The 287,389-nt window shown below is 44.7% G+C and overlaps 4 protein-coding genes and 1 pseudogene across 8 annotated transcripts; 3 read left to right on the forward strand and 2 right to left on the reverse strand.

The window, feature by feature from the left end:
- Positions 1–826: 826 nt before the first annotated feature.
- SLC25A30 (solute carrier family 25 member 30) lies at positions 827–40,536 on the forward strand. 2 transcript variants are annotated; one of them, XM_053899277.1, is made up of 10 exons: positions 827–849; positions 24,112–24,233; positions 26,198–26,345; positions 29,831–29,925; positions 31,369–31,454; positions 33,583–33,678; positions 34,537–34,661; positions 35,339–35,477; positions 36,851–36,931; positions 37,866–40,536. In XM_053899277.1, exons 2-10 carry the CDS (start codon positions 24,170–24,172, stop codon positions 37,905–37,907), a joined length of 876 nt encoding a protein of 291 aa, XP_053755252.1. In that variant the 5' UTR covers positions 827–849; positions 24,112–24,169; the 3' UTR covers positions 37,908–40,536. The 2 variants fall into 2 exon arrangements, with proteins under 2 accessions (XP_053755252.1, XP_019303065.1); XM_019447520.2 differs by lacking the exon at positions 827–849 and adding an exon at positions 17,731–17,828.
- Positions 40,537–48,447: 7,911 nt separating this feature from the next.
- On the reverse strand, positions 48,448–48,877 carry LOC109265835 (60S ribosomal protein L31-like; annotated as a pseudogene).
- A 13,936-nt stretch (positions 48,878–62,813) lies between these two features.
- On the forward strand, positions 62,814–134,498 carry COG3 (component of oligomeric golgi complex 3). 3 transcript variants are annotated; one of them, XM_019447522.2, is made up of 23 exons: positions 62,814–63,367; positions 71,726–71,872; positions 74,038–74,099; positions 75,347–75,512; positions 76,164–76,238; positions 77,465–77,557; positions 78,539–78,664; positions 79,957–80,037; positions 83,288–83,331; positions 84,009–84,135; positions 84,735–84,826; positions 87,119–87,258; positions 88,538–88,698; positions 102,916–103,021; positions 108,500–108,624; positions 110,104–110,193; positions 113,684–113,747; positions 117,064–117,152; positions 117,262–117,396; positions 122,400–122,475; positions 126,529–126,656; positions 127,926–128,024; positions 132,551–134,498. In XM_019447522.2, the coding sequence occupies exons 1-23, from the start codon at positions 63,194–63,196 to the stop codon at positions 132,578–132,580; spliced, it is 2,430 nt and encodes an 809-aa protein (XP_019303067.2). In that variant the 5' UTR covers positions 62,814–63,193; the 3' UTR covers positions 132,581–134,498. The 3 variants fall into 3 exon arrangements, with proteins under 3 accessions (XP_019303067.2, XP_019303068.2, XP_019303066.2); XM_019447521.2 differs by having other exon boundaries at positions 62,818–63,367; positions 113,627–113,747; XM_019447523.2 differs by lacking the exons at positions 117,064–117,152; positions 117,262–117,396; positions 127,926–128,024; positions 132,551–134,498 and having other exon boundaries at positions 62,815–63,367; positions 113,627–113,747.
- Positions 134,499–139,186: 4,688 nt separating this feature from the next.
- Positions 139,187–209,052, reverse strand: ERICH6B (glutamate rich 6B). Its single transcript, XM_053903235.1, has 12 exons — positions 208,976–209,052; positions 201,962–202,013; positions 190,696–191,118; positions 180,757–180,932; positions 169,696–169,784; positions 165,892–166,028; positions 163,136–163,390; positions 158,040–158,322; positions 144,191–144,276; positions 143,886–144,038; positions 141,717–141,942; positions 139,187–139,447 (listed from the first exon to the last, which is right to left on the reverse strand). Exons 3-12 carry the CDS (start codon positions 191,055–191,057, stop codon positions 139,232–139,234), a joined length of 1,983 nt encoding a protein of 660 aa, XP_053759210.1. The 5' UTR covers positions 191,058–191,118; positions 201,962–202,013; positions 208,976–209,052; the 3' UTR covers positions 139,187–139,231.
- Positions 209,053–241,704: 32,652 nt separating this feature from the next.
- Positions 241,705–255,234, forward strand: CBY2 (chibby family member 2). 2 transcript variants are annotated; one of them, XM_019447527.2, is made up of 3 exons: positions 241,705–241,857; positions 242,148–242,229; positions 253,840–255,234. In XM_019447527.2, exons 1-3 carry the CDS (start codon positions 241,784–241,786, stop codon positions 255,055–255,057), a joined length of 1,374 nt encoding a protein of 457 aa, XP_019303072.2. In that variant the 5' UTR covers positions 241,705–241,783; the 3' UTR covers positions 255,058–255,234. The 2 variants fall into 2 exon arrangements, with proteins under 2 accessions (XP_019303072.2, XP_019303069.2); XM_019447524.2 differs by lacking the exons at positions 241,705–241,857; positions 242,148–242,229 and adding an exon at positions 242,884–242,975.
- The last annotated feature ends 32,155 nt before the right edge of the window (positions 255,235–287,389 follow it).

The raw sequence follows: 287,389 nt of genomic DNA on the forward strand, positions 1-287,389 counted from the left end.
AATAAATTTTAAAACTGTGTATAATTTTCATAATTAACAACCATGTGAATCACCATATCCTATCAGTTAACAGAAGTCTTTTTTTAAATAAGAATCTGTGTTCTTTTTTAAAAATTTTTTTTAAATGTTTTATTTTTATTTTTGAGACAGGGAGAGACAGAGCATGAACAGGGGAGGGTCAGAGAGAGAGGGAGACACAGAATCTGAAACGGGCTCCAGGCTCTGAGCTGTCAGCACAGAGCCCAACGTGGGGCTCGAACTCACAGACCGCGAAATCATGACCTGAGCCGAAGTCGGACGCTTGACCGACTGAGCCACCCAGGCGCCCCATTTTTTTTTTTAAGTTTATTTATCTTTGAGAGAGAGAGAGAGTGCAGGAAGGGCAGAGAGAGAGGGAGACAGAGAATCCCAAGAAGGCTCTGTGCCAGCGACCTCATGAACTGTGAGGGCTCAAACTCATGAACTGTGAGATCCTGACCTGAGCTGAAATCAAGAGTTGGACGCCCAACCGACTGAGCCACCCAGCTGTCCCAGTTAACCGAATTCTTGACAATCAGACCTAAATTTAGTTCACTAGCCAGAAAAATCAACCTTTACTGCCATGGGCCGGATGCTTGTATCCCCCCCCCCACCCCCCGCCCCCCGCCCCCCGCCATCTCATAGGTTGAAATCCTAGTCTCCAGTGGGACGGTATCAGAAGGTGGGGCTTAGGGCGCGAAGGTGGAGGCATCACGAATGGGATTACTGCCCTTGTAAGCGGGACCCCACAGAGCTATCTTGCCCTATGAAGACTCAGCAAGATGATGGCTTTGACAGCACCCTGACCTTGGACTTCTAGCCTTCAGAACTGTAAGAAATGAATTTCTGTTGTAAGCTACCCGCTGTATGGTATTTTGCGATAGCAGTCCAAACTGACCAAGACCCTTACTCAGGTTAATCCTGAAGTATCTAACAGAGGTCACACATAAAAATAGAGGGTGGTAAATGCTGTCAGTCAAAGCTGCCCTATAAAATCCTCCTCCAGGTAATGTTTTACTTGGGGTAGTGTTTGTATTCTTGGTCTCCAGCCTTTAACACTGCGTGCTCTTACTTTGGTTTCTGGTAATTGCCTGGAAATCTTTAAAAGAGTAGCTTGGTTAGATGAATTCCGTGGTAGCTCTTGCATCTGACTGCCTTTGCCGGCTCCAACTATGTCCTATGTCAAGGTCACCTCCCAGTTAATAGAGCCTCATGATTCAGTTCATAGTACAAAGTAGTTATTTGGCCTCAGGAATTCTTTGCTTTGGAAGAATTATTCTCAGCATGTTTTCTTCAGCCATCCACAGTGTTTTCCCAGGGACCTTAATTCCATTTAATTGCCCTCTGTGAATCTTGCTGTTTTCTCTCAACTGTTCCAGATTTTTCTGGAGAGGACAAATTGTACTGGAGGAAAGTATTTAAAGTCAGAGGATAAACAGGTGGAGAGTAAGGATGGGTCCAGAGGGAACGGAGGGGAAGAAAGCCCCGTGGCAAAAGTCTAGATTCTCAAGCTACTACTGAGTAGCTATTACTTACAAAATACTCTGCACACTGATGCTAATGGAAAGCATAAAGACATGCTATTAATAGTTGATTTGGGAGACAAGCTATAAGTCTATGAAAAGCCACATAATACAAGAGAAATATCAAGATAGGTTGATCGTTGATGCTATTAATTACTGAAGTCATAGCATCAGCAGAACCTTTTATGAAGTCAGAGTCATTCGCTCATAAGGTCCATGGTCCTAGCCACTGGGTTGTAGCTGTGAACAAGCCACTTGGTCAGGCTTCCTAGAGGACCTGGCTTTCAATTCTAACTCAGGAGAGGAAAGACGAAATGACGGTGTGAACAGAGGCACTAAAGCCCAGGATAGATTAATGGGGTCGTGAGTACGTCATTTGAATTATTTCTTCCAAAGTGATCAGCTGGACCCGACTCCCTTCCATAGTGGACATGAGAGGAAATGGTTAAGAGGTTTAATTTTTGATAGAGCAGCTCTGAGCTCTCCAAAATGCGGTCACTTTCACTTTCCGGTCGGAAAGGTCCCCGTTGTGCTGGAACCTGGCATGACTTGGGGGATAAAGGTCTGGGGTGAGCTCGGGACACAGTTATGAAAAGCTGAGAGGAGTGTGGGCACTGATGTGCCTTGACTGGAACCCGGTCCCTCTGAGCTCTGCAGACCCATGTCAGCCTCCAGAGCGGCCTGGCTTCTTCTTCTTTTTTTTTTTTTTTTTTAACGTTTATTTATTTTTGAGACAGAGAGAGACAGAGCATGAATGGGGGAGGGTCAGAGAGAGAGAGAGACACAGAATCGGAAGCAGGCTCCAGGCTCTGAGCCGTCAGCCCAGAGCCCGACGCGGGGCTCGAACTCACGGACTCACAGACCGTGAGATCGTGACCTGAGCTGAAGTCGGACGCTTAACCGACTGAGCCACCCAGGCGCCCCCCGGCCTGGCTTCTGATTGAGGGTGGCGGGAGCCCTGCTCAGCTGGCACTTCCTGTTCTAACCAGGATGCCAGGAGTTCCAGCATTCGGTGGGGGGTGGGGTGGAGGACAGCCTACGAATAGGCTCGTTGAACCCACCACCACAGCTGGTATGATTCCTCTCCCTGGGGCTTATGAGGAGCCTTGGAGAAGGGACCAGAGAGAGGGCCCAGCACCATTTGTGTTAAGGGAGCCCATCTTCAATGGAAACTTCGGGGCTACCCAGTTGACTAAAAGATGGTCAAGTACACAAGATCACCCTGCTTGTTAGTGACAGCGCCGGCCCAGACCTGTACCACGCTTCTTGCCTTCTGTGCAAATGTGATGTCGTTCAACTCCTAGGCTAGTGCGTGCCACGGACTGTTCAAGGTGATCTCAACTTCCGTGTGTCTCTGACACCATACTTTGCCTTTTTCTTCCTCTTCGTATCATGCCCTTACCCTCCCTTGGTCCTTCACTTCTTTCACGGAAGAAAAGGTAGTATCCCACCCCCACCCCCAAGTTTATCTCATTTCCTCCTTTGGCAAGTGACATGTTGGCCGCCACCCCCTCGCTGGCTCTCTGGGTCCTCCTCCAAGCTGGTATCTCCTGAGGTGGGTCCTCACCCTCCACTCCTCCCCCTGCCCCGGGAGCCCTCAGCCAGATCTGTGGACTCGTCTACTCCTTGTGTAACTTCACTGATTCTACATTTGTTTCCAGCAAACTGACGCTTGGACACTTTCACACAAAGTCCCTCAGACACTTTAAACCAGTATGCCTCCGAGTTACCACCTTTATTTCGAACCTGTCCCGTTTCCCCCAGTCTCTGCACTGTGAGTGGCACACCAGGCAACTTTTGGTACAAGCCAGGGCCCCAGGTGTTTGCCTCAACCGCTTCTCCTCCACCCCCGTGGCCCATCAGTCAGGTTCTCTGAATTCTACCTCATTTGTCTCTCTTGACTCTACTCTTCTCACTCCCTCTATCGCTGTCTTAATTTAGCTCTTCAACGGAGAACCTACACTCATGCTTCGAGACTTGGTCGGCTCAAGTATCATGTCCCCCAGGAAGCCTTCCAGAAGTCTGTTCAGACTATTATGAAATTGTTGGGTTCTCTTTTCCCCCCTCTTCCATCAGACCATAACTCTCTAAAGGCGAAGACACTTTTCCCCCTTGCACGCAGCATGGCACTTGATCGGTGATTGTTAATTGCATGAATGCACAAATACACAAATGAACAGAGTGAGGCAATAGGATATGTATTTTCCACAGCTGCGTGTAGGATTCACGGTCAAATGTGGGTGTTTCCATTTGACTTACCACGCTCCACAGGTTTTATCGGGGTTTTTTCTGGGCATATTTTCTCTTGTTCTGTTTCATTCTCTACCAAACACAAAAGGAAACAAGACCTCAGACTCAGGATACACACTAGTGGCTGGGAATTCAACTCTAGTTTCCTGGACGAGAAAATGAAGTGAAAAAGCATTTTCAAAGGAAGTTAAATTTGTAAGCTACAGTCAGACAAAATTAGCCGTGGGAAATTCCATTGTCCTGCATAGGAGAATCACTTTACACCCTTCCCGTGGCTGGCTATGGAAACACCACGGTTAGGCACCTCCCCTCCCTCCTGTTCTTGCTGGAGAGTTAGCTGTGATGGTCCATTTTAAGGTGAAGAGTTGTTAGCGTTTGAGAGCGAGTAATGAGGTGCAAACTTGGAGGCATTCATCATGTCATTCTCACCGAAAATGAAGGACGGGAAATAATTTTCAGCCTAGCCTTGTAAATTTCCAGATTGTCTTCACTGATTTTGATTTACCTAACATTAAAAAAATTTTTGTAACTCTGTAGGATGACAGACGGTAATTAGACTTACCGTGGTGAGTATTTCACAATGCATACATATGCAGAATTATTACGTTTTACGCCTGAAACTAGTGTGACATTGCATGTCGATTACACCTCAACTAAAAAAAATGACCTAACATTTGTTAAGCACTCACATCACATGTGTCTGATATATTCACTATTGGAAAAACCATCTGGCCATCCCATCAAGATTTTTTTTTCTTTATGGCATAAATAGAAAGAGGACAATGAATACCACATGCAGACCAATTTGTCACATTACCCTTAGTTTTTGTTTTTCTGTGAATTCTGATTAAAGGAAATGTATTTGGGGAAAGGGTCATCCTGTTTGTTTATGTAGGACTTTTTTTTCTTAATTTGAGAGCGACACTGTGTCAAAGCGTGGAGGGCATTCTCTTGAATAGATCAATATGCCCCAGACAAAGTCTAGTTATCCCTTTTTAGGTAAGTAGGTGAAAAGGTGATGGTGGTAACGCGGGTCCTTGGAGCTCAGGCTGCAGAATTTTTCCCAGGCTGCTGGAAAATCCAAATTAAGGACAGGGCTGGTGGTCATATAGAGACCCTGTCGATTCAAAACCCTTCTGTGGTGTCAGTAGTACAGGCTGGGCATTTAGCCACCCTAAGAAAAATGCATGTTCATGTGACTCAAGCCATCAAGTAAGCACTGGCCTTGACCTGTGGAGAAGGATGGTGGTGATAAAAGGAACCCGACAGACATTGTTATCGGTTCTAACGTAAGCACGGGGTTGAAATATGGCTGGTACTTGTTCTCCCTTCTGCCAAGGAATTTGCTAGTTAACCGGTATTTGTGGAGTGTCTGATCTAGAGCTCGTGTTATGTGGATTAGCTAAGTATGTTTTCCCGAGCTCATGACTTTGTCAAGCGCTTCAGGAAGATGTTTAGTATGCGCACGGCTACGTGTTTCTCTAAGAACCATCCCCTAATCGTTTTACATGCAGGGCTGCATTGCATTCTATAATAGCTCTTTCGCAGAAGCAGTGATAAAGAGTGCATAATTGTGGATATAATTCAGGGTTTCACATTCTTACTGCGTGAAACTATGGTCAGCAGCAGTGTCTATGTGAGGGGAGCCACACTCCGGAATCATTTTCTTTCGGGCGCCACTGCAGATCCCGGCCACCGACCCTGTGCGGAGGTTGGGCCCCCTGAGTTTCTCTCTTTAACAAAGAACCCAAAGTGATTTTTTTTTTAAACTGGAGACTTTATGAGAAGTAGTTGGAATGATAGGATTCTACTGTGGAATGCGTACTGTGAGATTTGTGAGGAAGTTTACTTAAGGAAATTACACATCTGTAAGACACATTTTGTTGTTAGTTTTACGTGAACCGTGTTATGAGTTAGGAAAACTGCAAGTAACAAGACTCAGTTAAAGTGATATTTTTTTTCATGGAGCGAGAAGTCTGAAGGCAGGAAGCTGCTGGCCTTGGCTTAGCTGCCTGACAATGCCACAAGGACCCTGACTCTCCTTGTCCTTTGGTCCTGCCCTTCTTAATATGTGTTTTTTGTATTTTTTTAAATCATGCTTGTCACTTTGTGATTGTAAGATGGCTATCACAGCTTGAGGTGCTATGTCCGTATTATAGGTATGAGAATGGGAAGGGACAAGACCAGTGACCTCTCCTCCTGGGCCCGGCCCTTTTACATAGAAGTAAAATCTTCCTATGGCTCAGTCGGTTGAGGGTCTGACTCTTGATTTCCGCTCAGGTCATGATCTCACGGTCGTGGGATCGAGCCCTATGTGGGGCTGGCTCTGCGATGAGTGTGGGTCCTGCTTGGGATTCCGTCTCTCTCACTCTCTCTCTCCTGCTTGCATGCATTCTCTCTTAAAATAAATAAACTTAAAAAAAAAAAAGTGAAAGCTTCCCCAGACATTGCCCCTCATGCCCCCCAAGAGTTCCACCTTTGTCTCTTTAGCCTGAACTTGTCACATGGTCGTGTTTAGCCGCAGAGTGGCTGGGCAGGAAGTATTTGGCTTTCTCGGCTTCTGTGGCGGAGGCAGCAAAGCAGAACATCGGGAATAAGCCATCCTACCGATAACAAGGGAGTAACTGCCCACTCTCCTTCCGGGAACCAAGGAGTGGTCGGAATCCATTCGACTGCTTCCTTTTGTGGCACTTTTATGTAAATTAGATTCTTCTGGGTTTAGGATACAGACATCCGCTCTGGGTCTTCCGTTTCTAGGAGGTCTAATTATAAGGCTGCAGAGGGAACGAAAGGAGACGGGCCGTTGTCTCAGGCAGCATGGACAGACCTTTGTGGTCAGGCCATGTGAGACGGTCCTGATTGCAGACCTTGCTCCATTTCTTCAATTGTAGCCCTGGTGACAGTCACTGCAGTACCTGGTAGGTGTCTCTTCAGAATCAGGCACTTGTGGATCCCGTGACTCAGAGTTTTATATATATATATATATATATATATATATATATATATATTTTTTTTTTTTTTTTTAAGTTTATTTACTTATTTTGAGAGAGAGGCTGAGGAAGAGAGAGAATCCCAAGCAGGCTCCACACTGTAAGTGCAGAGCCTGATGTGGGCTTGAACTCACCAACTGTGAGATCACGACCGGAGCTGAAACCCAAGAGTTGGACGCTTAACCGACTGAGCCACCCAGGCGCCACCGCCCCCCCCCCCGACCCTGCCCTCCACCGTGACTCAGATCTTTTGTTTCTAAACCTACTGCTCCTGCCTTTACCAGAAGACTTTCTCCTTGTGTCTTACATCAAATGTCCTGAGAAAGCGTCTATTGGACAGCCTTCACTGTCCCCTAGAGGTGCCCCTGTGGGGCAGGGTGCTAGCTCCCAGCCGCCCCCGGCCTCTGGCTGGCCTAGCAAGGGCTTCCAGAATCATGTACTACAACCTTTGGTCACACTGGAACACACTCAGAAGGGGCGAGTGGGTGAGGTCTCCCTGAGGCGACAGAGGAGGTACTGAAACAGTGGCCAGTCCTGGACCCCCAGTTCTAGGCTATCTGCCAAGCTGTGTCACGCTGGCCATTTTGTGGGGATTGCAGCTGTTTCCCTCTTTATCAAGAGTTATCTCCCTTTCTGTCTTCATGTGCTCAAAGTTAAAGCCCTAAAAGTTTTCTGCTTTGACTATCCAGAAGGCCAGAAAACTAGAAAGAAACAAAAACAAAACCAAAAATGCCTACATCTTCGTTGCTTTGGTGGTATGTGTTCCTATACGTTTATTTTTTCATTTTTTAGGAATTGAGGTGAAATTCACATAATACTGAATCAGTCATTTGAAGCTGTATTCAGTACATGAGGGCACTGACATTGTAGAGTGCATTTAGTGCATTCACAATGCTGTGGAACCATCACCCCTGCCCAGACCCAAACGATATGTTCTTGAACGAGCGTGTGTGAATGTCGGGAATGACCTGGTCCTCCATGTTGGAAGGAAAGACTGACCCCAGGAGCTGTATGTTTCCAGACCTACCCTTCTTTAGAGACTTTGCATAAGAAAAAGATCCCTTGGGGTGCCTGGGTGGCTCAGTCGGTTGAGCGTCCGACTTTGGCTCAGGTCACGATCTCGCGGTCCGTGAGTTCGAGCCCCGCATCGGGCTCTGGGCTGATGGCTCAGAGCCTGAAGCCTGTTTCAGATTCTGTGTCTCCCTCTGTCTCTGCCCCTCCCCTGTTCATGCTCTGTCTCTCTCTGTCTCAAAAATAAATAAACGTTAAAAAAAAAAAATTAAAAAAAAGAAAAAAAAAAAAAAGAAAAAGATCCCTTAGGGCGCCTGGGTGGCTCAGTCGGTTGAGCATCCGACTTCGGCTCAGGTCACGATCTCGCAGTCCATGAGTTCGAGCCCCGCGTCGGGCTCTGTGCTGACCGCTCAGAGCCTGGAGCCTGCTTCCAATTCTGTGTCCCCCTTTCTCTCTGCCCCACCCCTGCTTGTGCTCTGTCCCTGTCTTTCAAAAATGAATAAACATTAAAGAAAATTAAAAAAAAGAAAAGAAAAAAGATCCCTTCCTGACCGGATGTTACGAGGCAGGTCTCCTGGTTCTCAGAAACCTGCTTGCCCTCTCTCAAACACCCCCCAGCTGCAGATGTCACAGCGAGAAGCTGCTTGTTGGCTGAGGGCTTATTGTTCAATCATTTTAGGGTGGCTTAGATAGCAGTTAAATTCACACACAAGAAAACAAAGGATGGCCAAACCGAGTCAGGTACAAGGCCATGGGTGGCTTGGTCCTGATGTGAAAATAGAATCTCTCCTTCGATTCACTCACAGGGGAGAGGAATTTTCTGAATTAAGGCCTCAGGATGAATATCAGAGGGCCAGGCCACTATCCAACCTCAACAACAAGTTTTATTGCCAAGCCCTTTATGCTTCCTTGGCACCTGTCACAGCATTGGCTCACTGGATCCTCACAAGAGGCCCGCAAAGGAGGCAAGGCCCCGTTGCCCTCTTATAAGACCAGGGACTCTGAGGGCGTTCGTTGCCTGCGGTTCAGCTGTGACTGCCTCTCTCTTGACCACCACCTTCTCTAACTCTACAAGGGTAAAAGGGAGAGCCGGGTAGTTCCCCCCAGTTACAGAATAGCTTGGAAGGAGTGTGCTTTCCTTGATTTTTAACACAGGAGGTTTTAAACTGATGTTCTTCAGTTTAGTGGGCTATGAAGAGTGTGAACAACAAAAGAGAGAACAGAATGATAAGCATCAGGGTGCACCGTGGTCCTAGGAAGCATTTTCTCTTGGAATGTGTGTATGTGTATGTGTGTGTGTGTGTGTGTGTGTGCACGTGTGTGTGTTCTGGGTCATGAAGTAAAATGTGTTTCCTAATGTGGGCTATAGTTTAACAAGTTTCAAAGCCACGGACATAAATGGCTATGGTCCCGTCTGAACCGCTCGGATTTGGAGGTTGCCAGCTGCAGGCCTCACCTGCCACCCTGACCCTTCAAATGTTACCGGGAGGATAATGTCCTGGGAGTGTTCAGAGCCCTTCTGCGAGGCTCACGTACACTCTACCAGAGGCAAAACTCGAGCATGACAGTCTGCACGGAGGGCAAGTTCTGAGAACTGAGAACGCGGCCGTCATATGGTTGTATAACTTTTCGGCTTTCAAACCGTGAAAACAGTGTCAGTCCTGGCTTTGCTGTCCTCGGTTATTTTGTGAATATACTTGAACATTCTAGGGCATTTCTAGAGCCACAGGCCAGGGCACTGACCTCCCTTACACTCCTAAGAAGCATGCTGCAGAGTCCTCTGGCTAAAATTATCTCACAGAAGCCACCTGTTTAGTTCCTTTTATATTTGTGCCTCTCAGCACGAGGTGTCCCAGATCACTTGTCCCAAATTCTTTTTCATGGAAAAAGCCATTATTCCATCTGGTGGAGATTATAATTTGCCTTTTTTATTTTGCTTCTGATAAACTTAAGTCTGATAGTTTTCTTAGGTAGTAAGACATGAAGGCAATCCAGAAAATTAGAGGTAAAAATATTTAGTCAAATGATTGACTACAAAAAAAAAAAAAACGCAGAGGAGGGGCACCTGGGTGGCTCAGTCGGTTAAGTGTCCGACTTCAGCTCAGGCAATGATCTCACTCATGATCTGTGAGTCCAAGCCCCGTGTCGGGCTCTGTGCTGACAGCTCAGAGCCTGCTTTGGATTCTGTGTCTCCCTCTTTCTCTGCCCCTCCCCCACTTCTGTCTCTCAAAATAAATTAAAATGTTAAGAAAAAAAAATTTTTTTTAAATGCAGGGGTGCCTGGGTGCCTTAGTGGGTTAAGCATCCCACTTTGGCTTAGGTCATGATCTCACGGTTTGTGAGTTTGAGCCCCGCGTCTGGCTCTGTGCTGACAGCTCAGAGCCTGGAGCCTGCTTCGGATTTAGTATCTCCCTTTCTCTCTGCCTCTCCCCCACACTCTCTTTCTCCTCTCTCTAAAAAAAAATAAACAAACATTAAAAATTTTTTTTAAAAATGCAGGCAATTCCAATTAAGGCTCAGCTTGATTTTTTTTTTTTTTTAAATGTTGAAATGCTTAGTTTTCTCGATGTGCCATAGATATAACTAGCCAGCATAGCAACTAAGTAGTCATTTTGGTTTCTGTTCCTATTGTGTTTTATTTATCTATTTATTTTAGTGATCTCTACACCCAACATGGGGCTCCAACCCATGATTCAGATCAAGAGTCACATGCTCTTCCACTGAGCCAGACAGGTGCCCTGTGTTCCTATTGTTTTTTTTTGAAACCGTGTTACTCAATAAAAGTTCATTGAAAGCACTGAGAACAAAGCCACTAGGAAATATTAGAGGCTTGACTTTTTGACTTTTAACATTCTAGCAATACTGGTTTTACCTAAGGGTACAGAACCTTTTGTGTATAACCTGAGATGATCAGAACAGTGACGATCATGGCGATGACAATGACAGTGGCAATAGCAAAGTTTATTACATGCAGGGCACCATGTTCATTATTTCATCCATTCCCTTTAAAAACTACAGAAACCATCTTAAAAGTATGACATGGATTTTGCTTTCAAGGACACTGAGAATTATAAAGAAGATATACAACTTTTTAAGTTCTCACTGGCAAGATGCCAGATCCTCAGGCCAAACGTCCGTCCTTCCGTCCGTGGAGGGAGAGGAGTTAGCCGGGAGGAGCCCTTTCAGCCGTTTTCATGGAGGGGCTTGTACTTTTTCGTTTCCCCTCCTGCCTGACTGTGCTGCCTTCGTCTTGCCGGGTGCAAATAAGTGCAGAGGCGAAAAACTCAACCCATTCCTGAGTGTTTACAGGGAGACCGGCTGAAGTGAAGGTGAGGTTGCCAGGAGCATGCCCCACAGACCCAGGCACGGCCCGGCCTGAGATCCGGGCTTTGAGGGGAGAACAGGAGGCTTGTGTGAGAGCAACTTCTGTGCAGACCCAGTTAGTGTGGCAGGGGGATGGGGCAGCCAGGGAGTCAGGGAGAGTGCATTAGCGTCCTATTGCTGCCATAGCAAATGACCACAAACTCAGTAGCATGAGGTGGCATGCATTTTATTATCTCGTCGTTCTGGAGGTCAGAAGTCTGAAATGGGACTCCCTACACCAAAATAAGGAATTGTCAGGGCTGTGCTCCTTTTTGGAGGCTCTAGGGGAGAATTAGTTTCCTTGACATTCCCGGCTTCTAGAGGCTGCCCGAATTCCTTGGCTTATGGCTTCTTCCATCTTCAAAGCCAACAGTGACGGAGGAGTTCTTACATCAGATCACTCTGACCTGTCTCCATAGTCCTATCTCCTCTGACTTTTCTGCCTCCTTTTTCCACTGATAGGGACCCCAAGGATTACATTGGGCCCACCGGATAGTCCAAGATAACCCCCCACCTAAAAGTCAGCACGTAAGCAACCTTAATTCCACCTGCAATCTAATTCCCCTCTGCCCTGTACCCTAACACATTCACAGATTCCAGGGATTAGAACATAGGCTTCTTTGGGGGTCCCTGTTCTGTCTACCACGGTAGCCTCTTGGATGAAGGAGGGATTAGGAGACACATCCTGGAGATGACCTCCAATGTGAGGCATTAGCAAGAGAAAGAGTTTAGCTCATAGAAGGTCCCAGAAGTGAAAGGGAGCACCGGCATGTTTGAGGAGCTGCAGGTGTCTCATATAAACACTCCCTGGCCTACACACAAGATGTGTTCTCAGAAAAGCACCTGTAGCCGAGAAAAACATACGCCCAAAGCAACATTCCTATAAAACAATCTCTCAAACCTCCACACTATTGCCATTTTGATAATTCTTCGTTGTGCGAGGCCTTCCCTGGGCATTGGAGGATGTTTGGCAGCATCCCTGATCCCTACCCAATAGATGCCAGTAGGAACCGTGGAGTTGTGAAAACTAAAAATGTCTTCAGACATGGTCAAATGTCCTCTGGGATGGTAGAATCTGGTTGAGAACCATGGCATAGGATATAATGATAATTTCACTGGCTCATTCCCAGTATTCCAGCTGGGAACACTTGCCTATCCAGTGTTCTTGTTGGGAGTAGCTATGGCTCACTACTGCTCCTCTTTGCCAAGGGGACGGGAAGATGACCAGATGTCTCAGATACAACCTCCTCCTCCTCCTCCTCCAGGAGGTATTTAAAATAAGGCAGAATAGGGCTCAGACCCACGACGAACTGTGAGATCATGACCTGAGCCGAAGTTGGAGGCTTAACCGACCGAGCCACCCAGGTGCCCCTTGACACGTGTTTCTAACCTGATTATGATGATGTAACCAAGTTACTGTTCCCCAGAACAGTGGTTTCCAACCTGTGGATCAAGACCCTTTGATAATAATCCAAGATTCTTGTATCCTTAGGTTCAGCATGCATTTTCTTGATGGATGCTAAAAATCCTCCTATCCATGTTTTAGGGACTCCAGAGTTTTTCAAAATTTAGTTTACCTTACAAAGGGATCCTCATACTTGAAAGGTTGGGAATTGTGTATTACGAAATACTAAATACAAATTACTAGATATTATATGTGTGTGTTGCTAAGAATTATATGTATATTAGCAGAGGCTGGCGGGGCATAGAGTAATAGAGGAATTTGGAGTCTGAAGGATGGATAGGAAAGGGGCAAATCCAGTACCTTTTTGTGCAGATGCCATACAGTTTTGAGTCTGGAAAGGGCTGGACTTGGTGAGATGAGAGCGGGGAGGTAGGGTAGCCTGAAGGGGTAGGAAGTCCTGTATTTCTTTCCCTGCCATAAAAGGGTAGCGTTGCAATGATTTCACCCCCGCAGGCTGGGGATTGCATTTGTTTTTATGGCAGGATTCTTGGGATCCGGCCAAGCATGTCCAAACTGTATCAATAGCGAAACAGTGTGTGCACAAAACTCCAAGGATTCACTTTTAGAATTCAAGTTGGAGAGTAAAGAAGAGATTGCGTCAGCTCAAGCCGGGCGCACTGGAGAAACGAGAGAAGGGAATGAGAGACAGGTAGCTCTGGACCCCGGCAGAGGCCATCACCTCCGGGAACCTCGTTCCTTCATCTGTAAATGGAAAGGATGCCTCTCTGGCCCGAAGGAACCGATGAATGTAAAGACTCCTGCCATGGCTCTTTGCAGCAATATGTGCAGGTTCCGTCCATCTGTGTTTACTCTTTGACCCAGCGATTCTTCCAGGAGTTTACCCTGAAGCTACCCCTCCCCCAATAAAAACGATCTATGCAAAAGCGTATTCATTATGCTATTATTTGCCATAGCTAAGTGTTGCAAACAACCTGCATGTCACGTGTATTAGTCTTCTATCGCCGCCTAATACATTACTGCAAATTTAGCTGAAGGCAACACCTATTTATTAGCTCGTAGCTCTGTCGACCAGAAGTCTAACATGGTGTCTGGGTTCTCTGCTCAGGGTATCGCAGGGCTCAGTCAGAAGATGAATCTACCTCTGAGCTCATCCCTATTGTTGGCAGAACTTAGTTTCTTACGGTGGCAGGTCCTTGCTGGGTGTCAGCCGGGAGCCACTGTCAGCTCCTTAAGGCTACCCGCATTCTTTGCCACGCAGCTCTTCATCTTCACCCCGGTGCGTCAAATCCCTCCTGTGATTTGCAACTCTGACTTCCCTTCTGAGACCAGCGAGAGGAAACCCTGCTTTTAAAAGGCCTGTGTGATTAGGACAATCTCTCTATCATAGGATCGACTGGTTTGGGACTTCAAGACATATGTAAAGTCCTTTCACAGCCATACCTACATGAGTGTTTGATTGAATGGCTGACAGAAGGTGTGCGTACGCTGATGACCAAGAATCTTGGAGCCCATCTTCGGACATGGCCTATCACACTCAGGAAGTTGAGTAAATGCCCTGGGTCCATCCATACAATGAAGAACTGTAGTAATGAGGGACAAAAGAGGCCTCTGGGCCCTGCTCCTATGAGTCACGTCATTATAAGAAGGAGATTTGACCACAGAGACACACATACTGAGGGAAGAACACCACGTAGAGGCAGACGCAGAACTTGAACTATGCAGCTGCAAGCCAAGGAATGCTGGGGGTGGCCGGCCAATTGCGCAACACTAGGAGAGAGACGAGGCGGGATTCTCCTGTAGAGCCTCCAGAGAGAACATGGCCCTGCCGACATCACGAGTCTAGACTTCTAGCCTTCAGAAGACAGAAAGAATTCTTCTTTTTATTTTTTTAAATTTATTTATTTATTTTGAGAGGGATCGAGTGAGCGGGGCAGGGCAGAGAGAGAGAGAGAGAGAGAGAGAGAAGCAGGCTTTTGATCTGCCAGCACAGAGCCCGCCGTGGGGCTTGAACTCACGAACCATGAGATTGTGACCTGAGGCGAAGTCGGACACTTAACCAGCCGAGCCACGCGGGCGCCCCTCAATTCTTGTTTTTAAAAGCCATCCAGTTTGTGGTAATCTGTTATGGCAGCCATGAGGAAACTAATACACTGGCCAGTGGCCAGTGAGGACAAGAGCCCTGCCAACAGTCATGTGAATGAGCTTGAAAGAGGATCTTCTAAGACCTGCCAACAGCCAGGCTGAGCGCACTTGGAAGCCGGTTCTCCCCAAGTGAAGCCTTGATGCGCCTGCAGCCCCAAGTGCCACTTTGTTTGCATTCTTGGGAGGCCTGGAGCTACAGGTGCTTCCGGGGCCCCTCTGGATTTTTGACCCACAGAAACTGGGAGCTAAGACATGTTTGTTATTTTAAGCTGGTAAGCTTAGTTATACAGCAATCGATAACTAGCAAATATACTTATATACAATTGTATATTTCTTTACTTTGGGGACAATGGAAGAATAAACTAGAACCTGAGGAAAGTGCTTATGGCTCAGAAGGGAGTGGGACCAGAGTGCAGGGAATGGGGAGGGAGTTTAACCTTTGTAAGATTTTATTTGGAACCACGTGAATGCTTTATACATTCAAAAAATGGAACCGAAGGAAAAAGGTGACAAAAGCAAACTCTAACATTGATGCAAAGAAAAATAGCAAACCTAGCAGTATTTCGAATAGAGAACATAACCATACCAACAAGGAATTAATTCAAGTAACATTTGAGCGTGGTACTCTACCTGTATACCATTTAGAAGGATGTATTATAAAGATACAAAGAACCGCTAAGAAATCTTGAGTTTAGAAATTTTGTTGCTGCTGATAGTACAGGTATGTAAGTCTCAACTATTTTCTGTACATTGTAGAATAAATGAATAGGTAGATTGATGCTGAAAATGGAGGAGGGGGATATTCTAAGATACCTTTTAAATCGGGAATTAGGGTTTTCACTTAAGGAGAAGAATAACATCCCAGTGAGCACAGCAAGTACTCAGATCTAATTTTCTAAGTGCCATTTCCTATTAAAAGGAACTAGGGTTTTCCTGTCTAGGGCACAGAACAGTCCATGAAAAGTTAGTAGGTCTTGTGTTAGAAAACAAGGAAGTGCTCAAAGATTGATAGGATATATATAAGAATAAAGGAGCCAGGTGTGGGGCTTTCCACTGGCCAAATATGGGCAATTTGAGCACCAAAAATAATACTGGGGTATTTGATCATAGTAATTGAATTAAATTGAATTAAAAAACAGGAGTCCACACTGTTACTCGAACAGGAGGGGAAAGGAGCTGCGACTGGGTTGAGAAGCAGGGGGAAAAAGAGAAAAGGAGAAAAAAAGGGGTACTCTTCTTTAGACAGGTAGAAGGATTGATAGACAGCATGAGAAAAATCACCATTTGGTAAGTGTTCATGAGTGCGTGCTACATCCCCTGGACAAAAATATTAGCTGGGTTCAGCCTATTACTGCAGATAATCTCTGTTGCGGTGGGAGAGAGGGGTTGTCAAAATAAAAAACAAACTGAGACCAGCCTGGAAAATTCTCTGAGCAGATTTGCAAGACTAACTTGCTCTGGGTCATTTCTTGCTCATGCCTCTGGAAATCATAAGCAAGACTTGAACGCTTAAGGTTGATAGGAGGTAATCACTGACCAATTCCCTGTCATTTAAGAGAATTCTCATTTTATAACCAATCACTGTGAAGAGCAGCCACTGCTTCCTTGCTATATTAGCTGCTTAATGACAACATACTCCTGAGCCTCATTCCGTGTTTGGTTTGAGTGCTTCCTGTTTGCAAACTGTCTTCCTGATGTGTGCACAATAAACTTTTACTGATTACTAGTTTGATGATTCATTGGTTTTAGTTCTATCATTTCTGAACTTTTGACAGTATTTTTGTGGAGAGATCTGCCAGCCCATGTCTGGACTAAGTGATCCATCTTGGCATCACGGATAATGGGACTAAAGAACACTGTGCCTTCTTGTGGAAATACACATCACCTCCTACTTTTCTTACTAAAATGTTTAACCTGAATCTAATCATGAGAGGGGCGCCTGGGTGGCTCAGTCAGTTGAGACTGAGCGTCTGACTTCGACTCAGGTCATGATCTCCCAGTTCAGGAGATCAACCCCCCACATAAGGCTCTGTACTCACAGCTTGGAGCCTGGAGCCTGCTTCAGATGCTGTCTCCCTCTCTCTCTGCCCTTCCCCGCTCATACTCTCTCTCTCTCTCTCTCAAAAAATTAAATAAATAAATAAAAAATAAAGTGCATCTAATCATGAGGAAACAATTTGATAAATCTAAATTGATACAGTGTATAAGACAATTGGCCTGGACTTTTCAAATACGTCCAAGTGATGAAAGATTTTTAAAAAGTGGGAGTGCTAGAACTTGGGTGGTAGACTACAGGAGTTTATAAAGACACATGTTATTAAGCAAAACAGGTGAATCTTGGGTAGAACCTGAATTTTTCAAAGACGTGTGTGTGCACGTGTGCTTGTCTATGACGTTTTGAGACAACAAAGGGAATTTAAAAAAAACAGTATGTTAAATGGTATAACAGAAGTTGCATTAAATTTCTTGCATGTGATAGTGGTGAGGTATTTAGGGGTGAAGCAGCGTTGTGTGAAACTTTACAAAGGAGGGGGGGGAATCTAGTGAAGAGAACGCAAATGTGAAATGGTAGCATTGAGAGAAGTGCACACTGTCCATAGCACTATTCTTTCAACTCTTCAGTCGGTTTTGAAATTTTTCAAACTAAAAAGCTGGGATTAAAAAAAAGAAGTGCAAGTTTGTTTACTTCCTCTGACTTCGGGGGTTCACGTGGACACAGAATCAGCACCCTGAGAAGCCTCCTGTTTCGTGGCTCTCGGTGCGTTCCCTAAAGTTTCTCTTTCACTGCGGAGTCGAGACCCAAGGCCGTGGGAGGTGTCATCGAGTCCCCGACAGCTACCACCCTTGTCGGTGGGGAGCCGGCTGCTCAATATCTAGGTGCCTCCGCGGCCAGCCAGTCGCCCGCTGCCATGGGCGTGGCCGCGGCCGGAGCGGCCAATGGGAGCCGCGGCGGGGGGCGGGGCCGCGAGGGCGGGGTGGGCGGGGCCGGACGCAAGTCGCTGTGCTGCCCTCGCTGCGCTGCAGCGTGTTCTCCCGCTTCGGTGCTGGCCGGCTCTGGTCGCAGCTGAGCGTGGGTAGGAGGACTTGCGGAGCCACCGGCGCCGGGTAAGTGCCTGACCACCGGGCCGCGGCCGCGATGGCCGCTCCGCGCCTGCTCCGGCTCGCTCCTCCGCCCGCCCGACTCTCTTTCGCCACGGTGTCCGCGACCAGCCGGCCCGGGACTCCTTGCCCCGCCGCGGGCGGTGCTGCCCCTCCGGTCGGCCTCGGCCGGGACTGGGACTGCGGTCGGACTGCGGTCCCTGAGAGCGCCGACGCGGCCGGGCGTTCTCGGGGGCTGCCGCTGCTCCCGGGTTTGCGTGCGGGGCCCGGCTGCCCGGGGCGCGAGGTTCCGGGGCTTGGCCCCGCTCTTCCGGCAGGGGCGCCGGCTCCCGGGCCTCATCGCTTGGGGGCGTGGGGTGACTCCTGCCCCAGCGTCTCAGATCCCAAGTGTGAGGCCCATGTGGGACCTCGGCGTGTGTGCCCTGGCCCCCGCGGTACGTTTCTCCTGTCTCTGCATCCCTCCCACTCGCGGTTCATTCAGAGTGTGCAGCCCGGGCGCCAGCGAGCTTCCTACTCTGGGAGAGGGCACGCTCGCTGTACTCTGAATTGCTCCCGGACACGCCGGGTTGGCTCACCTTTGGAGGGACGGGGGCAGTTCATTAGCTTGGAAGGTTCATGTAGCGCTGCACTGTAGCGCCTTTTCTAGGTGTAAGTAACTTGATGTAAAGCGTTTGCAGGGTTCAGCATTGTCGCTCCTGCGCGAGAATAGCAGAACAATGTCGGGACTGCCCTGCAGGGGTCGATTTGTCCTCCTGTTGTAGTGAAAAAAGTTGAAAGGAATGAATCTGGTCTTGGCTCTGCCGCTGCCAAGTTTTGTGTTCGTGGGCTCAGTTAATTCATGTGACATGAGGTATGACTTCTAAGATGCCTTTTCAATTTCACGTTGCATAGGTCTGTGATGAGCTTATTTTGCATACTGTACCTTTAAAGGCAGTTGGAAATAGGGAAAGTCCAATGAAAGGCAGACATATGGGGAATAAAGATTTAAGAGGGATCATTTTAGAGACCGTGATTCCAGTTTCAGACTGTAGACTGAAAAGGGAACACACGTAAATTTGAAAGAACTTACCCAGAATTAATTATATTAACAGGAACTTGGAAAGCTTTCAAAAGTTCCAGCAGCAATTACCTTACCGTATTTTACCTCTCTTTGCAGCTGTGCAAATGAGGTAAGGAGAAAATAAGTACTAAGAGAAAACAGAGGAGAGGGGATATGGTAAGTTAGTACATATCTTAAGTGTAGGGAGACGCCTTTAGAATCCTTTATTTGTATCAAAGACATTTTTACTCAAGTAACACTTAAAAAAATAGATGGGAAGTTTGTATTTCCTTTGCAGAAAAATTACACATTTATTCAGAACGTGCAGAATTTCCTACCCTCCCACCTCCTGATATATATATATATATATATATATATATATATATATATATATATATATATATTTTTTTTTTTTTTTTTTTTTAAGGTTTATTTATTTTTGAGAGACAGAAACAGAGCATAAGTGGGGGAGGGGCAGAGAGGGAGCCGGAGACACAGAATCCAAAGCAGGCTCCAGGCTCTGAGCTGTCCACACAGAGCCCGATGAGGGGCTCGAACTCATGAGCTGTGAGATCATGACCTGAGCCAAAGTCCTACGCTTAACTGAGCCACCCAGGTGCCCCACCCCCAAATATTTTTTAACAGACTTTGGAAAAATAGTGTCTGGCTTTGTAGTACATAGAGGACAGATCACGTGTTCCTTCAGGGAGACCTTAGTTTGTGTACTTTGTAGCTGTGCGACTAGGGAAAGTCACTCTTCCTCTCTGAGGTGGTCGGTCTTTCCTCAGTTGTGCAATGTGGATAAGGATACCTATTTCATAGGCTTGTAAGGATGAAATAAAATCCTTTATGTGGAAAACGTACAGCAATGCCTGTCATATCAGATATTTGATAGTGAAGGCTGTTGTTGTTAGTATTGTGTTTATAAGGCAGCAGAGAAGTGGTGACTGGGTTTGGTCTGGCCAGAGGGTATGGCCTAGAAGAGGAGTGCAGAGTGGGAAGTGATTCCCAAGCACCATTATCTGGCACTGGAGTTTTTGCAAAGTTGTGATTCCTTCCCTGGATCTCAGGCCAAGATGTTGCCCAGACACTAGACTGCTAAGGACACATCAGTCTGCCTGACCGTGCTGGCCTGTCAGTGTTGGGACTTGAGTAGAGCTGGGATTCCGCCCGCGCCCAAAATTGTGCTAGGACAAAGAGAGCTCCAGAACAAAGAAATGATTTAGCTTACCAAAGATTGCAACTTGGGATAGCTGACGCCCCATCTCAGCTGGCTGTGGCCAGCATGGCTTTGGGGACATAACGTCTTCCATTCCAGAACCTTTTTTGTTCGGGTGTTTGACCGACTACTGATACTCTCTGGTTGCTGTTTAAGCCAACGTATTCTTTCTTTGACACAGTAAGCATTAACCTGGGAAGGTGGGCAGTAAACTTAACTGATCCGGAATCTAGTCCTAGCGTTCAGAAAGGAAAAGAGAAGAGCCCAAAGGTAATTTTTACCCTCTTCCTGCTAACTTTTAAAAATTGGAATTGAATAGAAAGTACTTTCTTACAGTGTAACCAGGAGCACAGGAATGGATGCGCATTTGTGGAAGATCAGTTTATGGTCACCGGTGGTTCACAGGAATAGGACCAAATGGGTGCGTGCTCCATCCACTTGATTCAAACCCAGGGGGAGGCAATTCCACAATGGTTTTGAGCTCTACTGGGGTACTTGCATATGAGTATAATCCAGAGCTTTTTTGGGTTTTGATCTAATTAAAAACACCGATGGAAGAAAAAGTAGCCAAAAGTAGCCATTAAAACTAAACTAGTAAAACAAATAAGGTGAGGCAGGAAAACGGAAAGTGACTCAGTGAGATGGCATGAGGTCATATGACAAAATAGTCTTTAAAAAAAATGTTGTGTTTGTCGTTAAGTTAGAGTTCAGTTATAATTCCCTTTCGCATAAAGTTCTGCTAACATTTTGGAGGATGGCTTGTGTGTGTGTGTGTGTGTGTCTGTATATATAAAGACACACACACATACATGTGTAGGAAAAAAATCAGTACTAAATAAGATGAATAAAAAGAAGGATCACCTGTAACATCATCACTGAGCATTAACTATTTAAAATGGGAATTTAAGTAGTAAGTATTCCAAGGTGTGAATTGGCTGCCATGTATTTAACTGGCTGATTTTCAGTAACACAGATGCTCGCAATGTCCCTGAGATCTTCATTCAGTAGGTAGGGCCCTAGTGTATATACTTTTAGGAAACTCTGCAGTCAGGTTAGGAACTCCTAATAAGGAGCCGTATGTTCCACACAGATACTTAATGCATATATAGTGTCACGTCCAAGAAAGTAAAAGCCAGAGGGAGGGGGGACTGGTGATGCGATATTTTCGAACTAGATAAAGGTGGTGGTTGTACAACATCCTGAATGTATGAGGTGCCGCTGAATTGCTCACTAAAATGAGTATGTGAATTTCACCTCTGTAAAAAACTCCCCCCCAAGTGTTTCAACACTGACTTCATATACCTTTTGTTGGAAAAATAAATTGCTACTGTTTATATTGATTATCTACCTTCTGAATATTATATCCTCTTAATACCTTTATCTTAAACACATTTTTGTTGCTTATAGGATGCACCTTATCAATAGTACCTTTTTGTTTTTTTAAATAATAACAATAAGGATATTGTACTTTGTTAAATTTGTTTCCATGCAACACCCAGTGCTCATCCCAACAGGTGCCCTCTTCACCCACTTCCCCCCCCCCCCCCATCAACCCTCAGTTTGTTCTTAGTATTTAAGAGTCTCTTATGGTTTGCCTCCTTCCCTCTCTGTAACTTTCCTCCCCCCCCTTCCCTCCCCCCTGGTCTTCCGTTGAGTTTCTCAGGATCCACATATGAGTGAAAACATATGGTATCTGTCTTTCTCTGCAATAGTACCTTTTTGAAGCTGCCTAATAATATTTTCTCCTTAATTAAAACACCATCACTCCTTTATGATTGCATACAGCCTCAGGTGGTAGCAGGAAGAATGCTGTACTTGGAATCAGAACACTTGGGTTGGAGCCCCATTTCTGCCCCATTAGCCATGTGGCCTTGGACAAGGCACCTTGCTGGGACTCCGTTTCCTAGTCTGTTTTCCTGTCCTCCTGTCCCAAACTTGTTGGGGGATCCGCTGAAATCGTTTATATCAGACACTTTTCTAAAGTTACAGCATTTCCACACATCACTGTTATGTAGTTATTGCTTTGTTGTTGTTTTTTTAAGTTTAGTGTGAGAGAGTGAGACAGAGAGAATGTCGAGGGGCAGAGAGAGAGAGAGAGAGAGAGAGAGAATCCCAAGCAGGCTCTGCGCTGTCAGCATGGAGGGCTGTGTGGTGTTCAAACTCAGGAACAGTGATATTATGACCTGAGCTGAAATCAAGTCCGGCACTTAACCAACTGAGTCATCCAGATGCCCCTGTTGCTTTTTTTTTTTTTTTTTTAACTGAATTCAGGAGAATCCAAGAATGGATTAAGGAAGGTACTACTGGACAGTTAATGAATTATTGGATTTATTATTAATGTGTTCTGACAGTTTATTTAACCTACAGTATTCGTTATTGTGAATTTAGTAAGACTAAGAATTAGTTACATTCAGATATTATCTCTTCTCGGCCTTTTGGCTAAGATCAAGTGCAGATATTACTAAATGTTTTTGAGGATAATAAGGGGCTGAGCTGAGTGTTGGGGGGCACAGTTTGTTCTTGATCCTGAAACACATAAAGCAAATGATGATTTTCAGGTTCCATTCTTAGAGAGCCTTTTATCTTACTCACTTGTAGCCAGTCTGAATTCGGTTAATGTCCATGAATGAGAATAGCTATAGGTAGATCCATTTACAGTCTCCTTTGGGTTCCTTGTGTTTTTTTCTTAGTTTAAGCAAGCCCCCTGGCCTTGTTGTTAACTGACATTTTTGGCAATGGTGACTTTTCTTGAGAAATATAGTCTTGAGAAACTCCTAAAACATGCAGATTACAAACACTGGGTGTATCTCTTACCAATAATGACTATAATAAATTAGGAATTTTATTTTATTTAAGAAAATTTTTTTTATGTTTGTTTTTGAGAGAGACAGAGAGCACGAGTGGGGAAGGGACAGAGAGAGACACACAGAATCTGAAGCAAGGTCCACACTCTGAGCTGTCAGCACAGAGCCCAATGGGGGGCTCGAACTCATGAACTGTGAGATTATGACCTAAGCCGAAGTCAGACGCTTAACCCACTGAGCCACCCAGGCGCCCCCGAAATTTTATTTTAAACCCAGAATAATTATGGTTAATATTATATACACAAAAGTGTGTTTATCTGCATGTTTTTCCTGTTAATGGACATGAGGCCAGATTTACCAACTGAAAGTGCCTAAAATTGCAGAATGTGTCATGAATGTGGGGGACCTGGCATGGCAGGCATGTAAATATGTTTATTTCACAGTGTGTGAGCACCTTCTAAGTGACAGGAAGAGGGAAGGCAGCATTTGTTGAGGGTCTTTTCTGTGCTAGTTTAAAAATACATATTTAATCCCCATAATAGGATTAAAAGCTTGGCATTTTATTTAGTTTAGCAAATAAAAGTATGGGCTCCAACCCCAATTGGTTGTGTTGGCTGCCTCGATGGTGATGATATTGATGGAGAAAAAAACCTAGAGATGAACGGGAGCTTCCTTAGGAAGGAAGCGGTGTGGCTCTGACCCCGGAGTCCGCCTTTTTCCTTCATACCGAGCTGCCTCCCAGCTATTAACACGGTGCAGTTAAGAAAAGAACGCCAACATTTACAGAGTGTGAACTGGAAGTATATTTTGGTCCTTTTCAGAAATTGTCATTTCACCTTAGGACACTGGGTCGCAACATTTTTTCGGTGCGCCTGAGGGACTCACTGAGACAGTGGCAAACAAATAACAAATATTTGTTGCGTGAACGTGAATAGATGTTAGATAAAATGGACAGCCCAGAAAATAGCCTCCATTGTGCTCAGTACATACCCCATCTCAGCTTCCCAGCCTGTTGCGTTACTTAAGGTCTGAATGGGATGAAATGCGGTTTAGTAGCGAGCTGGGCCTGGCTTTATACAGGTGAGCCCCCCTCGGGAAGTGGGGTCCGGTGGGGGGGAGGCGTGGAGGGCATTCGTCTGCGATGCTCTCCAAATGGAACACAAGCCTAAAGGGGAAACTGCTTGTGCGGGAAGTCACGACTTTGAAATGCCTCCCCTTTGTGTCCAGGAGAAGCCCTGTGGGAGGCTATGTTCCTCTAACCAAAGGAGAAGGGACCGTGCTGAGGATGTCGGCCCTCAACTGGAAGCCCTTCGTGTACGGAGGGCTGGCCTCCATCACGGCCGAATGTGGTAAGGTGCCCCTCCACCACCCCCACCACCCCACCCCCGGCCTGGATGGTATTGGGGGGGGGGGGGGTCGTTCATGTGCTGCACGTGATGCCAATTAAAAGTTAAGGTCGCTCTCTGGTGTTTGATGTGATTGGAGGTGACACACAGAATGCGAGAATATGACACGTTAATCTCCGATTTCAAAACACCCTCCTTTTGGTATGTTTTTTTTCAGACAAACAGTCATTTTGGCTCCCAGCAGTTTAGGGGCCAAAGTTCGGTGTGGAGAAAGTGGAACCTGGTAATCAAACGAGTTTTATCAGTCATTCCGAGGGTCCCTCTGTCCCTGTTTTCCTTGTGCTTTTCGCCACTTGGCCACCGTTGGCACAGGAGGCCGCGGGGGCCAGGTCTGACCGTCATTGCGCAGTCACTCCGTAATTACGCACACGGTCCACGTTGTACTGGTGGCTTCCTCTTCTGGTGCAGTTCCACATCAGACCCCATTGATCGCTGTCTGTTCCCTGTCGGAATTGCTTCACTGGATACCGGTTGTGCAGCTGCCGAATGCCAGGTGCTGGGCTGGATGCGTCATTTGCTTCCAGGGCCCGGGCGCTGCCGTCCTGGGACAGAGGCTGCCCCTGGGGAGCCGGTGAGGCCCGGGGATGAGGGGTTAAGGCGCGTTAACCACCCACCCACTTGGTTCCCTGTGGGGTGGGCTCTCCGTTCCACAGCGAATCGAGTTTCCCGACAGTGTCCAGAATTCGGGTAGACTACCTGTTGGGCGCCGTGTTTAACATCTGTACCTGCGTTCACAGATTTACTTCTAGACTGCAGAACATGGAGTGAGAAACTCCCTTAGCAAATGAGCTTACCCCCCCTCTTTCATATTGGACCTGATTTTAGCCTTCACACATGCAAAAGATGGTAACATATTTTAAAATGGATTTCCGGTTGGTGTAAATCATTCCCTGTACCTTTTTTTTTTTTTTTTTTTTTTTTTTATTTATTTTTATTTTTTATTTATTTGTGGGACAGAGAGAGACAGAGCATGAACGGGGGAGGGACAGAGAGAGAGGGAGACACAGAATCGGAAACAGGCTCCAGGCTCTGAGCCATCAGCCCAGAGCCCGACGCGGGGCTCGAACTCACGGACCGTGAGATCGTGACCTGGCTGAAGTCGGACGCTTAACCGACTGCGCCACCCAGGCGCCCCCTTTTTTTTTTTTACAGCGATGCAGCCTCTCAAATCCTATGTAGAGTAAGATGGGAACCAAATAAAAATGTAAAGAAAGGAAAATACGTTTATGCACTTTTTGGTGTATTTTTAATCTTTTGGTTCCTAATTTTTAAAAAATGTTTATTTTGAGAGAGAGTGTGTGTGTGAGCCAGGGAGGGGGTCGGAGGTTGGGGGAGAGAGAGAGGGAGAGAGAGAGGGAGAGAATCCTAAGCAGGCCCCACACTGTCGTAGAGCCCAACGCAGATACGGGGCTCTATCTCACAAAGCGTGAGATCATGACCTGAGCCCAAATCAAGAGTTGGATGCTTGGGGTGCCTGGGTGGCTCCTTCGGTTAAGTGTCCGACTTCAGCTCAGGTCATGATCTCACTGCTTGTGAGTTCGAGCCCCGCGTCGGGCTCAGTGCTGACAGCTCAGAGCCTGGAACCTGCTTTGGATTCTGTATCTCCCTCTCTCTCTGCCCCTCCCTCACTCATGCTCTGTGTCTCTCTCTTTCTCAAGAATAAATAAAACATTTAAAAAAAATGAAAAAAAAACAAGAGTTGGATGCTTAACCAACTGAGCCACCTGGCACCCCTCTAATTTTTTTTTAATAGAAAAAAGATTGCAAAGTATCTGCCATTTCTTAATTCTGTTTCTTAGTTTACATTACAGTCGAAATATTTTCTCAGGAATATATCACCATGTATTCTTTATTTGGTGGAATTTCTTTTTATCAAGTGAAATATGTCTTTTTTAAAAACCTTTAAGGTACTTTTCCAATTGATTTAACCAAGACACGGCTCCAGATTCAAGGCCAGACAAATGACGCAAACTTTAGAGAAATCCGGTATCGAGGAATGTTGCACGCCTTAGTGCGGATAGGCAGAGAAGAAGGGCTGAGAGCCCTGTATTCAGGGTAAGTAGACCTTTGTGCGTTTATATTGGACTATTGACCTGTTAAATGAATCAACTGAAATTGAAGACTTCATAGAGAAAAAGTAGACATTTGAAGTGTATTTGAAAAGAGCAAGTAGCTTGGTAGCTTTTTCATTTTTCATTTCAACCTTATTTTCTACATACCTTTTATGTAGCGAACGTTGTGTTGGAAGTATGTTTTTTTTAATTGTATTCAAATACAGCTAATAATGCAAAATTTACATTTGTTGCCACAAAACATTCCATAATTCACCATGTCACTCTGAAAAAAGCCCTTCCCCTTGGCTATTCTGAATTACCCAGGTTTTTGCTATAGTGAAAACGATAGAGTAGTCTCCGTGGGTAAGTGTTGTGAACCACTTTTCTGTAATTCAGCATTTAGTGAACGGTGTGCTGAAGGTGTGGGCTGGGAAAGCGAGTGAGACAGGTGCCTATGGGAGCCCGGGTCCCTGCAGGAAACAGAATTCACTTGGGTGGTTTCTATGAGGGGACTTCAAAAATGTTTTGATGTTTATTTTATTTTTGAGAGAGAGACACACACACAGAGTGCGAGCAGGGGAGGGGCAGAGAGAGAGGGAGACACAGAATCTGAGGCAGGCTCCAGGCGCTGAGCTGTTAGCCCAGAGCCTGACGTGGGGCCCGAACTCACGTATTGTGAGATCGTGACCTGAGCCGAAGTCAGCGCTTAACCGACTGAGCCACCCAGGCGCCCCTCTATGGGGAGACTTTAATGAAGGGGCTACTTACGGGTTAAGGGAACAGAGGAAGGATATTGAGGCACCTAGAAACTAGCAAAGTGAGAAATTGTTACCAACCCTAGGACCAGAGGGACAAGGACAGGAATGGTGTTAACAGCCTGGTAGGGCTGGCATCTGGAAGGAGCAGACAGTAGTTGTCGAGGGATGCTTTGGGAGTGGCCAGGGAGAGAATACCTCTTCCCCCTCCTCCCTCCCTAGCATCATCTACTGGTGGAATCCCCCCTGAAGTCAGCTGGCAGGGGAGCCTGAGTGACGTGACCCGTGGGCACCACCCTCTCAGGGCGCAGAGCATCACAGAGAAGGGTGAGACTGGATCCGGGGGACAAATGGGGTCAGCAGCAACACACAGGCATGAAGGGGCTGTCGGTTAGTGGGGGGCTGTAGGTGTGTCAGCGGGATTACAGTGCGGTCTGATAACAAGTACTAGAGCCTGGTAGAGGCCGGGTATCGAGCCCAGACTGTGGGGGCAGGGGAGGGGGTGGGCTTCAGGAAGGCTGCTTGACCCCAGGGGTGCTGGGTCTGAGCTTGAAGGGTCAAGAAGAGTGAGTTCGCCAGGCGAAGTTAGAAGGGAACTGTACTGGGGAGCCTGGGTGGCTCAGTTGGTTAAGCAGCTGACTCTTGATCTTAGCTCAGGTCTTGATCTCAGGGTTGTGAGTTCAAGCCCCACAGTGGGGCTGTTAAGTAGCTGTGGAGCCGACTTAAAAAAGAAAAAGGAGGGGGGACTGTGTTTATACAAAGTCAGCAGTATGCACAAGAAAGCGTGGTACATTCTAGTAATTACATGCGAGTAATTCGGTGTAGGTATAGTGCTGGAGTTTTTGAGTAGCCAGAGCTGGAGTTGGAGCCATAATAAGGGGTCAGGACACGGACGGCCTCAGGACACGCTAAGCATCTTGATTTCCTCTACCACACCACAGGTCCCAAATGGGTGCCTCACAGCCCTCCTACCTACCAGTCAAGGTTTTTGTTTCTCACTCGAGCCGATATTTTAAACTATGAGAAATTGCACATGGAAACCGGGGAGTCCATTTTCTTGAGAAAAGTCAACATCTGGGCACGTGTTCATTCACTTAGGATAACGGCAACAGGCGTCGAGGGTGCCTTCTCTGGTTTACCGAAACCCCTGCCACTCGCAGGATGTGCGAGGGTGCATGAGACCCAGCCCGCTGCACTCAGGGTGTCTGCCCGGTGCCCATAAGCGCTTGAGTTTGCTGTGCCTGTGGCGGGCAGAAGGTGCTGGGGGGTTTTCAGTAGGGGGACTGACATGATAGGGTTTCGGTGGTAAAAAGAAGCCAGCCTGCCGTAGGGAGAAAGAATGAGAACTGACAACGCTGGAAAAAGGCTGTCGCACAGGAAGCAGAGACAACGATTTTCTGAACAGAGGGATTGTCTTGGGGACAGAGAGAAAGAAGAGAGCTTGTTTAGGGCATAGGGTTGACCTGATACGTGACCTAATAGACGAGGGGGTGTGGAGGAAGCAGGGGACAAGGCTAATGTCTTGATTTCTGGTTTTCAGCCAAGGTGTTGATGGAGGTTCCATTTTCTGGGTCAGGAAACAAAGAGGAGAGCCGATTGGTTGGGGCGGGAGGACACTTAGCTCCGTATGGGACACTGGATCTGGGGGTGGGTGTGGGACATGCGAATTGAGACATCTACGAGGCAGTTGGAAATGCATCGTTGGATCGATGCAGGAAGCAGGAATTTCAGAGTCGTCAGTCTTGGACAGTGGTGGAAGCCATGGGAGTAGACGAGCTCACCCGGGGAGTGCGTGGAGCGGGGAGAGAAGAGAGAGCCTAGGGCAGAGTTCCCCAGAACACCCCAGGAAACAGAGGTAGGGAGGCTATAGAGAAAAGGGAAGAAACGGGAGAGGGGGATGTAATGGAGCTCAGGGAGGAGACCGCAGCGCGGAGGACAAAGGGTGGACGGCAGCAAGTACCACGGAGAGGTTATGTAAGATACTAAGTGAAACACATCATTTGATGCAGTGACAGCGATGTCAGTTGGTCACCTTGGTGAGGGGAGTTTTGATGGCGAGGGGAGAGGGAGGAGGAGGATCAGCTGGGGCAGATAACTGCCCCAGGGTGGTTCTGGGCTCAGGATGGCCAAGAGAGGGAGAGGAAATAACTGGGGCAGGGCCTCCGAGGAGGTGGGAATTGAGCTCTAGAGCAGCAGCTGAAGAGTGATAGATGCTTGCCTAGGGCAGATTTCTCGAGGCGCTTTGTCCCAAGAAAGGACAGCCCTTTCATTTGAATAGAACTCCACGTTCACTTACGTTTTCATTAAGGATAACTACAGGGGGCTGAACTTTCACTTAGTGAACTATTAATTTGCACACATTTTATGGAACCCAACTATATTTTTGTTAGATTTTGAATTTCGAGAAATCTGCTTGAGCGTAGTTTGATTGTGGAAGGCCACTATCTGTGTGTGTGTGTCTTCTAGAGGATTTAAAGTGCTTTTTAGAATTTCTTTTCTTTTTTTTTTTTTGAGAGGGCACAAGTGAGTGAGAGGCAGAGAGAGAGAGAGAGAGTGGCGGGGAGGGAGAGAAACAGGGCTCACCCAAAGTGGGGTTTTGAGCTCATCAGATGGGGGACTCGAACTCATGAACTGAGATCATGCCGTATGCCGAAGTCAGGAGCTTAACAACTGAGCCACCCAGGTGCCTGGTTTTTAGAATTTCTTGGGCTCTTGTCCATTGGTTTGACAGGATTGCCCCTGCGATGTTACGCCAGGCTTCCTATGGCACCATCAAGATAGGCACTTACCAGAGCTTGAAGCGACTGTTTGTTGAACACCCAGAAGGTGAGTGAAGAATCTTTTCTCTACTTGTGGACAGGAGGTGGGTTGGTTGTGTGACTTTTTTAGTCAAGATCAGATTTTCTTGAGCCTAATTGTGACTTTACTGCTGAAGAGAACTCTGGGTATAAAGTCTGAATGAACCACGCTTAAGGTAAGTCAGTTCTTTTTTTTTCTTAATGTTTATTTATTTTTGACAGAGGGAGAGCTCAAGTGTGTGCACACATGCACACACGCAAGCAGGGGAAGGGGAAGAGAGAGGGAGACACAGAATCTGAAGCAGGTTCCAGGCTCTGAGCTGTCAGCGCAGAGCCTGATGCGGGGCTTGAACTCACGAACCGTGAGATCAGGACCTGAACCAAAGTCGGAAGCTTAACCGACCGAGCCACCCAGGTACCCCAAAGCAAGTCAGTTCTTGGCTGAATTAAGGGGAGCAGCAGTTAAAAGGAGCAATCTCTACAAATATTTTAGTTATCCTCATCTACAGAACTCCTAGACTAGAGGATATGTTGTTATAGTTCTAGCCCACTTAAAATTTTCTAAAATCAGGATTTTTTTCAGGAAAGCAGTGAATACCTTTCGTAGTATTAAGAACTGAATTCTTGAGTGCCAGCCGACTGTTGCGTGAGAGTGGTCAGCAGAGGCTGAGATGCTTTAGCACTTTAGTACACTTCAAATTAAATATATATGGTGTGCTTCAAAACTGTATCTTCATGGTTATCTCATAGGAGTGTATCTTTTTTTAAAATTTACTTTTATGTTATTTTATTTAAAGATTTTTAATGCTTATTTATATTTGAGAGAGAGAGACAGACAGACAGAATGCAAGTGGTGGAGGGGCAGAGAGAGAGGGAGACAGAATCCGAAAGAGGCTCCAGGCTCCGAGCTGTCCGCACAGAGCCTGACATGGGGCTTGAACTCACGAGCCGTGAGATCATGACCTGAGCCGAAGTTGGGTGCTTAATCGACTGAGCAGCCCAGGTGCCCCAGAGTGTATCTTTTTTATTCTCTTATGAGATATACTTCATCTTAATTAGTACAGTGATACGCATTTACACATAAAAGTGAATTGGCAGATGGCTGCTCACTTTGCACGATACTTTTTAGATGTCAAGTAAGTTTGGGGCGCCTGGCTGGCTCAGTCGGAAGAGTGTGCGACTCTTGATCTCTGGGTCATGAGTTCGAGCCCCATACTGGGTGTAGAGATCACTTAAATAAATAAGTAAATATTTTTCAAAAACAACAAATTGAGAGCAAATAGATGTCAAGTAATTTTGCTAGGCAAAGTCCTGATAAGCCAGCAGAATTCCTAACATTTTAAAAATGGCTTGATTCATAAAGCAGAAATGTAATTATTCCCTTAAGATATACAAGAGGTATGCAAATGAGTTTACACCTATGTTTGAGTTACTGATAATGAAAAGTTGAATAATGTGTGCTTGTTTATAGATGAAACTCTACTGATAAATGTGGTGTGTGGAATTCTCTCTGGAGTCATATCCTCAACCATCGCTAATCCAACGGATGTTTTGAAAGTAAGCGGTGCTATCCATATCTGATAGGCACACTCCCCCCACATTTTCTTACTGGGAACAACATGCAGATAATGAAAGTCTGCGAATGTAACAGTTTTGCAAACAAATGTTTACAGTTTGAGTGCCATGAAGGCCCTCCCATGAGGGAGGATCTCCCACTGATAAGGGACATCAAAAGTAGAGCTCGTTGCGGAGACAAGGTCTTTGGTGACTAAGCAGGAAAAAAAATGTAGGCTCGGATACATTTGAATTTCATTTTTCATTGAAAATCTTCCCTGGTTTTATTGGTTCATTAAAAAATCGAGAGGCTGCAAGTTCTGTACAGGTCTGCTCATTAATGACCTATTTCTGAGCGTGTGATGTTATCTGCTAACTTGATTTCAGGATACAGTGATGGAAATATTTCCTTACTACAGTTAGACATAAGTGTGGTAAGGTGGATGATCTTATTGATAATAACAGGGAAACTGCCTTCTTAAATCCTTTCTGGAGTAAGGCAAGGGAATAAGCTAATTAAACATTTTTTTTAATGTGTATTTATTTTTGAGGGAGAGAGAGAGAAAGACAGTATGAGTGGTGGAGGGGCGGGGAGAGAAGGAGACACAGAATCCGAAGCAGGCTCCAGGCTCTGAGCTGCCAGCACAGAGTCCACTGCGGGCCTCGAACTCACGAACCTCGAGATCATGACCTGAGCCGAAGTCAGACGCTTAACCGACTGAGCCACCCGGGTGCCCCAAGGCACCGGTTTATTAATTGTTTATTAATTGTTTAATAAACTAATTAAACAAAATAGAAATTAGGCAGGGAGTTGCTTTTCATCCCTCTTAAGATGTTTGTCTCTGTCCCTTCCTCTCCTTTTTGTTCCTGTTAGTTAACCGGCATCCACTATGCCTCTACCTTCTGCCAGTTGACGTATTATGTGCTTAGAGTCCAAAAATGAGTATGATAAGGACCCTGCCCTCAGAGCCTTCAATCTACTAGGAGATTCTGACAGATGTCAGCACCTTATGTAGCAGCGTGTTGAGGGCATTACACTTAATGCATGGTCAGGGTGCAGCACGTGTGAAGGTGCTTTTGCTTTGATTTTACCCTTTGTCGGGGAAAAGCGGAGAAAGATCTCCATACTCCCTTTAATATCTTAAACATATGCTGGGCTTAGGGATAGGCCATTCCTGTGTTTTGCGTGGCAGTAACAGCTTTTCTTTAGAAGTCGGAGGTAATGTTTTTGCTCCCTCGATAAAAATAAGGTACCGATTTTTAGTGAGAAATCCCTTTTAATTTTAAAAAAATACAGAGAGCTGGGGCGCCTGCGTGGCTCAGTCAGTTGAGCGTCTGACTTGGGCTCAGGTCATGCTCTCACAGTCCGAGAGTTCGAGCCCCGCGTCGGGCTCTGTGCTGATGGCTCGGAGCCTGGAGCCTGCTTCGGGTTCTGTGTCTCCCTCTCTCTCTGCCCCTCCCCTGCTCATGCTCTGTCTCTCTCTCTCTCTCTCTGTCAAAAGTAAGTAAACATTAAAAAAATACAGAGAGCTACATCAAACATTATTTTTACATTGGCATCTCAGTCATGTGAATTCCACAGCCGTTCTCGAGTGTATTTGTACATTCAAGTGTTAACGGAGTGTGACGGACATCATGTGGTTATCCCGTGCTCAGCTTGCCTGCATACCTTTTGGTTCAGCTGGTTGGAAATAGTAGTGGCTTGAAGTAACTAATTTAAGAAATCTGCTTGTCCATGCTTCATGCTGCGAAATATGCTAGATGCTCCTATTAATTATGTGAAATCTTAGTATTACCATCACCTTCTCTTTCCTGCTTATTAACCTGTAAGGACATAATGTCATTTTCTTTCCTTTTCAAAAGGCTTTTTAAAAAAAATCAGGTTTTTTGGACACTTAATGAGCTCTGGATTCTACTGGATGCATTTTGTTGATTCCAAAGTGCCTAAGAACCAAACCTTAAAAATGTTTCGTCTGCAAAGGGCATTTAAAGCTAGCATGACGATAGTGTTTATGCTATGATTCTTTTCTTTTAATGGTTATTAAACAACAGATCAAATGATATTCAGAGGTCTACATTGGGGAGAAATGTGCTGTTTCCTTCTCATGTTAATCTTGAAAATAATCTCTAGATACGGATGCAAGCCCAGAGCAGCACCATTCAAGGGGGAATGATAGGCAACTTCATTAACATTTACCAGCAGGAGGGAGCGAGAGGATTGTGGAAGGTAAGCCTGCAAAACAGAGCCAGCTACCTTAGTTCTTCCCTTTTTCCCTTTGAATTTATTCTTTCTGTTCCTATCATTTTATTTAATCTGAAAGGCGAAATGGAGTAAGGGAAGACAAGTGACGTCTGCCCTTGAAGTTACTTTCTTCCTTAATTTCCTTGTCTGGAAAATGGAAATGTAAGGATTATGTCATATTTTAAAATACCTTTTGAATAATTTATGTATAATTATGAAGAAGATTGAGCACTTTGTTGTTTACTTTTCTTTAAAAGATTCTCATAGAGGAGGGTTTTCTAGGTTATAGTTAAATGCTGGGTTATTTTTGTTTTAGGTTCATTTACTTATTATTTTGGGAGGGGGAAGGGAGGGAGAATCCCAAGCAGGCTGCGTGTTTTCAGCTCAGAGCCCCATGTGGGGCTTGATTCCACAAACCGTGAGATCACGACCTGAGCCAAAATCAAAAGTCTGACGCTTAACCGACCGAGCCACCCCGGCGCCCCTGCATTTTGTGATGTGTATGTCTTCCTGGTCCCTAAGTGAAGACCATTACTAGGCAAGCGCTGGTATGGAGTGCCATTTCCTGGTATTCTCTTGACCTGTCAGTTCACAGAATAGACCGTAAGGGTCATCTAGGACAGTCTTCTCAGTATGTACTAGGAAACCTGAGCTTCTGTGAGGTGATTGGTCCTGGCCAGCGTCTGGCCAAGGTCATACGGTTAGCGCCAGAATAGGAACTGGACATGAGCTTCTGACTTCTTTACCCTCTGGTCTTTTCTCCTCTGTCACTCTACATTTTTTTTGGCAAGGCCTACTCCGGGAAGAGCTCTCTGAGTCTTGATTATTCGTCTTCTTACCCAGGGCGTGTCCCTTACCGCGCAGAGGGCTGCTATCGTCGTCGGTGTGGAGCTCCCGGTCTATGACCTTGCCAAGAAGCACCTGATTTTCTCGGGCCTGATGGGAGACACTGTGTATACCCACCTCCTGTATGTTTATAGATTTCAAAAAAAATAATATTTTAGGTATGCATGAGGTCAGGGTGGCAATTTGCTACAAATCTATAGAAATTTTAAAGAAGGTATATTATAAAGGTATTATATTCTCATATTTGGAAAATTACAGTTCTGGAGTGAACCAGGAAAAAGTGAAAGTCCTTGTCTGTTTACATGGGTAACCATTGTCAACAGCTCGTTTTTTAGTCACATGCAAATCTGTCTACAAAAGTATTGTGTACTTTATTGCACGAGCAATATCATGATTAGTATTCTCTAACTTGGCTTTGTATTTCTATTATTTTCAGTTTTTAGCTTTCTGAGGTATAACGGACAAAATTGTAAGCTATTCAAAGTGTACATAATGATTTGATACACCTGTACAATGTGAAAAGCTCTGCCCCAGAGTTCATTAACACATGACATTCCTTCATGTGTCTATGATTGACCTTCCAGAACCTCACAGGTATTCTTGGTTGAGGCTGGAATTTATAATCAGTGCTATATTTAAGAAGTTTGTGCCATGCTTTAGAGATGGGCGTCTTCCTGGAAACGTACCGTCTTGTCACATGTCACTGTAACGTAGTCTGGGAGGATGCTGTTTCTTGCCTTTAGTGGTGGTGGCAGCTCGGCGGTGAACTTTTGCTTTTCCGTTGGCATCTTTTTCATAGCTCAAGCTTCACCTGTGGTCTGGCCGGGGCCCTGGCCTCAAACCCTGTGGATGTTGTGAGAACACGTATGATGAATCAGAGAGTCCTTCGAGACGGCAGGTGCTCGGGCTACACTGGTACCCTGGACTGCTTGTTCCAGGTGAGAGGGCGCGGTCACCTGTGCGGCGCTGCGGGGTCCTGTCACAGCTCATTAGTCTCCATGTTACCCCCTGAAGAGTTTCTTAGCATGGTCAAAACCACAACGGTTTAGAGCAAAACCCTTGTCCCTTGTAATTGTATGACTTTGGTTGATGTACAGACTCTATACCTCAGTTTCCTCGTTAGTGAGGAGGGACGGTAATTGCACCTGTGTCACAGGGTTAGTGTAAAAACGAAAGAATGCTTACCAAAGAGCACAGTGCCTGGATTCACGTAGTAAAACCTTGTTAGCATAATTCATAATGATGAAAGACACTGATGTTGAAATAAGCAAGCTTATTTTACTTAATCTTCAACATTCTAGTGGTTTGTTTTTAATCATTGAAACTGCCCCCCAGACGCATGTGAATATCTCTGTGTGTGTGTGTGCATATATATATATATATATATATATATATATATATGCACCCACATATATATGTATGCGTATATTTTAACCTGAGAAGTAACTAAACTTTGAGGGTTATTATAACTACCATAAGTGATGCTCTGTGAAGCCCTGAGATGGTACCCAGTTTGGGTCACACTGGGGCTAACTTTTATACATACAAAATCTAGACGAATATTTAGAAATGAAAGTTCATTTTCTTTACACCTCTGCTCTGCTATACAGGCTGAGAAGAGAGTCATGCTTTCTGATATCTGTGTGTCTCCTTCCAAAATGTGTCTCCCTCCCCGTGAGTCAGACTGGAATGAATATCCTTCATTCAGACATCTCTCGAAAGAACACGTCACTCTGACAATAATTCTCGGTTTAAACAGTGGGGCTTACTGTTCCTGAGAGGGGGGAGGTTCGCAGCTGTCTGTCTCCCTGACCGGACTGCCGGCCGCCCGGGGTTCGGGGCCACTTGGCCGTTCCTGTTCTCTGGCGTGATGCTGGCCCGTCCTAGACTTCAAGTCTGCCTTCCCGACGCAGAGATACTTGTTTTTATTCACCTAATGACATGAAATAGTGGTGCTCTGAATGACATCTTTACCACCATTGCTTCACTTTTTTATTTCCGACCTGCTTGTGAGCCCGAGTGGCAAGGAGGCAAGAGGTTCTAATTGGAATTAAATCCCACTTCTTATTCATTCCGCTGCCATTTGTCTGCTTGGGCGTGGGCTGGTTGGACGTCTTCTCCCGTGAAGAGGCCTTTAAAGAAGAAAAAGGGGCAGGAGGGCACTGAGTTTTTAAGCAGTCTTTTCGAACAGGATTTTATTTTTAAGAAAAGTTGATCATTCAGTCTGCCTACTGAGTGTTAACACATTTGACATGATTGGAAAGTTAGATGTTAACTTTTGTCTCCCCCTCCTCCCTTTCCCTTATAACAGACATGGAAGAATGAAGGGTTTTTTGCTCTGTATAAAGGGTTTTGGCCGAATTGGTTGAGACTTGGTCCTTGGAATATCATTGTATCCTTTTCTGTCGTAGTACGTCTGGAAAAAAAGGTGCAGCGAAAGGAATATTGTTTGTATAAACTGTCATGTTATTAATGATAATTTAGAAGTGGGTTCGTATTCTTTTGAGCTCCTCCGATTCTAAGAAATAACTATTTGCTTTCTGTCTTAGAAGGTATAAAGTCTCTGTGCTGGGCCAAGTGAATCTTGGTATAGTGATAGTGTTATTGAAAGGTAATGGTATCAATACAAACTTCTATTCAGTCTGTTTTAGAAGCTGGGAATATTTACGATTACAGAGAGAGAGAGAGACAAGGATTTTCTATCCTTAGCCACCATTGGGAAGGATGCGGTCTGACAGCGCTGTTGTAGAATGCTTATTTTAGAGAGTGCCTGAGGTTAAACAGGAATTAGCTCCTGAATTATTGGGCTGATAAGCAGTGTTTCCTGTATGCCAAGGTGGGAGGCAGGAAAGAAGTAGCCGTTCATTAGACACAAAAAGGCAGAATTACATAGAAGGGAATGTGGTTTTCACCATCTCTGTTTCTCTTTATCTGCCCCTCCCTGCTGAAGGCCTGCCTAGTGGTGACCCTCGAGAGGGCGTCCCAGGGCTTGCTGTCTTTCACTTTCACATAGAATTTTACTGTTTGGGCAAGTCTGCGCACAGCAGTCACCAAAGCTGGTCAGCGTGGACGTGATCTTCCAAGAGGCTCTTGGAACAGACGCTAGGGCACTGATGTTATCTAAGCTGTGATTGTTCTGTTCCAGGCTGGCCTTGGGAAGGCTAATGGGAAGACCTTTGGGGGCGGATAAGGATCCCGGGTGTTTAATCATGTGCATGGCCTGTGGTCTGCCCGGACATACTTGTTAGATGTACTGTGAGTCCGTTTTTATGTGTCAGTGTTGTTCAGATGGCATTTTCGTTGTCAGCCTCAACCAATAACTGCAGTTTTTTGTGACCTATGAGCAGCTGAAGAAATTGGATTTGTGACAAGTCCAGGCTGCACGAGACAGCGCTCTGAAAACGCCTGCTTGCGAAACAATCAAGCTTCCTGTGTTTCACGCTGCTTCTCACTGCTTGGCTCGTCACAGATTCTGAAGCATGCGTGAGCAACAGCCGAAGACGGGGTTAGTGCACATTGCTGTGTGTTGGCAATGGATGCTCTGCATCAAATGTTTAATGCCACAAACTGACATGCAAACACTGGTCCTTACCATGGAAGTGCCCTTGGACATCAAAGACGGCATGCAAAGTGTGCGTTTCTTGCTAAAGAAAACTTGCAAGAAGATCAGGAACTGTGAATTGTTTTCTCCAGGGGACGGTAGCACCTGTTGCCCTCCAGCGAACAGCTGAGAATAGCAGAGTGCTCTAGGGAAGCTCGCAGGAACCACGGAATGGAGCCTCCAAGAGGGTATTACTGTTCCTGAACTTCTGGGGACGTTTGCTTCTTGTTGGCTGAAGACATTTCACGCGTGGAGACCTGGCCCTTTCAACTCCAGGTGTAAACAGTGCAGGAAATAGATCTCTGGAATATTGCACTGCTTTATAATTTCCTATTTTGGCAGGATCTTTCACTTACAATAAGTGATTTTAAGCCTTTGAAGGCTTGACCTTTGTGAGGAATTGTTACAAAGTATTAATATCTAAACCCATGATGGTGAGATACCTTGGCTTTGAGACTGGCAAGGTTGCTGTTGACGGGAGGGATTTTTAGCCGCATGGGTTTGGTCTCAGGTAATGTTGGTAATTTGCTCTGATTTTTAGCCCAGTTTTATTATTTCTCAGTCTGTAAAATGGAGATATGACATCTACTGATGTTGAGGCTCAAATGAAGAAAATAGTAGCGGCTATCACTTGACTTGAGGGTCAGTGTGTTTACATCAGTCACGCTGTCATCTGGCTGGAATCCCAGCATCCACAGTTGGGTGCAAAGAAGAGAGTCGTTCTCACTGGAACCCCCAACAAAGCCTGTTGTTAGAGTCCTTGTGAAAAGAAAGAGCACAGTGTAAGTTACAGTTTTATTACGTTTTCCTTAGCAAGATGTTACGAGTGAATTGAAGAATTGATTTTTCCGGATTTCCCAGATTTTCCTTCAGTTCAGGTGATCGTCTGTTCAAATACTTCCTGTCTTGGGCTTCCTGATTGGTCTGGATGGAAAACACTTGCTTGACATTTAAAAAAAACTCTTTCTTTAGTACCGCACCTGTTTTCTGGTTTCTGAAAGAGGTCCATAGTGTCTTCCTTTCTTTTTCTAAAGACAACAAAAATCATTCTCCCTTCTCTTTCTCTCCTTCATCTTGTTCCTTTGAAAATAAAAAGTGACTCCGAGAGCCCTAAGACCTTTATACACTTCTCGCGGGCTGCCCCAGGGCAGGGAACATATTTACTCGGGTACCTTCAGTTCTAGCCTTTGAGAACATTAAATACACACTAACTGGGGCTCCGGGGCAGACCCTCCTGCGGGGGCGTGTGCTCAGCAGGTGCCTGGTGTGTCCGGCCACCTCCCTTGAAGCAGAAAAGAAGGAACCCCGGTTTTTCTTATGGACTGCGCAGTTTAGCTGCCAGTCCCTTCCACTTTGCCTTCTTTATTAATGTTTACTTGGAGAAACATTTTGTGAGGCAGAATTGCAGTTCCAAACCAGAGACAAAGTCGTTAAAAAGAGAGAGGAAGAGGCGGTGGCGTGGCATGTAGGGGCTAACGGGTTAAAGACGTAGCTGAAAGTCCGGCTCCCCTGGCCCAATCTGGATGGGACTCTGCAGAGCTGAGCTCACTTGGCTCCCACTCCTGGTACTGAACCGTATCTTTAGACGGAGATTTTCTTTCCTCTTGCCAAGACATTCCATTGATGTGGTAAGGGCTTTCTCTGGAAAGGCTTTCACTTTTGAGTTCTGTGAGTTTAAAGGATTACTTTTTAAGAGTCACTTTTTTTTTTTAACGAAGAAAACATATATTTTTAAGTGTACATATAATTTCTAAAACAGTAGAAGCAAATCCTTTTGAAGACCGGAAAGAGTCAACGTCCTGCAACATTCATTATGTCAGTTTATTCAAATTATGCATATGTTCATACCAGGATAAGAAGAAACTCAAACCTCACCATAACACCTGAGCACGTTTTTGAGACAAAAATAGAGTATTTCTCCAGTGTAGCTTTATTAAACACATTATACAGAACAGGATCTTAACCTGTTTTGGTTTTTCTGTTTCTTGAAAGAGTTCATGCAGTTGCCACGCTCCTAACCAGGAAAGAACTTAGGGACTTGGAGACTCGGTTCCCTTATTTTCAGGGGTGTGGCTACAAGTCCCCCGACCTCCTTGGATATTGCTTAAATGTGGCAAAAGGATTTTTAGCTTTTATAACTAAAATGAAGATAACGGATTTTTTTTTGTTTGCTTGTGGATTTGTGTAATCATTGATGCTAAATGTTGCTGATCTGTGATCTAAAAATGGCCCCTGTTCATATTTATTCATGAGCTAGAAATAGTATGTATTATATAAAAACTATACATTTTCATAAGCCTTTATATTTCAGGCTCTTTATTTAAACATTGTTGGAATATGTGGCATAAACCTTGTTTCATTATTTAATAAACTGGACTAATACATAATAATCGAAATGACTTGTGGTTATTTTGGATAAATAGAAACCTTTAAACAAAGATAAGCTCCAAAGAGTCTCGAAGGTTGGAGTAGAAATGGCACGTGTGAAAGTGGCTGCAGACATTTCTCCTCGAGGAGAAGTTGTTGGGGTTCTTCTTTTCTTTTCTTTTCTTTTCTTTTCTTTTCTTTTCTTTTCTTTTCTTTTCTTTTCTCTTTTCCTCTTTCTTTCTCTTTCTCTTTTTTCCCTTTCTTTCTTCATTCATTCATTCATTCATTCTTGACAAAGAGCACAAGCAGCAGAGGGACGGAGAGCAAGGGAGAGAGAGAGACTCCCAAGCAGGCTCCCTGCTCGTGAGGAGCCTGACACGGGGCTCCGTCTCACGATCTGTAGATCCCAACCTCAGCGGATATCAAGATTCGGACGCTTAACCCCCTGAGCCACCCAGAATCATCTTAATTGCCTGGACGCCTGTGTGACCTCCCACTCTTTGAAAACCTCTGTAACCCAGTAGAGGCTGGTGACTCTGATTTGTGGACTGGCTTGGGAAGGTAGCCTGGAGACGGAGAACAGCAGGGTGATGACATCATCTATGCCCTGCACTTTCAGGGTCCGTCAGTCCCTCCCATGTTTGGTGTTGGCTGGAGATAGCAGCTGAGATGTTTGTTAACTGTGGACCAGACAGAGTCACCTCTGATTGGCATAGAAGAACCAGTGGATGAAATGCAAACCTAGTTCATTAATTTTTTCACTTAAGAATATTTTCGGAGTGGGGGTTGCCTGGGTGGCTCAGTCGGTTGAATATCCGACTCTTGATTTCCACTCAGGTCATGATCTCATGGTTCGTGGGATTGAGTTCCACATCAGGCCCCGTGCTAACAGCGTAGAGCCTGCTTGGTATTCTCTCCCTCCTCTCTCTATGCCCTTCCCTCCACTTGTGCTCTCTCTCTGTCTCTCTCAAAATAAGTAAACATTAAAAAAAGAATATTTGGGGGCGCCTGGCTGGATCAGTCAGGGGAACAAGCAACTATCTCAGGGTTGAGAGTTCAGGCCCCACCTTGGGCATAAAGCTTACTTAAGCAAAAATAAAAATTAAATTAAAAAATAAACTCATCCATGGGGCGCCTGGGTGGCTCAATCGGTTAAGCGTCCAACTTCAGCTCAGGTCATGATCTTGCGGTTCGTGGGTTCTGTGCTGACAGCACAGAGCCTGGAGCCTGCTTTGGATTCTGTGTCCCCCTCTCTCTCTGCTCCTCCCCTCCTCACACTCTGTCTCTCTCTCTTCCTCAAAACTAAATAAACGTTAAAAAAAAAAAAGACAATAAACTCATCCATGAAATTATAAAATATATATATGTTTTTCTAGGTGCTTGTCTTATTAACATTTGAATTAAATAATGGTGGTTTAGTGAAAAAATAGAATGTGGAAGACAGGGAACTTTCTCAGTTCTCTTTTTAAAAAAAAATTTTTTTTTAGCGTTTATTTATTTTTGAGACAGTGCAAGAGACAGAGTGCAAGCAGCGGAGGGAGACACAGAATCCGAAGCTGGCTCCAGGCTCTGAGCTATCAGCCCAGAGCCCGAGGCGCAGGGCTCGAACTCATGAACCGTGAGATCATGACCTGAGCCAAAGTCGGACAGGCGCCCCTCTCAGTTCTCTGTACCTGAGTTTCTTTTCTTTTCTTTTTTTTTTTTTAACATTTATTTTATTTTTGAGACAGAGAGAGACAGAGCATGGACGGGGGAGGGGCAGAGAGAGAAGGAGACACAGAATCGGAAGCAGGCTCCAGGCTCCGAGCCATCAGCCCAGAGCCGGACGCGGGGCTCGAACTCATGGACCGTGAGATCGTGACCTGAGCTGAAGTCGGATGCTTAATCAACTGAGCCACCCAGGCTCCCCTCAGTACCTGAGTTTCAGTGATGTACATGGTTGAACTTAATATGAAGGTTAGTGAGAAGCACTGGCTGCTGGTGTTTCTCCAGTGTCTGTGGACAGTAGACCCCTCACATGCACCTATTAAGACACATTTGGCTTTTAATCCAGGGTATATATTTCTAAACTAGCAGCTGGGAAAATCTAAGGCTAAATTTTTGGTAGATTATTACTAGATCCATCCTGAAGCAAAACAGGAATACAAGACAAGGACAGTATGTATAAATAGGTTTCTTGAAAGCTTGATGCAAATAATGGAATGAAAAGCAAAAACCTGGACACTTCCTATATGTATATATGCCCCTGCTTAAATAGTAAGCCTTGTAATGGCTTACTGTGTGGCTCTTGAGAAGAATGAGTTGGATCTCAGCCTGCTGACTTGGAAGGATGTCCATGATCTGTTATTAAGTAGGAAGAAATTACAATGCAGATGCCTATTTATACCATGAACTCATTTCTTAGGGAAAAGCAAATTTACGTATGTAGGGAATGGATTTAAAGACTGTGTATTAGAGTTCTCCAGAGAAACAGAACCAATAAGGTGTGTGTGTGTGTGTGTGTGTGTGTGTGTGTGTACATAAATAATTTATTTTAAGAGGTAGGCTCATGCAGTTGTGGGGAATTGGCAAGTCTAAAATCTGTCAAGGTGGGAGGGCAGGCCAGTAGACCGAAAACTCGGGAAGGATTTCTGTTACAGTCTTGAAACAGAATTCCTTCTCCAGAAATCCTCAGTTTTTTCCTCTTGAAGCCTTTAACTGATTGGATGGGGCCCACCATTTTATGGAATGTAATCTTAAACTGATTGTGGACTGTATTCACATCTACAAAATACCTTAGCAGCGACATCTAGTGTTTGCCATACGACGACACCATAGCCTAGTGACACCATAGCCAAGTTGACACAAAATTTGACAATCACAGGGTAGAAAGAATTAGAAATCTTTTCCTTATACGTAATTGTATTATCTTGGTTTTTCAAAAGGCTGTATTTTGTAGTTTAAAACAAAATCTTAAACCCCAAACCTGGGGTACCTCGTGGGTGGCTCAGTCTGTTAAGCATCCTACTCTTTATTTCAGCTCAGGTCATGATCTCAGGGTTCGTGGGATCAAGTCCTACGTCGGGCTCTGTGCTGACAGGTGGAGGCTCTCTCTGTCTCTCTCTCTCTGCCCCTCTCCTGCTCTAATAGATAAAGTTAAAAAAAAAACCCACCCAAACCCCAAAAGGACTAGCTTGGAATACAGATGTCCTATTTATGGTAAATGGGGGAGGGGTGTAGAGAGGCAGGATTTGCAGTATATATAATATTCTATTTATATTTTAACTATATAATATTTCTAGAAGTATATTAAAGATCAAACTTAAAATTTAGCTAATAAGGATAAATGGGGAACTTTTGCTTTTTTTTTCAGTTTCTATTTGCTTTTTGTTCAATGAACTTAATACCTTTATACTTAAAAAAACTTTTTAATTTTAATTTTTATTATTTTTTATTTTAGAGAGCATGAGGGGGAGAGGGCAGAGGGAGAAAGAGAATCTCAGGCAGGCTCCATGCTCAGTGCAGAGACTGACACAGGGCTCGATCCCACAACCCTGGGATCATGACCTGAGCCAAAATCAAGAGTCAGACGCTCAACTGACTGAGCCACTCAGGTGCCCCTAAAAAACAATCTCTCTCTTTTTTTTTTTTTTTTTTTTTACCTTGGGGGGATACCTCTGGGGGGATACCTCTAGAGAAAGTGCATCATGTGGGCTGTGTACCTACCCTCTAAATTCCTGGGTTATTTTACACAATTCTTAGTCTTTCTCTGACCATGCTGACTTTCAGGTTATCCTGTTTCGTTGATTTGGTAAAGACAGCCACGTTCTTAGGAGATTTTGCCTCGCTAACTGTAACCTTGCAAGTACATTTCTGAAACACTCCACAATCCTTTAGGGAAAGAGCAGCTGACCGAATATAAGTTATTGCCTGTCTCCACTGAACGTGTGCCTGCGAGTTCTGATCACTCTAGACTTAAAAGGAATCCACCTCTTACGGTCAGAGCCAGAGTTACAAACATCCAAGAACAGCTGAAGGCTACTGGCAGCCTTCATCTTCAATTACATCCCTGCTTTAATCTGCTGTACCACGTTGTGCTTTTTTAATCCAATAACTTGCGTATGGTTAGATAATGCGGTAAATACTTGCGGTAAATGGAAACAGTCTTCTAAGATTTGCTTATTTCTTCTGGGATTCTTATATGGGGTTATCTCAGGGTCACCAAGGAGCCTGTGAAAATCCAGAACTCTTTTCATCTTGAAGAACTGACTCCATACCCATTGAATAAAACTCCTCATTCTCTTGTCACCACCCCCTCTCCCTGGCAGCCAGCATCACACTTTGTTTTTTATGACTTTGACTACTCCACGCGCCTGATATAAGTGGAATCATATGGCATTTGTTTTTTTGTGTGTGTGACTGGCTTATTCCATTTAGCATGATGTCTTCAAGGTTCATCCAAGGTGTAGCATATTGCAGAATTTCCTTCCTTTTAACGGCCGAATAATATTCCATCGCATGTATAGACCAGATTGTGCTTATCTGTTCATCTGTCGATCACGTGGGTTGCTTCCATGTTTTTAGCTGTTATGGATGCTGCTGCTGTGAACGTGAATGTACAGATAGCTCTTTGGGATCCTGCGTTTGACCCTTGGGGTGTATACCCAGAAGTTGAATGGCTGGATCATATGGTAATTCTATTTAGATTTTTTTTGAGGAACTGAATATTGTTTTCTTTTTTTTTTTTTTTTTTTAAATTTTTTTTTCAACGTTTTTTATTTATTTTTGGGACAGAGAGAGACAGAGCATGAACGGGGGAGGGGCAGAGAGAGAGGGAGACACAGAATCGGAAACAGGCTCCAGGCTCCGAGCCATCAGCCCAGAGCCCGACGCGGGGCTCGAACTCACAGACCGCGAGATCGTGACCTGGCTGAAGTCGGACGCTTAACCGACTGCGCCACCCAGGCGCCCCTGAATATTGTTTTCCATTGGGGACTGTACCATTTTACATACCTTCCAGTAGTGCACCAGGGTCCTAATTTTAACACATCCTGGCAAACACTAATTATTTTTTGTTTTTTTTAGGAGTACCCATCCTAATGGGCATGAGGTGGTATCTCACTGTGGTTGTGATTTGCATTTCCCTGATGATTAGTGATGTTGAGACTCTTTTCATGGCTTGTTGGCCATTTGTATATCCTCTTTGAACACATGTTTATTCAAGTCCTTTACCCATTTTTGAATCAGGTTGTTTATTTGTTGTTGAGTGTTAGGAGTTCTTTATATACTCTGGATATAAATCTCTGACGAGATACATGATTTGCAAATATTTTCTCCCATTCTGTGAGTTGCCTTTTTACTCTGTTGATAGTGCCTTCTGATTCACAAAATTTTTTAATTTTTATGAAATCCAATTCAGCTGTTTTTGTTGTCGTTACCTGTGCCTTTGGTGTCATATCCGAAAAATCATTACCGAATCCAATGTTGTGAAGCTTTTATACTATTTTTTAAAGAGTTTTATTGTTTTAATCTTTATTGTGTTACATTTAGGCCTTTGGTCCATTTTGAGGTCATTTTTTTAAGATTTTATTTTTTAAGCAATCTCTACACCCAACGTGGGCTCAAACTCACAACCCCGAGATCAAGAGTCATATGCTCCACCAACTGAGCCAGCCAGGTCCCCTGTTTTGAGTTAGTTTCAGTATATGATGTTCGTTAAGGGTCTAACTTCATCCTTTTGCATGTGGACATCTACTTTTCCTGACACCATTTCTTAAGAAGACTGCCTTTTCCCTGTTGAATGGTCTTAGCACCCTTGTCAAAAATCATTGGAACATAATGTGTGAGGATTTATTTCTGAGCTTTCCGTTTCATTGGTCTGTTTATTTTTATGTCAATACACGCTGTTTTGATTACTGTAGCTTTGTAGTTGGATTTGAAATCAAGAAGTGTCAATCCTCCAGTTTCATCCTTTTTTGAGATTTTTCTGGCTCTTTGGAGTCTTGATATTCCATGTGAATCTTAGGATGAGGTTTTCTATTTCTGCAAAAACTGTTGGGATTTTGATAGGGATTGCATTGACTCTTAGATTGCTTTGGGCAGTATTGACATTTTAACAGTATTAAATCTTCTAATCCATGAACGTGGATATGTTTCCATTTATTTATGTCTCCTTTAATTTCTTTCAGCAGTGTTTTGTAGTTGTACAGGTCTTTCACCTCCTTGGTTAAATTAATGCCCAAGTATTTTATTCTTTTGGATGCTATTGTAAATGGAATTGTTTTTATAATTTCCTTTGCAGATTGTTCATTGTTCCTGTGAATGCAACTGATTTTTGTGTGTTGGCTTTGTATCCTGCTGCTTTTCTGATTCATTTATTAGTTCTAATAGTTTTTTTTTGTTGTTGTTTTTTTGTTTTTGGTCTGTGCATGTGGGACCTTTAGGGTTTTTTTATATCATCTGCAAACGGAGATAATTTTACTTCTTCCTTTCCAGTTTGGATGCCTTTTATTTCTTTTTGTGTCCTAATTGCTCTGGCTAGAACTTTGAGTACTGTGTTGAACAGAAGTGGTGAAAGTGGGCCTTCTTGCCTTGTTCCTCATCTTAGAGGAAAAGCTTTCAGTTTTTTGCCACTGAGTATGATAGTCTTTGTGGCATTTTTATATACGGCTTTTATTACTTTGAGGAAGTAGGAAACTATTACTAGTTTGTTGGGTGTTTTTATCATAAAAGGGTGTCGAATTTTGTCAAATCCTTTCTCTGCATCAATTGAGATGATCATTTTTTTCCCCCTTCATTCTGTTGATGTGGCATATTATATCAATCAGTTTTTGTATATCAAACCATCCTTGCATTACAGGAATCGATTCTCCTTGGTCATAATGTATAATCCTTTTACTCTGCTGCTGAATTCAGTTTACTAATATTTTGAAGATTTTATCAATGTTCATAGTGGCTATTGATAAGTAATTTTCTATTCTTGTAATGTCTGACTTTGGCATCAGGGTAATGTTGGCCTCATAGAATGAGTTAGGAAGTGTTTCCTCTTCTTCAATGTTCTGGAAAAGTTTGAGGATTGGTAAATACGTGGTAGAATTCACCAGTGAAACCATGAGACCCAGGGCTTTTCTTTTTAGGAGATTTTTTTTTGATTACTGACTCAATTTCCTTACTAGTTATAGGTCTGTTCAGATTTTTCTGTGATTTAGTCTTGGTACATTTTTGTTCCTGGGAGTTTGTCTATTTCATCTAGATTATTTAATTTGTTGGCGTACAGTTGTTCATAGTATTCTCTTATAATTCTTTTTGTTTCTGTAGAATCAGTAATGGCCTCACTTTTTGATTTTAGTAACTTTAGTCTTTCTTCTTAGTCTATCTAGCTAAATTTCATTAATGTTTTCAAAGAAGCAACTTTTGGTTTCATTGGTTTTCTCTATTGTTTTTCTAATCTCTTTCATTTATCTCTGCTCTAGTCTTTATTTTTATTACTTTTTTAAATGTTTATTTTTGAGAGAGAGAGAGAGAGAGAGAGAGAGAGAGAGAGAGAGAGAGAATGTGAGTGGGGGAGGGCCAGAGAAAGAGGGAGACACACAATCCAAAGCAGGCTCCGGGCTCTGAGCTGTCAGCACAGAGCCTGACACAGGGCTCAAACCCACAAACTGTGAGATCATGACCTGAGCCGAAGTCAAACTCTTAACTGACTGAGCCACCCAGGTGCCCCTGCTCTAGTCTTTATTATCTCTTTCTTTCTGCTACCTTTGAGTTGAGTTCTTTCTTCTTTTTCTAGTTCTGTAAGTTGTAAAGTTAGGTTGTTGTAGATTTAAAATTTTTCTTGTTTTTAAATGTGTTTGTAGCTATAAATTTCCCCCATTGTACCACTTTCACTATGTCCTATGTGTTTTTCCCAGTTGTATTTTCATTTTTGCCTCCAAATATTTCTAATTTCCCTTCTTTTTTTTTTTTGCTTTTGCAGTTTTATACCTTTATTTGACAGCCAGCAATTAGTTCTCATCCACATTAACAGTCTGTAGACTTCTGAATGTGGTGACAGGTACATAGGTAACCAACGTACAGAGCTTGTTTGGTGAATCCTCATCCTTGTTACGTTTTTCTGGACGACCGCACATGGATACAATATGGAACATTCCTTATCCCTTTGGCCCAGACAGCTTTGTTGAGCCCGGTGTCAATGCACACATCTGGGGTTCCCATCTCCTTCATAGCAAATTTCCGGATCTCTTTGAGTGCCCGAGGGGCACGCTTCTTGAAACCCCCTCCACGGATGCGCTTGTGAATGTTGATGGTGTATTTGCTGGTCGCTACCTCGCTGATGGCAGAACGGCCCTTCTTCTCGCCACCCTTCTTTGCCGGAGCCATCCTGCCAGGCCCGGGTCGGAAAGCTCTAATTTCCCTTCTGATTTCTTTGATCCATTAGTGGCTTAAAAGTGTGGTGTTCAGTTTTTTTTTTTTTTAAGTTTATTTATTTTGAGGGAGAGAGAGAGTGTGTGAGTGGAGGGGGCAGAGAGAGAGGGAGAGGGAGAATCCCGAGCAGGCTCTGTGCTGTCAGTGTGGAGCCTGAGGCAGGGCTCCATCTCACAAACTGAGATCACGACCTGAGCTGAAATCAAGAATCGGATGCTTCCAGGTGCCCTGTATTGTTTAATTTCTATAATTTTGTGAATTTTTCAGTTTTGTCGTTGGTTTCTTTTTCTTTTTTTCTTTTTAAAGATTCTAAGTTATCTCTACACCCGGTGTGGGGCTTGAACTCACAACCCCGAGATCGAGAGTTCCGCACTCCACCCACTGCCCCAGCCAGGCTTCCCTTGTTATTGGTTTCAAATTTCATCCCACTGTGGCCAGAGAAGAGCTTTGTATGGCATTTAGTTTTCTAAATCTACTGAGACTTAATTTGTAATTCAACATATGGTTATCCTGGAAATTGTTGTTTCAAGCGCACTTAAAAAGAATGTGTATTCTCTTGTTGGGTAGAGTGTTCTATATATGCCTGTTAGCTCTAGTTGGTTTATTGTGTTAAGACCTTATTTCCTTGGGGCGCCTGGGTGCTTCAGTCAGTTAAGCAGCCGACTTAGGTTTAGATCAGGTCATGATCTCATGGTTCCTGAGGTCGAGCCCTATTTCAGGCTCTGTGCTGACAGTGCGGAGCCTGCTTGGGATTGTCTCTCTCCTTCTCTTTGCCTCTCTCTGGTGCACGTGCCTGCTTTCTCTCAAAATAAATAAATAAACTTAAAAAAAAAAAAAGACCTTTATTTCCTTATTTATTTTCTGTTCGATTGTCTTATCCATTATTGTAAATGGGATATTGAAGTCTCCAACTTCCAATTACTGTTGCAGAACTTTCTATCTCTCCCTTCAATTCTGTCAGTTTTTGCTTCAACAATTTTGATGATTTGTCATTAGGTGTGTAAATGTTTGTAATTGTTATATATCATCTTACCTTATTAAACCTTTTATTAATATATAACATCTGTCTTTTTCTCTTATAAGCCCTTTCGACTATTTTGTCTGATGTTAATATAGCCCACTTGCTCTCTTTGGTTACTATTTGTATGGAATATCTTCTTCCTTTTACTTTCTTTTTTCTTTTCCTTTTACTTTCAGCCTGTTTGGTCTTTGGATCTCAAGTGAGTCTCTTGTATACAGCATATATTTGGATCTTGTATTTTAAATCCGTTCTTCCAATCTTTGTCTTTTGAGTAACAGTTTAATCCATTTACATTTAAAGTAATTGTTAATAAGGAAGGACTTCTGTCATTATGTTATTTGTTTTCTTTATGCCTCATAATTTTTTGTCCCTCATTTCCTGCATTACTGTCTTCTTTTGTGTTTACTTGACTCCTTGTAGTAATATATTCAAATTCTTTTCTCATTTCCTTTTATGTATATTCTATAGAAATATTCTTTGTGGTTACCATGGAGATTGCATTTAACAGGCTAAAATTATAACACTTTAATTTGAATTTATACTAGCTTAACTTCAATAATGTACAAAAACTCTATCTACTTCTTTACAACTCTGTCCCCAGCCCTTTGGTTGTTGATGTCACAAATTACTTTATACATTGAGGGTCTAAAACAAACCAGCACTTTTAAAAAATGCATTAGTCTCTTAAATCACGTACAAAATAAGATAATGGAGTTATAAACCAAGGTCACAGTAATGCCAGCTCTTACACTAATAATTTAAAATTTTTTCTTTAGGGAACAGCTGGGTGGCTCAGTCGATTGAGTGTCCGACTCTTGATCTCGGCTCAAGTCGTGATCTCATGGTTTGTGAGATCGAGCCCCCGGTCGGGCTCCATGCTGACGGCACAGAGCCTGCCTGGGATTCTCTCTCTTCCCCTCTCTCTCTGCCCCTCCTGCACTCATGTGCTCTCTCTCTCTCTCTCTCTCTCTCTCTCTCTCTCTCAAATAAATAAAAAATTTTAAGAACACAAAATTTTTCTTTAAATAATAATACTAACTTTTTATTACTCATGTACTTACCTTTGTTGAGATCTTTATTTTTCCAAATGGTTTTGAGTTACTGGCTAGTGTCCTTTCATTCCACCTTGTAGGATTCTCTTAGGCACTTATTTTAGGGCAGGTGTAGTTGTCATGACTCCCCCAGCTTTTATCTGGGAATATCCTCATTTATTCCTCACTGGGAGGACAACTAGTGTGATATCATAGTTGAATACCGTATACCATACTCTACAGGTAGAAATCAGTGTTTTTCCTTAGAGCATAAGAAAGAAGGATTAAAGACAAGTTAATCTTGTCAAGGTTGATTTGTCTTTCATTCTCAACAATTAAAGTAAGAACTCTGAGCTACCCTGATATTTATCTAGTGGGTGATGGTACAAAGAGTATTCTTTGTAAAAATAAATCATTTTCGGTAATACATGTAGACAGGACAAAGTTCAAAAGATACCAGAAGTTATGCAAAAAAGTCCTCTTGCCCTGTGCTCCTCACCCGCTATCATTTTTTTTTTTTTTAATCTGCAGAGGCAACTGGTTACCTTTGTGCGTGTGCGTGTGTATCCTTCCAGAGGAATGTATTATTTTCTTTTTTTTTTTTTTTTAATGTTTATTTTTGACAGAGAGAGAGAGAGAGAGAGTGAGTGAGCTGGGGGGCAGGGCAGAGAGAGAGGGAGATAGAGGATCCAAAGTGGGCTCTGCACTGAAAGCAGAGACCCTGATGTGGTATCGACTCGCGAACTGTGACATTGTGACCTGGGCCAAAGTCAGACGCGTAACTGACTGACCCACCCAGGCGCCCCTAGAACTACTTCATTCTTCTTAAAGACTAATTTGTATACTACTCTGGGGTTGTGCCATATTGTTTCATCAGTAGGGAATTGTTTCCAATTCTTTTGCTACTTCAAAAACGGTACATTAAGAATCTTTGTATATTGGGGCACCTGGGGGGCTCAGTCGGTTAAACGTCTGACTCTTGATTTTGGCTCAGGTCAAGATCTCGTGATCGTGAGATGAATCCCCACATGGGGCTCCTTGTTACATGTGGAGCCTGCTTGGGATTCTCCCTCTCCCTCTGCCCCTCCCCATTTGCTTGTGCTTTCCCTCTCTCTCCGTCTCTCTCCCTCCCCCCCTTCTCTCCATAAAAAAAAAAGAAAAAAAAAGAATCTGTGTATATTTATCATTTTCTTTACGTCTGCAAATATTTCCAAAGAACGAAGTACTGGGTCAGAGTTATTGTAATTTAAAAAAAATTTTTTTTAATTTTTTAAATTTATATTATTTATTTATATTAAATTTATATTATTTATTTATATTAAATATATATTATTTATTTTTATTTTTATTTATTAAAAAAAATTTTTTTTTTTTAACGTTTATTTATTTTTGAGACAGAGAGAGACAGAGCATGAATGGGGGAGGGTCAGAGAGAGGGAGACACAGAATTGAAACAGGCTCCGGGCTCTGAGCTGTCAGCACAGGGGCCCAATGCGGGGCTCGAACTCACGGACCGCGAGATCGTGACCTGAGCGAAGTCGGCGCTCAACCGACTGAGCCACCCAGGCGCCCCTATTATTTATTTTTAAATAAATAATGTTTATTTATTTTTGAGACAGAGAGAGACAGGACATGAACGGGGGAGGGTCAGAGAGAGAGGGAGACACAGAATCTGAAGCAGGCTCCAGGTTCTGAGCTGTCAGCCCAGAGCCCAATGTGGGGCTCGATCTCACAGACCGTGAGATCATGACCTGAGCCGAAGTCGGACGCTTAACCGACTGAGCCACCCAGGCGCCCTGAGTTATTGTAATTTTGATAGCAACTACTGAATTACGCTCCACAAAGGCTGGGCCAGTTAATACTTCTGTATTTAATATAAGAGTATTAGCAAACTTTCTGATCTTTGCTAATCTATATGAAATTAAGAGTACTTTCTTAGCAAAGTAGTGTTTATATTTACATATATATATATACATATATATATTAATGTTTTATTCATTTTTGAGGGAGCGTGAGTGGGGGGAGGCAGGGGGCGGGTACAGAGTCCGAAGTGGGCTGTGTGCTGACAACAGCAAGCCCAGTACGGGCCCCTAACTCACAAACGAACTCACAAACCGTGAGATCATGATCTGAGCCGAAGTCAGACATTCAACCGACTAAGCCCCCCAGGTGCCCCTTACGTTTTTATATTTTTATGGATTTGTATTTCTGTATATTCATGTTTCTTTTGAGTTGTTTGTCCTTTTCTTGCTGTCACTTATTGTCCATGATGTGACTTCCAGGTATATTTTCTTAGTTTATCATTTGATTTTTGACTTTGAATACAGTATTCTTTTTAACCATCTAGAACTTTGTTTTTTGTAGTCAAATTTATCAAAAAAAATTTTTTTTTATGGCTTCTGATTTGGGGACGTGGCGGGTTCATCAGATTACGCATTGTGGAGCTCAGCTGTTCAGATCCGAATCTTAGTTCTGCTGCTTGCTTGCTGCGTGTCTCTGGGCAAGTTACTTAACCTCTCTGTGCTTCATTCTCCTCCTCTGCGAAATTGGGATAATAATAGGACTTCATAGACTCCTGGTGAAAATGAGAAGAGTTAACATCTGTCAAGTAGGAGGGCACATTGGAAAAACTCTATGTAAATGTTTCCAGTTGTATCAGGATAGATTAGGTGATGCTGTAAGAACAAATAACCCCAACATCTCGGTGGCTTGTAACAAAGATTCATCTCTTAAACACAGCTACGCGTTCATTACAGATCAACTGCGGCTCTGCTCTACCTTGTTTTCCCTGGACCCAAGCTGATGGAACTTATTTTGGTATATGGTTGGTCTGTGGCACAGAGAAACGAGATCATAGTGAAGCGCACGCAGGCTCCAAGTGTCTACTTGGAAACGATACACATCGCTTCTCACATTTCATTGGCCAAAGGAAGTCACGTGGCCACGCCGGAGGTCCACAAGCTAAAGTTCCACAAGATCAGCCTGCTATCCTCCTGGGCCAGGAACATCCAAAAAAAAGGCCATCACAGGCAAGGACATTTTAACACGTACTTATACAATCTCCTGCAGCCCTGATTATCTTGCATGGTTTGTGGGCCTCCACGCAAAGATTGTAAAAAATTCCTCCCCTGACCGTGTCTCCCGAGGAGGGCCCCGAAAATACTCCCTTCCCTTCAGCGGGGTATTACGGGATGTGCTGATGGGAGCAGTCACTTCCTTTAGAAACTTCGCGGTGGGTGTCCTCTGCAGGCTGAGAATGGCAATGAGAAGTGCTGCCACGTAAGTGGATTCCGAGTTAAGAGGCCAAGTGACAGCGTTTAACACAAGGGACACTAGGCGTGATTCCTGCAGATGGCAACAGGTCCACAGTGGCCAGTAGAACGCTTTGACTTGTGAGGATCTCTGATGCCGTCCTACGAACGGAATAGGTGGTCAGCCCGCTAAAACGTAATTTGATTTACGTAATCGGAAATTGTCAGGTCAGCAGAGATCTGATTTGGGCCTCTATAGTAGAGTCCTGGCCTCTCGCCCAGTTCGGAGATCTCAGCTCCATCGCAGACCTGGAGCCCTTTGACACTGCTGAGCCCTTTGACACTGAGCCACCCTGGCGCCTCCCCCCACCAAACATCTTTTTTTTTTTTTTTTTTTTAACGGCGGGAGGAAATGGAAAAATCCGAGAGTACTCCCGAGCTGCAGTGGTGTTAGACAGTGGGGCAGAAATACCTGCAAAATCCGGGAGGCAGCTTCAGAGACTCCTCACAGCGACCCAGCGCGGTGCAGGGAGCAACCAGATGTTCTGTGTCCAAGAGTGATGGAAGATATTGTGGAGCTGTGGTTGGGCCTGGAGAGGGTCTGGCAGTTGGGGGACGGCTCCAAGTAACTAGGGACCCTCAGTGCTCAGCTGTCATGTCTTTCCCAGGGTGGGCTTCTCTGGCTGAGGCCCAGCTTGCCATCATACGCTGCTGTGGCACCCTGGACTTGCCCTTCTTAAAGGATAATATTCAGAGAAAGGTAACATCATGTCTCTTAGGCAGAAATAAATTAATGAAATGGAAGGAGTACCCCAGACAGGGAAAGAAACACTATATAAAAAAGAACCAGGAAGATTATAAAAAAGGACCAGAGATTAAAAAAATGATAGTATTAAAACAAATTTTTTTTTAATGTTTATTCATTTTTTAAGAGAGAGAGAGAGAGTGTGAGGGGCGGAGAGAGAAGGAGACACAGAATCCAAAGCAGGCTCCAGGCTCTGAGCTGTCAGCCCAGAGCCCGATGCGGGGCTCGAACCCACAAATGATGAGATCGTGACCTGAGCTGAAGTCGGACGCCCAGCCGACTGAGCCACCCAGGCGCCCCTATGTAGTTCTGATTTTATTGCTTTAAACTTTTATTGCGACGTAACTTTGTATTTTGATGTAAACATATAAAGCTCATGGCAAGTTTTTTCTTAGACACACTTAAGCAACATCTTACAACTATTTGCGTCAATGGTGGGAATCTGAATTTTTCTTAAAGGGCTTTGTACGTCTCTCGACTTGGAGGAGCTCTGAGGTGGTATGAAAAGCATCAGCTGCAGAAGGCAGGTTGTCTGAGTTCTAGCTGTAGCGTTGACGTTCACCACCTGTAGGACCTTGGGCTGGTCACCTCACCTTTGTATACCCGTTTGCTCCTCTGTGGAATGGAGGGGTTTGAGCATATGGCCTTTAGATTCTCTGCCAGCTCTAAATTCTCTTCTTTAGGAGGTCAAGGCCCTCGTTTGGGAATGCAGCCAAGTAATGGTTTGCGCGATTTGTACTCTGAGAATGAAGGCTGAAGTCACTGTGACTTTATCAAAACTGCTGAGATCACCAGGAGGCTGAGTGAAAAGGCCCCCATAACTGTTGTGGGCTCAGATGCAAGGCACACACTTTGGATCACTGTGATGTATGACAATGATTCCTTATGGGGGCGGGGTGGGGGTGGTCATCAAAATCAGGGCTTCTCAATCCAGTGACCTTCCCTCTCTGGAGCCCCAGGCCACTTGAGAACCAGGTTGAAATAGATATCCCGCCCCCCCCCCCCCCCCCTTGGGACTGCATCAAATCTCTCTGGGGTGTGGCACAGAAAAATGGTTGGAAAGCAGCTGAGGAAGTTATCCTTGGAATGTGCTCAATGCATTGCTGGAAGATGCTCACAGGCGGGAGTACAGCTGTGACCCAAGTCTTGGAGGCTCTGGAAGATCAGCCTGGAGAATTCCAGAGGGATTGAAATCTAAACAACTTGAAATTTTCTCCTCCCTCTCCCTTTCAGAGGCTCAACTTGCCCATATTCACTTGCAGAAGAGATCCAGGGTCCACCCTTTGGTGGTCGGGCTGTGGGGCATGGTGGGGGCACAGACGCAAGGACAGGCAAAAAGCTGGACCGCAGACCCTGGGGTAAGCCTCGCAGCGATGAGTGGTGGGTCTCAAGCGACAACTGTGGAATAAATGAAGAGACCCCGAGACTATGTTCTCCAGCGGGGAGCTGGGCCGTGACCGCTTGCAATCCGCCAAGAGTGGACAGGAGTCCCCAAGCAGCCCATTACCGATGCGCCGCCGGGGCTGTCTCCGCGCTTCTCACACAGACGTGGGCGGGGTTGCCCTGGGCCAGAGACCCAGCCTTGGTCCGGGGACAGCCTGGGCTCCTCCCGCCTGTGCCTGTGGCGGGTGTAGGGGTGAGCGGGCCTGGCGCTTGAGCACGGGCCCCGCGGAGCAGCCGCCGCCACCTGGGGGCGCCGCTGAGCGCAGCGGCCACAACGTACCAGAACCACTAACTCCCAGGGGGTAGAATTGGGGCTGAGAGGCCAAGGGAAGGGAAGCGGGGACCCAGGACCGCGGAACCAGCAGCATCCCTGGACTTGATGGCCACAGCTCTTCTCTAGTAAGCTCACATCCCAGTAAGGGAGTATAAATACATATATAAAAAGTGAAAAAAAAATGTTTTTTCTTCTCCTTCCTTTGCTTGGGGTTGCCAGTTGTATTGAACAAAATGCCAGTCACACGTAATGAAATTTGCAGATGAAAATTTAAAAATACAGGATATAGGGGCGCCTGGGTGGCTCAGTCTGTTGAGCCTCTGACTCTTGATTTCTGCTGGGGTCATGATCTGAGGGTGGAGGGAACGAGCCCCATGTGGGGCTCTGCACTGATCTGGGAGCCTGCTTAAGATTCATTCTCTCTCCCTGTCCCTGTCCCTGTCCCTCTCCGTCTCCGCCTCTCCTCTGCCACTCATACACTCTCTCTAAAATAATTTTTTTGAAATAAAGGATGTAGATTAGGCTGGTTGAGTATCTGCATGTTATGCCATGATGTAATCATTAAAGGTATGTAATTTGAACAAGAAGAGACGTGTTTTTGCTTTTTTTGTTGTTTTGGTTTTATTCACACACACAAAAGTTCACAGGCGAGGCCGTTCGTTTTAAAACTGGGAGCTCCACACCCTGTCTCGTTAGTTTTAAAACTGGGAGCTCCACACCCTGTCTCGACCCACAACAGTCCGTCAGAGATCACCAAGACCTCCCCTCCCCACCATCCCTGCTGATGGGAGCAAGGAGGGGACCTGCTTTGTGTCGGGGGAGGAGGGCCCCGTTTCAGACCTCCTGCCAGGGCTCCGTTATATTAGATTTCCCACTGGTATGTGCTAACAATTTCCATGCTGTGCACATACAACCGCTCTGGTCCCTGGCGGTGGAAATGCCAGCTGAGTGAGTGCTGTAGGCGGAATTAACGCGAGCAGAGGTTCAAGTCCACGTTCACGGGCACTCGGCGGAGGTGGGTTTCTAGCACTTGGTCAGTCCCCTGAAGTCCTGTGCCTCCAGTTTCTTTCTTTCCTTGCCAGATCCCCCGTCTGCCCCTCGGTTCCCAGGCTGCTGTGATGTCCACGCCCATGGTCTTCATGTCAGAAGGCAGTCGTAAGTCTCTTTCCCTCCACCCTTTCCTGAAAGGCTTCTCAAACCACCGGGACATGCGTCTTTTAATGTCCAGCAAGTGAACTTTTCAGTTTCTCTATGGCAACTCTGCAAAAGCATTTGCACACATCATGGATTAAAACCATCCCCCAGAACACGAATTAGGTAGCATAAAATGAGGCCGCCGCAGAGTGGAAGACACGCATTGCCTGATGTACTTGACTCGGGCTGGAGCGGCTGAAAGCTCCCCGCTGCAGGTGACTGCGTGTGTCCTCTGGCCCAGGCCTGCCCTCTTGCGCACCAGCGAGGTGACCCTCGGAAGCGCAGGGACTATCTGTGTGATTTGGGCGGGTGTGAACAGGCCGCTTGGTGGCGTATTGCTATAAACACGTACGTTTTGTTTTAGGAAATTGAGATCTGGACTCAGAGCTAGTGACCAGCAGAGCCGGAAACTAGAATTCCCTTAGTCTCATCCCCAACCTATGTTCATTCTTTAACAGTTCTTTTTCAACAAGCAATCTTGAAATAACGAAGCCCTTGTCCTCCACCCTCCTCTCCACCCTTCTACCTGCTCTGCCAGACCAACTCCTAGGGACGACAACTAATAACGATTTGCTGCTTATCTTTTCAGACCTTTTTTTTTTTTTTCTGTGTGTGCATGTAATTTTTTAGCTAAATATGGGATCCTGTTCAGATTGTTCAGCAGCTTGCTGGCTTTCTTAATTCCACAAAAGATGATGAACCTTCGTCCATGTCGTTACTCACAGATCTGCTTCATTCTCCCTTGCCCCAATTCTGCTGTGGTATAACGAGTACACCGCGTGTACAACACGTGTTGAAAATGTACAATTTGATCGGTTCTCATATACGTGTATAGTTGTGAGACCACCGCCACAACAGAGATGGAACATTTAATAGATGACAAGATAACATTTGATAAAACCAGGACATTTCCATCACTTTCAAAAGTTCCCTCATGCCCCTAGGTAATCCGTAGGTTGCATAGAAGCAGAATTGATAAAATACTTCATTTTATATATGTATAAATAATATATAAATAGTTATATAAATATTTATATATTATATAAATATATAAATTATATAAATAATAAATAAATAAACATGACTATATATATGTGTATATATATGTATATATATACATATGTATATACATATGTATATATAAATTATATAAATATATGTATATGTATATATGTACATATGAGAGAAAGAGAGGAAGAGAGAGAAAGAATGCCAAGCAGGCTCTGTGCTGGTAGTGTGGGTTGGGCCCCATCTTGTGTTCCATTTGCTTATCTCTATAAATGAAAGAGAATAACTCCTCTGCTGCCTTACTTATAGGATTTCAATCAAGAGATCGAAAGTGAAATCTGAATAACACAAAATGTCGTCTGTTGTGATATGGGGACCTTGATCATTTGGGCATGAAACTCCTCTGACCTCATCTTTGTCCTTTTCTCGAGATAGTCTATGCAATCCTGTCTTCTTATTGTCTCTCGTATACACACACACACACACACACACACACACACACACCCAGAATACATATGTGTATTTTATATGTATATATGTGTGGGTATATACAATATGAGCTTTTGCTATATCAATTTCATTGATTTTATGGAAACAATTAGAAATTCTTAAATGCATTGGAAGAATTATAGTAGAAAATTAAATCTGCAATTTTATTTGTCCTGTTGGTTAGTGCTTCTGGGGATAAGCTAATCTGCTGTTTTTCTAGCAGAAAATAGGAAGTAACTTGACTTGTAATATGAGAGTAATAGTGGATTCATGGGGTGCCTGGGTGGCTCAGTTGGTTAAGCATCTGACTCTTTGTCTCAGGTCATGAGTTCATGGTTCATGAGATTGAGCCCTGGAACTCTCTCTTTTCTCTCTCTGCCCCTCCTTTCTCTCTCTCTCTCTCTCTTTCTCTCTCTCTCTCTCTCTCTCTCTCTCTCTCACACACACACACACACACACACATTCTCTCAAAATAAATTGGCATTGGCATTTTTAAAAAGGCGGATTCCTTTTAGGAACTTGTAATTTTTTTGGAGGGGGGACTAGACAATATTTGTGCATACAGAAATGAGCATTACAGTCTGAAGCAGAAGGATTCAGTATATTGTATACCACATTTCTAGTAGAGTTTGAACAAACATTGCATTGTTTAAGTGTATATATTTCTATGCTAGTGCTCTGCAAAATTAAAACACCGAGTGAAGACTGCTGTTACTCTATTTTCTCGCTCTTGTCTCCCACCCTTGCAGAGCCAGCTGGTGACTGCTGGATCTTCCAGGCACTGCTTTTTTAGCTCTCTCAGTTCTTCAGTTTAAGAATAGACCAGGCATTATTATGCTGCATATCTATTTTCCTCTCCCCACATTTGATCTCACAGCAGCTGATGAAACATTCAGCCTTGGCTCAAATCTTTTCCATGGGCACCATGACCTGCATTGCATCCCTTTAAGTTAGTTTGAAGCTTCAGAATTCCCTGGGTGAAATTAGAAACTGGAGCGCACCATTGGAAGGCAATGAGAGACCGAAGAAGGTGGCAGGCCATTCTTGATTGGCAGGTGGCAGGTTTTTTTTTTTTTTTTAAATTTTTTTTTTAACGTTTATTTATTTTTGAGACAGAGAGAGACAGAGCATGAACGGGGGAGGGTCAGAGAGAGAGGGAGACACAGAATCTGAAACAGGCTCCAGGCTCTGAGCCATCAGCCCAGAGCCCCACGCGGGGCTCGAACTCACGGACCGTGAGATCGTGACCTGAGCTGAAGTCGGACGCTTAACCGACTGAGCCACCCAGGCGCCCCGGCAGGTGGCAGGTTTAATAAGCAAGGGAAGGCTTATTAAAGAGGTCAGCTGGGAGACAAGTAGATCTTTGCACCCGCCTGCCAGAATCTTAAAAGTTTATATAGAAGCCTACATTGGGTTCAGTCATGTATTCAGTCCAGATGGTCTCAACACATATTGCTCTCTCAAGGCCATGTCCTTGAAAACAGCGTCCACTGTGTGAACGGTGGACAAAAGGTACATTCCAAGAAGAGGCGAGGAGCCTCTGATTGCCAGAGTCCAGTTCTCAGGTCAGTTGTGGTCATGTCTTCTCAATGACCTCCTCTCACACTTTAGTATTATGAATCACCACTTACTAAACGTATTTTAAAAAATTAAACATAATTGTTAGGAAGTAGAGTGATCGTGGATTTAGGAAAATCTGCAATAGGAACACATTTGGGAGAGGGGCACTTGGGTAGCTCAGTTGGTTGATTGACCGTCTGACTCTTAGTTTCTGCTCAGGTCATGATCCCAGAGTTGTGGGATCAAGCCCCATGTTGGGCTCCACAATGAGCGTGGAGCCTTCTTGAGATTCTCTCTCTCTCTCTCTCTCTCTCTCTCTGTGGCCCAGCCCCACTCACTTTCTCTCTCTAAAATAAAAAAATAAACATTAAAAAAAGAACTTGGGAGAAAAAATGTTTGTATTTGGATGAATATAAAAGGATGATGTTTGGTGAAAAATTGACATCACAAAACTCAACAGAACCGTATTTCTGAAATTTTTGGAACTAGAGATCAGTCTGGATAGAAGACAAAGTGTGTTTCAGATACTTCAACAAGAAGATCAACCTGTCTCAACATATCTACAAGATGACTTTCTTTAGGAAATAGTGGTGGAATGGTTTGATGGGGAAACAGTGATTAAAAAAAAAAAAGAAGAGAAAAAAACATAATTAGTAATTCCAACCAGCTTCGTTTATGTAGATACGTGTTTTCTACAACATGAGAGTTTTAACTCTTGACTTTGAGAGAATTTTAGACGTCAGAAATGTTGCAAAAGTAGTACAGAGTTCAGGTGTGCCTTTCATTCAGCTTCCCCCAATGTTATCATCTTACATAACCACATACAATAATCAAAACTGGGAAATTAACATTGGTGCAGTACTATTACCTAAATTATAGACATTATTAAAATATCTATATTTTGTTCTACAGTTTTCCCTTTTTCTGTCCCAGGATCGAATCCAAATTCCTACACTGTATCCAGCTGCCATGGCTCCCTCATCTCCTTCAATGTGTAACATTCCCTTGGTTTTTTCCTTGTCTTTTATGACATTAACACCTTTGACGAATACTGTTAAACTGCTTTGCAGGTTATCCCTCATTTTTAGTTTATCTGATGTTTTTTCATGATTAGAATGTAGTTTTGCATTTTTGGAAAGGATTCATGGTGATGATGTTGACTTCCGTGGCTTGCTTAAGGTAATACTTGCCAGGTTTTTCCACTGTAAAGTTAATATCCCTCCCCCCATTGCTATTAATAAATATCTTGCGGAGATCATTTGATACAATACAATTTCTGTTTCTCCTCAAAGTTTCACGCATTAATTTTAGAATCCATTCTTAGATCTTGCCTGCCAATTATTACTATTTTCCCTCATTCTACATTTATTGATTGGAATTCCTCTGTAGAGTTATCCCTTCTCCCCTGCTTATTTATTCAATCATTTATTTATCAATATGGACTCACAGATATTTATTTTTTCTATAAGTTATAGAACATATAACTTTTATTTTACATATATGCAATACCATAATTGTTCTGTTATTCAAAAACTACATAATTTAAGTGATAGAATAGTATTTCAATTACATGTCTGTGCCATGAATTAATCCAGTTCTTCAATGTTGGGCATTTAGGTTGTTTCCAGTTATCTAGTATTATTAATGGTGTTTGATATTCAGAAATCTTTTGAATTCTTATGTGTTTTCTGAAGTTGGCTTTCTTGCTGGATGTTGGAAACTTTTATACTGTGATCGTGATCTAGGCGGTGGAAGCTGTCACATGTCTCCACGGAAATCAGAGACCGCATACCCCACCCAGACTACTCGGCAGTGAGCAGAAGCAGTGAGTAGATCCGGGAGCCCAGGAGGACCTCTGCCGGCAGGGTCACGTAGCTCAATTGTCAATAACCTGAACACACATTACAATAAAGTTATTGAAGGTGAGGAAGAGACTTCCGGTAGGGGCACATCTATTTCCGTCAGGGCCCACATTCTTCTCCCTCTACGCCTTCCCAACCGGAAATATTTGTACCCCGTTTAGAGCCACGTCTGTCCTGGCCTCGGTCCCGCCCACACACACTGTAGAAGCACTTCCGGAGTCGGGGTATTCCGCTCCGCCCCGCCGCCGGTGCCTTGCTGGAAGCCCCGGCTCCCCCGGAAGTGGCCAGGGCCTGTCTGTCCCGGTCCCCTCCACCCCGCTGCTGTTGAGGGCCGCAGGGGCGGCGGCGATGGCGGAGGCGGCGCTCTTGCTGCCGCCTGAGGCGGCGGCAGAGCGGGACGCTCGGGAGAAGCTGGCTCTCTGGGATCGGAGACCCGACACGACGGCGCCGCTGACCGACAGGCAGACGGACTCGGTGTTGGAGCTGAAGGCGGCGGTGGAGAACCTGCCTGTGCCGGCCGAGGTGAGGTGACGGGCTGGGACTGGGCTGGGGCGGCGACAAAGCGAGCTGGGATGCTTCTTCGGCGTGCCGGTGGGCCCCGGCCTTGCAGACTCTTGCCCGCGGTCTCTTCTCCCTCCTCCCCGGCCACGGTGGCGGCTCCGGTGGGAGAGGCGCCTCACCCTCCCGGGCTGTCAGGCCTGGCTCTGCCGGCGACCGCCAACTCTACTCTCGCACGGGGACGACTGCGGGGGCGTCCAGTGGCTGGTGTTGGCGGGCACCCAGCCCTCCGCCTGCGGTGTGGGACGGTTGGCTGGGAGCCTTGCCGTGGGCGTCTTGTCCCAGGTATCCGTGCTGTCAGCTGAGGCATAATCCTGCTGCCCACCATCTCCCAGGAGAGGGCACCGACCCCCGAAGTGCTTTGCTTCAGGACAACCTCCTTATTAGTATTCATTTACCGCCTTAATGAATAACCCAGCTTCCTTTTTTCCATGGGGCACTTGGAGAGACAAAAACTTGATCCCGAGTGAGGGTTTCATTCAGCGCACACAGAGCAATGAGCTCTCCATCAAGTGCAGATTATGGGAGATCGATTTATCTGACCTGTAGCCGAGCAATAGAAAAGAATTTTCTTTGAAAGCTGGGTCAGTACATTATTAGGTAATGCTGGCTTTCGGTGGTGTCAGTGGTTTTTTTTTTTTTTTTAATTTTTTTTTTTTTAACGTTTTATTTATTTTTGAGACAGAGAGAGACACAGCATGAACGGGGGAGGGGCAGAGAGAGAGAGAGAGGGAGACACAGAATCGGAAGCAGGCTCCAGGCTCTGAGCCATCAGCCCAGAGCCCGACGCGGGGCTCGAACTCACGGACCGTGAGATCGTGACCTGAGCCGAAGTCGGAAGCCCAACCGACTGAGCCACCCAGGCGCCCCAGTGTTTTTAATCCTAGTTATTATTGGGTTGTTATGCATGTTATTGCTTGTGCAATTCAGTTCAAGTAGTTACAGTATCAAAAAGAACATCTTATGAATTGTCAGATGGACAGACTTTTTTCTGGTTTGAGGGCCAGGTTTAGGATTATTGTTTTATTAATAATGATTTTTTTTTTTTTAATGTTGGAAGCAGTCATTTTACAGGATTTGGGATTGTGTCCAAAGGTGGATTGTTTTTAGAGACTTAAACTATTTTTTTCTACCTTCAAGTTTTAGAGAGTAAGAACTTTGAAAGTTCACTTTCACTGTGAACGTCCTCTGCCATAAAATACAGGTGTTCTTTCTTGGGTTTCTCTGTTCACCTGTAGGATGCAATGTTGAAATAAACGAGGAAACAGGTGGAAATTTCTTTGACTTGGCTATCAAAGTCTTTTATGCTTTGGATAACAGAAGTTGTTTGCTCTATAAATGTTCCAGTCCGGGTTATAGTTGATTTGGCCTGTTACAGAAGCAGGATGCTTGGGCATCACAGCACCTGTGGGGAACATAGTCCACAAGAAAAGTAACCCAATTTGCTTTTATTGTCTTAGCTCATAAACTATTACTATTCTCGTTGAACACAAAGGAAAGGTTTTGGAGTGAAGTAAATGGAATCTTTCGTTTTCATCCTATTTTTTTTTTTTCATATTTATGCAGCATAGTATCCACATTAATCTCATGCAGTTGTTTAACATATATTTTGTGCCTGTTCTGGGCTAGGAATTGAGGATAGAAAGATAAGCAAATCAAGCTCCCTAGCTTCATGGAGCTAACATAATTGTGCTCATGAGCTTGTAGAAAAGAACAGGGTAAGTTCAGACAATGACCCATGGTATAAGGAAAATAAAACAAGATAGTATGACGGAAAGGGATTGAGGTATGCTCTAGGCAAGGAAGGAAGCCTCTCTAAGAAAGTGACAGTCTAAGGCGAGAACTCATGGTGGAAAACAAAATGCCAGCCTTGCAAAGATTAGAGAAGTAACCTTCCAGGTGGAGGAAAAAGCAATGCAAAGTCACAGGTGGGAGATGCGCTTGACAGGTTCAAGGGTTGAGTGAAGGTGTTCTGGTATATGCAGTGTACGTATGGGATTTCTGTGAGAATGAAATGGCCTTTATCTTCCTGTCTGGGGCATCTGTCAGGGGGATCATTGTTTTTCAGCTATCCGTAGCCCTTGTTTCCCTTTACTAAAAGTGTTTCTATGTCTGATGGGAAGACTGGAATTGAATTTTTTTATCTGTTACCACTCTTTTTTAATGTTTATTTCTAGAGAGAGCGTAAGCACAAGTGGGGGAGGGGTACGCACAGAGAGAGAGAGAGAGAGAGAGAGAGAGAGAGAGAGAGAGAGAGAGGCGGGGGGAGGGGGGGGGGAGGGAGAGAGAGAATCCCAAGCAGGCTCCATGCACTGTCAGCATGGAACCCAACACACGGACTGAACTGTGAGATCATGACCTGAGCCGAGATTAAGAGTCGGATACCAACCGACTGAGCTACCCAGGTTCCCCCTGTCTGTTACCACTCTGAACACTGGTGCTGAAAAAAGAATGGCTCAGTTTTTATTTTCTCCAAACAGTGTATCTGTAAAGGATTTTCTGCAGTGTTTCACAGTTCTCACAAGATAAATTACTTCCTGAACAGCTGGCACTGAGCAAGTTAGTTGAATAGCAAAAGGCCAGCTGATGCTTCAGTAAATCCCGTAAAGCTGTGAACTTTTTTAGAAAATATCTTTCTCTTTTATGAAGAGGAACTAGTCATATTTTGGAAAGAAGTTATATCTTTCTCTTTTTTTGGTGTTAGATAAAAGAATTTGAAGTAGAATATTAGGTAGACTGGCTTCTTGCAGCCAAGATTCATCTGTTTTAGTAGTGAGGGCCTTTTGCTTTCTGCTGAATTTAGTAGTTCTTAATAAATGCTGCAATAATTAACCCTGAAATTTACCTGAAATGAATTGTAACTTGTTTTCCTAAAGACTGTGTGTTCTTAGTATATTTAACTTCTCTGAGCCTGTTTTTTTCTTTAAAAAATGGGGATTATAATATACTTACTGTCTGATGAGGGGTTGTGATTGTGAGAATTTAGTGAAATCATGTATGTTAAGTGCACATGGCAAGCGAGCTGTAAGTACTGTATTATTCATATGCTTTTCTCCCCACATGATTGATAACTTGAAAGAGTAGATTAGAATCTTGTGATCCTATGCTGGTATAGGTGTCACTCAGACCAAAGGTAAGAAAAGAAAACGTTAAGTGCCTTGAAGGTTCTGAGATTCCATCTATACGTCTTCAATGATTTGCTTCAAACAGAGAAAGTAACATCAGGTTTCATTTAGGGAATGAATTGTTTAGATTATGAAAGTGATTTTCTCCAACCCGGAAATGTACAAGAAATAAAGTTCGGGAGAGAAAGGTGTATTTGGTTTTTTCCTGGACCTGCTTAGCTGGTCAGGCAAGGTTGATTGTTTATTATAATTATTATTTAATATGTTAACGTACCATTTGCATAACTATACAATAGCTCTCTAGGACTGACAGTTAGGTACCTAGATTTGTGCTCTTCTCTCTGATGGTAAATGCTCCATCTGGAAGCTAGCACGGTATAGTATGCCAGAGGACTGAGGAGTGAATGAGTTAATGAGAGTCAGTTTTTTTACTTATTTATTTTTTTAAATAATCTCTGCACCCAACATGGAGCTTGAGCTCGAACTCACGACTCTTGAGATCCAGGGTCTATGCTCTACTGACCGAGCCAGCCAGGAGAGGCAGGAGTGAATGAGAGGTCAGAACAGGAAAGTTTGTGACCCCAGCACACCCCTTCTTGCTTTTCCATTCTATTCCAGGTGCTTTAAGAAAAGAAGACAGCTGAAGAAATGTACCTAATGGGGCCAGTTTTTCATTCTCTTTTAAAAAGTAACTTGTTTTGTTTCTTTAAAAAATTGTTTCTTAGAATTAGTTGCAGTTGGGGGCGCCTGGGTGGCTCTGTCAGTTAGCTTCCGACTTTGGCTCAGGTCATGACCTCACGGTTCGTGAGTTCGAGCCCTGCGTCAGGCTCTATGCTGACAGCTCAGAGCCTGGAGCCTGCTTCAGATTCTGTGTCTCCCTTTCTCTGTCCCTCCCCCGCTCACACTCTGTCTCTCAAAAATAAATAAACATTAAAAAAAAAAAAAGTAGTTGTTTCAGTTAATGTGGCTTCTCGCTTGCTTGGTTTGAGAGAAAATGGTTTTGTATTAGTGAGTACAAGGGAACAGGACGGGAAGCCTCCTTCTGCTTCTGGTATTTAAAAGTCCTCATGCTTGAAAAGTAGTTAGTATTTGTACATGAAGTAACCAAATAGAATGTTTTTTCATATATTCACGTGATCATGTTTACTCACAACATCTAGACTACAGACTTTGTCTGGAATATCTACACTACCTTCTCAAGTATCTAGAGTTTTCATATGATTTTGTTTTGTAAAGTAAATTAGAAGATAAATATTTTTTTAAACGTTCATTTATTTTGAGAGAGAGTACACGAGCAGGGGAGGGGCAGACAGAGAGAGAGAAAGAGAGAGAATCCCCAGCAGGTTCTGTGCTGTCAGTGCGGAGCCTGAACAACTGGAGGCTTCAACTCACAAACCATGAGGTCTTGACCTGAGCCAAAATCAAGAGTCGTCGCTTAACTGACTGAGCCTGATATATTTTTGCTTTTGACATTTATCTTTCTGAGTGATTAAAAATAAAAAAAATTATCGGGGCGCCTGGGTGGCTTAGTCGGTTAAGCTGCCGACTTCGGCTCAGGTCACGATCTCGCGGTCCATGAGTTCGAGCCCCGCGTCGGGCTCTGGGCTGACAGCTCAGAGCCTGGAGCCTGTTTCAGATTCTGTGTCTCCCTCTCTCTGACCCTCCCCCGTTCATGCTCTGTCTCTCTCTGTCTCAAAAATAAATAAACGTTAAAAAAAAAAAAATTAAAAAAAAATAAATAAAATTACCATATTTGCTTTTATTTTAACTATTTCTAGAGCCTTTAGTTTTTTTGTTGGCTTGTTTTTAATATCCATTTTTCCATCTGGTATTATGTTCCATCTGCTTTTGAAGAACTGCCTTTAATATTTCTTGTAGTACAAGACTGTTGGAAATGCATTTTCTCAGCTTTGTTTAAACAGCCCTTTTCATTTAAAAAAGATACTCTGCTAGATTACGAATTCTGGATTGATGGTTTTTTCTTTTATTTCTTAAAAGATTTGTTTAATTTCTGGTGAGAAGTCTGTTGTAATTCTTTTAATTCTTCATTCTTCTGTATATAATATGTCTTTTCTCCTATGTCTTCTAGCATATTTTTTTAAACTTTATTTTTAGGAGTTTGAATATCATGTGTGTACATGTGTATTTGTGTGTGTGTGTGTGAGAGAGAGAGAGAGAGAGAGAGAGATTCTGCTTGGGATTCTCTGAGCTTCTCAGAACTGTAGTTTGCTGTCTTTTATTGGAAATGTTTCAACTAGTATCTTTTTAAAAATTTTTTTCTACCCTGTTCTCTCTCCTTTTGGGATTCTATTTATACATGTACTAGGTAATATGATGCCATCTCCGTGTTCTTGGATATTGTGTTTGGTTTTTATTTATTCACCCTGTTTGTTTCCGCTTTATGTTTCTTATTGGGTGATTTTAGTGCACTGTGTTCAAGTTCACTGAGTCTTTAGCTGTCTTGAATGTACTGATGAGCACATTGCAGCAGCACTCTGTCCAGCTTTCCTTACCTTAGCCCAGTCTCCCGGTGCTTTCTGGTATGTTTTCAAATCTGAGCCTGACCCACCTCTCCTTCCCCCTTAGCTATTGTGTGAACATTGAGGATCGCATGACATGTTTGACTTTTGTCACAGTCTGAATAGAAGTAAATTTTACTACTAATGAAATCCAGTTTTACAAAGATAGCTTATGGGGGTGCCTGGGTATCTCAGTTGGTTAAGCACTCGACTCCTGAATTTGGCTCCGGTTATGATCTCGCGGTCGTGAGATTGAGCTCTGCGTCAGGCTCTGCACTGAGCTTGGAGCCTGCTTAGGATTCTTTCTCTCCCTCTCTCTCTCTGCCCCTCCCTCACTTGCACGCATGCATACGCATGAGTGCGCATGCTCTCTTTCTCAAAATAAACACATAAACGTTAAAAAAAAAAAAAAGATAGCCTAAGGACTATTCTTTCCCCAAGAGCACTATCGATTCTGATTTATAGATTTACTTACTCTGTTATTGCTCATAAATAGGGATAATAATAAGAGGATAAATGACAGTAGCTTAGATTTATTGAGTGTTTACTGGGTGACAAGCATGATGCTAAATACATGTAGTATTGTCTCTGGTGGGTTACCTCCCCCTCTCCGAGGAGGCGGCTTGTTGTGGTAACTGGGATGGCTCCACAGAGCAGGAGTAGTGTGACTTAGCACAGCTTCCTCTGCCTCCAGAGTAAGAGCTGGAATTGAAATGAAATAATTAGGCCCTTTTACCTTCCGAACCCCTGGCGGCAGCACACGGTTGCTGATGACGCTTTGGACTCAAGATAGATTCTCACTGGATTTGAGAAACTTAATTCTTCGTGTGCCATAGTCCTTTTATATTGAAGAATTATGTCACCATTCAGGAAGGGTTACATGAACAGGTGATACCCTTAGTAAGAGGTATTTACATTTACTCATGACCTCCTGGCTCTTGAGTCAGAGTCATTTGTGGGGAGGAGGCAGATTGAGGACGTTGCTGAACATTTTTTTTTTGGTCTGCAGCTTCCCAGCAGTTCAGGAAGCCTGTTTTCCCACACCCGTGTTTTCTTTTTTCCCTAGTGGCTTCAGGATACAGATATTGTAGTTCCTATTTTGCAGAAAAGAAATCGAGGATTAGGAGCATTAGGTAATTTGCCCATCGTCACACAGCTTATAAGTGAGCAGGAGCAGTGTTCAAACCAGGCTGGACCATAACACGCTTCCCCGTGCCAGAGGGTATAGCCCCACTTGAACTCAGGACAGAAACGCCTATTTTGGGGGTGCCTGAGTGGATGTCTGACTCTTGATTTTGGCCCAGGTCATGATCCCAGGGTTGTGGGATTGAACCCCACATTAGGCTCTGTGCTGAGTGTGGAACCTGCTTGAGGTTCTCTCTCTCTCTCTCTCTCTCTCTCTCTCTCTCTCTCTCCCTCTCCCTCTCCCTCTCCCTCTCCCTCTCCCCCCCCTCCCCCTACCTCCCTCTGCTCCTTCCCAACGCACTTATTTCTGTCTATAAAATTAAAAAAAATTTTTTAAAGCCTGTTTTTAAAGGGTTGTATTTCTCTCTAATTTTTTTCTTTTTAATTTTTTAAAAAGTTTTATTCATTTTTAAGAGACAGAGAGAGACAAGAGTGTGAGGGAGGGGCAGAGAGAGGCGAAGGCTCCAGGCTCTGAGCTGTCAGCACAGAGGCCAACAGGGGCTTGAACCCACAAACTGTGAGATCATAACCTGAGCCGAAGTCGGACACTTAACTGACGGAGCCACCCAGGCGCCCCAAAGGGTTGTATTTCTAAATTAGTGATGGTGCATTGTTCATCTGGCTTTTTTTTAAGCTTTGAAGATAAAAGCCTGTCTTCAGAAGAAATCCTTGTGTCTGGAAAAACAGGGGCAATTTCCTAAGGCCCTGGGTCAAAATTTTCTGTAGATGGGCCTTAAATGTTATGCCCTAAGGACTAAAAACTGGAATTGAAACATTTAGGCCTTTTTACCTCATCCTTCATCCACACTCCCTTTATTTGAGGTCTAAAATTGGTACGTCTGTGTGACTTATAGGTAAATTAACACCTGGGCTATCTTTAGTAGTGGAGAACTGGAAAGCATTGTAGGTCAAAGTATTTGATGGTGTCAAAATGAGGCCTTCTGGGGGGGCTCTTCCGAAACCGACGGGGAGTTCTGAGATGGTTTCTCCTCAGTTACAGTTTCAGAATTTACCACCAAGAAGGTGTGGGCGAAGTGTGCCAATGGTAGAAATGGCAGAAGGAGGTCATGTTTATTGATAGTTAATTCTTGGGTGTGATTTATTTTCTGTTGGCAAGCATTAATGAGGCCAGGCTCTTTTGTTAGATCCTGGGAAAGGCAAGCTACTTTCAACAGCATACAGGTTTTTGCCTTTGGTGCCAGTTCATGAGGTTCAAGTAAGAAAACGTGTGTTGATTAGCACAGATTCACTGCCAGTATTAGAGGGGCAACTCAAAAATCATACCTAACTCTCGGTGCAATAACCGTATTATGTTTACGTTTTGAGTCTAGCATTTAATAGAAAGAGCCTAGCTGTAAGTGTTACTGTCATATGGCAGTTATTAGCCTCAAATGATCTTCCAAAACAAGTGAGATGGAATAATAACAGTCAAGAGTTTAGAGAATTTTCACGTTATTTAAATAATCTCTGTGGCTCTTTTTTTTTTTTTGAAGCTTCCACTTGAAGACTTGTGCAGTTTAACATCCCAGTCGCTGCCTGCTGCAGAGCCTTCAATAGTACCTGAATCTACAGAAGACATTCTCTTGAAGGGTTTCATTTCCTTAGAAATGGAAGAAGAGAGAATTGAAACTGCACAGCAGGTGAATGGCATTGTTGTTTCTAAGGATGCTTGATTATTTTAAAGATCTCACGACAGGGCTAATGAAAAAGTGTCCTTGTTAAAAGTTCTAAACCTTTGAAGATACAGTTAACATCAGATCTTTCTAGAACATTCTCGATTTTGTGTTAGCTGTGGTTGTTTTGTAAGTGTTTTATTTTTACTTATTTCTATTTGCTTATTTATTTAAAATGTTCCATTTATTTTCGAGAGAGAGGGAGAGGGAAAACAAGCAAGGGAGGGGCAGGGAGAGAGGGGGACAGGGGTTCCGAAGTGGGCTCTGCACTGAGAGCAGTGAGCCCGGTGTGGGGCTTCAACTCCCAAATTGTGAGATCGTGACCCGAGCCGAAGTCGTACGCTCAACTGACTGAGCCACCCAGATACCTCTGTGAGTGTTTTAAATAAACCTGTTGCCCAATTGTATTTGTGATACAGATAAAGATATGATATTCCACCTTTGGATGTTGATAGCTCATCATTAAGGTTTTAATGTTTCATGCACTTTTGGCCTCCCCCAGTGTCTGCTTATGTCAGTGGGTCTCCCTAGCACGCATGTGTGTGTGCACATACACGCACGTGCACACACATACACCCCCCTCTGCTTGTTGCTAGGTAATTTCTTTTTTAAGAATCTAAAGATTCTCTTTAGGTGAACCCCTTACAGTTATTTTTTAAAATTTGCATGTGTAATCAGTCTTCCCCTGATGGCTATTTATTCCTAATCATAAACCTGAATATATAGCAGTTTCTTCTGTCACTTTTTTTGTCTCTTCTTTCTGCTGTATAAAAATCAGAGCTGAGGCATTTACCAAGGAAAACAAAAAGCAAGCCTGCTGAATTGCAGATCTAGGAAGTCGAGGCAGTGTGGCAAAGTGAAAAAGAGCTCCACCTCTTGAGTTAGGCCAGCCTGGATCTGAAAGTCACCTTCTCCATCACTTACCATCTTTGTGAGTTTAGGCAAATCACTTATCCTCTGAGGCCTTTAGTTTTCGAATCTGCAAAACAAGGATGATTATATACCTATCTCATGGGATTTTTCTGAAAATTAGATAATGCATACAGTGTTTGGCAGGCACACAGTCAGAGTTCACTGAATGATAGCTAAGGCACTTGGCAAGCCTAATATCTGGAGAGAATGAAGCATACCCTTGACTTCAGATCCAACTTGAGAATTGTGGAGCATAACCTTGCACCCTGTCTGTGAACTTATTTGGACTATTTGGGAAAAAAAAAAAAAATCTGGGCTAAATTTGTACCCGCGTATTTTTCTGTAAATTTTTTGAAAAACTTGTATATTGAGTTATAATTTACACAATATAAAATATATCCATTTTAAGTATATAGTTTGATGAGTTTTGACAAATTTAACTCCCGCAATGATCAAGCTATAAAACATTTTTATCCTTCATGCTTGTATAAGGTCAATCTTTAGCTCTTTTTATTTATTTTATTTTATTTTTTAAAGTTTATTTGAGAGAGAGAGAAAGCACAATTGGGGGAAGGGTGGAGAGAGAGGTAGAGAGAGAGAATCCCAAGCAGGCTCTGTCCTGTCAGAGTGGGGCCTGACGCAGGGCTTGAACTCACAAACCTTGAAATTGTGACCGGAGCCAAAGTCGGATGCTTAATAGACTGTGCCCTCCACCTCTTTTTAATAATAGATATTTTTCACGACTTAGGTGGTAGGGCTAGAATCCAAACCCAGGTTTAGCTAATACAGAAGTCCCATGTTGTTAAGTCACTCTGTTATATTATTTCAAAGTTATATTTTTATAATCCTTATTAGATAACATTAATATTAACACTGACCCAAAGCCCTATGTTACCTATTCAAATTTAGCAATGTAGCAAATAGGCATTAGCCTCTTAGGAAAGAATATATATTTTTTATATACTGTACCTTTAACCCTTATCTTTGTTTGACTCTGGATGTGGCCAATGATTTTAATATCCTTTGCTTTTCTAGCATGTAGATATTGCCTATGGAATTAAATGATCATCTCCTGGCTTAAAAATAATTATTAATGTCTGAACCACAAACAGTAAGACTTAGGTAGTGTCTACCCTTTTGACTTGCTGTTTAGCCTGTAGCCACTTTCCATTTTGTCTGTTTTAGTTTTGTTGACAATGTAATACTCTTTATTTTTCTAGTTTTTCTCATGGTTTGCAAAGCTACAAACTCAGATGGATCAGGATGAAGAAACTAAATATAGGTATGTGGCTCTTGAGTTTGTTGGCTAACCTAACTTTAAGTTTTTTTTTTTTTTTAACGTTTATTCATTTTTGAGAGATGGAGAGAGACAGAGCATGAGTGGGGGAGGGTCAGAGAGAGAGGGAGACACAGAATCTGAAGCAGGCTCCAGGCTCTCAGCTGTCAGCACAGAGCCCGATATGGGACTGGAACTCACTGACCGTGAGATCATGACCTGAGCCGAAGTCAGGCACTTAACTGAGCCACCCAGGTGTCCCCTAACTTTTAGATCACAGTCATCTGCGGCATTTCATAATCTGTATCTTTAAACGAAATTAAGATACAAAGAAAACTCCAACAGCAACATTTTCTTTAAGAAGAGCTTGAGATAAGTTGTGTGATTTAAACAAATAGTTGTATCATAATTAATAGGTTAGGAGGTGCACACATTGGTTTTTAGAGAACTCTAGGAAGGTTTGAGTTCAAGTGGGAATTTTACAGGAACTCTAAGAGATGTTTATTGCTTTTCTTTTGAAGTAGTGACCCAAGAGATTTTGGGGATGCCCACCTAGATTGGGTGTAACTATGTTGTTCTGTTTGTGTATGTTGATAGCATAGGGGAAATGATGGTGCATAGTGTCGAGCTGATTTGGGGACTGTGGATTGAATAATTGCATTTATTTAACATTTATTAAGTGATGGTTACTGCTAGGTAATGTGTTAGGCTCTTTGATGTGTGATTTCAGTTAATCTTTATAGCAGTTATGTGAAGAAAGGTATTATATTATTCCTATTTTACAAATGTGCAAACTGAAGCCTGAAAATACTAAGTGACTTTCCTAATATGACTCAGTGACTCAGGTCTTCTGATTCCAAGTCCAAAATTCTTTCCATGACATCACACCGTCTCTCAAAGACATTAAGTGACCTGAGAGATTGACCTACTTAATACCCCAGGTTGGCCCTAGTGTCCCAGTCTTTGAAAGTTGAGTCGGCGATTTATTGCCTTAAATGTGAAAAGCCAGCTTGTGGCTTTAAGGCTGATTCCTTTTGTTGCTCATTGTTTCAGTGATTTTTTTTCCTCTTAAGTTTTGGAAAAGGTGTTAACATAATTTTTGGCACCTTTCTGAATATAATAAACTTCAGTGAGTAGGTCGACTCTTCTCCTGAGATTCAAGCATTTGGGGAAAAATGAGACTTTGTTGTTTATTGACTCTGCTTATTGGGGGAAAATATTATTGCCAATCCCCTTTTGGTTCTGTTTTCTAGACAGATGAGGGATTACTTGTCTGGGTTTCAGGAGCAGTGTGATGCTATATTGAATGATGTAAACAGTGCTCTTCAGCATCTGGAATCATTGCAGAAACAGTATCTTTTTGTGTCCAATAAGACAGGAACGCTACATGAAGCCTGTGAACAGCTCCTAAAAGAACAGGTAATTTGGAGTAGGGGAGAGGGCTAGTGATTATACTTAACGTTTTATTTTTAAATAGATGGATAGAATTTAATTCTGATCTCTTTAATTTCTCCAAGTATGTATTGAACTCTGCTCTGTATGAGGCCTTGTGCTAAGCATGCACGTTATGACATTGGCAGCTTGTTTGTATTCTAAATAAGCTCACATGAATGTGGCAAGGCAAGCCTATGTTTCGAGCTGTTAAGTCTCAGTACAGTTTCAGAATGAAGACGATACATTAGTTTGCCCCGTCCACTCTTGATTGACACTTTTCAAATAAGCAAAGTGATTATAGTAATGGTGGGGTTTATGAAAGGATGAACTGATCTAGATTGTACTTAAACTCATGATCTAAAGATAGAACATGTAAGTCACTTTATCTGAGTCTTCTCTGTATATTTTGTGTGTTTTTAAAAGGGAATTATTTATTATTTTATAAAAGATATGTAAGTTGCTGCAATAATCATCACTTAATTTGTCCACGATTGCAGAAATCTTTGAGCATTAGTCTAAAATCTTATGTCTAAAATAAACCTGTATGTCTGGTATAAATGTATTCAATGTAATTTTGAGACTGGAGTGTTGATTCTTACGTTCTTATACTGATTTTTTTCTTTTAAAAAATGCAAGTCGGAACTTGTTGATCTGGCAGAAAACATTCAACAAAAGCTTTCCTATTTTAATGAATTGGAAACTATTAACACAGTAAGCATGGTTTTTTTTTTTTTTTTACTTTTTGTAAAGTTAGTGACTTTATTTGTATTTTCCTTTCTGAATATAATCATTAAATTTATAAATTGACTTGAGTGATATTTTAACTTAATAGTTTGCTTGCAGATAGATATCCCTACTTGTACCCCATGTAGGTATCATTACCAGTTCAGATTTTTTCAAATGTGATTTAAACAGTAGTTCCTCTTAAGTTGTATTACTGTTACTAAAATCCCTTTGTCTGTTACGTACAGTATCTTTATTTGTGAGCTGAAAAGATTGTGAGAGGAAGTATTAAATTTTAAATCTTGCTGTGGTTGTGCTACTCTTAGCAATCAAAATATTTTTAAAAATAATCTCCTGTTTAGTTTGGAGTATAGTCCTTATAACGCATGCTTGTATATCAAAGTAATAGTCTCAATTAAGACTGCTGTGTAAATTACATTCCTATGTCTTCCCGGCTCATAAATTAATCATAATTACTACATATAAATGACTAAAAGTATTAAATTAATTATAATTATTATGGTTTACTACAGAGATAGAAAACTAGTAACCAGTTAATAATGGAATGCAAGGGGAAATTGTTCATTGTTAAGCTATCAAGATAAAAAATAGTTGACTGGTTTTACTTATATTTTGCATACACTTCTTTATTTACATTTTCATATTTATATAAAACATGTATGTAAAATAGTTTCATGTCTTAATGTATAGTTTTATATGTTAAGTATTAAACATTATATATATTACTTGTGTTTATGCTATTTGTATATATTTAATCATTAAACGTTTACTTATATTTTGCTTATATATTGTTTTACTTTCATAGTATGACTGCTAGTTAATCCTTTAACCTTGAAAAAATCGCCACTATTTGAAAGTAGGAAATTTGTGTATGTTGTACTAGAAAATGAGAAGTCTAGGTACTTGATGTGTTAATATAACATTGTATGATGCAGTAATGTAAATATTTGCAAATTTATGAAGAGCCCCTTAAAGCTCATTAGGAATAAACTAAATTAAATCACTATTACTTTTTTGTCCTTTCTTTATTATTACACATGGGCTATATTTGAGGATACTTTGATGATTCTTAAAATGTAAAGACGTTAGTATAACTTATAGTCTAAAGGGAAGTATGCTAATTCTAATACATAATTTTCAACTTTTGCCTGAATATTTTTTGTGAATTAAAAAAAATTTTTTTTTCCTTAAAGAAACTGAATTCTCCTACATTGTCTGTTAATAGTGAAGGATTTATACCTATGCTGGCCAAGTTAGATGACTGTATAACATATATCTCATCTCATGTAAGTCATGATATTTTTGTATTTTTTTTAAAGTATATTTATTTATTTTTGAGAGAGAGTGCAAGTGCATGCGTGTGTGTGCCTGCACAAGCAGGAAAGGGGGCAGGGAGAGAGAGGGAGAGAGAGAATCCCAAACAGGCTCTGAGCTGTCAGCATGGAGCCCGACACAGGACTTGAACTCACGAACTGTGAGATCATGACCTAAGCCAAAATCAAGAGTTGGGTGTTTAACTAACTGAGCTATCCAGGCGCCCCTGTTCCTGTATGTTTTTAAGAAATCTTAACATTCACATTATATTACTTCCTATGTTATAAAGTATTTCTTCTGAAGGGAAACAGGGTATCTGTAATATACTTGAAGAAAAACTGTAGCAAATTCTTAGTCATTGTCAGTAGTGATGTAAAAAAAAGTACTTTCAGCTGCTGAGGCAACCTCTGGAACAGAAAGGGATCCTGGCTGACACAGGTATAGCCACCTAAAAGGATGGGTGATTTTTAGGCTTTTGACTTCCTGGTGTTCTAGATACTTCTTTGGAAACAGGAAGTGTTACTTGGGAGGAAATAAAGGAACAGGCCCTTTGATTTCATCACCCTCCTCGTATCCCCCAAGGATTTATAGCTGTACAGGTTTTCCCCACTATCTGAAAGCAGAATGTTCCTATGAAACCTTTTGTAAATCAAAATGTCCTAAAGTGAAGAAGCAGTTACCATTTCATAAAAGTGAAAATCCTCATTGGATTTCTTTTGGTTAACAAAAACGGGTACTATTGTAGGTCTTTTGTAAAAGTGAAGTGACATAAAGTGAACTTTTGGTTGAAGGGGAATTAGGGGAGAAGCCCGTATTCATCTTCGTCAAGCTTACAGTCTATATAAGACCTTTTGAACATCATATATAGCTTTACTTTCAGGACAGGTTTGTTTTCGTAGTTGGCTGGGCCAGTGTTTGTTTCCTCTTTGTAAATCTTTCCCTTTCCTTTATAGCCACATTTTAAAGATTATCCTGTATATTTGCTGAAGTTTAAGCAGTGTCTTTCGAAAGCCTTGCACCTCATGAAGACATACACTGTGAACACGCTACAGAACCTCACCAGTCAGTTATTGAAAAGGGTGAGTTAACTGGTGAGGTCGTTCCTTTCTTTTCTTTTTCTTTTCTTATTCATTCATTTACCTTCCATAATCTTAAATGTAAGGTTAGTACTTAGTACCTCTGGAAACTTTTTTTTTTTTTAACATTTTGTTAAATAGGACTACGCATCACAGTTTTATTTAGAATAGAAAAAAATGGCTGTATTATATCTGTTCATCAGAATCTTATTTTCAAAGAATGTTTAATAATGTGAGAAGTACTCATTACTATTGGTAAACAATAAGGTTCGAACCATTTGTCACTTAAAACATTTTATCTTCATGAAAATATTGGAAGGAAATACAGCAAAATGATAAAACTAGTTCTGTCTTAGGGGTAGGATTACATTTGATGGATACTTTGAGTCTTTTTTTTTTTTACATACGGTAGATAATTTAATTTTCTGTGTTTAACAAATGTATTTTCATTGAGAGCCTTCTCAGTGGTTGGTATTGTACTGGGAACTGTACAATAGTGAGAAGGAACCAGCGAGGTCCCTGCCCTCATGGATAATTCAGAAGAAATAATCAGCGAAGAAGGAAACAAACAAACAAATTACAGGTCATAGTAGATGCTAGGTGGAAAATGAGCAGAGAGTTAGGTTAGAAAATTAAGAGTGCAGCTAGCTAAGATGCTCACTGAACATATAAGAAAATAAAATCATAAAGACTATGCATTTTATGTTTTAAGCTTACTTTTCAAAGCACATGAAATATCTTCTTGAACTTTTAGTTCAAAGCCTCTGATTTTCGGGTTGTGTTTTACTGTCCATATTGTTCGTAGCTGACATGAAGGCCAGACTATATAATTTTTCTGTTTTGTAAGATTTTGAATAAGTTTAGGAAATGAATACCTAATCAGTGCTAGTACCTACAATGTACCAATGCCTTACTGTTGAGCTGCATAACACCTTTATGACTAATCTGCATTTAATGGATGCTCTGAATCTTTGAGAGGTCCAGTGATGTGGCCATTATCCTGCTGTCAGTAAGTGACTGAGTATGAATCTGAATTCAGGTCTGTTTACCACCCAAATTCATGCAGCATAGGGTAAATTTTAGTTATGAAGAGGAAGGAGATGACAGTTCCACCCAAGCATGTCTCATTTGTAGCAATAATACTAATATTTAATCTGTCTTTGAGATTTTTCTCTGTAAGCTTTTGGTTGGTATACAGGCCCAGCGGTAGCCATTTAAAATGGTTGGTGTCATATTTTCGGAACGATTATTTGTTGCTAATTATCTTCCTTCCCTGCCCTTCCCCGTGTCTCTAGGATCCTGCATCTGTACCCAATGCAGACAATGCCTTCACATTATTTTATGTGAAATTTCGAGCTGCTGCTCCCAAAGTCAGAGTAAGTCTATTGACGTAAATAGGATATTGCTATGAAGTTTATTTAGCCAGCCCTTTGAGGCTCTGCTGTACGTTAGACCTTTTGCTTATACCAGGAAAATGAATACAAATGAAAGGTAGGCACTGTCTTTCCACATTACAGTAGCGTACCTTAGAGGTGCCTTAAGAGCACAGAACAGGAGACACTTAGCTCTTCCCGTGATGCTCAGGGAAGGTTTCTAGGTGAAAGTGATATTTGACCGAAAGGAGCACAGATTTATAGCGGGCTTGAGGGGATTGGTAAGGGTGCTTCATGCAGAGAAGACGGCACGTAGAGGGATGGTTGTAGCCACACTTATTTTGGCAGAGCTGCCTGTAACTTGTGACCAGAACACAGGACGTTGGTAACGTGTGATGGGGAAAAAAAGACAGGAAAGATGGTAGAGATCGTTTCACAAGGGGCGTCACGTGTCATGCCAGTTCAGGACAAGCGGAGAGCTAGTGGAGTATTTAATTTTTTCAAGTTTGTTTATTTTGGGAGAGAGCGAGAGAGCACGGGAATGTGTGCAAGTGAGGGGAGGGCAGAGAGAGGGAGAGAGAGAGAACCTCAAGTAGGCTCTGCGCTGTCAGCTCAGAGCATGATTCGCGGCTCAAACCCATGGCCTGTGAGCTGAAGTCAGACGCTTGACCAGCTGAGCCGCCCAGGCCCCCCTGGTGAAGTATTTTAGACAGGAGAATGATTTGGTCAGATTTGCCATTTCTTTAGCTTAAGGATGCTCTTCGAAGACGGATTATGGCGAAGCAAGATTTGAGACAGGGAGGCCTGATCAACAAAGAAGATTTTGCACTAGTCCATGAGAAATAGGGGTTGATTAAGCTGTTCCCAATCTTGAGGTTGGGAACATGTGCCTTACTTATTCTCCTTAGCACAGTGGCTGGTACTTATGTGCTAAATATTTGCCTTGATAGAGTGATTAGAAATGGAGGGTGTAGAAAGTAGGTCTGTGTGTCAGTATTTACATATTTAATAACATAGCCAAGATACAGTTGACCAGCTGGTACATGTATCTTTTTCCTGTTCCTTGTGAAGATATTAGAAAGAGTAGTCTACTTTTGCTGACTGACTCAATCCCTTTCTTGTTTCCCTCCCAGAGTTAGTTGAAAGGGGTTTTTTGTTTTTTGAAATAAGAGAAACTTGGTCTTATTTATAGAAGATACAGGAGAAGGGTGGTTCATTGATGGTAAGAGGTTTAGATTGTGCCTGATTGGTTGCTTTTGCTTAGTAGTCGAATACCAGTGGTAAAAATTTGATTAGAAAAGAAATGGTATAGATAGGTGTGATATATAGCTCAGTGGGGTAGGTGAATATAAAATGATTTTATAATCCTCAGTGGCCTTTCTGCTTGCCATTTACTAATGGTAACCAATTAATAGATGCGATGGAGTCCTGACATACTAGTGACAGCATAGAATATTTATCTACAAATAACCTTAATGGAAATACAAGGAGGAAGAAAATGGCAAAACTGGACAGAAAATCATAAAAGACTGAATAAATAGTAACTTATCTTGTTCCTGGTTCAGGAGACTTAATTTTTTAAATGTCAGTTCCTCCTAATATAATTTATTAGTCAAATGTAATGTTAGCAAAAATTCTAATGGAATTTCTTTTTGGATAATGCTTAAATTCATTTGGTATACTAAATAAGCAAGACTAATTAGACAAGGAAAATTTGAAAAATACAGTGATACTGATTCAAGAATTCATCAGTGGATCACTGGAATGGAAAATTCTAGAACTTAGTATATAAATTTCTTAAAGAGGAAGGGTTCTAGTTTTCTACATAGTATTGGGAAGATTTGCTAAGTATTTGGGGAAAAAGAAGTCAGGTCTTCATTTTATAACATTACCAAAATACACTATCAGTAAACCAAAGAGTTAAATGTAAAAATAAGCAGAAAAAAAATAACTAGCAGAAATTACCAGGAAAAAATTATGGAGTAAAAGATTTGTGATATAAAAATTACACTTTCCAGGGGCACCTGGGTGGCTCAATTGGTTAAGTGTCTGACTTTGGCTCAGGTCATGAATGGTTTGTGAGTTCGAGCATGAATGGTTTGTGAGTTCGAGCCCTGTTTCGGGCTCTGTGCTGACAGCTCAGAGCCTGGAGCCTGCTTCAGATTCTGTGTCTCCCTCTCTCTCTGCCCCTCTCCAACTTGTGTTCCGTCTCTCTTTCAACAATAAACATTAAAAAAAATTAAATTTTCTGAATTTTAAACAGCCACAGAAAAACAGAAACTAGAATGTTTCCAACAAATAAGTGTGAGAGGGTTAATATTTTCAATATACTAAGAGTGCTTGTAAGTCAGTCAGAAAGATAAATATCTACTGTAAGTGGCCAGATTACTCAAAGAAAATGCAAACGATTAATAAATATGAGTGCTTGTATAGCCTCCGTGGAGAATACGTGCAGTTTAAGGTTAGCTGGCATTTTTTTTGGTGAAGAAAATGGCAGATTAACGTGTCACAGTCAGTGCTTTTGAGGATTTGGTCAGGCAGACAATTCTGCTGATAGGGATATAAATCAGTTCCTTTCCCAGAAACGTTTTAGGAGAATGGAGCAAAAGCCCCTAAAAGTATCTCTTTGGAGCCAGTGTTGGGCGTCCCCGACTGGGAAGTACTTTCTGTTATTGTAGCAGCTTTACCCGGTGGGAGGTGGAAAGTCAAGAGACGGGAGCCAGCTCTCCTGGACTCAGAGGACTCTTGGGCAGCTGGCGCCCAGACCCTCTAGTTTCACTCCTAACCACTGGGCTTTTCTTCTCAGGATACAATGTAGATGTCGAACAGAATGTTGGATTTATGGTACGTTTGCCGTGGGGGCTGTGAAAGTAATGTTTTAAATAATAATAATAGTGATTCGTTGAGTGTTTACTAGATACCAGGCACTATCTAAGGCTTTCCGTACATTTTCATCTGATTGTTGAGTAGGATGATGTTTTGAAGTGTTAATTTTTTGAAAGCAGATTATAAAGCTGAATATATAATTCTAGTTTTTTTTAAAGAAATATATAGAAACTATAATCTACAAAAAAACTGAAAGAATATCCTGAAATATTAAATGTGGTTATTTTGTGGTATTATAGGTGATTTTTATATTTCAGCGTTTTTGAATTTACAGATTTCCTGACATTAGCCTGTATTTGTTAAAATGAGGAAGTAATTAAAAGTATAACTAAAACAAATGTATTTTTAATATATTTTTATTTTGCAGACTATCATTGAACAAATAGAACAGCGATCTGAAAAAATACCTGAGTGAGTACCTAGAATTTCTTTACTTTCCAAATGACCTTCTTCTTGATGTGCTCTTTTTCCAAGTTTATTATGTCCTTCATATTTTCTGAGCAGTTACCTTGCATGCTATGTAAACCTTGCAGCACATTACTTATTTGGGGGAATAAGGTTGTAGATGTGTCTTAGTGAGTTTGCAAGGCATCTCTTTTTCCCATAGCAGGATTTTCTTTTCTTTTCTTTTTTTAAGTTTGTTTATTTATTATGAGAGGGGGGCGGGCAGAAAGAGAGAGAGGGAGAGAGAGAATCCCAGGCAGGCTCCTCACTGTCAGCAAAGAGCCGAATGCGGGGCTTGAACTCATGAACCATGAGATCATGACCTGAGCCGAAGTTGGATGCTTAACCGACTAAGCCACCCAGGCGCACCAAGCAGAATTTGCTTTTAATTTCAATAGATGTAAGATCTTTCTCTACTCTTGGGAGATAAATCTTTCTTTAAAAGTTCTAGCTTTTGAACCACAGTTCATTACGGTTTGTTTTTTCTTTTTATACATAAATATTTGTAGTATTTAATGTGGGCAAATGAGAAGTGACCTTACAGCTTTAGGGGTTTGGAAACCACTTCTGGGATTTAAGATCAGATTTAATTTGCATACCTGAACTCAGAAGTTTGTATGCCAATCCCATCTGCTTTTCATCAGATACCAGCAACTGCTGAATGACATCCATCAGTGTTACCTTGACCAGCGGGAGCTTCTTTTAGGCCCTAGTATCACCTGTACTGTAACAGAGTTAACCAGCCAGAACAACAGAGATCATTGTGCCTTGGTAAGTTTCTCCTAGTTTTGTTTGGTGTTTAAACCTTCCTCTGAGATGTTTTGGTATTCTAGAAGCTACAAGTGGGTAAATAAGTTTTGGTTCCCATATCAACAAACTTAGAGAATTTTTCTTTCAGTTAAGAGAAATCTGGTGTAGTCGTTAGCAGTCAACTTGTCAAAATATTCTCATTTTGATGTATTTTTTGAAGAATGAAGATTCACAAACGAGTATTCCTTTAAAGATGAAGTATCACAGTTTGTGGATTTATACTGACTATTTTGTTTTCACTTTCGCTGCAGAATGCTTTTTTGTTTTGTGACTTTAATTCATACTATAGAAAGATATATAAAGATTCTTTTATTAAATACCCCCTTTTCAACTAGAAAAGTAATTTTCATTGTCAAAAGTTTAGAAGACAAAAGAAAATAAAAATGAGCCATGTTTATGTTCGGCAGTAAATCTTTGGAAACCAACCATTTTCTGTTCTTGCATAACTTTTATGAATATATATGCATAATCACATTGCAAATAAGATACTTGCTTTATTCCTAAGTGCTGGAATCATTGTGTGTCTTTAACTGTAGGTGATGTGTGTTTGTTTCCTGCAGATTCGCAGTGGCTGTGCCTTTATGGTTCACGTGTGCCAGGATGAGCACCAGCTTTACAATGAATTTTTCACAAAACCAACATCAAAATTAGAGTAGGTGGTGCACAAAATCTAACTCTTGGTGTTTTTTTGTTTTGTTTTGTTTTGTTTTTTGTTTTGGAGAGAGAGAGAATGAGAGAGAGTGCACACACGTGTGCATGGGGCAGAGAGAGAGAGCGAGCGAGCGAGAGAATGAGTGAGAATCCCAAGCAGCTTGAATCCCAAGCTCCATGCTGTCAGCTCAGAGCCTGACGTGAGGTTTGATCTCACAAACTGTGAGATCATGACCTGAGCTGAAATCAAGAGTTGGATGCTTCACCAGCTGAGCCACCCAGTCTCCCCTACCTCTTGCTTTTAAGATTTAATTTGCTAATAACCATCATGGCTTATTATATTATATGAATATTTAAAAATTAATTGCAGAGGCACCTGGGTGGCACAGTCGGTTAAGTGTCTGACTTTGGCTCAGGTCATGATCTTGCAGTTCGTGAGTTCACGCCCCACATCAGGCTCTGTGCTGACAGCTCAGAGCCTGGAGCCTCCTTCGGATTTTGTATCTCCCTCTCTCTCTCTGCTCCTCCCCTGCTCACCCCAGTCTCTCTCTCTCTCAAAAATAAGTAAACATTAAAAAAAATTTTTAAAAATGAGTAAAATTAACTGCAGAATATTTTAACTTTTGTGGGTGTGTGAACAGAATACTCTTGGGTGGGACAGTGCCTTTTTTGAAAAATAAATGCAATTTAAAGGCCAACATGCCTTTATATTTATAATATATTTATGGAGACATTATGGGACGATAGTAAGAATCCTGTATTGGGAACTAAGTCTTGGCAATCTATATCCCTTTATCTCCACTAAGTATGATAATTCCTTCTAGTTAAAAAATTCTGTGGTTCTAACCAATGAAAGACACTTAAAAATACATACAGTATTTAATACCTTTTCCTTATTTTTCTGAAAGTGTCTTTCTGCCCGTGTTAGTCACTTTTGGTTTTTTCCTATTGGCGATTTTGACTCTTACAAAGGTTCTGACATTATAACTCTCGTACTGAGGAAGAGACAAATTTATCTCATGGCATTGATTAGGTTGATCATTTCTGATGAAATGCTATGTATAGAAGAGCACTATTGACAATATGGAGAATATAGACAATCAAATGTTTAAAATTGTCAAAAATATACTTGTATGTCCAAAGTACTTTTTAAAAACAATTTTTAATGTTTATTTATTTTTGAGAGAAAGAGAGAGAGAGACAGAATACAAGTGGCAAAGGGGCAGAGAGAGAGGGAGACACAGAATCTGAATCAGGCTCCAGGCTCTGAACTGTCAACACAGAGCCCGACACGGAGCTCAAATTCACAAACCGCGAGATCATGACCTGACCTGAAGTCGGACACTTAACTGACTGAGCCACCCAGGTGCCCCTATGTCCAAAGTACTTTGAGGTTTGTTTATCTAAGTATTCAAGAATTCTTGGGGCGCCTGGGTGGCTCAGTCAGTTAAGCGGCCGACTTTGGCTCAGGTCATGGTCTCGCGGTCCGTGAGTTCGAGCCCCGCATCGGGCTCTGTGCTGACAGCTCAGAGCCTGGAGCCTGTTTCAGATTCTGTGTCTCCCTCTCTCTGACCCTCCCCCGTTCATGCTCTGTCTCTCTCTGTCTCAAAAATAAATAAACATTAAAAAAAAAAATTAAAAAAAAAAGAATTCTGAATTCATCTTTCCTAGGGAAAATGTTATATTTGATTCACAAATGATGTAGAATTTAAAAGGATACTTACTGGGAATATTTGTTATTGTGGACAAGGGACATATGTATCAAAGTATTGCTGAAATAAAGTTGTAACAAATTGACATTTGGCTGGGGGCAGCTAATTTGAGTGGCTGCTGAAGACTCCTTATTGATTTGAGCTTTTATTTTTATTTTTATTAAGAAAAATTTTTTTAATGTTTGTTCATTTTTGAGAGACAGAGGATGAGTGGGGGAGGAGCAGAGAGAGAGGGAGACACAGAATCTGAAACAGGCTCCAGGTTCTGAGCTGTCAGCACAGAGCCCAACGTGGAGCTCGAACTCACAGACCCTGCGTGCATCATGACCTGAGCTGAAGTCGGATGCTCAACCCACTGAGCCCAGGTGCCCCTGATTTGAGCTTTTAAAGCCAAAACAAAACAAAACAAAACTGCAGTATTATTTTTACCCTTTCACTTCTCATTATGTAATGTTCCTATACACTGTTTTATAGTAGATTTTTATTTTTATTGGCTAGAAGAAATCAATGATGCCATTTATACTGTTAGAAAATCCTGAAAAGCTTATTACTTATAACCATGTTTTATTCTTTCATTGTAGTGAACTTTTGGAGAAACTGTGTGTGTCGTTGTATGATGTCTTCAGGCCCTTGATCATTCATGTTATTCACTTAGAGACTCTATCAGAACTTTGTGGGATCCTTAAAAATGAGGTGCTTGAAGATCATGTACAGAACAATGGTAAATGATAATTTAGAAAATTTCAAAAGTCTTTTTAATTGTATCTGTGGCTCAGTGAATTTGAAAACCCCCTATCTTCTACCCCACTCACCTGTATAAATTTAATATTTTTGTCGCCTGGCTTGATGCCTTGTCCCTTTTTAAATCAAGATGCACCTTACTTTTTGACTAAAGGTACAAATTAAATGGGGAAAGAATTTTAAAATCTGGGAAAAATTAGTAATAAAATAATTACAGTTACCTTTCTTTCTGGTATCTGAAATCAAGAGAGAATTGTTGGTTTTGGATTAGGCGTTTCTAATACATTTTTACCAGAATACATAAAGTCATTGACTATATTGCTCACTCTTGATTTAAAAACAAATTATTTTAGTGTACATACATATGAATAACTTACCTTTTTTGAAATTACAAATAAAAGCAATGCTCTGGAAAGCTCTATTTTAACCATCTGTTACGTTCTTTCATACTGTATTTGATTTGATTGCCATTTTCCTAATGGTACTTAGGTACCTTAAAAAAAACCCAAAAAACCTTCAAGTGGTTATTTTACTGGCAGAAATTACTGTCTTCACTTTGACTTTGCTTAGGAGACACTTAGGTTTGTTATGCTTCCAGAGTTTCTTATTCTACTGCATTTAGTTCATTCTAAGGTGTGTATTTTCTCATATATTAATGCCTCTGAGTCAAATGGAGTATTTATGTTATTGTGTAGTGTTTCTAGCGCCCCACCCCTAGGAAAGCTGTTACTGCATCACTGGTTTGTCTTAACACTCTTGGCATCTTAGGAATGAAGAAATTCTATATGAACTCATATTTCATTTTAAATTTCTACTCAGTTTTCTTTGTAGTAACATGAACAAGTCATTTACTGTCTGTGGGACTTAATTTATTTGTAAAATAGGAATGATACCCCAGCTACTAAGCTGCTCTAGCCCTCTTTCAGGATTAGTCCAAAGCTGTATGAGATAACTTTTAAAAAGCACAAAACACCTTAAAATTCAGATTTTATTATTCATGTTAATAATAGAAATATCACAGAGTCCCAGGAAGAAGGTATAAGGGCAAATTTATTTCCCAGCTTTCAATATGAGGAAATTGAAAGACATTTATTAAATTTTTCTGAGGTCTTTGAATCATACTGAAATAGAATGCAGCCACAGTTCCCGAGGCAAAAACGGTTCCTGCTATTACTAGGCAATTTAGCAATATTTTCGCTTGTTTAAAGAAAGCATTTTTCCAAATATAAAAAGGATGGATGATTACACTTTTTTATCAGCTGAACAACTGGGAGCATTTGCAGCTGGAGTAAAGCAGATGCTGGAAGACGTACAAGAGCGGCTAGTCTACAGAACCCACATCTACATTCAGACGGACATCACGGGCTACAAACCTGCTCCGGGAGACCTGGCGTATCCTGATAAGTTGGTGATGATGGAGGTAGGGGCCCCTTCCTTGATCTCTCCCTCAGTCCCACATACCTTTTGGATGTTTTGTATGAGTGAAGATAGGATTTTTCTTTTTAATTCTCACTCAAGATGTAAAATCAAGATAAACTGGGCCATAAAATCATAGGAAATAAAATAAAATAAAATAAAATAAAAATTGAACAGAAATGATCTGTTAGGTTGTTTTACCTTCAGGTTGTATTTTATAATTCACTTCCCTCCCCTTTCTAGGAAATAATGTGTTCTCAACTTTTAAATTGAATTTGTACTCCTTGTTATTTCTCTCTCTCTTTTTTTAATAAATGGCACAGAAGAGGGTTGATAATGTAGGAGCTACTGTAGTTGATGGTCACATAACCATCCACATGTCATTCTGTCTCATAAAAACCCTGGAGGACATGTCCTCAATTACACAGTGTTGATGTCCAGTTTATGGTTTGAAGACTTAGATTTATCTCACTGATCATTTATCTCACTGATTTAGTTGCATATGAATATTTTCTTTCACTGCTGGACAGAGTTTAAATAATGCTGAGGGTATTAGTGCTAAAATAGAATTAGAATCTAGAACCTGTATTATTATTATTAGTTTTTGAGAGAGAGGGAGAGAGGGCCTGTGCACACGAGTGGTAGAGGGGGAGAGAGAAACCCAAGCAGACTCTACTTCCTGCATGGCTCGATCCCACTACTGCGAGATCATGACCTGAGCTGACATCAAGAGTCAGACGTTCAACTGATTGAGCCACCTAGGGAGCCCAGAATCTAGAACTTTCTTAATGTAGGTTTCAAATATAAGCAAAAAGTAGAGTAATACAATGAACTCTTACATAGTATTATCCCAGCTTCCACACGGCCAGTCTTGTTTCACTTAGACCTCCATTACTCCCCCTCCTCATCATTAGTTATTTTTGAACAAATTCCAAACATTTCATCAGTAAATACTTCAGTAGGTAACTTTAAAAGGTAAGGGCATGTATTACTGTTTGCAGTGAAGTCTTTTTTTCCAGTTTCATTAAAAATAATCAGCATATATCAGTGTATAAGCCTAAGGCATATAGCATGACGATTTGATTTCCATACATTATAAGATGATTACACAGTAGGTTTAGTTAACATTCATCATCTCATATGGATAGCAATAAAAAGAAATTTCTCTAGGGGCTTCTGTGTGGCTCAGTCGGTTAAGTGTCTAATTCTTGATTTCAGCTCAGGTTGTGAGATCGAGCCTTGCATCAGGCTCTGCGCTGACAGCATAGAGCCTTCTTGGAATTCTTTCTCCCCCCGCCTTCCTTTGCTCGTGTGTCACGCTCTGTCTCTCAAAATAAATAAACATTAAAAAAAAAAAAACCCAGAAATTTCTCTTTGTGATGAGACCTCTCAGGATCTACCTCTCAACAACTTTCCTATCATATAGTACTGTTAACTGTAGTTATGTAGTCATGTCATGCATCATATTCCTAGTACTTAGTTATCTTGTAGTTGAGAGTTTGTACCTTTTTTGTTTTTTTTAGATTTCACATAAAAGTGAGATCATACAACATTTGTCTTTAACTTATTTCACTTAGCGTAATGTCTTCAGGGTCTATCCATGTTGTAAATGGTAGGATTTCCTTTTTTTTAATGGCTGAATAATATTCCACTGTATATCTATATATCACAACTGCTTTATCAGTTTATCCACTGGTGGACACTTAGGTTGTTTCCATGTCTTAGCTATTATGAGTCACGCTGTAGTGAACATGGGAGTGCAGATATCCTTTTGGGTTAGTGTTTTCATTTCCTTTGGGTAAATACCCAGAAGTGGAATTGCTGGATCGTAGAGTACTTCTATTTTTAATTTTTTGAAGATCCTCCATACTGTTTTCCATAGTGGCCGCATCAATTTACAATCCTACAAACAGAGCACGAGGGCTCCCTTTTCTCCACATCCTCACCAGCATTTGTTATCTCTTATCTTTTTGATGATGGTCATTCTAACAGGCGTGAGATATTATCTCATTGTGGTTTTAATTTGCATTTCTCTGATGGTTATTGATGTTGACCATCTTTTCATTTACCTGTTGGCCATTTGTATATCCTCTTTGGAAAAACATTGATTCGGTTCCTTTGCCCATTTTTAATTGGGTTATTTGGGTTTTTTTTTGCTGTTGAGTTGTAGGAGTTCTTTATATATTTTAGATATTAACTCATTATCAGATTTATGGTTTGCAAATATTTTTTGCCATTCTGTAAGTCATGTTTTCACTTTGTTGTGGTTCCTTTTGCTGCGTAGAAGCTTTTTAGTTTGATATAGTCCCACATGTTTATTTTGGTAAGGGCACTTCTAATTGTAACACAACTGTGATAAAATTATCACGCCTTTATTTTGTAATTAAAAAAATTTTTTTAATGTTTATTTTTTTGAGAGAGAGACAGAGAGCAAGAGAGGGAGGGGCAGAGAGAGAGGGAGACACAGAATCTGAATCAGGTTCCAGGCTCTGAGCTGTCAGTACAGAGCCCAATGTGCGGCTGGAACTCACAAACCGTAAGATCATGACCTCAGCTGAAGTTGGATGCTTAACCGGCTGAGCCACCCAGGCGCCCCCAATTATCACACCTTTTTAAAAGCAGTATAATGCTTTAGTGTCATTGAATAGTCAGTTGAACCTAGAATTTTTTCAGATTTACTGTTTTTGTCCCATTTACTTTAGCTTTTTGTGTGGATATTTTATTACTGAACCGTTTGAAAGTAAATTATAGGTATCATGAGTCTTCATTTCTGAATTCTTCAATTCTTACTCTCTTAAGAATAAAAACATTTTTGGGGTGCCTGGGCGGCTCAATTGTCTTTCGGCTCAGGTCATGATCTCACAGTTTGTGAGATCAAGCCTCAGGTCACGATTTGCACTGAAAGCCTGCTTGGGATTCTCTCTCTCCTTTTCTTTCTGCCCCTCCCCTACTCGGTGAGCACGCATGTATATGCTCTCTCTCAAAATAAATAAACATTAAAGAAATGTTAAAAAAAGAAAACATTCTTCACATAATCACATGCCATTTTTACATATACTGTATGTAGTATATTTTCAGATTTCCCCGGTTGTCCTTCAAATGTCTTTCCTAACAAGATCAAAAAATTTAGAGAGTGGGGTCTAGTCAAGGTTACTGTCTCCGCCCACCTGCTTTTTTGTTTTTGTTTTTGTTTTTATGACATTGACTTTTTTGAAGAGACCAAGCTAGTTTTATTGTGGAATGTGCCACATTCTGGATTTGTCTGATTGTTTTCCTCATATTTAGATTCAGATTACACTTTTTTCTTTTCTTTTTTTTTTTTCCGCATGAATACTACAAGGTTGATGTTGTGTACTTCTTTATCACATCAAAGGCACATAATGTCAGCATGTTCCACAATTGGATAATGTCGTAATTGCTGACTTCATTATAAAAGTGCATTACCTCCTTTGTAATTAGTAATGATGAAATGATATTTAGAGATTATGCGAGTTCCCCAGCATCTTTTTTGGTTATTACAACCATTAATGATCTGTGTCTGAACCAGTTATTACGTCGGGAGTAGCAAGACGGCAATTTTCATATCGGCCATTTCTTCTACATATATTAGTTGGCAATCTGCTGTAAAGAATTAATTTCTCAGGGCGCCTGGGTGGCTCAGTCGGTTGAGTGTCCGACTTTGGCTTAGGTCATGATCTCGCAGTCTGTGAGTTCGAGCCCTACGTCGGGCTCTGTGCTGACAGCTTGGAGCCTGGAGTCTGTTTCCGATTCTGTGTCTCCCTCTCTGCCCCTCCCCCACTCATGCTATGTCTCTCTCTCTCTCTCTCTCTCTCTCTCTCTCTCTCTCTGTGTCAAAAATAAACAAACATTTAAAAAAATAAAAAAAAATTAATTTCTCTCCTTCCCTTTTTCCTACCCCTGTCCCTTGTACACTAGCGGATTTTTTTTTAAAAAGTCATACTATCTATTGTCATTATTTTTTTTAAAGCTCAGAATTGTCCCAAATCTGACTAGTGGAGGCCCCTTGAAATAGCTTCTTTGTCCTTTCAACATGTCTCCATAATCCTTGAGGACTTTTTTCTTAAACAGTTTTATCGAATTACAGTTTATAAGCCCTGCAGTTCACCCATTTTGAGTTTATAATTTAATCATTTTTAATACATTCATGGATAAGTGCATTCGACACCACTAGTCGATTTTAGACCATTTTTATCATCTCAAAAAAAACCCTGTACCCTTTATCCATCACCCTCCTCCCCCAGCCTGAGGCAAACACTAATTTCTGTCTGTAGATTGCTCTGTTCTAGACATTTCATATGAATAGAATTATATAATATATGGTCTTTTGTGATGTCTTGCACCTAGTGTGTTTTCACAGGCTATCCATGTTATGTATTAGTACTTCATGCCTTTTATGGCTGGATAATATTCCATGGTATGCATAGACCACATTTTATTTATCCATTCTTCCGCTGATGGACACGTGGGTTGCTTCTACCTGTTGGGTGTTCTAAGTAATGCTGCTATAAACATTCGTGTGCACATTTTTATGTGGGCATGCGTTTCATTTCTCTCCCGTATACCGCTAGGAGTGGAGTTGCTGAGTAGTATAGTAATTCCGCATTTAATCGTTTGAAGAATTGCTAGGTTGTTTCCAAAATGGCTGCACCAGTTTCCATTCCCACGAGCAGTGCATAGGGGTTCTGATTTCTTCACTTACTTGCCAGCTCTTGTTAGTATTTGACTTTTTGATTTCAGCCATCTTGGTGGGTATGAAGTGGTATTTCACTGCGGTTGTGATTTGCATGTTATCCTTGCATCATTTGTTGTCCCAGCATTCTGTCCAGGTGTCCCACCATCATGTGTTGAAAGGCTTTTCTTTCCTATTGGCCCCCTTACTGAGGTCCGTTGCTCATAGATTTTTTTGTTTTATTTCTGAACTCTCAGTTTTATTCCATTGATCTTTATGTCTATTTTTATGTATCATACTGATTTGATTATTTTGTAATAAATTTTGAAATCAGGAAGTATGAATTCTCTTGCTTTCTTCCCTTTTCAGATTGTTTTGACTGTTTTTGGTCCATTGCATTTCTATATGAGTTTTAGAATCAACTTGTGAATTTCTACAAAGAAATCAGCTGGGATTTGGTTAGGCATTGCCTTGTACCTGTCGATTAATTTGAGGACCATTCCCGTATTAACAGTGTTAAGTCTTCTAATTCATGAACATGGGATATTTTGAAATTATTTGGGTCTTTTCAAATTTCTTTCAGTGATATTTTACAGTTTTCAGAGTATAGCTTTTACACTTATTTTGTTAAATTTATTCCTAAGTATTTTATTCTTTTTGATGCTAATGTAAATGGAATTGTTTTTTTTCTTTTTTCTTTCTGGAGAGAGAGCGAGGGAGAGGCAGAGAGAGATGGAGAGAGAGAATCTTAAGCAGGCTCCACACTCAATGTGGAGCCGATGTGGGGCTCAATCTCATGACCCTGGTATTAGGACATGAGCCGAAATCAAGACTCAGATGCTTAACCAACGGAGCCACCCAGCCTCCCCAGAACTATTTTTTTTTAAATGTTTATTTTCTTTTTTTGGAGACAGAGAGTGTGCGTGCAAGTGGAGGAGGGGCAGAGAGAGAGGGAAAGAGGGGATCCCAAACAGGCTCCACGCTATCAGCACAGAGCTCAACGTGGGGCTTGAACTCATAAGATCATGACCTGAGCTGAAATCCAGAGTTGATTAACCAACTGAGCCACCCACGACCCACCAGACCTGTTTTCTTAATTCCACGTTTTGATTGTTCATTGCACGTGTGTAGAAACATATTTCATTTTTATGTATTGATCTTGTATCCTGTAACCTTTTTGGACTAGCTTATTCTAATAGTTTTTTAGTGGATTCCATAGGATTTTCTATATGTGTGTGTAAATATATACATGTATTTATGTACCTAAGATCATGTCGTCGGCAAATAGAGATAGTTTTACTTCTTTTTTTCCAATCTTAATGCATTTTATGTATTTCCCTTGCCTAATTGCCCTAGCTAGAATGTCCGATACAATGTTGAATTGAAATGGTGAGATGATGGGGCACCTGGGTGGCTCAGTCAGTTAAGTATCTGACTCTTGATTTTGGCTCAGGTCATAATCTCATGGTTTGTGGGATTGAGTCCCGCATCAGACTCTGTGCTGGCAGCACAGAGCCTGCTTGGGATTCTCTCTCTCTCTCTTTCTGCCCCTCCTCTGCTTGTGTTCACTCTCTATCAAAATAAGTAAATAAGCATTAAAAAAAAAAAAGAAATGGTGAGACCATATATCCTTGTCTTATTCCTGATATTCAGGGAAAGCAGCCAGTCTTTTCACCATTTAGTATGATGTTACCTGTGAGTTATTCATACATGCCCTTTATCAGGTTGAGGAAGTTCCCATTTTTTTTTTTTTTTTAGAGAGAGAAAGTGCCAGCAGGGGAGGGGCAGAGGGAGAGAGGGAGAGAATTTTTAGTAGGCCCTATACTCAGTGTGAAGCCTGATGGGGGCCTCATTCCCATGACTCTGACATCGTGACCTGAGCTGAAATCAAGAGTCTGATGCTCGACTGACTAAGCCACCCAGGCGCCCCGAGGAAGTCCCTATCTATTCCCAGTTTCTTGAGTGTTTTTATCATGAAATGGTGTTGCTTTTTGTCAGATGCTTTTTCTGCAAGTATTGGGATGATCTAGTGATTTTATTCCATTGATATATTACATTGATCAATTTTTGAAGTTAAACCAACCTTGCATTCATTCCTGAGTTAAACCCCATTTGTTGTGTTGTGTAATTCTTTTTATATGTTTCTGGATTCAGTTTGCTAGTATTTTGGTAAAGATTTTTGTATCCATATTCATAAGAGATACCGGTGGGTGGTTCTCTCTTCTCTTGATATCGTTGTCTGGTTTTGATAATCAAGGTAATACTGGCTTTGTCAGTTGAGTTGGGAAGTACTCCCTCTTCTGTTTTTTGGAAGAGTTTGTGAAGAATATTGGTGTTAATTTAAATGTTTGGTGGAATTCAGTGGTGAAGCAATCTGGGCTTGACTTTTCTTTGTGGGTAATTTTTTTATTCAGTCTTTTCACTTATTATGGGTTTATTCAGATTGTCTGTTTCTTGAATCAGTTTTAGTAGTTTGTATTTTTCTAGGAATTTTTCCATTTCATGTAAGTTACCTAATTTGTTGTTATACAGTTGCTCATTGTTGTTACAATTACATTTTTTATTTCTGTAAGGTCAGTATTACTGCTCCCTCTTTATATGTGATTCTGGTAATTCCAGTCTTCTTTCTTTTTATCTTGGTCAAACTAGATTCTTTGCTTTCTTGCACAAGATGACCCAGGTACTTAACATTTTACATTTCTTGCCCTAGACCTGGAGTCACCTGTTTCTCTAAGAAGTTTTGGTTTTCTTAACGGGAGGACAGTCGTATTTAGAACTCAGGCTCTGAGTGCTAGGTGTTTTCATTGCTAGCAGTGGATGTCATTATTCCTAACCCCTTTTACAGGCCAGAGGTAGAAAAAAATACAACTTTAAATATCATGAATTTATACTGAAACCTCCAATTCAAATCCATTTCTATAGGGTTCTTCTTCACTTTTCCCCATTCCCTATTTGTTTCTCCGTTCTCTCACAAAAGAAATTGTGACTTCCTATATACCTTCCATTATTTACTCATTTGCTTCAAGTTACACATACTCAAAAATAGTTTGAGTTACACCACTAATACCATAACTAACAAGAAACTTATTAAATTCAAGGTTTTTTGTACTTCTTTTGGTCCTTAGATTATATCCGACTGAGATACACAATCAGATTACTTTCAAATTTAGACCTTTGATTCTAACTATAGATCTGAAGATGTTAAACTGAGAGCTAATCTCTTTAGACTCTTTAGATTTTGCCCATGTGAGGTTGCCATTTGCATGGCATAGGGAAACTGTAGAGTCTGACAGATCTAGGTTCAAATTCTAGCTGTTTTGATCAGTATCTGTTACCTAGTTTCTGTGAATATGTTATTATTTGTGAAGTAGGTTTAACAGTACTGACTGTGGAGGTTTGTTGTGAGAGTAGAGATAATGGGTAGAAAGCACTTGACCTACTAGTCATACAGTAGACATTGGCTGTTATTTTATAACCTTGAAGTATTTAAAAACAATATTTGACTGTTTTTAAAGGTCTTTATTTAATAAACAATGATGAAATATATAACTGATCAGTTAAAAAAATTTTTTGTAATTTTTTTAAGTTTTTAAATTTATTTTGAGATAGAGCGTGTGAGCAGGGGAGGGGCAGAGAGAGAGAAAATCCCAAGTGGGCTCTGCGCTGACAGCACAGAGCCGGACATGGGGCTCAAACTCACAAACTGTGAGATCATGACCTGAGCCAAAATCAAGAGTTGGATTCTTAACCGACCGAGCCACCCAGGTGCCCCAAAATTATTATTATTATTTTTTTTTAAATTTTAGTTTCTTCCCAGCTGTATTGAGATAGAATTGACATACAACATTGTATAAGTTTAGGGTGTGACAAATCAGGAGACTATAGATGCTGGAGAGGATATGGAGAAACGGGAACCCTCTTGCACTGTTGGTGGGAATGCAAATTGGTGCAGCCTCTCTGGAATACAGTGTGGAGGTTCCTCAAAAAATTAAAAATAGACCTACCCTATGACCCAGCAATAGCACTGTTAGGAATTTACCCAAGGGATACAGGAGTACTGATGCATAGGGGTACTTGTACCCCAATGTTTATAGCAGTACTCTCAATAATAGCCAAAGTATGGAAAGAGCCTAAATGTCCATCAACTGATGAATGGATAAAGAAATTGTGGTTTATATACACAATGGAGTACTACATGGCAATGAGAAAGAACGAAATATGGCCCTTTGTAGCAACGTGGATGGAACTGGAGAGTGTGATGCTAAGTGAAATAAGCCATACAGAGAAAGACAGATACCATATGTTTTCACTCTTATGTGGATCCTGAGAAGCTTAACAGAAACCCATGGGGGAGGGGAAGGAAAAGAAAAAAAGAGGTTAGAGTGGGAGAGAGCCAAAGCATAAGAGACTCTTCAAAACTGAGAACGAGCTGAGGGTTGATGGGGGGTGGGAGGGAGGGGAGGGTGGGTGATGGGTATTGAGGAGGGCACCTTTTGGGATGAGCACTGGGTGTTGTATGGAAACCAACTTGACAATAAATTTCATATATTGAAAAAAAATTAAGTTTAAGGTGTACAAGGTAGTGGTTTAATGTATGTATATAATGTGAAATGTTTATCAGAGTAAATCAGTTAACATCTATCACTTCACATAGTTACATTTTTGTGTGTATGTACATAGTGAGACCTTAAAAAATCTATTCTCTTAGCAACTTTCAAATGTACAATACAATATTGTTAACTGTAGTCACTATTACTGTGTATTAGATCCCCAGGACTTATTTATCTTGTTCTGGGAGTTTGTGCTCTTTGACCACCTTCCTCCCCTCCCCCACACCACCAGTCTGTTCTGTGAATCTGGGTTATTTATTATTCTTTAAAAATAAGACATTGGCTTGTTAATAAATGTGAGTTTTGATGTTTCTGCTTTTCTGTATTAAAATTTTTTTTTTTTTTTTTAACATTTTTTATTTATTTTTGGGACAGAGAGAGACAGAGCATGAACGGGGGAGGGGCAGAGAGAGAGGGAGACACAGAATCGGAAACAGGCTCCAGGCTCCGAGCCATCAGCCCAGAGCCTGACGCGGGGCTCGAACTCACGGACCGCGAGATCATGACCTGGCTGAAGTCGGACGCTTAACCGACTGCGCCACCCAGGCGCCCCTCTGTATTAAAATTTAATATGAAGGGGGTTGTCCTTTCAGTTTCCCTTACCTATAAGAAGGTGACTATTTTTTTTAATGTTTATTTTTTATTTTTGAGAGAGAGCATGTGTGAGCAGAGGAGGGGCAGAAAGAGGGGAAGGGGCAGAGAGAGGCAGGGACAGAGGATTCGAAGTGGGCTCCATGCCGACAGCAGAGAGCCCCATGTGGGGCTCGCACCCACCAACCGTTAGGTTCATGACCTGAGCCAAGTCAGACACTTAACTGACTGAGCCACCCAGGAGCCCCAGAATATGACTATTTTTTAACTTATTAAAATAAATTACATGATCTAGTTCGTTGGAATATCTAAAATATTTAAAATAAAAGTGCCTTTTATTTTATTATTTTTTAAATGTTTATCTTGAGAGAGAGAGCATGTGTGTGAGTCGGGGAGGGGCAGAGAGCAAGGAAGGAGAGAATCCCAAGCAGGTTCTGCCCTGTCAGTGCAGAGTCTGACTTGGGCTCCATCCCATGAACTGTGAGATCATAGCTTGAGTTGAAATCAAGAGTTAGACAACCGACTGAGCCACCAGGTGCCCTAAACAGTTATCAGTAGCAGCCTGATTATTTTATTTGAAAAGTTCCAAAGGAAATTTTGTTGCCAGTAAATTTGAAAATGTCCCCTGAAATAATTCTGCTCAGTCATTACATGTTTCTAATGTATTTCTAAAAGTGTAGTGTAATTTTTGCAAGGTTCGTAAACTATCTTTCCTTAATTATCATTAGCTTTTTTTTTTTTTTAATTTTTTTTAATGTTTATTTATTTTTGAGAGAGACAGAGACAGAATGTGAGTGGGTTGGGGCAGAGAGGGAGGGAGACACAGAATCTGAAGAAGGCTCCAGGCTCTGAGCTGTCAGCATAGAGCCCGATGCGGGGCTCGAACTCACGAGCTGTGAGATCATGACCTGAGCCGAAGTCGGATGCTCAACTGATTGAGCCACCCAGACGCCCCATAATTATCATTAGCTTACAGCAGAAGTACTGACTTAAATTTATTAGTCTGTGAAAAATAGTTTAAAGTCCATTTCTTCCTAAGTATATCTGATATTTATCCCCATACTTTTTGGTCCTGAGTAGTAATCTCTGTTGTTAAGTTATAAATGTGGCTCAGATATTATCCTGTTTCTGTTTAGACTGCTTTTCCTGGAGAACACATATCCTGAGTTTTTCTTTTGTAATTGATTTTATTTTATTTTATTTTATTTCTTTTAACTTTATTTTCTATTTTTTAAAGTTTACGTCCAAAGTAGTTAGCATATAGTGAAGCAACGATTTCAGGAGTAGATTCCTTAATGCCCCTTACCCATTTAGCCCATCCTCCCTCCCACAACCCCTCCAGTAACCCTCAGTTTGTTCTCCATATTTATGAGTCTCTTCTGTTTTGTCCCCCTCCCTGTTTTTATATTATTTTTGGTCCCCTTCCCTTATGTTCATCTGCTTTGTCTCTTAAAGTCCTCATTTGAGTGAAGTCGTATGATTTTTGTCTTTCTCTGACTGACTAATTTCACTTAGCATAATACCCTCTAGATTTTATTTTTTTAGAACAGTTTTAGATTTACAGAAGAATTGAGAAGGTAGTACAGAGAGTTCCCATGTACCCAACATCCAATTGTCTCTGTTAATTAACATCTTATGTTAGTATGGTACATTTGCTACAGTTAATGAGCCGGTAATGATACATTGGTATTAATTAAAGGCCATAGTTTATTTGGATTCCCTTAGTTTTTATGTAATGTCTTTTTCGATTCCAGGATCCCATTATCCTATTTATGACACTATATTGCATTTGTTTTTCATGTTATGTTAGGCTTCTCTTGCCTATGACAGTTTTTCAGACTTTCCTTGTTTTTGATGATTTTAATTTAGCATTTTTGAGAATTGGTTAAGTATTTTGTAGGGTTCCCCCTAACCCCCTGCCGTTGGAATTTGATGTTTTTCTCATGATTAGACTGGTGGTATGTGTTTTGGGGAGGAAAATCCAAAGTAACTTTTTTAGAACATCATATCTAGGGTAGATGCTATCAACATGACTTACCAAGTTGTTAACTGAACTTGATCACCTAGCTGAGGAAGCATCGTCAGATTTCTTCACTGGCAAGTTGCTCTTTTTCCCCAAGCTATGCTGCTTCCTTGAGATGCAGAGTATTTGCATAAATTATTTAGAATTTGTCTGCAAGGGAAATGTTTTTCCTTTTATGCATTTATGTATTTATTTAATCACTTATTGATACCAGTATGGACTCATGGGTATTTATTTTGTACTTTGGATTATAGTCCACTGCTGTTTTGCTCAAATAGTTCCAACTTTGACCATTGGGAGCTCTTTCACTTGGTTCCTGGGTCCCTTTGACAGATCCCCAGCTTATAGGTTTGTTTGTGTGTTTTTTGAACACTTCCTTATCTCGCGGCTCCAGGCGCATCTTGCCTGTTTCCTGTCGTAGCCCTAGAGTCAGCCATTTCTCCAAGGAGTCCTGGCTTCTTTTATTGGAGAATGGAATTAGCAAACAAAGTTTAGGTGCTGGGTGTGCTCATAGCTTTCGGGGGTTCTTGCTCTTGGATCCTGTCGGCTGACAGAGCAAAGAAGTATACGTATGTATATTAACCCATTCCTGTTGCCACACACCCTCGCCAGCATATTCACTTAACCTAACGCCTCAGTGCCTAGGCTGATATGTGTGTAGTAAGAAGTGTGTTTGTTTTAAAGCTAACAGGCTTGAAATATACCAGGCTATTTGGTTTAATGCCCTAACCTATTTTAAGAATATTCTCCTCAACTTTTCATCCCTTCTCCTGATTTCTCCTTAAATTTATGTATTGGGTAGTTATATTGTTTGCATAGTACTTTTTTTTTTTAAAATAATATGTAAAATCAACCATGCAGGGATCAGATACATGATAGGAAGGGCATGTAGTATTGGGGCTGTTAGTTTATTGCCCACCTTTTCTTATTCTGCAGGCTCATGGTAGGAATTCTTTTGGTGTTTGGATACTGCTAATAATTCCAGGGAACCAATCAATAGTCCATGTACAGAAGTTACCTTGTTTTTGAAGCCCACAAAGTGTATATGACAAAAACTAGATCTGTTGCTCAGCCCAATCTGTGGAATTGTATCTTTCCCTTATTCCCCTCCTTTCCTTGTCTTCTTTATAGTAGTTTTATATTACAGACATATCAATGTCTGTAATATACGGATCACTAACTACGAAAACTTCACTAGTTTACATATCCACCTTTATAAAGGTGGAAATACACAGAAATGGAGACCTAACAGACACTTAGCTACTGACAAAAGGAATGGCCAGAGAACTATTTGGGAGACAGTTTCCGGGCCAGTCCTCTTACTCTGGGTGCAGAAACCAGAAAGTGTAGCTAATCCCTAAATGGCACACAGATGTAATCTCGTAATCTATCTAATAGACCATTAGGTGATGAGGTTTACTAAAGCCCCCCTCATTGTAATTTAGTGACACATTTAGTATGTTTATTCAGTCATCACATGGCCAGTATCCTGATGCTTTCTTGTGTAGACCTTTTGGTTTAAGGACACCACTTGCAGCAAATGTTTGCTTTGTTTTTCTTTTGGTGGGGGGTAGGGGTATAAGGTGATCTTGCTGTGACATCTATGTGCCATTTAGGGGTTAGCTACACTTTCTGGTTTCTGCACGCAGAGTAAGAGGACTGGCCCGGAGTCTGTCTCCCAAATAGTTCTCTGGCCATTCCTTTTGTCAGTAGCTAAGTGTCTGTTAGTCTCCATTTCTGTGTATTTCCACTTTTATAAAGGTGGACATGTAAACTAGTGAAGTTTTCATTACTTAGTAGTTAGTGACCTGTGTATATTTGATGTTATTCTTTAGGCAGTGAAGAAGGGTTGAATAATCTCAGTGCATAAGCTAATTTTTAATAATCTGTTTGAAAAATAGCTTACTGTACCCATTCTCTCATAGAGAGAAAATGAGTTGTTTGAATTGGCCAGTTACTTGATAAAGCATTTCTGACATTCAGAATGTGTCCAATCTTAAAGTTTGTTTCTAAACATCAAGTTGAAAGTAGCTTCCTATAGGAGGCTCATGTATTTAACCCTTCAGCAAATACCTGGTAATGGTTCTGAGATTAGTGGTTCACAAAAGGCTATCTATGTTTTTACGGGAATAGGGACGCTCTATACTAATTCAACTTTTTAATTTCCATGGGTTGTTTTGCCTTAGTTTCATTAGTCCATTCATTTATTAACTAGATTTTTTTTTAGCTTTTTGGAAAGAACGTGTTCATGTTGCAAAATACAGCTGAAAACTACACTTTAATTTTGTTTCTGATTTCTTTACACAGCAAATTGCACAAAGTTTAAAAGATGAACAGAAGAAGGTACCTTCGGAAGCTTCGTTTTCAGATGTTCAGTTAGAGGAAACCGAGTCTAATAATCTAACAAAATCTGGTATGTTATGATGTTTAACTCCAACTTTTATTTATTCACTTAAACTTTTATTGAGGCCTTGTCATGTTCCAGACATGAGAAATGAGAAACAGCTTATGTGCCTTTGAGGAGCCCACACTTGAGCAGGCGGGGGTGAGGGTGGGGGGGAGATTGATAAGCCACAGATGTAATTCAGTGGTGATATGCCCAAAGGTATACACAGGACACTCTTGGATCATGGATGAAGGGCATCAAAATTACGAAGCTTTGAGTGCAAGAAAGTGAATTCAGTGAGAGGTGTTGTGTCTGAACGCTCTGCTGTTTATAAAGGCAAGAATGAAGCCAGGTGGAGTAAGGTTAAAGACAGAATAGCACGGAAGAAGGCATGCAGGAATGGAAGACCGTGGATGCTTTTGGGGGAGTCAAGCGGTTTGGTATGTTTGGGTATAGGTTATTTGTAGGGAAGGAGCAGATACAGCAGGCCAGATAGGTGTCAGTCTCGCGCACTTTGAACTTCTTGGTAGTAGAGCGTGTTGGCATAATTGTACCACCCGATTTGCATTTGGTAAATATATTGAGTGCCTGGGACTGGGATAAAATACTGATTGAAATGTATGGGATAGCTTGGACTATGGTGCATTTATCGCAGGGAGCAGAATGGTCCAAGAATCATCTGGATTCTCATGAGTTTAATGTAGACAGCGAGCTGGTTTGTTGTCTCTCCTTCTGGCTCTAACAGGGGCAGTGAAGCTCAGCTCGTCATGGAGCCCAGGACAGCCTGGGATTGGGATAGTGAGAGTGGGAACCTTTCAAGGATCCCAATTGCATCTACGTTCCCAGGTTCAGGGCATCATCAGGTATTGTGGGTTATTCTATGAACAGTTGATACCTTAAGGCCAGACTGCCAAGCAGACTGGGTATTCCCTCCCTGGCAAAGCCATTTTCTCATGCTTGCCCCATAGGAAGAGAGACTAAAATTTTCTCCTCTGAAATAGAACCTGTGCCATGTCTTAGTATACCTCTTGGTCCTAGAAAACCTTTTCAAGAGTTACTGGAAAGACTAGATTACATTTCTGTCTTGCCAGTCCTGGTCTTGTACATTTTCCCTTCCCCCAGTAGAGTCTGTATTCTTTTACCCATGCCTGGCCTTAAAATAAATAAGGTATTGTTGCCAGAACTGTAGAGACTAGTTAGGAGACTGTTTTGTTTTCCATTTGAAAGTTAAAGGTGATTTGAACCAGGGTACTAATGAGGGATGGAGAGAAGTTTATAGATGAGACATACAGTTAAAAGCTTGAGTCAATAGAATTTGATGACATCCTTGATGTGGGGGCTGAGGAAGACTTGGTAGGATCCATGTGTATATCAGTCTGGAGCTGTGCTGTTCAATATGGTAGCCGCCTGCCATTGAGCATGTGAAATGTGGCTCATCTGAATATGTTGTTAGCATATAAAATGCATACCAAATTTCTAAGGCTTAATATGAAATAAAGAATGGAAAGTACCTTATTGGTAATTTCTGTCTTGATTACATGTTAAAGTGATGATATTTTAAATATATTGGGCTAACTATATTAAAACTCATTCCATTTGTGGTTTTGTTTTTTTTTTTTTACCTTTTTTAATGTGGCATTTTAATGTGTCCCATCTATCACTCACATTGTATTTCTGTTGGACAGTACTGCTCTAGAGCTGTAAAGAGGAGGACTGATCTGGAGATAAAGACAGTGGAGTGCTTGATGCTGTGGGCTTGTATAGGATCACCCCGGCGCTGAGAATAGAGTGATAATAACAGAAATCTGAGAGAGAGAGAGAGAGAGAGAAAAGTAAACCTGAGAGAGAACCTTAACAGACGCTGACGTTAAGGAGCAAAATGGAGTATTCTGGGCGAACTGAGGAAGAGTAGCCAGAGAGGTCAGAAGAGAGCGAGAGGATAAGGTGTGATTAAAGCCAAAGGAGGAGGGGTTGGCAGGGTAGTTTGGGTGAACAGGTGAGAAATAGGACATCACAACGATACTGTGGTCAGAGTGGGATGGTAGGTTTTAAGAATTAAGAGGTGGAATCGTTTGGAGTAATAAAGTCTATAGAAAGGAATAAAGTACTTCTGAAAGGAAGTCTTGAGAACATCTGTCTATGGGGTTGGGGGTGCAGGGATGGAAATGAAGGTCTTTGGAATTCGGAAGGTCAGGGGCAACCATGTGGTTGTCTGTATGATTGTTGATGGTACTTAGAGTGGTGATAGAATTTGGGATGAAAAAAGCAAGACTGAGTCAGGTGGCACGGGGAGCAAAAAAAGAGGATAATCACTTTTCTCGGTTCTTGGTTTCTTAGTGCGCTGGAAGTGAGAATGAGAAGCCTCCAAAGTGAGGACTTTGAACAACATGGTGTCCACGTAGTAGAACTAGGTGTCTGGGCCAGTGTGAGGGACCGTTGTGTGAAGAGGCTGATTATCAGTGTCTTCAAAAGCACAGGCTCTATTCTCTGCGTAGAGCGGGCGAGAGGAGGGTGGGCTCAGAGATGACGCTGGAGGAAGACTGCCGGCGGCTGAGGGAGAAGCCCTGTTACTTGGCTTTGTTCTGCTCCTCAGAAGGGGCAGCTAGTAGACACTTGCCTTTTGATGGTTTGCCAGGTAAGTAAACTTTCCCTGCGTCGGTTGTTTTAATGCTAACTATTTTTCACAGGAAAGTGAAAAAATAAACAAGCCAGTACTTAAAGTACGGTATTTTAAAGTACTTAACATAGATTTGTTTCACTAAACTTTTATTTGAGGGTAATGTTTTGGCTCTTTATTTTGAAGGAGGGATCTTACAGACCTAATCTTAGCACAACTATAGATACTTAATCTCCTAAATATTCTTTGATAAAATTTGTCTAGTTTGTTCTTTTTAAGGAACTTCATATAGATATTTTAAAGTAAGACCCCATAGAGGGGCTTTTAAAGTCACCCAAGTATTCAGAAATGAACTATTGTGACCTCATCAAAATAAAAAGCTTTTGCACAGCAAAGGAAACAATCAGCAAAACTAAAAGGCAGCCGATGGAATGGGAGAAGATATTTGCAAACGACATGTCAGATAAAGGGTTAGTATCCAAAACCTATAGAGAATTTATCAAACTCAACAACCCAAAAAAAACAATCCAGTGAAGAAATGGGCAAAAGACACGAATAGACACTTCGCCAAAGAAGACATCGAGATGGCCAGTCAACACATGAAAAAATGCTCAACATTACTCATCATCCAGGAAATACAAATCAGAACCACAATGAGATACCAACTCAACCTGTCAGAATGGCTAAAATTAACAACTCAGGCAACAACAGATGTTGGCGAGGATGTGGAGAAAGAGGATCTCTTTTGCACTGCTGGTGGGAATGCAAGCTGGTACAGCCACTCTGGAAAACAGTATGGAAGTTCATCAAAAAATCAGAAAAATTAAAATAGAACTACCCTGTGACCCAGCAATTACACTAGTAGGTATTTATCCAAGGGATACAGGTATGCTGTTTCGAAGGGGCACATGCACCCCAATGTTTATAGCAGCACTACCAACAATTGCCAAAGTATGGAAAGCACCCAAATGTCCATTGATGGATGAATGGATAAAGAAGATATGGTACATCTATACAATGGAGTATTACTCGGCAATCAAAAAAGAATGAAATCTTGCCATTTGCAACTATGTGGATGGAACTAGAGGGTATTAGGCTAAGCAAAATTCGTCAGAGAAAGACAAATATCATATGACTTCACTCATATGAGGAGTTTAAGATACAAAGCAGATGAACATAAGGGAAGGGAAGCAAAAATAATATAAAAACAGAAAGGGCGACAAAACAGTCTCATAAATATGGAGAACAAACTGAGGGTTACTGGAGAGGTTTTGGGAGGGGGGATGGGCTAAATGGGTAAGGGGCTTAAGGAATCTACTCCTGAAATCATTGTTGCACTATATGCTAACTAACTTGGATGTAAATTAAAAAAATAAATAAAAATACCAGAAAAATAAATAAATAAAATCACACAAGTATTACATGCTTTTGAAAAACAAAAACTTAAGCTTACAGAATTATAAAATGAAAGCACTGACCTACGATATTCTCCTCTTTGTTTTTGCTCATAAATCTATATACCATAATCTCCGGATCTCCTCCTAAGCCTAGGCAGTTCTGGCTCTTTTTTAAAAAAAGGAGTTATATTTTGCTTGGCTATCCTTTTATTTTTTTTATTATTGAAAAGATTTCAAATATACAGAAAAGTAGAAAGAATGATACAATGAACAGTGCGTACCAGTACCCACCACCTGGATTCAAGACTTAATATTTTATCACATTACATATACATATATTCTTTTGCTAATCATTTTATTTTTTATATTTTTTTAAAGTTTAGTTATGTAATCTGTACACCCAGTGCTGCGCTCAAACTCATGACCCCAAGATCAAGAGCCACCTGCTTCTCTGACTGAGCCTGCCAGGTGCCCCAGTCTTTTGCTGATGACTTTAAAGTAAATTATTGACATCATTGCCAGTTTACTCTTGAGCATTTCGTCATCTCTCCAGAAAGTAAGGACATCTCTTACATAACCATAAACCATTATTGCATTAAAACATTCAATAAAGTTTCCTAATGTCCTCTCATACCCAGCCCTTATTTCACTCTTCCCTCTTGCTCCAAAGTATTATCTTAGCTCTGCTTTTGTGGCTCATTTCAACTCTGGTCTCTTGAGCTGAAGTGATTGTGCTTTCCTTACAAAGCCAACCAAGCCCCCCTCCATCTCCTCACCCTTACTGGTGTCTGACCTGTCTTGGAAAGAGGGGGGATAATTCTCTTCACTTGGGAAATGGATAGACTGAGGAGGCCTGTAAGTGATACAGCTTAGATCATGGAAGGCAGGTTGTCAGGCAAACCAGCTTTGATTAATTTTCCTGTTTAACATTGCTTTGTTTTCTTGTCATTCCCCCACCTCCGTAGGCTCCCACTTGCTTCCCCATGACTACTCACAGGTCTACCTCCTTTTTGTATAATGTGTATATACTGTTCATTTATTCCATAAAGATTATTGATCACAGTTTGGGCATAGCTATTTGAGTTAAGCATATATATGAGGTACACACACACACACACACACACACATATTCATGTGTATTCTTACTGTGTTAAATCTTAGCTATCACCGATTCGGGGGTTCCTGTGGCATTTTTTTTTTTTTTAAGATTTCTTTTTCTTTTCTTTCTTGCTTTCTTGCTTTTTTTTTTTTTTTATTAAGTAAACTCTACCCCCAACATGGGGCCCGAACTTATGAATTCAGGAGTTCCATGCTCTACTGACTGAGGTAGCCAGGCACCCCCCTTGGCATTCTTGATTAAAGGTGAAGAAAATCTAGAAAAAATGGATGCCCCTAGGTATTGATAACTAAAGAGAACAAACAGGTTACAGTTGCCATGCAAGTAAGACCTATGTAGTGTATGAAATGTGTCTTTTCCATTTGGATTTTTAGGTTCAACAGAATCCCTCAATCCTAGACCACAGACGACAATTTCTCCAGCGGATCTTCATGGAATGTGGTATCCTACAGTTCGAAGAACTCTTGTGTGTCTCTCCAAATTGTACAGATGCATAGATGTATGTGTGTAAATTCTTGTATCTTTAGTGTAAATTGCTTGCTGTTTCACGTGAAATTTTTTAATTTTAATTTTATTTTAAGATATCGATGTAGTATTTTGTTTGGTATCAAATTCAAATCATACGATTTTTCAGTACAGAGGTAGGTTTAAGATGAGTCTAAGTTAGGAATTCTTAACCTGTGCATTCTTTAGAACCTTAGAATTCACTAGTGGCCTTTAGGGAGTCTGTGAACACCTTGAAATTGTGGGCAAAATTGTGTATGTATGTTTATATTTGTGTCTTTCTGAGAAGGGTTATGGCTTTTATTGCTTTTCATAGGGACCTATGACCACATATAAGTTTAAAACTACTAGTTAAGTCATCTGTTTTAGTTTAGTTTATAGATAAGGAAAAAGACATGCAGAAAGGTTAAGTGACATGTCCAGTGTCACATGGGCATAATGTACATTTAGTATTAAATTTATTATTAAATGCATCTACTTTAGTTTTGTACTCCATTTAAATCAGCATCCTTGATAAGTACTATTAAGGTTGCATGTGTTTCTAATCATGGGATTAATTTTCGTTGTTTGCTGAAATTAGCAGTACTTTTTTTTCTCTTAAGCACCAACTTAAACGTTGCATTGATTTTAGGTAAGAGTTATTGTACACATTCCAGAATGTTTAATGATACGATTAATGTAGATGCATAGTGGTGGGTGATTATCAATCTTGACAGATTATTTGTCTATATTTATTTACTGTTAGGAACTTGCTGCTGAAATGTAAGATTCAGTGTTTTTTTGTTTTAAGTTTTATTTAAGTAATCTCTACCCAACATGGGGCTTGAACTCACGACCCCGAGATTAAGAATTGCCCGCTCCTCTGACTGAGCCAGCCAGGCATCCCTAAAATTCAGTGGTTTTACTTTAAATTAAACTGTGTAACAACTCCAGTAGCATATGAAGAAAAAAGCGATTAAATACAACAGCTGTGTAATTAATTGTCCAAATGCTACTGTTTCTTAAGAATATAGTTCATAGGGGGTGTGTATGTTCCCCCCAACCCCCGCATAGAGATACATTTTTTAGAACTTGGGTGACTGAGCCTTTGTTTTAAAGTTGGTTTTATTGAGTTAAAAAAAAAAGCCTCCAACATATTGAAGTCAGGGCTCCATGGGGTCAGAACCACATCTGCCTTGTCCACCCACCACTGTGCATCCAGCATTTAGCACAGAGCCTAGCATGAAATAGGTGCTAAGGAGATGTTGGAGGGTCACATGGGTGTCTTGAGAGATGCACATTACAAAAGCATGTATTGGTCTAGAAATAGGAATAGGAGTAGGAAATGCCAGGGGGAATATTGCCAGTAATATAACTTAATTCAGCTATATTGAGGGTAAGCAAGCATTCATTGTTCGTTGTACTCGGCTTCCATTTTTTCTTTTTCCTGTGTTGTGAAATACTTCAGGGTAATGTTTTTCTTTTATTTCACCAGAGGGCAGTGTTCCAAGGATTGTCCCAGGAAGCCTTGTCTGCCTGCATTCAGTCACTAGTTGGAGCATCAGAGTCTATCAGCAAAAACAAGGTTTGATGAAGTGTTAGGTGAAATCTTGTTACCTATAATAATACTGTTCAATACAGCATTTATTTATAGGCGCAGAAATTTAAAGCCGTGTTGGCAGTAGGATATGTTTGTTTAATGTGATTTAATTTTGAGGCCCTTTAAGAGAAGCTAGAACAGTTGACCCTTGAACAGCACAGGAGTTACGGGGCACAGGTCCCCCCACGAAGTTGAAGATACATGTAGAACTTTTGACTCCTCGAACACTGAACTACTAATAAATAGCCTTCTGTTGACTGGAAGCCTTACTGATAACATAGTCAATTAGCACATTTTGTATGTTATATGTATTATGTACTGTATTCTTAGAATAAAATAAGCTAGAGAAAAGAAAATGTTATTAGGAAAATCATGGGCAAGAGAAAATACATTTACATTATGTACTCTAAAAAATGCACGTGTGTAAGTGGACCAGCGCAGTTCAAACCATGTGTTCAAGGTTCAGTTGTATTTTGTTACAGTGCTAAATAAAGACTACGCTGTATAAAAGAGTGCCAATTTTGCTCAAGTACCAAAAATGATACTTAGGTTATACATTCTGTAGGATAAAAGTTTCTTACTATACTCTTAGAAACTGGGAAGGTAGTAGATTCCCGTTTCCCTGGAAGACCAAAACTGTGTTTTCAAGGGAATGTAGCAATTTATAATCATCCTTCAGTGATGGTTTTAAATTGTTGAGCAGAGGAAATCTACTAAGTCAATTTGGAAGACAGTTGTGGCCCATGGGTTGCATGACTGGAAGTAGTTGCCATGACTTTGTGACTTAGTTGTTAATCAAGAAGGGATCTGGGGCTGAAGGCCTCTGAGAATTTTTTACAGCCTGGTCAGAAGTGTTGCTCTGTTTAACCCTCTGTTAAAATACCTGTTACCCCGGGGAAGGGAGCTGTGGGAGGTGTTTTCAGGGAAACCTTTTTGGCTGCTTGAGTCTTCAAGGCTTTAGATAAATTAGGGTAACACACACACACACACACACACACACAGCTTCCCACCAAAGAATTTGGGGTTCTATTGCTAGGAAAGTTGTACCTCTGTGACAACTTCATTCTCCCACTCGTGGAATGGAAGGTTACAATTTTTGTTTGCTAGAAAGAGGATGGAAAGTTAGTTGTAGACAGGCAGATTTAAGTTTTAAAAAGTGTTTCTAAGTCTGAGCTCTCACATTTCCTATAATACATGAAATCAGGAAAAACATTCTAATATTAGGTAAATGGTTAAATAAATTGTGGCATGTTCCATATAGTAGACTATTACACGACCATTAAATTTTTAATGAAGCAATAACATTCAACTTAAATATGTTAAGGCAAAAAAAAAAAAAGGATACAAACCAGATATACATTAGGACTTTAGTGAAAACGCTTTTGAAAGCTTTTGGGGGACTGTGGATGATTTTCCCTTCTTTTCTCTATACTTTTCTTATTTTCCAGATTTTCTAGCATGGGCATGTGTTTCTTAGATCATCAGGAGAAAAAAAATGACCTAATTTAAAAATAAGTGTATCGACTTAGGTCTTATACCGCTGTTCTCTTTTTAAAGGGAAGTATGAAGGGCTTTTTGATTCTTCAGTCCTTACCCTGTGAGGCCTGTGAGGCTGTCCTATTTTATCTAGCTTTGCTTCCTACATATTATAAGGGGTTTAAGTATGTATGAGGAAGCCCTCTATTTGGTAAGCATTAGCTAATTTATTGTCATTGTGGAGTTTGCACTTTTGCCTTTCAAGAAAATGATCACTTAATGTGTTGGCTTTTTAAGGCAAGAAATTGTTCTTCTGTACTTTTAAATTGAGCACCTAGTGTATCAGTAAATTACTAACATGGTACCATTCTCTGGATAACAGCTGTAGTAAAGTCAATCTATATTGTACTATTTTTGCCCCTTGGAGTTGTTAGTTTTTTGAAAAATAGAGCAAGTATTCAGAATGTTTCCTGCTTATTTAATGCTCTGTGTGCCAGAGTGCAAAGTGAGTTTCCATCAATAAATCATACTTCTATATTGATTATGGGTTTATTTAGAAGGAGGGAAGAGAGAGAGAAACCAGAGAGGAGTTACTTTGCTTAATAACCCCTTTAAAATTTTTATTATTTACTGAAGGACTTTATTCTTTTCCTAGTATAGTGTAACATCATTAGAAATATTTTCAAAGTAAAATTCTATCTTGAGTAGGCAGCAAGAACGAGCAAACACAGCCTTGCTTTTGTTAATATACAGACATTTTCCTGAAATGAAAGTTATCATTTTTCACTGTTTCAGGATTGGGTCTGAGCTTTGGCAATAAAGCTGGAATCAAGACTGTTCCGGACAGGGCCTAACAGGGAAGATGCCCATGTGGCCGCTCTCTCGGTCTCTCTTTTTTTTTTAATTAATTTATTTTTTAATTTACATTCAAGTTAGCATATAGTGCAACAATGATTTCAGGAGTATATTCCCTAAGCCCCTTACCCATTTAGCCCATCCCCCATCCCCAAACCTCTCCAATAACCCTCTGTTTGTTCTCCATATTTAAGAGTTTCTTATGTTTTGTCCCCGTCCCTGTTTTTATATTATTTTTGCTTCCCTTCCCTTATGTTCATCTGCTTTGTATCTTAAAGTCCTCATATGAGTGAAGTCATGATATTTGCCTTTCTCTGACAAATTTTGCTTAGCATAATACCCTCTAGTTCCATCCATGTAGTTGCAAATGGCAAGATTTCATTCTTCTTGATTGCTGAGTAATCCCCCATTGTATATATATATACCACATCTTCTTTATCCATTCATCCACCGATGGACATTTGGGCTCTTTCCATACTTCGGCTAGTGTTGATAGTGCCCGGTGCAGCCACTCTCAGGGTGTAGGCAGGCAAGGCTCTGTCAGTGGGAAGATAATCCACAATGGCAACCCCAACTCATTTCTGCCTTTGGAAGCTCCTTTTGTATTTTTGTGTAAATGTGATTATTTCTGATATTCGGGATATTGAAGCCACTGTGACCAAACAGTGAGAGCCCTGTTACTTAATGAGAAGCTCGAAAGCTCAGGTCGGAATCATGCTCATGCTTTGAACTTTACTTCCTACTCCGTGCTGAGGTTGGGTCACTCCATCTCTTCTGTTTCTGAACCAAATTAAAGTAGATTTGATTTCTTTTTCTAAATGTGTTGACTTTACAACCTTTGGTCTGATTTACTTCCTTGGATTGACAGAGTGGACGGCCGTGTTAGTAAGGGTTTGCAGCAAGATTTTTCCAGGGAGTTCTAACATGGGTAATATGGGGAGAGTTCACTGCACACCAAGGGAGCATGGGTACATACGGTTAAGTTAAGGGCCATGAACTTAGGTAGATTAATGTTGATTAATAACACATGTGTTTTATGTTTTTTATTTAATCTTGATGATATCCATTTTTCTGTTTTACAATTTAGACTCAGATTGATGGACAACTTTTCTTAATTAAGCACCTTTTGATCCTTCGTGAACAGATTGCTCCATTTCATACCGAATTCACCATTAAGGAAATTTCCCTGGACCTCAAGAAAACTAGAGGTACTTTATTGTCCTGGCTGGCACAGTTGGGTGTGTTTGACCTGTCCAAATGTGTCAGCAAAGGTTATAGGTTTATTTTATGTTCATCTGCAATTGTTTTTGCATGCTGTGCTTGCTAAGCTTGTTACTTGTTCGTACTAAGCTGAGCTGTCAACATCCTAACTACATCTAACTTGCTATATTTTCCTTATGAAGGGAACTGTATCCGAGCAGTTCAGTTTGTAATATAGCGTTACTTCTCTTTGACTCTGCTACATATTACCATAACCAGTGAAAAAATGAAAAATCAGTGTAACAGCTACTTACAGTGTCAGCTAATTGGAGTGATTTTAAACACTGAGTAGAGTTTGTCAGTTCATGAAAATTCAGGAAGCCAGCTGGGTAAAATGGAGGAGTACTTATCTAAGAGTCTGAAAGAGTTGGGTTCTGTTCCTGGCCCATCATTTCCTGGCTCTTGTGTGATCTTGGGTGGGGGTTTTAGCTTTTCTGTCCCAGGGAAAATGAGCAGAATCAACTTGTCATGATAACTTCACGAGGTTATTGAGATCATTAAGCATGAAAATGTATGTTAAAGTGCTTTATAAGCTTTAGATGCATAAATAAGCCTAATTGGTATTATTAAATCAGCTAGTTGTTAAATAATTATGTGGATAGGAGTTTTGAATTGTTAATAGACATTGAATCATTTTGGGAAAGATGATTCATCCATCCTAATGATTTGTCTCTGACTGGATTAACAGAGCTCATTTCTAAAAGATCAAAATAGTTATTTTCTAAGATGTTGATCTTAAGTGGTTCAAGATATACAGTACTAAGAATATCCCTAGTTTCCCCTACATACAAATTTATCTAAATTTTATCTTTTCTTAACCATTTCCAAGAGAATTAAGCTCCAGTGCCTTAAGCCATTGTTTATATAATGAATCTCTCTCTTGAGTATTGGGGGAATTGAGAAAATAGTTACTCAGATGATTTCCTGTACTCTGTGGTTCAGGAGAACTCCAAATACAGGATTTGCACAGGCAGCCGGTTTTTAGTTCCCTAATGACTGCGCTTATAAAAATAGTGGGCTTGGGGCGCCTGGGTGGCGCAGTCGGTTAAGCGTCCGACTTCAGCCAGGTCACGATCTCGCGGTCCGTGAGTTCGAGCCCCACGTCAGGCTCTGGGCTGATGGCTTGGAGCCTGGAGCCTGTTTCCGATTCTGTGTCTCCCTCTCTCTCTGCCCCTCCCCCGTTCATGCTCTGTCTCTCTCTGTCCCAAAAATAAATTAAAAAAAAACGTTGAAAAGAAAAAAAAAAAAAAAAAAAAAAAAATAGTGGGCTTGACTTAACTCACCTGAGAACCAAAGTGGTTTCATCATGAGCCATGTTAGAACAGTTTACTCTTTCTTTTCCTAGTGCTCTCTCCTTTTCACCACAGAAAATACCTTTTGGTTCTGTTGGAATTTGAATAGTAATCCTGTGTGTTATTTATATACTTTGTGATTTATTTATTTTTATAATTTTTAAAAATATTTATTTATTTTTGAGAGAGAGAGATGCACACAGAGCATGAACAGGGGAGGGGCAGAAGGCAAGGGAGACACAGAATCCGAAGCAGGCTCCAGGCTCTGAGCTGTCAGCACAGAGCCTGATGTGGGGCTCGAACCCACGAACCGTGAGATCATGGCCTGAGCTGAAGTTGGACGCTTAACGGACTGAGCCACCCAGGTGCCCCTGTTTTTGTTTTTGTTTTGTTTTTTTTTAATTTTATTTTAAACAGCAGCCAGGTTTCCTGGCTTTTGGCTTTTATAGGATGAATAATTTTTTTAGAGCTTATTCTCATCAGAGGCTCCCATCCCCTAACCAGTCTAGTTGATTCCCTTCTGTCCTTTCAGTGAGAGGCATGGGAATAGTGTTCTAACCTTGAAGGGTGCCAAGGGCTGCTGGTCCTTAACTGTTTTTAAGTGATGGGATAAAGTAGGGCTGATCTACTTTCTTTCACTTAATTTCTAATTCTTTTTTTATTTAATTTTTAATTTTTTTTAACTTAATCCAAATTAGTATATAGTCTTTCACTTAATTTCTAATGCATATTTGTTGCTGCTTAGTTAGTTCTAGTATAGACCCAGTGAAGTGTGAGAAAATGAAATGCCCTGAGATTTTGGCAAATACTGTTATTTATTTATTTCTTTATTTTAACGTTTATTTATTTTTGAGAGAGGGAGACAGAGTGTAAGTGAGGGGTGGGGCAGAGAGAGAGGGAGACACAGAATCTGAAGCAGGCTCCAGGCTCTGAGCTGTCAGCCCAGAGCCTGATGCGGGGCTCGAACTCATGAGCCGTGAGATCATGACCTGAGCCGAAGTCAGATGCTTAACCGACTGAGCCACCCAGGCGCCCCAGCAAATGCTGGCTTAAAGTATGTTTTCCCTAAAACATTATAAAGCCTGTGTAATCCTACAAAACTGATTTGATTCTATTTATCACAGTCTTTTAGGTTATCTGGTAGGAAAGACAGCAGAAGCAAGGAGCCATTTACCAAAGCTTTACTCTCAGTGCTGAGCGTGACAAAGAGGCCTTTTTCAGTCAGATCAGGGTGCGGGCAGTAGTACCCCTGTGTGTATACTGGTAAAAACCAGGGTTAGAAACATTTCGTGCTCTGCTTTCTGCCGTGTGGCAAAGCGAAGAAATGTCTTTTCTGACTGTCACTTAAGAATACTTGCTCTCTTTAAACCTCTAACCTCTCATGACTAACACTGTGTCTTATTGCATTTGAACATCAATGAGACCTCAGTTAGTGCTTTGTGTAGATTCTAGTTAGTCTGGAGGTTGAGGGGTAAATATGTCCTTTTGGTGTTTTCTTTCTGGCTGACACATGAGTTTATTCACTCTGCTTTTCAAATGAATAAATTTCTGTGCCAGGCAGGATCCTGACAAATGAAGCTGGGTAAGTATATGAATTGTTTTTTTTTTTTTTTTTTTTTTTTTTGAAAAACCTGTTTATCACCCTAAAAGTAAAGCAGTGGAATTTTAAGGTATCAATTACCATTTATCATTTTTCTTTTCTTTTTTTTTTTTTTTTTTTCTGTAAATGACTAATTGAGATCAATAGTCATGTCCCAAGTCTGACTTGTGGAAAATAACTGTGTGGTGGGTACTGTAGCTGTGGTTGCCGCTGATCTCACGCTCCTCCATCCATGGTGGTGAGTTGGTAGAAATGAAACTTCTCTTGCTTTGTGGTAACAGAGAACCAGTGTATATTAACACGCTGAAACCGTAACTCGGCTTTTCTCTTAAAACTGTACATGTTCACGGGATGAGTAATTTTGTTTCGCAGATGCAGCGTTTAAAATCCTGAACCCTATGACTGTCCCAAGATTTTTTAGGCTGAATAGCAACAACGCCTTGATAGAGTTCTTGTTGGAGGTGAGAAGGAGTCTGTTTCATTGGTGGCGGGAGATAAACGGCATTCTTTACACGTCTGGTCATTTCCAGGCACATAAAAACAGGAGGAAATTGTCATCTTCTTTTTAAGGGTACTCCTGAGATAAGAGAACATTATCTTGACTCTAAAAAAGATGTAGACCGTCATCTGAAATCGGCCTGTGAGCAGTTTATTCAGCAGCAGACCAAGCAGTTTGTAGAGCAGCTGGAGGAGTTCATGACAAAGGTAGAGACCTTGGTGCATATTTGCTAAAGTAATTTTGAATTCTCCCTTCGATTTCCTTTTGAATTACTCTCTTGTGAAAACTCTGGCAGGAGACAGCAACTAGTAAGCCCAAATCTTAATGATTCCGTCTGGGAAATCACCGTGTTTCCTATTACGGAAGCTTTTTGGTTTGGACTTTTAGATACGCTTACACAGTTTTTGGTTTTTAAGAGAAAGAGTGCAAATATTGACTCCTAGCCAAAATGCATCAGCTGGCTAAGGCTGGCAATGAAAAAATCAGATTATGGCTATTTTGACTTTCCTGTTTCGACCTAACCGGGTTTTTTTGTCGTCGTTGTTTCATTTTGTTTTAATACTTGAGTACGGTTACGAAGGACTTCATAAAAATGCTTAAAAAGCCTTGAAATTAGCTTTCATTTATTAAGCGTCTGCTGTCTGTCTGGACATGTATTGGAGGACATTATAAAAAGAATTAAAATATGACAGCCTTTCATCTCAAATTTCCTTACCTAAGTCCAAACTGGGGAGACAGACGTATCTTTGAAAGGACCAGGAGTCAACTAAGTGAATTGTCTATGAGTAAATTTTTTTGCTGGGGCCATCAACGCTACTTTCCTTGAAGCCTGTGACTTTCGTTTGAAAGTCAGAAGGTATTTGTTTTTAAAAATAATAATAAATACCAAAAAAGCAAATACAGAAATGTTAGAGCAGTCAAGCTACTCTTTTGTTTATCATTGGCATATGGTACATGTTTACTGGATTTTAGTCCATTCATGTTAAGTATTTGGAGTATGTGTGTTTTTCCCCCACCACATAAATTTAAAAGGAGGGTGGTAGAAATGTTTCCTACTGGGTTTTGAATTTTAAAAAATGGCACAAGTATTGATACTTTGTTATTTACAGGCAAGTCATTATAGTTTTTGCTGAAATTGTCCTTGTGTGTGTAGATTGTACCCTTATATGTGTTTGTATTTTTGGGAGAGTATCCATGTTAATACTGATGGGAAATATTGTAGGTGAGTATTCTGCAATAACAGAGCAGCAGAATGAATCTTCTGACATAAGCAAGTGGATTATAATGAAATCTAGGATTAAAGGGTTTTTCTGGAAAAGCAGTCTTTGTAGAAGTCAAGAGAATATAAATTCACTGATGTGGCTGTCTAAGTGAGTTAGTATAGGTTTGGTAAATCTGGTATAACTCTGTAATTGTGCATTTTGGAAGGCTCTGGGCACTATGAACATTTTTTATTTTTATTTTTATTTTTTTAATGTAACTTATTGTCACATTGGTTTCCATACAACACCCAGTGCTCATCCCAACAGGTGCCCTCCTCAGTGCCCATTGAACATTTTTTTTTTAAATTAGAGGTTTATGGGGTGTCTGGCTGGCCTAGTCGGTGGAGCGTGCAACTCTTGATCTTGGGGTTGTGTGTTCGAGTCCCAAGTTGGGTGTAGGGATTACATGAAAGTAAAATCTTAAAAAAAAAAAAAAGAGGTTTTATGTAGAAAACATGTATTCTAAGCCTGAATCATATAATGGTTCTCCATGAACATGCTACACATCTATAGCGGGGACACCTCTTTTAAAATGCACTACTCATGGAGGGATTGGAGAGGGAAAGGCCCTGCCTCTGGACATCACTGAGAAGTCAGTCCCATCCCCCATGCTCAGTCTCAGCGTTGCCCTTGCTCACATCATTCACTGTTGCCTCATTATCTTTTGTCAACCTCGGTCCCTCACCGCTCTTCAGACCCCAGTCAGAATATTTAGTAGATACTGCAGCTCAGAGGACTGAGCATCCCTTTTATGTTATCTTATTCCAAATTCAGGTCCCTTCCCCCATCCTGTTGGAGTGGAGTGAGTCAGAGACAAAGATGTACACACACACAGGCATACAGTGGAAGCACTCGAGTTCACACGGATAAATGTGATCATTTAAGACATTGCTTCTTCGAATTTGTGGACCAAACATTTTTCACTTCTTATCTGGTGAATGTTACTAGAATAGCAGAGGCAGAATAAATGATTTTAAAACTTTAAAATGATTTTCTTTAAGGGTAAATCTGCAAGTGCAGAATCTTGTGCCTCTTTTATTATAGTTGGCATTTTATAAGGCAGCCAGTGATTGTACCTTGATGAATGATTGCAAGAAAAGCAGCATCCGTAGGTGCAGAAAGGAAACCGTATTTCATCTCTGATTTGGATGTATGCTTGTAGGTCTCCGTATTTTACCATTTGGGTGTAAGCCTCATTGACAAAATGTTCTCAGCTTGTTTTTAAGTTTGGACTGGTTTTTAAAATATATATGGGTTTGCATAATAAAACAAACTGTGTGAGTGGAGAGAACATTCTTAGGCTGTCTGAAGACTTGTTTTTGAGCCTACAGACTTGGGTATGATTCCGGTTCCCTGTCATCTGCTGTAAATTGGCCTTTTTGTTTAGACAGCTTCTTCCTTGGGTCTGCTTGTTGAGATGCTTTGTTTTCATTAATTCTCAATACCTTCCTGGCACCTAGAGAAAGTAAAACATCTTCATTTCACAGATTGAGAAACTGAAGTTTTGCAGAGTGACCCAATATACAGAAGACAAACATTTCTACAGACTCTTAATCTGATTGGTGTAAACATCCTCCCTGATTTTTTTGGTACAATCAATGAAGTTTCTTGAGAAAAAAAAATGCTAGAAGAACATATATGTTCTATTGCCCTATTTCTTGGCTCCTTGAAAAATAACTTTTTCTGTAACTATTTGAGTGACCTTTAAGGGAATGTAATACTGTTCTGAGTGTTGGAGACAGAAGTTCATATGAAAACAATTTGGATCAGATATCTTCTGTCCAACTTAAAAATGATACTTTTTCTTATTGTTTTAGAATTCCATTGTACTGAACATTGCTTGCAACAAACCTTTAAGTAGGGGTTGAACTGGTCATGGGTATAATAGAGAGCCTAGAATTTTGACTCAGGAAAGCTGAGCTCTCTCTAGACCCCCTTCCGCCACCTCCTGAGTGAAATGGTAGCAAGGTAGTTTCACCAAGCGTTGCTTTTCTCTTGTCTGCAAGCAGAGATATGGCTGTTGTATCCCTCTTCCCTGCTTAAGGGTATTATGAGGACCAGAAGATCATTTCTGTAATAGACTTTGTAAATGCTGCAGAAATGTTATAATAAAATATGACAAATGTGAAGATCAGGTTTTCCTTTAGCAAAAATCCGAATGAAAGCATTTTAAAGGAAGTACATTTCCAGTTTATAACTACGCTAAAGGTGTTTCCCCCTGGTGGGACCAGTTTATGCTAAAGATATTGTATTTGGCAATATTCATTTTTCTGTCAAGCAATTTACTGCAGTGTTGTGAGTTTATTCTTTTTGTTTTGTTTTGTTTTGTTTTGTTTTTTTTGAGTTTATTCTTAATATTGTCTCTGAAGTATTATTAATTTCTGCAGCAACACTATAAATTTAAATTTTTTTCTGATTGTAGTGCATGTGACAGAATTTGACCTATAAATTTAATTTTTGTTCTCAAGGAGTTATATAACCCAATGTGAAATTAAGATAGAAAATATGTAAACATGATGAAGTGTATAGCAGTGTCATCATGGGACAGTGATGGGTCTGTGTTCACCTCGTAGGGTTTTTGGACAAGATAGGGTTAATTGGGGAGACTTTTGAAGAAAAGGCTCTTTGCACTTTGACCTAAAGATAAGTATATTACCTAGACAACAGAGATGGGGATACACGCTTGTGTTGCTTTTTAATATAAAAATAATTAATACAGTCTAAACCTATAGCATTTATGTCATTATGAAATTGATTAACTTCAGGAATAATCGGTGGAATAACAGGAAGCCATTACTATTAAAACCTAACTGTTGGACACAGAAAAATGTCCGGAATTTAGAGTTAAGTGGGGGAAGAAAAAGATGTCCGAGCACCATGTTCCTATTTTTATAAATGTAGACCCATGAACATGTTTACATATTTATGTTGGGAAATACTTTGGATAATATATACTGAACATGAACATGTTTCTCTTTTAGCATTGTCTAATCTATAATCCTATATGTGATTTGTTTTTAAAAGCTGCAGCTCACCATAAAAATTAGATACAGAGAGGAGCTGAGTGACATAGGAAAGGGGTGATTTTATACAGCCGGCAGCATGAGCAAAGGCCTGGAGTGGTCAGGAGTGTGAGCTTGGATCGGAGTTAATGTTGTGTCCTGTCTGTGCCCATCTTCTGCCTCAATATTTTTGTGGCCCTCTTTATTCGAAAGACTTGGCTCTCACATTTTTCTGCTGAGACTACAGTGAGGCCAAGGTCAGAGCCTGGACCACAGGCACCTAACAGTCCATTAATAAAAACGTTTTATGCGGTTTTTGTCCTTCACCTTCCCCAACTACGCCTTAGCCCCACCATAATTTGCCGTCTTAAGAACAGACTTGCCCAAGCAGCCAGATGTACTTTTTTGGTTTGCTTCTCTGTACTGATGGCTGAGCAATGAAAAGGGAGACGACTAAAAGGTGGGCATCCAAGTCTACCTATAACACTGGTTGGTAGAGTGTGCCTTTTGAGGCTACTTGAAATCAAGTCCTGTTTGTCTTCATAACATTCTCTCTGCCTGTGATAAAGTAAAAATAGCATTTCTAGGTATGTGAAGGAGATTCTGTCCTGCTGGGGTGACACTCTTCTAACAGCATACGATAATAATTTAATGCGAATGTAATCCACTTAAAAAAAGACCTGTTTTGTGTTTATATTTCCCTGGGTCCTCAGTTTTGCCTTCTGTAAAATGCTCAGGACATTGGTGTTCAGGACAAAGTCAAGACAGCATAGGCCTTTAAAATCACAAAAGAATTTTTAAAATGTGTTATTAGTTGAAAGGATTATGCGTTATGATGCAGTTTTTATGATTACACCTTTGACTATCATTACGTTTTAATAGGTTTAGATGGTGTTGTGTGTCCTTCAAGAGTGGTGACATTTTTCTTTTTGTCTCATCTGCCAGGTTTCAGCATTAAAGACGATGGCCAGTCAGGGAGGACCCAAGTATACTCTTTCACAGCAGCCTTGGGCCCAGCCAGGTATTCACATTTTACTATTTGGGATTTCTTTTTTGGGATGTTGATTAATTTGCATTTATATGGTCTCTGACAGCTTCGAGTTGGTTTCCTGCTCCTCCTGTGGTTTGTGTTGATGCGGGATGCAGTTCGGAGCCGACAGGTCTTAATGGGCCAACACTACCCGCATTTCAAAAAGCATTCCAAGGAAATAAGAGTTAAGAAATACACACACGCGAGTTAAAAATGAAATGTGGCTTAGATGGAAACACTTTGATTCTGTACACCTGCTTTTCATTGTGCTAGAGCTCTGATCAAAGTCCTGTGTGTGGTGGTCCGAGATTACGGAGGGGGCGCTGCTGTTCTCAAGTAGTAAAGGAAGAAGTGCTGGGTCATTACTTTGTTTCACATTTTATGCAGGTTACTTCCTCTGTTTGTTAACATTTTAGAGTGTTCGAGAAAAGTTATAAAAATTGTGTTTGCAGGGAATTGGCAGCCGATATCATTGTCTGATTGGCAGATGATGTTAGAGATGTTCCGGTCTTACTCTTTCCTAAATGTAAATTTTTTTTGTGCCAGAGGGATTTTTTTGATTTTTTTTTTGTCTTTAGAGTTAGCCCTCCGACATTTAAAATCATGACGTTGTGGGTTACTTTTGGTTTGTTTTGTGGCATTTTAAGTTGTCGTTTAAACTGGAATGAAGCGTTTTGGTAGATTAGTATTTTTCGCCATTCTCCGGCCCATATGATGATAGAGATTTTTTGAAACCAAAAAGGGCAAAATGGAAAAAAAAATACTGTTTTTAATTATGGACAGGCTGTATCTGAGTTGGTGGGGCAGCTTTTTGCTCATAGTGAGACAGATCCAAATTCAGGTTTAGCATCCATAAAAAATTGCCTACAGGCACCTAATGTGGTGTTAGGTCTTTAATACAGTTGGTTTTCAATATCCAAAGAATGTTAATGTTTGTCAGGTATTTATTTCTTTTGGGGAAAAGAGCTGAGGCCATTCTAAACATTTTCAGTTATTCTTATTAATGCCTCGGGTTAATTTGAAGTTGAACCAGAACTAAGACGCTGAAGGAGAAGCTGAATATCTCACAGGAGGATTTGCAAATGTACAGTTATCCCTTGTGTTTGAATGGAAGACAGGATTTTATTTCAAAACTTTGTCCCATGAACTTTGATGATGTTATATAGGTTTGCCTTGATTTGCTTTATTGCAGATAAACTTTGTGACTGTTTTAGGCTTTTTGCTCATTGTGGTGGAGACAGTGAATGTTTTACTGTCTTCATTATTTGAAACCTTTGTATCACGTGTGAGATTGAAATTTTCATTATGTTACCAGCGGACAGAGATCATACTTGGTGCGGTAGCACGTTCTGTCAGAAGACAGAAAATGAGATTCTTTTACTGTAACACTGGACATTCTAATTGGAGTTGGCTGTGGTGGTAGCCACCTGTCCTGGCCCCTCACAGTCAGGATCAGACTGGTCACTCCGTAAGTCAGCACAGTTCCGGAAGGAGTTCTCACCACCCTTGGATTAATTGGGACTGTGGCTCAAGGTTTCAGTCACTTACAGGACTTTTTTAGAAATAGCTGATTTTATTTTGAACGTTTATACAAATGAAACTCTTTGGGGTGCAAGAGCTATTTTTGAAAGAGGTAGAATCTAACAGACAGGTATAGGTGTATTTAATACATCCAATACAGGGACTTGATGCATAATTAATATATTTTTCTTTCCTCTTTGGAAGGATTCTCTCTCACTCAAGACAGGGCTGTCATTTTCTCCAGCGGAATCTTAGTGGAGCTCCCAGTGTCAGGCGTGCCGTGCTCTGAAGCATTACTAGCACAGTCATTAGTAAAACAGGAGTGGACAGAAGGAAGCTGACAGGAGGACAGGTTGCAGTGGGGCTTGCTCTTTTGTCATGAACCCACTTCCTGTCGTCGTGAGGGAGGACGTTTGGCAGATACAGCGGTGGCCCTCTGGTTTGCCTGGTCGTATCCTCGGTCCCGTGTAGCCGCGTGGAGCTGCGGAGTTGCTTTTCCTTCACCTGTATGACCAGAAGTCCACTTTCAAATGGCAGAGAGATGTTCGCCCTTTTGGGGTGGGAGCCTCAAGAACAATCTAGGGACCTGTCTGGGGCCCTGGACACCCAAGGTGACTGGTTCATGCAGACTTGATCAGGTTTCTGGGGATCATTTCACGATAGACTCAAAGGAGATTGGGTTATAAATTAGGATGCCAGTTTGTTAACTTACTCTGAGAAATACACCTTCATAGGAATTAGAGGGCTCTATTCACTGGGCCTCACACCCACCATCTGGTTACCAAGGGCTCTGAAAACTGACTTAGGGATTCTTGAAGTGTGTTAGGACAGGACCAGAGCCCATGGAATTAAGTGCCCTGTAGGAGCGTTCATCTGTTCTATGAAAAATAAGCAATTCCCGGATTGTTTGTTCTTTCTTCTCGAGAGCCTTGATACTTCCTTACCCCGTTCTGCCACCCTCAATTAAAAAAAAAAGTTGAATATGATATAAAAATTGAGCTATTAAGAAGTATATAAAACGAAAAGTAATTCTGTTTTCCACCTCCAAGCTAGTCCTCTCAAAGGTAACCACTATAAATAGTCTCTTTCCCCCAATTATTATATATGTACCAGCATATACGGACTTTACAAATGTTGTAAACATAAGATTATACTTATATTCTCCCCCCCCTTTTTTTTTTAACTTATTCTGTATCTTGGAGCCCTTTCTAAACCGCCACATCCAGCTCTGTGCATCCTATTTAATGGATGTGTGGAATGCATCACTGTAGCACAGTTTGATAATTCTATTAATAGACAATGTATTTAGTATTTTTTCCCCACCCGTTCTTTTATAAATGTCCCTGTACACACGTATTTTGGTATTTCGTAAGTCTATTCGTAAGTTTCTAGTAGTGGCAGTGTTAAGCAATAGAGTATATGTGTATTTTCGGTTTTGCTAGACCTTGCCTAATATCCTCTAGAGAGGTTGAACCAATTTATATACTCCAGGGGCGGTGGGCTAGAAGGCCTGTTTCTGCACACCCTTAACCAAATGTGGATATTCACAGTCTTAGTAATTTTTACCAGTCCAAAAATATCTCCGTTGTTTTTTGCTTGTTTGTTTTTGAGAGCGAGAGAGGGAGAGTGTCTGCATGCCAGGGAGGGGCAGAGAGAGAGAGAGAGAGAGAGAGAGAGAGAGAGAGAATCCCAGTCAGGCTACATGCTTAGCATAGGGTGGGTGGGGGTGGTTTGATCCCATAAACCATGGGATCATGACTTGAGCCAAAATCAAGAATTGGACGCTTAACTGACTCAGCCACCCACGTGCCCCATCCATTGTTTTAATACACATTTCTTTAATCATGAGTGAAATTGAACATCTTTGAAATTATTAATCATTCTTTTCCTTTACAGCTTTCTAGGTAGTTTCTTCTTTTAAATCACCTCATACAGATTACTATTCTTCTTTTTCATTTGTATTTCTTTTCAGACACTATACAGTGGGCTATGTAATTATGTCAGTTACAGTCTTCTGGAATTCTGTACCCTTTCTGATAATACAGTATATGAATGTAACAGATGGGTTTTTTAGTTACCATTAAATATGTGTGGATATTGTTGGGATGATCTCACAAGACAAGAGAGCATCTCTTACTGTGAGTCAGTTCTGTAAATGAGTAAGCTCATTCATAAGTGATTCTTCCTAGTGTCTCTCTGCAAATAATTTTTTATTTTATCTTAACTGTCACCTAGGAATGCCAAAGGAACACTATTATAGCCCCTATAAGTGTCCTGAAAGGTATTGGGGGAATTCTTTTGCTGCCCCAGCCTTTGGAAGTAGAATTTTGTATATAGCAGATACGTAGTGAATGCTTATAGGGCTTGTAATTAAACTTGGTAGATAGGAAGAGTGAAAGAAAATTGGGGGGCACATAGAGATCTTCTCTTTGGCCGTTTTTCTCTCCCTTTATTCCTCTGAATGAAAATGGAAGTGTTTCTTCCCTTTTTCTTTGTAATCCTAACAAGGTCCATTCTTTCCAGCAAAGGTCTGTGAGCTTGTAGCAAGTGCCTACAAGACAATAAAAGCGAAGCTGCCTCTGACCTTGAGAAGTATGTCGTTGTACCTATCCAATAAAGATACAGAGTTCATCTTGTTTAAACCTGTTAGGGTGAGTATTGCGATATTTTATTTGAATGTTGGCCAGTCTCTTCAAGGGTTCTTGCTGTGTCTACTATTTTCTTCTTCCTGTGAAATTTAAAAATGTTGGTATACGATTCTAGGAAAGTTGATTAATAATCACTGTGATTCTTGAAGGGCTTATAAGACAGCACCTGCCTGATTATATCCTCCCCACACCTTTGTTTTAAGTTCTTTACGTTACCTATGGCAACAAGATACTTTTTATCTTAAAGTAAAAATTAGTAAAAAAAAAAAAAAAGTCATCGGACCCTAACATTGAATGCAGCCCAATACTTGAGAAAGCACCATTTCAGGAATTATGCTTCATTTTACTGGTGAGTAGTGGAAATAAATGGCTTGCAGTGGCCGCCCAGGGATTAAATGTCAGAGCAAATTTAGTGCTCATAACTTCCACTTCCGTGTTGAGCTCACATCTTTACCGAAGCATTGGTTGATTTTTAAAGTACATTCTATGTATCTGGAAACTTTATTATCTTTTGTGTGAGAAATTGCTGCTGGGGGCTCTTACTGTTCTTGGCGGGGGGGATTTGGGGGGGTGGGGGGGTGGGGACAGGAATTACTAGAGTTTAGTTTTTCCAGGGAGTGTGTTCTGATAAGTCTTAGGTTGTGCTAGCATGTGAATTATTAAGTACAAATTATATGTCTTTGGTAATCTGATGAAAGATACATTTCCTCCACTGTTTGGCTAATATCATTAAGATTTAGCATTCTTGGAGGGTTGCCTGGGTGGCTCAGTGGGTTAAGTGTATGACTGTTGATTTCAGCTCAAATCATGATCTCACGGTTTGTGAGTTTGAGCCCCACATCGGGCTCTGCACTGACAGTGCAGGGCCTGCTTGGGATTCTCTCCCTCTATCCCTGTCCCTCCCCTGCTTGCATGCTCTGTCTCTCTCAAAATAAATAAATATTAAAAAAAAAAAAAAAGATTTAGCATTCTTAGAGGCAGACCAAGGAACAGACACATAACTGTAGAGAACAAACTGATAGTTAGCAGAGAGGAGGCAGGCGGGTGAAATAGGTGATGGTGATTAACGAGTACAGTTGTCATGATGAGCAGTATGTGTTTATGGAAGTGTTGACTCACTATATAGAACACTTGAAACTAATATCACACTGTATGTTAACTAGAATTTAAATGAAAACTTAAAAAGATTTAACATTCTTGGTGCTTCGTGTTCAAGACAACCACATGTTTCCGGTGACTCATTTAATATGATTGCCTCTTCTTCTTTCTAAGAATAATATTCAGCAAGTTTTCCAGAAATTCCATGTTTTGCTGAAGGAAGATTTTAGCCCTGAAGATACCCAGATCATTGCTTGTCCTTCTATGGAACAGGTAATCCATCATCAAAAGATCCTTGTTACTTTTTTTTTTTTTTTTTTTTTAATTTGAGAGAGTGAGACAAAGTGAGAGTGGGGGAGAGGCAGGCGGAGTGGGGGAGAGAGGGAGACACAGGATCGGAAGCAAGGTCCAGGCTCTGAGCTGTCAGCACAGAGCCCGACGCGGGGCTTGAACTCATGAACTGTGAGATCATGACCTGAGCCGAAGTCGGATGCTCAACCAACTGAGCCACCCAGACGTCCCTTTTCAAAAAAAAAAAAATTTTTTTTTTGATCCTTGTTACTTTTATTCCTTCTTGGTTGTTTTACTTGAATAGATAATGTCTTTGAGTAACTATGTTTTTAATTTTAATTAAAAAAATTATACATTACTGGGGTACCTGGGGTGGCTCAGTCAGTTAAGTGTCCGACTCTTGATTTTGGCTCAGGTCATGATCTCATGGATAGGAGACTGAGCCCCACGACGGGCTCCATGCTGGGTATGGAGCCTGCTTAAGATTCTCTCTCTCTCTCCCTCTCTCTCTCTCTCTCTCTCTCTCTCTCTCTCTCTCTCTCTCCCTCTCCCTCTCCCTCTCCCTCTCCCTCTCCCTCTCTCCCCCTCTCCCCCTCTGCCCCTCTCCCGTGCATGCTTGCTCTCTGTCTCAAAAAAGTAAAAATTGTACATTGTTTTATTCTGATGAGCAGGAATTCAAACTTTGAGTTGCTGTCTCAGTTTTTTGGTGATGGCTTTATAATTTTGCTTTTTAATCCTTTCTGATATTGCAAGTTGCTGTGTTTAACATGAATGAACTGTTTGTGAAAATTCAAATAATGCTATTTAAGTTTTTAAATAATTTTATTTGAAGTATGCATGAAATGAGGCCCACATTTCAAATGAAAAAAAGTTATTTTAGGGATTCGATGTTAGGGAGAGAGAATGAAACACTTCTAAGTTTAAAGAACTGAATATAGAGCTCAGTCTGTGTTTGCTATTATTCATGTATTCAGTTTAGCCAGCTAGTTTTTGTTGAGCATGTGTTATGTATTAGAGTAGGCTGGTACTAAGGAGGGTATTTGATTTCTGGTTTTAAGTTTGGTATAGCTTACAGGTTTTATATGTGTAAGGACTAGAAGCTGTGGGAACCTAATCAGAGTGGGTGGAGAGTTGGGGGAAGGACTGCAGGCAGTGAGTGTGGGTGAGTCTTTCAGGGGGTTTTAATACGTTGGGAGAGAAAAGTTGTAGCTGGAGGAGAAATGGGGTCTTTTAAAAATTGAGATAGAACTCCTATGCCATAAAATGCACCCTTTTAAAGTGGACAGTTCATTGGCTTTTAGTATATTCACTAAGTTGTACAACCATCACCACTATCTAATTCCAGATCATTTTCATGCCCTCCCAAAAGAAACCTCATACCCATTAGCAGATTCCCTGTTCCTCCACCTTCTATAATTTACTTTTTGTCTCTATGGATTTGCCCATTCTGTATATTTCATTAAATAGAATCATACAGCATGTTTCCTGTTAGGACTGGCTTCTTTCTCTTACCAGAATGTTTTTAAGAGTCTTCCATGTTTTAGCATGTATCAGAACTTTATTCTTTTTATGGCTTTATGTATTCCTTTATATGGATAGATGGGTCATATTTTAAAAAGCTGAGTCTATGGTTCCAGGATTTTAGTTAAAATACTTCTTTTATAAGTCGTTTGAAGTAATTATGTGCTGTGTGATTATACATACTAATTTGATATATATATAGTTAGGTTTTTTCTACCACTTTGATTTAATTTTGTTTTTTTATTATATAAACTACTTACATGGTTCCCAAGTCAGAATTCTAGAATAAGGTAGAATTGGAGACGTCCTGCTTTCCTTTCAGTCCCCTCCAGCTTTTCCTTCCTTTACCTTATAAATAAATATTATTATTTGTTACTGGATTATCTTTCCTTTTTTTTTTTTCTTTTCTTTTAAAGATGGGGGAAAATGCATGTTTGTATATTCATGAGGATCCAGAGAGAGGGAGAAAATGATGCTGGAAAAAATGCCCTTGAGTGGCGAAGTGGGGGACGGAACTTGGAGGGTGGAGCCTTTGTTAGTTCATAGGTATGGGGTGTTCGGTCGTGAAAGGAAAGACAACTGAGTGTTTGGGCACACGTGGGAGGTGGTGGACAGGATAGGACCTCATAGAAGCTCTCATCTGATGGCTTCATGTTTGTGAGTGAAACGGGAAGCAGGATCATCATTAAAAGGGAGGAGGCAGGCTCATTTGAGTTCCGTGGTTAAGGATCCAAGAGAGACCATTCAGCATGGTTGACTGGTTTTCCTCCAGTTGTGTCCAGCGGCGTGAATGTGGGTGTGGGGTAGCCAGGTGGGGCTTGCCAAAAACATGCAGACTCTGCGCTCCCACTAGACTCCTGCAGGCAGGATGCACACGTTAGTGTATGTGTATGTTTGTAACTTAAAAGTTCTATGGTAGATAATCACTCTTAGGGACAACTCAGTTGCTTTGCTCTGCCTTTGTTCAGTGTTCTCTTGATGAACTGCTACATTGGTTTCATGAGATACCAGTAGGTCGCCACCTACGGTTTGAAAAACACTGATAGAGAGAGACCCATCATTCTGTGCCTGGATCCTCTTTCAGAACCATTAACCTTTTCTAGATAATAATAATAATAAATAATAATAATAGCTGATATTACTGACTGCTGCCAAGCACTATTCTAAGCATTTGATATATATTATCTTATTTGATCTTCACTTGACTCCCCTGTATTTGCCCCATTTTATCGATGAAGAAGCCGTGGTCCTGAAAGGTTAAGTAGCTTGGCTGAGTTACGCACAAGGTAGGAACCAGAGTCTTGGATTGTTGCTGGAGGGAACCCTCTGGCTTACCGTCGCCCGTTGGGGGGCACCTCGCCGGCTCAGTTGCTAGAGTGTACAACTGACTCTTGGTTTTCGGAGTCATGAGTTCAAGCCCCATGTTGGGTGTAGAGGTTACTTAAAAAAAAAAAAAAATTCCCTGTAAATGGAATGTTTGTGCCCTGTTTTCTTAAGATCCAATATATAGCACACAGATTTTGGGGGGTAACTTTTTTTTGTTGTAATTTCAAACTTACAGGAATAAGGTAATATTCCTCATGGTAATATTGGTAATAAGGAACTTTACCCAGTTGTTTACATTTTCCTCCATTTGCTTTATCTTTAGTTTTCTCCCTTCCCCTCCCACTCCACCCCTCTTTTAAGCAATTTGAGAGGAAGTTGGGAGACACTGTGCTCCTTTACTTGGAAATGGTTGTGTATTTCCCAAGAACAAGGAATTCTTTGACCCTACCCCCACGCAGTGATCAAAATAGGAAATACAACATTGATACTATTATCTAATCGATAGTCCATAATCAGATTTCTTCAGTTGTCCCAGTAATGTCCTTTATAGATACATCTCTCCTGGTCTGGGGTCCAGCCCAGATGTTGCTTTCAGGTGCCACTTCTCTTTAGTTTCTTTTAACCTGGAGCAGCTCTTCAGCCTTTTGGGCTTTGTGTGTGTGTGCGTGTGTGTGTATTTATTTTCTTGTGTGAGAGAGAGGGCGCAAGTGAGCAAGGGCAGAGAGAGAGAGAAGGGGGGCTCACCCAAAGTGGGGCTCGAACTCATGAACCATGAGATCATGACCTGAGCCAGTCAGATGCTTAACCGACTGAGCCACCCAAGTGCCCCTTTTTGGCTTTGTTGACCATGACAGGCCAGTTAATATCCCTTTATTTGGTGTCGTCTGTTCCGTCATGATTAGATTGAGGTTTTGTATTTTTGGCAGGAAAAACACAGAGGTTATTTTGCATCCCTCTCACCGGAAGTGCAAGTTTATAGAAGAGATTAAGGGACAATTATTTTGATTACTGAAACAGTTTGTCCTGTGTGGAAGGGTTCCTTGCCGAGTTCATTTAACCGCAAGTCTTCTCGCCTGGCTGACAGATTGTCCGTGTGCAGACTGCAGTCCCCCTGCCCCACCCCACGGTGTGTCGGTTTCTCTGGTTGTCCTTGGGGGCCGCTCCGTGTCACGCCCTCCTTTACCGGGTGGGCAGGGTGCTCCAGGGGTCAGGCAGAATTCGAGTGTGAGCTGAAATTCACTCCTCAGGCCTGTTCTTATGCATTTAAAATAGTCACTCACAAAATTCAGCTTATACACAGCGCTTCCCACAATACACTCTGCACAGAAAAAGGTGAAACTGATTAGATTTATTTCTATCCCTTGTCAGGGTTAGGATGTAGGGTTTTTTTCCTTGTCATTTTCATTGGATTCTAAATAAGTTTGATTCGGTGACCCTTCACAGGCCGCCACAAAGCCCGCTGCCCCACGGCTGCTTTAGAAATCACAATGGCATTGTGGGTCCAGCCATGTTCGTTTGGCTTCTTAAAACTCTGAGGCTTTTTCTCTCATTCTTGTTTTTTTGTTTGTTTTTCCTCTCATTCTGATTTGAGGATCTGAGCAACGTTTTTGAGTGTGATGTTCTACAGCAGAGCTAACATAGCCTTTCACTTTGCTTTTCAGCTGAACCTTCTACTGTCCGTTTCTAAATAACCAGGCCCGGCGGGCCGTGCGTGCCGCTGTCTGTCCTGTTGGAGCGGGCTGGGAAGTCTGGCAGCCTGCAGGACACCGAGGAACTGTCTGTGGGAATGTCCCCGAGAACCACGCAGGTGCGCTGCTCAGTGCTGACTACAGAATGAAAAATAAGCAGAGTGTTGGAAAGATTGGTGTTTCCCTTTTAAAAACATCACAATGCCAAAGATTAATCTAGGCGTGTGAGAACTGCCTTCTTTAAATGGTCACGAGAAACGGGAGTTTTTCGGGGTAGCTGTGGTGGGCACGCAGTGAAATGGTTCTTAGCAAACGACGTGCAATGAAAATCGGTTACAGTAAGGGGCGCGAAGAAGAACTTTACAGAAGTACAGTTAATTAGAAAGCTTCTAAGAGTAAGGTTTGTTAAAGCCTGAAACACTGCAACACTTTGAGCCACTGAACATTCCACAGAGGCTATTTTTTTTACTTCCAGAAATCTCATTTCTACACTCTATTTAATGTAATGTTTCTCCTATCACTTTGAAGTTTAGTTTGAGGTAGATTGGATGCATCTGAGAACACACTCTGCTTTCCTGGGAATTTGGGGTGTTATCTTTTCTGTGTGTTTGATGTGAGGTAGTTTCAAGATGCAAGGACTCCGTGTAAGGTCCCAGTGTCTGTACTCCTTGAACTGCTTAGGTGCAGAAACGTTCAAAAGCAGGGCCTGGCGCCTCCCGACAATAGAGATGTGCCGTATCTTTAATGAGAATCTTCACGGTGCAATAGTCTGTGTTTTCGAGTGGGAAGTACCAATTAAGGTGGCTTAAATCCGGCACGTCGGGGAGAGAAGGAAACCTGATGAATAGTGCGTCTCGTGCACGAAGGTCAGGGTCACCAGCTTTCTGTGCACTACCTTCGGTTTTAGTAGCTCTTGGAAAAGTGAACACCTCCGTGTCCCGTGCATCCGTTCATTGGCTGTGCTGGGCCCCAGGCCGGTGGGCCCCTAGCCCTGCTACAGCAGGAAACCTTCTACTGACCGAGACCAGGAGGATGAAGGTGGCCCACCCCTTGACATCTCCCGTACTCTGTTGGGGATAATCACATAAATTATGCACATCTCTGAGTTTTCCTACTGAAAACTGTTTCCTGATTGGATAGGCTGCTTTTTGGTTCAGGAGGAGTTGGGAGTTATTCAGACACTATCTAGGAGTAGAACACTGATGAGGGTTCTGGAATGTAGCCAGCAGACCTCATTCTGCAGGGCCGTAGGGCATTTCTCATCCCCTTCAAGCAGACTCGCAGTGTGTGGATAGGTTGCATATCCCGATGTCTGTCATTTTAAACAGGTCACTTGTTTTTCACCTCTGTTTAAATTGGTGACGAATGTGGCTTGATAGAGCTTAGCAGTCTATTTTGGGAAGGAAGGAGGTGAAGAGGGTCCATATTCATTCTTTGACATGAAATGAATGATGCAGGAAGATTATATTTACTTCCACTTACTATTTTAAATACATGTCTAATGAAATAAACTGTAAAATACCCCGTTTTCTGTATTATATGTACATTTGATTTTTTAATAACCTTTCCAAAGAAATGAGGGCATGATTATTGTACATTACTGTGACTGATTTAATCTGATGTACAGAACAAGTTGTGTTCTACTTAAGGATAAAAATATTTGATGGCACTCATTCTTGTGTTTTGAATCTTTTATTCCTGAAACACTCGAACATCTTACAAAGTGCGAAGTAGGTGGTAGTGATCCAACTTGTTTGCTAAATGAATATTTGTTTAAATATGTACAGTTTCCAGTGTTTACTTATACAAAGAGTGTACATACTTTCAAATAATTAATTTAAAATGCTTTATATTATTTGGCTAGAAATCGCTGTTTTTAATAAATGTGAATTTTTTTAAAAATAAAGATTTTCGCTTCCTACTTTTCCTTACATGTCTGTAATGTGTATGGATTCTTTTTAAAAATATTTTTCGATCGAAGTTTTTAGTGAGGTAGCTTGTGATTCACATGCAGTTATGAGAAATAGTAGTGGGAGAAGTTTCTCCCAACGGGAACATCTTGTGAAGGTAGAACGCATTATCACAAGCAGAATATTGACATTGGTACACTCTGCCAATCTCTTCAGATTTCCTCAGTTTACTTATGCTGTGTCGATCTTTTAGTAAGATAATTATTGTGGAAAGACATTTTTGAAGCATCTTAACATGTTTCATCAGTTGAAAGATAATTTTTTTCTTTGTTTGCAAAACTGCCCATTTCCTGAATACCATCATCAGCACAAGTAGTCGTGTTGAAATTTAGTGTTACTGAAGTAGCAGTAAAAAGTCTGTATTTTGCCCCTGGCTTAACAACCCCGTATCTGTAGATTCCCCTCTGCTGTTTATCAGGTTACAAGAAAGAATAGTCAACCTTAGTTTTCAGAGAGGTATTTGGTGAGAGAATGTTGCTTCTCGGAAGAGAGGGACTCTACTGCTCCCTCCCTGGAGCGCCTGTTCCTGGTGGTGGCTGCATTAGCTTGTCTGTCTTCTGATGGCCTTGTCTGTCTTCTGCGCCTCTGTCCGGCTGGCCTCGCCTCCTCCCTACCCTTCCTCCAGATCTGCCCGCTCCTTGAGGGCACGCACAGAAGACGGCCGCTGTCTCACTCGGGCAGGAAAGGGCTCTGTTGGAAGGAGATGGGGGACCCGGACAGACCAGAGGCTGGAGGGCCAGAGGGACAGGAACCGGAAACGTCACAGATGTACATGTTTTTTTCAAAACCGAAGGAGCTGGTCCAGCCCACGGCAGTGGTAGGGTCCTGGACTGGGCGTCGTCACTGCTGCTTCCTCTTGGGCAAGCTCGGGACGACAGTCTCTCTCTGTCCCAGTTCCTACCGATTTATTGCCTCTCAGCTCCACATCCACCTTTTTTTGGCCCCTCTTTTAGACTCGGGAACTGGACCCTGAGAACATTCCTCCTTTGCCAGTGGGTGCAGGGTTAGGCTTCCCAGGGGAAGGGGCCTCCTGTTTCTGGTGTGTTATTTTCCGTCTACACGCAGCTGAGGCAGTGGCAGTGCTTGGGAGGCTGGCGGCGCTCGCTCTCTAGGGAGATTTCTTGAGCTTTCTTGGTCTCCAAGTAGGAAGCGTGCAGCTCCCGGCACTGCGGTGAAATTCCCCACCAGCCAACGGGGGCAGCCGGCCTCCCCCTTGGTGCTGGTGGGGGCCCTTCCAGGTTCTTGGTTCGCTGCTGGGCTCCTCTGCAGAGAGGGGAGCGGAGGCGGGGAGGGGGTGGGAACCCGGGCCTTGCATCGGCTCTTCCTGCTTTTCAGAGTTCTCTTTGGGTTCTCGTTTAGCGTCAGCTGGTTAATCCTTTATACTACATTTTCTCCGTTCAGATAGTTCAGATCAGGCGAGGCTTGTGTCCCGCCTGGACCCTGACTGATGCAACCCTGTTCACAAAGCTTCTGTAGTGGGAGGCAGGGCGCGGCTGCCCCCCAGAGCCACTCACAAGCGGGGGTTTCCTTCGGTAGAGGCTGGAGGTTGGACAGCCAAGGAAAGATACTGCCCCACCATGTCTCCACGTGCTCTATTCGGGTCTGCCCCAGATGCCCACTCTCCCCAGGTCCCTGTACAGGCCGTCAGCTCTCCCGTGGGCCCCCAGCGTGTGCCCCCACCACCACCCCCCCTTCATTCTGTGACCCCGTCCCCCTCACCCAGGGGACTCTGCTATGCTGTGCTCCACCACAAAGGAACGGTCACGCTGTTTTGCTCTTGCTTGCTGCTCTGCTGCCCGCGCGGTAATCCCCCTGGGGGCAGACAACCTGTTCTTTTCTCTTTGGACCCTGAGCACGTGGCGGGTGCTCAGTGTGTGTCTGTTGCATGACCTCATTACTGAATTTGTAATTTTGTGGGCAGCGCACGAGGCTCCATTTGCCTTGGGGCGTGCGCGCACCCCTTACGGTACTCGTGAGGAGACCCTTGTGTGTAACCGAGCGGGTTGGTGTGCATAAACGGACCAACTCAGTTCATTTTCATTTCCCAGGGAAGTACCTTTCCCCCGCAAGTCACTGAAGATAAAATGATAGTAAGTCAGAATTTGCCCTCTCTGGAAGGTGAGGGTCTGGGAGGGGCCCGGGGGGGGGGGGGGGGGGAGGCAGAGAGTGTGTCGCCGGTTGAATTGTGTCCCCCTCCCCCTACATTCCTGTGTTGAAGTCCTACCCCCCCCAGTAGGACTGGAAACGGGGCCTTATTTGGAAATAGGGTTGTTGTAGACGTGGTTAGTCAAGATGAGGCCATACCCGAGTAGATCAGGCCGCTCATCCAGTGTGACTGGTGTCCGTATAAAAAAGGGGAATCATACATACACACACACACACACACACACACACACACACCTGCCAGGTGCTCGTATAAAAAAGGGGAATCAGGGGCGCCTGGGTGGCTCAGTCGGTTAAGCCTCCGACTTCAGCTCAGGTCACAGTCTCGCAGTATGTGAGTTCGAGCCCCGCGTCGGGCTCTGGGCTGATGGCTCAGAGCCTGGAGCCTGCTTCTGATTCTGTGTCTCCCTCTCTCTCTGACCCTCCCCCTTTCATGCTCTGTCTCTCTCTGTCTCAAAAATAAATAAATGTTAAAAAAAAAAATTAAAAAAAAAAAAGGGGGAATCACACACACACACACACACACCCGCCAGGTGCTCGTATAAAAAAGGGGAATCACACACACACACACACACACACCCACTAGAAGCCTAGGTGCTCGTATAAAAAAGGGGACGGACACACACACACACACACACACACCCCCGCCAGGTGCTCTAGCCGCGCCGAGGACCCACTAGAAGCCCAGGAGGACCCACTAGAAGCTGGGCGGAGCCAGAACACAACCTCGCCTCCTGCCTTCGGAGGGAAGCCCTTCATCAGGGACCTCCAGCCGCCAGAGGCCTGCGACAGTAAGTGTCGGAGGTGGAAGGCACCTGGCGCGTGGCCTCTGCGAGGACAGCGCTGGCGCACATGGTGGGGGGTGGGGATCTGGCTCTGCCGCGTGGCCGGTCGGCTGGCGGGTCGCCTCGTTTCCCTCCCGGTCTGGGAGGTGATTCGCGTTCCCTGAGGAAGGTAGTCCCTGATGGCCGTGCTGTTGTGTCCACTCTTGGGTAACACCGGCACGGAGGGGCCGGAAATCCATACTTCCGTGTGAAATCTCTGGTCTTTGAACTGTTGGCAACGGGATATGTTAAAATGGGGCTGACCAGACGAAACGCCTCTGCGAGGCCACCTGTTTCCAAGCTCTGCATTAGTGGAAGAGTGCTGTCAGGTTTGCGAAAGGAGAAAGATCTGGGCGAGGGCCCGGCCGCTGATGGGGAGCCCCCACACGGAGCAGCACGGAGCAGGGTGCTTTGCAGACACTGACGCCTCTCATCCCTGGTGTGTAACTGGGAGGTGAGCTCTGTGGTCGTCCTCCTATTACAGATGAGGAAACTGAGTCACAGGGGGGGCCCACGACCTTGCCCGGGGTCCCATAGCTAGCTGGGGCCGGCTGATCCCAGGGCACGGATGCTTTCAATGCCCTGGCGACCTGCCTCCAGTCCCGTGGAGGATGGGGGGGCGGGGGACATGGGGGCCGGCTCTGAGACACAGCCACCACGAGCCTGGGGGAACTTGGCGGCTGCCGAGACCAACTTAGGTCTCTAGTGCCTGCTGGAAAAAGGGCTTCTGTGCGCCCTGAGCATGGGCGCAGAACCATCAGGGCACGTCAAACGCTGACGCGGGCTTGCACGGGCGGCTGCTACGGTGCTGGTGTCATTTGTGGCTCGTGATCTTGCCAGACGACTGTTGTTTTAGCTGATGATACCATTTGCCGACAAGGCATGGCGGATGGTGGGAGTGACCGTGCACGGCCCCCACTGCCAGCCCTCTCTTCCAGTTGTCATGGTTCGGGGTGATGAGGACTTCGGTGAAGGTTGGTGGCAGGCAGGGTGAGATCGGCAGGGAAGCGGGGCTGCGAAGGTGGGGCTCTGCTGTCACTGTGGCAGCAGGGGGATGGCTCATTGGCCCCTTGCCAGGCTGGCTGGGAGGAAGGGGTTTCCTATCCGGTCTCGGTTTAAGCTGCAGTGGAGGCCATCCTGGGGAGCTGGGGTACCCCAGGGATGTATGAAAGGCACACAGTAGGGGGCTGTCCGGCCCCTAAGTCCCCCTTTTCTAGAAACTGCCCCTCCCCCTGCAGAGATATCAAGACACAGCCCCACCCTTCCTTACCACACAGGACTGCACCAAGAGTGCCTCCTGATCCAGCCAGCTGGGAGAGGCCGGCTTTGAGACCGTCTGTGTCCTGAGTCAACCCAAGTAGGCTTCCGCGTGGAAGTGACCAGTGGAAGCGAGCGGGATGGGTGTTGACATGTATTGCCTACCGAAACAACGCGCTTCTCGTGCTATCGGCTCAGGGCCGAGTCTTTTCTGTGCCTGGCTACAGAGTCTCTTAGCCCCTTGAAAAATGGTTTTCCAAACTGAGGCGCTGTGATAAGTCCCAAATGACAAACCAACCCTCAGAAGACATGAAGAGGGCTTTGGGGTTTTCCTTGGCGCTCCTGATGACTCCACCTTTCTGAGATGCTCAGCAGATGCTGGCGGGGGACGGGGGGTGGGGTGGGGTGGGTGGGTGGCCGGTCACCAGCTGGTGGCTGTCCTAGTCTGGGAGGTACGATTTCTCCTTCCGTTTCATGTTGCCTACTGCCAAGGAACTGGCAGCCGCTATGAAGTTTTCCAAATCAGGGATGGTCAGGAAATTCAGGAGCCTACTCATTTTTCCCAGGAGGATCTGCATCTTCCGGGCCGCTGAACCACATTCTACCTCCAGGATTGCTTTCTGCCTCATTTCACTCAGCACCTCCGGGGTTATGGACTGTGGGAATTCAGAAAAGGTTGGGTGAGCATAAATGCTGCCCAGGCGTCGTGATTTCCACCCCAGGATCAGGCCCCCTGTTGGCCAAGACCAAGCCTTCTCTGGAAACTTCGCCGAGGGGCACGCCTCTGCTCCCGGCCTTGCCCCCAGCAGTACGTCTCTCATTGGCCTGGGCCTGTGGCCACCTGGCCGCAGAGATGTGGGCTGAGGACACACCGAAGCCTGACCCCAAACCAAAGAGTTGCCGGCTCCTGGGCCCTCAAGTGGCCTGCCTTGCAAAGGCTGTGCCTTCCTGGGGGTGTCTGGCTTCTCCCCGTGGATTCCTACCGAGGTGGGGCAGGGAGGGAGATGTCGTCGCACGAAGGGTCTTATTTAAGCCTTACAACGATGTGGTGTCCGTTTTGCAGACAATAATGGGCACGGGAAGTGTAGGAGGCCTGCCTGGTGCCTCACAGGAAGTGGACGGGCTGGCGTGTTCCTCCTAGGACACCCCAGCTGCCTGGCACAGATAGACCTGCTGACGAGTCACGTGTGTGCTGCGTTGCTTCATTTGGGGCCCACCCTCCACTGGCAGAGCCCCTGGGGCTGCCAGGCCTCCTGGACTCTGCCTACACCGGCCTTTACCTGCCCCTCCTCCTGGGCACTGGCTTCCTTTTGTGGCCCTCCTCCCTCAGTAAAACTGTCCGAAGGCCAGCGGCCCGGGTCCTCCCACCCCTGCCAACCCAGCTGCTCCCTTAGCTCATCAGCACGGTGCGGTGGGGGCCGAGTGGGTGGCTGGGGGACTGGGTCGGCCGCTCTGGGACATCTGGGGTAGGTAAGGACGTTCGGACATGACTATTCAGCATGCAAAATGGCAGGCCTCGCCAGGCCAGGTGACCAGCTGCCCACTTCTGGCTGTCTACCGTTCCCAGTTGGAAAACACCTCGGTCCTGGGCGAGCCGAACCCACCACATTCCCTCCGCTCCCTTCCAGTGATTTCATTCGGCCTCATTTTGCCCGAGTCTGCTGTTCGGTTGCTTTGTCCATCAACCTACTGCTCTGTCTGCTCACCTCCCGGAAAACATGTCTGTTTGTCTCTCTCCCCAGACAGGCAGTCCTACTTTCAGAGACCTCGAACGCCTCTCTGGTGGGTCTGGAAACAGAGCCTTCTGTGCATGGTGAAGGGGAAGTCAGAGCAAGAGCAGGGTCTTGTGTGGGTCCCAGTGGGGGCGGGGGACAAGGACACCCTATTCCTCTCCTGCACTCTGGGCCTGGGGAAGGGTCTCGAGAACCCACCTTCTTGCCCTCTTACAGTCAGAACCGCAGGGTACACACTCACCATTTGTAGTGGGTTGAACTGTGGTCCCCGAAAGCTATGTCTGAGTCCTAATCCCCAGCACCCGGGGCTCCCACACCCACCGCCCCGCACCATCACCTGGCAAGCTTTTAAGGCATGCAGATCTCCAGGCCCCTCCCCAGACTGACCGGTAACTGTGTTTGAAAACAGGGTTTTTGCAGCTGTCATTAAGGATCTCAGTATGAGGCCATCCAGGACTTAGTGTGGGCCCTAAGTCCAGCGTCGGGTGTCCTTACAAAAGAAAGGAGAGGGAGACTGGACACACAGACGGACCCAGAGAAGAAGGCTCTGTGAGGGTGGAGGGTTGAACCGATGCCGTAGCAAGCCAGCGAATGCCTGGGGCCACCAGAAGTTGGGAGAGGCAAGGAGGGACTCTCCCCGAGAGCCTGCGGAGGGAGCGTGGCCCTGATGATACCTGGATTTCAGACCTCTAGTCCCCAGGGCTGTGAGGGTGAGTTCCTGTTGTAAGCCACCCGATTTGTGGTAATTTGCTATGGCAGCCCGAGGACACGAATCCGTCTTGGCTACTTTCTTGCCCGACTTGGGCGGCACACCCTCAACTCCCCGGTGCTCATTTGTTTCAAGATGAGTGGTCTGGGGAGGAGAGATGAGGATACCCACGGCAGGACTGGGAACGTAGGTTTCCCCCTTGTGTCTGTCCCTGCCTACTGACGGGGCTGTCGTGTCAGGGGAACTACTGAATGTTGACACCTTTGCTTTCTCGTCTGAGCTCTTTGAGGCTGTCCGGCTCCTCGGCTCCAAGTCTCAAGGGCTCGGAAGTGACTGATTGCTTCTGTTGTGGTCAAGCATCAGGTCAGCGAAGGTGGCCGTGTCGGTTCTCCGTCGGTTGCAGAGATGCCGAACGTGGCCCAGAGAGAGGCCGGTGGCCTGGACCGGCAGGCAGCAGCCTGGCAGAGGGAGGTGAGACCTTACCTTGTACTTGGTGCCCAGGTTTAAGCGGATGTGCTTCTGTTGGTGGTTGAAGCAGAAGGTGATCTTGTCCTGGCTCCTTATTTGTACTTTGATGTACTGGTTGATTTTCAAGGAGATGGACTGGACGGGCGGCGCGTGGACGTGCAGGTTCAGATTCCACCAGTTCCAGGCCTTCTGGTATTTGCCTTTGGGGAAGTAGTAGCCCAGGTTTTGGCTCAGGCTCAACCTAGACCAGAAGGGATCAGGTAACCGTGGCGCTGGGCCCTTGTGCGAGGGGCAGAGCCTCTCCTGTGGCGAATGCAGACCTGCCCCCCTCCCCTGCCTCCTTCCCTTTCTCCTCCCTCCTGGCCTGGAGGCTCCCACACCCACCGCCCCGCACAATCACCTGGGAAGCTTTTAAGGAATGCAGATCTTCAGGCCCCACCCCAGACGGACAGAATGTGAATCCAGAAGGTGGGGGTCAGCCCTTCCCCAGGGTGCACAGCATCCTTCCCTTTGGGTTTTGGACCCGGAGAAGATGTGGTTATCTCTTGCCTGCCTTATTGGAGAATTTTTAAAAATGCTTTATGTGAGGCTAAGTCAAATGTCCTAAAACTTTTTTTGCCCGTAATTTTATGTATGTCCCTGAACAAGCCACGTATATTCTCTGAGCCTAAGTTTCTTCATCAAGAAAATAAAAGTAGTTCCTAGATTTCCCTAAGGTCTCTTCTGGCCTTTGAAAGCGAGTGTCACTGGGGACAAGAGGCCCTAATGAATGTCACCAGGTAATGATCTGAGAGAATTGGCTGAGTTTCTTGCCCCCGCTACTTAGCATCCAGTAACTTCTTCTACCTTTGAGGCATTGATTTCTGTACAAAAGGCCCCCAGGGCAAGGCAGATACCTCTGAGAACAAAGTTGTCAACTAGGAAATGAGGCATCTGGGTGGCTCAGTGGGTTCAGTGTCCAACTCTTGATCTCAGCTCAGGTCATGATCTCACAGTTCGTGAGATCTAGGCTCTGCACTAATGAATGGTGTGGAACCTGTTGGGGATTCTGTCTCTCCCTCTCTCTCTGCCCCTCCCTCTCTATCTCAAAATAAATAAACACACTTAAAAAATTAAAAAAAAAAAAACTCAGAAAAAGAAAAAAAAAGAAAGGAGAAAACCCCCAAACACACAGAAATTAAAAAAAAAAAAAAAACTTAAAGAATATGTAAGAAAATATTCTTAAAAACCAAGGCTGGGAGAGTGAAACAAATTTTTGGAAGTAAAAACAAGTCTGGTTTTGACTACCAAGAAGAAAAGCAGTATAAAGTTGATGCAAGACGGTAGGCATTTCCCACTCCATGACCACTTAGTAGGGAAGGGAAGTGGGAAATCCTGAAAACGCTGAGTACTTACCCCAAAAAGGTAGAGAAAGATTTTGAAGTGGCTGGATTACCTTGATTTGGCGGGATGAAGTTTCCCACTATTGCCAGAAATGGGAACTTAATGGGGCACCTGGGTGGCTCAGTCGGTTAAGCGTCTGACTTCGGCTCAGGTCATGATCTCACAGCTCGTGAGTTCGAGCCCCGCGTCGGGCTCTGTGCTGACAGCTCGGAGCCTGGAGCCTGCTTGGGATTCTGTGTCTCCCTCTCTCTCTCTGCTCCTCCCCCGCTTGTGCTCTGTCTCTGTCTCTCTCTCCCAAAAATAAATAAAATGTAAAAAAAAAAAATTAAAAAACATTGGAAACTTAAGTTCAGTTGCACTGAGATATTTAGAAGTTTGGTTTTGTGTACAATACATGAGACTCCAAAGCACTCACCACGCCCTCCTCTCTGAGCCACCTGGAACAGAGGGGCACTGGGTCTTTCTAAGGCAATTGTCACCAGGTTTGACTCTCAAGAAGCATGGAGGAGATACAGCCCGTGGAAGGGGTCACTGTGAGTCTGTGGTTGCTGTTTCACGCACGAGGAAGCAATGGCACGAAGGACAGAGTGCCTTCCCTGAGGTCAGGGACCTGCCTTGCTGCCCTCACGATACCCATCGTCCCCTTTGCAACATGTGCAAGTCGAAGAAACAAATTCACAAGCGAATGAGAGAGAGAGACTTACCCAGTGCGGGAGGACAGCTGTGCAGCCTGGGAATCAAACCTTAACCACACTGCTTCTCCTTGGAGAGGGATGTGTGGCTCTCTTAACCCAAACTTACCAGATTGCTTTGTTTTCATCGTAGAAGGTGGCATGGCCAGAGTTGTTGATAAGGGCCCGGACACAACCTTCTTCACTGTCTTCTAGAATGATATATATGAACTTTCTCTGTTTTGTACTGAGGATGAGCATAGCCAGCTTTCCTGATGGATAACTGGAAGACAGTTAAGGCACAAGCACCCTCTTGGGACCCCCAGGAAAGGCAGAGGACGCAGGGCTCAGGAAAACCCATGCCCCAGCCCCAAACCACAAACTTCTTAGGTGTCACATGTGTCAGTATGAGTGTCCCTGGGCTTCGGTGGATACTGTATTTGGCCTGATTCATCAGGAAAGAGAATTTGGAAGACAATCCCACTGGGGTAGAGAATTAATTTTCCATCACCTTGAGGCACCTGGGAAGAGAAAATGAGCTTATAAAAAGCGCACAGGGGCTGACTGTCCCAATTCAGAGTGTAGTGTTGTCACTAGAGTGCTGGGGGTCTATTTACTCTCTGGATGCCCACCCATCACTACCCCAGCCATTGCTACCACCATCTTGCTGGGGGTACTGAATAGGGAATCTCTTGGGGCCTCAGTTTACGTGTCTATGTGATGAGGCTGAAATGGATCACTGTGTGTGTGTGTGTGTGTGTGTGTGTGTGTGTGCACTCACAGGCACACACACAGATTTTATTTTTATTTTATTTTTAATGTTTATTTATTTTTGACAGAGAGAGAGAGAGAGAGAGAGAGAGAGAGAGAGAGAGCATGAATGGGGGAGGGGCAGAGAGAGAGGGAGACACAGAATCCGAAGCAGGCTCCAGGCTCCGAGCCGTCAGCACAGAGCCCAACGCGGGGCTCGAACTCACGGACCGCGAGATCATGACTGGAGCCGAAGTCGGCCGTTCAACCGACTGAGCCACCCAGGCGCCCCCACACGGATTTTAAACTATTATGTCAATGACTCCAGTGGTTATTGGTTGTATTTGTTTCCAAAGGCTGCCGTAACAAAGGAACACAAACTGGGTACTTTAAAACCCCAGAGATTTATTCTTTCATGGTTGTGGAGGCCAGAAGTCTGAAATCCGGGTATCAGCAGGTTCTTTCTGGAGGCTCCGAGGAAGAATTTCTTCCATGCCTCTCTCCTGGGGTTTGGTGATGACCTGGGATCCCTGTCGCTCCTTGCCTTGTCTACACGTGGCTGCAATGTCCACCTCCAGCGTCCCATAATGTCCGCCATGTGTCTGTGTCTTCACGTGGCCACCTTCTTGAAAGAACAGCAGACGTCCTGGATTAGGGGCCCGCTTCAGCATGACCTCGTCTTCACTACCTCCATAAAGACTGATTTTCCAAGTAAGGTTCCATTCTGAGGCACCAGGCGTTAGGACTTAGATAGAGCTTTTCAGGGGAATACAGTTCAACTCATAACATTGGCATCACTTGGGTGTTTTATGTCTTCTTGAGTCAGTTTTAGTGAATTATATTTTCCCGGGACGTTGTTCGTTTTAGGTAAATTTTCAAATTTATTGTCCTAAAATTGTTGTCATGTAGTGTTAAAAAAAAAAACCCTCTATTGCCCCTATAGTTATGACCTTGTCTTCATTCTTTTTATTGCGACTCTCTTCTCTCTTTTTTTTCCTGGATAAACCTTGCTCGAAGATTTGCCTATTTTACTAGTCTTTCCAGAGAACCAGCTCTTGGTTTGCTTCCTCTACTATCACTTTGTTTTCCATTGTATCAGTTTTCAGTCTTACTAGGATCATTTATACGCTCCTGTCGGTTTTCCATATTACTCTATTTTATTTTTCTAATTCCTTGAATTGAATATTGAGCTTGTTGGTTCTCCTCCTCCTCCTTAATACACGCCTTTAAAGCTATAGCACTTCTTGCAAAATACTGTTTTAGCTGTTTCACATGCATGTAGATGTTAACCGTGAGTTTCACTCTAAACATGTTCAAATTTCCAGTATGATCTCTTCTTTGACACCTATGTTATTTGCAAGTATGTCTTCAAATTTGCAAATGCACGGGGTGCTTTTGGAGATGTTGTTTATTATTACTACATATTATTAAATATTTACTTATTTATTATTAAAATTCACGGGGGTAAGAGAGCATAGTCTGTGTGGTATCAGCTCATGGGAGAGGATAGTGTTTGCTGGGACTTGCTTAGTGGCCCAGTTGTGTCATCAATTACCATAGCTATTTCACATGTAGCTATTTCTTTGAGAAGGACCCATGTCCTGGTCTTGTGTTCCCATCTGGGCATTACAACCCACGCTCCTGGATTATCAGGATGCGCCGTTCTCCCACCTCTCGCTCTCCCCTCCCCAGCACCCGGCGACCCCCTGCCTCCCGCTTCCCACACTTGCGCTCTCGTCGTACCCTTCTGGCGTTCAGTTTCTCTATTTGTGGTGTTGATTATTTCTCTGACTTTCTTACACACTCTGCTCTGTGTTTCTGACGCTTTGTACATTTCATCTACATTTCCCAGATGTTTGCAGCCGGAAGGCTTTTGGGGTCAAATGTCCCACCCCACTCTAATTGGAACTCAGATTGGTGGTTCTCCAATTAGCATTATTGTTTTTTACATGATTATTTATATATTTTTGAGAGACAGAGAGAGAGGGAGGGAGGGAGAAAATATGCAAGCATGGGCACACTGAGGACGGGCAGAGAGAGGAGACAGAATCCCAAGCAGGCTCCGCACTGTCAGCGCAGAGCCCGACGAGGGGCTCGAACTCGTGAACCATGAGATCGTGACCTGAGCCGAAACCAAGAGTTGGATGCTCAACTGACAAAGCCACCCAGGCGCCCCACCAACTATTATCTTTAACGATGAAGGCCCGTTTGTTCAAGAAAGCTTACAGCAGAATGCCCACATCTTAGGCGATGAAAGAAAACGATACAGTTGCCTGAGGAGCTGGGGCGGAGGGCTCCTGAGGGCATCCGAGTGAAAACCAGTCTGTGAGGTGACAAAGATCTGCAAACCGACTCCAACCCCACACCCAGCACTGTGCTGAACACTTTACCTCCACAGTGTGAGGACTCTGCAAGGTAGGCACCGTCACGATCTCCCTTGAAGACGAGGCTAAATGACTCACACAAAGTTATCCCGTGAGAGGAGAGCCAGAGTCCAGGAATCTGCCCCTTGCTTGCCTCCAACCAGTAAGCTCCCAGCCACTTCCCACATTTAGTCTGCAAATCACTGCTCTTTTCTTTTTTAACCTAAAACAGGTGCTTTGTAAAGACATCCGGGGTTGGTTTGTTCCTGATGGCCTGTAAGAAGCTTCTAGACATTGCTCATGGGAGAGGATATTTGTAGTTTAGGTCTTATTTTCAAACGCCCCCTGAAAGCCAGACTTTCTTGAGAGGCTTTCTGCCTGTCAAATCCAATTGTCATGTAATGACATTTTCCTAGTGATGAAGACCCCACGGGCAAAGCAAAGTCTTTGACACAGAGGAGAAATTGTCACATTTATATAATAAGTGGCTTATCTAAAAGCCTAAATCTCATCACCATTTGCCTGGGGACAGGGTATGAGAGTGGGAGCTAAAAGTTAGGAGAGAAGGGACTACATCTCAGGCCCTCCCTTCAGTTCTACTAGAGAGGAAACTGCCTCACGGGCAGGGCCCTGTGCTATGAGACAACGGCTGTCTGTCCCTGAGCTCTCTCTCTGTGGCCGTCTGTCCCTGAGCTCTCCCTGTAACCATCTGTCTCTGAGCTGTCTCCCTGCAGCTGTCCGTCCCTGAGCTGTCCCTCTATGGCATCTGTCCCTGAGCTATCTCCCTGGTCCATCCTTGAGCTATCCCTGTGGCCATCTCTCCCTGAGCTGTCTCCCTGTGGCCGTCCATCCCTGAGCTGTCCCTGTGGCCGTCTGTCCCTGAGCGCTCCCTGCCTGCTGTGGAGCTGCTGGCTCCTGGGCTGGCCGGGCTGGCCCCTGCCTGAACACGAGCACACACTTCCAAACAGTGCTACCTGACTCAGCAAGCTACCTGGAATTTATTGCTCATCTGAAAAAAACAAAAAACAGCCAAATGTTCCACTCCTCATGGGCCTTTTGGGCAGCCCCATGTCGTGGGGTGGATTAGGAAGGGACCTCTGCTTAGATCACTTAGTGGGAAACTTCCCCTTGGCTGCAAGGATATTTAGACAGACGCTGCAGGAGTAAAACTCTGAGGCAGGACAGGACAGGGATTGTGGGAAACATGGGGTTCGCCAGCCCAGCTGGAGTAAGAAGCCAAGGAAGTTTTCACTGATATATTGGAAGTGAGGAAGCTGGAACCTTCTGAGGGCTTCCAACATCCTTACCATTCACTGCTTGGTACAACCTAGAGAGCCGCCCGGCTTTCCTTCGATTTCTCCGTCCACAGGAGTTCTGGCTGCTCCACTGACTTCCTTGTTCACACAGGCCCAAGAGATGAAGCGAGACTGAACTTTCCATTCCTTCCATGGAGGCTGAAAGAGTCATACCTTGGTTGACAGTATCGGTTTCCAGTTCTCTCCTACTTTTGCCACAAGGTGAAGCAACCCTCGTCATTTTAAGATGTTCGGCTTCTTATCCTCTTAGTGCAAACTGCTTTCATTTTCCTTTGGACACACGGCAGAAATGCGTTTCCCAGTTCTCTGGCATCTAGGTGGGGTCATGTGACTTGTTTGGTGAGTAGAATGTAAGCCTAGACCTTGACTTCACTCCTGTCCACGCAACAGGATACAAAGGACTCCACGATGGCGGAGACCCACCAGAAAGGAGCCCAGAGCCCCCAGAGCCAGCCTTGGAGGCTCAAAATCTCGAGTCTTACTCTGACTCACCAGGCTCTACCTGAACAGGGCATCTGAGCCCATTTCCCATCCTCCTCACTTGCTCACAGCTGTCCTTGAGGAAAGGCCTCAGGGCCTTTGCAACTCTTTGCTCCGCCCCTCATTTCATGCATGCCTAGACTCAAAGGGCACTTCCCCAGCTGCCTTATACTTATCAGAACAACTCTCCGCTCCGGCCAACAACCCATGAGCCCCTGAGGCTACTTCATCCGTGGTTCCTAACAATACCTGACATAGCACTGACCAGGATTGTTGTGCATTGGCTGTCTCCTCAACTGGAACAGAAGTTCCGTGGGCACAGGACCTTTGTTTTGTTCACCCTTCTATCTCCAGCACCTAGAAGAGGACCTGGGCATAGTAGATTCTCACTTTATATGTTCAGAAGGCATACAGTCTATCACATCTTCCTAATGCCCCCTTCAGCGCCTCTTTTTTTGAGCTTCAGACCTGATCGCTAGCTCACTCTGAGGGACTCCACTATTTTGAGATGTTTTCACTTGTGTGCGGTATCCATATACTATGATACACATTTTTATAACTGTACTGTGTAGGTGTTTTTTTTTTTTTTTAATAGGCTTTATTTTTTAGAGCAGGGCACAGCAAAGCTGAGCAGAAAGTACAGAGATTCCCATATGTCTTTTGTCCCTAACACATGCTCAGCCTCCCCCACTACCTACACCCGGCACCCACTGTCCGTTATCGTCAATAAACCTGCATCGGCACATCACTACCGCCCAGAGTCCATAGGTACGTTAGGGTCCACTCTTGCTGTTGTACATTCTTTGGGTTTGGAAAAGGTATCACGGCGTGTATCCATCACACTGTGCCGTTTTTTTTTTTTTTTTTTCAACGTTTTTTTTATTTATTTTTGGGACAGAGAGAGACAGAGCATGAACGGGGGAGGGGCAGAGAGAGAGGGAGACACACAGAATTGGAAACAGGCTCCAGGCTCCGAGCCATCAGCCCAGAGCCTGACGCGGGGCTCGAACTCACAGACCGCGAGATCGTGACCTGGCTGAAGTCGGACGCTTAACCGACTGCGCCACCCAGGCGCCCCACACTGTGCCGTTTTTACTGCCCTAAAAATCCTCTGTGCTCCATTGATTCATCCCCCCTTTTAAACTTCTGGCAACTACCGATCTTTATACTGTTTCTCTAGTTTTGTCTTTTCTAAAATGACATATAGTTAGAATACTCCATATCTTTTCAGGTAAGTCTCCTTGACCTAGTAACATGAATTTCAATTTCCTCCACGTCTTTTTATGGCTTGGTAGCTCATCTCTTTTTAGCACCGAGTAAATATTCCATTGTACGGATGTACCACAGTTTACTTACCCAGTCCTCATGGGATGGCTTTTTGTTTGTGCTTTTTGTGTTTGTTTGGCAGAGTAATGATTTTATTTTAGAACATCTTTGCAGAAAACATGGTCCGATGAGGTATAATCTTATCTTTCGTTTTCTTTTCAAATTTTCATTTAAATCCAGTTAGTGAACATACAGTGCAATATTGGTTTCAGGACTAGAATTCAGTGATCATCACTTACATACAACACCCAGGGCTCATCATAACAAGTGCCCTCCATAATACCCATCACCCATATAGCCCATCCCCCACCCCCCTCCCTCCATCAACCTTCAGTTTGTTCTCCATCTTTAAGAGTCTCTTATGGTTTGTTTCCCTCTCACTCTCTTTTTTAAATCTGCCTCTCATATGTTCGTCTTTTTCTTAAATTCCACATATGAGTGAAATCAGATGGTGTCTGTCATTCTCCAGCTGACTTATTTTGCTCAGCATAATACACTGTAGCTCCGTTTACGTCATTGCAAATGACGAGATTTCATTCTTTTTGATGGCTGAGTAATATTCCATCGTAGATGTATACTACATCTCTATCCATTCATCAGCCGATGGACATTTGGGCTCTTTCCACAGTTTGGCTATTGTCGATAGTGCTGCTATAAACATCGGGGTGCGTGTATACCTTCGAATCAGTATTTTTATATCCTTTGAGTAAATACCTAGTAGTGCAATTGCTGGGTCGTAGGGTAGTTCTATTTTTAGCTTTTTGAGGAATCTCCATACTGTTTTCCAGAGTGGACGCACCAGTTTGCAATCCCAGCAACAGTGTCAGCGGGTTCCTCTTTCTCCACAACCTTGCCAACATCTGTTGTTTTCTGTGTTGTTAATTTTAGTCATTCTGACAGGTGAGAGGTGGTATCTCATGGTTTTGATTTGTATTTCCCTGATGATGAGTGATGTTGAGCATCTTTTCACGTGCCTGTTACTCATCTGTATATCTTCTTTGGAAAAGTGTCTACTTATGTCTTCTGCCCATTTTTTCACTGGATTATTTGGTTTTTTTGGGTGTTGAGTATGAAAACTCATACTCAACAATTTATGGATTTTGGATACTAACCTTTTGTCAGATATGTCATCTGAAAATATCTTCTCTCATTCTGTAGGCTGTCTGTTAGTTCTGTTGGTTGTTTCCTTCACTATGCTGAAGCTTTTTAACTTGATGAATAGTTGATTTTTGCTTTTGTTTTCCTTGCCTCCAGTGATGTGTTGAGTAAGAAGTGGCCATGGCCGATGTCAGAGGTTGCTGTCTGTGTTCTCCTCTAGGATTTTGATGGTTTCCTATCTCACATTTAGGTCTTTCCATTTTGAATTTATTTTTGTGTATAGTGTAAGAAAGCGGTCCAGTTTCATTCTTCTCCACGTAGCTGTTCAGTTTTTCCAGCATTATTTGTTGAAAGACTGTCTTTTTTCCATTGGATATTCTTTCCTGCTTTGTTGAAGATTAGTTGACCATATGGTTGTGGGCCCACTTCTAGGTCTTCTGTTCCACTGATCTATGTATCTGTTTTTGTGCCAGTACCATACTGTCTTGATGACTACAGCCTTGTAATACAGCTTGAAGTCCAGAATTGTGATGCCTCCAGCTTTGCTTCTTTTTTTCAGGATTGCTTTGGCTATTCGGGGTCTTTTGTGGTTCCATTACACATTTTTAGGATTGTTTGTTCCAGCTCTGTAAAAAATGCTGGTGGTATTTTGACAGAGATTGCATTAAATGTGTAGATGGCTTTGAGTAGTATAGACATTTTAATAATGTTTGTTCTTCCAATCATGAGCATGGAATGTTTTCCCACTGCTTTGTGTCCTCTTCAAGTTCTTTAATAAGTGTTCTATTGTTTTAGGTATCTTATGGGTTTTGGTGTAATTCTAAATGGGATCAATTCCTTGATTTCTTTATCTGCTGCTTCATTATTGGTGTACAGAAATGCAACAGATTTCTGTACGTTGATTTTATATCTTATGACTTTGCTGAATTCGTGTATATTTGCAATTTTTTGGTGGAGTCTTTTGGGTTTTCTATATAGAGTATCATGTCATCTGCAGATAGTGAAAGCTTGACTTCTTCCTTGCCCATATGGATGCCTTTTACTTATTTTTGTTGTCTGATTGCTGAGGCTAAGGCTTCCAGGACAATGTTAAATAGTAATGGTGACAGCGGACGTCCCTGTCTTGTTCCTGACCGTAGAGGAAAAGCTCTGTTTTTCCTCATTGAGGATGATATTAACTGCAGGTCCTTTCTATATGACCTTTATGCTGATGTTGAGGTATGTTCCATCTATACCTACTTTTTATCAAGAATGGATGCTATATTCTGTCAAATGCTTTTTCTGCATTTATTGAAAGGACCATATGATTCTTATCCTTTCTTTTATTAATGGGGTGCATCACATTGGTTGATTTGCAAATACTGAACCACCCTGCAGCCCAGGAATAAATCCCACTTGATTGTGGTGAATAATTCTTTTAAGGTACCTTTTAAGGTACTGTTGAATTCGATTTGTTAGTATGTTGTGGAGAATTTTTGCATCCATATTCATCAGGGATATTGGTCTGCAATTCCTTCTAGTGGGCCCTTTGTATGGCTTTGGAATCAAGGTAATGCTGGCTCCATAGAAGGAGTTTGGAAGTTTTCCTTCCATTTCTATTTTTTGGAACAATTTGAGAGGAATAGGTAATAACTCTTCTTTAAATATCTGGTAGAATTCCCCTGGGAAGCCATTTGGCCCTGGACTTTGGTTTGTTGGAAGTTTTTGATTATTGATTCAATTTCTTTGCTGGTTATGGGTCTGCTCAAGTTTTCTATTTCGTCCTGTTTCATTTTTGGTGGTTAGTATGTTAATAGAAATTTGTCCATTTCTTCCAGATTGCCCAGTTTGTTGGCATATAATTTTTCATATATTCTCTTATTGTTTGTGCTTTTGTGGTGTTGATTGTGATCCTCCTCTTTCACTTGTGATTTTACCTATTTGGGTCCTTTCTGTTTTCTTTTTGAGAAGTCTGGTTTATCAATTTTATTAATTCTTTCAGAGAACCAGCTCTTAGTTTCATTGATCAGTTCTACTGTTTTTTGTTTGTTTGTTTGTTTCTATATTGTTTATTTCTGCTCTAATCTTTATTATTTTCCTTCTTCTGCCGGCTTTAGGCTTTATTTATTCTTCCTTTTCTAGATCATTTAGATGTAAGGTTAGATGGTGTATTTGAGACTTCTCTTGCTTCTTGATGTAGGCCTGTATTGCAATATACTTTCCTGTTAGGACTGCCTTTGCTGCATCCCAAAGGTTTTGAATGTTGGTTTTCATTTTCATTTGCTTACATGTACTTTTTAGATTTCTTCTTTAATTTACTGGTTAACTTATTCCCTCTTTAGTAGTAGGATGTTCTTTAACCTCCATGTGTTTGTGGTCTTCCTAAATTTTTTCTTGTGGCTGACTTCAAGTTTCATAGTGTTGTGGTCTAAAAATATGCCTGGTATGATTGCAATCTTTTTGTACATGTTGAGGGCTGATTTGTGACCCGGCAAATGATCTATTCTGGAGAAAGTTCCATGTGCACTTGAGAAGAATGTGTATTCTTCTGCTTCAGGATGAAATGTTCTGAATATATCTGTTAAGTCCATCCACTCCAGTGTATCATGCAAAGCCATTGTTTCCTTGTTAATTTTCTGCTTACATGATCTGTCCATTGTTGTAACTGGGGTGTTAAGGGTCCCTTACTGTTAATATATTATTATCAATGAGTTTCTTTATGTTTGTCGTTAATTGATTTATATATTTGGATGCTCCTAAATTGGCTGTATAAGTATTTACAATTGTTAGATCTTCTTGATGGATAGGCCCCCTAATTATGATATAATACCCGTCTTCATGTCTTATTACAGTCTTTATTTTAAAATCTAGTTTGTCTGATAGAAGTATGGCTACTCCAGCTTTCTTTTGACGTCCATTAGCATGATAGATGGTTCTCCATCCACTCACTTTCAATCTGCAAGTGTCTTTAGGTCTAAAATGAGTCTCTTATAGGCAGCATATAGATTTTAAAAAAATCCATTCTGATACTCTTTGTCTTTTGATTGGAGCATTTAGTACATTTACATTCAGAGTGATTATTGAAAGATATGAGTTTAGTGCCATTGTGTTACCTGTAAAGTTAGTATTTCTGGTGATGTTCTCTGTTCCTTTGTAGTCTTTGTTGCTTTGGTCTTTTTCCCCCCACTTAGAGAGTCCCTTTAATATTTCTTGCAGGGCTGGTTTAGTGGGTACAAACTCCTTTAGTTTTTGTTTGTCTGGGAAACTCTCTCTCTCTCTCCAGCTTTGCTGGATAATGTATTCTTGGCTACATATTTTTCCCATTCAGCTTGTTGCCATTCCCTTCTGGCCTGCCAAGTTTCTTTGGACAGATCTGCTGTGAATCTGATTTGTCTTCACTTTTAGGCTAAGAATTTTTCTCTTGCTGCTTTCAGGATTCTTTCCCTGTCTGTGTAATTTGTGAATTTGACTATGATATGTCTAGGTGATAGCTGGTTTTTTTTGAATTTATTTTTTAATGTTTATTTATTTTTGAGAGAGACAGAGACAGAATGTGAGTGGGTTAGGGGCAGAGAGAGAGGGAGGCACAGAATCCAAAGCAGGCTCCAGGTTCCGTGCTGTCAGCACAGAGCCTGATGCGGGGCTCGAACTCACGAACTGTGAAATCATGACCTGAGCCAAAGTCAGTCGCTCAACCAACTGAGCCACACAGGCGCCCCTAGTTTTTGTTGAATTTAATGGGAGTTCTCTATGTTTCTTGGATTTTGATGTCTGTGTTCTTCCCAGATTACAGAAGTTTTCAGCTATAATTTACTCATATAAACCCAGATTATAGAAGTTTTCAGCTGTAATTTGCTCATATAAACCTTCTGCTTCCTTTTCTCTTTCTTCATCTTCTGAGACTCCTATGATACAAATGTTATTACATTTTAAGAAGTTGCCAAGTGGGGCGCCTGGGTGGCGCAGTCGGTTAAGCGTCCGACTTCAGCCAGGTCACGATCTCGCGGTCCGTGAGTTCGAGCCCCGCGTCAGGCTCTGGGCTGATGGCTCGGAGCCTGGAGCCTGTTTCTGATTCTGTGTCTCCCTCTCTCTCTGCCCCTCCCCCGTTCATGCTCTGTCTCTCTCTCTGTCCCAAAAATAAATTTAAAAAGTTGAAAAAAAAATTAAAAAAAAAAAAAAAAAAAAAAAAAAAAAAGAAGTTGCCAAGTTCCCTAAGTCTACCTTCATGATCCAATACCTCTCTTTCCCTCTTCTTTTCAGCTTCATTATATTCTATAATTTTATCTTCTGTTTCACTGATTAATTCCTCTGCTTTGTTGATCCTCACTGTTATGGCATCTATTCAGGTTTGTACCTTGGGTATAGCATTTTTAATTTTGGCCTGACTAGATAGATTTTAGTTCTTTTACCTCTGCAGTAAGGGATTCTCTAGTGTCTTCTGTGCTTTTTTTTTTTTTTTTCAAGCCCAGCTAGTATCCTTATACTTGTTGTTTTAAATTCTAATTCAGACATCTTACTTATATCTGTATCGATTAAACCCCTGGCTGGTTTCTACTTCCTGTTCTTTCTTCTGGGGTGAATTCCTCCGTCTTGTAATTTTGTCCAGAAAAAAAAAATCTAGATCCTAGCTGTGTTTTGGTCTGCTTGTTAAAAGAAGCTAGATCCAAGATATATATATAGTAAAAAATTAAATAATTAAACATTGAAAAATTAAAAAATAAAAAGGAAGCTAGATCCTATTTCCCCTAGAGCTGAAGCTTTGTGGCACTCTATGGTCAGTGGACTTGGTGCAGGTGAGTGGTTTGTGCTGGTCTTCTGGGGGAGGAGCCTGTTGCACTGATTCTCAGGTGGCCTTGCCCTAGTGAAGATGCACCTGCAGGGCACAGGGGGTGGGGCTTTGTGTAGTGGCTCTGGGCTCCTTTTGGCAATACTGTTTAGCTCACTGCGGTTAGTCACTGCAGGTGGGCAAGGAATGAGGTTTTTTTTTTTTAATTTTAATTTTTTAATTTTATTTTTTCTTCTCTTGTGGTTCTATTTTATTTTTTTTAATATGGAATTTATTGTCAAATTGGTTTCCATACAACACCCAGTGCTCATCCCAAAAGGTGCCCTCCTCAGTACCCATCACCCACCCTCCTCTCCCTCCCACCCCCCATCAACCCTCAGTTTGTTCTCAGTTTTTAAGAGTCTCTTATGCTTTGGCTCTCTCCCACTCTAACCTCTTTTTTTTTTTTTTTTTCCTTCCCCTCTCCCATGGGTTTCTGTTAAGTTTCTCAGGATCCACATAAGAGTGAAAACATACGGTATCTGTCTTTCTCTGTATGGCTTATTTCACTTAGCATCACACTCCAGTTCCATCCATGTTGCTACAAAGGGCCATATTTCATTCTTTCTCATTGCCATATAGTAGTCCATTGTGTATATAAACCACAATTTCTTTATCCATTCATCAGTTGATGGACATTTAGGCTCTTTCCATCATTTGGCTATTGTTGAAAGGGCTGCTATAAACATTGGGGTACAAGTGCCCCTATGCATCGGTACTCCTGGATCCCTTGGGTCAATTCCTAGCAGTGCTATTGCTGGGTCAGAGAGTAGGTCTATTTTTGATTTTTTGAGGAACCTCCACACTGTTTTCCAGAGTGGCTGCACCAGTTTGCATCGCCCCCCTCTCATCTCTGGATCAGGGAGCTTGTGCTTGCCACTCCTCAGGAAGCCCTCACAGATAAGCAAACAATCACCCCTTCTGTGTCCCTGGCTTCTGTCAGATCCCCACCTGCACCCTGTGTGTGTTTGAGCTGTCCACCTGTCAGGTGGCACAGCTTTCCTGGGTTTTCTCTCAGGCACGGCTGTGTTTCAAAGCTAACTTTCGGATACCCCCGTGGGGCGGCCCAGTACTGATCCTCTGGGGGAGAGTCTCCGTGCCCTGTGGCCGGTGCTGGCTTGTCGCAGAAAGTGGTTGCGTGACTGTGCGGTGGCTCGGAGTTTATGGTAAATCGCAGCAGAAAGCTGGCGCCAAGGCCGCTGCCCTCGGCGGGCATCTTTGTTCCCGTGCTGGTGAATGCGGCAGCTCAGTGGTGCCCACCGGGTCTTTTGCCCGCGGAAAGGCCAGATCCCCCCTACCAAACGCCCTCCCGGCACGGGAACCACTTCTCCCAGGGCAGCCCAGGGGATCCTCGGACTGAGCTGTCCACTCTTGCTGCAGCACCACCAGGGGCCACCCTGGCGATCCCCCTGACCTCTGAAACTTCAGACTCGGACCCTGTAATCTGCTGTGTATAAAAACTGGCGGTGTTTCAACCCTCTCCTTTTTCCCAGCCAACAGTTTCGGGGAAGAGTTTTCCCCGTGAAGTCCCCGGTGCATGTTTTCACTCTTCTCTCTCTCTCTCTCTCTCTCTTTCTTTGCTCACCTCCGCAGCACCTGCGGCTCTTTTCTCCCCCAAATCAACTCTTTGTGGTTTCTACCTTCCACAAGGTGGCCGTTTTTTGTTTTTTGGTTTTTTCTTTCTGCCTGTAGGCATGCAGCTTTGTTTGCTTGGTCCTCAGATCAATTTCTTGGGAGTTCAGAAAGATTTGATGTTTCTCTAGCTGTGTTTGAGGTAGGAGGCAAGCTTAGGGTGACCCTACCCATCTATCCTCTTAACTGGCCATTCTCCCGGATTGATTTTTGTGTACATTTTACATTTTTTAGGGGATGGACCTTTATATTATACACTTCCATTTTCCTCCTCCCAATCTTACCCAAATGCCTAAGACGGGGCCCGAAGGGAGAAGAGTCTCAGTGAACCCTAGTAAAAGCCCCGGTTAATCTGCCCATAACCCCCACACTCAGGTGTGCCTCTGTATTTGTATTCACACTGTATATTAGTTCTGACGACTCCCTGATGTTATGTGTGTGTCTCATCCCCACCGCCCCCCCCCGCCACAAAAACCCTGCACAAAGTAACAACACCAATGCACTGCCATACTTACCTCAGTCTTGCTGTGTGCCCATCCCGTATCTACTTCCAATTTCTTCTTACGATAAACCACACGACGAGTTTTTTTGGCTTCTGGCACAGGCTCCTCACCTTGTGGTGGTTGTTTCCATAAGTGAAATGTGAAAGTCGACGTCTCCGCAGTTTTGGTCGTGAGGAAGTCTGGTAGAAAAGAGAAAGGAAGCCTGGATCTGTCTTTCTCAGAGAGGTTGAGGGTTTGAGACATCGGCCATATTCCCCCAAGTGGCGAAGGCTGCCAGATGGTGGAAAGGGCAGGTCTCTGGAGAGAAATGTAAGGGTTGAAGTTGCAGCTTTCTCAGTTTTGGCATCCGTCCACTCAAAATGCATTTATTGAGGGCCTACAGTGCGCTGGTCCGAGGCTAGATGCCAGATGCCGTGGTGAGGACCACCCAGTCCAAACTTTGGGGGGGGGTGGTTGTGAAGGTGACATACCAGCCACACGCTGCCAACAAGCGTGGCTGCTACTTCTGGTAATTTACAAAATAGGCAAAAGTGGGGAGCCATTTACAAAAAAAAGGAAATGCTTCAAACCTCGTTATGTCAACTTAAAACATAAATGTGTGTTAGCGTGCCACGTTACTCTTTTTTAAAGTTTATTTATTGGGGCGCCTGGGTGGCTCAGTCGGTTAAGCGGCCGACTTCAGCTCAGGTCACGATCTCGCGGTCTGTGAGTTCCAGCCCCGCGTCGGGCTCTGGGCTGACGGCTCAGAGCCTGGAGCCTGCTTCCGATTCTGTGTCTCCCTCTCTCTCTGCCCCTCCCCCGTTCATGCTCTGTCTCAAAAATAAATAAAACGTTAAAAAATTTTTTTTAAAGTTTATTTATTTATTTTGAGAGAGAAAGAGAGAGTGTGGGCACATCTGTGTGGGGGAGGGGCAGCAAGACAGGGAGAGAGAGGATCTCAAGCAGGCTTGGGATGTGGAGCTGGATCTCAGGAAACGTGACATTGTGACCTGAGACAAAATCGAGAGCTGGACACTTACCTGACTGAGTCACCCAGGTGTCCCAGTATGCCATGACAAAATGCAGGGCAAGACCTCTCCTTTGTGGGTGCTTCTGATGCTGGACTCTGTGATCTTTTTTGCTCAAAGCACATTAATAATTTATTATCTATAATTTTCAGTTTTGGTAGTTTGTAAGCAGTCTGCAGAATCACAGACTTAAAAAATTCTGTATATTCCCCAATCTTTAATGGATGTTCTGTCCACATATAAATTTAAAGTAGTGTTTTATTTTTTTAATGTTTTATTTATTTTTAAGAGAGAGAGAGAGAGAAAGAGCGAGCAGGGGAGGAGCAGGGAGAGAGGGAGATGGAATCCTCCCTGAAGCAGGCTCCAGGCTCTGAGCCATCAGCACAGAGCCCTACGCGGGGCTCAAACTCACAAACTGTGAGATCATGATCTGAGCCGAAGCTGAACGCTCGACCAACTGAGCCACTTAGGTGTCCTTAAAGTAGTGTTTTTTCTTTTTTTAATTTTTTTTAACGTTTATTTATTTTTGAGACTGAGAGAGACAGAGCATGAATGGGGGAAGGTCAGAGAGAGAGGGAGACACAGAATCTGAAACAGGCTCCAGGCTCTGAGCTGTCAGCACAGAGCCTGACGCGGGGCTTGAATTCACGAAGCACGAGATCATGACCTGAGCCGAAGTCGGACGCTCACCAACTGAGCCACACAGGTGCCCCTAAAGTAGTTTTTTAAAAAGCTATTTTCTTGGGGTGCCTGGGTGGCTCATTTGGTTAAGCCTTTGACTTCAGCCCAGATCATGATCTCATGGTTCATGAGTTCGAGCCCCACGTTGGGCTCTGTGCTGACAGCTCAGAGCCTGGAGCCTGCTTCGGATTCTGTGTCTCCCTCTCTCTCTGCCCCTCCCCCACTTGTGCTCTGTCTCTCTCTCTCTCAAAAATAAATAAAATGTAAAAAAAAAATTAAAAAGCTATTTTCTTATTGAGTCTTTTGAAAGTATTCAACTTCGTTTTCACAGCAACAAGTTTCTTTTTATCATCATTTCTGTCAATTTCTATAGGAGTTGAATTTTGGAACTAGATTAGTAGGGCAGCTGACTCTCGGCGGGTGTCAGACAAGCCATGGGAGCAGCAGGAGAATCTGGGACAGTGGCACGTCTGAGAAACTAAGGAGGCCACTGGCTAGAACTCGGAGAGGAGGCTTTTCCGCAGGAAAATGAGGAGACAGAGGTGGGAGGGCAGGGTCATTTGGAAACCTGTGTGAGAAGTTTGGAAGGGGGTCTCAGTCTCCCTGTGAGAAGCACCTTCCTTCTCCAGTGCCTGCTTACAAATGATAATGATTTGTCAGAGGGAAAAAGCTGAAGTGAGCCCAGCCACTGTTTGTGAGTGTCTCTTAGAAATTAATAGAAAACATTTCTAAAATGGTAATGACAAAAGAGGACATATATATGCTCATTTTTTCCCCTATCGGAATGCTAAAATCGTGGACGCTTTGTTTTGTGCTATACATCCGGCTGTGCCATCATTAGGGGGAGGCTTTAGGCTGCCTTTCTGAGCCTCTGTTCCTTTAAAATGGAATAATGATGCCTACAGAGACCTACTGAGTTACAGTAAAACCTTGGTTTGTGAGCATAATTCATTTCCGGAAACATGCTTGCAATCCAAAGCACTCGTGTATCAAAGGGAATTTCAAGAACCATTGGTTCAGTTGTGATCATGTGACATTCGGTACCACTCGTATCGCAAGACATTGTTCATTTATCAAGTTAAAATTTATCAGAAATGTTTGCTCATCTTGCAGAACAAGTTACTCGCAATCCAAGGTTTTATTGTACTGTGAAATCATGTCTACACCGTGCCTGCCACCTAGTAGAGGGTCAATATATCTGTGGCCTTCACTCGGGGAGCTTTGAATTTTGATGGCTCATGATTCAGTATCTTCCCACCTCTTTTCCCAGACTAGATGGTTCTGAACAGGAAAGCCCACTTAATTTGAGAGGCCCCATGCAAAATGAAAATGCAGAGGTCCTTGTTCTAATATTATTAAGAAGTTCAAGACGGTGAGAACAGGGCATTGAATCAAGTGCAGCACCTTTCAAAGTATTGGGTCCCGTGTGACTGATCAGAGGTCCCACATTCATGAAGCCAGCCTGGGCTTGGGAATCAGCGTGTGCAGACAGGGAGGTGTGTGTGTAGAATACAGAATGGTCTGCATCCTGGAAGTAAGCGAGTTTGTATCTTGGAAGAGGCTGGGAGATTTCTTTGGGACTGGCTACAACCAGAACATGGAGGGGATGCCTTTTATCTATTAGAAGGGTTGCTTTTTTTGTACAAAAAGTTCAAGGTGTTGCTTTTTTTTTGTGTAAAGAATTCAAAGTGTTGCTTTTTTGTATAAAAAGTTCAATCCTTCTCGACTTCAATTGCCCAGAGGAGCAGGGAGTCGGCAGGGGTAGTCGTGAGGCACTATGGGCGTTCAACAGTATTAAAATCTTATTCTCCAGTTGGAAGTCCTATCCTGGATGTGTGGCAGTGGAGTATCCAGAGAGGCCTTAATCTCCCAAAAGGAGCAAAAAGAAGAAAAAAAGAGAAAAAAATCATACATGCCCACATCCATTAAAAACAACAACAAAAACAATTATTGAGTGCTTACTGTGTGCCTTACTGAAGTGGCACGTAAGAAAAGACACAGGCATCTACAGCCCAGAGGGAACAGAAATATGAGCAGTAGACAAGTATAGTATCATAAGTGGAATAGATAGATGTTTGTTGTGTTTTTGGCTGCTGAGCTTCTGAACCCCGCTCCTTGTTTTGGGGGCACCCCATTGTGTGAGTCTTGGTGGGAGGCAGGGCCTCCCCACTATGGAAGCCGAAGGTAGCAATTCCTTCTTGTCTCCTAGCTCCAGTGAGTGCACGAGACCTAGGCTTAGAGGGCCCCCTCTTTTTCTTCCCCAGAAACACTAGCCTTTCGTTGGGGATGAGTCCCAGGTCTGGCCTGAGAGGTCTCGGGCAGCATGCGGCTCGTGCCCGCACGACGACCGGGTGATCTCAGGTAAGTCCCTTAGCCTCCCTGAGCCTTAGCTTCTTTATCCTGCTTCACGTGGTTAGGAAGGCTCATTCGAATCAGACTACGTGAAAATAACCCAGTCCACAGAAGTTATTCCCTAAGAGTTCGATCAGGGGCATAAACTGGTATTGGGGGCCTGGGACATGGTCTTGGGAGGGAATCTGAGGATGTGTCCTGGCTCAGGGAGAAAAAGTACCAGGACTGGTTAGCTATGGGTATTGTTAGCCATGGGTATTGTTGACATTTCTGTGTTAGTTGGATCTAGTAATCTTAAAGATTTCCATGTGGTGGCTTTGAATCTCTGAATGAAATAGTCTCATGGCTTAGGCTCTTGGCCCAAGTTTTCCATTATTAGATTTTTTTTTAAAGAATTTGTTTGAGGGGCGCCTGGGTGGCTCAGTCAGTTAAGCGGCCGACTTCGGCTCAGGTCATGATCTCATGGTCCGTGAGTTCGAGCCCCGCGTCGGGCTCTGGGCTGACAGCTCAGGGCCTGGAGCCTGTTTCAGATTCTGTGTCTCCCTCTCTCTCTCTCTGTCCCTCCCCCGTTCATGCTCTGTCTCTCTCTGTCTCAAAAATAAATAAACGTTAAAAAAAAATTAAAAAAAAAAAAAAGAATTTGTTTGAGAGAAAGAGAGCAGGGGAAGGGAAGAGAGAGAGAGAGAGAGAGAGGGAGGGAGAGAGAGAGGGAGAGAGAGAATCTTAAGCAGGATCCATGTTCAATGTGAAGCCTGAAGGGGGTCTCAATCTCATGATCCCCAGATCATGACCTGAACCAGAATCAATAGTCAGATGCCTAACCAACAGAGCCACCCAGATGCCCCCTCCGTGATTAAACTTAAAAACACTGGCAACCACCATGATGGGGAAATCTTAACAGCTGGACCTCAGATGCCTTCAGTATCTGGTAGAGGTATATGGTAATGATCTAAGTAGCCCCTCAAATTTAGTTTAGATCCCTTCTTATGGGGCTCTATGGACTTCTCTTCCTACCACAGCACTTAACCATTCCATACATGAATCCCCTGCTTTCTTATCTATCTTTACCCACAGTCCCCCAAAAAGGATAAGGGGGTCCCAGACTGTGTCCATCTTGCTTGGTATTTTATCCCTGGAAGCGAGGACCTTGCTAGTCCAGTAGGTGCTGTGGTTAGGCAGTGAGCATTTCTGCCTCCTTTAGGGTTCGTGGCAGAAGGTAAGAGGCAATCACAGGATGGAAAAATGGGAGAGTAGTCCTTACTTTCACGTTTCTTCATAATCCAGAGGATTGTTTGCTTGAATTTTCCAAAATTTTTCTTCAACCTAAAGAGAATGTGAATTATCTCAAATTCGTGTTTACATGTCATGCTACACAGTGTAGACAGTGCTAGAACCTGCCGAGTGTTTCTATTGTTGAAGAATTGGGCTCGTGCCTCTGCTTTCGGGGGCTGTTTTTCTTCCACTCAGTACTCAGGAACAAAGGGACAGTACATGGTGTTGACCCAGTGCTTCCCTCCTAGACTTTAGGCTGACACCCAAATCCTTCTAAACGAATTCAACAAGGGGCATCTTGGGAGCTAGGACAGGACTGGGAGGTCCAAATGTGAAACCGGCTCTAGGAGTTAAGCTCGTGCAGCTTGATTTTTCTCTATGGCTGGTGCATATCCCAGTGAAGGTTACATTTGGAAATAGCTGGGAAAAACGGCACCATCTGGGAGCTGGACAGAGTCACTTGAAACCCCTTTGCATTTAGTGGGAAAACTTCAAATACTCTCACTCAAAATGACTCATCATGAAAGCCACACTGAGGGATGGTTCTTCAAAATAATCAAGCCCTTACCCCCTCTCCTGTCAACATACAAAGCAAGTCGTCTTGGCATTTCACTGGCTTGGGCTGTTTCTGTTCCAAATAAGGGTGGTCTCCAGGGGCAGCTGCGTTTCTTGGTTCTCAGATCAGAGCCCCTTTGAAAGGGAATGTGCTGAAAGGAGTGAGCTTCCCAGGCTTAATTGGATCTGAGAAGAAGCCATTTGACCTGACCGATTTTAAGTGCTCAGTTCAGATTCCTTGAGGAGAGTGGAATAATTTAACCTCAAGTAACCCCAGGAAGCAAATACCTTTGGCTGGAAAGGGCTGTGCTATTTTGGCGGGCAGAGAGCAGGTTTACCGTTTGTACTTTAGAAGCAGTGGCGGGACTTGAGAATGAGCTCTTCATGGCCCATTTGCATTGAATGTTATTTGTTGTATCTGCAAGCACTTTGTTTTTTTTTTTTTTTTTACTCTTTTTTTTTTTTTTTTTTTTAATATATGAAATTTACTGTCAAATTGGTTTCCATACAACACCCAGTGCTCATCCCAAAAGGTGCCCTCCTCAATACCCATCACCCACCCTGCCCTCCCTCCCACCCTGCCCTCCCTCCCATCCCCCATCAACCCTCAGTTTGTTCTCAGTTTTTGACAGTCTCTTACTGCAAGCACTTTGAATGGAATCCGAAGCAGTTACCTAGCCTGCCATCATCTGTGAAAGGATAAGGACCAAACCGGGGGTGGGGTGAAGCCTGACTTGCAGGTCGAGAGCAGGATGCCAAACGTACGCAAGGGTTAAATTCCAGTGAGGGGATCCAGCCACAGGCACCCAAGGCCCTTTTGAAAAGCTTCCTCCCTTGGCTCTTTGCCCACCTTTGCCTATTCTTGCCAGCCGGCTCCTCAACGGCAGAGACTCTGAGATCCCTGCTATTCTATAGATTGACTATATATTCTATAGATTGATCTACGCCTAGTAGATCAGCACATAGTAGGTGCTCAGGAAATATTTGTTGAGTGCAATCAGATTAGAATGAACCTTGGTTATAGGCCCAAGTGGGATGGAATAGGTGGGGAAATGTCACATATGGGGCCCGGTAACTCACGGCGAAGTTACTTTGCATTTGTTTTTGTAGCTGTGTAAGGATCTGAAAGCTTGGATATTCTTTGTGTTGCGCTCTGTGCATTTTGCTTTCTCCTTTCCTAGAGAAGCCTCAGGGGTGTCTGGCCCCAGGACTCTACTGAGCCCAAAGCAGAAGTTGCTGGCAGTCAGCCTCTCTTCTTGGTTTTGGAGAAAGCTTCAATTCATCACGGAGGTTATGCAGGGCAAGCTTGTTCCTTGGTGTCACTGCCAGCGTCTGCAGAAGACTTGCAGGAGGCTGGAACATGCACCTTGCTTGCTACGATTTCTGATAGTTGGATAAATGAAAATCCAGGTTCCTCTGCAGCACATTCCGGATGTACAAATGGGAGTTTGGGGACATTTTGTGACCTGGGACCGTGGCAACTAGAAAGATTTGGTGCCAGCAACGGTCTGCAATAGCCTTATCATTCCCCACTCCAAATGGGGATTCTGGCCATCGCTCCCGGGCAGTGCAGATCATGGCTTTTCCCACTCCAGGGAGCATGGAAAAGCATTAGCTAGCCTATCGTGAAGCCCCTGTTGCCCCTTTTATTAAAAGAAAGGCCAGGGCTCTGACCCTTGCTCCCCGGACTTCTGTATAAGTTCATGGTACCTCCAAGACTTGTCCTGCCCTGGGTCTCCAACCTCTGTCACTGCCAGCCTTTGATCCTATCCTGTACCTCCCGTGCTCGTAGATTTCCTTGCTCTTGGTGGCAACCACATCATTCTGTCTACCTGCCCCTGACCTTCTCTTGCTTCTGTGCTTGCTCTTTGGCTCAGGGGAACTGCCTGGCCCTGGCCTTGGTCTTTTCTCTGGTGGCCCAGTTTATGCTTTCCGGGCTGCCACCGCAGGCCTACCTGAACCCGCTGACCAATAGCTTGATCTCTCCAGCCACTTACAGAATTCCCAGTTTCCTCCTGGTTTCACTCTCCAGAACCCCAGTCAGGGGGATGTCAATATCCTCTTCCAGTTCTTGGCGAGCAGCCATTTCTTTGAGCATGGTCCTAAACACTACCTGATAGGAGCTGTTGAGAACCTACAAAAGGAACATAGAATGAAATACCCAGAAAAGGAGGATTAATGGCTTACTATAATTAAGTACTTTTCGGACTCCCCGAAGTGCCTGGTGAGATTTCAACATGGTAGTAGGAAAACACAAACCCTGGGAACAGTAGGGTGGCCAGTAAGATTTGTTTTAAAGACTATTTCCATTATTCTCATACTCCTCAATCCCCCATTTGCTCTCTCTCTCTCTCTCTCTACATATATATATACACACACATATATAAAATATATATAATATGTAATATTATTATTAATTTTTTAACAGAAGCATGGCAATAAATCTTTTCAGAGCATAAAAGACTCCATTTCCCAAATGTGGAGACGGTTATAGAGCCTAAAAATGCTTCCATGATTTAAGAGCATACCAGGCTTTCTGAGTTGCAGGAAAGGCCAAGCTCCTAGTGGTTGCCTCACTGTGAAGGATGGCAGTCTTCAGGAAAGCGGGGTAGCACCTAACGCCTAACACGTTATAGTAGCGGCCAATTCTGCCTTTAGAGATTCTTCCAAAGTAATGATGTTTCAAGCTGCCTTTTTGTTTTGTAAATTTGACCAATCTATCCCAAATCTGTGATTCTAATACCCGTGAAGCTTTCACGTCGCCCTGCTCACGACGTGAGGTTGAGGTTGAGGCCTATTATGGCTGTTCAACATCCGATAACGTACCGTATGCCGTTAACGTATTAGCCTCCTCTGGTAAGCGGAAGACCGACATATCCAAAGTTGTGTGTGAGCTGGGACAAATTTAAGAATGTAGCTTGTGGTTGGCTGGGTTTTTCCAGGTTGGGGGGCAGGCTGGGGTGCCTCAGGTCCCAGACTCCGCAGCTCCTCTCCAACTGGGGGTGTTGAGTTAGCTAACCAAGCAGGCTATTACACAGAGGTGGGTGGCTCTCGTGTCATGGGGCCTAGGTAAGCCAGCCAAAATCTAAGCCTATAAAATGCCTCAATGTTATGAATCGAAACCTAAGGACCACCAATCGCAAGTGGCCAAATGGGCTCTCCCCAGCTCCCGCCAGCAGAGCACTTCCTAACCACTTCCGATTTGGTGGTACACAATTTGAATCGACATATGCTCAAGTAAACGCTTAAAATGTTTTGTAGGCCTCAGTTTATCTCTTAAAACCGGAGTCTGCTTCTGAGCAGGTAGAGGTTAAGGCCCGTGGCACCAATATGGCTGCCTCTAAATTCCTCATTGTTGACAATTCTTCCCTTGGGATGGAGTGATTTCCTATTTGCCTGGGCCAGTGATCTCTCCCCATCGTCTTTGGATTCTGAGTTTTGTTCCCCAGAAACCACGGTGCCCGCTGTGGCCCACCCGACAACAGACCCACGGGGTGGGCCTCGTTGAAGTTCTCGTCCCGTCCAGGCTGTGCCACCCTACTCGATTTAGCCAGCACACGTGACTTCTTAGAGGTCTGTCTCATTTGCTTCCCCTGCCTGTAGAGTAGAGCTAGCCTCCTCACCATGGCAGGTGTATCAAGTACCCCAGTGTTGAGTTCTCCATGCCCAGAGACCTCTCCTGGGTGAATCTCTGGTTCCCGCGACCGAAAACATTTGCACAGCAAGGTTTGTGAGGCGTGGGGATGTCACAGAATTAAAACAAGCGTGGATCGTGAACTAAAAGCAGCAAAGGGAGCCGAGCTGTCAGAATAGCCAAAGTATGAGAGCCCCTATCCAAATAGAAGGACTTAGCGCCCTCTCTTTAGTTTGTACCCCAGTGGTTTCCGGGATTCCCCCAAAAGGGGCCTCAAAAGTCCACACGGACAAGTCTTTCAGCTACAGGTACCATGTGGCGTTTACGCCATTCTTTCTGTCCTGCTCTGGCCCCGCCTGTCCACCTCTGCCTCCAGTGACGTTGCTCGGCTGCCTATGGTGAGGAGGCCAGTGTCTGGGGCTGGGTGGGGGTGGGCATGGTACAGTGCACCTGTCACACGGGGCCTCCCCCGTGTGCTGTGCACAACTTCCCGGCAGGTGCCTCCCCTGTGCCTCAGACTGCAGCTCCATCCCGTACGGCACACCTCAGCGGACAGGGGTGCTGAAGGGCTCTGAGCAATTTAAGTTTCTAATTAAAACAATTCAGATTCCAACTCTTGCTGAAAAAAAATCTTTCTACCTTTTCTATTGTAAATTCAGAAGAATATATTGGCTTAATTTTGAGTTCCAGGGACACAAAATTTCGGTCCTGTGATTGTCGTTAGTACCTACAGTCCTGAGAAACTTTCTTCGCTGTAATGGAAAGGATGCATAATAATGTTTCCACCTGAATCAGCGTGTAAATCTTAGATGTAAGTAGACACAGGAAATTAGAGCCACGAGCTTGCACCAGCAGGTAAAATATTCATGCAGGGAAGAGGACACCGCATACTGTAGATGTAAGGCTTATTCAAACTATTGCGACTTCCCATCTCCTCTCTGGTTATGGGGTCCAGCTGGGGAAGGGACATCCATGGACTCTGGGGGGCCGGTTCTGTGTCCCTCTGAGGGGTCATGGTGGCAGGACGTGGGGAAGGCTAGCTGCCGCGAGCTGCTGCGGTGTTAGCCTGCATGGCACAGGCTGTTGTCTCAGTGTCTGTCCTGCGAGGCTGCCCCGTCCCTCGTCCTTTGGTCAGAGACAGCAGGCCTGCTTGTTGGGGTTTCTGAGTTGCTGTCTTTCAGCACGTAATCACCAGGGATATACGAAGCAAAAAGAGAACTCAGGAAACTCCCCACCATGTCATCCCTTGGGTCACGAGGTTACTAGCCAGTCTGATCGCTCTCCACCCTTCAATTTTTTTTAATGTTTATTTTATTTTTGAGAGAGAGAGAGAGAGAGAGAGAGCAAGGAGGAGAGGGGCAGAGAGAGAGGGAGACCCAGAATCTGAAGTAGGCTCCAGGCTCTGAGCTGTCAGCACAGAGCTCGACGCGGGGCCTGAACCCACGAATCGCAAGATTATGACCTGAGCTGAGGTCGGATGCTCAACCGACTGAACCGCCAGGTGCCCCTCTCCACCCTTTTCTTTTCTCCACCCTTGAGAGGCTTCTTTTCTTTTCTTTTTTTAATAATTTGTTTATTTTTTAATTTACATCCAAGTTAGGATATAGTGCGTCAATGATTTCAGGAGTAGATTCCTTAATGCCCCTCACCCATTTAGCCCATCCTCCCTCCCACCACCCCTCCAGCAAACCCCTGTTTGTTCTCTATACTTAAGAGTCCTTCAGAGGCTTCTTCTATTTGTTTTTTATATACCATCTAGGGTTTTAAGCTGTAGTAAGTGGGAAAAGTACATCTATTCCATCTTTCTAGAATTTAACGTCATTTTTATTGAGGTTTCGACAAAGACTGATTTGCCTTGATATCTAGATAAATTGAATGTTTTATTTTGGGCTTTGCCACCTTTCAACGGGTTCTGGAATGTGATTATATTATCAATAGGGCTCTGAAAGTAGGGCCATGGAGGGTTACCTTTGGTTTTCTTCTGACCCACTTTGATTTAATGTGTGGCATTTAAATTTTCATCTGTTTTAAGAAAAGCTCCTTTGGGCTATGCTAACAATGGAACGAAGCAATGAATCCCAGCACCAAGAGGCAGTTCCCCGCTGGCCTGGGGCCACACTGCTCCAACATCTGGAGGAAGGTGGGCTTGAGTTTTTATCTGACTTACCTTGTTATCGTAGCTCTCAGTTTCCACTGAGTTCGTGGGTTCATTTAATAAATCGTCCCAAAAGCTCTCTTTGGAAACAAACTCCACGGCTTTTGATTTTGGAGGGCACAGCAGAAGCGAAGGCATTTGGAAAAACAGCCACAACAAAACCAAAACCAAAAGGAAACAGAGTTACGGCATTTTGCCCTTTTAAATAAAAATGCATGCATCATCAATAAGGCTTTAGGTAAACTCATCAACTTTCCTAAAGTTCAGCTGGGAGATGTTAATAAAATAGGAATAAAAGGGTCAGTTTCAGTGGCTGACTTTAGAAAGTGTGTGTTACGAGCGGCTGGTGAAGGTTCACCTGACACAGTGACATTTGAGTGAGTCCTGAATGAAGTAAGGCAGCGGACAAGCAGGCAGATAGCTGGGAAAGAACATTCCTGGCAGGGGGCTAGCAGGTGCAAAGGCCCTGAGGTGACAGTATGTGGGAGTGTGGCTGACATAACTGACAAACTGTAAGAGGCACTGTATACCTGGAAAGGGGTGAATATGGAAGGTAGTGGGAGTGGAAATAGGGGAGCGGGGAAGGGGTTACAAGACCAGCCCACAGAGGACCTTATAGGCTATGGGAAGAATTTTAGATTTTATTCTGGGAGAGATCTATTCTGAGTGTGATTTCCTCTTGGAAATCCTGAGGAATATTCCTAACTCCTGCCAGTGTTGTAAAAAAATTGCCGATTTCCAGACGTATGTACGGCTCCTAATCGCGAATTAAAGCATAAGAGATATATTCTCGAGCCTATGAGCGTATAAAAAGCAGAGAGAAAATGCCTTTGTTCTCAAGGTCAGGTACAGCCTGGGCCAGGAGAGGGGCTTAGAGCCTCCAGGGTCGACGGGGTGCAAATTGAATCAAGGAATTGATAATTACATCTTGGGCCCCATCTCCTGCTCCTGGGAAGGTGTGGCTCTTGAGGGGGGGCGCTCAGGGACGGGCTCTCAGACGGTAATTGAGCCCCCAGGGAAATTACTGGGGCCTGTTTTCTCAGCTTCAGGATGACAGCAGCTCCTTGAAGCCGGCCGACCCAGAGAGCCCTGAAAATCCACCAGGTTGGTGCAGGGCTGACTTATTGTGTCCGATTTTGTGTCTCTTTGGGGATGGAGAAGATTCTCCGTGATCTCTGCACGCGTTTACCTTGCACTTCTTCCCAGTTTGGGTTCAGTAATAAAAACTCTGTTGGGATAGAGAGCCCCCACTCAGCTGGACCTGCCTTTACCGACACCAGGCCCGGGGGCCTCTCTGCTCGATTCCAGAAACGCCTTGTGCATCCACACTGGCTGCCACGGAAATGGCCGAGAAACGTTTTGAAAAGCCATTTGGGAACACCCAGCAACAATCCATGGGAGTTCCAGCAAGCTCTGAGGGGGAGGCTCCTTGTGGTGGTCACTGGAGAGCGGATGTGGAGGACCTGGGAGAACGCGTCTGGAGAGACGGAGTGGCAGGAGGTGCCTCCCGTGGAAGATTCTTCGAGTATGCGCCCGCCCTAGATTGAGAGTGAGAGCCTGGCTCTCGCCCAAATAGCTTAGCAAGTCCCCATCATTTGTGATTCCCCATTTGAATAGGCTTTATGGAATAATGCAAATGAACTCCTTTGAGGGAAACAGAACTAGGTGTTTATCGCGGGAAGAAGGTGGCTTGGCAGTCCTGAATGCCGAACGACAGCCTTCTGAAGGGTTCGATTCAACATAATAATTAACCGTACCAACGTCAACGGGCGCTGTCTCCATGTCAAGACAAGCTCAGCAGTTGTGCGGCAACAGCCACAACTGGGGCTGAACGAGAAGGAAAAGCTTTATGCCTAGTGCCTAATTAACTTTCCCTTTGGGGATTTCTGTCTACCTCTACCTTTGTTCTGGTGAGCTGCTCATCTCCTCCTGTGAGGCCCTATGGGAGGGTTGGTGGGGGCGGGGGAAGTGTCAGGCCCTTGAGCGGTGGCCCTACGGGCTACTTGCAACCTGTCACCCAGCCCCTTGGCTCTCTGGTCCCCTCTTCTGTGTCAGGCTCGTCTTCAGGGCAGCACAGAGGAGCGGGGCTGACGTTGGTAGATGCCAGGCACACAGGATTCCCTAAAGCAGACTGTGTCCTCTCTGGAGCCGATTAAGCACAGATCTTAATTTTTTCTCCATCCAATCAGTGCCTCTCTTCTAATGGCTTTTCCTGCCGGAACCATAGTTCCCGAATTCGGGAGAGATGTTTGAGCCGCCCCTGCAGGGCAGATCCCCTCATTGTGGATGAGGAAAGGGAGAGAGGAAGCAGTGAAGCATGAGCCGTGGGGCCGGCTCTGAAAAATGGGCAACCTAGCTCTGCTGATAAACAGGCAACAGAGGCAACTTTGTCCTGCCTTCACCTCCTCCACCTTTCCTGTACTAAGTTCCTTTTTATTCTCGACAGGTGGGTTGAGGGATTGGCTCGTCTGGTGATTGCTAAGGGCACAAGTCTATAAGCTGTTCTCAAACTTTGCTCCTCGAAGTGGGGCCGATGGATTAGTAGCAGTAGCTGCTGCTGGGAGCTTGCGAGAAATATAGGACCTCAGACCTACTGAGCCGGAATCTGCATTTTAACAAGATCCTCAGTGATCGTTCTGTCCATTAAAGTTTGAGCAGCACAGCTCTAAACCCTCCCTGGAAATGGATTAAGATGAAGACAATTCTATTGATCGGTACCCTTCTGGGTGGGGGGGGGGGGGGGTTGGGTAGTGGGTGGGATACATTGTCTAGAGTCTGAGAGTTTGTTTGATAAGCCACCTGTGTGTCCCAGACTTAATCTCCCCCTCAGCCCCTACCATGTTGAAAGACAAGATACTATAGTCCCTAAATTGTTTCTAATAGGATGGGCCTGGTTAATTGTGGGGCTTTGCTTTGGGTGTGAGGGTGGGAGGTGTCAGTGGGGATTTTGCCACCATCAGGATTCCCTCCTGTCCTTCCCCTTCATAGGATTCCTCCTATTAAGCCCTCCTTAATAAAGAATGAACGTGTTTCAAGGCACCATTTGTGGGGGCTCCAGTTTATTCCCTACCAAGGTGCCATTGGATATGTCTATTTGGACGGGCCCTTGCGTCCTTGTCAAGCCCTGCTGCCCAGCCCTCGGGGATGCCGGCAGCCAGCTAGACCCTCTTGAAATGTGGGGCTCCTGAGTAAGGGATGAACTTCTCTCCCAGGTCATTCCGTCTTGCTCCAGAGACCCTCTCTCTGTTTCTCATTCTATTCCTCCTCTTCAGGAAAGGACACGGAAACCCATCCAAGTTCAGAGGCCATGTGCCCAGCACGGCCCCGGGTCCTCTCAAGGACTTGGTGCAAGCTGGACCAGCAAGGGCCCCACCCTCCCGGGGCTCCACCCCACAGCCCAGGACACTCTGCGGGGAGCAGGGATCTTTGGATATATTATGCCGGGCGCTTACCACTTTCCTCCTCATGAGCCACGTCAGGGGTAGCACACACTGAAAAAGAGTAGCAACAATTATTGATAGGATGTGGTATGGTGAACTTGTCTGGACCTTTGGGTCCCTGAGGGAATCAGTTTAAAAAGCACGTCCCAAATAGCTGGGGGAGACCAGAGTGGAGGTCGTGGGTTTTGGGGTAAGTGGCTTCCACAGTCTTTGACAGTTTGAGGCCTGTTGCTGACGTTCGACAAATAGTGATTCCCCTCCCTCTGTTCACATTTCATCCCGCCCACCAGAATTTAAATTCTGAGAAGGTGTCATTTTTTTCTTTTCACGGGCACACTGAGCTCCTGGAGGAACAGGTGCACAACGTAGCGATTCAACAACTCTACATGCTCTGCTACGTTCACTGCAAGCGTGGCCACTGTCTGTCAGAGGTTGTGATGGTTTTGTCCATCTTATATCCTGCCCAGTACGCAGTAGGTGAACAAATAAGTGTCGGTAGGTATACAGTAAATGTCGCGGAAAAAACTGCGTAGGGGTAACCTATTATCTTTCCTTCCAATTCCAGTGGTAAATACCCTCACCTCCCTTTTCAAAATTCAATTCTCATTCAAATTTAAAAGCACTGTACCCTTTGGCTCTGTTTCTTCCTTGGTCCCTGAGCCTGGCACCAAGCCCTAGAAATAATGCCTTGGCCACTGGCCTTAGGTAAGATCGCTGTATCCTAAAAGGTCAAAGGAGGTCTCTCTTTGGCCGGGGCACGCACATCCTGTTATTCTTACCTTCTTGTGGATGGATTTGTTAACTTCTACAAGTCATTTAAAATCATCGTAAGATCATAAGATTTCAATACCTTCCAAATCTGACTTCGCAGTGGTTAGTGTGGTTGTGGAGAGTTTTAGTTTTGATTTGGATTTTGCAGGTGCTGTTGAGAGACAGGAGAAGGTGGCCGTTAGCGATTTTAAACTCCCACTTTCCGAGGGGTCCATATTAGACATTTAGGGCCCGAAGTTCTTCCTCGATGCCCAAGGCTGATCGCGAGAGGGGACGAGCAGATTGGAGGGCACTGGTGGCACCCCCTGCCTCTCCTCCTCCTCTTTAGTTCCGCTAACTTATCCAGGACTGCGGAGAACCAGGGGTCGGGACACGTAGCCCCTCTGTGGCCTTCTCCTCTGGTCACCACAGGGCCAGTTAGGATCCTCAGGATAGACAGAAGAGTATGGGGGGAGATTTTGGAGTTCCAAGTCGCTCCAAAGCCACGTGGAAATGTATGGGGTATGCGTGTCACTACGGGAAGTGGGCATGTCTGCCCTCCTGTTGCTCTCTGAGGAGTGTTCGATGGGAGCTGGCTGGGACACAAGGGGGCTATCTAGTACGATCCGCTAAGATACGCAATGGGAGGCTACTGTATTTTCTGAGGACTTTTGTAAGTTCTTGGTTATCGTTATTTTATGTCTGGCGGGATCTTGTAGTCCCTATTCCTTTTTGTGCCCTCCTCACCTCTCCCTCTTCCTATCCCTATACCCATGCATGCACACACACGCGTCCTGTATGTAAGTCCTATGTGTGCACAGCAGAGGCTAGCAGCCTAGTGGTCAAAAAGCAGAGGCAAACTGCTCTGCCTGCCCCCGGGGGTGTCAGGATTCGAGCCTGGGCCAAGGGGTCAGGATGCAAGCCTCCCGCACCCATGCAGCATCCGTGACTATCAGTCCTTTAGCTGAGGCTGAGCCCTCTGCAGTCAAGGACCTCTCCAGCTTTTAAGAAGACTCATCCCATGCCCCGATGCATCAGCACTCCTGTGGCACTTGGGTAAATTCCTAGCAGTGCTATTGCTGGGTCGTAGGGTAGTTCTATTTTTCGCTTTCTGAGGAACCTCCACACTGGTTTCCAGAGCGGCTGCACCAGTTTGCATTCCCACCAGCAGTGCAAGAGGGTTCCCGTTTCTCCGCATCCTCGTCGGCGTCTGTAGTTTCCTGGTTTGTTCATTTTAGCCGCTCCCAATGTTTATAGCAGCGCTTTCAACCATAGCCAAATTATGGAAAGAGCCCAAATGGCCATCAGCTGATGAATGGATAAAGAAGATGTGGTTTATATATACAATGGAATACTACTTGGCAATGAAAAAGAATGAAATCTTCCCATTTATAGCAACATGGATGGAACTGAAAGGTATTATGCTGAGTAAAATAAGTCAGTCAGAGAAAGACAGATATCATATATTTTCGCTCATATGTGGATCTTGAGAAACTGAACAGAAGACCATGGGGGAAGGGAAGGGAGAAAAATAGTTACAAACAGAGAGGGAGGGAGGGAAACCAGAAGAGACTCTTAAATACAGAGAACAAACTGAGGGTTGATGGAGTGGGTGAGAGAGGGGGAAATGGGTGATGGGCATTGGGGAGGGCACTTGTTGGGATGAGCACTGGGTGTTGTAGGTAAGTCAATTTGACAATAAATTATATTCATTAAAAAAAGGGAAAAAAAGAGAAAATACTGGAGAAGAACTGTTGTTTTTGAGTTGAAGAACTCCTTCAACAAGATAAAAATTGTAACTTATAAAGGAAACTATTAATAAATTCAACGTCATTAAAAATAAAAAAAAATAGGGGTGCCTGGGTGGCTCAGTCGGTTAAGCGGCCGACTTCGGCTCAGGTCATGATCTCGCAGTTCGTGAGTTCGAGCCCCGCGTCGGGCTCTGTGTGGACAGCTCAGGGCCTGGAGCCTGCTTCCGATTCTGTGCCTCCCTCTCTCTCTGACCCTCCCCTGTTCATGCTCTGTCTCTCTCTGTCTCAAAAATAAATAAACGTTAAAAAAAAAATTTTTTTTAAAAATGTAAAAAAATCAAATAAAAAAGAAGAAAACTCATCCCACTGTGGCATAGCTCTGTTAGGGATTTTTTTTTTTTTTTTTTTGAACGTATTCCTACTCTAGCCCTTCAGCGCACAGGCAGAGTCAGACCTCGTCCTTGTGCGGAGAGCATCGATGCTTGAAGGCAGTTATCCTCTCTCAGAGCCACGTGTCTTCCAGGCTTGCCACCCCCCTTCCAGGCTTGCCACCCCCTTGGTGCCAACACGTCTGCGGATGACGCAGCCTCTGAGTCTGCCTAACGCCACTCTCTCCTCCGAGTCTGCGTCCAACTCTCATGCGGCGTGGCAGTCCTCACGCTGAACAGCTGTCCCAGGGCTGGCTAAAGCAGGACTGATTTCCGTTTGTATCATCTTTTAACCGTATTTGGTTACGCTAACTTTTCCAGCACTCACATCAGTCATACCACTGACTTCTTAAACTTGTGGATGAGTAAAGTGTCTACCCCTAACAGGCCTTTGTACTTGTACTTTGTACTTTGTACTTTCCCATCCTACCGTTTCTGTGGGCTTCAAAGCAGGATCCGCTCTAAGTTAGCGCTGCACTTTATGTAGCTAGTCCCGGGTCAATGTTTCCGCCTGTCAGGATTGTTTAGAATCTGATTGCATTATCCCCATCAACCAACAGCTTCAGGTCGTCTGCAAATATAAATATCCCTCCTCCGTCCGTATCCAGGTCTGTGCTAAAATGTCCCGAGCCCTGTGGCTCCCCACTAGAAACTGGGTTGACTCTGATCCTTAAACAGTATCTCTGCGGTGGTTATTCGACACTTCTCATTCTATCATTTTCCATTAGCATCTACCTGACACCTCTCCATCTCGTCCACGGAATAGCAGGAAGGCTTTGCAAATGAACCCCCTTGTGGAACGTGGGCCTACTGGGTTACCACAGTTCCCCCGATCTACTAACTTCGTCAAGAAGGGACCTTGATTTGTCCTTAGCCTATGCTGGTTTCTTGTGACCATTTTGCTCTCAGTATTTTTGCCCCGGGTTGGTCGCACAGACTCATTTCCCATTTCCTCAAAAACCATACATGTGATTAAGCCACTCTCGCTCTATAGATATTCTGGTGTATGTTTTATCCCGGTCAGGACACGGAGTTATCGTTCCCTTCTGATCTTTTCACCAGCCCTTGGTTTCTGCTATTTCTTGCCTAATTTTGTGGCATCTATTTCAATCCAGAGATCACTTTTCCTTCTTAGAGAAGTCAAAATTAAATAGCAAAGAACCTGACTTTCTCTGACTCGTTCCTCCGAATTGCACTATAAACAGTGTCCCTGTTTACCTTGATCATCTTCTTGCCCCAATCATATTTTATTTATTTCTAAAAAACCTTTAACGTTTATTTTTTTTGTGTGTGAGAGAGAGAGAAAGAGCGCAAGTGGGGGAAGGGCGGAGAGAGAGGGAGACACAGAATCCAAAGCAGGTTCCAGGCTCTGAGCTGTCAGCACAGAGCCTGATGCGGGGCTCGAACTCACAAGCTGTGAGATCATGACCTGAGCTGAAGTTGGAGGCTTAACTGACTGAGCCACCCAGGCTCCCAACCCTAATCATATTTTAAAAGGACCCTCTTTTTTTGTGGCTGCCTGCATGATGATGATGATGATGGTGGTGGTGAGGAGGATGGTGACAACAACGACTTTTTGGGAAGAATAAGTTTGTCCTGGGCTTCAGCTCTCCTGGCACTATTCTTAAGTTTGAGCCATTTTCCTACCTTTATCGCAGGTAACCTTCTCATCTTTTTTGCCTCTACGTGTGATCTTTCAAAATCTGAGTCTACTGGAGGAAACGGCACTGGTCTGCACTTTGCGGAGTTTTCCAACCGTCTTCTCCATCCGGCCAGGTGGCTTGAAGTAAACTCCACTGACAGCCCTTCCTCCCTCTGTTTATCCCCACCCACATTCCTATACGGACAGTATCTCTTTGTATATACATCTTTCTATACGGAGCCCCCTTCCTACCAAGACTTTTTTGGGGAGTAGGATACACCCTCCTATCACCATATCTGGTCCTGAATCAGGTGAGGATTCAACAACAATTTTGCAAGTATTTAACAAATATTTACAGTATATTCACACAGGCTTACTATGTGCCAGGCACTAAGTCTTGAGGATTTTTACAGCCATGGGCATAATGCTCTGTGTTAGAACTTCTGCAGTTCTTTACGATCCTGCTCTGTGCCTGGATAGGTAGACACCTGAGGCCATCAATAGCCTTTCTGGTCCTCCCTCGGAACACTTCCTTACATACGTCATGAGGCATTTCTTGTGCCGTTAGCACAGTATCAGACTGTGTATCAGTATCAGACTGTTAGCTTCAGTATCAGACTGCCACTCTCCGTAGTAATAGGTTTCAAGGATTTATCTGGGTGTTTTCCCTCCACATTCGGTTCAAAGTCTTATTTGTTGAGAAGGGCCTTGCCATGTAAAATGCTGTTTCTGGCCCGCGGGGGTTGAACAATCCCATAACTTACAAATGCTTTAAAAAGAGGAACCTAGCCCCCGTGAAATTTATCCTCCACTTGAGGTTCTCTGGTTCTCCAGTGTTCCCGTGCCTATGAATCCTCTGGGGATGTTGTTAAGAATGCACACAGGGATCCTGATAAGGCTGGAAGTCTGCATCTTTACAGGAAATCTGGGACAGGGATGCACAGTCCCGGACCCGGAGGAATCGCATTATCGATGCCTGCTCTCACCTCTGCTGTTCCCACTGGCCCTCAGCCCTACACAGCCAGCGTTTTGGCTTGTTTTTGTCTTGAATGTCTGTGTTTCTCCAACAAGTGGGTGGGTGGCTCCTGCTCCGGGCTGAAAGCAGATTCTTTTTTGTGTCTTGCCTCCTTGGCAGTCCTTAGTGTTCTGTACTCCAGCTGCAGAAGGACTGGCTTTCCTTCATGGCATGGGCCCCATCCCGTCACCCACGCATCATTTTCCCTGTGTCACTTTCCTCTCTCTCCTCTTGACGTGGGTTTGAGCCCTTGCACCTTCCTGGACCTCCGTACTTCTTGTTTTTTTCCTGCACACCGTCACTTTCTCTTACAACTCTTTCACTTCAGAAGGAAGTATCTTTGCCATCGGTTTGCCCCATCCCATTGCCCAGACATAATCATGTACATGTTATAGGCACATTTGGCCCAACTGTTAGCCGTGCTCTCCAAAGGATGGCTTGCAAATCCAAGGCAGAAGGGGAAAGAAAAACCTCCACAAATTTTAGAGAATTGCCTGCTGTTCCTTGTGTTTCAACCTCTTCACGTAACTGCAGGAACCTGGGTGTGTCCCTGGTCCTGGCTTAGAGCCTCCAACCCAGAGCACATCTTTGGCCCAAGCCACCCATGTCACAATATTTGATCAGCAGGCACTTCCCGTGGGTGGCTAGACTTTTAATAAACACCAAACATATGCTGGCTGTAAAGAACTCAGTGTTAAAAAGATACTTAGCTGCAAAACGTGCCCCTACAGACCAAATATGCAGAGTGCTTCAGACCTAAATTAGACACAGACATGACTAGCTCTGTAAATTAAGCTTAGGGACCGAAAGGATCATGAATGAACACGTCAGATAAAACAATGACGGCAGGAGGCTCTCTCTCTCTGGAGGTGGGTCCACAGCTATAAGGACAGGCTTTGGTGCCCCCCTTCCCTCCCCCCAGCCTTCTTCTATCTTCTTTCTTCCCTCCCACATCCTTTCAAGCTTAGCACTGGCCCTTTACAGGCTATTACCCAGTAAATGACTTTAAGAATCCTGCTTATGAATATTTAGATAAATGCTCAGATTCTCCCCAGCTGTCATGCTTATTGACTTTGAAATGGTTCCAGTTCTCAGGGCTCCCTCGGAGCTCACGTGCTGACCGAAGTCCCACACGAACTGATTTAGCCCATAACATACTCTTCATCCTGCCTGGGCTGCCCGCGCCACTGGGCTCCTGGCCTGCGTGGCCCTGCCCTCTGCCTCTCCCCCCTCCCTCATAGGGTTTCTGGCTCTTAATTTCATTTAACCACATTCGAGCTACAAAATATAGCAGGCACGGATGCAGGCAGGGAAGGGGGGGGCGGTGATGGGGGAATCTAATTTACCGCTGCCATGACTACAGATGTGAAATAAATCTGTGAACCCGTGATGGATCAATCTCACGAAGGCGGGATTTAAATTATTAATAACGGCAAGAAATGCTATTCAGTGTGCCGTCCCAGGATCCTAGAGTGAGGGGACTTTGGGCTTAATTGGGTAGAGGATTAAGATTCTCAACGCAATCTTGCCAAACTGTCTCTGGAGTCTCTCCAGGCTGTGGCTACAAAAGTTCACGCTGCCGATGATTTTGGCTGGTTCTGAATCCGGGCTGGCTTTGCCTGCCTGCTGAGACAGAATCCCATTTGCCACTGTCCACGTGATCATCTGGATACAGCCCATCACCCCGAGGAACCAGTCTGTAATCTGGGAAGGTAATGGCCTGTGTCCCCGAGGGAAATAGGGCCTGTGTTCACGTAGAACGGGAACAGGAAGGCTAATGAAAAGAGAGGGGAAGATTGAAAAAGGTATTTGTTCTAGCGCTTTGCTGATGCTCTTTCTCTGAGGGGGGTCTGGGCTGGAGGATGGGGGTGGCAGGGCTAGTAGAGGAGTTTAACTTTTTCCCTAAAGTACCATATCGAATGGCACGGGAAGAAATATCTGTCATTAGCATGAGAGGCAATGCGGGAGCCCCGCTCTTTCGCACGCACGGAATGTATGCCCCCTCCAGCCCCCTGTGTGATGGCCAGCAGGGGGCAGTTCCCCTTACCCAACTTAGTCTCATAGATCCATTCTGTCTGCGTGCTCTCGTCATGCCAGGCCAGAAGTTCTCCATCTTGCTGCACGGAGGATGTGGAAGGCATCGCATCATGGTATGGAGACTCGTGGGACAATTCAGAGATGAAAGGAGGGGCGGCGTAGAAGGTGGTCCCCTGAGCGGGTTCCCTGTCAGAAGGGAGCACAGGGGCGGGTCAACTTCCACACAGGGGTCCGGGCAGGCACTGGGTTCTATGGCCTGCTGGGAAAGTGGGGGTGGGGTGCTACCCTCCGTCTCCTGCAGACTCTGCCCGTCCCAGATGGTGGATGTCGCAGGTTGAGAGGGACCAGCTTGTAGATGGTGGTAAATAGGCCCATGAGCCATTCCGGGCGGCGTAGCCCCACGTCGCCAACTGCTGCTTTGTTTGGAGTAGAAGTCTCTACGGATGCCTTCAAAGGCCAATGGGCCAGGCTTCCATTACTGACACTCTAGTGTTGCAGAACATTCTCTGTCCTTCCTCGTTATGACCCTGCCCATTTCAGTGGCCCTTTCTGCCTCACTGCTGCCTCAGAAAGAGTGGGAAGAAATACCAAAGTAGATCCTGCAGCCTAAAATCAAGCCCTGAGGCCTGTCCCCTCTAGTCTGCCCACCACAGATACCGCCATTATGGAGAAAGGTTTCCACAGGGCCTGCTGACAGAGCAGTGGCTGTGAGGCAGAGATCCTGCCATTTGACAGCTTAGTATCAAAAGGGGCAACCCCAAAACACCACAGCTGTGTTCTTCCTCGGGAATCTCTGGCTTTTAAGTGGGAACAAAACCCCATAATTCAAAGGGACGAGAGGGGTCTTTGGGGGTATTTCAGCCCTGAGGTCACCTCATGTAAACCGGTCGAATGGCAGAGACAAGCGTGAGGGACAACGCCAACCCAAGTGGGTGGCGACTGGGGTTGGTAGACAAAGCACGGACTTCGGTGTCAAACGACCCGAGCTTAAATCTTGGCTCTTGCACGATTGTGGAGTAACTTTGGGTAACCTACTTAACTTCTCTGTGCTTCAGCTTCTGCACCTTTCTGATAATCATACCTCCCTCATAGGTCCCCACCGGTGGGGACGAGACGAGACGACAGTGGGCAACGTGGTCTTAGCTGCTGTTGTTCTTACTGGGGAGGTAAGGTCCCAGAAGGTTCTTACTGGGTTTGGTGGCCCTTCAGCGACAGGCCTGTTCCCTGTGTGGGTCAGGGTTCCCCTACGCAGAGGGGGACGGGGAGGGGGCTGCATTCTGAGGCTGGGGGGGGGTGAAGAGGTTGAGGGAGAGGGGAGGAGGCCACTTGCTGTACCCGGGAGGCTCAGTGCCTGTGGGAGCTACAGACAGATCTCGTTTCACTTCCAAGGGGCCCGTGGGAAGGCCTGGGTCTGTGCCAGCCTGCGGCTAGGGCAAAGTGGCTGTGTTCTCAGGATGCGCCATTAAAAAGGAGCAGTGGGCTGGGGCGCCTGGGTGGCGCAGTCAGTTGGGCATCCGACTTCAGCCAGGTCACGATCTCGCGGTCCGTGAGTTCAAGCCCCGCGTCGGGCTCTGGGCTGATGGCTCGGAGCCTGGAGCCTGTTTCCGATTCTGTGTCTCCCTCTCTCTCTGCCCCTCCCCCGTTCATGCTCTGTCTCTCTCTGTCCCCCAAAAAAAAAAAAATAAAAAAAAAAAAAAAAAAAAAAAAAAAAAAAAGGAGCAGTGGGGTCAAGTGGCAAGATGGCAGATCCTAGATCAGGTGACCACAGGGATCGAGAGCTGGTGGACATAGGTAAGCTCTTCAGGCAAGTGTCAACCCTTGCCCTGTTCCGGGCCTCAAGGCCAGATCAGGAGACTCTCCTGGGCTTTATCTTTTTAGCGGGATGATGCCTGTCCTGTCTCACTCCCTGGTGACCCCGAGAGGTAATGCAAGTCCCCATGAAAGGACTCTGAGGAGTCAAAGCAGCCAAACACGATGGGGGGGTTATACGTAAGGTAACGGTGGCCCTATCTGGTCATTGCCCTCGCCATGTACATTTACTCAACATCCTCCCTGCCTGCCACACCTGCCTTGGGCTGGGACGGTGCAGGGTCTCTGGGGCACCTGTGGAGGCGGGGCTGGGGTTCTGGCCTCCTGAGCCAAACGCCAGCTCCCTGCCCCGTCTGCGGTGGAAGGGCTCAGGAAGAGCCATGGATCCTGGATCCTGGGGAGCGTGGATGGTTGCGGGCCTGCGTGGTCAGCTGTTTCAGAGTGGGGGAGGGGCCTGGTGTGCACGGGGTGGGGGACATTCAGGGCATGCGTGTAGAAGTGGGAGAGGGAGCCTTCCTGTTTATCAGGGACCCACGAAACGCTGCTGAACCTGAACCTGCTTCCTTTTCCACCCCCTGCCTTAACAAACACATATGAGCGTAACACGTCCTGCCTGAAGTGGTTTGCACAGTTTCAGTGTCTCAGCAACCTTGTGCCAGGAAAAGCCAGGGGCTCTCTGAGCACCCATGGCCCAGACCTGGACTCTGGGAGCCAAGCCAAAAAGCGTGTGACAGACACAGGTGAGGCCCCAGGGCCCCTCTGATCCTCATGCACTCCTCGGTGACAGGAAAGCCACTCAGCTGGAATATGAATAAAGGGCTGGAAGGGTACATACGGTTAGGTCAAAGCTGACCAGGAATCATGACTCTTGTCGCAGGCGTGCTAAGTTTCCATGCGGTGGCTCCTGGAGGGCAGGCCAGGAATGACAACGAGCCACAGCGCTTACTGAACACGTCGTGTGAACTGGGCACGGTTCTCAGGGAGCCCTGTGAGTTACTACTCCTTTCATCCCGACCATAGCCTCATACGGCTGAAATTCTTACTGTCCCCATTTTATGAAGGAAGAGTCTGGGGCCGCAGGAGATTACGTGGCTGCCCTGGGGCACACAGCGGGCTGGGTGGAGCCGCTGACATTCGCACCCAAGCAGCCTGGTGCTCGAGTCCCTGTTCCAGTCACAGCCTTTCCAGTGGTCCCTGCCACATTGCTTAACACGCTGTGGGTATCAGCAATGGAGGTGAAGGGGCCTCGGAAGAGCCCCTCCCTTTGAGGTGTTGCTTCAGTGGAGGCGAGGCCGTCAGACCCACCGGTGCTCAGCCTCCCGCAGTGTGCAGCCTGGAGCGCAGGACCCGGCGGGCTCGCGGGGCTGAGGGGTAGCCCTCAAGTTGTAACCTGTGGGCTCCAAATGCGGAGCAGCAAGGGTCTCCTTCCTGCGTCTCACCATAACCGAACTGGCCTCGTGCTTTCTTTGTATCTAATGCCAACCCACTTCACCGGTGGACACAAATGTCCCCCCGCCTCCCCCCAATCATCCTTTGGGGAGGGATTGTGGGGGAGGAGACACAAGGACAAGGCCTGTGAGTGGGAAGTCGGGGGTACCCCCCACCTTGGTTTCTGCAGAGCTGAGCGCATAGAAGGAGGCATTGACATGCCTGAACGAGGCAGATGGCAACTCTCTTTTGGACATTGTGTTTACGGTGAGCACGGCCGCAAGCCCCTTGCCACCTCTCCCAGGTTGAGACCTTGTCTGCGGACTCAGATGGCTCCTGCCCTTTCCTCTCTGTAGTGCTGGGCATCCAGGAATCGGACCTTGGGAACTGTCTCTCACCCTGTGAGTGGCCGAGTGGCAGAAGGCAGTGGTGGGAGGTCCTTTCTGTGTGACTCCCCAAGACCCCCGTCCCTCCACCGCAACCCCTCCTTCTCCAGGGGGCGTGTCCCCTGCACTGCCACCCCACCCCCCTGCTCCCCGGCTTCGGGACGCAAAGGCTCCAGAAGCAGCATCCCTAAGCACGAATTTCCATCTGATTTATCCAAAAAGAAAACTATTACCTTGTAAGGACAGGCAGGTTTTTCCATGAATACATCATATTGAATTCTATTGGAAAAAGAACAGGACAATATTGAAAAAAAAGAAGGCATCTTTTTTTTTTTTTTTTTTTTTTTTTTCTTATTTAAAAATGTGTGGTCGGGGTGCCCGGGTGGCTCAGTCGGTTGAGCGTCCGACTCCGGCTCAGGTCATGATCTCACAGTTCGTGAGTTCGAGCCCCGTGTCGGGCTCTGTGCTGACAGCTCAGAGCCTGCAACCCGCTTCGGATTCTGTGTCTCCCTCTCTCTCTCTGCCCCTCCCCGCTCATGCTCTGTCTCTGTCTTAAAAATAAATAAAACATTTAAAAAAAAAAGTGCTGTCAAGTATGTGATGCTAGGTTTGGGGTGGAGAGGCCCCGATTTGTAGAATTTTTCTATTTTTACTTGTCGTTAGTATTGTCTCTCTTAATGGTTTCCTTTAGAAATTACAACGTTAAATTTCATAAAGTCAAGGAGAACTCAAGAAGATAATGTTCATGAAAGCATGGATTTTGGAAATTCAAGTTTGCTTTGTTAATCTTCAGGTTACCAGGCCTCCTTCTGTCCCGAGGTGAAGGCTATCTGTACAGAAGAGGTAACTGAGGTTCAGAATATTTTAATATTTTAATTTTAATATTAATATTTTATTTTAATACGAGTATTAAATATTTTTTATTTAATATTTTAATACGAGTATTAAACATAACATAAATATTAATTAATATACATGTTAATATTTTAATCTTAAAATATAAATATTTTACAATTTAGTTTTAATGTCAAAGAGGCTGTTTGTGTCATTTAATTACCCATTTGCCTGGAATGATATGTTAGGAATTTCGTGCACAACTGGGATAAAATATGCCACCAATTCTCATAATAGAGACCGGTAGAATGGAAGGAGGAAAGAGATAAGAACCAGAATTTGAAGTCTGGAACTTCGATGTTCAACGCTTTTCCTTACCCACAGTTTACCCATGAGACAGAGTATTATTGAGGAATATTACTTGGATGTTAAAATGATGTCTGCAAAAACCAATCGACATGGGCAAATGTTCAAGTCACGACACGGTTACAAAAGTAAAATACAAAGTTGCACGTACCGTGTGTTTAAAACAGTGAAAACAAAACTGCAAAACAAGGAGCACCACCACCACCAAATAGAGAAGAAATAAGAGTGGAAGGACAGAATGAGAATCACTAAAAAGTGAATCAGCTCTATTTATATTTGAATGTTGGTAGAGTGGACAATGTTTTGCTGCTCTCTGCTTTCCAAGTTTTCAATTAAAAAAAATGAACAAAAGCAAGGGGCGCCTGAGTGGCTCAGTTGGTCGAGCACCTGACTCTTGATTTCAGCTCAGGTCTTGATCTCAGGTCGTGGGATTGAGTCCCGCCTTGGCGTCTGCACTGAGCATGGTGCCTGGTTGGGATTCTCTCTCTCTCCCTCGCTTGAGTGCTTTCTCTCTCTCAAAAGCAAACAAACAAATAAATAAACAAAAGTAGATTTTATTTTTGTTAATGCCATTCTCCTAAAATTACAATATGCACATAAGTTATTAAAAAGCCAAAACAAAGAATGAAAGGAGGAAGGAAAGGAGAAAAGACAGAGGTGATTACAAGAGGAAGAGAAGAGAAGCCTTGGGAGCCTGTCCTGGTTCCTTTAATGGCTTCCCGTGACCGTGGAGTAGTCACCTACCCTCTCTCTGACTCCAGGTTCTGCATTTGCAAAGTGGAGACAAATAATGGCTGGGAGAAGTTAAGGGGACAAAGATCGTGAAATATACAACACACGCCAATGCCACTGCACTGTGCTCCTGACCTTGGGCAAGACACATAGAGAGACACGTACAGAAAGTGATGCCGTTTGTTCCGGAGCAGAGTGGAGGCTGTGAGCGACTGGCCTTGGGGCTCAGCAACTCCCTCACCAGTTCCAACTCAAGGCAGGCTGGTTGCAAAGCTCTGTCACCATCTGTGAAGTTTCCTGCCTGACAAATTGGCTGGCTCTCCCGTCCCTGCCTTATCAATATATTGCAAACCTTTCTCCTTCAGTACACAGAACACTGCTGGGTACCCTGTTGGAAAGGGTTGTTGGGGCATCAACTCTTAACTGGAAATGGCCACTGAATGATAACAGCATGTGGGCCAAACGGCATCTGGAGCTGTGGGAGAGGGGGTGGGGGCAGCGAGGGTAAAGAAAATCAAATCCGGCAGATTCCGCGTATCAAAATACAATTGGGCAAAAACATTATGAATCAAAATTAATATACTGCGACAGCTCTACGGTATTATTTGCCACCGAGCAGAATGCATCTTCAGGAAGTTCTGGGGTTCTAAAAAAACCAAATGGGGCCTCATTATGGAACGGTTTCTTGTTCTACGATGGCATGATAGTAACATAGATGGCACTTCCTTCTAGCACCTCCCGCCCACGTGAGATCAGAAGAGCATTTTTGCACCTCACAATGGAGGTGGGAGAGCTTTCAAAGCATTTTCAGATAGACTTTTCCACTTACATTTTGCAACCACACTGTGAAGAAAGGTAGTTTTACGTACAGGCAAACTGAAACTTAGAGAAAGTTAAGTGATATGCCCAAGGTCAAGGGCGGCCCCACCATGTGCTGAATCATCTGACCCTGACATCACACCTGCAGCGTGGACACCCACGGTTTACGAAACCTCCGTGGAACCTCTTGGGGCGATCAGTCACACGGAGCTATTGATTATTCGGTGGCAATTGATGCCGCGTTTATATTCAAGTTGCTCGTCTAATTTTATTGGATTTCCCCCACAGGCCATGGGGAAAATTATTTCTTTAAAGAAGAGAGGAGGGTACAGGTTGTATGACCCTACCCTGATTTATCCAGGGCAATGGGAGTCTCTGAAATTGACCAGCCTGCAGAGTAGTTAGGTGGGGGGCACAGATCCCTCCCACACCCCGATCCATTGCATCTTCTCTTTGTGTTAAGTCCACTTCACAAGTTGAGTGGGTGGGGTGTGTGGTGGGGAGAGTATAAATTACCCTTCACAAGTCAATGGTAGGAGAGTAATGGAACATAACACAATACACGAATAGTAATAGTAAAAGGAGCTAACACTTGCCTAGGCTTCCGATGCTATGTGCCCGGCAGAGTTCATAATGCTTTACATGATTTAATCCCTTTAATCTTCACAGATATCCTATAAGGTATGTCTGTTGTTACTCCTAATTGATAGTTAAGAAACCCAGCACACAGAGGGCTTCAGTGACTTGCCCAAGTTCACGCACTAATAAGTGGGAGAGATCTGACATGCCAGCCTAGGCAATGAAGCTCCTGAGAGAGGAAGAAGACGGTGTTCTTTGTGATCTACCACCAGATAGACAAATAAATGGCACCCTGGCTTCTCCATCCTCTTGGGCGAAATGGGGCCTCAGAATCTTTCTCAACATAGTGCTCCAGCACTAGTCTCTAGTAATTAATCCATCAGCCTAAGAGAGGGGAGCCCGTTTTGTCATTTCCAGGGCTCATTTTATAGGTGCCAATGAATTTATAAAAATATCTTAAAGGACAAATGCTGGTGTGTGCATGTGTGTGTATGTGCATACGCGTGCGTGTGTGTTTGACTTTATGAAACAAACGACATTAAGCTCGATTCAATTTGCATTTACGGAGCATTTGCTATGGGTCTGGAAGGCATTCTTGTGCCAAGGGCTAAGCCAATTTATATCTTAAAGGTATTGGTAGAATATTCCACATAAGGAAATATTGATGTAAATTCTTTCGAAAAGTTCCAAATCCTGTTGTAGACCCTTTTTAATGTAACCTGTTTTGTGCAGCCTGGCGCAGTACCCTGGGTTTTCATAGACCAAAACATTCTTCCATGTGCCTTTCAAGGCATTTAACATTCCTCTACAGTTTTGCAGTGCCTCTCCAAATTTTGCTAGCAGGGCATTTATTTTCAAAGCTTTTGCTTTATACACAGTTCCATTCACTTGACAACATTGTATTTGTCCTACTCCAGTGGGTAATATATTTACAAAGGCCCAGTGCATACAGGGGACATGTTAAGAATGCTTGATTCATACTGTGCAAAAGAAATGGTCTGAATGCTATTTTTCAATACTGGAATTACACCTGGTATTTGAACAGCAGGGATATTAGGATTCCGAGAGGGAGAGAGGCACACACAAAAGAGAGTTGCCCAGCAATAGAGAATTATCTCTCCAGTGCCCTAACTAAATTTCTTCGGGGGTAGCAGGAATCTAGGATGTGGCATCTGATTTGGTGAAGGGGGATGTAAAGGCAAAAATGCCTGTGTGGCTGCTGAGAACACCCAGGTTTTGGATGCGGGCTGTGTGTAATCAGACTGGGATTTAAAACTTGAAGCTGCCGGGGCGCCTGGGTGGCTCGGTCGGTTAAGCATCTGACTTTGGCTCAGGTCGTGATCTCATGGTCCGTGAGTTCGAGCCCCACGTCGGGCTCTGTGCTGACTGCTCAGAGCCTGGAGCCTGTTTCAGATTCTGTGTCTCCCTCTCTCTCTGCCCCTCCCCTGTTCACGCTCTGTCTCTCACTGTCTCAAAAATAAACGTTAAAAAAAAAAAAATTAAAAAAAAAAAAATTAAAAGTTGAAGCTGCCAATCCCCCGCCCCCCAAAACAAACAAACAAACAAGAAACCAAAAAAACAAAAAACCCAGAAAACAAAACACAAAATCAAGCTGCCTGAGGTGCTTGCAGTGGGTAACGGAACCAGATCCAGAAAAATAATGTAGTTCTATTTCTAGGTCAACAGTAAGATGATGCAGAAGACCTGGATGTTTAGCTTTCTGAACGTGGTTGGATATATAAGGCCAAGCAGTCACGTCAGCAAGGGAAGGCCCCGCGCAGGCCCGCGAGAAAGTGCGTATCAGCCGCTGCCAGCAACGGCACAGGGAGGCCAGGGCCAAATAATAAAGCCCAGTTTAAGGAACAGGTGCCAGTTGCGGGAACCGTGTTGGAAAAATGTCAGCCCCAGGATGAGAGAAATCACTCCAGAGTTAAATACTCACCGGCAGAGTAAGATGATGCCTTCCGGGGACCTACTGGGTACCCTGAGAAGCATACTAGTGTCTTTTGACCTAGCAACAGATTGTGGGATGTATTCTAGGAAGTAATTGGAGGTCATTGATAAAATTGAGCTCTAAGGATGTTTCTCAAAATGCTGTTTGGAAAACAAACGTAATGAGTAGAAATGAATGATTAATAATAATAGGGAATCGATTGAAAATATTACGGCTTGCAAATACAATCCAGTGCAATGCAGCTATTAAAATGATTTTGGAGAAAATTTAATAACATGAAATGATATTCCTAGAAGTATATATTTATGTGTGATTGCAATATATAAATATATAAATAAATGTACCTTAAAAAAGTAGGTTACAAACACTTTATAAAGCCTGGTGAGGGTATAACCAAAGTGGGAAAGTGATTATTCCCCTCTGGATGGGAGGGACTTTTGCTTTCTTTGTTTCACTCATATACAGTTTCCCTAACGTCCACAATAAATACGTGTTATTTGTGCAATAAGGAAAAGATACAAGTTATGGGCTATATTCTGCTCGTTTTGTTTATGAATAGGTGCTTCATGTTCATTAAGCCTCTCTGCTCTGTGGGCACCGTTCTTGGGGTCCCAGCTATTGAGATTGGGAGAACGTGGTCAGGAATGAGTGTTCCTACCTGTCGGCACTGAGGGCAGGATTGACAGATTGAGCCTCGGCTCTATCTCAAGCTTGATCTTTTTTCCCTGGGCGTGGTGGTGGATGACAGTTGCTATCTTTTAAAATTTTGTTAAAAAAATGTTTATTAATTTTTGACAAAGAGAGAGAGACACACAGAGACAGAACATGAGCAGAGACAGAGGGAGACATAGAATCGGAAGCAGGCTCCAAGCTGTCAGCACAGAGCCCGACGTGGGACTCGAACTCACAGACCGTGAGATCATGAGCTGAGCTGAAGTCAGACGCTCAACCGACTGAGCCACCCAGGCGCCCCACCAGTTGCTATCTTTTAGAAGGCCCTCTTCCGCATACCCGTCCCAGATACTCTTCTTCACACACCTACTCTTTTCCCTTCAGATACTCTCCCTCGTCCAGATACTCACCGTCTTCCAGATACTTTCCCAACAGATACTCTTCTTCCAGGTCCTTTTCCTCCTGTAGATGCTCTCCCGCCTTCGCATACCCCTCTCCATACAGGTACGCCTTCCCCTTCAGCAACTTTTCCTCCTCCAGGTAGTCGTCTTCCTCCAGATATTCCTCCTCTTCCAGATACTCTTCCTCTTCAGGAAATAGATAGTCTTTCTCTGAACACTCTTCTTCCTCGATATCCTCCTCCGAAGATATGGTCTGTGTGGAATTCTGGGACATTGTGGCAGAGCGAAGGGGTGATGTTCCTCTTGATGACTGATCATTTTCAGCAGACATGTTGGGGCAGCATTAAGTAGATGAAACCCTGCAGCAAGCCGCAGGCGGTCACTTCGCCATCCTGGTAACCAAGAGAGGAATCAAATCCCATTAGTCGATAATCGCTACTGCATATTGATTTATATCCATTCGTGTTCGCTCATTTCATTCACCAGTGTTTGGGTGGCCCTTTGAATGTGCACGTCGGTATAGAGCGGCCCATGAAAAGGCACAAAAAGGGGAACAGAGGTTTTACCCTCCAGGAACGGGTAGGAGAGATCACACCTGAAGGCAACACCTTTGCAATTACTGCACAATATGAAGTAAGCCTGGAGGGCTGGAGAGTGAAGGAGTGATTCGACATTTAATGGTACAGTCATCAGAGGAGACTTAGTTATTCATCAAGAAATATTTGTTACCACAATAATCAAGAAGAGGATGTTGGGATACCTGGGGGGCTCAGTCGGTTCAGCATCCGACTCTGGATTTCAGCTCGGGTCACGATCTCACGGTTCGTGAGTTGGAGCCCCGCGTTGGGCTCTCCGCTGACCGCGTGGAGCCTGCTTGGGATTCTCTCTCTCCCTCTCTCCGCCCCTCCCCCTCTCGCTCGCTCTCTCCCTCTCAAAATAAATAAACACGAAAACAAGAAAAGAGAATGGCTCGCAGGAGCTTGAAATCTGGTGAGAAGAGGAGTCATGCAAACAGGTTTCTAGACACAAAAAGACACGCGCAGTGGGAGAGGTACAGGCAGGGTGGTTACAGGCACAGTGGCCGGGCCTTGGTCAGCAAAGGCCCTTCTAGTTGGAGGTCTGCCGGGCACGTGGTCACGGCCACCACAGGCACGGCCTCTTCGGCTGGAAGGCACACCCGCGGTGAGTTTACTCAGCAAACAGTTCTTTTTACGCCCCAGATTGCACGCAGCCGTGAGCACCTCGGCTTCCCCGCGACGTCTTCCCTGCCCCGCCCTGAGCTCCATCTGTACCTTCTGTATCTCCACTCAAGCAACTATTTTGCTATATTACACGGTTTGCGTACCCATCTGTTCTTTCCAACAGAGTGCGAACGTCTTGAGGGCCGGAAGGATTCATTCTCGCTTAAAAATATGTTAGGATCCTTCTACTCTTCTCCATCTCCGCTGTGATGACCCACAGTGAGCCGCGTCGTCTCCAGGCAGAATTACTGCAGCTCTTTCTTTCTTTTTATTATTATTGTTATTTTTTTTTAAGTTTGTTTTTTGGGAGAGAGAGAGCAAGCGGGGGAGGGGCAGAGAGAGAGGGAGACACAGAATCTAAGCAGGCTCCAGGCTCTGAGCTGTCAGCACAGAGCCCAGCGTGGGGTTTGAACTCACGAACCGCGAGATCATGACCTGAGCCGAAGTCGGACGCTCAACCGACTGAGCCACGCAGGCGCCCCTAATGCAGCTCTTTCTAAACGGGCCTTCCCGTGACCACTGCTGCCACCCCCTAGTCCTTCTCCGTGAAGAGTGTCCGTGCGAGTATATAAATCAGGTCAGGATGTCCGGGGCTTACAAATCCACTAATGGCTTTCCCTTGTACTTGGAATAAAATGTAAACCCCATTCCGTGGCTTCCAGGCCCCCGTGAGATCAGGCGCCTGCTAAGGTTTCTGACTTTGTCTTGCCATTCCGTCCATCCTCTCCCACCCCGTTAGCCTCTCCTGTAGTGCTTACACTGTTTCTGATTATGTTTCTGTGTTTGCTTGTCCAGCCTTTCCTTTCTACTACGCTGTGTCTCAGTGGCAGTGACCTTATGTGACCTGTTCCCCGCTCTACCTCCAGTGGTTAGCTTAACGCCCGGTGCTCGGTAAACGTTCAATAAATATGTGACCAGTGACTGAGTCAAGGGCAAGGATAGATGGCTCTAGAGCAGCGTGTCCCAAAGTTTTAAAAAGGGTAATATTCATTCTGCACAATGGAATGAGTTGAAGGAAGCAAACTGCCCAGAACCTTCCTGTTTGCTCTAGGGATTTAATGGATAAATATCTCAGTCTACCTTTCTTTCAGATCTTAGACCAGGAAGCTCTGTTTTCGGGAACCAGCGCTGAGATCACAGGATCACTTGCTAACATGTGTGCACCATGATGCCCAAAATGGGAAGACTGATGTGTAAAGACATTCATAGTGGGCCAGTGGGCTTGTTTGTCTACTTTTAGGATTGCTAGAGCCCTTAGATGATCAGATTCTGATAGGATTAGCCTGGGGCAGTGTGGTGAACCGAGGGGGTGCTACCCAGGCCCCCTTTCAAAGGACTTGCTGCCGGCTGTGGAGACTGTGGTCTACAGACAGCCTCCGGCCGCCCCGTCTTTCAGGAACTGCCTCGGCTGCAGAGCTGCCTTCCAGAAGTCATCCAATAAAGTCAGGCCGACTCAGGCAGGTCAGCTTTGACAGGCAGGCTTGCCCAGCCCGGTCCACAAGACCATTCCCTCCGCCAGTCCTTCCCCGCCCTTTCTCAGGCATCGGCTTATATTTCTACTGGTTGCACCTCAATGGTCCGCATCTGGGAACCCGTTTCCAGACAACCCGCCCTCTGACAGACAGCTTCACAAAATGTAAGCCTACAAAGGAATGGATTGCAGGATTGGGGACAGCGAGGAGGACAGGCCTCATAGATAGATTGGTATTTTAGAAGGGTGGGGAGGGTGGGGAGGAAGCAGACCAACCCGGGGCCCAGAAAACTGACCTGGCAGAGAGAGGACAAGGTAGAAAAAGTTAAGGGCAGAGTCAGGGGGTGGAGAGCTTTAGAAGCCATTATTACTCATTTTGGGCTGGGTGATGACGGGAACGCGAGAGGATCAAAAGCTCCAGAAGGGAGCGCTCTTGCGGCCATTTACCAGGCAGCGTAGAAACAGTAGAGTCTCCTGCCTCTGTCACTCACTGCTCTGTGGTTCATACTGTGATCTTCCTGCGTGTCTTCTGACCTAGGCTACCTCAGATGCCTTTTGGAGGAGGTGGGGTGTAAATCACACACACCAGGGTGGAGGAGATCGCCTTTGGGGCAAAGGGTGAGCTGTGGGAAAACTTCGGGGCTCACACTGATGTCTAGGGGAGACTCTTCTGCTTTAAAGGAGCCTCCCCAGGCTTACTTTGATTTAAAAGCTGACCGTGTCAGTTAACTGTGGCTGTTCACTTCCGACCCCCGTGCGCTCCTGGCCCTGGCTCCCTAAGCCAGAGGGAGAAGGAAGGGGCTGGGTAAGAGGAGAGCAATTGGAGACGGGGATGCCTGGCCTCATCCTGGGAGCAGTGAAGGAGCAAAGGCATGCTTAACACTTCAGGGATCTCCTACCTTTCCTATTTTTTTATCTGCTTGAGATAAAAGGTCAGAATGGCCCCATCCCCCGGACGGCCCAGAATGCATTTTCCAAAGGCAGCCTGTCATTTAGGCTTAAGAATCTTTTCTTTCCATTTTCTCATCAGGCCTTGTGAAAAGGCCCAGGCTGCTGCATGCTCACATTCTCCCTTTAATTCTCCTGGAAACTTCTAAGAAAAGCCGTCAGGTGGAAATGAACAGTAATTGGCAACTTGAGACCCGGCGTCTGAGGTAAACATCCTGGTTTTGACTTGTGATTCAGATGTCCACTCATTTTGACCCCGGTTTCTGACAGATTGCAGCTTAATTTCTGTGGTCGCAACAAGAAACATCCCCTTTATAACAGCCGATTATAATCAGCTGATTATAGGTCTTTAATCTTTAGACTGGCTTCACAAAATGGCTGCATCAATCAAAGCAAGATGGCAGACACAGGTAATTCGGCTTCAAGAGTTTTTTAAAAAAAATTTAGAGTGAATATTTAGAATGAGCAGAATTCACAAAAAATCAAGAGTTCCGGCTTCTCGTGGAAATAGGAATGTCGGGCAACCCTGCGCGGGCTTTCCCACACGGAAATAGTGCTGGTGAGTTCAGGCTGCTTTCCCTGAATGGGGCCTTCCACTTCTGGGTCTGTCCCCACCACTGCCTGTAGTCTGCTCAGATTCCCCGGGCGGGCGCATCCTCGCATGGGCCCTGTTGTTTTCCTTACAGTAGAGCCATGGCTCGCTGTCTCTACCAGAAGTTGGGAGAACAAAAGATACACAATCCACTAAAAGGTCTGGTATCTCTCACACTTTGCCTGCTCATGCATTGGCTTCATCTTTCTGGCCCCACAGAGAGATGGGCTGTTTGGTGGCGACAGGTGCCGTGTTTACACAGGTCGACACTGGACGCCCGTACCTACCATGGTGATTGGGCATGTAATAGGCACTCGGTAATAACCTGTTGAATGTATAAATGAAAGAGCAAAGAAAAGTATTAATAAATGCACTTTGCCAAGGATATTTACTGATTATGTACATAATGCTTATTTACCGAAGAGGGGTAAAACTTTGTATCAGAGGTCATTCGATCACAATCTTGGAGATTTGTATCCACATAACCCCTTCCACACTGCACTGCAAATGAGAGGCGAACTGATTTTTCCATAGTGATTTTTCTTTTCTTTTCTTTTCTTTTCTTTTCTTTCTTTTCCTTTCTTTCCTTTTCTTTTCTTCTTTCTTTCTTTCTTCTTTTCCTTTCCTTTCTTTCCTTTCCTTTCCTTTCCGTTCCTTTCTTTTCCTTTCCTTTCCTTTTCGATCCCATTTGTCATTCTGAGGGGTCAAGGCCAGGATCTCCAAACATTCTTAGTTTGAAATACATGAGGAAGACATAACTAATGTAACAAAAAGAACAGAGCACCCCCTCTGTAAGTGACTGATCTCACAAGGAATAATTGCAGCCTCTGGTTTCCAGGTGAATGACCTAAAGAAGGGCTCCATGTTCTGGTTGTGGTTTTTTAGGGAAAGGAATTAGTAGAGTCTCCTCACTGGTTTCCAAGACGGGGGCGGTGGTGTTGCTCCTGAGATGTTCTTTGTCTCTCTCACTGGGGCCATGGCTCTACAGACTTGCTGAAAGGCGTCACACTTTGGAAACCAAATGCATGCAAGGAACCTGCAGCTGGGTGGGAACAAGTTCCTTGGGCTGGGAAAACAGGCTGCTCCGTGAGGATGAGCGCATTCGCTTTGTCCAGCTCATGCGGCCCAGTATGATGGCTCTGGGCAGAGAGGGGATGGGAAGACGTAGAAGGACATGATTTGCCAGCGTGGCCAGCACGGCTATCCTCCCCTTACACATCCTCCTGGGTCCTCCTCTGCCCCCTGGATATCAATACTGGTTCAATACTGGTGTGTTTCCAGGGAAAAAGCCCAAGGACCGCCTTTGACCCTTGGTCTGTCGGCACCAGTTACTGTCGTCACCATCCTCTGCCTTTGCATTCTCAAAAGAAAGGAAGGGTCTGGCTTTTCTGACAAGGAAGGAAAATGGAGGCCCAAGCGCCCTCTGGTCCCTGCACAGGGTCGCTCAGGGCGGGGGCCTGGGTCCCAGTGCCCAGCTCCCTGCCCCAGCCGGGGCTCCCTTGCCGCACCTCCCCTCACTGACAGTCCTGTACACACCCGCTGATGGACCCTTCCGGTCCAGCCCTGCCCCCTGGCCTGGGCTCCAGCAGCGGGGTGGGGGGGCAACTTTGTAGATTAACCAGTCTCTGCTCGATAACGCAACACTGCTTCTGACAGAACCGCTTCGGACAATCAGCAGAGGAGCGGACTGTGTGAAAATGGAAAGGGAGAGCTGAAGCAGGAAGGAGAAGCAAACTTCTGAAAGAGCAGAACGGCACAGTGGTCAGGGTCTGGGGCCAGGTTAACTGGGGTTAAATCGGGCTGGGCCACTTACACCTGACTTGGAGGGAAAGTCTTCATTCTCCTGTGACTTAATTTCTTTATCTGTAAAATGGGGAGAATAATGGTACCAAACTCTTATGGCGATCCAATGAGACAATACACGTAGGCATAAGTAGTGACAGTCACAAATGTGACCTATGTTGTTATTGCACGTTGACTCCTAACCAGCACTGAAGGTAAAAGTGTGTGTGTGTGTGTGCACGCCCTTCTGAGGTCTTACTTAGTTTATGGCATGGGGAGAGAAAACACAAAGATTGCCTCTCACTTCCCTGCTCCCTGGTAGCCACCGCAGCCTAGTGGAGGGGTCTCAAGATGAGGGTCTGTCTACGATTCAGTCCAAGTCCTGAGGGCGGGGTCCTGGGGGCAAAGATGGCCACGGGTATTGTCACAAGTGAGCTCCCCTATCCTTGGGAGGCTGGAACCCTCCCAAATGGGGAAGCATTTTATGGTGGTGGTTGTGTCTGCCAGGACAGAACCTCCCACATAGCGGGTCAGTCTGTTTTCCGACTCTCAGCCATGATTTCACGAGGTTGTTATCTATAAACGCGGGACAGCCTTTCTGAGGCCGCTCGTTCCATTTTCACATGGCTGTGATTCAGCAGCCCTTGGACTGAACCTTGGATCCCAGCCTTCCTCACTTTTCTCACTCCCCTTCCCCGTGACAGTCTTGGGAGTGTTTGGAGGTGGCAGTCAGACCTTTCTCCAGGGCCCCAGGCTCGGACCCCCAACTCCCTTCTTGGCGTCTCTGCTCAGACATCTAAGAGACACCTCAGACTTGGTGCCCAAACTCAGATCCTGCTCTTCCTCCCCAGACCCCTCAGGTGCTGACAGAGCCCGTGGAGTCATTTCTTCTCTCTTCTTCACCCTGCATCCCATCTACCAGGAAGCCAGGCTGGCTCCTCCTTCAAAGGATCTCCCACTCCTCATGCACCCCATGTTCCCACCCTGGTCTGCCCAGCATCACATCTTGCCTCGACTACTGCAGGCACTTCCTAGCAGGTGTCTTTTCCACAGGTCGCCAGCTTTTAAAACTTAAGTCCTGGGGCGTCTGGGTGGCTCAGTCGGTTAAGCGTCTGACTCTTGATTTCAGCTCAGGTCATGATCTCATGGTTGGTGAGTTCGAGCCCCGCCTCTGGCTCTGTGCTGACAGCGTGGAGCCTGCTTGGGATTCTCTGTCTCCCTCTTTCTCTCTCTGGCCCTCCCACGCTTGCATTTTTTTTTTCCTCTCTCTTAAAATAAATAAATAAAAATTAAAAAAAAAAAAAACAACTCAAACCTAAGTCCTGTCACCTCACCCCTCCACACAAAAGCCTGCAATGGCTCGCATCTTGCATCGAAAGCCAAAGCCCTTTCAGGCTTTCAGGTCTTTCCCGACTGGCCCCCCATCACGTCTCCCACCTGCCTCCCCCTGCTCTCTCCCTCCTCCCACCCCTGCCATCCTGGCCTCAGCCTCGTGCCTAACATTGCCAGGCACTGTTCCACCCGAGGCCTTTGCTCTCCTGTCCCCGGGGCCCGTTCCCCAGGTACTCTGGCACTTTTGATGTCCCCTAACCTGCTCTCATTTTACCTTTTTCTTCCAGAGCATTTATCACTTACTAACATATTAAGCACTTTATTCATTTATTATGTGCATCGTCTCTCTCCTCTCACTAGAATGTGAATTCCATGAGGGCAGGGAGCTTGGTTTCACTCACTGATTTGGCCAAGTGCCTAGAACCGTGCCAAGCACTTGGTAGGAAATAATACATATTTATGGAATGGAGGTGTGAATCCTGATCCCTGCCTGTCCGGAGCCCGGGCCCGGTGTGAAGGCAGTGATCTCTCCAACGGAGTGTGGTGGGTCTGAGGACACTCAACCCTCAGCTCTGTCACTGTGTGCAGAGCTCCCCTCCAGAAGGTGTATCGCTTTTCTGTCTCATCGGCACTTGACGTTTTCTCCAGTATAACTCCTCCCAATAGCCTTTTATTGGACTGACTGCCAGTCATTTCTTAACTCTCCCAGCTTCCTAGTATGTGTGTCTTCATCCAAAGCAGCGATACAAATGTCAAACCAGAGAGCCGAAAGGCCACCAGCCGAGTCTGTTCTGCCAGGAGAGGCTGGGGGAAGGGGATGAGCATTTCCAGTCAGCCCCCGTGCGGGGTCCCCTTGGCCTCCCGCAACAACCCCCAATGCAGGCGCCATCATCCCTCTTTACAGAGGAGGAAATGGGGCTCAGGGTTTAAGGGAAACAGAAGGGTTCACAATCTTTAGAGGGTCACAGCGACAAAAAGTAGTTTACAGGAAATTGTTTTTTTTCCTGAGCATCCAAAAGGAAGTGAAGTGGGAGAAAGAGGCTCTTACTACAAACATTTTTGGCTGAAAAAAAATGAGAAGGTCTTAAAGAATAAAGCTTGTCCTCTGGGCAGCTGGCAGGACCTGGCCATCGAGGCTCCTCCCTCTCTGCTCTCTGAGGGGCTCAGCTCCCAGAGGCTCCTCCCCTTGGCTCTCTGAGCCCCGCCCCTTGACTCACGAGGCCCCTCCCGCTGTGTTCCTGGAGGCCACCTTCTGCTTCTTGTCTCTCTGAAGCCACTTTTCTCTCTACTTTTTGGGCCCCTCCTCTTGGGCTCCCTGGGACTTCCCCTCCCTCAAGATCTCCCCACTTTTCTGAGGGATGATAGGTGAAGTCCGGTCCCACGTGACTTGTTCTCCAGGAATCCGTGCTGCTCACCTCTCCAAAATGCTCCCGAACCCTTACAGGAAATGCCCTAGAATTGTGCCCAGCATCAGTATCAAACTCACTGGGATATAACTGGCCACATCTGCCTTCTCTTCTCCTTTTGTTTAAATCGGGACAGTGTTCTCCCGTTTCTAGATCTGGGGTACTACTCTTCTGCTTCTCTATGCTCCAAAGATTTGTATAATGCTTTGAGTTGCCAAACCAGTAAACGTGCCCGATTGAATTTGCTCGTCAGGGCGTCCTTGAGCGACAAACACGATTATCTCCGTTTTACAGACAACACTCAGGTTCAGAGAAATCAAATGACTTGGTTAAGGTCAGACAAGTGAAATGTTGCCAAACCAGGATTTGGACACAGGTGTGCCGTTGCAGAGGAATGTTCTTTCCCCGAGAGGACTATCATGCGGGTTGAGAGACTGTATCCTTTGGAGGACTGCACTTCTCGGGGCACTGGCTTCAATGCTCAGCACCCACCTCCCCATCCCAGGTTAAACAATCATTCTCTGTGATAAAACAGGGTGAGATGAGGGAGGCCGGGGAAGTGGGGTTTTACTGAGCATCTCCTAAGTGCCTAGACAGAATAAGGTATTTTGCATTATTTAAAACTAAACAATTTTTTTTTTAAATGTGTATTTATTTTTGAGAAAGAGAGAGCACAAGTGGGGGAGGAGCAGAGAGAGAGAGAGGGAGACACAGACTCCAAAGCCAAAGCAGGCTCAGGCTCTGAGCTGCCAGCACAGAGCCCAATGTGGGGCTCAAACCCATGAACTGTGAGATCATGACCTGAGTCGAAGTTGGACAATTAACCGACTGAGTCACCCAGGGGCCTCCGTTATTTAAAATTTAAAGAGTCACAAAAGGCAGGTAAAGTGTTATTATCCCATTTTTCAGCTTAGAAAACCAGGGCTCCCAGAGGTTCTAATTGGCCTTAGGACACAGCTACTCGGCGCCGTATTTGTGATCCCCCACACTAGGTCTGTCCAATTCCAAGTCTAAACCACACCGCAAAGAGACGAGAAGGGTATTTCATCTTTTTGGTCTTGACAACTCAAATTCTTAGTGATTCCCTTAAATACGGAGAGGCCCTAATGGCAATTACTTAAAAGAATAAAAAAATAATAATATTTAGAGTTTCTATTTGCTACAGGGAAGTTCATTTAGATGGAGAGACATCCCCAGTTAAAAGTTTTCTGGAGTGATTTTTGAGAGTCATATAGAAGGCCTTTGCATTGACCTCCCTCCAACCTCTGATGTCATGAGAAACAGAGTGGGGTTATTGAGACACGTTACAACAGATGACATATTCATTTTCAGCTAGTTCAATTTAGGATCTCAGTAGAAGTGTATTTCTGGCGTGGCCCGTCGACACTTCCGATGTGCCGGGGGACCTGCGTTCTCGGCTCCTGGGAGCCCATGCGGAGGCTGCCTGCCTGATGGGGCCGTAGGCAGCAACGGCAGGAGGAATAGCCCTATCTTGGCTGAGCTCCAAACTGGATATGTGATTTTGAATATGTTCTCCCACTTGTGTCTAGGCTTCCTGTCTCATTTGTAATGTCAGCGGATTGGCCTAGAAGGGCTCTAGGTTCCTTCCTTCCGGCCCTATGTTTCCAAAGACCGTCCCTTAGTCAAACCCTTAGGGCCAGGTGCGTTGTGGCTTTCAGGTTTGTTGCTGATTTAGGCTGTCCTTACGGTGACTGTATCCTAAATACACATCAGCCCTGCGGGGGTGAGGGGGCAGGAGCCTGCAGTGAGTCTCATTAGTATTTCTATAGCAAAACACGGACATTTTCACAACAGGTGGGATAAAGAGAAACGGTTAGTTGCCCCACATCAGTTTAGGTTGGATTTTGCTTTGAACCGAGTTCTAGCAGTTCAGGCTTTGTGGCCAGAGGAGTTTGCCACAAATTTCTCAAAGTTTTCAGTTTTCAGAGCTTTTTCTGGATTACGGAATTTGTGGATAAGATGTTTTAATCTTGCCTTTATATTGCTCATCGGTGGTCACATCTAGGAATTATCTGATGTGGTGTTCTTGATGGGAAAGGCAATGCTTTTAGAAGTTCCTACGGAAGGGGCACCTGGGTGGCTCAGCCAGTTGACTGTCCAACTTTGGCTCAGGTCATGATCTCATGGTCTGTGAGTTTGAACCCTGTGTGGGGCTCGCAGCTGTCAGCACAGAGCCCGCTTTGGATCTTCCGTCCCCTCACTCTCTGCCCCTCCCTTGCTCACGCAGATCTCTCTCTCTCAAAAATAAATAAACATTTTTTAAAAAGTTACTGTAGGAAAACAAAATCCATTTTGTGAAGATCTATTTGATATTGCTGTTTCTGGGATCACAGTGTGTCTAACAGGGAGGGCAGTAAGAATTATCGGCAATCATGGCCACGCGGCCTTCAGGACCCAGAACAATGCAGTTATGTTCAACCATGCTCATGGCTCAGTACTTACAATGTCAGGGAGTGAACTCAATCCAAGCCAAGATAGTTTTCAATAAGAACAGCTGAAAGAAAAAAAACTTTCTGGTTAGCTCTTAGTTACTCAGAAAATTAGCCGGAGAAAACCTCCTTCCCTAAGAATACTGGAAAACGGATATTTTTCCTATGCTAAATATGGCATAGTTTACTTTTGTGGTACAGTGTGTTTCTTCATTAACCTTCCTTGGTCAGTAGCTCTCTTCGAATGTTCACCATGGAAATCAAACCCAAGCAGCCCTCCCTTATACTACCTCCCTTTCCATCCCCCCCCCCACCCATGGGACAAAATGGCTTGACCACTCCGAGCATGGACAGTCCCTGGGAATTGCAGAGAACTCCCAGGGATACTGCAGTAGATTTTAAATTTTTGAAGAGAACAGCTCGACATCTGCTGGACATTGTAGGCATACCTAATTTTTGATTAGGCTCCATCCCTTTGAATGATGGCATATTTTGCAGAGCGGGGTGTTTGGCTGTCTTTGAGACGAAAAGCAAGGACCATGTAAAAATCAGTGTGCAGTAGAAAAGGAGGGTGGCTGTGTCTAATGATTCCAAGATTGAAGTCACTCAGTGCCCAGTGGGCACACACATTCTGTGAGAGAGTCATCATGGCCATTCAAAAATGAAATAAAGGCATTATTTTTTCTTTCAGTTTCTGGAGGAAGTTGTGACATAAATGTGTGACATAAAGACACAACGCAATATTTATCCAGTTATTTGGATATAACTGATAAATGAAACCTGTATTTCTTTTGGTGGAGGGGGGCAACAGGAAAAATTCACTGAGGCGCTAAAGGTGCCACGGACGGAGAAAGTTTGGGAACCTGGTGTAATTCACGTCCTTGCTCAGAGGTAGACATTCCGAGTCATCCCTGATTCCTCCCTCTTCCGCCCTCCCAAGTCCGCTAACCAGTCATTAAGTCCTCTTGGCACTGTCTTCCAAGAAGTGTCCCCAATCCATTCTTCTGTCCACTACCGTTGTGCTCACCCTTGTGTAGCCCACCATCTCCTACAGCTACCTCTGTGCTTTGGCCCTTGCTTTCTGATAATCTATTCTTCAGAGGCAGTCTTTTAAATACATAAACTGGATCACGTCGCTCCAGTGGTTAAAACCCTCCGGTGGTTTCAGAGGCTTTCAGAGGCTTCCAAAGCTTGCCCATGTTGGCTCCTGCTTTCTTTCTCACCCTCCTGGAACTCCACTCTTCCCCTTGCTCTCCATGTACAGCCTCTTCCCACCCAGCCCTTCCCATTGTCTGGAAAGTTCTTCCAGATCTTCAAATGCTTGACTCCTCCTCCTTAAGTTTCAGCTTAAATGTCACCTATCCAGTGAGGCCTCCTTTGGGTCACTGATCTAAAATTGCCCCCATTCCCACCCTTACCCCAAATCACTATGTATCTTCTCATGTTGTTTTCTTTTCTTCATAACATTTGTATCATGTTTATTGATCTGTATACTGGAGGATAGAAATTTTGCTCACTTTTGTTTGCCGTTATAGTTCTGCCACCTAGAATAATGCCTGGCACATAGGAGGAGGTTAATAAGTATTTGTTGAAGTGAATAGATGAGTGATTATTTCACACGGCTCTAACTTGGGATCATTCACTGATGGCTCCTAATGGAGGAGATCCAGAATTTGTATTGAGAGAGAGGATGTCAATAATTTCATTTGACTGATCTCTATGTATGTAAAATAGACATTGATATACAAAATGTGTTTTACAAAGCAGGTAATCTGGTCAAGCGTTTCCTATACTCTTTGGAAAGAGACAACTGCTTGTTATCTTATACAGACGGCATTTTCCTTAGCAATACTGCTTGTTTATTGTAAGTTTATGTTGAATTGGATAATCAATGAAGCAACTTCATCATTTTATTTGTTATTTTTCATAACAGGCGAGCTACCCCTTCCTTTTCTTTCCTTTCTTCAGACTAAGAAAATGAGATAAGGAATGTATAAAGGAACATTTCTACAATGACAGCATTAAACAAAACATGGGAATGCCATGATCCAGCCTACACCCACCGATGCGTTTTCTTGGACAACACCAAGTCCAGGAAGGGAGCACAGCACAGAGGCAGTAGGAACAGGTGTGGAATTATTCAACATCTCTGGCAAACAGCAGTGGGGATTAAACAGAGATTTCTTTAATGAGATTAATTCTGAAATACGAAGAGCAGTTTGGCATGTTCCCAAAGATACAAGGCATTTGTATCTATCTAAGATTAAAGGAGCTTTCACACAAAGCGATTTTACTTTTTCAACATCAAAGAGGATTCTTGGAGGGGCTGCTTGAAGCAGACACACTGTAACAAATGTGGGGAGTGCCAAAGCTTCTTTATATAAAAGACAGTTTGCTCAGCCAGGGATTGTGTCTGTGGTTTTCACTATCCAGGATATACAGAACACTGTTCTTCCAATCACAGGATTATGGAGAAAGGGAGACCAGGGGTTAGGAATCAGGTTGACAAACATCCCAGACAGGTGGCTACCCAATGATAACCTTGGATTTCCTGGGATGGGGGCTCAGTGCTTCCTGAGGCTGGCTGTTGGACAGTTCTTATAAGTATTATAAATAATGGCGATGATGCTGGTAATAACGATAAGAAGGATCACAGACACTATTTCTACATGCGAGGCACTGTATTTAGCACGTAAGAAATTACACAGACTTCTGCTAAATCTTCCTCCCTTGGGCTTTCAACCAGCCTTTCCAGGTCTGCTCTCTGGAGCTGCTCACAATAGATTTGCTCCACTGCGAGCTACAAATATTTGAAGGTAGCTTTTATATTCTGTACCGTGTGTGTGTGTGTGTGTGTGTGTGTGTGTGTGTGTATTTTGTTTTGTTTTGCTAAACTTAAGTTCATTTATGTGGATCCATATTAAATTCCATCTTGCTGGCTTTGCCTCACCCTTTCAGGCTGCTCAAATTTTATGGATCTGATTGTATCATTCAGTGTATTAACCAGACCTTAGAAAGTGTGCTACTGAAAATGATAAGCTTCCAAGTCTCCCTCCTATCCCTTTTCCCTTTCTTCTTTTCCTCCTTCTTGCCACAAACAGTTATTGACTTTCTATATGCCAGATACTGTCAGGTACTGGGACTGCACGTTTGCACAAGGCACACCTATAGACTTCAAGAAAGATCTAGCTTAAGCAGGGAGACAGGAAAACAAATTAAAATACCGTATCGTATGATTATGTCATGAATGAAAATGCAGGAGGAGAATGTCAATATAAGCTGATGAGCATCTGAAAGGGGAGGAAATATGGAGCTAGGAGAAGGCCAGCATTATATCCGGCTTCTGGGGGGGTGGGTGGGCCCGTGGGGACATAGGCAGTCCCCACTTAACTGAAAGCTAGCAAAAGGATGTTCTAGGGCTGGGAGGGCAGGGGGTAGGCTCTAGCCACCATAAAGACGTGGAAAGAGAATTCTGTGTAGAGGGAGAAGGAGGGTTTATTTATGAAAAGGGCTATGCTATTACTGCTCAGTGATACAGCCCTCTCTCCTCTCTCCTGTCTGCCTGCCTGCCTAATGGGGCTCCTCTCTTCCCCCTGGTGGACCTCCCTAAAAAATCAAGTTTAGCTGGGGCACCTGGGTAGCTCAGTTTGTTGAGTGTCTGACTTCAGCTCAGATCGTGATCTCATGGCTTGTGGGTTTGAGCCCCTCATTGGGCTCCGTGCTGACCATATGGAGCCTGCTTCAGACCCCCTATCTCCTTCTCTCTCTGCCCCTCCCCTGTTCATTACCCCCCCCCTGCAATTTATCTCTCAAATATAAATACAAATTAAAATAATTAAAATAAAAAAAAATCAAGTTTAGCTGCCTTGGCTAGCAAGTTGATGTTTTCACATGGTGGAGTGGAAAAGCAGGGAGCATTCTAGATTTTGATGAGAGACCAGGGAGGGACAATATGAGAAAGGAAGGGGGTCATTTGTGATGTGAAAATGCCCATGCCCAGTTGGAAAGGCTCGTAAGACCAAGAGCAAAGGGACTTTTTGTTATGATTGCTCGTGGGGTTCATCCAAGCATAATTACCCAGTCCTTTAGGTTGTCCTCAATATGAAGACTGGAATCCTCAGGAATCCAGGCAGAATGGCTTGTCTGCTGGTGTTGCAGAGCCGGGATGGCACGAGGATCCTACAAGTTCCCAGGTGTTAGGAGTTTTGTAGGACAGAGAACAGGTGACCTTGGTAGACCCATTATCCCATGGTGGACCCATTATCCTATGGTGGACCCATGGCTTGTTCAAAGAGGGATACCTCTGAGGCCGTGAGCCCCTCCTGAGGAAAGAACCCTCAGCGGCCAAGAGGCTACAAAGTTCTGGGAATTAGTGGCCCCTGGGCCACTGTGAGGTGTTGACGGTCTCCTCAGTGCTTCCCAGAATTCCTGCGACACTGTAGAAAGTCGGTTGCACAGATGGAGTTGGTTAGGGCTGATGAGCTCCACCTGTTGTCAGTTGAGAACATTACGACCTGGGTGAAGCGAGCTGACGGTGTTTATTTCCTCCGAGAGTGTCTGTGAACAGGGTCAGGAGTGGCTCCCGGGGCCCTGAGCGCACGGCTGTAGCTGCCCACACATAGCTGAGCTCCAAAAGCATGGCTCAAAGCTGTGAACCAGCGTAAAGCCGAAGTTTGTCACAACCGCTGGTGAAAACAGGACTGGAGGGTTTTCCATGGATTTGGAGCTGAGAAGTAGGTTTGGGACCCGGGGCGTGCTGCCTCAGCACCCCTTTCTTCTAAAAGGTAAAGGGATGAGTCAAAAAGGGCATGGACAGTTGGCGTTTGGAGGGGTTAGATATCAAAACTAAACAAACTCTTTGTTATTAAACCAGCACTTCCTATTTTGCGTGGGGCGGGAAGAACATAGGCATATGTTTGTGGACTAAGGGATTTGGAGCAGCACTAAGCTGAAGTGAAGAGGCCAGGAAAACCCCTCAGATCCCAGGAGACCAACAAGGGCTAGGCTGAGGACTCACGGCTGCCCAGGCCCTACTTTCCAGTGTATTTCAGTCCAGCTACACCAGCAGAGCAGGGAGACCCGGGCTTCCCCGGTCTTACGGTGCCAGAGAAGCCTTGTATTTCGGTAGATAGTTGTTTGCTTTCCTTCCAATAAGAGACTGGAGAGAACTTTGGTTTTAGAACAGTCCGGCTTATTCAAGACACGATGTGTAGGGCTCGTGTATTTCCTATCAGTCCTTGATATGTCTAGAAGGAGGCCCTGTTAACAGTGTTACGTTACTGAGCATTAAGAGTCAACTTGGGAGAAGGCCAGGCCTTCGGCCAGTCATAGATTACCTCTAGTCAGAGCGGGCTCCCACAAGCATCGCAGAGCTAGGACTGAGGGCTCAGTCTACTGAACAGTCCTCCTGCCTGGGCATCCTCTGGCCCATGTTTCTGTCTCCTCTTGGTTTTCTACCTCAGCACATTCATAGTCCTGCTTCCTTTTCTGGAGAAAACGCAGCACACGTTTCCACCAGCTCTTCCCGAGTGGGATTTCTTTTTTGGGGGTCCCAGATGGGTCTTGAATTTCCTAAAGCAATTTAAAGTCTGTAATTCTTTAAAACCCAAGTCACCGTTGCCTCCTCTGTGAAGACGTGCTTCCAAAGGAAGCTTCCAGAGAGCTTTTCACCACAGCTCTCGCGTGTCCTTTCCTTCCCACACGTGCCATTTGCATTTGTTTGCGTGTCTGCCTCAGCCACTGGGTCGGTAGCCTCACACAATTCCTGGCACGTGGCAGGATTTCAACAGAAGTCTGTGCACTGGATGGTTCATAGGAAGAAAAGGCACACAGGAGACTGGCCGCACATCTCATTTCCGGTTTGGAATTTTCATGCAACTTTCCCTCCTGCTAGGAGAGGCCACCAAGAGATGGGCTGTGGGTGGGCTCAGACAGCAAGGATGCCTCTGTTGAAGAGAATGGAGTGGGTGGCAGGACCTTGGGTGTGGCTGGGGCCCTGCCAGCCGAGGCTGGGAACTCTAGCTGCAGAAAGGGGAGAAGCCTCAATTCTGTGAAGGATCCAGGGTATTCTATGGTGCCTTGCAAATGCAAGTCCTTTTTGTTGCTGCAGTTATTGTCCTCAGCGGCCGTTTGTATAACCCCTCTAGTGAACTGGCAGGATTCTTGGCCGAAGGCGGCTGCCTTCCCTCTCGGGGGACCAACTGATGGCCTGCTTTGCTGAGTTCCAGGGCGCCATGCCCAGGCAGATCTGGATCCACATTAAAAAAATGCCAGGGGACAAACACTGAAGTCAAAAAGTTCTTTTGACCCCCACCCCTTAGAGCAATCGGTGCTTTTTTTTTTTTTTTTTTAGCAGTGTAGACATCCCAGTGTACTCATTAAAACATCATTTCCTAAGGCCTTTTTTTATAAATAGAATTTCAAATGTATTCAGGTTGGCGCTTTCAAGGAGGGTGACCTTGAGCAGGTGCCTGGCACCGAACACCTGTGGAACATCAGTCAAGGGACACTCCTCACCACCTCCCTGGATGGTTAGGAACGCTGTTTCTCTACCATTTTACAGGTGGGGGAAGGGAACACGAGGAAACCGAGTGATTGGCTTTGGGTCCCAGGAACTGGTTTGTAGGCAGGCTGGAATTTTCCATCAGGGGAATTCTTCTTCTGCTTATTTGGCTGGGCTACGCAGGCCTGGGAGGAAGAAGTCACAACCTCCACACCCGCAGTTTTTCCTTCACTGCCAGAGCCAGAGGCTCTCTGGAGTGGAACGGACCCAGTTCTCCTTTATTTGTAGGGGAGTCATGAACCAACACCGGCCTTCACAAAGGTTAGCGAAGCGAAGCAGGGAACCGAAAGGCTAACGGAGGGAGGGGCAGAGAACGGGGAGAGAAACAAAGAAGGCTGCGTGTTGATGCTTCTTAGTTTCCCAGACCCTCCACACTGTTCCCCACTCCCTCCTGCCCAGTGGGGTCCGGAGGAGGGAGTCTGGGCTCCTGCAGCAGCACTAGGAGGCTAATGAGCGAAGCCTTACCCAAGCCAGACAGCGGCGGCGCAGATCCAGCCAAAAGGCCCCGGGGCCCCCAGCGTTTGTATCCGGCTCTCGGTTACCATGGGAACGGCGTCCCGAGTTCGCAGCGCCGCCTGGAGTTCCCAGCCTGTGCGCCTCCTCCTCTTCCCTGCCCCAGCCTCCCCGCTCCAGGAGGAAGTGCTTGGGCCAAGCGGCAGTGGCTGGCCAGAAAGTTTTCTTCATTATTTGCGCCAGGGTCCCCTGGGTCAGGTGCCCCCCAAAGGGAACCGGTGGACCGCAGACTGCCGGTGTTTGCAGCCGGCTAGCGCCCGCGCTCCTGCCCCTCCCGGGTAGAGGAGGGTCGGCAAAGACTGGGTGGGGTTTTGTTTTGCTTTGTTCCTTATTTAATAGTATGTAATGTTTATAGTTTCGTTTTTCTGATTACAAAACCGTACAGCGCGATGTTAGCTTTCCGCAGTCCTGGGGCCCAGGGCTGAGCTTGGTGGGTGGCTGAGATGGAGGGGAGTGGGGTCTGAGGCTCACAAAGCTGACCGCCTTTAACTCAGCCGGGCCTGCAGAAGGGCTGCAGGCTGGGTGAGGGGGTTGGTGCCGGGGATGGGGGGCGGGGTGTTTTCCCAGGAGACACCCTGCGGAGACTCACTTATGCTGGTCCCCAGGACAAAGACCCCCAAGCGGCCGAGAGGACAGCGGCCTCTTTGCTCTCTCTGGGGGTACTACTGGGGGGTTCAGGGAGCAGGCAGCCACCCTAAGGGGACAGAGTCCATAAGAGGAAGCCAGCGAAGGTCACAGGTTCTGGCCCCTTGAATGGCTTTGCTGGCAGTTGCAAAGTGGCCCGGGTGCACAAGGAGGCCCGGTTGCAACCTATTTCTGGCCAGTTGTCACACACAGTTCAGAACGATAGGTCCCGGATCTTTGAAATGTCAGTGATTTCTTTTCCCATTCTAAATAAATATTCACGTTGGCACCTAAATTTATACTTTTAAATTTTTTTTCTTGAAGAGTGTTCATCACATTGTGTAAATTCCGGGTATCCATAAAGCCTGAAGAATCATGAGTACCCTGTGCATGTCTGAGTGTCACTGGGTTTCTTCATTTTGTCTCTCAGTGGCCTGTGTCAGGTTCTTGGGAAGGGGGTGAGAATGACAGAGAAAAGAACTCCGGAGTGAGGGTATGGGGCACAGAGAAACTTGGGGGTTCTCAATGGTTCTCTGCTTGATGGTCCCATAGGAGGTAAACAAGAGGAAGGTGACCAGATAATTATTTGTGCCTCTCTTCCTCCCTGGTGCAGAAAGTTGGAGAAAAGCAGAGGAGAGGCCAAGTCCTTACCAGTACTATGGGGTGACAGCAGGAGCCCCCGTGAGTTGGGGAGGAGTGTAGGGGAAACAGGAAGACACAGGATGCTACACAGGATGTCCAAAGATCTCTTTGCATCTTTGGTTCTCAAGGATCTCTTGAAGCACAAAGGAGGCTAGGTTATTACAACAATTTTTGGTGAGGGGGAACTGGTCAAAGACTACTTTTTTTTTTTTTTTTAATGTTTTTTAACATTTATTTATTTTTGAGAGACAGAGCACAAGTAGGGGAGGGGGTAGAACGAAAGGGAGACACAGAATCCAAAGCAGGCTCCAGGCTCTGAGCTGTCGGCACAGAGCCCGTCGCGGGGCCCGAACCTACGAACTGTGAGATCGTGACCTAAGCTGAAGTCGGACGCTCACCTGACTGAGCCACCCAGGCTCCCGGGTCAAAGACAACTTCCGAGAGCTATACCTCTCAGTGATTCTCAGGGCCAGTGCCGAGGGCTGCATGGGGGAACTTTTGTAGCCCCCTACAATGTCCATCAACCTCACGTGAATCTAAGTAAGAAGCAGAATTGGTTTTCCAACGCAGCTTCAAGACAGTTTCCTAGTCCACTACTTCCGATAGTCCAGGGCCACCAAAGCCCTGTCACAATTTCAGCGTCCATTCCCCAGGCTGGTGACTGTAATCTTGGATGGCGGCGTGGTCAGGCCTTCCACAAGATGGCGCTCAGAGGTTTTGCTTTAATTTTTAAACGTTGATTGATTCATTACTTTGTCAGTATCTTATGCATGCCTACTGTGTGCCTGCATTGTTCTAGGAGTAGGGTCGGGGATACAGACTTCACAAGACGAACGAAGTCTCTGGCTTCGAGGAATTTTAAAAGGTTGTGATTTTTTATACTTTCAGAAACAAAACCCAACTGTGATAGAGGTTTCCCATTTATGTTGCTGCTACGTTGTTTTGAAAGTTCTGCCACATTTCTGACAGTTGCACAATTTTTTCCCTCCAGACTAGTATGGCCCGGAAGAATTATAGACACTTTTATTATTTGGCTGGGGAAAGGATTAACTTACATCTGCCTGCATAAGCCACTGTCTGAGATCCATCCTTTTGCCAGGAAAACACTACATCTCAACTTGGACAATTCCAAATTGTTGCCAGGCACCAGCTTATCATTCTGAGGTCTCAGCTTGGGATTTGGCTGCCCATTTGAGTAAATTCACAGCTCCTTTTAAAGAAAAACCGGGGTGGGGGGATTATCGGGGTGGCTCAGTCAGTTAAGCGCACGACTCTTGGTTTTGGCTCAGGTCATGATCTCACAGTTTGTGGGATCGAGCCCTGAGTTTGGCTTGGGATTCTCTCTCTCCCTCTCTCTCTGCCCCTTCCCTGCTCGTTGTGCACTCTATCTCAAAACAAATAAATAAGAATTTAAAAAAGGGAAACATTTGGGTAGGTCTTTCAGGCATTATAGTGACCTGCCTCCAAGTAAGGATGAAACCAGCTTTGATCTGGGTGAGAATTTATCAGACTCTTTTTTTTTTTTTTTCTTTTCATAGCAAAACGTCAACCCCGCCACCAAACTATCTACCCTGGAGAATAAGTACAATCAAAGAGCTCACTCTTGCCAAAGGCAAACCTGAAACATTGCTGAGAGAGACAGAGGTCTGTGTAAACTACTCATTCCTCCAGCTTTAGGAAGCTCTCTTCTCATTCTAAGTTAGAATCCCAACGGCAAGATGTTTTAGGACATTTGCTATACTAATTTGGCTGTTTCCAGAAATACCTTCACTTAGCTATGATTTGAAAAGTATGACCTTGATTTTAATCACAGACTGAAAGAAAATGGTCCTAAGACAAGTGTCTTGTAGTTTGGCAGACAATAATTCTTAAGATCAAGACCTTGCTCGTTGTACCACCCATATCCTTTATGTGAGGATTCATGAGAACCCCAGACTCGTATCTGACCACCTGCCTGACTTGACATTAATACTCAGGTGTCCAATAGGCATATCTCATTTAACACGGCCCAAATCAAACTCCCAATCTTCCCCCACCGTCTGCTCCTCCTTCAGTCATCTCAGTAAACAGCAACTCCACTGCTCAGGCCAAGCATCTCAGAACCATCTTGGCGTATCTCTCTCTCTCTCTCTCTCTCTCTCCCCGCCCCTCACATGTAACCAGTTATCAAATTCTGTTGCCTTTCCCTTCAACACACACTCAGAATCTCGTCACTTCTCACCACCTTCTCGTGTCTGGAAAATTTCATAGACTCTTTCACTGGTCGCTCTACTTCTGCATGTTGTTCCTCTACCAGGGTAATCCTTTAAAATATGTCGGGTCATTACCCATTCAGGGTTTCCTGACCACCCCATGAAAACTGCAGGCCCCTCTCTGAGCTCCCTTTCTTCTCCCTTCCAGCTTCATTTTTCTCTGTAGCACTCACTACTGTCTGAGATACTATATGTTTTATTTATTGTCTGTCTTGCTCCACTGGGTGGAAGCTCCCTGAGGGCAAAGACGTTTGTCCGTCTGCTCTGTTTTATTCACTTCTGTAGCTCACCACCGAGAGCACTACCTGGGACAGAGTAAGTCCTTAGTAAATATTGACTGAATGGATGATTAGATTCTATGAGAATGTGTGTCAGAAGAAAAAGTATCTGTTTTGTCCAAGTTGTATTTCCTTAGGCGAGATGATTGATGTTATGCATTGTAATTTACTTTTTGGTTTTACTACTGGGAAGCTCAAGGTCAGACATAGAAGGAATTACAAGCACTGTTTCCCCCATGGTCTCTAACTCAGTAACAGCCGCCTCCGTATGTTTTCTCGTTGTCTTCAATTTTAACTTTTATTTGAACAACCTTGTGTGTACCTATGCTTCCGATAGTGCTCATGGAACTTCAGGCTCCCACGAAATATTTGCCAAGTGAGTGCATTGTATAGCATTTTCACCCTTTTTGGAAGTAAGTGGGATATGAATAAGAAATTACCCATGATCTCTGGTATGGCTGAAAAGTAATGAGCTAGAGAGAAATAGGTGATGATGAGGAGAAGAGAGGAGAGACTGGTGGGGGGGGGGGAGGGGAAAGAACCACCCACGTCCCCCCTCCGGGGCGAGCGTATCATCTATCATCCACACCAGGACCCTATGTCAGCGAGGTGGGGAGATAGAAATAATTCTGCCAGGACAACAGGCATGAATTGGAGCTGCCTGGACAAACTCGGACAAGTGGCTACTTTAGCAATGGTTCATATTTGTTACACAGTAGATATTTAATTTAGGTTCAAGGTCAGGAAAGTAAGCGTAGGGAAAATGGATTCCTTTGCTAGGATCCACAGAAGCCACTGGAAGCGTCACCAGCACCAAATGAAGACACGTTCCTGGATGTTAGGAAAGAGTTAAGTAAGCGGGTTGACTTTTGTTGTTACTTCTCAACATTGACTCTGGCAGAGCTGTTTGAAACCCTGGAAAAGAGGATAAGGGGGGGACAGACCAGACAGTACCAAAGGGAGTAACTTCCCGGAGCCCAGAGAAATCCTGCCGCCGTCCGCCTATCCGCCTACCCCTGAAGCAGGACAGAGGTGAACGGACCCCTCTCCTGCCTGGTGGGGAGTCCCCTGCCTTCTGTCTTCTCTTCATTCCCAAAGCTGGGATTTCTGTCCTCTCCAGCCACCAGCTCCCAAGATCCCTCACTCAAAGGCCAATTCCTTAGGTTGCTGGTGGCAATGAGAGCTCCCAGAGCCTAACTGAAGTTTTTGGAGATAACATCTACTGCGTTCTAGCATCTGCCTGTCACTCTTCCACAGAGCCAAGTGAAGGTAGGCTGCTCATTTGCTTTTCACAAGCCATGCCAATGGTTTCTCTGTCATTTATTCAAATCGTTCCAGGCGACTGCAGACTCAGGGAGAATCCAACTGAACATCTTTCCAGATATTACCGTTTGACAGAACACTTGGCAATTGCCAAGGGCTCCTGTTCTTTATAAAGTTGGGTACCACATTTATCCCCTTTTATTTAAAAAAAATTTTTAATGCATTTTTTTTTTGAGAGAGAAAGAGAGAGGGGAGAGAGCACAAGTGGGGGAGAGGCAGAGAGAGAGAGGCGGGGGACACAGAATCTGGAGCAGGCTCCAGGCTCTGAGCTGTCAGCACAGAGCCCCACGCGGGACTCGAACTCATGAGTTGTGAGATCATGACCTGAGCCAAAGTCGGACACTTGACCAACTGAGCCACCTAGGTGTCCCCTTTATCCCCTTTTAGAATCCAGGCACTGGGGGCTTTGTTTTAACCATCATCAGGGTCTTACTCATTACTGGGTTCCAAACATCACATCCTGATTAGTGGTAGGTAATCGTTCTTGATTCTTACTCTCATTTGGATTTCTACCTTTTCATCCTAACTGGCCTGACAACTGAAACTCCGAGAACATTTTTTTTTTCCTAAAGGGCACAAGGGGTGCAAAAATATTTTGCAAATCTTGCCTCTTCATGTACAATCAGCTTTTCCTCTCCTGGAAGTGATGTTTCCCTCGTATACCTTCTCTAGTTGAAGAATGGAAGGACACCCTCCTTCCTTATGTATTCCAGCCATGCAAACTGTACCCCAGAGGAAGAGAGACCAGAGAAAGGTCTCCGTGCTCAAGAATATAGGAAGGACACAGAGATCAGTACATTGTTGACTTGGCTCTTCTGTACAGAGCCCTTGGCCACCAGAAAGAAGTCATTGCTGAAGAATTAGCTAAAAATGGGGGGAAAAAAGGAAAGAGAAGGAAAGAAATCAAACACCACGTGAGAGTCTCACCACGGCATATATTTGGTTGTACAGCAGATCTAACTGTACTGTATATGGTGGCCAATCTGGAAGATTCTTCTTCTTGTGGTGTTATCTCCCGCCTGGGAAACTTCAAACCTCTTAATAAACTAGAAGGTAAAGAGGTATGTTCTAAGCTCCTTCACCTTCTTTCTAGCTTGCGTTTAGGATACTCCTAAGTTGTGTGTGCCTCTGCAAGGAGCCAACAACATGTATTCCTGGTAGATTGCGGGGACAGGGCCTCAGTCAGATACGCCATTGTGGGGGTCATCGGCCCAGAGCCCCTCGAACAGGACCTACAAATGTCAATATCAAGAACACTAGTTCTCTGTAGACATACGCATGGGATGCCAAGCTTGGCCATCGTCCCAGCCTACCAGCCCTCTGCTGCCACCCTGGATGGACCGAGCCCCTTCTAAGATACAGATGACATCACGGTTGCCAAGGAAAATCCCGAGCTGCCCCACTGCTGGGTGGCCGTTGGTAGTGAGACTTCCTCACAGTTCTTCCTGGATCTCTGGAAAATCTCCCTGGAAACTGCTAGGAGAAGCCTCTTTTTGCTGCACCTGTTTGCCTCAGGGCTTCTGGTTCTCTCTAATGATTTTCGGTGAGGGTGGGGGAGTAGACTTCGTGCTATCTGCATTATCAGCACAACTGATTTAACTGCATCCGAGACTGAGAGAAATTTTCAAAGATTTCCTTCCCTGGCAAAGCAGAGAAAACAAAATAGTGTTGTTTAGGAATCAAATATTTGTACTCAAAAAAAATTTTTTTTACATTTATTTATTTTTGAGAAACAGAGTGAGACAAAGCGTGAGCGGGGTGGGGGGTGGGCAGAGAGAGAAGGAGAGACAGAATCTGAAGCAGGCTCCAGGCTCTGAGCAAGTGGTCAGGACAAAGCCTGATGCGGGGCTCGAACCCACCAACTGTGAGATCATGACCTGAGCCGAAGTCGCACGCTCAACCGACTGAGACACCCGGGCGCCCCAAATATTTGTACTTTAAAACAAAGCTTTGCTGTAAGGAAAGGACAATGTAAACATGTATTCTCACTTTTGATCCAGAGTCAAGGAGATCTTTATTTATTTTTATTTTTTCATTTATAATTTACTTAGAGCGAGTGAGCACACAAGCTCAGGAGGGTCAGAGAGAGAGAGAGAGAGGGAGAGAGGGAGGGAGAGACAGAATCCCAAGCAGGCTCTGCACCGTCAGCACGAAGTCCCAGGTGGGGCTGGCTCGAACTCACAAACTGTGAGATCACGACCTGAGCCAAAACCAAGAGTCAGATGCTCAACCGACTGAGCCACCCAGGCACCCCAAGGAGATCTTTAGATGTAAGGATCATATCCTTATATTTTGTGTTATCCCTGGATATAAGGTCTGTTGAGACGAAACCAGAGCTCTGTTAAATTGAGGACAGGTCCATTGGTGGGTGTAAGCATGGGCCCGAGGGTGGTCTTCTCGAGGAAGGGATAAATGAGAGCCCAGCTGCTCCTTTTGTCTGTATGCATACACTTCACCTAGGTGAGGAGTGAGCCACAGGGTAGAATAAAGAATCCTTAGACTATTATCTCAAAACGTGAACAATCTTTATAACCTGTTCTAGGGGATGATGAACTCATCAAGGTGAGAAACTTGCCTGCTTTGAGAGAGCTGGGCTGTGACTGGGTGCTGTGTTCCAGTGATTTATAGTCCCTTTTAATGCAGTTGGGATTGGGAGCGAAGGTCAGAGTGGGTCTTTGAGCAGATGTATGAGAGTGGATTTTAGATATAAATTATGCAGCACTTGAAGTTCAACACAGATACAAATCGAGCAGCTCCTTCATGGCGTTTGGGGAGTTATGACTGATGTGTGGTCTGCTTATGAATGGGAGTAGGTCGCCCTTCACTTATGAGAGTATTTTTCACATTAGGATACCCATAATTAATTAGGGGTTCATGTGGTGAGGTCATGAATGGAAATGCTTGGTGTTTTGACCCCCTAAATCTGTGTTCTTGCCCACAAGGCCTCAAGGATAGATTTCTTTCATAGTTCACAGAGGAGTGATGCGATCTGGCCTCTCAGCACAGCAGGAAACACTTTCATGGCGCCATTAAATCGGAGCTTGTCCACGCTGCGGCAAGGAAGCTGATTTTTCGTGAGACAAATCGTGTAGTATATTTTATTTCGATCCAGGATCTAACTTGGAGACTCCTTGATGACGAATTTTTTTTTTTTCCTAAATATTTTGGATAGAATTGGTTTACTTTTCCATTCGAGGGTGAAAAGGAATTCTAAACAACGCAGACTTTCGCCGGTCCAGCTAGTCAGATAAAGGAAAACTTGATGTGGTACAGCAGCCAGAAGGAATTTACTTCCCAGTGTAGCTAATCCGTGTCAACCTTCTGATGGTAGCATGCATGCCTGAAGCTTTGCTTTGAGTCGTTGCTGAAATAGTCAAGGAAGCCCCAGGAGCCCAGCTTATTTTTGCATGAGGTATTTGATGGTAAACATGTATACTCTGAGTGCTGGGCTCCTGAGAAAAGCCAGGCTTTATTTTGAAGTTCCAACGGCCGGCTCTCTGCCTCTCATTAAGAAGAAACCACCACGATCAACACTTGCTTTCTGCTCGAAGCCTGTAGGGTCCAGTGCTGTCACATCTTAGAGGATTTTTATTTCTAGGTCTCTGAGTGGAAGTGCCTACCAGTTCTGTTCATTTGGTCCTGAAATGTGAGCTTTTGTAATGAAGTGTCCTTGAGTGGACTTCTGTACAGAAGGGCACCGTTATTTAGTAACACAGACTTTTGTGATGTCTGGAGCCTCCTGGGAAGGTCTGTAGGTTCACTGTGACCTAAAGCTTTTAAATAATTTATTTACGTTTATTTATTTAGAGAGACACAGAGAGCGTGAGCAGGGGCAGAGACAGAGAGAGACAGACAGACAGACAGAGAGAGAAAATGAATGAGAATCCCAAGCAGGCTCCACACTGGCAGCGCAGAGCCTGATGGGAGGCTCGAACTCATGAACTGTAAGATCCTGACCTGAGCTGAAATCAGGAGTCGGATGCTTAATCGACCGAACCACCCAGGTGCCCCTGAAGCTTTAAAATCAAAATCTTATCTTCCACGGGTCGTCTGTTTTGTCTTTCAGGAAATGCCGCAGGAGTTTTTCCCTCCACAACAGAGGATTTTCTCCTTTTCTTCTCTATAGCCCACCCCTTACCCTGCCTCTTTCCTCGTCCCCTTGTTCTTCTTCCTGGCTTCACAATTCTTGTGAGCACTTCGTCCTCTCTCTTCGGCACAGTAGGAATGGGCCACCTCATTCCACATATTCTGTTCTCGACTTTGCCGAACTGCTCAAGGAACACCAGTCGCTGTTGCCCTCTAAATTTCTTGTTCGAGCCACAATCAGGTTTCCTGTTACTTTTAGCCGAAGGCGTTCCTGACTTAATCAGAAGGAAGGGACTTAATAATGATGAAGACCAGTTGTCAAAAGCCACCAGCAAATATTATTATGAATAATAAAATGCAAAACAACTTATATTAAAGTCAAGCAAGAACTGCACAGAGATGGCTCCTCCTGCCATTATTATTCAACAATTTTTTCTTCAAGGCTCTAGGGAATGCGATAAGGACAATAAAAAACAAAACAAAATAAACAAAAAAACCCAGGGGCGCCTGGGTGGCTCAGTTGAGCCCTCTGACTTCAGCTCAGGTCATGATCTCACAGTTTGTGAGTCTGAGCCCCACATGGGGCTGTGCTCTCAGTACAGAGCCCGCATTGGGTCCTCTGTCCCTGTCTCTCTCTGCCCCTCCCACACTGGTGCTCTCTATCTCAAAAATAAACATAAAAAAAATACCATGAGACAAAAACATTTAAACCAATACAACAAATGGAGTCCTGAAAGTTCAACCGTGCAGAGTTGTATTTTTGTATTTTGTATGGTGTGCACTGTGGAGTTGGGTTTTTGTGAGTTTAATAAGATCAGCTGTACAGCCAGCTGGGATTTTGGGGGTTAAGCTGTGCTTTCTAAATTAATTATTTCCTGGTTGTAGTTTGGTGCTATTTGATAGAACTTAGGTGTTTCAGCTTACATATCTGTATAGCTGTAGGCTGGACTTTCCAGGATATTGGCAATCATCCAGAAATTTCTCAGATGTTTGGTTCCTGTTTCACTGGGTAAATTGGTCCGAGAGAATAATGGAGATCTGGGTATACACCACTCACTCACCTTCCCTCCGTATCCTCCCTCGTTCCCGGTAAAAAGTTCTCTTCTTTCCATTTGAGCTCAACTGTTGATTGTCTTATAGCAGACTTTGCACTATTACAGACTGCATTATTGTTGATTTTGTAATCAATAGAAACAATAAGAAAAAAGATAAAACTTTTTTTGCATGTGATGTGACCATTTTCTCTGAACATCTATTAGAAGACAGAATTTATTAGTGTTTGGATACCAACCAAACGTACAAAATAATAACTCTTCTCCGTTTTAGCAATACCCACGTAAAGCCTGAAAATGTCATTAACAGTAGTTACAAAATTTATAACATGCCGATGAAGAAACATAAGATATAAAATGTAAGAGAAAATTTTACTTGAACAAATGAAAAATCATACTATATTCTTGGAAGGGAAGACATGATTGTTCTAAAAATGTCAATTCCCCCAAATTAATAGAAATATAATGCAGTTGCAGTTAGAAACCCAGCAGTGTTGTGTTAACGTGTTTGCTTAGTTTTTAATTGGATGTGATCTTAAGGTTTATGCAGAAGAATAATTGTATCTGAACTTGCGAAAAAATATGAAAACAAAAGTAAGATGGTTTTTCCTTGATCAGATTTCAGAACACACTCTAAAGCCTCAAAACTGACCTGGTATAAGCATGATGACAAAGAGAAAGTGGCAGAGAGTAGAGAATCCAGAAATGGATTCTACCTAGTGGGAAGAGCTTGGTTTATTTAACCAAAGATACTGGCCCAAGGAGTTCTCCATCTAGAAGAAAATCAGGTTGGTTCCCTATCTCCTATTATAGTATAGAATAAAATTATGAATGGATCAAAAAGTTAACGTAAAAAGAGAACAGTAAAAATTACAAAAGAAATCTGGGAAAATGCAAATACAATCCAGGATTTGGAGAAACGGTGGTAATGAAGACTGAAAACCCAGTATCTATAAAAGAAAGAGACAAGTCTGACTGTATAATATAGAGAATATAGAGGGTAAAATTGCCTTTGATAGACAATGTATTAAAATCTATATATACGATGACCTCTTACAAGTTTGACAAAAACATAAAACAAGAGAAGAAATTCGAAAGAAAAATGCCTGAAATGATAGGACTAGACATTGTGGATGTGCAGACTTGTATCTGCCTTGGAGGGTGACCTCTTGGAATGCGGCCACCATATGAAGAAATCCGGACACGTGTTCCCACGCCGACAGCCAGGACCAGCTGCCAACGTGTGAACCCGGCCCTTGGGACTAGTTAGCTAAATGGCCAGTCACATGCGTGACCCTAGCTGAGACCAGCAGAAGAACTATCGGGCTGAACCCTGCCCAAACTGCTAATCTACAGAACCATGAGGAAATGAATGGTTGCTGTTTTAAGGCAGGGGTTGGCGAAAGGTTGTTTTTTTTTTTTTTTTTTTTTAAAAAGTTTGTTTTTGAGAGACAGGGAGCGCAAGGGAGTGGGGGACAGGCAGAGAGCGAGGGAGAGAGAATACGAGGTAGGCTCCAGGGTCGGAGCTGTCAGCGCAGAGCCCGACGCGGGGCTCGAACTCACCTACAGTGAGATCATAACCTGAGCTGACGTCAGACACAACCAGCTGAGCCACCCGGGTGCCCCCAAGGCAGGGGGTTTGCAAAAGTGTTTTAAAGGGTCAGACAGCCTGTAAGATCTCTATCACGATGACTTACTTTTGGGTTGCAGGACAAGAGCAGCCTCGACAGTAGGGGAAACGAATGGGTGTGGCTGTGCTGGAATAAAACTTTTTGTTTTTGCAAAGACAGGTGGCTGGCTGGCTGGCTGTCGTTTGGTAACCCCCACTGAATCGGTCGGTTGGGCTGCAGTCACGAAGTGATACCGAGGGATGTCGGTGATGTTGTCAAGCAAAAAAGGCAAGTTGCAGAACAAGGTGTAGAGTGTGATTTTCGAAATTTTGGCCACAAACGTCTAAACCAAGCCCAGAAAACCTTCGGTATCCGTGCATGTCTGCATGTATACATGTGCGTGAGTGCAGGGATGCCTCGGAGTTGTGGATTATTAGGCGGAGGCCCGTTGGAGGCGGGGTGTGCTGAGATGAATATTGGTTCCGTGCGGTTTCATGTTGTTTCCGGTTCTGCAACGAGCCTACGACTTCTGAACTTTGAACGCCATTAAAGAAGGAAAAAAATGAAAAAGAGTTAAATGCCTCGAAATTTCTGTCGCGCTCAAAGACCGCGTGCAGCCACTGGCTCCATCCACCGTCGTCACTAGAGGGCGCTGGGCATTTGCCAGGTGGCAGAAGGGAGCCCGGTGGTGGGGGTGGTAGGAAGACCGCATGCTGGAAAGGGGGGGGGGGGGGGGAGGGGATTTTCTGTTTGAACTGTTGCTCCAGGCTTGGATTTTCTGAAGGCGGATGGAAGCCTGAAAGTCATTGGTCATTGCCGAGTGGACCAAATACCTAAGGATTTATAGAGGCCATCAACGGAGGCTTCTCTGACTCTTTGGGTGGAGCCTCCGCTGTTGGCCCATGGTCATCTATCCTAGGGGCCTTACCACAGAGCACTCCGCTGTCAAAGCTGGGCCTTCTGGTGCGTTCTTGTAACCGTCATCTGGGTATCTGTGAGCGGAGGGGAGCCTCTGCTACGATTCGCGAGAACCCACCCTCACTGGGATGTGAAATTTCTCCCTTTCTCTGCAGAAAACCTCTCTTGATTGATCGTTCCAATTGCTGTGAGAAGGGAATCATTCACATGAAGGATCACTGAGTAGCAGAGCAATTAAAAAAAAAAAAAAAGTGCTTAATAGCCAATGCCGCCAATTCCCGGCCCCGTCAGTGAGTCCACGGTGGTGAACGTGGGACCAGCCCAAGCGTCATGTTCCGGCGAATCCTCTGGCCCGTTGACACTTAGCCGGCCCCTCACAAAAAGGCTGATAGAGCCAACTTGAAAGAAATTGTTTTTGGGCCCAGACGACTGAGAGTTTGAACATAAATGAAAAGTACAACCCATATGAATGGGTGGAGGAGTGTTTTCTTGTGTGGGGGAGGTAAGAGAAAGTTTGTGACCAATTTTCATAGTATCTCACCTAAATATAGATGATACATAGGCATGTACATGTGTATATACTACACAGGCACATATATATATATACACACACGTATATGCCTACGTATCATATATATATATCTTATAACGCACACACAGCTTAGACTTGTCAGGCACAGTGTTTTAGCTTTTTCAAAGCAGTCTGATATCTGTTGCCTCATTCGGATCAGCATACAGAGTTCCCGATGACTACCTAAGTCAAACTTTGGTTTACTTTACGTTGGTACGCGGAAATGATCTCATCAGTCGGGGATGGCATGTTGGGGCGACAATAAATTTTGAAGAAGATAATTTCGTCTCTGATTCCTGACTCCTCGGTTTCTCAGCGGCCTGGCAAGAAGGGATGGAAGGGGGCGGGGCACCAGGGCTACAGAGGGTGCCGGAAAAGCGTGAGTCTTGCAAAGGCCTGAGCGGCAGCCAGGCCAGGGAGGGAGGGAGGACGCCAGCCGCCCTCCTGCCCTCTGTGCACTGAGCCCAAGACAAGAAGCAAGAATGAAATACTTGGAGGGAGTGGGAATTATCAAGTGCAGTCAATTTTAAGGGCATGGACGAGTACTCCCCCGGAGGATTTACCTATTTTTAGTGTTTTGTTTTTAAAGAAAAGGAAAAGAATACCACCACAACCGGAAAGGATTTGACACAACAGAATCAAGTTTCGAGGATGAGTTTGGAAGAAGTCATCCCACCATATGGCAGGAGTTTGAAGTCCCTTTCCATGGCTTCTTTCACTGTGGGTTTACGTGGCCTCCATGAAAACAGGGCGCAGTTTACCTGATGTCAACCAAGCACCAGAATTCTGCTTCTGTGCACGGTGGCCTTGGTGTGGCGTCTCAGCTGAGCCGCGTCGTGGCTCTAAGGCAGGTTTATGGGGTTCCTTGGTAATCCAGGAGGAACTTCAGTTCCAGAAATTTGGACCTGGAGGGACTCTAGGACTTACCTTGTCCCACCCGCGTTAGGGGGCAGCCTCCTTTTCAACGCTTCGCTAAGACAAGTGACAAAAACAGCGAGGTCAGGAGAAACGTAGCCTGGGTATGGGAGCGCGTGTCTAATTGTGCGGTACAGGGGGGTAGCGGCAAGGGAGGGAGAAAGGTGCCCACCGGGACAGGGGGACGGGCTTTCAAGGGTACTTGGCCTGAGCTTTGGCCTTCACTCCCCTTCGCCAGCATTCGACGTGGGACGGTCTGAGAGAGGGCAGGAAGGAGGTTGTGATGAGCCCATAAAACCTTCTGCTGTGTGGGTCTCCTACAGAAAGTCAGTGTAGCTGTCTGCCTCCCTAGATTGCTGGTTCCAGGGAGCCGGTGACGGGAGGGGAGGCCTTGATTCCCACATGTGATCTCAGCGTAGAAGTTAAAGGCAAGGAGTGCGGAGTCAGACTCTTACTACCCGCCTGACCCTGGGCAAGTCACTTATGCTGATTCTGAGTCTTCGTCCGTTAACAGGAAGCTAGTGATATGCTCCTACGATTAGTGTGGTGATTCAGTTCTATCTTTGGATGAAATAGAATATTAGAGGCCTGTCACAATCTAAGTATTTTTTTTTTTCAAGTTTTTATTCATTTATTTTAAGAGAGACAGATAGTGTGAGCGGGGGAGGGACGGAGAGAGAGAGGGAGAGCGAGAATCCCAAGCAGGCTCCGTGCTGTCAGCACAGAGCCCGACGCGGGGCTCGAACTCACGAACCCCGAGACCATGATCTGAGCCGAAACCGAGAATCGGAAACGTAACTGACTGAGCCACCCGGGTACCCCATAACCCAAGTATTTAATAAGTCACTGCATACGTGTATTGCTTCCCACCACACATCTGTTGGGCTCCTTTTGGGCATCTGGAATCAGATGGGGGCGAAGAGCCGCCTCCTAAGAGTTCATGACCACTGGGAGAGCATTCATTGGAGGCGTGCTCCCAATTTGAGTAATTGGCTGCTTTGAAATAAGCTTGATTATCTGGGAAAAGGAGGTGACAGTCCCTGAGGACAGGCCAGGGGACGGAAGCAACAAAGAGCAGCGTCTTGTTAGCGCACTAGAGGGGCCTTCAATCACGGAGCCGGTTCCCTTTTGTTAGTGAGACTTGGGCTTTCCACACGAGGTGCCGCTCGTCCATTACATTTATTCCGCCATTATCCAGCCGTAGAGCCCCGATGACAGTCCTTCATTAGTCCCCAGAGAGGGCTCTTCTTTGGCCCTGACCGCATCGCAGAGAACAGAAACTGGGCTGCTGATTGGGGAGGGCCGACGCATCATCCCTCAGCTTGTGTTTGCACCGAGCAGGGGGGGGTGGGGGGGGTGGGGGGAAGTGACAAGTCTGCAGTTCATGTTCTTACAGAGATGATGAGCTGTCTCAAACCAGCAATTTGGCTAAAAAAGAGTCTGCACGACTCCAAGCAAATTTGTCACTTTGTGTTCCCCTCCTCTTTCCTGAGTGTTAATGCAAGTTTGCAGTTGAATTTCAGATATTTTGAAATCGCATTTCCTGGCATTCATTGACGCTACGCTGAAAGCAGAATGCTAAGTACAGTACATTTTTTCTTTTGCACCCAAATGAATCTTGGAACTACATACGTATGCATATATGTATATATATATATATATTTTTTTTCAATTCTTTTTGCTTTGGCACTATCGTCTCCCGACCCAGACACCATCTCATTTCATTCAGTTCTAAACGTTTTTGTTTAGCTGTTGCTGCTGCACATCATCATTACTATGAGTTGTACCCAGATTTTTAACATAGCAGGCAATTGTACTTTTTCCAGAACCAAGTAAATGCTGCGTGATTTTAGGATTTGTCCTGGCATTTTTTCTTTTCTTTCCTTCTTCTTTTTTTTTTTTTTTTTTTGGGGGGGTGGGTCAGAAAAGGCTTGGAAGAAAATATCCAAAAACAGAGGGTCTCGAGAAACAAAACATCAGAAGATCTATTTAAAAATACTGTCTGAAAACTCCTTTGGCTGCACGGTTCAGATTAGGGGAGGGATTGGAGCTGTCCCGAGGAGGAATTTGCCCGTGGGATTCTGACGGAGCTGAAAATGCTGGAGAGTGGTAGCAGATAAGAGGAAGGAGGGCAGTCACAATCAGGAGGCAGGTGAGAAAGTTGTGGACTTGAGTCCTGGTGTCTCCTTGAGATAGATAATACAGGCTTCCAGTAGAAGTAGTCTTAAAAGGGTCATAAAAAGCCTTGACAGCTTGATGGATATGGACATCATCTATTTTTTTTTCTTTCAGTGTAAAGAATGGGATCCTATCAAAGCACTTCCTAACTAAGAAAAGGATTATCTGTGTGTAGACTAACTGAACGCACCCAGGCCCCGTGCCACCTGCTGCCGGCTGTCCTCACAACATGCCTGTTTACGCTGATGTACTGTTGGGTGTTTCGAGCCTCCTTTGACCGGCAGCGGTGGTGATGTGTTGTTCTCAGCCTTCCTGGAACCTTTCTGCATTTTGAGATCTCTTTTATATCGGTGACCGGAGCGAGCCGGTGGTAAGTACGCCCCCTAGCAGAAGGGAAACGCAGTCTGTGCGCCCGCCTATGCACAGCTCCGGTAGAAGACGAGGCGGGTGCCCGAGCCACGACCGTTCCTTGAAGAGCCTACAGCAGTTCCTCGCTGCTGTCAGTAATGGTAATTATAGTTATAGAGCACTGTCCCCTGAGGAGCTCAAAGCACTTTGTAGACGCTGTGGCATTGATCCTCGTAACACGAGTGTAACAGGGAGAAGGAGCACGCATTGTTATCGTTTTATAGATGGGGAAACTTAACCGAGACGGGCAGAAATGACTTTCTGTTCATGTGGCGCAGGTCATGCCGTAGAGGTTTCATGAATTCTGATGTGTGTGCTAATCACCCCCGCTAAATCACCGCCACGGACCAGCCTTTCTTAATAAGGATGTCAACTCAGGCGTATCGCAAAGACGTTGTTCCATAATGAAAAGTCATTCAAAGGCAATTTAGTTCTTCTTTTATTTGTATTCTTACCAAAAAAGCTACAGGAGAGCTTATCGCAGGAGTTATCTCCGAGTCAGGATAAAAGAACAAAGGCCCGATATCACGTCATGAACAGGGAGGAGGGGTGGGGCAGGGGTAAGATATGTGCTGGAAAATGTGTGCTAAAGCCAGTTACTGCAATGGATTTAGCTTTGAGATTCCTGGCGGTCAAGGCTAAAAGGAAAACTAGATGACTTATCAAGGTATGCATCCATTAAAATAAAATATCCTGTGAGGCAACAGGAGTTTAGGTGTGTGGGCTCAAGTAGACCAATTAGCCTAGGAATAAGGGATAAATTGTGCATCTTCTGAGAAAGCATCCTATGACCAGATCACGGAGAGGCTGGCTGCTTGTCCTAAAACACCACACAGACACACACACACACACACACACCCACACACACACACACACCCCACCCCTTTATTTTCATATTCCAGTACGTAAAAGTTGAAGGTGATGTGTGGTTAAAATTAGCATTGAGAGCAGACCTAAAAGGCACAATGGGAATAGAAAGCTATAAGTAGCTGCTTGGTGACTGACAGGTGGAAGACAGTGGAGGGGACATTTTTGCCAGATATCAGCCTCGGTCTTTCTGCAATATATGATGGACTGTAGATTGTCCTTATATCAGCTCTTTCTGTCTCTTTCTCCTTGATTTACAGTATTGCTTGGATGTTTATAATCTTCAACTGTCCATGACCCCTGGGGACAGTTATCTTAACATTTACCTCAGGGGCCAGCTCTGATCTCCAAACAAATACCAAGTTCCAGAAAGAGTTCTTTGCTCACGGTGGCTGCAAAATAATCAGGTCTCCAAGCTCCCTGCAAATTGGGGGCTCTTTAAACGGTGTTTGAAAAAGAGGCATCTGGGCAGTTTTTCCTTGCTTATGCTTTTTACTCTAAACTGAGAATAACCTCAAGGGTTTTGCTTTTAGAGGCTTAGCTTTTCCAGTTCTGGAAAATGCATGAGGGTGTCACCAGTTGTCCTAAACTTAAGCACTGCCCGAGACAAAATGTTGGCATGCTAAAAGTGTTGAAGGATCGAGAACATTCTCCCAAACACCATCTTCATGAACGATGCCCACTTCAGCTAAATCCTGCCCAACTATATTTTCCTCCATGGTGTGCGTGTGTGTGCGCGCGCGCGCGCGCGTGTGTGTGTGTGTAGGAAATTCTGACATCTAGATACGAGGCAGAAAAGATTAGATGTTGCTTAGATAAACGGTGCCTCACAAACCACTTGCCGCCTTTTTAAACAGGGATAAAATACAACTTGATTTCGGTATTATTGATATTATTCCTGGCTCTTGAAGACCTATGAAATGAAAACTAAGCTTTAAAAGCTTTGCAGTTAATTGCTGCTGAGTTAAGTGGTTTTTTTTTTTTTTTTTTTAAACACCTTCATGCTGACACATAATTTAGAAAATCAATCAGGGAGATGAGGATTAAAAATATGAGTCTAAAGTACTCCTGGCTAATTACAAAATGCTGTAATAAACTCTGAATGGCCCAGAGCACCACTGAGGGCCTGAGGCTCTTGCTGGGGATCGCTGGACAGAGGGATGTCATACAGCGAGGGTGAGAGCAGAGGAAGAGAGTGGGGGGTGGTGGACAGAGGAAAGGCCTCTGTCTGTTCTGAAAAAGCTGTCCCTGGTTAATGAAAATCAGTCCTGCATAACATTTCTTCAAACACCGAGACTGTCAAATTATGGAGAAAGGCAGTAGTTGTAGAAATTGAAGGTGATATTTATGCCTTTCATAAATGGACACTGTGCCAGTAAATAAGGCCCAATTTCAATCCAGCCCTTGGTAATCTTATAAAGGATATAAACGTCTCGGATCCTCCTGCTCTCTCTGTACCCTTTTTGTCCTAAGTGGCTCCTTTTCCCATTTACCAGGCTCCTCTCCACTCAAGAGGACATGCCTGTAAACCATCACACCTTTACTGCGCATTTAAGCTTCCATTTTCCCTCCTTAAGGGGGTGATAATGCTCCCAAGAGAACAAAATTTTTTTCTTGGGTGGTGAGAAAAAAATAATATTCTCTTTATGTATACAGCATGGGTAAACATATAATGCATAAACAGATACACAGAATCTGTATATCTGCGGTGTTAAATTTTCTTTTTTAAAAATTTTTTAATGTTTATTTACTTTTGAGAGAGAGAGAGAGAGAGCAGGGGAGGGGGAGAGAGAGAGAGGGAGACACGGAATCCGAGGCAGGCTCCAGGCTCCAGGCTCCAAGCTGTCAGCACAGACTCCGACACGGGCCTGAAGTCACGAACCTCGAGATCATGACCTGAGCCGAAGTCGGACCCCGAATGAACCACCCGGGTGCCCCAAGTGGTAGTAAAACTTCATAGGTGGGAGCAAGTAGGAAAAACATGTCAATGGATCCAGTGTAGTGTTGAGTACAGTAGTGAAAATGAGGTTGGGAACCCTTCTGTAGATTGAAGGGCCCAAGCGAAAGTTAAGTGGCCACTTCCCAGCAGGTCAATTCTTTGGCAAGGCTCTTTGCCAGTCCCTCTTCTGGGGGTAAAGAGGCTGAAGAAATTCACTGGGCACCAGTGCCTGGTCCCAGCCAACCGTGAGCTGGGGGTAGGGCGAAAATTTGAATTTAGAGTGAGGCGAGTCATTCCAGCTCGGGACATGAGAATTTTCAGAATTATGCAAGAGACAGTAGGCAAAAAAGAAGAAAAGGGGGGGTGCCTGGGTGGCGCAGTCGGTTAAGCGTCCGACTTCAGCCAGGTCACGATCTCGCGGCCCGTGAGTTCGAGCCCCGCGTCAGGCTCTGGGCTGATGGCTCGGAGCCTGGAGCCTGTTTCTGATTCTGTGTCTCCCTCTCTCTCTGCCCCTCCCCCGTTCATGCTCTGTCTCTCTCTGTCCCAAAAATAAATAAAAAACGTTGAAAAAAAAAAAAATTTAAAAAAAAAAAAAAAAAAGAAGAAAAGGGAAGAGGAAGAGGAAGAAGGAAGAGCCACAGCAGTGGGAGAGCTGTGACGTCCTGTCATGTCCTGTGCGGAATATTTATCCCCGTTTCTCGGCTTTTCTTGGTTGAACACATCTGGCTGATAACGCTTGGCGCTCGACTGGAACACTGCCTTGGGAACTGAACCGTGGGGAGGTGAATGCTTGTCTCGTGTGGTGTCCCCCGCAGGAGTTCAATCCTGTCCTTCCCACTGCTGGGCCAAATCCAGCTCTGTGATCCTTCAGACAGCGCAAAGCTTTCTTTCCCTGCCTTTGGCGGTTTCTGACTACTTGGGTCTTTTACGTGTTCTTGGTCCTTTCTTTTGGCTGGATGAGCTTTTGGTGCCTGATCTTGTGTCTGACGTCAGCCAGGGACATACCGGCTGTCAGGGAGTTTTGTGAAGCCTCGCAGATGAATAGCCAGCCAGCCATCAGGGCACCGGAGGAGCACAGCGTCCTTATGAGGATTAAATTAGCACCAAACTTTGAGAAGGGAAGGAAGAGGCGCACAGGAAATTACTAACCCATAACTCTAATTCCCTACCTGGTAAATTGCTGAAACGATCGATAGAACAGACCGTCTGGAAGCCCCCTGGGGAAGTAAAGGTGATAAATGTGTTGTGGTCCCATAATGGAGGGGATGGGGTCTGCAAATGGAGGCCCATCTCAAGGGGGACATTGGGGGGCTGCCGTGGTAACCTCAGCAGTGTGCTCCTTGTGTCGCACAAGTGGGTCTGGAGTGCATCGGGCTAATTGGTTGAAGCAAGCGAAACACTGTGGGGTTGTCCGAGGTTTTTCTGAGGTGGGTCACATGATCACAAATCTCCAGGTTTTGGGGCCACGTGAATTTTTTACTGATTACAGTAGTGAGTTGGGAGAGTCCCTGCAGGGCCAATGAGTGTCAGACTTGATACAAACATGAGTCACATGCGTTTAAGGCCTTGTTCATATCTCCACTTGGGTCATTAATCCTTTAGCGTCCCAAGGTTAGGGGATGCTTTCAGTAATAGCGGGTATTAAGGGCTCAAGTTTGCGTGATTGATTACACTGAACTTGTTTTATACCAACTAATGAATCCATACCGGCTGGTATGGCACCTGGCAGTGGTCAGTCATACGAGGATAATGGTGGACAGATGGTCAGGCCCTATGGCCCATGCATTCACGTGGATCAAACGATTGGGAGAAAATATTTGTTTTTTCTTCTTAGAACCTCAAGTAGGATGCCCTTAGAGACAGGTCCGTTGCAACTGGTCAGCCTCAGATCTTCTGCTGGATGCGTGGGCCTTTGAGGCATGGATAAGAGCCGGGGATCCCTTTGGGCACCCTGTCCCGAAGAGGAAACTGTAGAATTGTGCCACCGTCCCTGCATTCAAAGCCAGAAAACCTGGTTTCAGACTTCAGCACTTGCTACCTACTCTTGGAAGGACCTTGAACAAGTCACCTGGGTCTCTTTGACCCGAGTTTCCCCTCTGTTAAGGGCAGATAATTCTACCACTACTTAAAAATGAGATCTTGCATTTATACATGGAAGATCTTGGCTTATCGTAGGCATCGAGTAGATGCTTAGCCTGATTTTTACATGTGCTTGGTCCTGGCTGGGGAGGACCTGATTCTCAGGGCAGTAGGTGACACTGAAGGACTCAGAGAGGAGGTCCACATCTATTTTCTTGACTTAAACTGACTTAAGGAATCTCCCAGTTGAACGAGGCATCCTGTTTTGTTCCTTGTCTTTCTAACGGCCGTGCAGAGACGGTCAAAGTAGGATGTGTCATTTCTGCCCCCATTCTTTTGAGTAGAACTCGGTCACACAGCCCCCGCCTGGCTCATGGGGGCTTCGGAATGCAGTCCCTGGATGGGCAGTCACTTCCCAGCGACATCTTCGCTCCACGCAGGGGCAGGAGGACACATCTTTGATGACCGGTAAGCTGTCACGGACACAAGTAGTAAATGTAGAAGGTCCTAGAACATGGAGGCGACGGGGTGTGAGATCATAGGAATTAAGGGGACAGGAAAAATGTTGGTTAATCCACCAAAAACAGTTTTTTGCCACATCAAGAAAACAGCTGTCTATCTCTAGCACCTGGCCTCTTAGCCACTCTCGTAAATGAATGCTTTTAAAGTCAACTCTCTGAGAGTATCTAAAAATACCATCTGACAGCCGTTTGATTTCCCATTCACTGTAAGCATTTCCCTGCAACGTGGGACATATCTACTGGGTAGAGTGGGATGTACCTGTAGAAAAGTGAAGTTTGACCCTGATGGGATTTCTAAGATAGGCTTATTTTTATCTGCACTTACTATGTTGGAAAATTGACGAGAAACGTTGAAGAGCCTGGGCTCAGGGTTACGTGGCAGATTAATAGACTGTCAGGGAACAGGACCCAGGAGCCTAGCAATCCCAACCATGGCCCTCAGGACCCATTTATGACATGGATAAACCCAAGCTATGCCTTGGAACTCCAACTTCTGCAGTCAATGAAGTCTCTTTGTTACTCTGGCCACATTAGTGAATGAAGGTCGCCCTGCCCGTCAGCCACGCGTCTTTTAATGGTGGGCGTGTTTACGGTAAAACTACCTCATGGAAAACAACTTGCCACTTAATTGTGCTGTGCAGTTGGAAATGGTGAACAGTTTCCTCCACTTAGTTCTCTAGGAAAATGAGCGGCTGCTAGGCCCAGAGCCTGCAATATCAGGCAAGTGTAAGGTCTGGATTGGGGTATACGCATGGCTTCTGTTTCCTTGAGGCCACATGTTCCTAACGTTCTGTATTCCTGGACTTAATAGTTTTCTTCATGACCTCCCTTATTAAGAGTTGACTTAAAATGGAATTTTCCTTAATGATGGTAGGTGAAAGCAGTTTCACAGAATCAATTTCAATTTTAAGAGCACCTTGAGGATTACCGGGAGTTTGTAAGTTTTATTAAATTGAATTGTGTTGTATTAATAGGCATTTCTGAAGCCAAGATTCTAGAGATCAGAATGTCAAATTTTTTCCCTCTTGGCTTCACTTCAATGATTATAATGGAAAAAAATGATCTTTAAGTGAGACGTCTGAACAACATGCCTTGCCAATGATGGTCCTCGTGGAAATAGAATCCCTTTAGCCACTCAAGCCTACTACCGTTTAAAGTTTGAGGGTCTGTCTGGATTTGTATGAAGAGTTTTCAAGGATTCAGGTCTTTCTTTTAGAGCTATTACTTGTATTTTCTACTCAGGGGGTAAAAGGACAATAATGTTCAAGTGCACAAAATTTATCCTTGGGCTCAGCTATCCTCAGGATTAGTACTTGAGGAGAGAGAGTAACACAATTCTCTCTTTTTGACTGGTAAGTACTGCCCCAGCTGGGACATCGTAATAGGACAAAATGCTGTCCCCTTAGGGAAGATTCTTAAGGTGATTTGCCCCTGTTGGTCTGGACTCCTGGTGAGAAGGCACTGTGTGACCTGCTTCGAAACCTTCAAGGTCATTTGTGTGTCTTATAACATTAGGGATCCCAAACTTCACTGTGCATTGGAATCATTTAAAGAATTTTCCAAAAACAGAAAATATGGAGTATTCAGGCTTTACCCTGACGTGTTAACTCTGAATTTGGGGGGGGGGTGGCTTGGGGGGGAATTCATATATTCAAAAAAACGTGCCTCGGGTCGGGTCCGTCCATTTGGAAATGGTGCTGGCTATGTTGTTTGCCTCTTACAAGCCGTCTTTGCCCTTCTCTTTGCTCTGAGACGCTGGCTCCATCGAGAGCTCTCTTGTTCTCTGCCTTCTTGGACTTGATTTTGGGAACCCTCAACAGGAGGTAAGAGGGATGAGAGTAGTGCAGTCGGGCACACTTTCTCCTGATTCTGCGTGCCTCCCAGCTGCCTGAGGCATCTCCTTGGGCTTGCTGTGGCCCTCTGACTCAAGACATTGCCGTCGTCTCCTTTTTATGACGGGAAAACTGGCTTGACATTATATGTTTCAGGCGCACAATGTTATAATTCACCACCTGTATACACAATGAAGTGATCACTACCAAGTCTGGTCACCCTCCATCACCTTACAATTGACCCCCTTCCCCTCTGGTCGTTTGTAGTCAAGCTCTTGCTGCAAAGCCGTTGAAGCCAGAAGCGCACAAAGAACCAGAAGAGTTTATGGAGGCAATTAATCTGATTTTAACAAGTGAGAAAGAAAGTATAAAATGCCAGGACTTTTGCAGTGCTTTGTACCAAGATAGAGAATGAGCATAAAAATCTCTTGTGCTGCAGGGAGTTGTGCAGTTTTCTCTTAAGGAGCAGAGTGTTCCTGGGGCGCCTGGGGGGCTCAGTCAAACGTCTGACTTCAGCTCGGGTCATGATCTTGCTGCTCATGGGTTTGAGCCCTGCGTTGGGCTCTGTGCTGACAGCTCACAGCCCAGAGCCTGCTTCGGATTCTGTGTCTCTGTCTCTTTCTGCCCCTCCTCCACTCATGCTCGCTCGTGCACGCTCTCTCTCTCTCTCTCTCAAAAATAAACATTAAAAAAAATTTTTTTTTTAAAAGAGCCAAGTGTTCCAAATTTGCTGACCCTTTCTTGGGGTGGCAAATGACTGTTAATGGTCTGCTGTCTAGGAGCCATTTTTTTTATTAAAAAAAATTTTTTTTAAGTTTATTTTGAGAGAAAGAGAGCAAGCAAGCACAAGCAGGAAAGGGAAGAGAGAGAGAGGGAGAGAGAGAATCCCAAGCAGGTTCTGTGCTGTCAGCACAGAGCCTGACATGGGGCTCGAACCCATGAATTGTGAGATCATGACCAGTCATGATTTCTGACTCATGAAATCAAGAGTCAGACGTTCAACCAACTGAGCCACCCAGGTGCCCCTAGGAGCCATTTTTAAAAAGAAAAATAAACCACACAATTATTTTTTTGCCTTCGTGGAAAGGATGATGTTTTAAGAATAAGTGAGAAAGTTTAGAGGTTTTTTTTTTTTTTTTTGAAAAAAAAACCAAACTTCTTCAATGAAGAAAGTGTTTCGAAAATGGAGGCAATTTTTAGTAAAAAATTTTGCATTATTTGGGATAGGACTGAATATTGAGTATTGTTATTTAGAAATTGCAGTCAATATATATTTTTTCATTTGGTTCTATGGATCTTTGTGAGGTACCCTCCTCAGTGATAGCCATTAAATTAAAAAATGTGAGGGGCGCCCGGGTGGCTCAGTTGGTTAAGCGGCCGACTTCGGCTCAGGTCATGATCTCGCGGTCTGTGGGTTCGAGCCCCGCATCGGGCTCTGTGCTGACCGCTCAGAGCCTAGAGCCTGTTTCAGATTCTGTGTCTCCCTCTCTCTCTGACCCTCCCCTGTTATACTCTGTCTCTCATTGTCTCAATAAATAAAACGTTAAAAACAAAAATTAAAAAAAAATTAAAAATGTGAGTCAATTGAATATAGAACTTTGGGCTCACTGTGTTAAACTAAGATTTTGAGAATTACGGAACCACACTCAGTTACACTCTGTTCACTACAAATATATATATTTAAATGTTTATTTATTTATTTTGAGAGGAGGGAAGGGGCAGAGAGAGAGGGAGACGGAGAATCTCAAACAGGCTCCGTGCTGTCAGCGCAGAGCCCAATGTGGGGGGGGGGGGGGGGCTCGACCTCATGAACCTCATGACCCCAGCCGATTTCAAGAGTCAGATGCTTAAGGGCGCCTGGGTCAGTCGGTTAAGAAGCCGACTTCGGCTCAGGTCATGATCTCGCGGTCCATGAGTTCGAGCCCCGCGTCGGGCTCTGTGCTGACAGCTCAGAGCCTGGAGCCTGTTTCAGAATCTGTGTCTCCCTCTCTCTCTGACCCTCCCCCGTTCATGCTCTGTCTCTCTCTGTCTCAAAAATAAATAAACGTTAAAAAAAATAAAAGAGTCAGATGCTTAACCGACTGAGCTGCCCAGGCACCCCACTAAAAATATTATTGGTAACTTTTTGTAGAAGCAAAATATTTTTGTATTATTGATAAATAAGGTACAACAACGTTAGGATGAAACAGTGACTTTATCTTCGTTTATCTTGTAAAAATTTCCGTTTGGGTAAGTTTTATCATATGCATACCATAATAACTTTTAAAACATCACATTTGTAAATTAGGAAATACACCTGTAAAGGGTGGCACTCAAGAGAATTTACTGGTAGGATTTACTGGGAAAAGATTTTGTAGCTCACTGACTGTAGGTTACCAATGATGGTATGTAGTTCTTAATACAGTCATTTGAAATAGTGTGGGTCAACTTTATGAGAGAGTCCGAGGGATGTCTAGGGTCCAGGTTTCATACGCGGGATCTCAGGGTGTGTTTAGCTGATAGAAACTCTGGTTTATAAACAGTAATGGCAAAAAAAAAAAAAAAAAAAAAAAGGCCCAGTAATGGCAATGCAGAATCAGATGCACCTAAACTTTATTAGACACCTACGGCATGCCAGGCACAAGGCAGGTCACAACAAACCATGCCATGGGGACTGCTAACCCATTTTACAGATGAGGAGACTCTGATTCTGAGGTGAAGTAATTATTCAGGGCTACACAGACGGCATGGAATATGCAAGCTGAAGACTTCCTAGTCCAAGTCCGGGATGCTCCCCTCGCTCCCAGTACGCAAGGCAATATTAAGGGCTCGGAATTGGAGGTCATGTCCTAGCTCTGACACTTGCTGAGCGATGGTAGGCAAATCACTTAACTTTTTGGCGCCTTGCTTTCCTTACTGTAAAATGGGGCTAAAAGCAACAGGTGCTTAACCTTCTTGAATTGTTGACAAGATTAAATGGTACTTAAAGGGCTGATAACAGCGCCTAGTACATAGTAAGCACTCAGTAAACATCTCCTGTTTCCTCAAATGCTGTTCTCTCGTTAGATTACAGTCCTTTTGGGAGCAAGAAATGGCATCTGATTTCTTCTCCTCTTTTTCTTCCTCATCTCCGCTACCAAGCACACTGCCTTGCTCAGAGACGATGCTCAAGTAAGCGTTCGTTGATAAGGATTTCAGTTCGCCTGAACTTTCCAATCAGTAAATATTTACCGAGTGCCTGTGTGTGAGAAGCCCACGCAGCACCGTTTTGAAGTCTCGTCCTGTCCTGTGTTGTCTAATTTAATCCTCACCGCCACCCTAAATTGTAAGAACAATCATGGCCATTCTGTCATCAAAGAAACTGAGGCTCGGCAGAAGGAATGTGGCAGAGGTCCCGCAGCTAGATGGGGGTGGACTCAGGGTTCCAACATAGGCACTCGACTTAGAGTCCGTGTGTCTGTCCACCGGCCAGTGTGGAGGCAAAGGTCTCCTCTGACACTATCACCTTAAGAGGTTGTCCTTGCTTATAGGGATGTAAGCCCAGTCTCAGACCCATGTTTTGGAGACTGAACACATTAAAACTCACGGAGCAAACTGAGTAAATGGAATCCTTGTTACTTCTTTTTTTTTTTTTTTAAGTTTTTATTTATTTATTTTGAGAGAGAGAGAGAGAGACAGCGTGTGAACAGGGGAGAGGCAGAGATAGAGGGAGAGGAGAGAATCCCAAGCATGCCCCCCACTGTCAGTGCGGAGCCCCACGAGGGGCTCAGACTCCCAAACTGTGAGATCAAGACCTGAGCTGAAATCAAGAGTTGGATGCTTAACCGACTGAGCCACCCAGGCGCCCCTCCTTGTTACTTCTTGAAAAAATATTTTAATCGATTTATTTGGTACTATTCAGAGATCCCATGCTATTTGTTAGCATTTCATTATCATTAAGGAGCAACTGATGGCTAATTAATTGAAGGGATTACACACTTAACTAATTAGATAATTTTTAAATTTCGGTTAGATTGGAGTGTACAGAATCACACAAATCACAATTAGAGTTGTGCTAATAAACACAACCCTCAGTTTTGCCCCCGGTTGGTCAGAAGGGGAGACCCCCCCGACCCCCCACTGTGTCTTCATTGGGAAGCGTTCACTCCCATGGCTTCTGATGGTCTGCAATGACAAGGCCAATTATCATCTCCGACTGGGGCCAGAGACCTCACAGTCACTTATTTTTTAGAAATTGTTGAAGTATAATTTTACATACAACGTTATATTAGTTTCAGCTGTGACATTTTCCAAACTGAAGGAGAATTTCTTAGAGACTAGAAGTCTTCTCCGTAGGACATCTTTTTTTTTTTTTTTTTAATGTTTATTTATTTTTGAGAGACAGAGCATGAGTGGTGGAGGGGCAGAGAGATAGAGGGAGACAAAGAATCAGAAGCTAGCACCAGGCTCTGAGCTGTCAGCACAGAGCCCGATGCGGGGCTTAAACTCACAAACTGTGAGATCATGACCTGAGCTGAAGTCAGATGCTTAGCCAGCTGAGCCACCCAGGTGCCCCTCCATAGGACGTCTTTTAATCGAGCCTCCCTCTTGGATCAAATGAACAAATGGACTAATATTAGGAAAAAGTCAGAACTTTGGGGGGGATTTCTAGCACTCCCAGATTCAGAAGGGAAGTTTGTAAGGAGGCACTCAGCTCTAAAGACCCACGAGTTTCGATGTTACTTACGAGGACCAGTCCTACACACGGTCTCCTTTCTGATTTTAAGAAGGGTTTCCTTATCCCGGTTATCTTTGGAACTTGGGAGTGCCAACCGTTCTACTTTCTGGCACATTCTACCTCTGTTGGTTTCTTCAATATTCCCACACAGGTGAGTGGTTCTTCTATCAATAACAGCCATTCATCTCAACCAGCTGCCCCGATAGCTGCCATTTTATTTTTTCACTTCCTTCCCTCTTAGATTTTTCCAACTGTTGACCTTTATTTGTTGCCCAGTAGACTTACCAGCAGGCTTTCTTGGACTTCCTGGCTACTACCTTCTACTTCCTCAGAAGGTGAGGGCCCCCGACTGTCTCTAAAGAGCTTGGCTCCAACCCTTGTTATCTGTACTCAGTGTGCTCCTTTGGCACCAAAGTAGACTATCCTCTGCCCTAGGTAGCAAAAATAACACATATTCCCATCATGTCCTGCAATTTAGAGATGACAGGCATCATGATAATTTACTACACTCATCCAACTTTCATCCTCTTCTCCATAAATGAGGAGGGAAAGGTCAGAATGTCCCCTGCCTCGCCCACCTTCTGACTCCTGGGCCGACAGCTATGGTTTCTGTGACTCTCCGGGGAAAGGCAAGGGGCCCTGGGCTCTCTAATAGACCCTCCTGCTTGCTGAATTTTTCCCTGTGATTCATCATCGGACAGTTGCATGTAAAGAAAGCCTGGAGAGTCTCAGATGCGTGCTTGCCCTTTCCTTTGTCTCTGCTCTACCTGTCTGTTTAGATTAGAAACCCACGAGGCATGTCTACCTCCATGCTCTATGTAGCGCCCACCAATTGTGGATGCTCACGGAACGTGGATGATTGATGATGGTGTTAATCTGAGTAATAACAGACATTTTGGGTTCAATCGCAAGGAAGCTTCTCCGTACTTGGTTACGGATACATGTGTTCTGCAGAGGAGGAAGGAGCCAGCTAATGGACAAGTAGGATGGCTCCGTTTGAAACGCTCCTCCCTTAAAAACAAAAGCCAACTCATCAATCAGGCAAAGACAAAGCCTTCACAAAAGCTGTCCTATCAAGAATTGTAACAGCAGCTCCAGTTGTGCGTCAGCTGCTTGAGATTTTAAGTCAAAGGGGGAGAGAGGCGATGTCGTAGGAGGGCTCCAAGGCAGTGATTATTTATTGAGAACTTGCTAAGTGTCAGCTCCTTTATGTGTGGTATCTCAAATTACTTATAATTTCCTCATCCTGGAGACAAGAAAACTGAGCTTCTGGGGGGGGGGGGGCGGTGACTTGTCCAAGTCACATGCTGCGTAGACTGGATGTTTTAGTCCCTCTAAAATCCCTATGTTGGAGCCCTAATCCCCAGTGGGATGGTATTCGGAGGGTTAGCTTTCGGGAGGTAATTAGGTTTTGTGGAGTCTTGCGGAGGGGATTAGCGTCCTTGTAATAGATGAGGAGAGACAAGGAACACACTCTGTCGCTCTCTCTGCCATATGAGGACACAGTGAGAAGATGGCCGTCTGCGAGACAGGAAGCAGGTCTCATCGGGAACCCAATCTGCTAACTCCTTGATCTTGGTCTTCCCAGCCTCCAGAACTGTGAGAAATAAGTACTTGTTGTGTAAACCACCCAGTGTGTGTGGCATTTTGTTGTGCTGGACTGAGCTAAGACACACGGCCCGGGAACTCCTTCTTGGCCTTCAGATTTGCGCATGGCCTGCTGACGTCAGCGTCCGTGACCTCGTTATTTGCATCCTCATTTATTCTGATCAGCGCTCTTTCTCTGGGTTCAATAAAAGAAGTTCTTGTTATGCTAATGTAGTAGGACAGTCCCTGTGCCCTTTTGTTTTCGTCCCTCCCCTCAGCAACCCCCCTCGAAGGACAGGAGGGAGTGTCTGTGATCAGGTCATACTGGATAACAAGTCACTGTTACGCTGTGAGAGCCATCACTGTCAGCCACAGATAAGGTAGCTGCCCCTTCACCCGGAGCCAGGCTGCTGAGCGGAAAAAGGCCAAGGACCAAGGCAGAGGTGAGGAAGGAGGGAGCCCACAAAGAGAAGGGCCCCTGGGCACCCATCAGAGGAGGACTCCACTGGGCCACTTGGCACTGAAATGGGAAAAGGGAGGATTTCCACCATTATCTGGACCCTGGGAGTTTTCGTGATCACCCGACAGCAAGTCTTCCCTTCTAGGAATGAACCATACCTTCAGTTTCCCCTGAGATCATGGGTATAATCTGGGGGAATCACTGTACAAAGCCAAGAGGAACTTAAATGGGGTGGGGCATTTATGACCACAATTAGAAAATTAAATTAAAAAAGAATCACTTAGAGAAGTTCCTCCCTTTAAAATAAAAATACTAACAAATGTGAATAATTTCTTATATGCACATATATAATAGTAATCAAACACATCAGGCTTACTAGCCGGTTTCTTTGTCCGTGAAGAACCTTACGGGGCAGAGCTCGTGTTCCTTGGCCTTAGAAGTGCCTCCTGTGGGAGGAAGGCGCTCATCTGAACCTATTGGAGGTGAGCAGTCAAGTCTTTGATAATGTGATTAATTACCTTCGTGTTTTTTCCATACATATATCTTTGAATTTTTGTACATTGGATTTTCTTAAAGCAAGGCTTGCTTGTAATCTGGGTATGGAAGATTCCAGTGGGCAGTTACGGTGTCCCTGGATCTGCTGACCCTGGTCCACTCTTCTTTCCCCCAAACATGGCATAGTAGTGCCGTTGGAGCTCTCTGCCTAATAAGAGGCTTAAGAAACACAAGAAGGCTCACACTAATAGTCTGTAGAGGCAAATGACTGGACAGAATGCGGCCAGGGGGCTGGGCTACCCCTTTCATGAAGCCTGGACGTCAACACTGTGGTCTTGGGTTTTGTTCCCAGTTCCTGGCACAGAGGTCCTAAAACCCTGGGAATTTCCTGAGTGGTAGAAGTGCCTTTTATTATTCATAAGGTGCCCGTCTGAGACACATCTGAGTTTATGGTAATGAAGGGACTCTTGGTGGCCCTTAGATGGCTTCAGGATGGACACTGATTGCCAGAAGAATCAACCATGTGCAATCATGTGATTGGAGGGTTGTAACTTTCAGCATCCCTCTGCCCCCGGGAAAGGGAGGGGTTGGGATGGAATTTTTCAATCACCAAAGGCCAATGACTTAATCAACCACTGCCAGGTACTGAATCCTCTATACAAACCCTTAAACGATAGGGTTAGGAGAGCTTCTGGGTTGGTGAACGCACGGAGGAGCTGGGAGGGTGATGTCCTCTGCAAGGGTATGGAAGCTCCGTGTCCTTCTCCCCCCATACCTTGCCCTAAGCATCTTCCATTTGGCTATTCCTGAGCTGTATCTTTTATAATAAAACTAATGGTAAATAAAGTGTTTTCCTGAGTTCTGTTAGCTATCCTGGCAGATTACTGAAGCTGAGGGGGGGTTTGTGGGAACCCCCAATTCATAGCTGGTCAGTCAGAAACACTGGTGGCCTGGGAGTTACAACTGGTGTCTGAAGTGGGGGCTGTCTTGTGGGACTGAGCCCTTCAGCTTAGGTGACCCGACACCAACTCCAGGTAGAACGTGTCAGAATTGAATTGAATATAGGACAGCCAGTTGGCCTCAAAGAATTGGAGAATTGGTTGGTGTCAGAAGATATCTCAGGCTACGTATCTTCCTTTGGTCTGGAATGAGTTCAGTTTTGCTGTCTTCCTTCTTGAGTGATACAACTCCAAGTAGAAGATGCTACCTTTAGAGAGAGGATAGGGCTCGCGGCCCATCTGGGCAGTGGGGAGGTGAATAGGATGACCAAACAGGGGGCTGGTGTTTGGATTATTGTGTGTCACATTCACCTTGATCAGTAAGCTGGACACAACCAGGGTGAGCTCCTTCTGACTGTTAGATGCCTCATTCCCACCCGTGATACTCAGAGAGACCATGAGCCCTGAAAAACACCATATTGTTTTGTGATGTCACCTCTGGAATGTTCTGAGTGCTTTGGTGACCAACTCCTGCACAGGACCTATACCTGGCACCTAACACTGGTATGGCTTTTTACTTGAGGTAGAAGTAATAATCTTTGCAAAGGTAATAGGTTTGGGCATCTCTGCTCCTAGGACTTTTTGGCGGCCCTTGACCCCAATGTGTCTTAATTTCTTAAAATCACATCTTATCAGATACCATGTTCATAGGCTTTCAGACTCAGATTTTCATAATGTACATAAGTGACGAGAGGGGCTAAGTGAGTAGGAAGTCTCTTGTTTTTCAGGTGAGCAACTGAGGCTCAGAGGACAGGCTAGGAAGCAGAAATCTTCTTATTTTCTCTTTTCCACCGCACTCAAGGCCAAATTTTACAAGAAAAAGAGATACCAGGTCTGAAAGCCTAGAAATTCCCATCAACGTGGTTCTCCCTCAGGTAGGGATATTCACAGAAGGGTGTAACTTAGTTGTAGCCAGAACAACTCACCCCTTTCCCAACTTTGGCAAGATATGTAGGATAAGCAGCATAGTCAAGGCCTCAGATTCAAGTTGCCAACCAGCCGTGTGCCGGGCAGTGGCGGTGGGGAGGGCGGGGGCGGTTGCTTAGCCACTCTGGGTCTTGGGCTTGTCATCCCTCAAATGAGGAAGGCGGGTTTGGCGACCTGGTAAGACCTTCCAGTCATCATAACACTTAAAGTTTCCATGACACTCTGGAATAAGCCCTTCTTCTCAGACTTAGATCTTTTGGGGCCTGCTGTTGCACAACCACCCTGGAATTCTGGGGTCGGGTGGGGTGGGGGAGAACGAGCACTGGGACCTGGAACCAAATTCACGCGACCGAATCCGTTAAGCGGAAAAGCTAGGACGCGGGCCAAAAGGTACATGGTGCTTTGGAGATGCCAAGAGAATCGGGGCCTGCCGCATACCAAAGGTAGAGTGGAAGGGGGACTCAGGACGGAGGCCAATGAATGGATGAAGTGTTGGCAGGCTGGAGAGGCTGAGGTCTCCTCCTGCTAAGCAGCCATTTCCTTGGCGGGGTTCTCCTGACTGGATTGTTTCCACTGCTGCTATGTCACAAAGGAGGCAGCCTTGCTTCTTCAGAGTCACCTGAGGGCCTGTTGGAAGATGATGGCGGTGCAACCAGAGGGGCTGAAATGTAGGGTAGAGGAATCCAGTGCAGAGGTAACTACCTGAAAGCTACATACGGGGATGTGTAGGGACAGGATCGATCATCAGTGGGCATCATTATCTATCTATCTGTCTGTCTATCTATCTATCTATATCTATCCAGATACATAGATAGGTATATCTATCTAAATAGATAGATATGGATAGATAGATAGATAGATATAGATATCTATAGATAGCTATAGATATATCTATTTAGATATATATACTATATATAGATATCTATATAGATATGTATAGATATAAATACATAGCTAATATGTATATATACATATAACATATTTAATGTAGAATTACATATATAATATAAACTATATAATTATATATAGTAAAATTATACATACCTTTTCTAAAGCCGTCTCGGGGCACCTGGGTGGCTCAGTTGGTTAAGCGTCCGACTTCAGCTCAGGCCGTGATCTCACAGTCTGTGAGTTTGAGCCCCGTGTCAGGCTCTGTGCTGACAGGTCAGAGCCTGGAGCCTGCTTCGGATTCTGTGTCTCCCTCTCTCTCTGCCCTTCCCCTGCTCACGCTCTGTCTCTCTCTGTCTCAAAAGTAAATAAAAACGTAAAAAAAAAATAAAGCCATCTCAAGGATTTTCAGAAGAATAGGATTAGAAAGAAAACCTTCAGCATTCTTTCAATAGGTAACAATCTAGGCAAGTATGTTCAGCAGGAGGGAGAAACAGGACACAAAAACATCCCAGCTATTTGTTTTCAAGTTATCCTTATAACTTTAGTTTTTAAAAAATTTTTAAAATGTTTATTTTTGAGAGAGAGAGAATGAGCGGGGGAGAGGCAGAGAGAGAGGGAGACACAGAATCCAAAGCAGAGTCCAGGCTCTGAGCTGTCAGCATAGAGCCTGACGCGGGGCTCGAACTCATGAACTGTGAGATCATGACCTGAGTCGCTTAACCGACTGAGCCACCCAGGAGTCTGTCCTTATACTTTTGTAATGGGCAGCCACTTCATCAGTTTCAGCTCATGAAGCTTAGAATACAAAACTTCGTCCTGGTCATCAGACAGCATGGTTTCCCCGTAGGGTTCCTACGGCTCTTAGGAACTTGTTTTAGGTCTGATTCTAATCACTGAAATGCCATGTAGTTCTGCTGACCACTGCTCCCCCCGAGGGTGGGTTTGCTCCTTTGGTTTGTTCACAGCCCACGTAAATCACTCTCTGCATCACTAAGGGACGGGAAGAGGGTGCCAACCTGGGGGTGGGGGCAGGAATAGGATCTGAAATCGGGATCATGTGATGGAGAGGTTGCAAAAAGTCTTGAATCTACACCTGACGTAACTCTTCCTGCTTAGCTCCCAGAAACAGGCCAGCATGAAGGAGCAGAGAAGGGGAATAAAACTGGGGGGGGGGGTGGCTTAAGGAGGCTCAAGCTTGTTCTGGGGCCATATCGACCGAGCGCTGATTCGATCATGTGGCAGGCACTAGGCCGTGCGAGTGTGAGGTACACATTGTACAGGCATGGGAGCCAGGAACGGCAGCCGCCCCTTTAGTAATGGCAGAGCTAGAGTTAGGGGCTTTGAGCCCAGGTCAGTGCCCACTCTCACTCCGTCACACACCAGGCATGTGCCACCAGGCTGGGCCAGGCCGCTTCTCAGCTCCCTGTTTCTTCTCTCGCTCTTAGGAAATAGCGCCTCCTCTCTCTGCATCCCAACTGCTTGTCCTTAGCTCCCTGAGTGTGTCTGCCACACGCTGCTTTATTCTGGGATCCGGTCCATCTTGTTTAGAAGGGAATTGCGACAGCAGCTCTGTGTCTCCAGAAAGTGCCTCTGGCCTCCCAATCGTGTTGGGCATTTGGGCTTCTCAATTACCCGGCAAGTGCCGGTGGTTCACTATTTGTTCTCACCCTCAGGTCTTTTCAGGTCTTATTGACTTCCAGTTTTTCTTCTCACATTAAATATTTGTGTTTTCTGATCTATTTCCCAACAGCGCATTAACTTGCCAGCCATCAATGCTATTTCCTGCCCGAGCCAGCTGACCTGGTTCCCTTTGCACATAACGATTCCATTCTCGCGGGCTCCCTTATTTCCCCAATGAGTGCTAGCAGTGCGTCTTGTGAAGGCATTGTTTATGGATGGATCATTAATGAAGGGTCTACACCAGACCAGATCGAGCTCCAACAGCACCCTCCAGTGCCCTGTGCAAGCCTCCTGTTCCCATTCTCCTTTGTTAGGGCTTGTTCTTCAAGAACAGGGAGCTATGGAATCTGCCCACCATACCCACGTCTCTCCCCATTTGAGTAACTTTTAGGAGGAAGATCTCAGGAGATTGCATGTTAAACAATTTGCTGACATTTATTTGACCACCTATGATGGCATCTTTTCCTTATTGCTGTCAACTGTATAATTCTCTCAAAATCGATCACATGGGCCTGGGAATCATCCTCTTACCTGTTAGCATTTATTAAAACCAACGTCGGCCGTATCGGGGTACTAGGCAGCTGAGTTAATTTCACAGTATGATGACACTCGGCCCTTGTCCCTTCATCTGAAAATTAGCAGCATACCCAGCTCTTCCTTTCGGCATCCTAGGGATCTCAGCTTCACGTACCTGAAAAATACCTCAGATGGCCAATGTTCTTTGCTGTAACCCTCAATAATGCTGGGAAAGTAGGTGTTTAAAAAAACCTGGTCAATAGGTTTTGAGTCTGCTGGGGCATTTGAACGCCTCTTCTGGTCTGTGGTAGCCGTAGTTTTCCAGGAGCAGAGAGCACTCTAGAGTACGTCAGCTACACCTGCCTAGGTACTGTCTAGTCCTCCCCAAACGCTTTAGATGGAAGGCCACCAACCTCAAACACTACACCCTGGAAAGTCCCACTCAGAGAGTCCTGGTCCTTAGAAACTCCATGGATCTCCCCCTTTGTTCCCTGCCCTCCCCTGCCCCCGCCCCCCACCTTCCTATTGGCCATTCTTCCTCCATGTTCTCCATTTGCTGGAGGCCAGTGATCTGACAAAGGCACTCAGTGGTTGGTGATTTCAAGCATTTTCCTTGCAAGACCACTTGCATTGAAAAAGGAGATGCTGGGGTTGCCTGGGCAGCTCAGCAGTTTAAGTGTCCAGCTTCGGCTCAGGTCATGATCTCATGGTTTGTGGGTTCGAGCCTTGCACTGGGCTCTGTGCTGACAGCTCAGAGCCTGGAGCCTGCTTCGGATTCCGTGTCTCCCTCGTGCTCTGCCCCTTCCCCACTCTTTCTCTCTCTCAAAAATAAATAAACACTGAAAAAAATTAAATAAAAAGGAGATGCCGGGGAGAGGGCCAGGTCTGATGCTACGGAGGGATTTCCATTCGCAGGTGGGATTCAGGCTCTGTGAGAGAGATGTCTGTGCCCAGGACCCTTTCTGGACCCCTGGCACTAAGGCGTCTTAGGTCTCAACTGGGAGCATGGTGCTCCTGAGGGCAGAGTCTCTCGGTTGTCTTCCTCACGAGGTGATGGAAAGGTCTGATGAGCCCCACGGCCAACTGTATTCCCCTTCCCGCATCCATCCTTTCAAGGAGAAGCCACACTTCTCCTCTTTCCCCTTCTGGGTCTGTATCCATACCGGAGGACATTTCCCATAGATTAGGGAAGAGACAATCTCTCCTTCATGGGAAATGTTGGTCATGGCTGCTCTGGGGACTAGAGTCATGCTGCCATAGGCTCTACCTCCCAGACTTAGAAGAACCTTTCAGAGTTCTGAAAGGCCCAGACCTCTCGGCAGACCTCAAGGACATCAAGCGCAGATCAGTTTCGTCCATGATACCCAACTAGTGATACCCCTGGCTGTGGAGACCTACTGAGAAGGGGCTGGCTTCAAACATGGGCTGAGTCGTCCTGGGGTTTTGTTCCTCATGTGTTTGCTTAGCTCAGACGCTCGCTCCTCGGAAAGCCCAAACTTTGGTAAAGAAATACATTCGGCATTTGCTATAGTGCTTTAGGCCAGGAACATTCAAGCCTCACCGGCAGAACTGGCCACCTGTTTGGTCCTTATGACTGCTTGTCTCCCACTTCCTTGGCCTTTCACACCAGGAAGCAGGCAGAGCAGTTACGTTTAGGTTCATTTTAGAGGTGACATTCAGAGGAGCTAAGTGACTCTCTCAAGAGCACTCAAAGATGGGACTTTTGAGCCCAAAGCCACTGGGAATTCGGGGCCGCTACCCTCATTGGATTATATGTTCAAGATGGTGACAGGAAAACCAGTATGCTTGCATGCAGGGGCCAGCCCCCTTTAAGGGCTACACGGATTGACCTGGGGTTTTGCGGAATTCACAGGGGAAAACCCCACTGCTATAGAAAACCCCACTGCCATCGCACGGTCACAGCTGTGCAGTTTACAAATATGAATCGAAATGAAGATAGGGCTTCACCAAAGACGCTAACTATACAAAGACAAATGAAATCACCACTTTGGCAGGCCGAAAGCGACGACAGGTTCATGGGGTTCAATCTGATCACCTTCTTACTTTTCAGTGCATTTCGGTTGATTAGTTCACCCGCAAGGACTCATTATACCTCCGCTGTAAGGGAAGCGTGCTGTTTTAGTTTCCATGTCTAGGCATGTCAAAAAAAAAAGGGGGGCGGGGATAGGCCACTGCCCTCAGAGAACTGTAATTTATCTCTCTGGGGCGGGAAATGGGACAGGGCAGAAGAGAAGCTCTGCAAAGTAATGATACCAACACATGCGAAGTAAAACATCTGGGCCCTGTGAACAGCAAGAGTAAGTATGTGGTTTGGAGTCAGATATCCTGTTTTAAACCCTGCCTCTTGCCCCTTGCGGGCTCTGTGATTTTATATAAAACATGATAGTTCTTCTCTGTAAGATATTACACATGAATATGGAAATCAACTAGCCTATCCTCACATAATACTCATTCAGTAAGTGCTATTTCCTTTTCATTGTTCTAGAAATCCTCCGCTAAGGAAATCTAAGCAACTTGTCTTTTTGAATTTGCAGTCATCATCTCGGTCGCTCTCTATAAACAAAGAAAATGTCACACATTGTCCCTGTATTGCTGAACTCTACAACAAACTCCCTGAGAGAAACAGGTCAGATGTCAGTGAGGTTGCCGTGGATGGTGGTACAGGTTGTGCATGGCAACAACAGTTGTGAATGGCAGCCTCTAAAGCTGGTCATTGTAGAAACCCAGCGTGGCTCTGAATCGTGTTAGCACCCACATTTTCTGGATATGGAAATGTCGGCACAGAAATGAAACGATTTTGTACAGGTCATGCACCCAGACGGCGTAGAGCCGGGACTCTTTTTGGGTTTTGTGATACCCGGTCCCTTGATCCCCACATCTTACAGCCTGCATTAACGTATGCTCCTCTTTGACTTCCCTCATTTGCACCCAGCGATAGTTGGTACTATTCACTGAATTTTCAAACTGACTGGAAGTTCCTTGGAGGCGGGTGGGGTCCGAGACTAGATGCCCAATTAATGTTAGCTGATTAATCAACATAAATGTGGATGAAGAATTGTTACGAGAACATTCAGGGTAGAAATATATTTAGGGCGAGGTGACCTTGTTTTCATAAGGCCAAGAGGGAGCCTTTCTTTACGGACTAAATCCAGCTAGGTCTGACTGGAATTGGGGAAGAAAGAATTTGTTTTGTCTTAACATTTTCTCAAAGTTCAATCAGGGTTCTTGGCGTCTCTGAAATGTCTGCATATTTGGTATTTTTCCTCAAATCTTCTCACTTGCAGGGGAAGGTGCTGACGTACTTTAGCCTCATCTTAGTACTATCCATGGGATTGTGAGTTTGATAAAATAGGTATGTTCTTCCAATAGCCATTCAAATAAATACATGACTGTTAAACGTTGTTAAACGTTTTTGTGTTGTATCTAAGACAGCAGGCCATGAGGCAACGCTGACCTTGACCTCCTCCTCGATTCTGTCTGGGAATAGGAGGGAAGATACAGGACTCAGTCATGAGAGGAGGATTTGGTTTCCTGGGGAAGGAAGTCATGGGGACCTATTAGTCTATCAACATTTTCTGGATTGGGTGCTGTGGGCGTGTAACAGAGAAGGCACAGGGTCTGCGTGGGAAGCGCTGGCCATTTATTTTATTATTATTTTTTTTATTTTTATTTTTTAATTTTTTTACATTTATTCATTTTTGAGACAGAGAGAGACAGAGCATGAACGGGGGAGGGTCAGAGAGAGGGAGACACAGAATCTGAAACAGGCTCCAGGCTCCAAGCTGTCAGCACAGAGCCCGATGCGGGGCTCGAACTCACGGACCGTGAGATCATGACCTGAGCCGAAGTCGGCCGCTTAACTGACTGAGCCACCCAGGCGCCCCAGTGCTGGCCATTTAAAGGAGGGGACAAGATGCTAAGGTTGGTTGGTAAAAAGGACAGCCGAGGCTATGGCGGTGCCCATTTACAAACACGGATCCATCATTGGGCCAGGGAAAGTTAGACCAAGAGGTGATGTCACTGATCCCCGTTGTACAGATGTGAAAACCAAGGTCAGAGGGTAAGAGGCACCTGATGGCATGCACAGGGATAAGGGCCCAAACATCCAGACTGTTCACAGCTAGGGATCCGCCACCTACACATTAAGGTTTTATTTCGTGCATTTCTGCTGAGGGAGCCGTCAGAAGTCCCTGGGGGAGCCCAGGCAGAATAAAGGCAGCTGAATATGATGATTTAACAACCATCATGGATACTCTGAACAGTGATAAACAGGATAACGGGCTAGTGATTCCTTTTCGGACGTTCGGTTGGATGAAGACGCGTATCTCTGATTGAAACCGATCAGAAAATAAAGACAACTGGGGGAATCTGAACCCCGACTCAGTATTTGCTGATATTAAGTGATTAGTGTTAAATGTATTGTATTGTATTGTATTTGAAACATCTATTTGTTTTTGAGAGAGAGTGAGAGACAGCACAAACAGAGGAGGGACAGAGAGAGAAAGAGAGAGAGAGAGAATCCCAAGAAGCCTCCTCACTGTCGGTGCAGAGCCCAATGTGGGGCTCGACCTCATGAACCGAGAGATCATGAAGCTGAAATCAGGAGTCAGACGCTTAACCAACTGGGCCACCCAGGCGCCCCCAGTATTAAATTTTAAAGGGATAATAATGGTATTGATGCTTTGTTAAAAAGACGCACATTCACGTATTTATAGGTAAAATAACAGGATGTCTACACTTTGCTTTAAAATAACTCAGTGGCGGGGTGGGGGTGGTTGTGGAGTTGGGTGGACGTACAGATGAAACGAGTGTGGCCTGGCCTTGTGAGGCGGGGGGAGAGGTATGTGGACATTTATCGGGCTCTTCTCTTTTTGTATATGTTTGAAATTTTCCATAATAAGAAGTTAACAGGGGCGCCTGGCTGGCTCCATCGGTTGAGCGACCGACTTCGACTCAGGTCATGAACTCACGGTCTGTGGGTTTGAGCCCCGCGTTGGGCTCTGTGCTGACAGCTCAGAGCCTGGAGTCTGCTTTGGATTCTGTGACTCCCTCCCTCTCTCTCTGCCCCTCCCCCGCTCGCGCTCTGTCTCTCTCTCTCAAAAAATAAATAAAAAACGGTAAAAAAAATTAAAAAAAAAAGAAGTTAACAGAAAACGATCTTCACCCCCGTAACTATTGCAAGTGCTTTGATAAATCCTTGGCGATTTCCTATGTGTGTGTTTCACACATACACGTTCGGGCAGCCAGGACTGGATTTGTGACCTAGTGGGTAAAACGGCACCGTTCATTTAACTTAGAGTCTTGAGTTTACTCCTCCATCTGTAAAATGGCAATTACGACAGCACTTTATTAAGTCAGTGTTGCGAGGGTGAAGTTAATTCGGTGGGTAGAATGCTCAGCTCAGGGCCTAACACAAAACTGGGGCTCAGTGTTTGTTTTCTTCTCAAGACTGGGATATACACTGTTGACTACAACCACAATTCCCGTAGTAATGTGTTCTGGAACAGGATCCTGCTGTGATGGAGGCCCCCGTTGGCTGGAGAGGACCTCTCAAGATCCATTCCTTAGTGACTGTGGCCAATCGTCCCAGAAATCTAGGGTCAAGGGACCTTAAACTGACAAGGAAACGGGCCGTACTGCCCACAGTGAAGTTCATTCTGGTCTCAGCTTCGGCCACAAGAGCGACTGTGCTTTCCCAATTGGGAAATACGAAAACCACGGAGGCTGGATTTATTTAAAGTAAATAAGGTTCTGATTGCAGAATGTCCCTGCACCCTCACTATCTAGAAGATTAAGCACATCCTTACAAAGTTAATGACATGTGCTTATTGCAAAGTTAATGGCATAGAACTGTGCCTTCTATTTATCTAGCTCTTTGGGTCTTGAAGAATTCCACCAACATTATACACCGTGCAAATTATATTTCTCTCTACGCCCGAAGACATAATGCAGATAACCTGACTTGTTTTCTATCTTCTCTATCTGTAAAATTGTGAAAATAGCCTGAGAAATGAGGACTTGATATTTGGAGAGCATTGCAATGTACTAAGGTGAAATGCTTTTGGGTGTCTTTAGAAGTAGCTATCGTGATTTTTTTTTTTTTTTTTTTTAATTCATTGTTGCAATTGTTACCTCTTCTCCAGGACACATTCCACCTGTTCACCATTTTTGAATACACCTCAGAATTCTGCCATTAGCAAAACCTACTCTTCTCGATAACACCTTACATTTCTGTGGTGCTCAGCAGTTTCAAAAACACGTCTGCAATTATTATCTCATTCAGTCCTCACAATGGGGTGGTGACCCAAACAGGGCATGTGCTTTTATTTCCACTTTACAGGCACATTTAACTGACTTTATATGTTGGAAGGTGCCTAGGGGGTCAGGGAGTCTGAGTCCTTTTTACTAGTAAAAAATCTGGATCTCAGAGAGGGTGCAAGTGATCTCCAATTTCACACTGCCCATCAGTGACAGAACCAGGATGAGAATCCTTGTGATCCCCAATCTTAGCACGTTGGCCTTTAACCCTGGTGTAACCCCCACCTGGGCAAATGACACGTCCTACCTGGCTCCGAGCTGTCCTGAGTGCCCGCAGCTGGCATCCCTCGAGGGAGCTGGTTAGACATGGAGCTTCCTGGACCATATCCCATACTGAGTGCATCAGTCTTACAAGTAGGGAGCTCAGAAATCTGCATTTAAGACACACTCAGACGATTATTCTACACTGGGAAGTGCAGTTATCAGACTTAAGCTCTGTGGCTCTGATCCCCTTTGTGATATGACGGTCTTGAGGTGTATGGGCCACCAGCATGAATTGCTCCTTGGGAATTCCTTGGTGTCCCTTGCTGTCTTCATTACCACATATTGAACTCTCACTGCTCAGTGATAGGTCTGTGATGGTGCCCCTCTCTTCCAAAATTACCATCTGGGCTCTGCTTTGAGCCTAACACTGTGTCAGCAGATGTTAAAGGGCTGGAAGGATTGACTCAGGGTGGCTAAGAGTGGAGGGCGAGCCTCGGTGGGACAAGGGAGAAGGCTCGGCTAGTGGACCGCACCACTGTTTTGGACATAACGATTTGGGTGTCTGTCGGGGTGATTCATGGTGCCCCTTTGCCCACGCCAATTGTGGGGACATATCTGCAGCTGGGGGCGACTGAGAAGAGCATGTGTTCCTCCACTAAGGGGACAGAAGTGTGCCAGAGCCCACGGTTAATGGTTTCATACGTTATCTCTTTTAATCCTAAAAATATCTCTCTGAGGGAAGGCAGTAGATGTAGTTATCCCAACTTGAAAACGTGGAAACTGAAACTGAACTTGCCATATTCTTGTCACTGATCAAATCGTGGGGCTGGGGATCCAAATATCGGGTGGACTTCAAGTGAATGCCCTTCCACCTATGCAACATACGTGTGACGGTCATTATTCATGGATTCTCTATTTGTGTATTTGCCCACTCGCTGAAGTTTGTAACCAGCAAATCAATACCTGTGGCACTTTGGTGGTCATTTACAGACATGTACAGAATGACAAACAATTAAAGTCACCTGATACACACATTCTAGCTAAGGAAACTTCTTTTTTTTTTTTTTTAAGTTTTTTTTTTTTAACGTTTATTTATTTTTTTGAGACAGAGACAGAGCATGAATGGGGTAGGGTCAGGGAGAGAGGGAGACACAGAATCCCACACAGGCTCCAGGCTCAGAGCTGTGGGCACAGAGCCTGACGCAGGGCTGGAACTCAAAGACCGTGAGATCATGACCTGAGCCGAAGTCGGAGGCTCATCCGACTGAGCCACCCAGGTGCCCCCAAGGAGCCTTCTTGTTTCAGCTCTCACACTGTAAAATAGTGTCCTTTTCACAGTTTATTTAGGGCCATATTCTTGACATTTTCGTGCTCTTTTGGGGGGTGGAGGATGATTGCACAGTTCAAATGGCCCCGTAGCACGTTGCCCAAGGGCTGTCTAGTGCCCCTTAATGAAAGAAGGTGTGATGTGCCTGATGGAGAGAACATGGATTAGATAAGCTTTGCTCGGGCATGAGTGACAGTGCTGTTCGCTGAAAGTTCAATGTTAACGAGTCAATAGTGCATACTAAATAAGATGTCTTTCAACAGTAATCCACATAAATACAAGGTTATGTCTCGGTTGGTTGACAAAACTGTGACTAGAGGTGGGTGGAACCGAACCCTGCGTTTCTACCCTGGGGCGATGGTCTGGCACTCGCGAATTCACCGTTCGCGGTCACTTTCCAGACCAGAACGGCTGCAAGTAGGGGGTCGGCTGTATTTCCTTGCCAGGCCTCCGCGAAGCCAAATGCAAACGTGTCCGCCGTGGCCCGGCCGGACTATCAGACGGAGTGTCTCGTGGGGGTAAGCCGGCCTCTTACCTGGCCAGCAGCCTCGGGCTCGTCGGCTCCTTCACTAACTCTCGGCTTCCCCGCTCTCTCCCGCAGAGGGGCACAGCCGAGCCTTTCCTGAGGCTCCACAACCTGTACCCCAGCCCGCGCTGCGCCAGGCAGGCCGCCCTGCCCAGGCTGAGCCGCAGAGTGACCAGCCAGCACTCCTACCCGCTGAATCGCTTCTCCTCCGTGCCCTTGGACCCCATGGAGCGCCCCACCTCGCAGGCGGACCTCGAGCTGGATTACAACCCTCCGCGAGTGCAGCTCAGCGACGAGATGTTCGTTTTCCAGGACGGGCGCTGGGTGAACGAAAACTGCCGCCTGTACAGAGAACTGTACTTCTCTCCGTCGTCCTCTTTCCACCACAAGCTGCACCACAAGCGGCTGGCCAAGGAGTACCTGCTGCAGGAGGAGAACAAGGCGCTGCGCGAGGAGAACAAGGCGCTGCGCGAGGAGAACAGGACCCTCCGCAAGGAGAACAGGATCCTGCAGGTCTTCTGGGAGGAGCGCAAGGCCACGCTGGGCCGGGAGGAGAGCAGGGCCGCCTCGCCGCTGCTGCACAAGGACAACTCGGCCCTGGAGGTGGCGAAGGACGCGGCCTTGCAGATGCACCACCTCCAGGAGGACAGCAGCCTGCAGCTCCTCAGGGAGGAGAACAGGGCCCTGCGACAGCGGCTGGAGCAGAGGAAGGCCTACTGGGGCCCGGCGGAGGAGAAGGCGGGCCCCGGGGAGGAAAGCACGGCGGTCCCGTCGGCCCATGAGGAGCTCCACGGCCCCGGGCTGCTGCCGGACCAGGGCACAGGCCTCTCCTCCGCTTTCGAGGAGTCCAAGGGGCCCTCGCCCCCCCAGGACGACTCCAAGACCCTCCGCGTCCTGCGCCAGATGGTCAGCAACCTGTCCGGGTCTTCCGGGGACGAGGAGAGCAAGGCCGGCCCCGGCCTGGCTGACGGGAGCCAGTCCCTGGAGCTGCTGAGGGAGATGCACCAGGCGCTGCAGGCCCTGCGGGAGGAGAACCAGAACCTGCAGGTCCTCCGCGAGGAGAACCGGCTGCTGCGGGAGGAGAACAGGGCCCTGCACGCGCTGCGCGAGGAGCACCGCGTCTTCCAGGAGGAGAAAAAGGCCCTGTGGGAGAACAAAACGCTGAAGCTGCAGCAGAAGCTGGTCATCGACACGGTGACCGAGGTCACCGCCCGGATGGAGATGCTCATCGAGGAGCTCTACGCCTTCATGCCGGCCAAGAGCAAGGACCCCAAGAAGCCCAGCAGGGTCTGAGGCCCCCCCGCCCTGAGGAGCCCTGGGCACGTGACACCCGGCCAGACAACGTCTCCTGCCTTCCATTCGTCATCCCCGCCTCCCCCCACCAGGTGGCCCTCGCGGAAGAGCAGCGCTATCGTCTTCCTCAACTCAGAGAAGCAATAAAGGCATGGGGAGGCCGGCCAGTTAACATCAGTGGGCCGCTCTGGCTTCTTTTTCTTTCTTTTTCCGGCGCTTTTGGGTTCACAGCAGAAGTGAACAGAAGGTACACAGAGTTCCTGTATACCCCTGCCCACCCCACCCCATGCACGCCCAGCCCCCTCCCCTGCTTGTCAACATCCTCCTCCAGGGAGGTGCATCCTTCCAGCTCATGAACGCGCATTAGCACATCGTTATTGCCCGAAGTTCCTGGTTTAGATTGTGGTTCTCGCTCAGGGTTGTATATTCTGTACGTTTGGACAAATGGGTAATGACATGTATCCATCATTATAGTACCAGAGTATTTTCACTGCCCACCCCCCCCCCCCCCCCCCAATCCCCTCTGCTCTGCGCATTCACCCCTCCCTCCGCACCGCAGGCAACCACTGATCTTTTTACTGTCTCCACAGTTTTACCCTTTCCGGATGTCATAGATTGGAAACCCACAACATGTAGCCTTTTCAGGGTGTCTTCTTTTGTTTAGCAAAGTGCGTGTAAGTTTCCTCTATGCCTTTTCATGCCTTGGTAGCTCATTTCATTTTCGTGCTGAGTAACATCGCGTTGTCTGGAGGGACCACCGTTTATTCGTTCACCTTGGACATCTTGGTTGCCTCCACGTTTTGGCAGTCATGAATCTGTCTTCTTTTGTCCCCCCTTCCCCCCCCCCCCCCGCCCCGCCCAAGTCTCGTCTTTCCTTATTGTCTGTTTTTCACTCCCCCCTCCCCTTTTCCTTCTTTTTTTCTCCTACTCCTGTCCTCTTTCTCCCGTCTGTCTTTTTCTCTCGTCACCTTCAATTTCTGAAGTTCTGGCAATGGAGGATGGCCTGTGGGAGAAGAGGGCACTCAAGGCGAGGGCTGTTCAACTGCACTGCTATTGACATTTGGGGCTGGTAAGTCGTGGGGGGCTCTCCTGCATGTTGTGGGGGGGGGGGTTTATCAGTATCCCTGGCCTTTGTCCTCCAGATGCCAGTGACAGTTACCCAATCCCTAGTCGTGACAACCAAGTCTGTCTCCAGGTACTGCCACGCACCCCCTACCCCCAACATTGCTCTAAGTTTCTCAAAGTATATTCTCTGAGACGCTAGTCCTTGACACGCTCTGAGACAATGAGGGCTTCCATGGGGAGAAATGCCGCCACGATCCTCTCCAGCAGATTCATAATCACACTCCAACTTAAAGGATCTGAGAAGTCCTGCAATGAAGAAATCTGCTTAACTTTGGTGAACCCAGAATAGCTCAATTTTACTTGATCTTGAAATCGCTTTTTATGTTACCCTGCTGTTCTCCCAGTTTGGGAAGGGGTGTTCTGTGCCTTCCCCACCTCTAGGCTTACCTCCCTATCCCTGGGTGCCGGCTACTTACTTATAGTTCACACCTCCTAGTTGGATATAAGTGGTGGGCAGGTGGCTACTAGGCTTATGGGAGGGAGCTACAGAGGCTCAAAATTTAGTGTCCTGGGCTTTGACTTCCCATTTCAAAGTTGGACATAGTGTAGAGCCAAGAGGTTGAAAGGAACCCTCGGGTGACCATAGAGGGAATGGGGCCAAGGTTCCCAAACTCTGCTGTGTGGTATTGGGTATGACTGGACAGTGGGAGTGATTCCAGTCTGCAACAAAGTTGAGGAATCACAGGGGTCCTTGAGGTAAGCTGACTGATTCTCAGTATCATCTCCGTTCGCTAGTAATGGGTCTCTGTGAGGAGGCAGGTGTGAGGGAAAGAAGGAATTTACCCATTTTGCTCATGGGAAACTGTTAGGACAGATAAGAGTTTGAGACTGGAATATTCCCACACCTAGTCCATCGTTCACGCTAGCTAGATTTCTGAGCCTTGAGTAAGGTCCAGAAGGTGAGGGAAAGGCAGTTGCCAACCACTTTTCATCCCTGTGATTCTCAGTACCTATGAGGCAGCCATTATGGTTTCTTCTACAGCTATAGAAACTGGAGTGCCAAGGATTTTCCAGAGGCTAGCCGGCTACGAAGGGCCAAACTGGGACTTCCGTACAGACCTAATGACTGCAGATCTCAAACTCCTGTTAAATCACATTGTCGAGTGAACCTGGGCTCCAAAAATTACGTTTAAAAATGGCTTCCGTGCTTATAGTTCAGATTTGGGAAGTTGTCGAGTCTTAACCAAAATAGCATCAGAGATTCCAGATGAGGGAGAACAATGACAGGAGTATTTTCTCTTACCATTCAGTGACGACACATCTATCTAGTCTGTGCCCAGGGGCAGAGGGGCCTGATGTGCACGCAGAGGCTCAGTGATTCATTCCCAGGTTGCCACCAAAATCTAACAGGAAGTTGTTGCTAATGGGCCTCTGGCCCTTTGCAGTTTTTTTTCTCCATTTGGTAAACGCATCACGCAAGGCATCGTGATATGCCATACTTTGTTTAGGGCAATGTCGTAACCCCAGGGTGTAGGGTTTTTGGTTTGTTTTTTTTTTCCCTTCATTTATTTGATGAAACCAAACTGATTTCTGCGATTCTAGACAACTGGAAGACAAAAGGCAGACTCTCCCCATGTTTGTGTTACAAACATTAGCTTGGATTCATCTACACAGCAGCAGCTGGGGGCTTCCTTACAAGCTGAGGGAGCTCAGAGGACTTAATACTATTTAGCAGTGTCAACTTTCTCTGTCAAGCAGAATCTAAGTGGGTGAAAAATTAGCAAGACAAACCATAAAATGTCATTTTTATGGAGTGGGGAAGATTTACTTCAAAACAGTGTTTCATTGCATAGTGCAATCTGTCACAGATAAGCTCACATTCCGTGGGAGCTAATTTCTTACAGAACAGTGTGAATTTCATTCTTCAAGGAGCACTTCCTTGAAACATCTCTGCTGCTTTTTCAGCTCTCTGTTGGCCTCAAGTCCCTCACTAATGTATGAGGCTGTTTTCTCTTTGCAGGGAGGATTTTGGCTGCAAGCCTCTGAGGTTTGCCTTTGGAGAGCCGAGCATCCTCCCTCTCCCATTTGGCCCTTGGCCTAGCTAACTGGCACTCTTGGTTGCTGGGGTCAACTGAACCCACCTGCTGAATTGGCTGAATCCTGCCCATAGCCCTGTGTAGTGCCCAATAGTGAGACATCAGGTCGAATAGAGAAGAACATCCACAGCCTAAAACAACTAGCTAGTTCATGGAAACTGTAGTTGCCCGGAATTAATTCAGGGAAGGGAATTCCAGTCGGAAAATCACCTAGGCGAGGACAGTGGTTGTGAGCTTACCAGAGAGTGCCAACAAGAGGGACCAGAATCAAAACAACTCGGAAGAAAATCTTGTTGGCTTTGATACGCTCAGATTCTGTTCTTGAACTCTTCCCTTTGCTAAGGGCTTTTCGCGAAACGGGGTGACCTCGGTCTTCATGTGGCGAATGCCTGCCGTGGTCCTGTGTGACGCTGGGCAGCATGGGAAGTGGCTGGCACGAGGGCAAGGTGTCTGATGGAGGAAGGTGGAGACCCTACGCCCTCAATAACCATCAGCTCATCGTCCTTGGAGTTGAGCTTTTGATTCATCAGATGGAAAATGGCTCTTACTGAAAGGCCAAGTCATTTTCGGAATATTCTGGATATACCAACAGGAGCTGCTGGAAACCACGTTCTTTCCGGTGAATGGGATTTCGAGCCCCTGAGATGTTTGTAGGGCACAGAATGTTTGTGTTTGGAGCAGCCCGCCCCCTTCCTCATTCACATGCGAGTCTTCTGCAGCCCGAGCTCTTATCAGTTTCTCTGGGTAAATAGTTCTTTCCAAATTCTGTGCCTTCTTTGTTCACTCACACAATGGCCTTTGTAACCAAGAACAAAGTTAGGAACAGGTGACAGATTATTTTTAATGCTGTCAAGACAAGTGGCTGTGTAATTTTTTGACATTTTCTCTCTAGAAGCCTGCTTTTGTTCTTTGCGGATCGGGTGACTCAGAGCTATCAGAAATCCTCATGCCTTGGCAAGACTAAGTCCAAATCTTTTTCAGAAACTGGTCAGTCGTCATTTGGGAACACTGTGTGGAACAGAGTAGCATTGCTTGGTTGTCAGTTACTTTTTGTGGCCCCATGATTGGGTTGTCCTGACCTTTTCCCTCATTTCCTTCGCTCATTCAATCCATCACCAGGTCCTACTGTTCCTGTCTCCTAAACAGCCCTTGGATCTTTCTACCTTTTTCTGTTCCCATGAGTGTGACCTTAGTCCTGGCCACCATCATCTTCTGGGTGACTCTGCATTGATTTCCAGACCTTCAAGGTTACTTGCAGCCCTTTTTCCCTGTTGCAGCCAGACTGATTTTCTTAAATGTGTGTATGCTATCCCACTATTTCCTTATTTAAAATTCATCTCTAGCTTTCCGTGGTCCTGAGGATCAAATAAAACTTTACCCTGGGTCTCTGACTTGAGTGTGGATGCTACTTTATATTCTTCTGGCCTTTTCAATTCAATTACACATCACTGTTTCTCAGGGTCCCCAGTGGGCTCATTCAGAATTCAACATAATTTAACCAAATGGCCTCCTTGTCTCTTGGAGATTACATCGAGAGAGGAGAGATTCCTCCTCCTGGGAAGGGCCGGCAGAGCTCTAGGGAAGATGTACTCGGACCAGTGAGGAAGGGTGGGGACACCTGGGCTGCCATGCGGTTGGTAATGGATCTTCCGTGGTCACGATCAGGCTGTTGGGTGAAGAGCCCAGTAACTTCCCACCTTGCCTTGTCTTTGGTGAAGATCACCTACTCTGAACCGCTCTGCACCCGCGGTGTAGAATTCAGAGCCAGCCTTCTGGATACATAGCTAAGCTCCACCGCTTACTCTGAGACTTTGGGCAAGCCACTTAACCTCTCTCTGTCATGGTTTCCTCTTCTGGTGAAAGCAAATGGCACCTGCTTATCTCAGTTAGCTGTTGTTGCATCATAAACCCATTCCAAAGCTTAGTGGCCTCTGAACCACTTGTTTAGTTGGGCTGGATTCAGCAGGGCAGTTCTGGTCATGTCTGGGCCCGCCCCACCTGTGGTCAGCTGGCAGGTTGTCAGGTGACTCTGCTTCCGGCGGGTGGCCGACGGCTAGCTCTCCTTGACATGGCGTCTCGTCCTCCAGCGAGTTGTCCCAAGCTTCGTCTCATGGCAGAGGCAAGGGTCCGAGAGAGAGAAAGAACAGCATGCAAGGTCTTTTGGAATCTAGGCCGGCACTGGCCTGTCCTTCTACTGACCACACCCCGTGGGCGAAAGCAAATTGTGAGGCCAGTCCAGATTCAGGGGGTGTGAAGGGCACTTCACCTCTTCATGGACATAGGGAAGCCACTGAGTAGGACCATCGATCCACTGAATCTATCCTACTACTTTATAGGTTGTTGTGGGGATTAGGTGAGAAAATATACAGAAAGTGCTTAGCACTGAGACTAGTCTGTTGTCAACACTCAAGAATTTGTATCCACTTTTATCAGAATAATCACCTTTATGCGTATCTTTAAGAAAATGGGTAGAAATTAGAACAATTCACAGAAAACTGCTTCAACGATTTGTGAGAGTTTTGTAGTTTGTGTAGCTAGAATAATAATAATAATTATATATATTATATGTATTATATATATTATTATATTATTATTATAATTATTATTGTTATTTGTGGTACTGGAAGTCTAAAGTCAGCACCTGAGTTTCTCGTTATGCTCTTAGATGCAGATTTTTTGGTGAGGATTGAATACATTAATGCATGAAAAATGATTAACTCAGCATCTGGAATGTAATAACCACTAACTAATGGCAGCTATGATTATTATATGACCGCAACAGGGTCAATGATTTGGACAAAACCTGCCTTTTTCCCAGCCCCACTTTATTGCTAAAACAAATGAAGGTTGGTTTAAAATGATTGCCGAGAACTCCGATCTAACAGGTGGTCAAGGTATGGCGCAGTAGAACGGAGCTTTATGATGGAGATTTGTCACTCACGTACACATAGAATGAGCCCCACACCTTCATTATGCAGCTTCCCTAGATCAATCGTGGCCAGTCTTCAGTTATTCTCCCCCACTTTCTTTCTTTTGGTAATCTTTAAAAGCAAATCCCCGACGTCACATCAATACTTCAGGATGTATCACTGATAGACATTTTGATTCATTTTAAGGAGACCTAACCACCCTATGATTGTCGTATCTATAGCCAAACTAACCCGATTCTTAAATATCACCTAATACCCAGTTCATGATAAAACTTCCCCCATTGTCTGTGTGATTCAAACTAGATCCATATGTTATGTAAGAAACCTAAGTTTGTTTCACAGGAGGAGAATTCTCTGCAGTTCTTGGGGCATCCAGAATTGGCTAGTGTTATTCGAAGCCCGGCCTGCCGAGGACCCGAAACGCACCTGATGCACGCAGAGAAGGTGGACGAATGTGGTTTCCTGAACCTTTTTTGCATCTTCCGGGAAATGTTAATGCTACCATTTGGTGGGTCTAAAGCCACATTGATTTAGAACTATTCAGAAAGGTGCTCCCGAGAGCTGTGATGCGGGATGCCCCAAGATTGCTCACGGGTTAGCTTCATTAACCTCAAGGTCATTGGAAAGAATAGAGACCCACGTTGTTACCTTGACACCTGAGATCTGGGTAAGAATAGAAGCAAGAGACTTGCTCAAGCTGAGGAAGGACCCCCACAGTGTGCTTAGATCCTGCAGATGGCAACTGGCCCCAAGCTATGGAGAACTTAATGTCAGGCTGTCACAGAAAACCAGACTTATTCTTAACATCTTTAAATTGTATCTCTTTAAGGGTGTTGGCTGGGCTAGTCAGAGCTGGGGAAAAGAAGAGAGGATATGCCAAGAACCCTTAGTGAGGGTGTGTCTGCAGTAGAAAAATCTTAAAAACACAAACACGCTAGCTCTATATGTGTGGTGAGATTAATGGGGAAAGATCTTAATCTCTTGGACAAAATAGATTTATGTATTTATACATTCATTCAACACCTAGGCTAGAAACCAGAGAGCCATGCTGAGTCCAAGCTCTCTCTCTCTCTTCCTACATGTGATAAATCACCAAATTTGGCCAGTTTTACCTCCTCAGAATTTCCTGAACTTGTCTCTTTCTCTTTATCTGTACAACCATCGACCCACTTCCCTTATCGGCTCTTGCCTAATCTATTGTGGTCTAATCCTAGATAAGAACGTTTTCCACCCTGCAGTCATAGTGAGCCATTAAAATTTTTTTTTAACGTTTATTTTTATTATTGAGAGACAGACACAGAGCATGAGCAGGGGAGGGGCCGAGAGACAGAGAGACACAGAATCCGAAGCAGGCTCCAGGCCCTGAGCTGTCAGCACAGAGCCCGACGCAGGGCTCGAACTCACAAACCGCAAGATCATGACCTGAGCCGAAGTCAGAAGCTTAACCGACGGAGCCACCCAGTACCCCCAGAGTGTGCCATTTAAAACACTACTTGGACTCTGTTATCACTCTCCTTCAAAGCTTTGAATGGCTCCTTATTTCTTTCTGTGGACCTTCCGCACCATAAATGCTGGACTGGATTATGGGTGTGCAGAAATAGTGATCCCTTTAGCTCAAAGGGTGGCCCAGTTGGGAACAGCCTCATTTATTTCCTCCCATATTCCACTCAGGTATGATTTACTGTGCGTGCCACCGTGGGAAGAGGCTTAGGGAATGAAATCCAAGCTGCTCAGACCTCTCTCTCTCTCACTGGCTCCCCCTCCTGTGACTCCCGGCCCTGTGAGGTAGCAGTATGGAGCTGTCTTCAGCCTTCTAGATGTCATTCTTTGCTCACACAGGTCTCTGCATCTGGAACGTGTTTTGACCCCTTTTGTATCTTGTAATTCTTATTCATCCTCCAAGACTCAATTCAAGAATCATTTGCTTCAGGAAGTGTTCCCAACCTTTAAGCCTAGGCCAAGGGTCCCTCTTTTGTGTCTTCCCTGTTCCTAACCCATGGGCTATTCTCCTACCAGATCAACTCACCATATTACCAAGACATAGTTTGATTTTGTGTCTGTCCCTCCTTCCAATCTTACGGTTCCTTGAGAACAAGGTTAATCATCGAGAAATTCCTACTGCCCGGTACAGGGCCTGGCACACAGTAGGTGCTCAGTAGATAAGAAACACAAGGGATCATGTGGAGGACAGCCGTGATACCCCTCGGCTGGCAGTTTAGCTCTAAACCCAATGTTTTCATGCCCTTTGCTAATCGGGTCTGATTTAAACTGTCCACCGGCACTGGATCATGAGGTCCAAAAATATCAGGAGACTGAAGTCAACATCATTGAAAACATATAGTGGAACACTTCTCTCTCAGCAGTCATACTGTTTTTAACCGCAGCAGATGAGAAGAAACATGGCATTCCAAGCAGGGAGACAGAAAAGTGAGAATCGCGGCATTAGAAACGAAACCTTCCGACACTGACATGGCCTGTGGTTTGTATCACCACCTTCGCAGCCCCGAGGATTGAGTGTTATTTTAGTTGTTAGAGTTTGTAGGCTATTGCCTGGTAGAAAATAACCATTTCCAAGATGAGATAGACTTAAAGAGACTGGTACCAAATCAAGATTGGAGAGCGATGCTATCGTTTGTAGTGAGCGGAAGTTGGTAAAAATCTCCCATCTTGATCTTGCAAATGCACACACGCACACTTGAGTTTGGGGGGGACATGCTCCCTTTAGATCTCAGATTTGTGGGAGCCCAACAGGGGCAGAGATGTTCACCCAAGGCTCTGTGTTTAGACGTTGCCAAGACAGAGATGCCCTCCTTTGGCAACCATTAGGACAGCATGGTTAGGTCGCAATGGTCTGTCTGCTTCACTGATCATCCTTGGTGGAACAATGGTCAGGGAGGGAGGAGTGATGCTTCCAAATATTTGAGTAAGAAAGAAGACAGAGAAGTTGCAGCAGTGATTTTGATAACGGGCCCTCTTGGTAGGAAAGAGTTAGCTTTGACTTGATGCGTGTTGCGTTCTGTGGGAAGGTAAATCAGAGAGCTTGTCTGTATACCATCTGCTACATACAATAGAGCCTTACGGTGTTAGCAAGGGAAGACGTGATCATCACAGCCTAACTCATTTGTCTCATTTTCAGGGCTCTAGGGGTTTGCTAACGTTCAAAGTAGCGAGATTTTCTTCCCCATTAACAAATTTCAGGATCCAAGAACTGAAACGCTACAATACACTGAAAAACAAAACAGAACACCCAAATCTGTCTTAAACTGAGCAAGTGGAGGTGGCAGTATGAAAAAATGGTAGGAGGGAAAACATGACCCCAAATCTCATTCGAACCCTAAATCTTACCCCATGTTACCAAAGTCCTGCCTTCTCCATGACTATACCTGATAAAGACTGCCCAGTAACCGTGACTGACATCTTTCAGTATGGGACAGTTTTGATGATATGTGTATGCATAGCTGTATGAAGTTATCATTCATCATAAAGGGCTAGAGTATAGCTAACTACAGTGCCTTAATATATACAAAATAACACATTGTCGATGCCTCCATAGATAGCATATGCACATAATTTTTATATGTGTATATATAATTTCAAGAAAAATGAAAAAAAAAATCTTAAAAAGATCCAAAACAGAAGAGGAACTCATTAAAACATGTGTCATGGGTGAGAAAGGCGTGCTAATGAGGCCTAAGCCAAAGGGCTATTCCATAATTTACCAAATGTTTTCTAAACACCTAAAACTGTGTTCCAGATTCTGTTACAGACACTGGGGGTTGTCGCTGAGGTTCAGGGCAGACGTGGAGTTTACATTCTAGTAAGGGAGAAACAATAAACAAGTAATCCTATCAGCAAGATGATCTAAATGCTATGAAGAAATAGGAAATCAGCTGCTGGACTAGAAGATGTGTGTGGTAGTTTCAGGCAGGATTGTCAGGAGAGGCCTCTGTGAGATTTCTGAAATGTTCAGTTCCCTAGCTCTATCCCCCTATTATTTAAAATTTATGTATGTATGTGTTTATTTGTTTAGAGCATGGGGGAGGGGCAGAGAAAGAGGGAGAGACAGAATCTGAGCCATCAGCACAGAGCCTGATGCGGGGCTCAATCCCATGAACTGTGAGATCATGACCTGAACTGAGATCAAAGGTTGGGCGCTTAGCCACCTGAGCCACCCAGGCACCCCTATTCCCCTGTTGTTATAAAGGACCCTCAACAATGCGATGGGAAGGGGTGGGGGAGGGAGAACATTCTGTAGTCTCAGTCTTCTGGTAAGCCTGTGCCTTTGACCATCACAGGGGCTCCTTAGATTTCATTCACTTGGGTGGGATCGGATGGCTACAGGGGGCTGGATTTGGCCATTTCCCTTCCCCAAGGTGGGGTGGGCTCTGATGAAACCCCCAGCAGGTTAGGCTCTGGTGAGATGATTTTTCTCGAGGCCTTGTTAAAAAGAAGAATAGGGTGCTCTGATGTCTTTCAAAATGGCTACTGTTTCCCCTCCCACTGTAGAAAGCATGAGGAGAATTGTCTCTGATCGTTAATGTGAGAATCTGGCAGAACTCCTCCAGGTCAAATCCCCCAAAATGTGAGGGTCCTCCATGGCCGGGTCCCTCTCGGAGTTGTCCACATGAGCATCTAGTAATTCCTCAATTACAGTTCCAATTTTCCTACCCTAGCACTGGACTGGTTCTCATGGAAGTTTCTGCCCCAGTAAGTTGTTGTTGTTCTCTGTATCTTCCTTTCTGTCTCTCCAGCTTTGGGGGTGACCCCAATTCTTAACTGATCTAAGAAGAGTCGCTGATTTCCACTTTTTAAAGACTTTTTCTTGTGAGGATAGAAGGGAACAATAACTTTTGAGGGCCTCTTTGAACTAGCTGAGATGAATGAAGAGAAAGAACTGCCATGTGAGGGGTTGGGGGAAAGATTTCTCCAGGCAGGGAGTAGCATGTTCAAAGGCCCTGAGGTAGGAGCAGCCTGAGGTTGGAGGCCAGAGTGGGGGAGGCAGCAGGTGAGAGGCCATGGGTTCAAGACAGGCAGGGTCTAGATCGTGGAAGGGCTGGAAGGCCACGGCGGTGGGTGGGGGTGGGGACTCTTGGGGGAAGACAGGACGGTTTTACATTTCAAATGGAAATAACTTATTTACCTTGGAGATAAAGACAAAATTAAGTGGTGTGATCCTGATAACTTTCCACATTCTATAGAGGTAGAGAATTTACAGTAGAAATTCCCCACACGTCATTGTGGTTTTTGTATGTGTCTCTTAGCACACTACCATGTGGTTGAACAAGCACGCTAGAAGACGACCCTTATTTGCTGATGGGTATTGCTCATTCCCTAGAGCAGCTTGTGTGAAGCCTGGGTAAAATCTAATTTGTGAGGGAGACGAAGCATATTCATCCACACTGTGGCCATAGAAGATTGGTTATGAACCCACATTATGGGTCATCCAAACAACGACATTGTTGCCCTCAGAACAAACTGCCCTGTTGTGTGGGTGAGGGGGACAGAGGGAGATGGAGCTGTGGGCTAAACATGGGGCCCACCCACAGTCTGCACCTGCCTTTGGTCTCTAGAAGTCAGATCTTGAAGTCCACGGAAATCATCGTTATGGTAACTTGGTTGTCCCGCAGGTAGAGGATGTTTTCCTAACCTTGACGAGGTACTCCTAGGAAAGTTGAATACATTAAAAAATCTGGGTTTGTACAAGGAAGTGGACCAGCAATTGCCAGGTAAATTTGATTTGTGCAAAGTTCAAGTGCAGATTTTCACAAAAGCACCTCCCTTCCTGCGCCTTCTCGCTCCCCACGTTCGCTTCTCTCTGTGCCACGTACCTGCTGAATTCTGTGGTTCAGGTTGTGCAGATTGTTGTGTTAATCCTCCAGTCAGTTTTCTAGGTGTGTAGGATGGTTTAATGTTGGTCTGGCTGTATTTCATGGATGCGAGACGCACAAAAAACTTCCATGCTGTTCCGCCATCTTGGCTTCTCCCCCAAGTGCAGATTTTCCAATGAGACAACTGTTTTTCCTCACAGAGCAGTTTTCTTGTTCTTTCTGAATTATTTGAATATGGTCCCGGTGATGCATTTTACTTCTCTGTTTGTATCCCGCAGACCTGATTTAGCTTTAACCGTTTTGAGTGACAAGACTTCCACCATCTATCTATAGAAATCATTCTGCGGACTAAGTTTAGTTCTTGCAGTCACGTCTTTGTCTATTATTCCTTTTCTCATTTTAATGCCATGATTTCTTTATTCCATCGCATGCCTTTGTTATGTTAAACCCTCCTGTAATATTTTAGGAAGCTATGATGTTCTCTCTTAAGCACGTCCTGGTGCCACAGAGAGTGCCTGGCTGCCACCTGACAGACAGTCAGCTTTCCATGGTCATGACTAGACTCTGAAGGCTCAAGGCAAGAATCCTCCCTGGCTTCTTTCAGTTTCCGGTGGCTCTAGGCCTTTCTTGGCCTCTGGCTACACCGCTCCATTCTCTGCCTCCATCTTTGCACAGCTTCTCCTCTGCATTTGTGTCTTCTGTTTCTTGTAAGGACACTTAACATTGGATTTAGGGTCCATTTGGGTAATCCAGGATGATCTCATTCTGAGATCCTAACTTAATTATATCCACAAAGACCCTTTTATCCAAATAAGGTCACCTCCACAATTTCTGGGGGTTATGCATGGACATAACTTTTGGGGAGCTGTCACTGACCACACTGCAGGAGTCCTGACTCTTCCAACTTGCCATCTGGGGCCTGAAATTGTCACCATTTAGAAACACAACTGAAATTTGAGCCCTAGACCTCTAGCAGGCCCCTACTGAAAAGTAAAATAAAGTGTCTCTGAGAAAGGTCACTTGCACATTTAGTGTCCATTAGTACAGGACAGAGAGCAGGATCCTGGGGGAAGGGGACAGATGAGGCCAATATTAGTAAAGCACTAAGAGCCAAAGATGGTCTGGTACATGGGGCATTATTGGGCAAAGGACTGGGTTGTGTTCAGTTGACGACCTCGTGCCCAAGCAGACTGAACCCATGAAAGAGCACCCCCACAGGAAGGCAAAGGCAGAGTTTGACCATTCCTAGTTTTTCATCATATTTATGCTGGCCTCACCTGCCTGGACTGACCATCTGGCCAGGGAAACTGACCACCTTCCTGCTCTCCTCTGTTGGGTCCTGAATCATCCCACAGCGAGTATGAAGCCTGCAGGCGAATTGAATTGAGCTTTAAAGCATGAACAAGATGTCAATAGCCATTTATCCCGTCGTGAAACATAGGTCCATGAGTTGAGGGTCCTATGCCTAATGAATGGAAGAATCTAGAGACTCCTAACCACATTCGGTTATCTCTAATGGTCTCAGTGAATTTTAGGAATGGGTTTCACGTATACAAACCTTTCTGTCAGAAATGGACTTTCGTTAGACAAACAGTTGACATCACAAAATCCAACACAAGCTTACACTGCTTGCTCCCCAGGGGGTATGGCTTTGACCTCTCTATTTCAACTACAGCTTACAAGCCTGTTTTGTAACGGATAGAGGAATGAAAGAACAAATAAATAATTTAAACCAACCTTCCCTTTCAGGAGTTTGTGTGTTTTCCCAACGTAAGAACCCAGGTTAGCAAACACAGCCCTGAGGAATGGAAGTGTCATTTAAGCCTCTTCTTACTGATTAGTGGGAACCTCAGGTCTACTAAGAGAATTGTCCATGCAGTTTGATCCATGAGACTACGTAGAACATAGTGGGTAAGTTGTGTTCTGGAGTCAGAGACCAAGTTCACATTCTGGTTATTGCATTTAATTCACCGGGGGATCTGGGGGCTAATAACTTCTGTACGACCCAGTTTTCTCATCTGTAGAAGGGGAGGGGAATAATAGTCACTCTCTCTTCAGGCTGTCGAGAGAATTAAAACACAGTAAACTTAGAGAGTTTGAGGTTTCAGGACGTGTTCATTGTTACGACTTCTCTCAGAATCACTGCTTTTCACAGAGAGTTGGTCAAGATCAGATTGGTTGGAAAGAAGGACTTATATGGTCAAATGCACAGCCCTCTGGGCTGGGGCAGGCATAAGGAGGTAACAGTTCTTTATTAAGGATCCAGTTTTGCCAACCTGGCTCTCTGCCTGAACACTTACTCCCTGCACCCCTCCAGGCTCTGAACCTGTCTTGCCTCTGATCTGCTCTCCATGGAGACCAGCTTTATGTGCACAGGTATTACAATGAAATTCATTATTAGAAAGATTTCCTTCAGGCTCCCCAAGCACATTGTGTGGCAAGTTGGTAATTATGTACGTTGTTGAGAGTGCGAGGAGTTACGAAAATAGAAATGCTGTAAACTTTTTAGAAGTGAGGGTTAGTGTGGAGATTACCCATGACTGTAATGGTTTCCAAATGCAAATTGAACATCTTTCTTTTGATCCCAAACAATGGCAAGAAGCTAACATGGACCTTTGATCCCATGATGGTGTCTAGAGAAATTATGAGGTCTCCAGGATGGGATAATAGATCCTCATCAAGACTTCTAGCTTTAGGAAATTGTTTAATCTCTATTCTCAGTGGCTGCAGCTTTGAGGCAGCTGTGACTGAAAGGTCCCAAGTGCTATTGAAAACAGCTCATCAGTTCAGAACAAAGCTGATTATGTAAATTGTGCATTAAGATGCAGCTCCAATTTAATTTTACTCTGTAAATAAATATCCCATTAACATCCATCTGTTGAAAGTCAGGTAAGACATACTCTAAGACTATATGGCTAGAGTCCCAGCGAATGCTCCATAAATACTGACAGGAGGAGGGGGGGGGGGGCGGTGAAGGGATTAGGACATACAAAAATTCACTATGTAGAACTTTAATTTGTTTTCTTTAAATTGCAAGCCAGCTATAAAAATCAATTTAGACCAAGAAGAGACTCTGATTGGCCAAGAAAGACACTGAATCTATTTCTGGTCCTGCTCTTTTGAGGGCACAGGAAAGCTTTCTCCGATTGCTGTCACAGAGATCAATAATAATTATGGCTCACCAATTCCCTCCCAAAATAAAAACATTTCAGCTGATGAGACGCGAACACTAAATTAGCACCAGCTCTTTTTGCTGCAGGGCAATTTACCCAGCCAGAAATGCCACTTGTGAGAGTTATCGTTGCTGAATGGGCGCAGCTGGCCTCTTCGAGTCCGGAGTGGTGGAAAAATCCCACCCACCCTCGGGAGGGAACCGGAACCGGAACCAGAACTGGTAGTGGGGTTACGGGGAGGGAGGCAGGCTGCCTTCAGAGGGCTGCCGTCTTCCGGTAGTTCAGGCCGATAACTACCCATGGCCCCGGAGCCCTAGGAAGAGCTTCTGATGCTTCTCCAGTAGCCTGTTAATAGCAGGGGCTCCCAGCGGCGTGTTTGGTTGTTATTTACCAAGATTTCGGTGAAGATGGATTGCCGATCAGCTGCCATGAGGTAAGAGCCTGTTGTATTTTGGGGGCTGCTGCTTGGTGGTGGTGATGGTGCGGGAGGAGGCAAGGGGTGGGATTAGCAGGAGGTTGGGGACAGTCCAGGGATGACCCATCATGGGTTGCACGTTGTAGTCTCTAATGTACTGTTTTCTAAACTGTTGGTCACTTTTCTTATAAAAATGACCATTTTGCGTGGCTATGGGCGTCTCTGAAGGGTGTGAAGCAGAGGCCCTTCAACCAAGGCTACTAGGCCCAAGGTGACTGGCATATCTAGCGCTCTGTACATACTTAGAAAGAACCTCTGAGCAGGAAAGTTTCAGAAAGGTGCCCCTTCTTCCCAGCCCATGAAGCCCCGAGTCAAGGCCCAGATTCAGGAGAAGAAAGTACATCTCGCCCATCCCTATCTCTCTAAAATGTGCCCCCTTTCCCCCAAATGTGAAGCCTGGGCATCTGCCCCACCTTTTGTACCACAAGGATGGGACCAAGGCTAGCTCCTCCCCTTTTCTTCTTACCGTCTCCAAGGCGGGCATGATCTTGGAGCTAAGCAGCCATCTTATAACCACGAGGCACCAACACTTTATCTGCTTAGGAAGGTGAAGCGAAAGAAGAGTGGAGCCTGGGTTCTTAATGACATTCTTAAATTGCTACGCTAGCACTGGACTAACTACTAGTCCAGTTCTTCGACTAGTACATTCTAGAACATTCTTCTAGTGAGTGTTCTTGTTATATGAGAAAGATAAATCCCTGTTTTAAACTACTGTTAATTAAATGTTCTGTTATAGCCAAAATACCCGTAATGGATGAAGGGAATGGGGGAGCTAGCACATAGGTGAATGGTAGAGGAGTCTGGATTTCTGATTCTTGGCAAATTTGTCTTCAGAGATGCCACTCACACTTCCTTTACAAGAGGACTTACGATCCCCCTTCCTCAGTGTTTGTCGAAGACCAACCAAATGGCTACGTCCACCCTTGTATTGTGCCCTTTTGCAGAATTCCATTCAGCTCTTCATCCCAGGGTTATTTTTTTTTTTTTTTTTCCTGAACTGTCACTATGAGTCTTGGATTAATTAAGGATGCAGACCGAATGAGGCATTATGGTGACTGTCGGCCCTAGAAGTAAAATATCCCAAGTGGTTCCATGGGCAGGAGTGAGGTGAAAACCTGGGAACTACATAGCCAGGCTAGAAATTCCAGCATCAACTATTTCTGCAAGCCATGTTCCTTAGGGGACCTGTGGTCTGAAGTGTCACCGAGGCAAAAAGAACACTTCACATCCTGGCTTCTTCTCTTCCACAGAAATAAGTACACGTGTGCACATGCGCAAGAATGATTCTAGGCAAGATCATGATACAAGGAGCGTTTATTCCTCTATGCTCCCTTCCTACTATATGTCTTGTTTCCACCTTCACCCAGACTGGCTCCGGGTTGATATCAGTTAGAATCATGCTGTGATAACGAACAAACCCAATCTCAGTTGCGTAGACTAGTAAGAGGTCTGTTCTTGATTATGCCGCCATGGCCTGTGAGGATAGCTGGAGGGCTCTCTCCACATCATTGTCATTCTGCTATACTGCTGTCATTCTGCTCAACTGCTATAGCAGGGGGAAAAAAATCTCTAGGGCAGCAACATCCGATAGAAATATAATACAAGCCACATATGTAAGTTCAGACTTATAAGTAGCCACGTTAAAAAGGCAAAATGAAGGTGATTAAGGTGAAGTTAGTTTTAATAATGAATTTTACTTAACCCAACATTATAATTTCAGCATGTAATTAATACAAGATATATTAATGCATTTTTATATATACTTTTTTTTTTTGGATACCAGCTTTTCTAATCCAGTGTGAGTATTTTACACTTAAAGCACACTCAGTTTGGACCAGCCACATTTCAAGTGCTCAGTGACCACATGTTGGGATTGGCCGCCATATTGGGTGGCCCAGCTCTGCAGTTTCCTAGCAACAATTACATGCTCAATCTAGAAGGGACTAATGCATATCTCTTCTGCTTACAACTCCTTGGATAAAAGTGGTCAAGTGGCTGTATCCAACCACAGGGAACCAGCAAGGACAATCCTTACTTGTGCCTTAACATGGAAAGGTGGGACTATTTGATAAAAGGCAGTTATGTCCACAAAGCCCTCCTTACTGCCCTTGACTAGGACAGCCCACCGGCTGGTGCCTCATCTGGTATGAAAGTCTTCGGGGCCAGCTTTCTATTTTGACTTGACTCCATTCCTTGCTTGGCCAAAGAATTGGAGGCAGATATGCTAAATATTGCAGTATATGACTCAGAAGTTGTGCCATATTAATTTTTAGAAACAGAAACTCTTGGGGCATCTGGGTGACCCAGTCAGTTGCGTGTCCAACTTTGGCTCAGGTCATGATCTTGCAGTTCGTGAGTTCGAGCCCCGCGTAGGGCTCTGTGCTGACAGCTCAGAGCATGGAGCCTGCTTCGGATTCTGTGTCTTGCTTGCTCTCTGTCTCTGCCTCTCAAAAATAAATAAACATTAAAAAAAAGAAAAGAAAGAAAGAAAGAAAGAAAGAAAGAAAGAAAGAAAGAAAGAAAGAAAGAAAAAGAAAAGAAAGAAACAGTTCTTGGAAGCGTGAGGTAAAATACTAACAAATTAAGATAACTGGGAAGGCCAGAGACTGAGGTGATTCAGGAAGCGAAAGAAGACATTCACGGAGCAGGAGAATTTTTTGTTCATCCTCTACATTTGCCAATATCTTTAGCTTCCTTTCTGGCTGCCTTGTTGCTGGAGTCCCTGAGCCCCCCCATCCCCCACCTCCCAGAACACCACAGCTAGGAGGCCAGGAGCAGGATCACTGACTGTCCGTTATACTCTATAGAACACAACAGGATATTGGTGATTAATTTTTATACTGGAAGCTCTTGGGGGTCCGGGCCACAACTTATTTTTTTCTTGAATCTCGGGTACTGCCTACTTTATAGCAGATGTTCAGTAAATATCTGAACGAATGAGTTTTATATTAACTTTCACAAAACCGTTTCCTACACTGTTTATATTGTTAATGGGTGGCACTGTGACTGAGCGTCAGAACTGACCCGGGTGCCAGCGGTGTGGCTGCTAACAAAGAGCACCGAGTAGTCCTTGACCTGCCTCTTGGTAAGAATTCTTGTAAAATAATCCATGTGAAAATAAATCCGTGTAAAATGACCCATGACGTGTGGACTTATATTGTTTTAAAATGTACCCTTTGTTGTTATTTGGGTATGGTGAGGCCAGCAGATCAGGAGACGACTGCCATGGAAAAGATAGCTTATTACTCACAGTTCCCAAGAGGCGGGGTGGCCAGCTAGGCCGTGTAGGGTCACGCGCGGGACGGGACCAGTGACAGTCGGGAGCCAGAGGGAGTGAAGGGAAAAGGTAGGCGAGCGTCTTTAGTGTGGTTTCTGCAGGAAATGCAAAGCAAGACAGGGCAAACAGGCTTAGGATTGGCTAGTTTGAATGATTTCGGTGAGTTCTGGGCTGTAGGTGCCATCCTTAGTTGTCCAGGGTGATTGGGACGGGGACATGATTCGGTATATGAGAGTCTGATGGAGGACGTGGTGACAGTATGGGTTTTGGATTGGCTGGTCTGCATATACAAGGCACGCTGGCAAGCAAACATTTCCAGCCTCTGAGAATTGGCTAGCTGGGGGAGGGACAGTGTCTTCAGGGTCAGCAAGCCCGCAGGTACCAAAGCAATACAAACACAGAAAATAAAAAGGCATTATTAATACACACACAAATGGCCCTACTGAGTTCAAAGGTGCCGTTTCAGTCCCTTAGGGCCTAACAGAGAACTGCAGCTTACATGCCCTTTACTTGTGCGTGTTCAAAGGTGGGTTTTAGCACTTGTCTGGGGGTTTGAAGGGCAAAAACGTAAGGGCAGACGTTAGACACCTGAGGTGTATTTGTGGTCCTAAGCGGATTCCCTGGCATCCCAGGAGGGCCCTTGGAGAAGAAGTTTCTGAATTTTTGGATTAAAAACAGCAGAGCTGTGTATACCCAAAAGGGATAAATGTTACTTGATAGAAATTGTACCTCCATCAATATGGCTCAAAAATATGTAGGTAAGGGGCCCCGGGGTGGCTCAGTTGGTTGAGCGTCTGACTTCGGCTCAGGCCATGGTCTTGTGGTTCGTGAGTTCGAGCCCCACATCAGGCTTGCTGCTGTCAGCATGGAGCCCGCTTTGGATCCTCTGTACCCCTCTCTCTCTGCCCCTCCCCAGCTCGCACTTTCTCTCTCAAAAATAAATAAACGTTGAAAAAATATAGGTAAACAGAACTGTCCTAAATTTTCCGGAGAGGAAATGAGGGTTCATTTATTTTCTTCCCTTTTCATTCTAACCCAGAGAACAGTCTCACAGTTGGGTGAGAGATTACAGCTGGCGGAGTTGAGTGGGACGGAGGATGCAGGGATGATTGTCTGCCAGAACTTTCCGGCATGGATCAGGCTGCCGGTGCTGCACATTTCAAGTGCCGTATGATGGGTCCCTAGCACCTCGGAGAGCAATTGGAGGGCTAGCAAGGGAAGATTGATGTTCTTGAAGTGTGTGGTGTTTGCGAGCACACTGAGCTCTGGGAGTTCCTCCAAAGCGTGTTAGATGCTTTGGTGCCAGATACTTGGAAAGTCAAGTGGGACTGAGTGTTGCCTGAAAAATGTCGACGCATCCTTTGGTGTGCCTTGAGCTTCCGTGTTATGCTTAAACCCATGGCCATTTGCTAGAATGGGGCACTGAGTCCAATCAGGAGTTAAACGGGGTCTCTATTTCAGAAGGTCTGGAAGTCTCAATATGTCCCGTAGAATTGGGGACCTTGAATGCTGGGCGGCACGGAGAGCATCTTAAAATGGTGGTGTCTAGGGCCAAGGATGATAGCCATTTATAGCCAACAGCCGGTAGCTAATGCTGGCTTTGTGAATCATCGAGCACCCAGACAGATGCATGTGTGCAGCTGGTGGTGACACTGTGCTTTACAGTGAGGTCCCGCCAAGGCGTTGTCATCGGCCTGGTTACAGCAAGAATCCTAGCCTGTTCTTCGGGGCTGGAAAAACATAGACTTAAAATCTGTACTTTCATTTAAAAATATTTTCTACGGTCAGGAAGAAGCTTTTATGTGCTTACTCAGATTTACCCGGCTAATAAAAAAAGATACTGATTGATAGCTGGAAAAATGGATTAATGATAATACTAACGAGGAATGGATAATGTTAGTAGCTGATACGTATGATGCGTCAGGCATTGGTCCATGTTACTCACACTGATTTGTTAATTCCTTACAACAACCCTGTGAGGTAGATAGTATATTATCTCCTCTTCCCAGATGAGAACAACAGAGATTAAGCAATTTGCCTCTAGGTCATGCAGCTAGTAAATGATGGAGCCGGGACTGGAACCCATGTGGTCCAGCCCAAGTTCATGCTCACAGCCCCAGCACCACGTTAAGGTGGGGAGCACAGGTGCGAGGCCAGCACTCTCCTTGCCTTAGCTCGTTACTCACTTTTTGGACCATATTGATGTCTGTTGAGCATTTCTGCTGGGAGTTGTGGCACATATCTGGTGCTACAAGTCATACCTTCTAGAGTCATGAGAGGGTCATTAACCTCAAATAGGCTTCCACGGGGCTTTTGGATCTTCCTATCACAGCTCTAGAAAGAGAGGTCTAATGGAGTGCCAAAAATCTTAGCAATCGTCATTTTTAGCAACGTGGAATTTGGAATTTATCTTTCTACAATTTCAAAGCTCCCAGTTTCCTTGCTTGTTCCTGGTTCAAAAGCTTGGTTGCTGAATCAGTTACGATAGGCTAGAGTGTGCTTTGTAAAAGCCATAACATAGTAAATAATGTAACATTTTAGAACGGACGTTTTTCACGCATGATGCATGCCCGTAGGTCACGTTACACGCCTATCCCAGGTTACCAAGTGGTCTCTACTCATCAAAATCGTTGAAAGACCCAGGATGAGAGAGGAGCCACCATCTCAAAGTTGGCAGTGGCTATGCCATAGGAAAGAATGCCCTGGAAGGTGCGTAAGACCTGCAATTAAAGGTCCTGCCTGGAAGAAACACATAATTGGTGGGCCCAACCTGATCTCATGGCCTCACCCAACCACAGGAGCCCTGGAAGTACAATCCTTACATGTGCCCAAAGAGGGGGAAACAACCCATAGTTGGCAAACAGCATTAATGACCTCCCCATGGTGCAGCCGGAACAACTATGAGCAAGAGGATTTTAGAAAGCTCCCAAGGTACTAATCAGAATCTGCGGAGATCTTGGTAGCACAGCAAACAGGGATCAGTGCCTGAGTCTGACTTAAATGCATTAGATTAGAAAGCACTCAATTTAGCTGGTGGTTTTCCTAATTTCAGCGACTGCTCCCTCCAGTTTTCTCTGCTTCCCTCTTTTTTTCTCCCCCCATCCACCTGCCAGTTCCCAGGATTATAACAGTGATGCTGTTGTCATCACTACTGGGAAGAGACAAGGTTTCAGGGCAGCTTTTAGTCATCGTGATTTAAAAGGTTGAATGAAACTGTGATTACAAAGAGTAAAGAATAAGAATATATTTGTAAACATTTTATGTACTGTCCACTGATTTTGTGTTTGCAGCGGGGGGTGGGGGCTCTGTGGGACTCCATCCCTACCTCTCATGCAATAGAATCATTTCATTCTGTCTGTGCTGTTTTTGGTATGTGCAGGATGCAGCTTTTTACCACGTGCGGACCCGCCATCAAATCTGACTCTGGATTGACCTAGAGCAGAGGAGGTAGGAGACCTGTCACTATTCCTCAGTGTGACTGATTACGGGGAAACGGCTGAACTGCAAACATGGTTGATCTTGGTGTGTTTCCCACCAGGAAACAGGAAAGGGAATGGATTTTGAAGTCCTACAGACCTAGGTTCAGATTTTAGCGGCACCGCTTATTAGCCTATGATCTTGGGCAGATCTGTTTCCTCATCCATTGTAAACTATCAAGACTCAGAGTCAACAACTGCTTAAGAAGTTTGTCTCTTTAGACAGGCATGAAATAGGAAAGCACTAGGCTGCCATGACCTTGTCTCTGATGCTGACATGTTAGGAACCGTAGGAGGATTATTATGGCAATGAACCCACCAGGCTCTTCTTGGGTCCAGTACGTGAAGCCCAGAAGACACATGTTTACGTGAACTTGCCACCTGCTCCCCTTCAAAGAACCATAGTTAAATATTTCAATGTGTGTTTCACATTGAGGCGATCAGTAAGTAGAGATTTTTTACACGGTAAAAAGACCTTTCAAGGAGAGAGATGTCAAAATAGCTGGCGTGGGGTGGGGTGGGAGCTGATATTGTCACGTTATTGACTGTAAGTAGCCTGATTGTACCATCCAAGTACATCAAAAGCCGGAAGGGAGAGAGTCCAACCGAAGTGGTTCTTTTTATTCCTTCATCACTGGAGAGAAGAATGCGTCAGTGCTGGGTGAATATACTCCATTGTGTTTTCCGGAAAATAGGTTTAAACCGTATTTCTTGTTTCTTGTTTCATTAGAGTGAGAGATCTGACAACGATAGGTGGTCGGGATAGAAACTCCTGAGTTCTGAGCAAACCAGTAAATCGCCAAGAATCACAGATTTTTACTAAAACAAAGGCCCCTTGCCCTCTGTTGACTGTCCTCTTCCCAAGTCTAATCCTGAGTGGCTTGCCAGTTTTCCTGCCCATTCCCGTCGTGGCTGCAGTGATGGGTCACTAGAGCCCAGGACCACCTGACTGAAAATAACTCACTGAACCCAAATCCCTAGGGATGTGGCCCAGGACTCTTAATTTTTACAAGTTCCTAAAACACTGACATTTGAAAACCATTGATGGAACGTCCACACATGAAATGATTCCTAAACTCCATTATCAGTGAGGAGAAGCCTCACACCTTTTAAGAATTATGAAAACTGGAGGAGGAATGTTCCAGAGCCTAACTGTCAGCAGGGAACTTCCTGAAACCCAAGCTTCTCCCCATTTTCTACTCACATCCCCAGGAAATGGGCTCAGTAAGAGACTTTGCTGGGGATTTTCCTACTTTTATTTTACATTATTGATATTCTTGTGACATTTCACAGATTGCTCCTTAAGTTTTCACAGCTTCTGTCTTGCCCTTTTGACTATAGATGGCTCTCTTGGCTGTGTTTTGTGTTCCCTTTTGACTATAGATGGCTCTCTTGGCTGTGTTGTGTGTTCCCCTTTGTGTTCCCTTCTGTGCCTGGCGCATCATCTGTGCTCTATAGATATCTATAAATTCATTGATTTGGGTGCAGCTCAGGTGTCACTTCAGCTGGGGGGTTAAAGAGACCCTGAAGGGAACGTCTGCATCTGAGTCTCCTGCTGCATCCCTCATGTGCTTGGAACTGAGAGCCGCCACATGGCGGGTGCCCAGCAAATGCACACTGATTGATTAACCTTGGACTTGCCATCTTATTTTGACCAATGCCTGCGTATCTTTAGGAAAATCGGCTCCTGTTAGCAGTCACCTGTGACCATCCAGGCGTCACTCCAGAAATGGCTGCTTCTCAGGCAGCTACTCCGGAAGTTAATGCTAACACCCTCCGACTGCCTACTTGACATCCCCTCCTGGCTGTCTAGCGGACATCTCTAACACCATACACCCGAAACCGAACCCCTCGTCCTCTCTCCGTTCTGCTCCGTTCCCAATCTTCACCGTCTTGGGCAATGGCAACCCCATGCTTCCAGATGCTCAGGTCCAAACCTTTGGAGTCACCTTTCATGCCGCTCTTCCTCTTACGTCCCATATCCCATCTGCAGTAAACGCTGCTCCACCTTCAAGATACGTTGAGGACCTGACCGCATCGCGGCACCTGCACTGTTACCTCCCTGGTCTCAGCCCCCGTCATCTGTCCCCGTCGGTTCTGTAATGGTCCCCTTGGTCCCATCCTCATCTTCCCCCTGGTTTACTCTCAATATAGCTGCCAGGGTATACATTTAAATCCTCTGGAAAGTTAAGTTAGATAGTGTGATTCTGCTGCTACAGACCCTACAATTCCTTCTCCCATTTCTCCTAGAATAAAATCCAAATCCAATTCCATATCTCCGTAGCCTCGTTTGTAATCCCATCTTGCTCAGTCTGCTTCAGTGGCACTGCTGTTTGGCAATCCTGCCAGGCACCCCCGCCCCTCACCAGGAGGTGGCTGTTCTCTCTTAATGTGCCCCGTGGAGAACTCCCCCGTTTCATTCACATCTTCGCTCAGATGCCATCTTCACAGTGATTCTGTCCTTCACCACTCAGTTTAAAACTTCACCATCCCGTCAGCACACGTAATCTTTTTTTTTTTTTAATTTTTTTTTTTTAACGTTTATTTATTTTTGAGACAGAGAGAGACAGAGCATGAACGGGGGAGGGTCAGAGAGAGAGGAAGACACAGAATCTGAAACAGGCTCCAGGCTCTGAGCGGTCAGCACAGAGCCCGACGCGGGGCTCGAACTCACGGACCGTGAGATCATGACCTGAGCTGAAGTCGGCCTCTCAACCGACTGAGCCACCCAGACGCCCCAGCACACGTAATCTTCTAACGCGGCCCTAATTTTCCCATTGCATTTACCACATTTCCACACAATGTACACATTACCTGATTAGTGTGCTTGTTGGTCATATATTTTCCCAACCAGCGTGAAACCTGGGCGGGGCTTTTGTCTGTTTTGTTCCTTAATGTTTCCCTAGTGCCTAGACTATCTAGTAAATTGTTAAGCAGGAAGGGAAGGAGGGAAGGGAGGACTAAAGGGAGGGAAGGGGGGAAAGAGGAAGGAAGGAAGGAAGGAAGGACGGACGGACTCCAACTTTTTGTTGGAAGACCTCAATATGAAAAACTACAGTGGTGAAGGCAAAATCAACGTAAATCCACATTGAACGGAGAGAAGAGCACCACATTTTTGAGAACTGGCAGAGGAGGCATTTCTCACATGTCAGTTGTTTCTGATTGAACTCTGAGTGGTCTGCAGCACCTGCTCGGATTGATTAAATGGCTCCCTGTCTAATCAACTCTCCATCAGTTATTATCTGTGCTCTCACTGTCGGCCATATTGAATGGTGAATGGCTTCCTCTGGCCCTTTGTCAGGCTTCCAAAGCTATGGGGTTTGTGATGTAAGGTTCTGAGGAGGGTGGAAGAAGTCCCCAGGCTAAACAGAGGTTGAGAGCATCTCCCCGGGGGTAGTCAGAGGTCCCCACTGTAAGTGCCCCTTGGGAACCAAGGCTTTTGTGAGGACACTGGCTTCTGTGAGCCTGAAGCGGAAGCTTCATCCCGTTGCATTTGATCTAGGAGCTGCTGCCGCCTGTGGGGAGGAGGCGGATCCAAGAAAGGTGTGGATAGGTTAAAAGCCATTTCTGCTCATTAGCAATACCCTCTGTTAGCATTCAACGGCAGCACTGGTGTTAATGGGTCTTGTCAGTTCCATGATTCCTTACGAATATGGTCCTGGGGACACTCCCACAGGTGGGGTGGAGGTGAGCTCACCCTACTGCTCTCTTCCAGCCACTCAGCAACTCACCCGAGTAAACCTGTGTTGTATTGGGTGAGGTCCTCATGGGTTGAGTTATCAAAAGGCTTCCGTGTGGGTCCCCAAGGCCAGGACCGCATATGAGGGTGGTTCGTCTGGGTGAGAGCAGCGATTTTAAAATGTGGTCACAAGTTCTTTGACGCGTCTTGCGTTGAGAGGTTGGGGTCAACGTCCTTCAGCCCGGGTGGGTTCTGTGATTACGACGTACCAACAGAGAAAGGTGAAGTGATGCTACGTGACTTCCAAAGTTAGGTCACTAAATGTCATGCCGCCTCCACCTTTTTTTGTGGAAACACTCGCTCTTGGAGCCCCAGTCCACCGTGTAAAGAGTCTGACCGTGCTGAGGCTGTCGTGCTGGAGAGGCCACAGGGAGAGACTCCAAATGACAATCCCAGCTGAGCAATCTCATCCTTACCCCTTCCTGACCCACACACCAGATCCGTGAGCAAAGAAGCTTCTTCAAGATTGGATTCTGCAGGCGTCGTGGAGCAGCTGTGCCCTCTCCCAATTTCTGACCTATAGACCCCTCGAGCACAATCAGATGGGTGCTGTTCTTTGCCACTAAATTTTGGGGTCGTTCTGTAGCCATACCTAATCGGAACAGCAGCATATGGGGAAGATACCAGTTTTGGAATCAGTTATAGGTCAGTTCGAATGTCGGCTCCTCCTTGGCCAGTTCTGTGACATTGGACGGGGTCTGATGCAGCTTTCGAGTGGGGAAAACATCACCTGTGTTTCAGGTTGATGTAAGGGTTAAATGAGGTAATAGATGTGCAAGGCTTATCAGGTAGTAGGCATTTGAAAAAAATCTTAGCTTCCCTTTTCTTCCCTTCCCTCCCACCTTAGGAAAAAGAAAACAATCGCCTGGCTGTGTCCGTATTGGAAGTGTGAGTAGGGCCAATGCATCCTGTGGTCCCAGGGTGGGCACTCTGTGTTAGAGCTTTCAGCTCGCTTGTCCCAGGGTCTCACCCGTTTGCCCCAGCTCGGTTAAGCAGGGCCTGGTCTCCACGAGCTTAGAGCGTAGCACAGGGTCTGGGTCAAAATAGTTGTTCCAGAAGTGTTCAATAAATAGTGTGTTAAGAAGTGTATGCAAACAGAAATCTGAACCTGTAGGTACGGCTTCATAGTGGCTAGGGGTGTACAAAGAGTTATAGTTCTAAGAATTAAAACTGATTTTTAGAAGTCAGCTGTCAAAGAGATCCAGACTCTGGCACTTAACTGCCAAGGGTCAAATCCTGGCTCTGTTCCTTATTGGCTGTGTGACCTTAGGCTAGTTACATACCCTCTCTGTTTCTCCGTCTACAAAAGGGGAGACAAGAGATGGTACCTACCTAAGTGGTTTGTTGTAACAAGCAAACACTGTGCGTAAAGCACCTATAACAGCACCTAGCTCATGGTCACCTTATCGTGTTTCTCAAAGTAAGGTGCATAGGACCAGGAACATCCATATCACCTATGAACTTGTTAGTGTTGCAAGAATCTCGGGCCACACCCAGGACAAATCCGATCAGAATTTGTGTTTTAACAAGATCCACAGGTGATTCATATGTCCGTTAAAACTCGAGAACTGCTAGGGCACCTGGGCGGCGCAGTTGGTCGAGTGGCTCTTGATTTCAGCTCAGGTCATGATCTCACAGTTTGGTTTCTCACGGATCTTCTGAGATCTCACAGATCTCGCAGGGATCGAGCCCTGTGTCTGAGACCGCGCCAACAGCACGGAGCCTGCTTGGGATTCTCTCTGTCTTTCTCTCTCCCCATCTCTCTCTCTCTCTCTCTCTCTCTGTCAAAATAAATAAGACATATAAGCTTTAAGAAAAATAAAACTTGGGAACCACTGCTCTAATAAGCTCAGGTAGCATTATGATGTAAAGGAGAACTGTCCTGCATTTGGGAAAACGTCTTTCTAAAAATTTTGTGCGGCCCCAACAGGCAGGGTTTTACAAAATGGGGTGGCCTGGGGATTAGGCCAAAGGAGGGGCCGTGCCAAGGGCCACCATGTACCCGTCCAGCAGTGTCCTCCTCCTGTCCTCCTGCCACCCTGCTTCAACCTTCAGCGTTTCTTCTTTCTTGCCCGTAGGCAAATGCACGCCTCGCCAGGGGTCTCGTGCTTTATTCCTGGGCCTGATCATTCTCTGTGGTTCCACTGTGGTTCACTGTCCGGGCCTTCGTCCAGGTCAAGGGACACGGTGTCATCTGCGGTGTCCCACGCCATGGAAATTGGCTTTCCATTTGTCAGAGGCCTCCTCTTGTGTTACACGGGTAAGTGCCCCTGTAATTTTGCCTCAAACTAAGAACACGTTAAAAAAACGTATGCCTTTGTGCAAAGCCTTAGCTTCCCAGTTAACCCCTCTGCCGCTCTTATGCAAAAATAACCGTTGTGGCCTATTTGTGGCCCGGTTCTTTGAGTAATATATACCTCTGTGACTGTGTGCATCGCTGCGGAGACGGCTCTTCAGAAACGGTTTTCGGAATAAAGATAATCATTACTTTTAAAATTACTGCAGTCTGACTTCTCATTAAAATTTCATTAATGCCTTTCCCGGGTGTATTAAATCGGACACTTTTAAAAGCATATCACTCTATCATATTTCCATTAATATTGCCCACCATTTTAATAGCCCCGGAATGCGTTAATACCTCTGTGCGCTTAACGCAAGAAAAGCAATGTGGAATGACCGAACTAGAGTCCACATCCTTTACACAGTGTTCGGCCCAGCCCTGTCTCACTCCCGCACCTCTGTAGAACCGCCTCGACAGAACTCAGCAATCAAAGTAGCAGTTCTAGGAAGGTGTCAGTTAGGAAATCAGTGGATTCTGCACTAGGGGTCCTTGGGCCCCTGCGTTGTCATTTGAGCGATAAGGGCCCCCCAGGGCTGGGAATGCAGTTTTTCAGTGGCGTGCCGGCAACAGATGGGTCTACGGCAGGCAGGCTGTGGCCATGACACAGCTCTCCGGACTCCGTGCCCGGGTTGGGGGGCATCTTCCCCTCCTGCTTCGAGGTACTCCAACCCCCCCCCCCACCTCCCCTGCCTCACACAGCCATAGCCTCTCCGAACACGCCGCAGACGCCAGATATGAAATGGCTCGGAACAAAAAGGGAGGAAAAAGCCATCGCCTCACCGAGGCGCCCGTGTCCATGCCGCCTCCTGCTGCGGTTTAATGATTCAGTTGTGGGCGAGGAAAGCGGCATGCCTTTATGTCCCCAAAGGGAGTCGCTCAAATTTGCAAAGCTTCCATCCCAGCCTGCAGGAGCCCAAAGGTTTTCTGGACCAAATGATCTCTCCCAGTACAGATGTTATTGTTTTAATATAATGAAAAATGCAGTGACATCAAGGGCTTACAATAGCCCCCATCATTCATCCTTTCAAGCCATACAAGTATATTTAGTGAACGGATGGAGTAATCAGGGAGCACAAGGCAGGCTGATCTATTATTCAGGTTATTACGGAATCGGCAATGTTTACTTTCTTATTATAGTTTTCCAATTAGTGGGAGAGCAATGGCAGTAGCCCAGCTTGGGGTCTCCAGGGAGATGCCTGAAATTTTATGTGCAACTTAAAGGGAATAGAAGAAGTTATCAGGGCTGCGACTTGTGCTAATCTTTGCTTTTCACCAAGGGATTAGGTGGAGGGCTGCGGATTTGCAGTTTTAATCAGAGAAACTGCTGGAACTTTCATCACGGCCTCTGAAGGATGCCCGTGGCTCCTTCCACCTCTGATGGAGCAGGTCACTGGATCCTTTGTGTGCAAGAATTATCAGGGCTTTTTGGAATTGGCAGCTGTGTGGTCAGCTGTTTCGGGCTCGACTCCTGGGTGCGCCCCTGTCCGTTGGCCATGAGTGCGGTTGAGGACGCCATACTTAGATGGGCATTTCTCCTGTTCTACCCCCTCGCCCCCTTCACCAGTGCCCATGGCCTTTCCTGGAATGCTCTCCTCCCTTCTCTCGGGCCAGCACACCCCTGAGGACAGCATTCTGCATACATGTCCTTCCTCTTAAGGCTCTACTAGTCTGTAAATAGGCCCTTCCTCCTTAAAAATATATACTATGCAGGGGCGCCTGGGTGGCTCAGTTGGTTGAGTGACCGACTTCGGCTCGGGTCATGATCTCACGGTATGTGAGTTCGAGCCCCGCATCGGGCTCTGTGCTGACCGCTCAGAGCCTGGAGCCTGCTTCGGATTCTGTGTCTCCCTCTCTTTCTGCCCCTCCCCCACTCATGCTCTCTCTGTCTCAGAAATAAATAAATATTAAAAAAAAAATTTTAAAAAGTACATACCAAAAATCTAATTCTAAGAGCAGCTCGTTTTAGAAACTGTTGATAATAAAGAATATAACGTAAAGTAACATCTAATCCCACTGCCCCGAAAGGTAATCATTTTTAGCTTCTTAGCGATGATTTTTAGCTTCTTAGCAATGATTTTCATGGTTGCACACTCCGTTACTTTTGTCACTTGACAGTGTGTCGTGAGCGTTTTCTCATGCCAGTGACAATTTTTCTAACAGTGTCATTTTAAATGACAGAATAGTAGTTTATTTAAAGAGGTATCTTGTGTTCAAAAACAACTCCTATATTTTTGGCCATTTAAGTGGTTTCTAAAATTTCTCTCATGTAAACTGTGCCGTGATGAATGTGTCTGTGCACATCTGTTATTATTGCCTTAAGATATGTTCCTAGAAGTGAGATTGCCGAATTAAAGCGTATACGCCGGCTTGAAGGGTTTGACCAATACTGACATTTTATTCGCCGTAAATATCGTTCCAACTTCTTTTGGCCCAGCAAGCAAGTGTATTGTTAACGACTGCTTCCTTGTTTGACGGGGGGGGGGGGGGGCGGTAAACATGTAAGTTCCTGAAGGGTGGGAAGCACATCTCCTCACTTTGTCCCTATACCAAATATGGGGGACGAAGTCTCTTATCCATGGCCAGCTCACCAAGGCTGGATCAGGTGAGAAGCTCACCCTCAGGGTTGTGCCGAGTACAGGGTCAGATCTGGTCTTTATTTACAATTCTGGATTTGTTGGCACCCATCTTTTAAAAAATATTGCCAGAAAACATTTATTTTCATCCTTGACTTGGGGGCCCCTTCTTCAGTCTTACACCTGAAGTGAATGCCTCGCTGTCCTCACCCTACCCCTGGCCCTGTGCCAGCTTCTCTAACCCACTGCCCTGAGGGGCCTGGCCCGTGTGGCCCGTGTCCCATCCCTTGTTGATGCAGGCGATCGAAATGATGGCTCTGAGGTTGAGGTCACCCTTTGCCCCACATGTTGTTTCCCTGGGGGCGGCTGAGGCTCGAAGAGGAGGAATAACAGATTCAGGGCCAGAGAACGGGGCGGAGGCGGGGGCGGGGGCGGGGCAGTGCTTCCCCGTCCAGGGCTTTCCAGGAGCAGAGGTTTAATTCTGGCCAGGAGGTTCTGCAGCCGCCCTGTAATCCTCCCTTCGTCCTCCCACTTTCTACATCCCAAGCGTTTCCTGCCTCACGGTCTTAACAATTTAATGGTCATAATAATAGACTCTGTTATCATGTCCTTACTGTTTGCCCAAGAGAACGCAGCCGGGAGGAGATGGAATCCTCATGTAAGCTCCCGTCACCCGGCCAAGGCAACGCGCTTACGAGCTGTGGCTCAGTGTCCAGCCCTACTGTTTTCAAAGTCTAGTTTGGCCGTTTTCAAACTGGGCGACTGGGCAAAATCCTTAAGCCTCCCTACGTAAGCCTCAGTTTCTTCAGCTGTGATGTGGGACTAACGGGTGGCCGTTTTGTAGGTAATGCATTGCTACCCCGGGCTTTGTACGGGTAAAGCGGAAAGCCCAGTGCTCAGCGCGCAGTCAGCAATGCTCCAGCGTTAGCGTGGCGGAGGCCCAGAAGCTGTTCTCTGCTGCTTCTACGGCACTAGAAGCTCCCGGGCTCTCTGGGCTTAGGGTCATACGGAGTATTGACTCTTCTTCCCAGCCTGCACGAGGCAATGAGCTCACCGAGGCCCAGCCCTACAGAGGATCATAGGCTGAGCCTGTGTTGAAGGGGGTCTTAGAGATCATCCCCTCCTTTATTACACAGTGTGTGGCCTGACGTCCAGCAGCATGGCTGTCCCTGAGGCCTTGTCAGGAGCACAGAATCTGAGACTCCACCCAGCCCTGTGGAGTCGAGCCTGAATTTTTCCAAGACTCCACAGGTGATTCCCAGGTACCCTAAGGTTTGAGAGCGCTGATCTGGTCTAATTCTCAACTCCGCCTCTCCTTCCTCAGGTCTCCACCTCTTCCATCTAGCCTGTCGTGCCCCT

Source organism: Panthera pardus, unplaced genomic scaffold, assembly GCF_024362965.1.
Source record: "Panthera pardus isolate Hobbes unplaced genomic scaffold, ASM2436296v1 HiC_scaffold_1, whole genome shotgun sequence".
Lineage (NCBI taxonomy): Eukaryota > Metazoa > Chordata > Mammalia > Carnivora > Felidae > Panthera > Panthera pardus.

What these genes read in the sequence shown, in the direction of transcription:
- CBY2 (XM_019447527.2), top strand. Translation starts at nt 241,784, where the DNA reads ATGTCACCTCTGGAATGTTCTGAGTGCTTTGGTGACCAACTCCTGCAC. An exon ending in TATACCTGGCACCTAACACT is followed by an intron (nt 241,858 to 242,147) that starts GGTATGGCTTTT and finishes CTCTTTTCCACC; the next exon opens with GCACTCAAGGCCAAATTTTA. An exon ending in TCAACGTGGTTCTCCCTCAG is followed by an intron (nt 242,230 to 253,839) that starts GTAGGGATATTC and finishes TCTCTCCCGCAG; the next exon opens with AGGGGCACAGCCGAGCCTTT.
- SLC25A30 (XM_053899277.1), top strand. Translation starts at nt 24,170, where the DNA reads ATGTCGGCCCTCAACTGGAAGCCCTTCGTGTACGGAGGGCTGGCCTCC. An exon ending in GAGCGAGAGGATTGTGGAAG is followed by an intron (nt 33,679 to 34,536) that starts GTAAGCCTGCAA and finishes CTTCTTACCCAG; the next exon opens with GGCGTGTCCCTTACCGCGCA. An exon ending in CCCTGGACTGCTTGTTCCAG is followed by an intron (nt 35,478 to 36,850) that starts GTGAGAGGGCGC and finishes CCCTTATAACAG; the next exon opens with ACATGGAAGAATGAAGGGTT.
- COG3 (XM_019447521.2), top strand. Translation starts at nt 63,194, where the DNA reads ATGGCGGAGGCGGCGCTCTTGCTGCCGCCTGAGGCGGCGGCAGAGCGG. An exon ending in AATTGGAAACTATTAACACA is followed by an intron (nt 76,239 to 77,464) that starts GTAAGCATGGTT and finishes TTTTCCTTAAAG; the next exon opens with AAACTGAATTCTCCTACATT. An exon ending in AGTCTATCAGCAAAAACAAG is followed by an intron (nt 110,194 to 113,626) that starts GTTTGATGAAGT and finishes TTTACAATTTAG; the next exon opens with ACTCAGATTGATGGACAACT.
- ERICH6B (XM_053903235.1), bottom strand. Translation starts at nt 191,057, where the DNA reads ATGTCTGCTGAAAATGATCAGTCATCAAGAGGAACATCACCCCTTCGC. An exon ending in GGGCACACAGCAAGACTGAG is followed by an intron (nt 144,277 to 158,039) that starts GTAAGTATGGCA and finishes TTCTCTTCCCAG; the next exon opens with GTGCCTCAAGGTGATGGAAA. An exon ending in GATGAATCAGGCCAAATACA is followed by an intron (nt 144,039 to 144,190) that starts GTATCCACCGAA and finishes ACTGTCTTCCAG; the next exon opens with TTATCCATCAGGAAAGCTGG.